This window comes from Hyaloscypha bicolor, assembly GCF_002865645.1.
Source record: "Hyaloscypha bicolor E unplaced genomic scaffold K444scaffold_183, whole genome shotgun sequence".
Classification (NCBI taxonomy): Eukaryota; Fungi; Ascomycota; class Leotiomycetes; order Helotiales; family Hyaloscyphaceae; genus Hyaloscypha; species Hyaloscypha bicolor.
Genome location: NW_020194685.1, coordinates 2,255,157 through 2,465,029, shown reverse-complemented (window position 1 = coordinate 2,465,029; position 209,873 = coordinate 2,255,157). Strand labels below are relative to the sequence as shown.

General features: G+C 44.7%; 66 protein-coding genes across 66 annotated transcripts in view; 31 read left to right on the top strand and 35 right to left on the bottom strand.

The window, feature by feature from the left end:
- K444DRAFT_576232 (uncharacterized protein) overlaps positions 1 to 2,101 on the bottom strand; it is a 2,209-nt gene extending 108 nt beyond the window's left edge. The window contains exons 1-2 of the mRNA XM_024877511.1: positions 1,701 to 2,101; positions 1 to 1,653 (exon numbers count right to left, since the gene is read on the bottom strand). The exon at positions 1 to 1,653 is cut by the window's left edge and continues 108 nt beyond it. Of these exons, the coding sequence (XP_024727514.1) occupies positions 59 to 1,653; positions 1,701 to 2,022 (1,917 nt within the window). The 5' untranslated portion in view covers positions 2,023 to 2,101 and the 3' untranslated portion in view covers positions 1 to 58. The remainder of the gene's footprint in view (positions 1,654 to 1,700) is intronic.
- A 6,066-nt stretch (positions 2,102 to 8,167) lies between these two features.
- Positions 8,168 to 10,535, bottom strand: K444DRAFT_273299 (uncharacterized protein). The gene is made up of 3 exons (XM_024871487.1): positions 10,208 to 10,535; positions 9,406 to 10,158; positions 8,168 to 9,357 (listed from the first exon to the last, which is right to left on the bottom strand). Exons 1-3 carry the CDS (start codon positions 10,323 to 10,325, stop codon positions 8,555 to 8,557), a joined length of 1,674 nt encoding a protein of 557 aa, XP_024727513.1. The 5' UTR covers positions 10,326 to 10,535; the 3' UTR covers positions 8,168 to 8,554.
- A 1,154-nt stretch (positions 10,536 to 11,689) lies between these two features.
- Positions 11,690 to 13,666, bottom strand: K444DRAFT_273105 (uncharacterized protein). Its single transcript, XM_024871486.1, has 4 exons — positions 13,484 to 13,666; positions 13,330 to 13,426; positions 12,769 to 13,277; positions 11,690 to 12,713 (listed from the first exon to the last, which is right to left on the bottom strand). Exons 1-4 carry the CDS (start codon positions 13,553 to 13,555, stop codon positions 11,901 to 11,903), a joined length of 1,491 nt encoding a protein of 496 aa, XP_024727512.1. The 5' UTR covers positions 13,556 to 13,666; the 3' UTR covers positions 11,690 to 11,900.
- Positions 13,667 to 15,107: 1,441 nt separating this feature from the next.
- K444DRAFT_621979 (uncharacterized protein) lies at positions 15,108 to 17,084 on the bottom strand. Its single transcript, XM_024882013.1, has 4 exons — positions 17,057 to 17,084; positions 16,619 to 17,000; positions 15,829 to 16,563; positions 15,108 to 15,769 (listed from the first exon to the last, which is right to left on the bottom strand). The coding sequence occupies exons 2-4, from the start codon at positions 16,676 to 16,678 to the stop codon at positions 15,308 to 15,310; spliced, it is 1,257 nt and encodes a 418-aa protein (XP_024727511.1). The 5' UTR covers positions 16,679 to 17,000; positions 17,057 to 17,084; the 3' UTR covers positions 15,108 to 15,307.
- Positions 17,085 to 17,523: 439 nt separating this feature from the next.
- On the top strand, positions 17,524 to 20,199 carry K444DRAFT_621977 (uncharacterized protein). Its single transcript, XM_024882012.1, has 4 exons — positions 17,524 to 17,911; positions 17,963 to 18,430; positions 18,489 to 18,705; positions 18,770 to 20,199. The coding sequence occupies exons 1-4, from the start codon at positions 17,704 to 17,706 to the stop codon at positions 19,848 to 19,850; spliced, it is 1,974 nt and encodes a 657-aa protein (XP_024727510.1). The 5' UTR covers positions 17,524 to 17,703; the 3' UTR covers positions 19,851 to 20,199.
- A 777-nt stretch (positions 20,200 to 20,976) lies between these two features.
- K444DRAFT_637955 (uncharacterized protein) lies at positions 20,977 to 21,591 on the top strand (the record flags this gene model as incomplete). The annotated part of the gene is made up of 2 exons (XM_024884191.1): positions 20,977 to 20,980; positions 21,116 to 21,591. The coding sequence occupies 2 exons, from the start codon at positions 20,977 to 20,979 to the stop codon at positions 21,589 to 21,591; spliced, it is 480 nt and encodes a 159-aa protein (XP_024727509.1).
- Positions 21,592 to 21,857: 266 nt separating this feature from the next.
- K444DRAFT_273072 (uncharacterized protein) lies at positions 21,858 to 22,298 on the bottom strand. The gene has a single exon (XM_024871485.1). The coding sequence runs from the start codon at positions 22,197 to 22,199 to the stop codon at positions 21,945 to 21,947; it is 255 nt and encodes an 84-aa protein (XP_024727508.1). The 5' UTR covers positions 22,200 to 22,298; the 3' UTR covers positions 21,858 to 21,944.
- K444DRAFT_621976 (uncharacterized protein) lies at positions 22,095 to 24,129 on the bottom strand. The gene is made up of 4 exons (XM_024882011.1): positions 23,979 to 24,129; positions 23,833 to 23,926; positions 23,273 to 23,784; positions 22,095 to 23,223 (listed from the first exon to the last, which is right to left on the bottom strand). The coding sequence occupies exons 1-4, from the start codon at positions 24,048 to 24,050 to the stop codon at positions 22,399 to 22,401; spliced, it is 1,503 nt and encodes a 500-aa protein (XP_024727507.1). The 5' UTR covers positions 24,051 to 24,129; the 3' UTR covers positions 22,095 to 22,398.
- Positions 24,130 to 24,909: 780 nt separating this feature from the next.
- On the top strand, positions 24,910 to 25,981 carry K444DRAFT_637953 (uncharacterized protein; the record flags this gene model as incomplete). The annotated part of the gene is made up of 2 exons (XM_024884190.1): positions 24,910 to 25,036; positions 25,092 to 25,981. The coding sequence occupies 2 exons, from the start codon at positions 24,910 to 24,912 to the stop codon at positions 25,979 to 25,981; spliced, it is 1,017 nt and encodes a 338-aa protein (XP_024727506.1).
- A 1,164-nt stretch (positions 25,982 to 27,145) lies between these two features.
- K444DRAFT_546751 (uncharacterized protein) lies at positions 27,146 to 30,389 on the bottom strand (the record flags this gene model as incomplete). Its single annotated transcript, XM_024876253.1, has 3 exons — positions 27,146 to 28,036; positions 28,087 to 29,971; positions 30,058 to 30,389. 3 exons carry the CDS (start codon positions 30,387 to 30,389, stop codon positions 27,146 to 27,148), a joined length of 3,108 nt encoding a protein of 1,035 aa, XP_024727505.1.
- A 1,453-nt stretch (positions 30,390 to 31,842) lies between these two features.
- Positions 31,843 to 33,877, bottom strand: K444DRAFT_546655 (MFS multidrug transporter-like protein; the record flags this gene model as incomplete). Its single annotated transcript, XM_024876244.1, has 6 exons — positions 31,843 to 32,575; positions 32,626 to 33,123; positions 33,188 to 33,227; positions 33,296 to 33,354; positions 33,433 to 33,742; positions 33,805 to 33,877. The coding sequence occupies 6 exons, from the start codon at positions 33,875 to 33,877 to the stop codon at positions 31,843 to 31,845; spliced, it is 1,713 nt and encodes a 570-aa protein (XP_024727504.1).
- A 5,652-nt stretch (positions 33,878 to 39,529) lies between these two features.
- On the top strand, positions 39,530 to 40,620 carry K444DRAFT_621968 (DUF1014-domain-containing protein). The gene is made up of 2 exons (XM_024882010.1): positions 39,530 to 39,764; positions 39,844 to 40,620. Exons 1-2 carry the CDS (start codon positions 39,607 to 39,609, stop codon positions 40,361 to 40,363), a joined length of 678 nt encoding a protein of 225 aa, XP_024727503.1. The 5' UTR covers positions 39,530 to 39,606; the 3' UTR covers positions 40,364 to 40,620.
- A 78-nt stretch (positions 40,621 to 40,698) lies between these two features.
- On the top strand, positions 40,699 to 41,843 carry K444DRAFT_547767 (UBC-like protein; the record flags this gene model as incomplete). The annotated part of the gene is made up of 3 exons (XM_024876324.1): positions 40,699 to 40,760; positions 40,816 to 40,910; positions 40,963 to 41,843. The coding sequence occupies 3 exons, from the start codon at positions 40,699 to 40,701 to the stop codon at positions 41,841 to 41,843; spliced, it is 1,038 nt and encodes a 345-aa protein (XP_024727502.1).
- Positions 41,844 to 42,660: 817 nt separating this feature from the next.
- Positions 42,661 to 44,923, top strand: K444DRAFT_637947 (uncharacterized protein; the record flags this gene model as incomplete). Its single annotated transcript, XM_024884189.1, has 4 exons — positions 42,661 to 42,979; positions 43,028 to 43,741; positions 43,794 to 44,396; positions 44,451 to 44,923. 4 exons carry the CDS (start codon positions 42,661 to 42,663, stop codon positions 44,921 to 44,923), a joined length of 2,109 nt encoding a protein of 702 aa, XP_024727501.1.
- Positions 44,924 to 47,130: 2,207 nt separating this feature from the next.
- On the bottom strand, positions 47,131 to 48,740 carry K444DRAFT_621966 (DmpA/ArgJ-like protein). Its single transcript, XM_024882009.1, has 4 exons — positions 48,691 to 48,740; positions 48,511 to 48,630; positions 48,276 to 48,460; positions 47,131 to 48,226 (listed from the first exon to the last, which is right to left on the bottom strand). The coding sequence occupies exons 2-4, from the start codon at positions 48,593 to 48,595 to the stop codon at positions 47,282 to 47,284; spliced, it is 1,215 nt and encodes a 404-aa protein (XP_024727500.1). The 5' UTR covers positions 48,596 to 48,630; positions 48,691 to 48,740; the 3' UTR covers positions 47,131 to 47,281.
- Positions 48,741 to 49,429: 689 nt separating this feature from the next.
- On the top strand, positions 49,430 to 51,189 carry K444DRAFT_603969 (uncharacterized protein). The gene is made up of 4 exons (XM_024878790.1): positions 49,430 to 50,011; positions 50,066 to 50,140; positions 50,187 to 50,435; positions 50,496 to 51,189. Exons 1-4 carry the CDS (start codon positions 49,781 to 49,783, stop codon positions 50,808 to 50,810), a joined length of 870 nt encoding a protein of 289 aa, XP_024727499.1. The 5' UTR covers positions 49,430 to 49,780; the 3' UTR covers positions 50,811 to 51,189.
- A 364-nt stretch (positions 51,190 to 51,553) lies between these two features.
- K444DRAFT_546987 (uncharacterized protein) lies at positions 51,554 to 52,989 on the top strand (the record flags this gene model as incomplete). Its single annotated transcript, XM_024876269.1, has 2 exons — positions 51,554 to 52,159; positions 52,258 to 52,989. 2 exons carry the CDS (start codon positions 51,554 to 51,556, stop codon positions 52,987 to 52,989), a joined length of 1,338 nt encoding a protein of 445 aa, XP_024727498.1.
- A 369-nt stretch (positions 52,990 to 53,358) lies between these two features.
- Positions 53,359 to 53,604, top strand: K444DRAFT_489515 (uncharacterized protein; the record flags this gene model as incomplete). Its single annotated transcript, XM_024873187.1, has 1 exon — positions 53,359 to 53,604. A coding segment is annotated over one exon (246 nt), but the record flags the coding sequence as incomplete, so codon positions are not given.
- Positions 53,605 to 54,915: 1,311 nt separating this feature from the next.
- K444DRAFT_547837 (MFS multidrug transporter) lies at positions 54,916 to 56,778 on the bottom strand (the record flags this gene model as incomplete). Its single annotated transcript, XM_024876333.1, has 5 exons — positions 54,916 to 55,819; positions 55,873 to 56,202; positions 56,248 to 56,321; positions 56,370 to 56,391; positions 56,441 to 56,778. The coding sequence occupies 5 exons, from the start codon at positions 56,776 to 56,778 to the stop codon at positions 54,916 to 54,918; spliced, it is 1,668 nt and encodes a 555-aa protein (XP_024727496.1).
- A 1,807-nt stretch (positions 56,779 to 58,585) lies between these two features.
- Positions 58,586 to 60,092, top strand: K444DRAFT_657502 (threonine aldolase). Its single transcript, XM_024886164.1, has 2 exons — positions 58,586 to 58,843; positions 58,918 to 60,092. The coding sequence occupies exons 1-2, from the start codon at positions 58,594 to 58,596 to the stop codon at positions 59,982 to 59,984; spliced, it is 1,317 nt and encodes a 438-aa protein (XP_024727495.1). The 5' UTR covers positions 58,586 to 58,593; the 3' UTR covers positions 59,985 to 60,092.
- A 793-nt stretch (positions 60,093 to 60,885) lies between these two features.
- On the bottom strand, positions 60,886 to 63,094 carry K444DRAFT_657499 (Aldo/keto reductase; the record flags this gene model as incomplete). Its single annotated transcript, XM_024886163.1, has 6 exons — positions 60,886 to 61,212; positions 61,254 to 61,517; positions 61,662 to 61,845; positions 62,004 to 62,147; positions 62,215 to 62,331; positions 63,072 to 63,094. The coding sequence occupies 6 exons, from the start codon at positions 63,092 to 63,094 to the stop codon at positions 61,039 to 61,041; spliced, it is 906 nt and encodes a 301-aa protein (XP_024727494.1). The 3' UTR covers positions 60,886 to 61,038.
- A 133-nt stretch (positions 63,095 to 63,227) lies between these two features.
- On the top strand, positions 63,228 to 64,672 carry K444DRAFT_576200 (WD40 repeat-like protein). Its single transcript, XM_024877510.1, has 3 exons — positions 63,228 to 63,409; positions 63,500 to 63,728; positions 63,792 to 64,672. Exons 1-3 carry the CDS (start codon positions 63,246 to 63,248, stop codon positions 64,464 to 64,466), a joined length of 1,068 nt encoding a protein of 355 aa, XP_024727493.1. The 5' UTR covers positions 63,228 to 63,245; the 3' UTR covers positions 64,467 to 64,672.
- A 13-nt stretch (positions 64,673 to 64,685) lies between these two features.
- K444DRAFT_621957 (uncharacterized protein) lies at positions 64,686 to 65,392 on the bottom strand. Its single transcript, XM_024882008.1, has 2 exons — positions 65,003 to 65,392; positions 64,686 to 64,860 (listed from the first exon to the last, which is right to left on the bottom strand). Exons 1-2 carry the CDS (start codon positions 65,052 to 65,054, stop codon positions 64,733 to 64,735), a joined length of 180 nt encoding a protein of 59 aa, XP_024727492.1. The 5' UTR covers positions 65,055 to 65,392; the 3' UTR covers positions 64,686 to 64,732.
- On the bottom strand, positions 64,687 to 66,407 carry K444DRAFT_657497 (glycoside hydrolase family 10 protein; the record flags this gene model as incomplete). The annotated part of the gene is made up of 5 exons (XM_024886162.1): positions 64,687 to 64,860; positions 65,003 to 65,284; positions 65,415 to 65,893; positions 66,005 to 66,080; positions 66,279 to 66,407. The coding sequence occupies 4 exons, from the start codon at positions 66,405 to 66,407 to the stop codon at positions 65,063 to 65,065; spliced, it is 906 nt and encodes a 301-aa protein (XP_024727491.1). The 3' UTR covers positions 64,687 to 64,860; positions 65,003 to 65,062.
- Positions 66,408 to 67,153: 746 nt separating this feature from the next.
- K444DRAFT_670273 (DEAD-domain-containing protein) lies at positions 67,154 to 71,380 on the bottom strand. Its single transcript, XM_024887606.1, has 4 exons — positions 70,686 to 71,380; positions 70,035 to 70,636; positions 69,198 to 69,592; positions 67,154 to 69,147 (listed from the first exon to the last, which is right to left on the bottom strand). The coding sequence occupies exons 1-4, from the start codon at positions 71,113 to 71,115 to the stop codon at positions 67,467 to 67,469; spliced, it is 3,108 nt and encodes a 1,035-aa protein (XP_024727490.1). The 5' UTR covers positions 71,116 to 71,380; the 3' UTR covers positions 67,154 to 67,466.
- A 27,773-nt stretch (positions 71,381 to 99,153) lies between these two features.
- On the bottom strand, positions 99,154 to 99,858 carry K444DRAFT_637938 (uncharacterized protein; the record flags this gene model as incomplete). Its single annotated transcript, XM_024884188.1, has 1 exon — positions 99,154 to 99,858. The coding sequence occupies one exon, from the start codon at positions 99,856 to 99,858 to the stop codon at positions 99,154 to 99,156; it is 705 nt and encodes a 234-aa protein (XP_024727489.1).
- An 883-nt stretch (positions 99,859 to 100,741) lies between these two features.
- Positions 100,742 to 101,437, bottom strand: K444DRAFT_621953 (uncharacterized protein). Its single transcript, XM_024882007.1, has one exon. It carries the CDS (start codon positions 101,258 to 101,260, stop codon positions 100,916 to 100,918), a length of 345 nt encoding a protein of 114 aa, XP_024727488.1. The 5' UTR covers positions 101,261 to 101,437; the 3' UTR covers positions 100,742 to 100,915.
- Positions 101,438 to 103,421: 1,984 nt separating this feature from the next.
- On the top strand, positions 103,422 to 104,168 carry K444DRAFT_621952 (uncharacterized protein). Its single transcript, XM_024882006.1, has one exon. It carries the CDS (start codon positions 103,749 to 103,751, stop codon positions 104,097 to 104,099), a length of 351 nt encoding a protein of 116 aa, XP_024727487.1. The 5' UTR covers positions 103,422 to 103,748; the 3' UTR covers positions 104,100 to 104,168.
- A 515-nt stretch (positions 104,169 to 104,683) lies between these two features.
- K444DRAFT_621950 (Phospholipase/Carboxylesterase family protein) lies at positions 104,684 to 105,753 on the top strand. Its single transcript, XM_024882005.1, has one exon. It carries the CDS (start codon positions 104,776 to 104,778, stop codon positions 105,559 to 105,561), a length of 786 nt encoding a protein of 261 aa, XP_024727486.1. The 5' UTR covers positions 104,684 to 104,775; the 3' UTR covers positions 105,562 to 105,753.
- A 913-nt stretch (positions 105,754 to 106,666) lies between these two features.
- K444DRAFT_637935 (NAD(P)-binding protein) lies at positions 106,667 to 107,607 on the bottom strand (the record flags this gene model as incomplete). The annotated part of the gene is made up of 2 exons (XM_024884187.1): positions 106,667 to 107,488; positions 107,551 to 107,607. 2 exons carry the CDS (start codon positions 107,605 to 107,607, stop codon positions 106,667 to 106,669), a joined length of 879 nt encoding a protein of 292 aa, XP_024727485.1.
- Positions 107,608 to 110,111: 2,504 nt separating this feature from the next.
- On the bottom strand, positions 110,112 to 110,930 carry K444DRAFT_272433 (uncharacterized protein). Its single transcript, XM_024871483.1, has one exon. The coding sequence runs from the start codon at positions 110,790 to 110,792 to the stop codon at positions 110,313 to 110,315; it is 480 nt and encodes a 159-aa protein (XP_024727484.1). The 5' UTR covers positions 110,793 to 110,930; the 3' UTR covers positions 110,112 to 110,312.
- A 69-nt stretch (positions 110,931 to 110,999) lies between these two features.
- Positions 111,000 to 112,801, bottom strand: K444DRAFT_648431 (MFS general substrate transporter; the record flags this gene model as incomplete). The annotated part of the gene is made up of 5 exons (XM_024885465.1): positions 111,000 to 111,490; positions 111,538 to 111,671; positions 111,720 to 112,555; positions 112,605 to 112,676; positions 112,721 to 112,801. The coding sequence occupies 5 exons, from the start codon at positions 112,799 to 112,801 to the stop codon at positions 111,000 to 111,002; spliced, it is 1,614 nt and encodes a 537-aa protein (XP_024727483.1).
- A 539-nt stretch (positions 112,802 to 113,340) lies between these two features.
- K444DRAFT_576182 (serine incorporator) lies at positions 113,341 to 115,160 on the top strand. Its single transcript, XM_024877509.1, has 3 exons — positions 113,341 to 113,508; positions 113,556 to 113,635; positions 113,686 to 115,160. Exons 1-3 carry the CDS (start codon positions 113,458 to 113,460, stop codon positions 114,986 to 114,988), a joined length of 1,434 nt encoding a protein of 477 aa, XP_024727482.1. The 5' UTR covers positions 113,341 to 113,457; the 3' UTR covers positions 114,989 to 115,160.
- Positions 115,161 to 118,686: 3,526 nt separating this feature from the next.
- Positions 118,687 to 119,892, bottom strand: K444DRAFT_637931 (uncharacterized protein; the record flags this gene model as incomplete). The annotated part of the gene is made up of 1 exon (XM_024884186.1): positions 118,687 to 119,892. The coding sequence occupies one exon, from the start codon at positions 119,890 to 119,892 to the stop codon at positions 118,687 to 118,689; it is 1,206 nt and encodes a 401-aa protein (XP_024727481.1).
- A 1,466-nt stretch (positions 119,893 to 121,358) lies between these two features.
- K444DRAFT_272289 (PGAP1-domain-containing protein) lies at positions 121,359 to 125,162 on the bottom strand. The gene is made up of 2 exons (XM_024871482.1): positions 124,391 to 125,162; positions 121,359 to 124,342 (listed from the first exon to the last, which is right to left on the bottom strand). Exons 1-2 carry the CDS (start codon positions 125,024 to 125,026, stop codon positions 121,484 to 121,486), a joined length of 3,495 nt encoding a protein of 1,164 aa, XP_024727480.1. The 5' UTR covers positions 125,027 to 125,162; the 3' UTR covers positions 121,359 to 121,483.
- A 2,638-nt stretch (positions 125,163 to 127,800) lies between these two features.
- On the top strand, positions 127,801 to 128,938 carry K444DRAFT_648428 (3-ketoacyl-reductase-like protein; the record flags this gene model as incomplete). The annotated part of the gene is made up of 5 exons (XM_024885464.1): positions 127,801 to 127,940; positions 128,093 to 128,264; positions 128,359 to 128,562; positions 128,625 to 128,707; positions 128,755 to 128,938. The coding sequence occupies 5 exons, from the start codon at positions 127,801 to 127,803 to the stop codon at positions 128,936 to 128,938; spliced, it is 783 nt and encodes a 260-aa protein (XP_024727479.1).
- A 589-nt stretch (positions 128,939 to 129,527) lies between these two features.
- On the top strand, positions 129,528 to 130,617 carry K444DRAFT_621942 (uncharacterized protein). Its single transcript, XM_024882004.1, has one exon. The coding sequence runs from the start codon at positions 129,627 to 129,629 to the stop codon at positions 130,188 to 130,190; it is 564 nt and encodes a 187-aa protein (XP_024727478.1). The 5' UTR covers positions 129,528 to 129,626; the 3' UTR covers positions 130,191 to 130,617.
- Positions 130,618 to 130,897: 280 nt separating this feature from the next.
- Positions 130,898 to 133,456, top strand: K444DRAFT_272225 (DNA mismatch repair protein MutL). The gene is made up of 4 exons (XM_024871481.1): positions 130,898 to 130,976; positions 131,027 to 131,123; positions 131,174 to 133,101; positions 133,157 to 133,456. Exons 1-4 carry the CDS (start codon positions 130,944 to 130,946, stop codon positions 133,223 to 133,225), a joined length of 2,127 nt encoding a protein of 708 aa, XP_024727477.1. The 5' UTR covers positions 130,898 to 130,943; the 3' UTR covers positions 133,226 to 133,456.
- Positions 133,339 to 134,373, top strand: K444DRAFT_546562 (uncharacterized protein; the record flags this gene model as incomplete). The annotated part of the gene is made up of 1 exon (XM_024876236.1): positions 133,339 to 134,373. One exon carries the CDS (start codon positions 133,339 to 133,341, stop codon positions 134,371 to 134,373), a length of 1,035 nt encoding a protein of 344 aa, XP_024727476.1.
- A 204-nt stretch (positions 134,374 to 134,577) lies between these two features.
- Positions 134,578 to 136,416, bottom strand: K444DRAFT_547305 (uncharacterized protein; the record flags this gene model as incomplete). The annotated part of the gene is made up of 3 exons (XM_024876296.1): positions 134,578 to 135,957; positions 136,008 to 136,203; positions 136,253 to 136,416. 3 exons carry the CDS (start codon positions 136,414 to 136,416, stop codon positions 134,578 to 134,580), a joined length of 1,740 nt encoding a protein of 579 aa, XP_024727475.1.
- A 369-nt stretch (positions 136,417 to 136,785) lies between these two features.
- K444DRAFT_547139 (NADPH:adrenodoxin oxidoreductase-like protein) lies at positions 136,786 to 138,304 on the top strand (the record flags this gene model as incomplete). Its single annotated transcript, XM_024876283.1, has 3 exons — positions 136,786 to 136,938; positions 136,990 to 137,433; positions 137,486 to 138,304. 3 exons carry the CDS (start codon positions 136,786 to 136,788, stop codon positions 138,302 to 138,304), a joined length of 1,416 nt encoding a protein of 471 aa, XP_024727474.1.
- A 32-nt stretch (positions 138,305 to 138,336) lies between these two features.
- Positions 138,337 to 139,435, bottom strand: K444DRAFT_657483 (electron transfer flavo protein, alpha subunit; the record flags this gene model as incomplete). The annotated part of the gene is made up of 2 exons (XM_024886161.1): positions 138,337 to 139,083; positions 139,136 to 139,435. 2 exons carry the CDS (start codon positions 139,433 to 139,435, stop codon positions 138,337 to 138,339), a joined length of 1,047 nt encoding a protein of 348 aa, XP_024727473.1.
- Positions 139,436 to 139,870: 435 nt separating this feature from the next.
- On the top strand, positions 139,871 to 142,122 carry K444DRAFT_648423 (SWIRM-domain-containing protein; the record flags this gene model as incomplete). Its single annotated transcript, XM_024885463.1, has 3 exons — positions 139,871 to 140,015; positions 140,067 to 140,644; positions 140,695 to 142,122. The coding sequence occupies 3 exons, from the start codon at positions 139,871 to 139,873 to the stop codon at positions 142,120 to 142,122; spliced, it is 2,151 nt and encodes a 716-aa protein (XP_024727472.1).
- Positions 142,123 to 142,773: 651 nt separating this feature from the next.
- On the bottom strand, positions 142,774 to 144,698 carry K444DRAFT_576161 (uncharacterized protein; the record flags this gene model as incomplete). The annotated part of the gene is made up of 1 exon (XM_024877508.1): positions 142,774 to 144,698. A coding segment is annotated over exon 1 (1,779 nt), but the record flags the coding sequence as incomplete, so codon positions are not given.
- A 190-nt stretch (positions 144,699 to 144,888) lies between these two features.
- Positions 144,889 to 146,924, top strand: K444DRAFT_648421 (putative mitochondrial ATP-dependent helicase irc3; the record flags this gene model as incomplete). The annotated part of the gene is made up of 2 exons (XM_024885462.1): positions 144,889 to 145,122; positions 145,176 to 146,924. 2 exons carry the CDS (start codon positions 144,889 to 144,891, stop codon positions 146,922 to 146,924), a joined length of 1,983 nt encoding a protein of 660 aa, XP_024727470.1.
- An 805-nt stretch (positions 146,925 to 147,729) lies between these two features.
- Positions 147,730 to 149,865, top strand: K444DRAFT_272121 (uncharacterized protein). The gene is made up of 2 exons (XM_024871480.1): positions 147,730 to 148,537; positions 148,610 to 149,865. Exons 1-2 carry the CDS (start codon positions 147,961 to 147,963, stop codon positions 149,488 to 149,490), a joined length of 1,458 nt encoding a protein of 485 aa, XP_024727469.1. The 5' UTR covers positions 147,730 to 147,960; the 3' UTR covers positions 149,491 to 149,865.
- Positions 149,866 to 150,120: 255 nt separating this feature from the next.
- On the bottom strand, positions 150,121 to 150,834 carry K444DRAFT_670255 (uncharacterized protein; the record flags this gene model as incomplete). Its single annotated transcript, XM_024887605.1, has 3 exons — positions 150,121 to 150,363; positions 150,455 to 150,523; positions 150,583 to 150,834. 3 exons carry the CDS (start codon positions 150,832 to 150,834, stop codon positions 150,256 to 150,258), a joined length of 429 nt encoding a protein of 142 aa, XP_024727468.1. The 3' UTR covers positions 150,121 to 150,255.
- Positions 150,835 to 152,380: 1,546 nt separating this feature from the next.
- K444DRAFT_648420 (eukaryotic type KH-domain (KH-domain type I)) lies at positions 152,381 to 153,461 on the bottom strand (the record flags this gene model as incomplete). The annotated part of the gene is made up of 2 exons (XM_024885461.1): positions 152,381 to 153,346; positions 153,402 to 153,461. 2 exons carry the CDS (start codon positions 153,459 to 153,461, stop codon positions 152,381 to 152,383), a joined length of 1,026 nt encoding a protein of 341 aa, XP_024727467.1.
- A 576-nt stretch (positions 153,462 to 154,037) lies between these two features.
- Positions 154,038 to 154,446, top strand: K444DRAFT_272103 (uncharacterized protein). The gene has a single exon (XM_024871479.1). It carries the CDS (start codon positions 154,164 to 154,166, stop codon positions 154,368 to 154,370), a length of 207 nt encoding a protein of 68 aa, XP_024727466.1. The 5' UTR covers positions 154,038 to 154,163; the 3' UTR covers positions 154,371 to 154,446.
- A 1,792-nt stretch (positions 154,447 to 156,238) lies between these two features.
- K444DRAFT_648419 (uncharacterized protein) lies at positions 156,239 to 157,899 on the top strand (the record flags this gene model as incomplete). The annotated part of the gene is made up of 4 exons (XM_024885460.1): positions 156,239 to 156,372; positions 156,628 to 156,709; positions 157,004 to 157,198; positions 157,264 to 157,899. 4 exons carry the CDS (start codon positions 156,239 to 156,241, stop codon positions 157,897 to 157,899), a joined length of 1,047 nt encoding a protein of 348 aa, XP_024727465.1.
- A 1,338-nt stretch (positions 157,900 to 159,237) lies between these two features.
- Positions 159,238 to 161,590, bottom strand: K444DRAFT_272036 (uncharacterized protein). The gene is made up of 3 exons (XM_024871478.1): positions 160,385 to 161,590; positions 159,296 to 160,326; positions 159,238 to 159,242 (listed from the first exon to the last, which is right to left on the bottom strand). Exons 1-2 carry the CDS (start codon positions 161,508 to 161,510, stop codon positions 159,443 to 159,445), a joined length of 2,010 nt encoding a protein of 669 aa, XP_024727464.1. The 5' UTR covers positions 161,511 to 161,590; the 3' UTR covers positions 159,238 to 159,242; positions 159,296 to 159,442.
- A 998-nt stretch (positions 161,591 to 162,588) lies between these two features.
- Positions 162,589 to 165,494, bottom strand: K444DRAFT_637915 (voltage-gated potassium channel; the record flags this gene model as incomplete). The annotated part of the gene is made up of 5 exons (XM_024884185.1): positions 162,589 to 163,083; positions 163,138 to 164,868; positions 164,919 to 165,057; positions 165,112 to 165,285; positions 165,343 to 165,494. 5 exons carry the CDS (start codon positions 165,492 to 165,494, stop codon positions 162,589 to 162,591), a joined length of 2,691 nt encoding a protein of 896 aa, XP_024727463.1.
- Positions 165,495 to 168,213: 2,719 nt separating this feature from the next.
- On the bottom strand, positions 168,214 to 168,953 carry K444DRAFT_637914 (glycoside hydrolase family 16 protein; the record flags this gene model as incomplete). The annotated part of the gene is made up of 3 exons (XM_024884184.1): positions 168,214 to 168,330; positions 168,379 to 168,690; positions 168,885 to 168,953. The coding sequence occupies 3 exons, from the start codon at positions 168,951 to 168,953 to the stop codon at positions 168,214 to 168,216; spliced, it is 498 nt and encodes a 165-aa protein (XP_024727462.1).
- Positions 168,954 to 172,495: 3,542 nt separating this feature from the next.
- On the top strand, positions 172,496 to 175,155 carry K444DRAFT_621929 (uncharacterized protein). Its single transcript, XM_024882003.1, has one exon. The coding sequence runs from the start codon at positions 172,589 to 172,591 to the stop codon at positions 174,929 to 174,931; it is 2,343 nt and encodes a 780-aa protein (XP_024727461.1). The 5' UTR covers positions 172,496 to 172,588; the 3' UTR covers positions 174,932 to 175,155.
- A 478-nt stretch (positions 175,156 to 175,633) lies between these two features.
- Positions 175,634 to 176,921, top strand: K444DRAFT_271638 (uncharacterized protein). The gene is made up of 2 exons (XM_024871476.1): positions 175,634 to 176,701; positions 176,786 to 176,921. Exon 1 carries the CDS (start codon positions 175,769 to 175,771, stop codon positions 176,513 to 176,515), a length of 747 nt encoding a protein of 248 aa, XP_024727460.1. The 5' UTR covers positions 175,634 to 175,768; the 3' UTR covers positions 176,516 to 176,701; positions 176,786 to 176,921.
- A 263-nt stretch (positions 176,922 to 177,184) lies between these two features.
- On the bottom strand, positions 177,185 to 177,897 carry K444DRAFT_637911 (glycoside hydrolase family 16 protein; the record flags this gene model as incomplete). The annotated part of the gene is made up of 3 exons (XM_024884183.1): positions 177,185 to 177,340; positions 177,378 to 177,449; positions 177,481 to 177,897. 3 exons carry the CDS (start codon positions 177,895 to 177,897, stop codon positions 177,185 to 177,187), a joined length of 645 nt encoding a protein of 214 aa, XP_024727459.1.
- A 2,170-nt stretch (positions 177,898 to 180,067) lies between these two features.
- On the bottom strand, positions 180,068 to 181,723 carry K444DRAFT_271670 (uncharacterized protein). The gene is made up of 2 exons (XM_024871477.1): positions 181,226 to 181,723; positions 180,068 to 181,172 (listed from the first exon to the last, which is right to left on the bottom strand). The coding sequence occupies exons 1-2, from the start codon at positions 181,671 to 181,673 to the stop codon at positions 180,469 to 180,471; spliced, it is 1,152 nt and encodes a 383-aa protein (XP_024727458.1). The 5' UTR covers positions 181,674 to 181,723; the 3' UTR covers positions 180,068 to 180,468.
- Positions 181,724 to 181,769: 46 nt separating this feature from the next.
- On the bottom strand, positions 181,770 to 183,237 carry K444DRAFT_576145 (uncharacterized protein). Its single transcript, XM_024877507.1, has 3 exons — positions 182,563 to 183,237; positions 182,023 to 182,512; positions 181,770 to 181,964 (listed from the first exon to the last, which is right to left on the bottom strand). The coding sequence occupies exons 1-3, from the start codon at positions 183,152 to 183,154 to the stop codon at positions 181,874 to 181,876; spliced, it is 1,173 nt and encodes a 390-aa protein (XP_024727457.1). The 5' UTR covers positions 183,155 to 183,237; the 3' UTR covers positions 181,770 to 181,873.
- Positions 183,238 to 183,370: 133 nt separating this feature from the next.
- Positions 183,371 to 184,751, bottom strand: K444DRAFT_621925 (uncharacterized protein). The gene is made up of 2 exons (XM_024882002.1): positions 184,077 to 184,751; positions 183,371 to 184,026 (listed from the first exon to the last, which is right to left on the bottom strand). The coding sequence occupies exons 1-2, from the start codon at positions 184,511 to 184,513 to the stop codon at positions 183,612 to 183,614; spliced, it is 852 nt and encodes a 283-aa protein (XP_024727456.1). The 5' UTR covers positions 184,514 to 184,751; the 3' UTR covers positions 183,371 to 183,611.
- A 381-nt stretch (positions 184,752 to 185,132) lies between these two features.
- On the top strand, positions 185,133 to 186,499 carry K444DRAFT_648415 (uncharacterized protein; the record flags this gene model as incomplete). The annotated part of the gene is made up of 4 exons (XM_024885459.1): positions 185,133 to 185,259; positions 185,407 to 185,903; positions 185,945 to 186,405; positions 186,460 to 186,499. The coding sequence occupies 4 exons, from the start codon at positions 185,133 to 185,135 to the stop codon at positions 186,497 to 186,499; spliced, it is 1,125 nt and encodes a 374-aa protein (XP_024727455.1).
- K444DRAFT_576136 (uncharacterized protein) lies at positions 186,479 to 187,362 on the bottom strand. Its single transcript, XM_024877506.1, has 2 exons — positions 187,055 to 187,362; positions 186,479 to 186,972 (listed from the first exon to the last, which is right to left on the bottom strand). Exons 1-2 carry the CDS (start codon positions 187,329 to 187,331, stop codon positions 186,707 to 186,709), a joined length of 543 nt encoding a protein of 180 aa, XP_024727454.1. The 5' UTR covers positions 187,332 to 187,362; the 3' UTR covers positions 186,479 to 186,706.
- Positions 187,363 to 188,282: 920 nt separating this feature from the next.
- Positions 188,283 to 190,906, top strand: K444DRAFT_546919 (Cullin-domain-containing protein; the record flags this gene model as incomplete). Its single annotated transcript, XM_024876266.1, has 6 exons — positions 188,283 to 188,353; positions 188,424 to 188,493; positions 188,548 to 188,564; positions 188,614 to 188,693; positions 188,745 to 190,666; positions 190,718 to 190,906. 6 exons carry the CDS (start codon positions 188,283 to 188,285, stop codon positions 190,904 to 190,906), a joined length of 2,349 nt encoding a protein of 782 aa, XP_024727453.1.
- Positions 190,907 to 192,808: 1,902 nt separating this feature from the next.
- On the top strand, positions 192,809 to 193,961 carry K444DRAFT_637904 (uncharacterized protein; the record flags this gene model as incomplete). The annotated part of the gene is made up of 3 exons (XM_024884182.1): positions 192,809 to 193,222; positions 193,546 to 193,809; positions 193,884 to 193,961. The coding sequence occupies 3 exons, from the start codon at positions 192,809 to 192,811 to the stop codon at positions 193,959 to 193,961; spliced, it is 756 nt and encodes a 251-aa protein (XP_024727452.1).
- On the bottom strand, positions 193,959 to 194,818 carry K444DRAFT_621921 (uncharacterized protein). The gene has a single exon (XM_024882001.1). It carries the CDS (start codon positions 194,738 to 194,740, stop codon positions 194,312 to 194,314), a length of 429 nt encoding a protein of 142 aa, XP_024727451.1. The 5' UTR covers positions 194,741 to 194,818; the 3' UTR covers positions 193,959 to 194,311.
- Positions 194,819 to 196,276: 1,458 nt separating this feature from the next.
- On the top strand, positions 196,277 to 197,589 carry K444DRAFT_546822 (G protein alpha subunit; the record flags this gene model as incomplete). Its single annotated transcript, XM_024876259.1, has 6 exons — positions 196,277 to 196,400; positions 196,456 to 196,801; positions 196,849 to 196,977; positions 197,027 to 197,156; positions 197,204 to 197,442; positions 197,490 to 197,589. 6 exons carry the CDS (start codon positions 196,277 to 196,279, stop codon positions 197,587 to 197,589), a joined length of 1,068 nt encoding a protein of 355 aa, XP_024727450.1.
- Positions 197,590 to 198,706: 1,117 nt separating this feature from the next.
- On the top strand, positions 198,707 to 202,272 carry K444DRAFT_576129 (glycosyltransferase family 35 protein). Its single transcript, XM_024877505.1, has 6 exons — positions 198,707 to 199,198; positions 199,292 to 199,612; positions 199,672 to 199,937; positions 199,989 to 200,498; positions 200,545 to 201,534; positions 201,582 to 202,272. The coding sequence occupies exons 1-6, from the start codon at positions 198,994 to 198,996 to the stop codon at positions 202,020 to 202,022; spliced, it is 2,733 nt and encodes a 910-aa protein (XP_024727449.1). The 5' UTR covers positions 198,707 to 198,993; the 3' UTR covers positions 202,023 to 202,272.
- The last annotated feature ends 7,601 nt before the right edge of the window (positions 202,273 to 209,873 follow it).

The following is a 209,873-nucleotide window of genomic DNA, read 5'->3' as shown; positions in this document are numbered from 1 at the left end:
GTCAACATAGTGCAGAAAAATAAGAACTATCCGTCGCAAGCGGAGGGAACACCCCTACCTATGCTAAGTCATCATCATAAGGAGGACCCAGTTTCCAACCAGCACGCTTGAACCTCTTTTGCACGCCTTTGTTCAACCCCATGAATCGCATCTCAACGCGAGGACCACCGTATAAACAGATTTCGGTCTTGATATCTTCAAATGCCTGCATACCGGAAGCATCGATGAAAGATGTAGCGGAGAGATCGAGCACGAGGACGCGGAGACGAGGAATAAATATATCTGTGTTACTGACTCCGGCGAGGCGGCGCAGACGCCCGATGTGCTTCTCACGTTTGTAGTTCCATGCTCGTTGAAGATCCTCGTTTTCGGTCATTGGTATGCCGAATTGATAGGTTAACGTCGTATCGATGACGTGTCTCTTGATCCTCTCGGCGTTGGCGAAAATGACGTCTGTTTCTAGACTCATGACTTGGGTTCCAGGGGGGATGGGGTCATCTTTTGCCAACCACGGTGGAGTGAGGGATTTATATCTGCATTCGAGGTCGGCTTTTAAGATGGCACTTGGGCGTGAGAACATGATGCGGAGGATGGTGTAGGAGACCATGATGCCCAGACCTACGGAGATACCGATTGTATTGCCCATCAGTATGACGATGTTGAATGTCATGAAAAAGGTGCCGAAGTCTGTGAACGAAACCCTCCAGAGTTTTTTAATGGCGGCCAATGGGGGCAATTGACCGATTGTTGCGACAAGAATGACGCCCGCAATGACCGGCATTGGGATATATTGGAGGAAGCCGCTGCCTACATACATGCCGCCAAGAACAGTGACGGAGGTAAATATTCCGCCGAGAGGACTTTTGACTCCAGAATCTGAGTTGGCTGCTGCACGAGGTAGGTCGCCTCCCCCCACAGGCATTCCACCGAACAAGGAGGTGATGAAGTTGACGAATCCTAGGTAGAACATTTCCTGACTCGAGTCGATGGCGTATCCATTCTTTCGTCCAAATGCTTTCGCAAAAGCGACATGCTCCAACATGATAGTGATGGTGAGTGTAAGGCTTGGGACGAATAGCCTTTGAGCAAGAGTCATGAGAGGGATCTGAGGCATTGGCAGCTCTGTTTTGATGGGACCAATAATATGCCAAACAGGCTGCTTCAGATCTTTGTTGATGAAGAAGCTGGCCGCAGTGAAGATGCTGATGATGAGGAGATTTCGCTGGATGGCGAGGATCCTCACCATCTCATTTTTATGGCCCCATTTCTTCCCGACGAACCGAAGCATTGCCAGCAGGACGATGGATGCGGCCGCAAGACCGATCGAGGCAGGTTTTGTTTGGCCCAACTTTTGGATGATCTCTGGCATCATCTGAGAAAATACAAGACTGGTACCTGTCAAGCCAAGAACTGCCGGAAGCTGTGTGACAATTACTACATTGGCAACAGCGACCAGGAGCCCCAGAATCATCGGCAGAGAGAGGAGATCGAAGATGAATCCAAAATTCAGAAGTCCCAGCATCATTGACCACATTCCGATACAGAATGACAGAACAGCAGCGACGAGTGGTGGGGAAACCTTAGATGGGGCCAAGGAGAGGATAATCTGCCCGGTAAGGAGTGCAGTGGTCGATGTTGGTCCGGTGCTAATATCTGGGCACAAGTTAGCTATAGATATTTGGTTTGCTCACTTTCTATACCTTTGGTACTTCCCATAATGGCATAGATGAGCCCTGGCAACCAGCTTGCAAGGAGTGCTTGCTGGACCGGCAGTCCAGCGAGGGTTGAATACATCACTGCTTGTGGAATTAGAAGCATCCCAACTGACGACCCTGCAATTGCATCCCCGATGAGCCATTTTGGCACATATCCCGTTATCCATTGTACGATCGGTACTTTGTTGCTGAAATATCTCCCCGCGCCTGCACGAACTCCTCTCGCACCCAGAACAACTCCCACGCCGACTCTGCTCAGATTGACATCTTGCTTGATCGCGGTGATCTTGGCGGCGATATAATTCATGATGAGATATAGCCTGGACTCAATCCAAGCTCTTCATTCCCGTTCTGATAAGTTGCAACTGCAGTCGATGGCGTGGGCGACGCTCGATGAGCGGATGCTGATCTAGAATCGAAAGGAATGGATGAGTGCACCTAGTTATAAGAGCCCCAGGAAAACAGCCTCGAAATACCTTCAAACATCAGATATTAGACGATGGAAAGCTTACCAGCGCGAAGCAAAGCCTCGAGTCGCGGCCCGTTTCATGGGATGTATCCTCAGAGACAGCTGTTCAGGCTTCCAGATACTTTCACCATTCGGCCATAAAGAAACTTTGGGATCCATGACATTTCAGGGGTCAAAGCCAATGAGAACCATACTCGCCGTATCGGATGTTGAGGATGTCTCTGGAACGTGGCAATAGAGTTTCCTAGAGACACTATGGCCTGATTCTGGCATGACTCGTGATCTCTCCGAGCTCATACTTGAACTCGGGGAAGGTGAGCATGTCCCAGCAGCGAGTTGGATCGTGGGAGGGGTCAAAACAACAACCGTAAACCAGAGCTCGACACGCGACACCTTGGATAACTTCATCCAAACAATTCGGGAATAAAAATTCGCGCTGTCTGCTGTATGCCTGAGAAGAAGTCGAAGAGACTCCTCGAACGACGTTCTCAAACCTCGAGATCGTTTTGCTCTAGGGTAGCAGTGTCGTTTATGCTTTCTCAGCACTGCAACGTTAACTTCCTCTCGGCGCACTCGAGTGACCTGCCACTAGTTGAAAGAATTGACATATCGTCGTTGATAAAGACGCGCAAGCCCATGTGCTGCGCAAAGGTTCCAAAGTTAGAAGACCGGCACTTGTCTCCCGCAAGTGCACTCCTGGGGTTTGAATGGAGTGAAGTGTGGAGAGAAAAGTTTGAGGTTGAGTTGGTGGGTCGTTGCCCGGCCAAAACTGCGACAACCCCTCGCCACCCTCCGCATTCAGCTGGCCAATTAATGAATAGGAATTATGAATAGGAATTATGAAGCTATCCCTTCATCTGGTGAGACATGGTCCGTACTAGCGGCCGCACACGAATATCCCTTGTTAGGTAAGAATACAACCATCTCCTCCAATCAGGCTATCCGCAGGATGCGGCCGTTAGTACGGACCATGTCTCAGTGGACGAAGGGATAATATCGCTATCGTTGGCCTTGGTTTTCGTCATATGATCAATTATTCAAACAAAAACTCTAAGGTACAATAATTATGCAGCAAAATAGCCCTAATTAGTGCAAAACCCCTTACAAATCGGCTAAAGTGAAATTACGATTTTCAGACCACGGCGACCGCGACCATATCGCTATCCCCCCCCCCCCCCCAAAAGCCCCCCTAAATACCCGTAAAGATACTACTTTGTTGCGAGTATATCGCGATCTAATTAATTCGGCGCTTTATCTTAATTAATTCTGAGGCTTAATTTAAGTATCGCATATATTACCCTCGAACTTTCCTAATTCCTATATCAACCTTTTGGCCCTCGTTGCCCTGAAGCCCCGCTGATCCAGCTATACGCTAGGTTAGCGTTGCGAGCAGCCTTGCCAGGTTTCAACGGAAGAGTTCTTCCTCTCTGCCTTCACTACCATCCATTTCTTCTTCAAACAATAGCTCAACCTTCTTAGAATCCTCGTCTGTAGAAACTCTGTGTGGCTCCGATGCTATTACCATTAATCCTATTTCAAAAATTAGGGTTTTCGGTCGTGTCTGGCTAGGGAAATACATACCGTTGGTTGGCTTCAGTTGAGCCTGTGACGAATGTGGGGTGGTCTCCCTGTCCTGATACACGAGGTCTGGGGTACTTAAGGTGTTCGGGTAAAGTCTTCGTACCAACCTGCGTTTGCTCTACCAAAGTCTCTTGCATCTTGCTGTCGGTGATCCTGTTAAGTGTGGGCATCACCTAGCAGTACAAACCTGCTCGCACCGCTACCGAAAAACGAAAAACGGGCCTTTTAGGTGTTGCTCGCTCTCCTACGGTGGTCTCGAATTCCGTTGATACCTTTCTCGGCGTTTCATGGCACAAATGGGAACGGTAGCTCAATTGCGAACACCTCTCCTCGACATCCTCTCGTATACTCGAGGCTTTACCAGCATCAACTTGATACCCGAGAGTCAAATTCAAGTAAGTGCATCACGTTTTGAGGAACAAACTTTGGTGAGACTGATCACAGGTCCCTATGGCCTCAGCTGAGTTCAAGTGAACCTTTCCACAGGACTTCTGCTCGGGATGCCTGAGACCGACTCAGGACAAACCCGATCCCGTTCTCGATATGCAACTTGTCATCCGATCATGAAGATGAAATTGAATGCAATAAACCAAATGCGGTTACCAGAATGTTGGCCAATGTCACTGGTCTGGTTGCTGATGGGTTTGCCCTACAGACACGTGATGCTGTGGGCTGATCAAGAAAACACCACACCATTGCGCAATTCTCTCAGGGTGAATGAGTACCCGCCTCCTTCTTTGATTGATTGGATTTTCGTGCTGTAAAAATAGCCTGATCAGACAATTTTTCTGGACTTACAGAATCGTTGCGTCATCCCGATATCTCACGACTGTCAACAGTTATAATAGGGGCGAGCCTAATGAAGATACAAATTCAGAAATGAACAATTCTCTAAATCAGCATTCTTAATAATCTGAATACTTTAATTATGCCATCCTTTCGTTTACCTCGTCTGCATACCAATTCACAGGACTCGGACCATCCGGTCCTCGACGTCGAGAAATGGTCTAAACCAGCTCCCCGTTACAGTGGAACTCCAACCTTCGAAAGCCAGACGATCCAAACATCATTTGGTGGGACGGCCCAAATGATCCCGAAAATCCTCTAAATTGGAGTGCCTTCAAGAAAACCGTCAATGTCGGCTTGATCTCTCTATTATGCTTCATTACACCTGTTGTGCCATGTTGGCTCCTATGCCTCGTTCTCATAATAATTTGCTGCCTAGGAGCTAGTTAGGGAGGCGACATCCTTACTTTGTCCACACGTCTAAGGAGCAAGACTACTCCGAAGCTTTCATCTCCCTCGTGTCATTTGGGGATTTTACCGTGCTAATTCGAGAAACGTTGCTCTCCACGAATACAAGAAACCTTTGGGGGTACGCTGCTTAGCATGCCCATATACTTCCACCCTAAACTAGACACCTTGAGAATTCACGCTCTTGAGTCCACGTGATGAGCTGGTTTGGAAAAGACTGGACCAACATACAAAGGAACAGGAGCACGGAACGAAACTCGTTCGGGAGGCGATACACCACTTCATGTTTCAGGAATTTTGGGCAAGCCATTATCCTTTGGTGCAGGCTCTGTCAACATTTCCCAATTTAGAGTCGATGGCTATGTCCCATACTGCCCATCCTCGTTATACTTCTGGTTGGGCATCCTCTGCTAAAGCAGAACTTGGAAGCTAGTAAAAATAGCTCGACGGTGATAAAGGCCAGGTCCCGAAGCTTCTATTCAAAACCAAGCAAGCTATGGATCACCGAGTCCTGGCACGAGGACAAGATTTCACTATTAGATTAGGCTTATACTAACGGACAACAGAAATCCCTTCCCTAATCCACACTCGCAATAGGCGGCTGCGCTGCAGGGTCCCAATAGCATGACAGGGAACGCTAGGGAGGATGCGAGCTCCTGGGAGGACGGGAAGTTTCTTCGTACTGTTAGACTACCGTCCCTGCACTTTACTTTGCTAGTACATCGTAAACGGAATTTGAATTAAAGAGAGGACGGACTCTTTCTAGCGATGACTTTGAGCGAGTTGCGCGTAGCAAAGGAAACAAAATTTTTTCACCGGGCCTTCACTTTCAATTCTGAGTTCTCTACGAACATACTTCGTTATCTAAAAGTGATTAGAGTAATGATGAATAGATTGGTGTGATGATTAAGCTGTCAGCAAGACTGGTAATGAAAAGGGGGGTCGAGTCACGTGATATTGGTGAGTCTCTGTGATGTACCATCGCTTCTGCCTTGGTACATTATAGTTTCTTTATTATCTCCCTAGCAGAAAATTTTTTTCCTGTTTTTTTCCGTGTTAATCAGAATAACGTCGTCTTGTCAATCTGCAGATATCTTCAAGAAGCCGGCCACCTTCCTTCAACAAATTCCTCACAACAACCTCTTCGACCCCCCCCGAGAAAGCTCTTGGACCTCTACCTCTCTTCTCCGACCCCCATCATTGGTGATCGAATATTTTTCGTCCTATTAGGGTCAACCCTCCGTTCAAAATGTCTTCGAAGCAAACTCGATATTTTATCAGACATCAACAGCCGCCGCACCATCTCAGCAAATTCGACCCCCTCAAATGGTCTCCAATTCGACTCCGTTAGCTCCTCCAACATTTGTTACACAAGACGCCAAACTCGGTTGCACCATGTTCTCGAAATTGCCAAAGGAATTGAGAATTAACATTTAGGAAATGAGCATCAAAGACGAAGTTCGCGTTGTCGGGATCAGAGATATGGGAGGGGATTTCAGGATACTCCGTGAGCTTGAATTCCAGTCTTTTTTTGAACCGCAGCAGAGTAGATACGCATTGAAAACAATATGCAAGAACCCATCAATTTTTGTACGTCAACCAAGAGTCTAGATTAAAGGGTCGCAAAGTCTACAAAGGAGTTTTTGGTACTCGGCTGGCGAGGCCAATTTGGTTCAACTTCGCGAAGGACTTCCTGGTCTTTGATGGAGAGGAAGCTTGACTTTACTTCTATGATTTCATGGACCTCGACACTGAAAACAAGAATAAGAGACGAGAAGCCAAGCGATGAATGATCCATCGAGAGCCGCGGAATTTGACATTGGGTAAGATGAAGGATTATAAATGTCGTGGTACCTCCTTTCACTAAAGAATTTATTACGTTATTCATCGAGAGCTGAAGGAGTTGTGTTCCCTGGATACCTTGATTGTTGGACCGAACTTTGGCAGCTGACTATGGTTTTACTTTCTCCACCTAGAATGAGATCGAAAGCGAGCAGGGGAGGAGCGGCCGAAGGAGAAGCTCAGCTTGGTTGAGGACAGGACAGCGACAAGACAGGAGCACATCGGCTAGGAAGACAAGTTGAGAGTAATCACCACTCTTGCAAATTACTGGCCGAGCAAGACGAGGATCCTCGCCTTGAACAAAGACGAAATACGAGGAACGCCTTGTGTCACCTCTTGGAGACGCCCTCGTTCTTCAGTAGGCGACTTCACGATGCTCAAAGTTCGAGACGAAGAAGACCTCGCTCGATCCCTCAGCGAGGGCAATGCGCCTTCTAGTGAGCTTCCGTACCCCTGGTGAGGATGGTACATGCAAATCACAGGTAATTGAAATGATGTGCAGCGGGAGGAAATGGGACTGAGAGAAATGGGAACTCGAAAAGTGAACCAAGACAATGTGTGGGATCGGTTTGAGATGCATAGCTTCATCTGCCATTCGTTCACTTCACTCCTCACAAAACCATCCCGTAGATCGACATTTAGAGCGTGGTCCATAATTAAAATCCCTTCGATTCTCAAATTCAATCGTAAGAACTACCCTCTCCTGTTTAGCCCCGAGCATCAAGCCGCCATTGCAACCCGTCATCTAACAAGCCATACACTGCTTATCCGTAACTAAAACAAGTTAACACCTTTACTACACACGTTCTCACCCAGGGGTGCATACTGCCCATGCAAGTCCTTACGACTTAGAAGTAAGAACTCTGCCTCATGCAGTTTTCGAAGCGCTGGTGTCTTTTGGCCCCCAAACTGGCGTCTGACTTTGACACCTGCCAAATCCTCTGGCCTCCCCAATCGTGACGCAAAGACTGACTGATTTAGTCTACCTGTTAGTCTAGGAGTTTGTGATTGTAGGTTACATAGGGGAGCATAATCTGAAGTCTTGACGCTGGGAATAAGTGCCGTGCCGTGTGTGCTTGCAATGACCCGAATTTGGAGAACCCCTCTCGTTTAATAACACTTTGGGTGACCAAGGAGCATGAACAATGTATTGAAGAAATTGACTAGACTTCCCTCATGATATAACCGAATTAAGCACGGCATCCCTTCTGCACTTATCCTTGAAGATCACAGGAAGCTTGGATCGCTGGATCAATCGCTTTGTCTCACTGTGTTTGATGATGCTAGTCTGACAATCTCATTTATGATATGATCGCGTATCTTCCGAAAGTAAGTCTATCTTGCGTGAGCTCTCAGCTAGTCCGAGCATATTAGCCCAGACGTGCTCCACTGTGAACGCCTTCTGAAATCGCTGCCACACGCAAAATTCTCCGCATGAGTCTTCAGCTCATATTTGCCAAATTGCTTCTTTTGATTCAATTAACAGGCAATGTGTGCGTACCGAAAATATGTAGGGTTTCGTGAACCTATGCGCTGAAGCCTCGACGGCGCCCTTCTTTGCCTTTGCGATCTCTTATTCAACAGCATCAAGGTACCAGCACAAGTTACAGAGCGATCAAATTTCACGGATATTGAAAGAGTGACCATTTCTGGCCAATGTTTGCAATCTCGCCCCGGATTTTGATCTTGCGTACTAATCGACATCGTAGCCGTCATCGTACATCTGGTTCTCGGGCTGCTGCTGTTGTCCCGCATGAGGCATTTCCGGTTGAGAGCCGTATACGTCTGCATGAGTGTATGGTTGTGCTCCTGGCCCTGGGTATGGGTAGGCATTTGTTGTAGCATAAGAGGATGAATATTGCTGAGCCCCGCTTGAATATGATGCTGTAGGTATTGCCATTGGCACTGTTGGTACTGTTGGCACTGTTGGATAGGTTGGTTCAGGCCCCTCCGCATGACTGAAGAGTTCATCAGGTGTATCAGGTTGATGCTCATACGGGCTAGGATCAAGCGGAGGATGTGCGTTGTTATAAGCCCGAATGACTTCTTGCTCATGACTTCTTGCTACCCTTCCGATGAACAAGACCTTGACGTTATGCTCGACGGTATATAGTTTGGCGTAGTTTAACCTTGACCTTGGATCTAGCTTCTGTGAGGCATCTTTTGTCTCAATCCTGATTGGCTTTTGCAACGGCAATTTACCCTCACCTTCGAGTACCTCATATTTGCCAGAGTAAACAATCGCATGGTCTTCAGGACGGACGCCATTTTTGAGTACGCCTTGAAAACCATAGGTCACTATGGGAATGCATATGCTGTGCCCATTTCTTTGTTTGACGATAACGAAGCGCCGAATTTTGTGGAATGCATTTTCACCATATTTCGCAGATGTTTTTTCGAAAGTGATCTCTGTACCACCGCTTCCCATGGGCTCGCTCCATAAGACCTTGAAGACTCTGCCAAACTCGAACTCTTTAGACCTATGAACTTTAAACCCTTGGAAGCCTCTTAGTGCACGATTTCGTATAGGATTGCAAGACTTACTGGAATCGAGTTCATCGCGCATCCTCTGGGGATTCTTTGTTAAAACTTTCCGCGTTTGCAGAGACGATTGCGGAGAGGAGACCGATTGGGGGTCGTAGGTAGTGGACTGCGCTAGGTAGGAAAAGCCATAGCCAGAGGATGACACCTTAGGTACTTCGAATACCGGTTGCGAGCTCGTATGGAACGTCCCCTGTGTGTGTGATCTTTGCGTGTCCAAGTTGCCAGCATGCCATGTCTTTTCGTGTAAACGAAGTTTGTCTGCCGTTGTCCAGCTTCTAACATTTGCAGTACAACCGTCAACAAGGCACTGGTAGGGTCGCGCGCCATCGTTCAAATGCACGGTCTTGTGATGGCGTTCAAGATCAGAAGCTCGATAGAATATCATTGAGCATATAGGACACGAAATCTCCTCAACACCACGAGATTTTCCCTTCCTGGATCGAAATTCTCTTGTGTCTGTTCGGTAGAATTGGGTTAAAGTGGACTGCTGCCCATCACCGTACTGTTGCTCTTCAGGTTTTTGTAGATCTTCAGGGTAGCGCTGGTTTTCGGGCCCGTGTCGGTCTTCCGGGCAGTTTTGAGGTTCTCCGTATCGACGGTAGTCTTCGCTGACGGATGGCAATTCTGCAGTCTCTGCAGTTGATCGAGCTCTCGGAGTCCATGGCGTAGGGTCAAGTGTCAGCCCTTGTATCTCTTCACTTATATCTGACGCCCCTTTAGGTTGCAATGGTGCATATTCATATTCCCATTTCCCTACGAATCACGTCAGAACTGCATCTTTGGTCGGGAAGATTGTGACGACCTTCGCTACCCTCGTGAGCACGCCAATAACGCTGGCAATCCTCACTCCACTTCCACTCTGTCCATGCTATAGAATAATAATCTCCTCGGCGTGAAGACTGTTTGCGGCGGGAAGACATCGTTCCACGGTACCCTGCTGGCCTGGCGGGTCCTAGATAATCTGCAAGGTCTGCTCAGCCAGCTCTGGGCTGCCTGGCACACAGCCATAGTGGCGCTACTTAGTGAGAGCCGGTGGCCAGCATCTGGTTGCAAGGCGCTTCGTTGACTCGGTATGGGGAGGGAGTTCAATACTGTCAAAGTGGATGGAGATTTGTTGTGGTACGTATGAGGAGGGGTGAGAGAGGATGGGATGGGTAAAAGATTAGGCCCAGTCGCAGCCTTACGCGATCATGTGGCTGATGCCCCGCCACGCTCTATCGGTACCTAATCTTCTTCCTGTTTGGTTTCCAATGAGAAGATAATATCTTCACACCATCAGCAGCCTGGAAGTGGATTTGCCTAAGTTCTACATGCTAAAGTGATACATCTACCAGGTTGTCTGGAGACTCAGTTCTTCAAAGTTGGGTGGGTTCCCACAAATCACGATCAAGTATGGATGGAAACTAGTTCAAATTCAGACTGCGCCGCTATTCAAACTCAATGAAGACCAAATCGATGTTGCATGACGCTGCCCTTCAATCCGATAACTCAAGGAAACGAACCGGTAAGCTTTTCCTCCCCATGAAATGCGCGGATGTTGTTATTTCAATCTGGAAATACGAACTGTCTCCAGAGAGGTCGAACTTGTGGAATGTGCCGCTCCCATATCGTCGCCTATCAAATTTAGGTGGGGTTCCCATTGTAATTTGATGAATGATTATGCTAAACCATAATTCTTAGTCTCAAATGAAGATATATATATAGACCAAAAATAGCTTTACTGATATAATAATTATGTATTTGACTAAAACTATTCCTCTGCTAGCCTCCAAGTATTAAATCACGGAGGTTATTATACTAATCACCTCGTTTCTATATATAGGAAAGACTAATTTGAGCAAAGGATTAATTATAAGGAAAACTAATTCGATAAGATGTGAAATAGATGAGGGAGACGCTAGACAGTCGATATGCAATAGCAGTGGTTTTTGGTGGGAATTACTATATAATCGGGCACCAACGAGCATATATAATTGCCAACTATTTCTCTCCTCCGTTACTAGTCGTACTTACCGCTCAACCTCTAAAAATTAGCATACATAGTGAGATAGACGCAATAGTAGTATATTGGTAACCGATTCCGTACCAAAAAAATTGTGTATATTAAGTCAAGAAGGCGTGGCGACTATATATTCCTAAATCTCTGAATAGTGCCATTTTTTCATATTTGATAATACTTGATTATGGTGTATCGGGCCGAGGCAATTTGGCCTCGAATACTACCAAAATTACTGCACATTGAGTAACGAAGTAATATTAACGATGAGAACTGCGGGGAGGCTGTTAAAGCGCTGAAACACGCCTCACCGCCTTCGATGTATTAGTAGTATCGCGGACAGTTCGAACTGTCGATTCGACCTGTCGGAGACAGTTCGTGGAAATAGGTCGCCAGAAGCCAAAACAGAGGTCTCTTCTCCAGTGTCATACGTTCATGACAATGGGAGTGATACGTGAGAAGGGGTCTGGTGGTGTTACATTGGATGAGCCTTTCCTCGTCATCCAATAATAGACGTATATGGGTATTGTGGGTCTGAAAATAGGTCGCGAGAATCCAAATCAGAGGTTTCTTTTCCCAAGTCACTCGTGTGTGACAATGGGAGTGATACGTGAGAGTGGATTTGCTCTATTTCACTAGGGACGTCTGAAGACATGCCTAGGGCTTGCCAATTAGGAAAAGATTCCGGCGATGTAATATCGCTGGAGCCGTTGTCCTGGGGAAATGGTTCCAGCGGCACAGGATCGCTGAAGTCATTCAACTGTGATGTGTATATTGTTGAAAGTGGTGGGGGGGCTGAGATATTGAAAGTATCCCCGTATGGGATTGTAGCGGACTTTGAGAACGTGGTATGCCTGCCATTGAGTGTTGGAGAAGATGGACCGAGGTGGAAGACTATCGGGTCTTGGAAGGGATCCCACAGTGGGGCAGGCCTTTTCGTAGAAGTGGTCAATGGTGGTCTGGGACCAGTGTCAAGCCATCCATATCTTCTCGACATGCCAGAACTGGCTGTGACAGACTTTTCAGGGGGAGTTCCTTCAATTGAAGAAGGAGGGGTGTTTGTAGGACAGATCAATGAGGATCCAGAGCTACTTGTTGAAAGAGACCTCGTGCTCATTAGGTCGTGCTGCTTGAATGCCCTGATTGCTAGTGAAGATATCTCCACGTTCGTTCGCATATCTTCCAGTGAACCTTCCAGGACAGACGTCCATTCAAGATCACACCTCAGCATTCCATGACAAAGGAGGTGATTGAAGTGTGCCAAGGTTGACTTGATCCTCCCGGCAAGAAGATCAGCCAGTGTTAGATCGCCCTATATAGATCAGCGTCGTCGAACAGGATCTCGAGGTAAGCCGGAAAGAGCTTACAAAAAAAGGCTGGGTGGTATGGTCGTCGAGGCGGTCTTGAGCATGTAGCAGGCCAGGATAAAGTATGGCTAGTGAAGACGCAGCTTCAGCCCAATATCTCTCATTCCTTTGGACGTCTTGGTTGAAGCCGTTCGTAACTTCATCGATACTCTCATGAAGTCGCGCCAAAGCAAGATTAAAGAGGCATATGGTATCGGAGAAAATCCCTGCCCCCTCCTTAACATTGCATGGGAAGAGAAGAGTTAGATACCCTCGCCCAAATAACGCACTTGTTATGAGACTAGTCGTTGCCGTTCTGCAACGAACGTTCGGGAGGTAAGACTCAAAAACGATCTTATCGAGTTGATAATTTAGACGATTATTGGAAAGACCGACTTTGCTCCATGTGACGAGTTGGTGTGGTTTTGACAGCCCTTTTGAGCGGGTGATGTCGATTTCAAGCACATCTTTGCGTGCGTTGAGGCCCAAATACTTCCTTCCCACTAACAATAGCATGTGATCTCTCAAGGCTGGGTTTGGGTCAGTGAACAAGATACACACACGAACAGAAGGCCGAAATACCATAGCTGAAGAACCCCTCAAAATGATTTGGAGAATATATCACACCAGCATGTCCACATGGAATGCAGTACCCCGATTGGCAGGTCCCCCGATCGCACTATGTCCAAGTCAGCGCTTCTCTTGGACCTCAAATCTGTTCGGCAGTTGTAATTACTTGTAGACCTTGCAGCTCGCATTTCCAACACCCTGTCTCATCGTCCTTCGGCTTCTGTGAACGCCGACCCATCAGGTTCTTTTGATCGTTAGGTTCGGTGGGGTACGAATGAGCATCCGACGACACGATTCAATGTCAATTATTCCACAACGACAGTTGGGTTAATCCTTCCCCCTGCGACGGGGTCCCGATTATTTTGTAGAACCCAATTCTGACAATGTGCCCAATGCAGTTTATGCCGCAAAAATTAGGCAGGCGTACTTGGCTGGGGTACCAGAATAGCGATTGGTTTCCATGCTTCAACAGCCGTTCCGAGGCGTATGGCGTCTGCAGGAAGAATTCTCAGGTTCTCACCACGTCAGAGTATTGAGACAACACAGCAGGCAATTTCACAGGCGTCTCCGTCTGCGCGGCTCTCCGGTCCAATTTTCGAAATTTCGAGGAAGGGTTAAGAACCAGCGAACAAGACCAGCATTGATTGCTGAGCGCGAACCGCGACACGTGAGAGAACCCTGAAAAGGAGCAGGTGCAGAGGGTCAAAAATGGTAAACTGGGCAGTTCAATGCTGATGTGCGAGAAATCAGAAATAATCGTCGGTTATCCTCCTAAGGATTCCTTTCTTCTGTTGTGCCGAGTTGGTGTCTCATGTAATGAGCGCGCTGAAGTTTAGCCTGTTGCTGATGAAATCACAACTGATCGACAACGTGACTCAGGGGTTGGCGGACGTCCACTAAAACTCCAGGGCTGAGGGTTCCGTTGTGAGGGGGAAAATTCGCTTCAGCCTTAGGCACACGTTTCGCTTAATTATGGCGCTAAGGAGTATTTAGCCTCGCTCCCAAGCTTCTACGAGCTACACGCTTCTCTTCTAGAAATAATTACAATTCTAGAAATCTCCTCTGTTCCTATGTAACGTGAATTACACCTGGTAATTCGTCAACCTGGTACTTGGTTCACTTCTGCCTATTATACCTGAGGATCTTCACCGTCAACCATAATTAGCGTTCAAATTTCGATTTCAGGCTTGAACTCACTGAGACTAGCGTGTTTACCAGGGCTTTCTTGTGAGTTTCCCGAGATATCCCCACGAGGCTTCGCTTATTTCTCCCAGAACAGTTCAAACTCCTCGAGAGCAGCCTGGTGTTCTATTGAAAAGAATTGAAGGTATCGAGGTTGCTGCTGTTGAAGTTAATTTTTGTTCTGATTAGGATAGAAGAAATTCAGATGAAGGGGTTGAATTTTTGAAGTAAACTGAAGCATTGAAATAAGCGAGTTGATTGCTCGGGCCTGGATCTGAAAAGCAACTCATCGTAGTCTCGGTGTTGGATCTACAGTAATGAGACTTAACTGCATATACCTTGGTTTGAGCAGAGCTCAAACATGTTCTTCGAGAGCATAAGCGAGTGGGGACCGAAATACGATTTCTCGTATTCTCCCCCCCAATTAATGTAACAATGGCCCTCTTGACCGGGGTATATTGTATGGTAGAATGTCTGTGCTCTGTGGACCAACTGTTACACATCTAAGTGTGGGGGGGGGGGGAGTACGACCAAGGCCTTTCTTGCCCCAGATCATGAAATGTTTTCAACTTTCGACACTACTCAACAGCTTCATGTGCATTATTTTGGGAGCAAGTTGGTGGAATGTTGTATTCTCTATAGAGTTATATACGCGCCAGGAATCCCGTTGTTAAAACAGGTAAGGAAATAAAAGCTGTTGCACGAGGTAGAAAGCAAATCCAAGAGGTCAAAAATTAACGACATAAGAGTAAGGAAATACCAAACGATGACACGGGTCACCGAATGGGCGACTCAGTTTAGAGTCTCGTCAGAAAGGGTACTGTCCCGAATAGTGACCGTAGTCCGGGTCATATCGAGTGTCCAGTGGTGATGTCGTGGGGTCGGTTTGCCCAGTTGCGGTGTTGTAGTACCGCGGACTGGGGTCGACGCATGACAATCGTCCATCAGCGCCAGCGACGACGAGCGGAGTCATCGCGGCGGCTATATGGGAAGTAGCATCCGAAGTCTCGGGAGCATCTTCGGGGGTGGGTGGAAGAGTAGGAATCGGAGGAGAGAAGACAGCAGGGCCAGTGTCCGTTGTCCATTTGTTTCGTTGCAGCCAGAGGTGCACTTCATACGTTTCGCCGTGTCGACGAAGGCTGTCCAAGGAGCCGTGGATGGTATATCTCCAATACTCATATCTCCCGCAGCCTTCTCGCAGGCGTTGCAAAAGTTCGGTTCCCAATGACCCAAACCAGTGTACTAGAATTCTCTTCAGAGTTCTTGGTAACTAGCAAAGTTAGTGAGTGACCTTGTCAGAGCAGGAGGAACGAAGATCTGGCAGCTTACCAGAGTGCGGAGGTGACCATCCTCGAGGTTCTCTTTGATGTATTTGAGTTTGTAGTGGAGAATCGCGCTAGCTACATACGCGTTCAAACATTCCTGCTGGTTTTGATTGGTGTGAATCGTGCGTGCAGCCTTCATGACTTGGTCGATTAGCTCTCGAAGTCGACAGACAATGAAGTCTCTCAACAAAGCGTTCGAGTTGTCGTGCTGGTAGCTATTCGCTACCTCGAGTCCATTCATGGCTGTGTAACTTGTCTCAGTCACTTTGGTTATGGAACAGAGAAACGCAGCATATCCACATGCCGTACAGGCTTTGGCAATGATCGATACATTGACTACCGTGGCCTTTATATTGGCCGACAAGGAATGGCGAATCTCAGTATCGAGTAGTTTCCTAACTCCTAGATTGTGTGTAGTGAAGTCTCCAGAAATGATCACTGGTCGGGAGAAATCATGGCGGCGTCCGGTAGACGATTTTATATAGACGTTCAGATTGTTCGTGTTGACTCCTCGAGCACTGAGGCTGATCAAAGAGCCGGGTACTCTTCTCTTATGTATCTCAAAGCGAGCAGCTAGCTTTTGCATCAGCATCCTTGATGATAGATACTCTGAAATACCCAGGAACTTACCCGCAAGGTCAAGGGGGTCGGCATGCCGAATGGCCTGCTGAGTGCCGTTGATATGGTAAATGGTGTTACTCCTGCATTCGCGGCAAGGCCCATCAGGAGGTCTATCACACTGCATGATGTCAGGCTGATGGTCGTTGGGAGTCTCTCTTTCGGCCTAAACTTACCACGTGGCCTCGAAACACGCATAGTGGACATTCCAACTCTCCAGGAATGGGCCGATTCATGTTGGGCAGTGGTGGATTGACGCTGAGGAGAACTGTGAGCAGACTTGTGGAGGTGGTGAGCCGGAACTGGGATGGTGGATTATGTTGTTAATGAGAAAGTGAGGTGTTTGTGGTGCAAGTCTGAAGAGGGGCGACGGATGTGTCAAAAGGCCTGGGGAGACAGACTCCAGGCAGCTGTCACGGTGGACGTGTGAGCCGCTCCAGGGTAGGAAGGCAGTGTGGGTGTCCCTATTGGATGGTAATCATCACCGCTCAATGAATGCACCAGGGTGCGATTGGTTCTGTGAGGGAAACAGAGGGGCTGGACATTTAACCGTCACGGTATCCTCCGATTCCCCAGAATTTTGGAGGTGGAACTGATAAGTTCGCTCTGGCAGGAGAAGTGAGGAATTGCAAAATGGAGTCCTTAGTACGATGTTCATTGTTCATCTTTCCGGCTGAGCAGGAACAAAGAAATGATTCTCGCTCAACATCTCTGCTGAAGATAAACTGAAAACGAGTAGCAAATATGCTGGATTGACCAAGCTGAATAATGGCCGTGCTCGCCCTTCTTGCTTTTCCTGTTGCGTTCTCGAGTCTTGACACTCTGCTTAGCCGGGCTCGTGGTAGCAAGTAGTCCAAACCACTTGGTGATATTCCAACTTGCCGAGTAGTGAGTGCATAGGACTAGAGTCCTGTTGGTTGGCTGCTCTATCAATAGGCTCAAAGAATGATTACATTTTTGCTTTTTATGCAAGGAATGATTCACATTTTGAAATTAGGTTGTTCTATAATATCACGTGAGTGGCGTTTGCTGACTTGTTAAGGTTACAGGTGGAGACGTTCACGACACTCGAATTTCAGGTAAATGCTCCAAGATTTCACCAATGTCGATAGTACAGCCACCTGATCCCTCGTTATTCGACTTGAGCGCTATTCTACGAGCTGGGTAGTTCCGCTCCTAGCATGCTCTCACAGTTGCGGAATGTGCTCGCAGTCACTGAGCAATCCGGAGCTGAATTCTCCATCCGCCAAAATTCACGATCATGTCGCACACGTCACAATATGCGGCCAAAGGCAAAGGACAGTACTCCTCTCCGGAAACTGTCTGGTCAGAATGGGAGTGGAATTCGGCAGGATACTGGGAATCACGTCGAATCAATGCTTCCGGTGCTACGGAGTATAGAACAGACCCCCCATTGAACCAGGCTGCTGGGAATGCTACAACGCCAAGATCCCCAGGCGTCTTCGACAGTTGGTATATTCATTTGCGTATTGTATTCTTCATCGCTAACCAGTTTAAAGATCAGTATACTCTGGATTCCGGGTGTAATCCAATATCAACCTCAGAAGAATCCTATTCGGGCATGCAAGCAGCAATACCTGATTATTTGACCTCCAATAAGTTCACAGATTCAGGAGAAAGCTATGTTGCGCCGCATGCAGCCATAGACTATACGAATTGGAGCACGCCCGCAGACCAAGGAGGATACGTGCAGAATTTATCGAACACATACGGGCAAAGTCAAACAGGGGGCCACTATCCGCTGGCTAGCAGCAATTATCCTTCGTCAGCGTACTACGATTCACCGGCAAATTCTACGGCAAATCATAATGCCCACCTCTCTTATTCAGGCCCTCAAGAACAAGATTACTTGGATGCCACGTCTGCCTTCTCTGGATTGTCCTTGACAGATCCAAAGCCAAATGATTCACATCCAAAGATAATTCATCGAGAGCCAGGCAGTAAAGATTACGAAATCCTTGACCCAAGTTAGTGGTTCATTTATACCCCCGTGGAACGTTGGCTCTGATAGTATTCAAAACATAGGATATCGTGTTGTTCCATCGAAAGACTCAAAGTGGTTCTGGAGATTTGGCAGGGTCTTTATGATGCTATGGACTGAACCCGGTGGCCATCAAGTCTCACCTGGCGGCGGAACTCGAAACGGTTCTCATATTAGTACAACATGGCTGAATGAGAGTGAATACTCCGAGATCAGAAGATTTGTAATCATCCAAGAGGATCATGATTGTGTTCTATGTTTGTGTGTTTCCTCCTCGTTTTTTTTACGTTGCTATCTTTCATATCTTATGCTTATTCATAGGCAGGCCGGTTCAGACCTACTCCGAGCAAGCCACCCTCGACCCAAACCTTCCTAATCGACAGCAGCATGCCATCATATATACAAGCAGGCATTGCCCGGAAGAAGTGTCGGAAGTAACAGGGGTTGGCCAAGTACATTATGAAGATCTCACGAAGGACCCAATCCGTGTCATCTCGGAACAAAAAGGGCCAGAAGGAACCTTGTCTCCCTTATCGAGAATCAATTACAACAAAATATACTCCGTTGACATGGATGTCCGAGTGCTGAATATTGGCATGGTCTCCAAAGAATCCCTTCCTTCGCTTCAAGCAAACTCTCCTTTGAAGCGGAAATGGAATTCCCAGACTTCGAGACGGGGACGCTCTGATTATCATCGTCGCAAGGGCAACTCCAGGGCCAAGGAAAAGAGCCCGTCCAGGAGACGTTATGAAATGGATATGGACTACCCAATTACAACGGCGAAGGAGTCGGACCCTGAGCCAATGTTCTATCGCGAGTCAAATGTGGGGATTGGAAGCTCTTCTGGAAAGCTGAATGACCATATGGATACAGGTCAAAGATCGACACGTCTCGTTAGTTCATTGGCAGGCTACCAGGTCATAGGATTCCCCTCACGCTTCTTTAAGAAAGGGCGAGTCTTCAAAGCGCTCTGGACAGAACCCGCTGGAGACGTCACCAATAGTGAGGATGCATTTGTGATTCCATCAAGATATGGGGAGAACGCATTCACAAAAATCCGTCACTTTGTTGTTGCACGAGAAAAGCAAGGCTGTTGCCTATGCCTCATGCTCAACACATATCACCGACAAGGTGCCTCCAAAGACGGGATCAAGGCCGAAAACTACGCTGCAGTGTATCCCCTCGGCGGAGAACCAGAAGTTGGACCAAACGAGAACTTGACGAAAGAGCCATTCCCCATTAAGGTCGAGGAAGCTGGAGAATCTATCGACCCCACATCGCGGATTGACTTTGGGAGAGTGTACACGGTTGAGCACAATATCAAGGTCCTCAAAGTTGGCCGAATTCCAAACGACTTTCTGCCACAACTTGAGGAATATTTTGTGAATAGCATTGTCGGCCCTTGAGCGATGGGAGCAAAACTCTTAGGCTGAGCATTTTATGTGGATCATGGCCGATGTAGAAGGGAGACGGAGGCAACGGTGAAACGGGAAATGAACGGAGCAACATGAACTTTTCCTTGTATTCTTGGCAGGAGTTGGACCCAAATTTAGAGGAGCATTTGCACGGAAGGCTAGAAGGAGTTCACTTTCAGGAAGTCTGTGGACGTCCAGTCCTTTCGCATTAGGGACAAACATGGAGTTTAGTAAAGTGGAGCATTATACCCTTTTTGTAGCATTTACAAATTCTTCATTTCGCAGTATTATGTCGTTTCTCACAAAACAGTTCAAAAATTCTTACAACGGCTTTTTTCCCCGTTAAAAACGTATACTTGACTGCTATTAAAGTTCCTCATTGTGATTAAGATAAAGTAAATTCAATGGAAGGGGTCAGGTTTTTGAAGTGTCAGTAGTATTCATCGCTATATTTTACACTTACTTTTCCTCGTAACATAAAATAGATTGCCATGCTTTAGAGATAACTATTATTGTCATCAGCACGAAGTACGGTTCGGAAGGGAGAACAGGAAGAATTCACAACATGAAAGCGGTCAAAAATTTGTAGAAGAACTTCGGGCATTATTACATTGGATGGCAAGACGCGTACCATATTGTCATCAAACACAGGTTCGAATCGTCCCGCTGTCGAACAGATGTGAAAGCAATGAATTAGGCCAAGAACCATATTGATTGAGAAAGGAAACCTGAGTATGGGATCCAGTACACCTCATATTTCGATACCTGTGACACGCGCTTTCATATCCCAAAGTGCTTTGTTGGCAGCTCCGCCTCCAGCGCAATTTGAATCGACAATTCATGTCTGGAGGAGCTGAGAGTAGTAGGTGTATTCGGGATGATGGCGGTGCTGCGCCACGAAGATGGACCCAAAGGAAGGAACGAAGGTCGAAGCCGAGCAGCAGTTTTCGTCGTATGGACAGCGCCATGTACTGCCGTTCAATGCTCCATTATATGCAATCACATTTACGAATGTGCTGTTCCCGGCCATGAAAGCATCGGAAGTTAGACTTAATGATCGGCACAGAATCGAGTGAGACAACGAGATGCAGACTTACAGCTTCTTTTGCCAAGCAGCATGGGTTCGTGGCTGCGAATGACTAAGCAGTCCACATAAGGTGGAATGCCAAGACGCTTGAAAGTTGAGTGATAATGCCACCCCGAGAAAGATGATTAGAAGGAAACAGACCTCTGGACGAGTTCTATCTTTACAACAGCTCTATCTCTAATCGCCCTTCATTGGGCACTGGACCTATTCGCTTTGCGGGAAGCGCTTGATGCTGCAAATGAAAAGGTTAGACTGCTAGAAGCTGCTAATTTAAAGCTGAATCAACTCCTTACAGGCAGCAACAAGGAGAACCGCTTGATGAAGCGGGAGAATGCAGAGTTGCACAACAAACCCGACGACGCAAAGAACGACCGGGAGCACGAGAGGAGACTGAACAGACGGGGAAGAGAACAATCTTCAGATTGTAGCCGTGAGAAATTCTCAATCATGCTGCCACCATCCACCCGTCCCCCTGTGATTGTGGATGAGAGAAGATCAAGTTTGAAGCCTCCACCTCGAGATGAGAAAACCCTATGCGTCAAATCGATTGATCTTGCCGTCATCTTTCAACCAACACTTTTCTTCCAGATTGGCCGGGTTTTCAAAACTCTTTGGACGGAGCCTGCCGGAGAGACCGCCACGTAGGCAACGGCTCAGTTCGATCTCAGAACCTCACAAAGAATATTATCCCCTCTGGAACCCATGCCGATTGATCGAGCTTCAGGAGTGAGTGTTATACTGCCAATAGGTTGATTATTGGTGACTGATCGATGAGGCCTGTGAAAGTGAGAGAATAGTAGCCAGAAGCGAGGTGGCATTTTCAAGGACTGCAAAGGGCTTTTTGCGACTCCCACGTTTTCCACAGGAGACGCAAATCCAGAACGCCACAACCAAAAAGATACGGAGCAAGACCTTGACAGTGATCAGAGAGTCCATGATTAACCACTAATCTTGAAAGTGCAGAGACAAGAATATTAAACATAAAGGTGCAGAGGTTGTCAATTGCTGCCCCCCCATTGGATAAATAAGAAACTACAATAGCAGCGATCGATCCTTTCGAAGAGACTGGTGAGTTGGCCTGAATCACTTCTTTGGTGGATGCAATACTCTTCAACACAAGTATTGTTCATGCTCGGAAATACCCGTAAAGCAATTAGTGAGATACTGAAATCTCTAATTAATTTGTGCGATGATGTAATTTTCGTTCTAAAAGTCAGACTACAAAGACCAAAAAAGAAGAAGAAAAAAAACATTTCGAAGTGAATAAATTAGAAGGAAAGTCGGCAATGATCCAATCTAGCCATAGTCTGTTTGCAAGTATCTGTCGTTATCATCGCAAATCATCTTTTCATCGGAAAAGGAATGAAATCCCGAAAATTAAACAAAGTAATTGTAACATAGTAATTTGGTCCGGGTTAAAGAGCGGAGCTGATGTGTAGGTAGAAGAATGGCTCAGGACTGACGCCACGTATGCGGATGCTCAGACCAATTGGTCCTTGAGTTGGGACCGGACGGTACTGATATTTGAGATGCCACTTCCCCAGGCGTTCCCGCGAGTGCATAGAACGCGCTCGCTGCGGAAACGTAGGATGGCATTTCAGGAAGAAAGTTTCGTTGCTGAGGCCTCGCAGGCGGCAGCAAATTGTCGTTATAAGAGTAAACTGGCTCAGGATTGACATCGCGTGTCATCGATTGCATAAGCCAGCTGTTACAGGGGTTAAAATAGCGGTGGTCGACTGAAGCTTGAGCCGTGATTTCCTTGCTCATCCTCTGGAGATCAAGAGATGCATCTCCGAGTGGAAGTGAAGATGATAGAAGGAAGTGAGGAGCAGACTTCGCACGATTGAGTGGTGGAGGTGGACTGAGATCGAAAGTAGTTGAAGGCTGGGAGTCAACCTCGGGTGAAGTAGATCCTTCTATATGAGGAGCGGGTGAAGATGCTATATCATCGAAATTCCAGCTATTACCGGGAGACAAATGTGCAGTGCTTGCATGAATGCCTTTGAAGGTAGGTTCATCTGTACTCGGTGGAGGGAGTGCCACCGAGGACGAAATAGTCGCTGAGAGGGTACTAGCATAGGTCAAGCGGGTCTGTTTGACCGTTGTTATACTCAGTGTTGAGATCTCGACATTGGATCGAAGATTTTCCAGCGAGCCATCGAGATTCGAGGCCCATTTTCGATTACAATTGATACCTCGGCGATATAGAATGAAGGTGAGGTAATTCAAAGTAGACTTCATTCTCTCAGTCAATAGACTGGCCATTTTTTCACCACCCTAAGAGTGTTAGACATTGTTTTATACTCAAAAATTTGAAGAAACCTACGCAGAGGGGTATTCCATCGCCATTCTGCAGCCTTTTATATGCGTCTGCCAAGCCAGTATACAGGATGGTAACAGCAGCAGACACTTCATATTTGGATGCCTCGTCATCCTGACTCTTGTCCGCATCGGCGGCATTCGTGACCTCCTCGATACTCTTGTCCAATCGTCCAAGAATAACGTTGGATAGGCGGAACGAGTCAGAGAATGTCATTGTCTCTTGGGCAAGGTTTCTTGGTAGGAGGATGGACAAATATCCTCTGGCGTAAAGGGCGCTTCGTGGCAAGTTGGCCCTTGGAATCCTGTAGGAAATTCGTGGAACGTAGTATGACAAGACAATCTGATCCAGCTGGGTCCTCAGATCATCATTGGACAGTGAAAAATCCCCACGAAGTTGGAGCTGGAGAGAATTTGCCCAACCATTTGGTTCGATCGTTGCGAACGAAAGGACATCTCCTTCTGAACTAAGGTCCAAATCATGCTTGGTTCCAAGCGATATTAGGTGTTCACTCATGTCTATATTGAGGTAAGCGACGAGCCCTTTGGAAGAGAAGGATGCACTACCTTTGGTGAAGAACCCATCAAATGGGACAAGCGGTTTGACCGGCTCAGAGTTCCCACAGGGAATGCAATTCCCAATCAGAGTCCCAACAGAACACTGATTCAATTCACGTCAGCTTGGTCCCAAAAGCTCAAAACGAGTAACTGACTGGTTTTTCCTGCAGCCAACAGTTGAGGCAGTCGGTCTCGTGGAGCATCTTCCTGGAGCGCCTCAATGGCATTTTGGCGATGGCGGTGAGAGTCTCTGCAAACGAGTCCGACGATCAATGAGGTTTCGGCTTACGCGCAGGGCGAGAGGTTGGGATGAGCTGGGCACCAAATATATGTATGTCTCCGCATCAGCTCGGCCTGAACATGCACGACCGCCTTGGTATCAAGGCCACCGCACAGCGGCAGGGTATGCGCAGAGCGACTGGCCCTCGTTTACCCCTAGGATGTGAGGTCGTCGTCGCTTCTGCAAGTTCAGCGCACTATGCACAGGACGAGACAACACAGCGGACCGATATCTTCATGATGGCGAGGCAGATTATATTGCATCTTGAAGCAAGGTTATGTATTCGACCAAATCGGCATGGTTGTGGAAACCGCCTTGCTTGTATTCCAAGCCTCGAGCCAGGCAGTGTGGGATGAACGAGTGAGGCCAGCACGCGAATGTGCCAGCAGCCATGACAGGTGAGATAAAAAGGTTGGACACTCCAATGCGACACGAATAACTAATCTGCAACTTTGCTTGACAACACCATTATTTGATCGTATATTTTACTTCTCGTGTTTCCGGAAAGTGGGCTGCTCTCTGCGAATGCTAAATTCGCGCTCCCGATAAATAGTCGGTGCCTGACCCTTGCCATCTCTGCAGCCTTATTTTGGAACACATGGCCGCCTCTTCCCCAATGCATCACCACCGACTGGAAACTGTACCTTCCACGCTCCGAGCGCAGCACCATATCCCTCTGCCAAACGACTTGCGGTGGGTGGGAGGCTATGGACGCAGGTTCCATACTTATGTTCTATCGAGGAAGCTTTGCACCGCTGCGCTGAGGCGCAAGCTTTGGAGGTGTTCCAGGGCTTGAATCTGGAGGCATGTCGAGTAGACATAAAAGAAGTTCACGCAGTTCAGCCAAACGCTCGGAATACCCCACCGATTGGTCGGAATGGGAATGGGAAGAGAACCGGCAATGCTTTCGACGATATCGTCTAGATCGTCATGGTATGTCAAACCTCTGCTGAAAGCCGAGTTGGAAATGAATTGTTAACTCGACTAGGCGAATACGAATATGACTACGGCGATTCTATCGAAAAGTCGAGCAACGCAGCTCCCAGATTCGAACCAGTCACTCAGTCTGGGCCTTCGGCATACGCTCAGCATTCCGAAGACCATACCACGTATCAACCTCCATTAGACTTCTCGCCACCAAAGCTTTACGACGCACAACGTGAACCAAGTTCCTATTCCCCTGGATTGGGGACACTTCCAGTTGCTAGTCCAAGTTTCGGTCAACAAGCAATCCCTGATATTGTCTCTGGATTGGGGACACTTTCAATCGCTAGTCCAAGTTTCGCTCAACAAGCAGACCAGCTTGATCCACGTACGCAAAGCTTCTCCCTTGAATCACATACCCTGACCATCGCAGGATTCACTATCCGAGACCAACCCTCCCGCTTCTTCCAGATCGGAAGGGTCTTCAAAGTCCTCTGGACCGAGCCAGCCTCAGAGACAGCGAATGATCTGGATAATTACACCTCACACACAGTGGCGTTTGGGCAGCTCGCGTTTTCTAAGATTCGGAGGTTTGTGGTTATACGGAAGCGACTACATTGCTGTCTGTGCCTTCCCATCCTGACGTACGGGGGCCAAGGTGCTACCAAGGCAGGTGTTCGAGCATCGGACCATGCAATAGTACATGACGCAAACGAATCTGAACCTGATGCGGCCCCTGGTGAATTGCTTGGCAAGTATGCTCTTAGAATTGTTCTTGAAGTAGAGGGCGAGACACTTGATCCCATGTCTCGCATTGATTTTGGAAAGGTGTATACGGTGCAACACAACATCAAGGTGATGAATGTGGGGCGGATCCACAAATTGGATATTAGGTCCCTGAAACGGAGTTACAACGAAAGTATGCGCATGGATGATGACGACGATAACTACTGATCCATATCCACCGTTGAAGCTGTGTTATTAATCACGGCCATGGCTTTGATACCACAATAGACTTTTATATCTTGATAGAAGGGCTTAGCTCCTATTTGATCGGAAATAAAAAAATTCCCGGCGTCTATATGGTTCTGGCAGCTTCTCAACCTCTGCTTTACCGCGAGGTCTAGTCCAGTTGCTACTTGTCAGAAGATTTTTCCTTACAGAAGTGATTACTATCAGCCGATTTCTAGCATTTAAGTGAACGATTGTCCTTGAAATTACAGCAAGTCACAATCGATCTCCGATATCGACTTACGACATTGAGGTCAAGTCTATCCTCGAGTCCTGAGCTCCTAGTATAAAGTGAAAGCCAGTCAGACCCCTTGAACAGAACTCGTGGCCTTGTAGTGAATCACAGGCCCTGAAAACCGTATGCGATGTGTGTTTGTGGGACACCGTACCTAGTATTCGAATTCGGAATGCAACAATGAGATTTCGAAGTAGATTTCGATCCTGGCACTACAGCTTCAATATCCGGCTTCAAAGTCGAATCATCATTAACCTTTTGGCGTCCCCCCCCCCAGCTATCCTTCATCTGTCTCACAGCGCTTCGCGTCCTCCGCTCCTTCCACCATCTTTCATCCACCCCATCGACACCACACCCTCCACCTTCTCTACATCTCAAAGTTCTCCCTTCTCTTTTCGTGAAGTCTCACGCCGTTTGTACTAAATCTCTCCCCTCCTTCTCCCTCCAAATCTCGAACCGCAGCATCGACTGTCATCCCGCATCACGATCACAAATGCAAACACATCACACTTTCACCCCGACTTTATCTTCAACAAGCAATCTCTCAATATTCTGTCACTCAATCCATTTTTTTTTCAAGCCCTTTCACACCTCTCAAGCTAAGATATGGCCAAATCCATGGCATGCAATAGCGGATTAGCTCCTAGCCAGAGCGTATATTGTCCTGGCACCAAATATCATACACCATGAACCCCATGCTAGATACACAATTATTGTGGTTTCACAGCTATAACAAACCATATGCTCCTTTCCCTCTCGTGTATGACCCCTCCTGATTTTCCCGCCCTTTTCCATTTCCCACATTAGGTACCAAGTAAGCGGTGTCATCCCACCACTATCACCATCATATCCTCTTTCCATCCAACAAATGATCAGAACCCACCAGTCCCCCCAAAGAAAAACCCATCAAAAAGATCCACCCCTCCACCATCCCCATGATCCCCGGCTCCTCCATCCCAACCCAATCCCGTGCCCATCCCAAGATCACCATTCCACCCTCCATCAAACCCACCTGCATCCCAGCCCCCTTGCAGAAAGTCCATCCCCGGCGCATTCTGAAACGGGAACTGCAGTTCCGCTGCCCCTCCAAAAGCATTGTTCTGCCCATAGCCCCCAGGAGTCTGGAACGTCGTTTGTGGGGACGGGAGTAAAGAGGGGTCGATGGCGGAGGTGTCTAAGGCGGATAGAGGGGGCGAAATGGCGTAGTCGGAGGGCGAGTTGCCTATTGTTTGCGAAGCGGATTGGGAGTTGGATGTGTTTTGGCGGGTAGGGCCTGTTATGGTAGAGGGTGTTGCGGAGGAGTTGTAAGGTTCGAACTCCATTTTTACGCCGCCTTTGTTGGAAGAAGGTGCACCCATACTGTTCTGCGAGTTAGGGCGGAAGGAGGGCGGTTGAGGGGTCTGCATTGTCGATGTTGCATTTTGGGGGGAGCCGAGGAGATCGTTGAGACCCATATCGAATTGCGGTTTTGGTCGCGAGGAGTTTTGGTTTTGGGGGCCGCGGCTTTGCCGCTGGTAATGCTTGTCGAAGTAGTCGGTTTCAGTGCTTTGGTTGTGGTGTTGGTGGCTTTGGGAGTGCGAGCGGCGACGGGTACTGAGGCTTGAAGAGGAGCTGAAGCCGGTGGTTGACATGCACATTTGGACTGTCGCTTTGGACATGCGGTCGAAGGCGTCGCGGCAGGCTTCTGCTGGTGGGCATTTCTCGATGAGATCGCCAAGGACGGAGGTTGCTGCTAGGATTGTGAAGTCGACTTCATCCATGGTCTGCAAAATCCATTAGTCCCACACTTCTCAGTACAACAGAGATAACTTACCAGTCGACTTCTCACAATCGCCGAATGCCAAATAGCATACAAGAACGATATCCCCGCCATGAACAAATGATGAGTAGCCAAGAAAGTATAATTAACAAGATGCACACGATGCAACTGCCTATACAATCTCAACACTCTCTGTCCCGCCTCTGCAACCTTCAAAAACACCCGCTCTTCGTCCTCCCTCAGCTCAACATTATGTATGCTTGGGCTATTGACCTCTTCACTGGTATTGTATTCTCCCTCGAACATCTGTGGCACACTCAGACTCTGTCTGTAGAGCATAATCACGCATTGCCAGTAATTGAGCTCGAGGAACTCGACTGAGAATCCGACTCCTGTATCCTTTTTCGTAGGAGCAGAAGTCTTCCATTCCCATAATCGTCTGTCGATATCGATTCGCCATGATCTGAAGCTATCAAACTTCGAGAGGAAGGGAGAGGGTAAGGTGGTGTGCATGAACGGATTCCGTTCATTGAGACCAGAAGCCCGAGCGTGTTGGGCCTGCTGATGTTGCAACACTTGCAAAATCTCAGATTGTAACAACCTGAGTCGGAAGTAGTGGTATGCAGCATGCTTGTAGCTCGTCTCCACAACGCCAGCTGGAGGCTCCAACAAGCCATTTGGCGTGATGTACTTGTCGTCGAGTAACGAGGGGAACTCGGTTGTAATGACTTGATCCGTAATGCCAAACGGCCGACCAACGCATGTTGACACCAATCGATCAAACGAGTATGTGCACCACCACAACCTTCTCTTGAAGTCTCGCACCCATTCCCTTCTTCCCCTTTCTCGTTCATGCCGCTCTCTCTGCATTCGTACCATATCACTTTCCTCGCCTTTCAAATTCTCAGTCACCTCTTCAAGCCCAACCTCAATATCCTTCCCATCCTCATGGTGCAACCCCAAATCCACCGCTAGCCTCACTGCAACACCAATAATATACCACAATCCCGGGGCCACCGGTCTGAGGAGCGCAAACCCAGCCAACAACAACACAGCCTGCAACTCCTCCAATCCACCACCAAATCCATCAGGGCGATCAACTGAGCTCGCCGAGCCTAATAAAGCTTCAAGATGCACAATGGCGGAAGCATGATATTCCTCCGGCTGGCACTGCTTATCCAACCCCGACCTACTGCGTTTCTCTTCCCTATCCTCTTTCGCTTCTTGATCCCCCGAATCGCCCAGAAAGATGCCGGACCCAATCGCAAAGACGATATTCAGCATATACAGCTCCCTCGGCGTCCTAACTCTCGCATCACCGTCCGCATATGCCAACTCAAACATCTTCATAAACTCCGGTCTATGTAGAATCGGTATCTGCGGATTCGCGTGCTCGAAGTAGAAGTTCACCATCCTTGAGCCAACTTCTTTGGACGGGAAAGGTGCTTGTTTAATGGTCGGTCGGGTATGCAGGCCGAAGAAAGAGTCTCGCATCGATGTGCCGGTTGGTTTATCCTTAATCACCAGCCTTGAGGGTCTGACACCGCTCCTATCACTATTCGTGCCTGATACCGATGACTTCACTGCCGCGAAGACGACTCTTGCGAACGAGATTCCGGATGTCGATCCCAAGTAGCGGGAGTCAGAAGCCCCTTGTACAGAAACACTGCCAATATTCGAGACCAGCTTATTCAACTTCTCAGACTCATCTTGCTTCTTGTTCCATGCTACCTCTTTCGTTGATTGCTTGTGGGAAGTGATAGTTGTATCATTGCCATTGTAAGGCGGTCTGCCATCATCGCTGGGTGTTTGGACGGTATTTGGATCTGCGCCTGGTCTGGAGGCGTGGTCGAGGACTTCGGCTGGCGCAAAGGGGATACCGTTGTCCTGGAGGACCTTCTCTAGATAGCCGACTCGAGTTTCGAGGTAGAAGACATAGCTGTGTTTTCCTTATTAGCCTTTCCCCAGTACACCCCAATTACGCTTCTGTGACTTGGTAGAGAAGATCGGTCAAACACAACTCACCTCCTAGGAATCTCCCTCTTGGTGATAGGATCATACCCGACACACTTCACACTCGCCTTCTCACAACTAGCACAAGACGGGAGTCTTTGATCACAGCGGTTCTTCCTTAATCTGCAGCGATTACACGCACTCACGTTTCTGAAGCTGCTGCTCTGGCCCGTCTTCCCTCCAGACACCGGCGCAGCCCCGGTAATCTCAACATCCTCCACGCTCGTCGGACTCGTAGGCTTCAGGGCTCCTCCACTGCGCTCCGGCGACGCATGTCTGGCGCGCTTGTGCGGATACCCTCCACCTGCACTTGTCGCAGAGGTAGTCGGCGACCTTGGATTCATGGTCGAGCTCCTCCCACTCCCACTGCCACTGCCACTTCCACTTCCACTTCTAGCTCAACTTATTGCACCGTCGCGCTGTTCGCAGCCGGTGTACTGGGTCAGGGTTGAGGTCCTCGATTGGGTTGGACGGCGCCGCTTGCTATCTCCTCGATATGTGCGCTGCGCTCATTGTGCTCTTGCCTGCGGTGGTGCTATCCTCGCTCTCAAATCGTACGTACGATAAGGGCCCGCGTTTTCCTGCCGAAGTTCAATCCGTCTATTCGTCCGATCTCTCCTTCTTCTCGTCTCGATTCTCTTTTAGAGGAAAGCTTGGAGGTGGATCGAGGACTCGGGCACGATGGCAGGCAGGGCAGGGCAGGGCAATGCGCAAGAGCAAAAGCAAAAGCAAAAAGGCAGCTGGGAGTCGGTCTGCAGCCGCGTGGGATTTCTGTGTTGTACACAGCAGGCCACAGGCTTTAGCGGACCCTGAAGCCGTGCCGAGAGGGAGCCAGACAGCCAGACGATAGCGTATGATAAGAACTTTGCCCAATGAGAGGCCGCCGCAAATAGTGGGAGATCCTGGCGGGGCGGCTGAGATTATGTGTAGCCATCGAGTAAAGGGTGGAGGTGGCGAGGGCTAGAGTGCAGTGGCCAGAGGGGATTTGTAAACAATAGGGGGGAGTGTGATGTGCAATGGTCAGGTGCATATTTGAATATTTGCACAACTCGAGGTAGGAAGCTGAAGAGAAAGAGGAGTTGTTCTTGTTGTAAATAGGAAGGTGCACCAGGTGCTTGCAAGGAGCGGGATCACATCCGGAAGCCTGCTCCGCCCCAGCATCACGAAACTGAAGCCCCTTTTCAAAACACAATTCGGATCAACGTCTTCATATTGAATATCTATAAGACCCGCATCCAACTCCATGCCATCGCCCGGTGTGCAGAAAAGAAAAAGGTATATTATAAACGCCTGTTAAAAATGCGATACCATATCCAATCCATGATCAATGAATGATCTGCCTGTCTGCAAATCCCTTCTGGTCAATTCCAATTCTCCAGTCAGATCCAAGTGATCGATGATGATCCGTATCCAAGAAACTCCAATCCCAAAATCTCAAGCAACAGATCTTTCAAAATATCCATCCGATCTGATCTATTTCTTTGTGTGTGATGTCCGGTTCCAATGTAATTCCATCTTGTAAAACTCCATCCTTTCTCCCTCTCGCAAAAAGTGTATATCAGTATCAGGTATTGTTGTAATTGACGATCCTCCTAGTGCGCCGAATCCAAGCAATAAATTAAAACCACAACGCTGCAAAGCAAAAGCATGTATATCGGAAAAGGAAAATACATAAAATCGACGTCGCTCAAAAGGGTTGTTTTTTATACAGGTATCCTCCCAGAGGAAAGCGTAGAATCGAAAAGGCGCTATGAGATGAAATTCGTGAGTCGCTTTCTTTCTCGCGAGAGAAAGTCATCACTTGATGATATTATTATCTAGTGGTTCGATATCTCTCCGTGGTTCGGCGGCTGCGATGGCGGAATCCAAGGCGTGGTGATCTAGAATCTGCTCTTCGAAGCCCAAGTCGCGGTCTTCGTCGATCTTCTCGTCGACATCCATGCGTCCTCCTTTGTCGGTCATGCGCAAGCTGATGAGGGCGCCTGCTAGAGAAATTACCGCACTGCACCACCAGGCGAGGCCAGAGTATCCTAGTCGAAGACCTGCTGAGAAGAGGAATCCAGATACTGTTGGGCCGAAGGCTCGGGAGAGACTGGCTGTGGAAGCTGCAACGCCATTGATTGTTCCCAGCATCAGGAGCGAGGGCGCCGAGTTGGTGAGCAGGATGGCATTGCTCGGATATGCCATTGTTGCGAATGTGCACTTCCAGATGACGACTCCATAGACCCCGGCCATCTTCAGCTTGTCCGGTAGAAGAACCAAGTACGGAGTGGAGATGTACAAGATGGGATAGGAGATAGCGAGCGCCCTGAAGAGACCAAGGGCTCCAAGCCGGCGGACGATGATGGGGAAGAGGAAGATGGTGGCAATCATGGAGTAGATGCCTTGGACCGAGAGAACAACCCCAATCTGCTTCGTGCTGAGTCCATAGCCGCTAACAAACTTGAAAGGCAGCTTCCATGGTTCCGGATTCTCAGGGGGTTCGGTGCTGAGGAGTGTTGGCAGCATTGCATCGAAAGTCATTGTGTGGCTGCGCACACGAGTCAGTGAGGCACGAGAACCAGTTCATGCATGACTTACTAAGCTAAGATGCCGTAACCGATGATGTTGCGAACAACCTGTCTCGTGAATGCTTTTGTTGCTGCAGGCGACGCCGCAATGCGCGAGTCATTCAGATCCAACACCTCCTGACGGTCCGCTGATGGGGTGGACGGAATGCTGAGCGAGCTCTCGTTCGTACGGTAATTCGGCGGCTGGTCATCGTCGCTCAACAGAGAGAGAACCTCGTCCAGATCCATTTCCTTTTCGCTTGATGACTTCGATTCCGCACAGCGTGTAACCTTGCTCAGAATCCATTTGCCAGCTTCCAATCCCGGATCGCGGCGGTGCTTCTTCTCCTCGTGCGTCTCCTCGAGAAACAAGATCCCAATCCCGACTCCGCAGGTCACGATCATCGTACACACAAGGTTGGGCAACAGGTAGGGGAATCGGTCCCAAATGGATCCGGCGTGGAAGAGCTCTGGATAGCTGAGGACTGGTCTAGCCAATGCGCCTCCAAGAGTAGGTCCGAGAATCGATCTCGACACAAAAGTTAGCAATGTGGTGTGGTCCCGAAAATTGACAAACGTTTCCAGCAACTCACCCGAGACACCACACGAATGGCATAATCGTATAAGCGCGGGCTTTCCGACTCGTCAGCAAGCGGCTCTAACTGGAGAGGGAAAATACGACATATCAGATTTTGACGTACGTTGGTGTTCCTTGACGGTGACCATTTCCGCGACGGTGGTCTGCAAAACGCCAATGTTTCTAAAACCATTGATCGGTTAGAAAAGGGTTCACAACTTTTGATGTAGGAGTGCATGACATCCCGGAACTTCCACGTACCCATTCAAGAGTCCTCCCAGCGCCCGAGCCAACAATGCAACTGGAAGGTTGGGTGCAAATCCGAAGATCAGCATACTGAGTGCGGTACCAGCGAGTCCGGTGAGCAGGACGGGTTTTCGTCCGATCCTGTCACTAAGTCTTCCCCATGCTACACCAGACGAGAACTCCGCAAAGGCGAATGCAGATGTCACCATTCCCGCGTATACTGAGATTTCGGATTCATGTTGAGTGACACCGAAGTCTTTGATCATGAAATATACATATGGGAATATGGACATAAAGGCAATCGGCTCGCAGATTCGGCATAAAGCTGCTTCTCGTCAGCGAGGACCCTGAGGTATTGCAGCCCCCGTCTACACCCGCAGAACCTACCTAGTATTGTCATTTGCCTTGTGGGGAAAGGTTGGGTCCGCTTCCGCGAACTTGTCTGCTGTGCGCCAGCCATGGCGAGCGCTGTGGCTGCTGTCTTGTCGGTCTTGGATGTAAGGTTCCACAGTTGGGATTGGTTGTTCTTGTACTTGGGAGACGAATTGGTCTAATGAGGAGGTGGGAGGTGGTGTTGAGTTGGAAGCTGTGGACCATATGAGGTTATATGCTTGGATTTTGTACTGCTGTGTTTCCGGGTGGTCGTCACCAGGTGGACGGGTAGGTGCAGTCAAAGAAGGGTTACTCGTTAGGTGCAGAGGCAGAGTGGAGTCTTGTGTATGTGCTGTTGTATCAGGGAGCAGGAAAGGAATCAGAAGATCAGAAAAGAAAGATATGCAGAGGAGATTGGGCTGTTCATGTAGCTGACCGCTGGGTGGCCTTTGGTTAGTTATAAATGTACCCGGCAGCGGTCGCGTAAAATTATAATCTGATGGGCGGTGACGATGCGTGACAGAGAGACACTTACACGGACTAAGTTAGGGCAAAACGGACAAGGAAGGGGAACTGGGGAGGGTCATGGTCGTGGGCCAGGCAAGCATGGGGCTTGGAGCTTGCAACCCAAGCCGGGAGGGTCGTATGGGGGCAAGATGGACGACAGGCCCTGAGCATGAGGCCCTGTATCAGACGGTACTCCACCTCGCCCCGGCATTTGACTCCGTGTGCCCGTTGGAGCAGCGGGTCTTCCGAAGGGATTGTGAGAGCCCTTAAGGATCGCTTGCAGGCATGGCACATGGATCGAACCCTGTAGGTAACTTGGGCTTGGGATAGCTGGGTCTAGTAGCGTGGTATTGTTAACTGGGGACTGCTAGTATTGAGCACAGGCCTGTTTTGCAGTGGTGGCGGTGTGGAGAGTATGAGATGAGAGAGAAGGGGGGGAGGGCGGCGACATGGCCTTCGGCGCTGAATCGCTGATGCACATCTCAGCCATCGTGATAGCCATGCAAGATCCAAATCGGAACGGCAGCGTGCCGGTGATCATGAAGAATCACTGGACAAACGTGAAGAGCCATATTCCATCATTTGGCCGAGTATGTGCGTCAGAAAGTCCACCACAAGATTCCTTGGTAGAGAGCTCATGAATCTGCGCCGTGGGCACCTGTGGCCCCGGAAAGCTCTCAGCGCGATTCGACAATGCGAGCTGGCTGTTGGAAATGCGATAGTAACGCAGTCTGTGAGAGGTTGACGGAAGGAGAGGTTCTTGCCCCTATTAATCCTGGTGACGAAGCGCGGGTGGCCTCGCCGAGGCCCAATTGGCGCGCTGGGGTGGGATTGAAGAGTCTGTGCCGCGTTCTCAGCAGCATCAGGAATAGGTCACAGGAAGCAGGTCACAGGAAGCAGGTCAAATTTGAGGTCCAACTCCGTGTCCATGACTCTATGTGTTCTTACTCAGCAATGCGGAGGGTGAGTTGCAGGCTGATATGCACGGGGCGGCAGAGACGAGATGTATCTTGCTCGGCTCTGCACTGGGATCTGAGCTGGTACCTCTCGCCGTCCCCTCCGCTTCCGTCAAACGGCAGCGAGCGTCAAGTCACCACACCTGAGCCACAGGCCGAGCGTACTCGTGGGCAGTACGTAGTGGGCACTGAGCAGTGAGCACCAGGAGTCCCGAGACAGTGCCTTTGGAATGCTCCGAACGTGCAAGCCCACACAGCCCAAGGAAAGTCCGCACCCACGCTTCGCATACAGGACATAAAAAGAAGCACCTCTGCACGGCCAAACAACGTGCTGGGATTGCCTTGGCCAGTGGGCCCAGCTGCCCAAGTACCAAACAACTGGGCTCGGCCCCCTGCTCCGACTCTGCGCCTGGGGCTCGCTCAGCTGTGACTGGCCCACGCCGGCTCCTTAGGCGAAAGCCCCGAAGTCCTGTGACCAGTTCGTGGACCGTTGGCGTGTTCGCCCTTGCAAGAAGTAGTCAGGGGGAGTCAAGACCCGGGCTGGCGACTACTGGCGGGGGTTGGCGAGTCGGCGACAACTTGCAAGTTCAGACCCTCGAGCCTCAGGACGAGCTCTGTTCCGAACGAACGATCGCAAACACGAACAGCGTAATTCGATCTCAGACATGTGGCCGTTCCGGATAGGTCGGCAATCCAGATAATTGAGGCTGCGCAATGCAGAACGACACCTGCTTGCCTGACGTTGGTTCTGTCTGCGATCGCAGAGGCTGATGTTGAAATCAGGAATCGCGCACCGGGGACTGGAGCAAGTTGCCCGGATGTAAGTCAGGAGACCACAATGCAAGCAGTTGTCGCCCTGCCTTGACTAGATTCGACGGCAGCAAGAGCAAGAACCCCATATAAAACGGTGTATTATACGAGCACGGCATGGGATTATGCATCCAGCGTCAAGAATAGCAAAATGATGGGCACCTCGCTATCCATGCTCGGCGTCCGCCCTGACTCGAGGTCCGGGGCCACGAAATTGTGCAGCTTGATAGGCAGATAAACGGGGGGCCAGCGTCCTTGTTTGGCCTTTCCGCGGAATCGGGATCTCAAGCAGGGATTGCAGAATACATGGAGACATTCCAGACGAAGCCGAAGGAGAGGGTGTGGGAACTGCGGGCCCTCGCTCTCGCGAGTGACGCACGTTTCACAGCCCACGACGAAATCGTATGAGAAGGAGGAGGAGTGCCAAGGCGTGGGTGGATAGTTGGTGCTTCGGGGTTTGGTTGCTTGGTGCTTGAGAGGGTGTGGGTTTTGGCAGTTCGGGGGGGGGGGGGGGTTGATGGGGGGGTTGATGGGAAACGGTTTTGTCGTCCCTCGGAATAAGGGGTAATTGGCTGGAGGGGGCATCCAGGGGGGCCGGGATGCGAACTTCGGGCATTTTCAACCACTAGCTTTTCTAGTGATCTCGCGGAACTGTCTCCTTGACTGCCGCCGGGGAAGTGCTTTAGCTCGTCGTGGTCAGTGACCGGTCATGCTAGACTGCGAATGGCATAATTTGGCAAAGGCCTGGAATGAGCATTTTGCGCTGCGTGCCACCGTCCCTGCGAGAATCTTGTCCCTCCCTTTCTGATTCGTATTCTTGTCCAAGTGCAGATATCACAGTAGTCAGCAAGATCGTCGGCCTCGAAGCCAGGCCATCAATATCAAACTTCTCCATTTTGAGCCTTCCGGAGGACCCATCAAAACGTCCACTGCTGGCGGCGAATTTCGCTTGACACGACTCACCGCCAGTCTGGATGGGGCTTCGATGGCGATGGGTGCGTGACCGCCTCTCTGGAAATTGATCCCACGCCCAGGAGTTGAAGGGGGGTGCTCCACCAACGCCTTTCCCGAGTGACGTTGTGTGTATCGCGTAGAGATGCCCAATCAACAGCCTCAGTCGGGCTCGCTTTCGTCACTTCGATTCTCTCTTCCAACCGCCAGCCTGGGTATGCACCCTTCTCTTCGGAGACCCACCACCAGCACCATCCAGCTTGGCCAAGACGGCGCGCTCGTTGCCGTCAGGATGGCGACACTGCCTTCAGCTCCTCAGCTCCAGACCCCCGCCACCTCGGTGATGTTACGCTGGATCTCAGTTGAGTGAGTGCTCACGTTTCACTCCGATCTAGTCGATCGATTTCATGCCTGTTCCTGGTCGCAATGGCCTCGTACCAAAGAGTGGCCTCGCCACTCCCGCGACACCTGGTTGCTTTTGGAGAGTCAGAGCAGAATTCCCGAGGGACGTCGATTGTGCATACGCTCTGCAAGGGGTCTCGGCCACGTTCCGAGCTGCCGGATTGAAAAGCAGCTCTGTGTTACACGAAGTATCGACCGGCAGGTACCTCGGCACTGCGAAGAACAGGGGACGTTCTACTTGCCTAGTTGGTCTTTCCGTAGTACCTCACACCTTCCTCCAACTTCAACATCATCAGACCGCCTCACCGTCTCGTCAAATGCCCGATGTCGCTGCAGCAATATGACAAGATGACTCCGAAACGCAAGTCCTGGTCACGAGCACTCAACACATTGGCCCTAGATCAGGGTGACGGCAGTGTTGCACAGCATCAACAGAGGCTCGGGGGGCTTGCACTTCTTCAAAAGTCGAACCAAGCAGAGCCAAAGGGTTCATGCAGCGGATCTAATCTTGTGGCCACTCTCATGGCGGAGGAGTGCAGCCAGCCTCACGTTTTTGCGGCTGTTACTCAAGGATTTGCATTTCGAAGCGTCGTTGACGTTGGACGTTGGCCCTTGTCATGCATGCGCCCGCCCTTCTTAAGATGCATATGCACCGAAGCCTGCACGCACATCGCCCTCAATCAAGTATTCTTCCAGCGTTTCACAGCCACGAGTCTTGATGACATTGGCGGGACTCCTCCCGACTGGATCTACAGCCTGGCTTTTCAGCGCGCTCTGTACTGTACAGTATTAAATTGGCTTTGATATTATTCCAGACCTCCTTTGTCATGGACTCTCGGCGCTTAGCAAGAGTCCCTATTCTCGTCCTCGGAGGTCTTCCCAACCACACAGCTTGGAGTTGTCTGTCGTCAGTATGCATCAGCCTTGGAATTGCGGGTTTGGGCGCAGGACCTCCCCGATCCCTGCATCACGCGATTCTTCTTGCTTTTTCCGTCGATCCGGGCATAAGGGCCCTTAATGCAGATGGTCTTTGCATTCCCATTGCAGTTGCAGCGCAGCGGAAGCAGCCAACCTTGCCGATGCGAATGCGACATTATATTTGCTTTTCCCTCCCGAGATCAAGCCGGGAAGACGACGTCTCTGCCAGTGCTTACGAGTACACCGAGTATGGACTTCATATCCCTCTCCACTCCATCGCCAGTCTTATCAAAGCAAAGTCGTCAGATGGCGAGGTGCATGGATTGCAGGGTATCTTCCGATGGTTCACTTCACCGGTTCACTCTGTTACACTGCGGAAGCCTGCTCAGATCCTGGCGAACGTCTAACTCGACGTTGTCCCTCCTTCAACGGTTGGGATGACAGCATGCATATGGCAGCCGTGTATCACAGCATTGTAGATTCCCGATATCTCGTATCATAAGACGCACCGTCTCGTTGCATCATACGTTGGCTTGCTCAAGGGTTTCTGTTCGTCCCCATTCTTCAGACCAGAGAAGCCAACTTGACGATAACTCATGGTATCACTATCATATGATCCTCATATGATCCTCACATGCTACGCTAAACTCCTGCAAAGAACTGTACACCAGCGACTATGCAGGATGCAATCCTCTTTTTCATTTTTCTGTCAGGCAGTCTAGGCAATCCTGGTCAAGTTGAGCTCTCAACCCGAGCCGCGGCGGTTCAGAAGCCAATTATAGAGGAACGCAAACATGGGTTGGAATATTCTATCACTCACAAATGTTTGTGCCTTCAAAGGAGTTCGGAATAGCTCTCGGCACCAATTTGTTTGTGGAGGCTGCTTACAAAAAGGTAGTTGGTGGCTGGCGCGCAATTTAATTCGACTTGCAATTTGCTCCACCGGGAACTTCCCGGTGCTTGAAAGAACTAGTTTGAGGGATTTCGAGGCTCTGAAAATGATAACTCACAAAAGAAAGGAGGGCTCGAGTCAAGCATACCACGTGATCTAGAACGAGAATTGGTGCCTGAGGCTAATAATCGGATCAAATATGCTCCGCATTCCGAAGGGTTGACTCCACAAAGCCGAGATGGCGGGGTAATTGCCAAAGACAAAGACGCAAGCTTAATATTCAAGCCAGTGGCAAGATATTGGTACAGGTAGCGCAAGTTTCTTTTGGAAGCCCTCCTCGAGAATCTCCTCTCAACGACCCACTCAGCAGACGTTGCAAATATGGCAGGCAAGAAGACAGGAGAGCAGAACACCAAGAAGGTAGCAGGCAATGCAAAGAAAGCTGAAGCAGCAGCAGCCAAAGCCGCGGCTGAGAACGCAAAGAAAGCAGTAGAAGAGGAGCAAGACTGGAGCAAGGGAGCAAAGAGCAACGCCAAAAAGTGAGGCCTCCGTCATCTTGGGCTACCCCTCGCCACCACCCCACTTTGCAGCACATCAACTGATCATATCCGCAAACAGAGAAGCAGAAGCCGCAAAGAAGGCAGAACAAGCGCGCAAGAAGGCAGAGAAAGATGCTATCCTAGCCGAAGAAGAGAAGGAGGCTCGAGCAGTACCCAAGAATACCAAGCAGGCCGTGAAGAAGACAGAGAAATCCAAGGGCCTCGACTTGTCACAACTCGATGACGACGGAGAGTCCAAGAAAGCGACCGCTCTTAATGCAACCGGTATCGACAACGCTCTTGATGCACTCTCCTTGACTGCCGACACTGGCACGAAAATCGACAGACATCCCGAGAGGAGATTCAAGGCTGCGTTTGCTGCGTACGAGGAGCGGAGACTGCAGGAGATGGAGACCGATGGAAGTGGGCAAGGCCTGAGACAGAACCAGAAGAGAGAAAAGATTCGGAAGGAGTTTGAGAAGAGTGAGGAGAATCCTTTCAATCAGGTTTCTGCGGCCTATGATGCTAGCAAGGAGGAGTTGAAGGAGCTGAGGGAGGCTGAGAAGCGGAAGATTGAGCTGAGATTGGCCGAGAAATGAATGGATGACATGGCGTTGGAAAAGAGAGCATATCCTGAGGGCAGGAGTAATGCTTCATGACTCAAAACGCGTCGATGTTTGATGTGGGTGATGGGAAACGCGTGATGAACAGATGAGAGCTGGGTATGAAGCACAGTCAGAGATACGAGGAATGAAGCATGAACAATACAGTAGAAAGTAAATAAAAAATAGAGCTGATGCCTGATAATGCAGCAAAACCTACGGCCTTGAGGTTCTGGACCGTGTCTCAACTCGACACCTCGGCAGAATTCTGACCGCCTTCGAGCAATATCAACTTCATGCAACACAACTTTCCTATCACATCTCTATGCAAGATGGTATCGCAACGCCTATCCTCCCTCTCCGCTGTGCGGAAACAGCATTTGCTCGTCGAATTGTATGCCCCTTTTCCATCAACAAACCCTCGACAGCCAGCTAACGCCATGCAACAGCTCGAGTCTCAAGTACGCTGGTCCACACGGCGTGTTCATGAGCCTCACACCGGGCGATCCCACGCTGTGGTCCGGCGTAATATTCGTACGGAAAGGTCCTTGTCCCAATCCAAGCTATTTGGAAGCTCAGAGGCTAACACACCAAAGGACCCTACGCCCCCGCAATCCTGCGTTTCCAAATCTCCTTCCCACCAACATACCCCTCCCTCCCCCCTCTCGTAACATTCAGCACCGACATTTTCCATCCCTTAATCACACCCCTAACAACCTACATGTACACGACCGATATCCAAGATTCAGGAACCGTGTCTGCTACCGATGAGGAACGACTCCCTCCTGGTGGATTTTCGTTAAGGCAAGGATTCCCAGCTTGGTTTGGGAGAGCGAGTAGCAGGAGGAGTGCGGAGCGGGAGAGGGTTAAAGGTAGTTTGCAGACTCCATCAAGAGGGGGAATGGAGAGTCCTGGGAGCGGGAGTGGGAGGACAGAGGATAGTGGGGTTAGTGCGAGTGGAGGGACGGTGGGACATGCAGAGAGGAGGAAGAGCGATGTCAGCACGTATGATGTGCTGCGCTATATCCGTTCAACATTTGATGACGAAGAGGTGCTGGATTCGGTACCGCTTGAAGCGGCGGGGAATCCTGGCGCATGTTATGCGTGGAGGGCGTATCGGGCGAAATCTGGGAAGGTGTTAAATCATGAGGGAGCGGGGAAGGAAAAGATGGCTTGGCATGATGGGTTGAGTGATGGGGAAGACGACCACAGTGCTGGGGGGCACCAGAGGGTTGCTGGGGGTAGCTCAAGTCCTATGGCGAATAGAAGGCCTGGAGAGTGGAATTGGGACGGGGTTTGGGAGATTAGGGTTAAGAAGGGGGTCGAGGGCAGTCTTGCTGAGGCAGCCTTATATGGGAAGGATGCCGGGGATGATCTTATTAGGTTCTTGAGTATGGAGGGGGAGGAGGTGGAGACGATCAAGGAGAATATCACGAGAAGTCTTGAGGTAGAACCGCAGAGGAGAGGGGTTGCCTAAAGCCTGCTTGGCGAGGAATTGATACCCGGACTTACACCTACCGACAAGATTCGGTATTGGAATCTTTGGTCCATTTTTATGGGGCCTGCGTGGAGAATTGATACCCATAATTATCTTCTCCCCGGAGGAAGCATTTATTTGGGTCTTGCAACCTTGATTGCTTTGGCTCAAGTGGTCAAGAAGGGTGTACTGGCATGGGCTGTTCGACGGAGGGGCCTCACGAATAGTAGAGCTTCGAACGAGAAGTCTCGAAAAATTCGTTAGACCTTTTCATCGCATACGAGGCGTCCCGTGCCCTTAAGGAACTCCTGCGAGCAGAGTTGAGCTGGTTCCATTAATTCTGGCTCGCTCCTGCCATATTCACACATCACCCAAATAAACCATTTCTGCCGGTCTTTGCAGACTCTTCACAGACACATCACCACGCCTTACTCCAGTTCTAGCATGTCAACATCACTTCAATTTTGGCTATGAGTAGCAATAGTTTAGCAATCGGCGCTCTTATTCTTGTTCCGATTGTCATCGCAGCATCTGCAGCATATATTGCACTCAAGTTCGCCGAAGTATTCAAACGCATCGGCCGCTATTGTCGCAAATTCTGGGACAATTATTATCCTTGGTCTCATTGCAACAAGACTCGACGACGAAGATCAGACCTATCCTCAAATCTTTACTACGCAGATTCCTGGGCGGACCTCGAGAGTGTCAATTCCGACAGAGGCTACAACACATTCATCGGGCAATCCCCAAGACGCAAGTCAGTCAACTCGCTTAGCGAAGGAGGCGGAAGATCAAACGACGATAGCTCGGGAGAGATATGGCATCCCACGCGTTCCACTCGCCTGATGTGGAGCTTCACGAATCCGAGGTCGCCAAACCGTCGCCGCTCAGAATCATCAAACGTAGCCAGACCATCACCAACAGCTTGTCGGGCAGAGAGACTTTCGGCGGACGACGCGGTACTTCTGGCGAGTCCAATGAGAGCATGGGAACGCCGCCAGGAGGTGACAGACCATTGACGGTGCGGAAGAAACGAACGACGAGAGCAAGCATAAGTGATTGGGGTTTGGAAGAGCCTCTGTCGGAGATGAGTCCAGAAGATTTGAACAAATTGGATTCAATTTGGAAAATCAATGGTGAGTATTCAACTTCAAAATCATCTGCATTCTCTTACACGTTTGTAGGACCAAGCAGTCCTCAAGATGATCCAAATGTGACACCAAAGGCAAAATGCTCTCTACCAAGGACCATCAGCGCAGGAGCTTTTCTTAAATCAGAGCTTCATGGACGCAGTTTTGACATAGAGGCGGGCAGACACTCCGTTCGGGGTCAACGGCACTCGTTGTACCCACCACAACAAGAAATTTTTCATAACCGTCATCTATATGCCCTTCCTCAGAGTTCGCCTCCTGCGATACCTCCAAGACGGCCGTCCAAGTCCAAAAACTTCTTTCTCCGTGCCATTGGTGGACGCGGCTCCGAAGACATCAAGGGCGTGAAGCGGAGCGATTCGACACTATCCAAGAATACCTTGATACGTCGCCTCTCGCGTACTAAAAAGAAAACCTCGGGCTCTTACGATGCGTTTTGCGAAGACGATGTTTCTTCTGAGAGCACTGAACCCTCCCTTCCACCCGAGAGCTTCGACATCGCAGACGTTGGCATCAATTCAATAATTTCTTGTGGCACACCCTCATCATTCTCAGCATCTGATACAACATCGATTACATCCAACGACAACGTTTTCGTTCTGTGCCCTCAGATCAAAATCACACCGGAGGTAAATAGTCTTGACAACGGAAATTGCGATCTCTGGGTGGCTGTCGAAGTAACTGGGGTTCTTCACAAGGCAGATGGCCGCCGAGTATCCCCATCCCTCTCAGGTCCCAGTTCATCTGGTACGTTTTGGCTCCTTTCTCATAACTCTTATAAGTCTAATACCGCCTATAGAAGCGAGGCACTACGGCAAACTGCACTCTATTGAGATAGAACTCTACCCTGGTCGAGGCTGTCAACTCGACGGCATCATTGGTAGCCTCCATCGAGTACCGACAATCGGCGCTCATGAAACACATCTTGTCCTCGCCAAAGTCTTGCTCAGCAAAGTTACTGCTCCACGGCATGCCAGAGAGGTTTCCTCGGCTGATCTTATTTCTCAATTGGAGACACACCTCGGCGATACCATGAACTCATATCTTACAGTCCGGGTTGCCTACCAACATTCCGGATTTCCAAGCCACAGAAGTCCTTCCGGGGTTGCTGAAGGACTCAGCTCGCATATTACTCGCTTGCAAACCGAAGCAATCGCAGTCATCAAGAGACATGATTCTCAGTCTGCCTGGTCTCCGCGTACCTCCCAAGCTATGGCTAACCCACTGGCATCGAACCCGCTTATCTCACTGATCGAGACACATCTACCACCCGATAGAGCGCGAGAAACTCTCAAAAGGTTGGCTAACGAGCGGGCACCCATTTCGATGGCGAGGCGATTTCAGCAACATCTCCCTGGCTCGAGTGAAGACACTGTAAAGCCCGCCACATCGTGCTTTGCAGGTACGATCGACTCTGCTTTAGCCACACGACTAGTTTCTCCTCTTTCTGCAACAGTGAACGCAGCAACCCTCTCAGGGCCCTTCGCTCGCCTCCCACAAGCGCATCTCTCGAGAGAAAGGGCCTCATCAGAAGTCGACCCAGCAAGGAAAATTTGGACTGAGATGCGTCGGAATTCCCGTGGTGGCCGCAGCCGTCACCATAGGACTAGCATCAGTGCAGACCACTACTACAGCTTGGAAGAGGAAACCAGCCCGAGTCGACTCAGCTCTGGGAATAATTCTGTGTCAACGATCTCGAGCGGACTGGGTGGAAAGAGGAAGGCTGGAGATATTGCTGAGGAGAGAAGCAGGATCATGGAGGTCGCGTTGAGAAACAAGAGGAGTGTTGGGGCTGAGACCTTGAGAAGTATGGCACCTAGTGTTGTGCAAATGAGTACTTCCACGGTGGGGAAAGGAAAGGGGGCTACCTTTGGAGGTTTAGGAGTAGGCTTGGGACGTACTTGGGGATGGGGGCCGCCTTGGTGGTAACGATGATATGAGTTACACTGCATGGATTATGAGGGGAAATTGTGATTATGGTTATGTCAGATGGTTGCTGGGCATGGAGTTATTGGTTCCTTTTCATTTGTTTTCTTAGGGGTGTTTGTAAGACTAGGCTCGGAATTCATTGATTGACGAAGTTCGCTACACTTCTACCCTACATCAGACTTTGATCACACATTTCCAGTTTCGAGTAGTAGTGCAAACGGGTACTAACTTGGTGCTTACTATCCCACTACGATTCGCCCTAGAAAACAGAGTCAATCACGAGCTCGAACTGGAACTCTGGAGGATCAAATAGATCGAACATATAAGAGCCAACTTACGGTGCCACATCACGTCCGGCTCCATTTGTTACAAATCCCTGTCTAGCCGTCACTCACCTTTCACTTACTCCACTCAAACCACGCATTCGTCTTGACAACAAAAGCCAAAGCCGGTCGGCCAATTGTAACAATAGACATAGTCCGATATCCGTATGCGTTCCACATCGTTCCATCGTCCTGCTAGCCGCCTTGATTGATCAAATCGTTGCTGAAGCTGCAGGCTGTCTCAATGCTACTCTCCTTGTTGGTGACCGAGAAGGACAGGGTGAGTGTGGCTGGGGTGTGATCGAGAAAGCTGGATGTGAACGAGGGGGAGTACTTCTTGTAGGCTGTGTTGGTGAATGCGAAGGCTGGTGTTGAGTCAGAGGGCGTCAACAAGGGGGTTTGGTCGAATAGAGATTGATAACGGGGAGATTGGCTTCCTTGAAGCTAGGAGGGTAAAACTATTGCAATGGATAGAAACTCCCTGTTGAGGCTGTAATGTTCGCGAGAATGAGCAGATTGGGACTTTGTGGAACTTGGCGGGCAACTTATTTAGAATCTAGGGGATGTAATACAATAGTTGTATCTTAGCTTTAGATTGTCATGCACCATTCAGGTTGAGTGCTGTGAAGCGCGTGGTCCCGTCCTCCTTTCAGGGGTTCCTCGCTTAAGTCATCACAACACTTAACCTCGTAACGAGGTAACGAGCCTACTTTGTACCCTCAGAAGTCCGGTGTTTTTAGGGCATTTTGCTAAGAATGAGTCCCATAACTATTTTGGGCGCTTTTATTTTATATTTAGAATTGGGTTTAAAGCCCTTCTAAACTCGTTCTAGCTTCTTTTATCGTGCGCGCTTGATTTGCATAAGGTTTTAATCGATAGTTGTTCAGAAACTGTGAAGTGAGGTGGGCGACTTTGGTTTTGCGGGGCCTGAAAACCTCGCTAAAACACGGACTTGCGACGGTAGGCTCGTGAGCATCTCGAGACCGGGACTTTATCAATTAAAAGAAATTTTGAAACAATAGAATTAAAGAAAGACATATTCCTGACCTATGAAATTATATAGCTCTTAAGTATTATGCAAGGGCTAATTTTTTGCAAGAGTCCTGATAGCAGCAAGTGACGTGTGCCGGGTAAAGCTAGACATTAACCCCATTCACAACTTGGCTAAAATCGAGCTGTGAAGTAATCTATCTAAAGGAGTAAAGAATTAAACAGATTTAAGAGTCGAAGAGCTTTCCTACTGTTATGCTTCCCACCTGACGTCTTTGGCATAACGGAAGTAGGGAAACGAGATTCCCTGCTTTCTATCCAAACATCACAATAGAAAACGACAACTCTAGCTTCTCTCTCTTCAATAAACCAAGACGAGACCAAATATTCTCTAACTCATGGTTCTCCTCATTTGCCTTCTTCAAATCAACAGCACCACCTTCCTACAATGTAGAACGGGGCTCTCTGGTCCAAATGGTACCCCCCTGCCCAAGGCCAACTCCCGTCTTCATGACAACCTTAATCCTACGACCACCTCCTCCCTCCTCCTTCCGGCATTGCGCATCACAATCACTAAAATCAGGTCATTCGGATATATCTACTGGCTCAACGTCAGCGACGCCTGGTTCGTGAGTTACGCGACCGTCACCACTCTCGAGCCTCTCATTACTATCTATCCGGCGACGGTAACTGGGGTTTTTGCTTTCAAGTGTTAGCTTCAGCTACGTGTTCATATATTCGGATGGGCACAGTTATACTGAATTGGATACTTATTTGAATTCAAAGATGGAGACGGTCGTCGTTACGGGGCCTCAGATTACTGCCCCAGCGACTCCTACCGGTAATCTAGGTTGGGCACTTAATATGATGATAACTATGAGCTACTTTGAAAAGTGGTTTGGAATGCATTTGGAGAAACTAAGCTCGCTACTTTGAGCCTAAAACAAACTACTATAGATAGTCTCAAACAATGAACGTGATAGGAGCAGCTGCTGAACACGTCGAAAATGAAAGCTCTCAATAAAAACAACGAAGAGGAAATAAATCAAACATCAACACGATACTTCGCCAACATCTCCTTCACAAATTCAACCGGAAAGCCATCCAACGTCGCCCCATCAAACCCCGTCCTTCCCTCCCTCCCCGCAATCATAGAATTCAAGATCGCCTCCTCAGTCACCTCGCTCGCCGCCTTGAACATTGTATTAATACTCTCGTTCCTAATGATCTCAATCTCGTTGACTTCGATGGGACCGATGCCGTTGACACCTGGAGTCATGACTCGCTCTTCTGGTTTGTTGGCGGTGGATAAAGCGAGAATGATGTCGCCTGAGTGATTGCTGCCCACGCCGTGGCCACCGACTTGCGCGAGGCCGACGGCGCAGTGGCGTGCTAGGCGGATTAGTTGATGGGGGAGCATGGGGGCATCAGTGCTACAAGTCAATAAATCATCAGCCGGAGGAGATTTTGGGGAAATGTGAGGGAAGTACATAAGGTAGATGACGATACTTCCATCATCTGCTTTGCCAGCCACCTTCTCCTTCCGCCAAGGTGTGCCCTTCTCCTTCAAAATGAGTTTGCCCATGGGAACGCCACCGACTTGCATGTCATATGTATGTCCGTAATTTGACTGGACGATCACACCGACTGTGTAGATCATATCACCGCTTCCTTTCACAACTCTTGAACTGGTCCCAGTGCCTCCTGGAAACATGTGGCATGTCATTCCGGCACCCCCGCCGTGTTGCCCCTCGAGAATCTCTTCCTGAGTCATGGCATTGGCGAATGCTTGATGAACACTCTCAGCTTTAAGGGCGGAATTATACACATCATTCAGGAACCAGTCTGCAGTCTCGCCCACAACGGGCGTGCCGTAGTTATGGCTGATCGTCTCAAGAGAAGAGCCATTATCGCGTGCTTGCTTTAGCGTCCATTCCCATATTGATTGAAACACGATTCCAAAGCTCACGGAATTCGTTAGAGCGAGAGGCTGTCCGTTATGAATTTATGCACATGGGAGGCTGAGGAGAGAAACAAACGGTATTGGTAAATCCCCAGTCTTTGATCTGGTATGAGCCACTGACTTCTCCGTTGCCATTGAGAGTGTGCATTCCTGCGTAGCAGGGGATGTGGATCTCATCGGGACTGCGGGGGAGGATGACTGTCACGCCGTTGTGAACGTCGTCTCCATCATTTCCCACTGTTACTTGACCGACTCGGACCCCTATTGGCGTTTGAGCAAGGGGGACACAGTAAGAGGAATCTTGTGCTTGCCTTTAACATCGAGAATGGAGTTCTTTGGCCCAGTTGGGAGTTGGCCAGGAGAGTATCCCAGGTCTCTGATAGTCATTCGTGCCATATTGTCTGATTGTGACGTTGTATTGAAGGGGAACTGTTATAAAAACGTTGGCTGAACATTCTCTCTCTATATACTCAAGACTGGGAAACACTGATCTGCAGATGTTGCTCGGTGACTCAGGCCGCCGGCGGATTTTGGGTTTTCATGCAGCAAATCTCGTACGGTTCCCCACTCCGAAATCCTGGTGAATCCCCCTACATAAGAGAGCTATTTCGTAAAGTCTCAGGTACCATTGGAAGCAAGGTGAGGACTTGAAATTGCTTGAAGTGAGAAGCGCGGATGACCCCGCATCCTGATACGGAAGGTGGGGTGTTTGTAGTTGGGCTGCCAAACTTCGCCGTGCCAAGTGAGATGATAATAGAAGAAGAAAAAAGTTGGACGTCAAACAATCAACAAGACTTGGAGAGAAGAGAGGAGCAGAAAACCATGTTCTCGTCTTCTCTCCTTCAGAAGAAGTATAATGTTGTACCCTTGCGTTCAGATATGTGAGACTGGTCCCTAAATTAGACGGATCACACAATCAGCATCTGAGTTGGTCAACCGACTTCGAAGACTTCTCAGGTGGAGGAGGCTGGAGATCATAAGATATCTCACGGACCGAGCAGAAGAAGGGAAGCGTGGAGAGGCCAAGAAGTAGAGCATGGGCAGCCCTTGCGAGAACACGTGACCGCGCGATTTTGCTCGGACCCTCCTGCGGTGGCGCGTGTCTGTCATCCCAACCACCTGCGTGCACCACCAGTGTGTGCACCATGCTTTTCCTCCCAAGCCACCTCGTTTTATGTGACTCATAGAACTCGGTTGACGCCCAGTGGCTTCAGCTGAACGGCACGTTGCTTTTCCTCTGTCACCGCTCCATCACAGCGCGTCAACCCGAGGAAACCGCGCTCCTTCATTGGCGATTTTCTGCACATCCTGGCCTTTACCCCACTTTGTGAGACTACAGCGAGTGACGGGTCAACTTCAGTCCGAAGACCCGTGAGTCTATAAGAAGGTGATGGATGTGTAAGAATGCACGCTTGCGCATCCAGCTGAAGCCTACATTGAATTGACGAAATCCAAGCAGTTTGGCAAAGAGAGCTCTTTTCCCTAAAACACGTTATTCTGAATCAAACTCTCTCGTTTTCCAACGACCATCAACATCTCAACTCAAGCGGAGCAAACATCAATCCCCGATCACCTTCCACAATGGCAGAATTAATGCCCGAGCTAAAGACCTACTACGGCAATTGCCACTGCGGAGCTTTCAAATTCAACATCAAGGTCCCAGAAATAACCTCTCTCATGGACTGCAACTGCAGCATCTGTTCCCGGAAGGGCTACCAGTGGGTGTTCCCAGGCGCCGGCTGCTTCACCATTGAGAAGGGTGAAGGAACATTGAAGGACTATGAATTTGGACCCAAGAAGATGGAACACAAAGTATTTTCTTTCCACCCCAAGTTTACATCTAGATGGTGAGCTGATCAGTTGAAGTTCTGCCCTATTTGTGCTACAGGGGTCATGGGAAAGCGCAAGGGGGTTCAAACCGGCATGGATATTGGAATCAACGTCGCTCTCCCTTCCGTTTCCCTCACCCTTCAACTAACAACAACAGGCAAGAACCCTCCGTGACCTCGACGACATCTGGTCCTTCAAAACCAATACCTACGACGGCAAAGCCCTCGAACCTGCATACGCCCCACATCCCTTCAAAGGTCCTGAACCCACCGCCGACATCGAAAATGCGGAAATCTACACTGGCTCCTGCCACTGCGGCAATGTGACAATGGCATTCAAGACCAAAGGTCCGCTCAATGAAGGCCACGAGCACATCCAAGAATGTAACTGCAGCATTTGCTCTCGCGTACGTCGCCCCTCCATTCCCCCAAATTCTGCCCTTTCTAATTGTTCAATCCGTTTCCAGAACGGCACAGTCTTAACCTACCCTCTCGCCACCCAAGTCTCCATCCAAACCTCCTCTGCCCCCACAACCCCCTATACCTTCGGCCGCGCTATGCAATCCCACGAGTTCTGCCCCATCTGCGGCGTTAGCGTCTACATTCGCAAGCTTTCTATCTCGCCTGAACACTATGCGAAATATAGCGGTCCGCAAAAGGATCAGAAGAAGTGGGAAGGCATCATGCCGATTAATTTAAGGTGTTTTGAAGGGGTCGAATGGGATAAGATTGAGGTCAAGAAGCTGAATTACAAAGACTTTGGCGTGAAGTATGAGGTTTAGTTGGAGCAGGGGATCTGGGGAGGGGTTTGGACGCTCCAGTGTGAGGAGGTTAGATTTTCTGACATAGGGGAGCGGCCCTTTTTGAAAGCCTTTCACATTACTTCCTCCCTCCTCAACTTTTCCTTTAAATTGTGATTAGAAGACTCTAACCATATGCACGAATATCAAGACATGAATGCTTGAGTAATATGACAAAGGTAGTCTGGGAGCTTGGACAGATGGGTAGGTGATGCTATAATAGGATGGAGGCCGGCTTCTGACTCATGTGTTTGATTTCCTTCTAGCTCTTAAGAGCAGTATAAATGTTGAATTCTCTGAGCGTTAATCAAGCTCCTATTTGACCGATCTTACCAGAAACCCAAGCCTCTCCTCTTGAGTCAAGCCATGGTGGCGAGTCATGATCACGTGATAAAATTCTCTGGGAGGAAAATGGTGATACTATGCTCTCTCCCTTTACTGCACTTTAATATCTAACCTACACTTGCTTGTATTTCTCTGTACTCCAAAATAATGCTTGCCGCCTTCCCTTAAGAGTTGTGATGAAGCTAGGTTAGGGAGGTCGCTAGCGTTTCCTTTTCCAGGTTAGCAACTTGGGCTAGTGCCGGAGTCTGAAAGACGCCCTCCGACTTGCTACTTCCATCACAGTCCTTCTTTTTGTCGTTTTTGACGCGAAATATGTGTTGTCGATATCTCATTTCTCAGCAGCGGAGAGGTTTGAGAGCAGAGCCCGACTGAAGTTCAATATGGACGCCTTTGTCTCCCGGAAAAAGAGGAAGCTATCTTCGACCGAACCGGCAACCACGATCGAGGATATCAGTGCCTTGAGCTCGCCCGACGATGAGTCTACAGACTTCAAACTGGCCTTGCTTTCCTCCTTGCACCCGTACATCGAGCAACATGTTCTTCTCGATATTCTTTTAGCTCATAACGGCTCAGTAGAGGCCGCCTCGACGTCATTGAAGCCTTCCGACTCGCCACCGAGAAAACCCTCAGCTGCAACGGGGTATCAAAGTTCTCTCTCACCCTTCGTTGCCCAAATGGACTCTTTGGATGGTCCAGCAAAGCGAGCGAAGCTTCTTTCCAAGAAGGGGAAAACGTTGCATCTGTACGACCCTGCTGATGTCGCTGCTCATACCCCGTGCACGATCATCCACAATTTCCTCCCACCGGAAGTGGCGAATGCGTTACTCGTAGAGCTGCTCAAAGAGGCTCCCACCTTTGAGAGAGCAACTTTCAAGCTATTCGACAATGTGGTTCAAAGCCCTCATACTGCATGCTTTTATGTGGAGTCGTACGAAGAGATGCAGAGGCAGAAATCGGACTACCTCTACAATGGAGCACTTCTTACAGTAGGTCCCTCTATGGCTCCCTTTTAAGTCGGTTTCCCTCCAATGAAGTTCTGAGCTACAATCTCTAGCCTTCTTGTTTCATGTTCTGACATTTCCAGGATGTTCGACAACTCACTCCTCAAATGCGGAGAGTCTCTCCCATCGTTCAAGAAGCAGTCAACTCCGAGATCACAAAGCGTGTCAAAGACCACTACCCCAACGGCCAAAAGCTCAAACATCAGTCTCCGCACTCGTGGAAACCCAACGCCGCCAATGTAAACTGCTACGACGGCGCAGCCGAGAGTGTGGGATACCATAGCGATCAGCTCACCTATCTTGGTCCTCGAGCCATCATCGGTTCCATATCTCTGGGCGTCGCTAGAGAATTCCGAGTCCGACGCATAGTTCCCCAAGAAGAAGACAAGAAAGATAAATCTAAAGAAGACTCTGATGCTCAAGGGCAAATCGCCATCCACCTCCCACATAACTCGTTACTGGTGATGCATGCCGAGATGCAAGAGGAGTGGAAACATAGCATAGCGCCAGCACAAGCCATTGATCCGCACCCAATCTCAGCAAACAAGAGAATCAATATTACTTATCGAGACTACAAGGCTAATCTGCATCCGCGTATCACACCTAGATGTAAATGCGATGTTCCGGCTGTATTGAGAGTTGTACAGAGGAAGAAGGAGAACTGGGGAAAGTACTTCTGGATGTGTCATGCCGGAAATGTTCCTGGGAAAGAGGGATGCACGTTTTTCGAGTGGGCGAAGTTTGATGATGATGGAGAACCTATTTTTGGGAAACAGAAGGGTAAAGTTGACGAGACAATTTCGAGAGAGCCTTGATAGGAGTCTTCACGGGCGTCTATACGATTTCCCGAGGCTTTCTTCGATCCTGGCCTCCGCAAGGCTGTTCATGGCGAACCCCTATTCGCCAGCCGATACTTGGGTAAGGCGCTAACTTTTTGTGCATAACTCTGGAAGTTGCGACAATCTTTGAGATCAACCACCATTCAGCACACTCACCACTTACAGTGAGCTTGGATATAAACCACCATTATGTTGTCAAGAGTTCGAGTATAAACCGCTCACAAAGCCCGACGGCATCCGCTTGATCGATCTAAAAGCATTGTATGGATCACACCGCCGATATTCACTGCATCCTGATTCAACCCCAGGCTTGCGTCGGGCGATCTTTGAGACGTCTTCACTCACTACACTGCCCTCTCTTACGTGTGGAGCTCTGCGGAAAAGGTAGAGACTATTTGGGTCAATGACAAGCCTCTCAAGATTACTGCAAGTCTATTCTCAGCACTTCGCGATTTGCGTGGTGAGACGAGATCGTTTATATTATGGGCCGACGGCATTTGCATCAATCAAGACGATGACAAAGAGAAAGGCATTCAAATTCGGCTCACGGGTCGAATTTATGCAGAAGCATCAAATACGATTTTTTATCTTGAACTTGGAAATCCGAACGGCAAGGAATCCCAGTGTTTACTTGAGATCCGAGACGGTCGCAAGCCTGCTGGCGTAGACACATTATTTTCCATTTGTCAGAAAGAGTGGTTCGCAACAGTATGGGTATTCCAGGAATTGGTGTTTGCTCCGAATCCTTGGGTGCAGTTGGGCAGAGCTAGGGCGAAGTGGGCTGCGGTTTTGGAAAGGGGGTTTAGCTCGTTCCTGAACGTTTCCGGGGAAACGCTTCCCAGATGCAGCGAGCTTGGTCGAAGCAACACATATACCCTGAGAAAACTGCCCTGCTTCAGCTTGTGCAAGCAAGGAGGACCCTCGGTGTGTCTGATCCACGAGATATGGTATTTGCCTATATTGGATTTGCCGCTGATGGGGATGTATTTGTGGTTGACTATTCTAAAACTTTTGCACAAGTCTTTACCGATTTTGCAACACACATGGCGGAAAGGCATGGTTTCGTCACGCTGCTAGATCTTGTGTAGGACTTCAACTTCCAACCGCGGTTGCAGGATCTACCGTCGTAGGTGCCCAGTTTGACCACATTAACACCTACTCTATGTTTCCCAATGAACAAATCCCCAGGCTGGGAGCACGAGACGAAGTTGACAACCTAGGGTAAAAACCCCGCTTTCATCTCGAGAGACGACCATGAATTCTTACCTCTAGTTCCAGTTGCTGCCCGGAAAGAGGGTCTATTGCCCCTTTCGTGGAAGGTGCTGATCCAATGCACTTCGTTTTTCGACCAGTTAACTATGTCAATGCGGATGAGGCTACTGATCTTGTTCAGAGGGCGGCATGACATTTCGTCCCAGAGTTCTATGAAGGTCTAGAGCAACAAGTCCAGTACTGCGAGTTGGTTGGAGAATGTTTTGTAGAAGAGTACTGGGACATGTCGGGCATCCACTTGTTGGGGAGAATCGAGGATTCATTATAGACATACATTGAAGACAAGCCGAAGGCAACTGGAATTACAAAAAACGTGCACAATGGGATTGAGCTACTATTCTTTGATATCGGGCGATGCTTCTCTTGCACGCCCCCCCACCCTGCTCTCTTTGCAGACAGAGTCGGGCACTTTCACTCTCAAGCAGCCATAATCCAAGAAAGCGTTCTCCTCACAGAAACGGATATCTCGCTCAACGAACCTCGACTTTCGAATTTTGAGACTCAAGTCGAGACCTTCAATACGGGAGCCGGGAGGGTACGTTCGTGTCTTTGCTTCGAAGACTGCCAATCTCAATCACGCTACTGAAAGTATTTATTTGATCAGCTACATTTATTGCGTTATATGTTCCGTTATTCCACATTATCGTCTTGAATCTGCGTCTCCTTGTTCACTCTCAAACTATACTTCGCAAACTTACTCCTCTGTCTGATCCTCCTCCCAAACTTCAGAAACAGTACAGGCGTGGCACAGAAGACAGTTGCCATACAAGCCAGGATCACAGTCGCCCAGTTCGATCCCACTTTCGTATACATCGGTTCCCCGATCAAGGGGAACAGACCGCCTAGCACAGCTCGCAGGAAAGACATCGCTGCAAATGCAGATGACGCGTAGATGGTGTATGTATCTGCAAGGTACCCGGAGAGTGTGCAAGCAAACTCGTTGGTAGCAAAACCGATAGGGATCAAACCTACAATCGTCGCATACCAAGGCAGATTTGAAGCAGGCGGGACAGTCAAGACGAGCCACCACAACCCGAATGCAAGACTAGGAGCTGCGAATGCGAAGCCGATTAATTTGTCTTCGGGGTGCAGAGGCGAGTCATTTGCAAACCGCTTCTTGAGAACGCCTTGATCGTAAATGCGGGGCAGGATTCCGAAAAATATTCCCACAAGGATAGCGAGGAACAAGAGGGAAGATTGCTGCCGCGAAAGTCCGAAGCCGTGATAGATGACGGGGAGAGCTTGCGTGAAGAGGTAGATCAAGGCCCAGCCCACGGCACTCATTATTGAGACGACGAAGACGATGGGATCGGTGAAGAATAGCTGCACTGGTCGTCGGAGAGCCACTTTGGCGAAGGTGCGGAGGCTCGGGGTGTGGTCTGGGTTGTTGATGCGGAGGTGGGTAAGCCCTGTTCGTTTGTGGAGGATTTCGAGACGTCTTGCGAGGAGCCGGCTTGCTCTGCTCTCTTTGATGAAGAGAAGGAGGGTGGTGAAGATAGCCATTACGATGGCGGCTATGTGGAAGACCCACCTCCTATATTCACACAAAGTAAGCTTGTATTCGTACCAGGATTTTACGTTGCTTACCACCCAATAATCGCAGCTATATATGAACCGTATATGGGTCCTACCAGAAGACCTCCCGTGGTGGCACAGGCCCATATGTAGATGAGCCAAACACGCTCTCTCATATTAAACAGATCCTCAATGCTGCCCGAGACTATGACCGACGGTACAGCAGACGTAAATCCAGACAAGAATCGTCCCACCAAGGCGCCAGCAACAGATGGGGTAACTCCCACGATGATACATGATATACAATATACCAGAGATGCGGATATGTATACTGATTTGCGCCCGAATGCTTCGGAGTAGGGTGGGAAGATGACGCCGCCGAATGCTTGGCCGAATTGGTACCTTCAAAGGTCAGATGGGAGGGAAGTTGGGAAAGAGAGATCTCACATGCTTCCGAAAGCAACCAATGCAACTACCCGACTTATACCATACTCGAATTTTGCTATTTCTGCAACCGGAGGCTGGAGATATTATTAATATGCTATTACAAAGATATCTAGGGAACGTACTCCGGCGGTGCTAACGGCGGTCCTGAGGAAATTTAGCATTGAGCCACAGTGGTCGAGATTGAGTTACCCACGTAAAGAGATCTAAAAGGAGTACCAGCCCAGTATCAAACGCCTTCCTGGAAGAAGTCCAATTCCTTGGATGTGCTGATGCATCTGGTCTCCATTTTACATAACCGTCCTCTACCAACCTCAATCCGAGTTCTTCCAAAACTTTGGCTACTTCTGGATTTGCTTGCTGCTCGATTTCTGTGGAAGTTTGAAGGATTGAGCTTTTCAAATCCGCGGACAGTTTCTCGTTATTTGACAATGAATCTCGAGTGGATTTCCGAAAACTTTCGTCAAGCCCTTCCTTCTCAAAATCCGGTAGAACTTTGCAGTCCGTGTCGGTACATTCCTCTGTGACGCCCATTGCGGAAAGGTGTGAAGAAGAAAGAGCAAGAATAATTCAAAAGGTAATCAACCCATTCATTGTGAGAAGAGCAGACCAGACAGTCAAATATGGGAAGATTGGTAAAACCGCAGAACTACGAGAACGGGATGCGGCCCCCAAAGAGCCTTGGGCTACATACATCAGGGGGAAGTGGCCCTCATCAGCTTGAAGGGTTGATAATACGATGAATCAAGATCTTACTATGGTACGGAGAGAGCATTACTAAGGTCGCCTCATGGGGCTTCGATCCTGTCCAAAACGGCGACGTTGCGTCTCTGAGCATGCATCTTCGGGGCTCGTAATCCAATTCTCACGCCGCTCCGTATGCTCTCTCGGAGGATCGACGAGTTTGCGTTGGTGATACCGGCCGGGGTTAACGTGGACAGGAAAAAAATTCAAGATCCTACCCGTTCGTACTTTCCACAAGTTACCACTGGTGGTACTAGCGACTTGGCCACCACCAAATTGATGTTCCTCGCCAAACTTCATGCACGGACCAGTCAGCCAGAAGTACCTCCCATACAAATTTACTATGTAAAATACTTGGCCAAGTCGCTGGTATGGCCAGATCGCTTTCACGAACCACCAGTGGTAACTTGTGGAGAGTACGAACGGGTAAGGCTGAGTGAGGTTTGGAAACAAGCGCTTCGCCTCAAACCCCGCTGTAAGCCGAAAGGGGAAGGCTATGATACGAATAACCCAATTGGATGAACACCGAGGGATGACGACAGCACGCAAGCTGACTGCATATGGTGATTCTATGTTCTACCCGTATTTCTCACCAAAGCAAATTGGGGCTGAACCGTGGATTGGTAAGAGTTAAGCGCTCGGATCAAGCGGGCGCCGCCAACCAGCAGCATTCCCCCGGAGTTATGGCCCCCTATTTTGATCTCCTGGCAAACTCCCGAGCCATAAACACAATAAATGGCGTCGTTCGCCGTGTCGCTTCATCTCCTTTCCTTCACGACATGGGAACGAAACGTTTGGAATGGCTTCTTTTCGTATGGTCTCTTAGTCAAGATATGAGGGTAAGTGCCCGAGGGTGCTTCGCCTCGGCCGTCTGCTCCCAGGCTCACCTTACCTCCTCCTTGATCCTAAGACCGAGACACCATGTGGATCGCATTCGCACTTGGAAGATAAGCTGCGCCGCTTCTCAGACCCCACCATACTTCGTATCCCTGGATCCTCTGCAGTAGCTTCGGAGGCAAGGAATCTCACGCAAGCTTCGATAGATTGATCTGGGAATCGAGGCGAATGAGAGGCGTACTGGGCCACGCCGGTATCTCTTGTCAAGGTGTTCACAACCACGATATAACGTTGTTCAGCTTGTGCTTGCCATGTGATTCTCAGCCAGTCAAATTTTCTGACTGAGATGATTTTACGATTTATGTCAAGCAAGGCGTGTGTGATTAGGAGTCTGGTTCCAACTCCCGATTTGCTGTAATTTACGAGTACGACCCCCGCCCTCCTGAGAATTTTCCAAGGATGAAGTGACTCAAGCGAGTTCCACTCGATGGGGATTGCGTTGGTGCTACTTTAATAAAGTAGACTGTAAGGGTATTGATGTAGCCAGGAGGCAAGGCTTTCTGTTAGACTTCGTTGAAGAACTGTTCACTTGGTTAAAGCATTTTGACCAAGTATTAGTTATTTTCACTACTGCAAGTGATACCAGGAACGAAGGGTGGAAGGAGCCATCAAGTGTTGTTAATTTATCAACCTTCTTCCACAAATACTCCCTTGGTGACCTAAAATTTACCAGGTTGTCCTATTCCAACACGGGATGTCCCCCAAACCATGGCGTCATGTCCACATCCTCTCAGGAGGAATATTCTGCCTTACTTCCGCCAGTGTCGAGCTCAACCACTTTCGCGAAAAGTTTTGCAATCTCCATTGTTGTGTTTCCATAGTACCCAAGCTGCAACGGCACCCTTAACGAGAAAGCAAGTGGACTCTGACCAGGACAAGTTGGATGATGTCTTCTCCCTCTTACGTTTAACTTCTATTTCCTGGAACAGACCTGGACCCGCAGAGTTTGATTTTCGAAGTATGTTTACATTCCTTCTATCTTGTTCCACCATCTATTTTCATATATTGATTCCAATTATTTTCAATTATTAGGTGATGTAGTGACTACTCCCACCCTCTCAATGCTTCGTGCAATTCTCAAAACCACCCTCCGCGATGATGTTTACCAAGAAGACCTCACTACCTCTTCCCTCGAGCAGTACATAGCGAACCTTACTGGCCACGAAGCAGGCATCTTTGTCTTATCAGGCACAATGGCAAACCAACTGGCGCTCAGAACCCACCTCACACAGCCACCACACGCAGTGCTCTGTGACACCCGGTCTCACATTATCCACTGGGAAGCCGGCGGGCTTGCCAGTCTATGCGGTGCAATGATCCAAGGCGTTATGCCTGGCAACGGGGAATTCCTTACGCTCGAGGATATCCAAAGAAAAGCAGTGTTGAGCAACGATGTTCACAAATGCCCCACTACCGTCATGAGCTTGGAGAACACGATTTCAGGCCTCGTGCATCCCCTCCCTGAGCTCCAAAGGATATCCGACTGGGCGTGGAGGAACGGATTGAAGGTACATATGGATGGTGCTAGACTCTGGGAGGCTGTGGCTACGGGTGCAGGAAGCCTGAGAGATTTTGCACAGTGTGCTGATAGTGTATCTCTGGATCTTTCGAAGGGCTTGGGGGCACCCATGGGTGCGATTGTTGTCGGAAATAGCGGTTTTGTGGCTAGAGCGAGGAGAATTAGGAAGGGTATGGGAGGTGGTATGAGGCAGGCAGGAGTGCTGAGCTCGGCGGCAAGGGCAGCGGTTGATGACACTTTTGGACCAGGTGTTTGGGGAACGAATTTGGGAGGCAAGCTGAGAGATGCACATGATACTGCTAGAAAGGCTACGGAAATGTGGGTTAAGAGGGGAGGGTTGCTGCGGAGAAGGACCGAAACAAATTTGGTGTGGGTCGACCTGACCAGTGCTGGGATTTCCGATGAAGATTTTGCGGAAATTGGGAGAAATTTTGGCGTCAAATTAGATGGAGGGCGTATTGTGTTTCATTACCAAATTAGTAACGAAGCAGTCAGAAAGTTGGGGCTAGTTTTCGACACGGTTCTGTCTACACGACGATTTAGTTCGAGGGAAGGTAGGCTGGGCAGAGGAGAACAATGAGACATCTATGCGAGGAACGCAAACCCTGAGCGAGACATTCCGCCATACCATATCACAAGCGTGGATTTGTATTATTAAAGCAAAGATGTGCTCGATACTCAATTAATTACCTTTCATTCCACCTTAAGGGTGTAGCTTTGGAACTCTGATACTGCCAGTGCTACGCAGGTATATTAAGCTAACCCCAGGTAGTCCCTGCCAGCGTATTTGGAATGCTTCAAAGAGTCCGAGTAATACAAAAATTTATAAAAAGAAAAGTATCAAAATAAAAGAGGGGCAATTGAATATCCAACTCAATTCCATTCTGGTTGAATTGCTTATTTTCGAACTTTTAAATCCGAGTGAAATGCGCTGCGACTAGAGCACCTTGGGCTTAAGTAGGATCACCCAGACTACAGCTTCTCACACTTTCTAAATCAGAACTACTTCAACTTCAACACCAAATCTGGCCCCCTATTCTGTTGTTTTATAACATTTCTCTGTTTTGTGTGTCTTTATCAAGCAGCATTGTATTTGTAAGTGAAGCAAGCGCCTCATGGCAGCGAGGGCTCGGAACTCCACGCAAGCGAGGCTGCATAAAAGGGGGAGGGGGGAGGGGGGAGGGGGGCAAGCTGCTTCGCACTCCGTCACGATGCTTTAACTCCTCATTGTATGCGATCACAAACCTCGAAGGTTGGCACTGAGGGATCTTCGACCTGTTCTTACCCGGCTGCTAGGTTTCTGATTTCGTGTTTCATCTGCTTGAACACTCTGAAGATTTCCTCCTGTATTGCCTGCCCGCGAGAATCACCTGAATCGGTATGCAAATATGGTTTTCACCATTCTAAAAATTTACTACGGGTGGTATGCATGAAGAGCTGATAGGAAACATTCAACTCAATTCAATGTTTGAGTATTATGTACAGTACTTAGCATACAAGGCTCTCCGGCGGCTTCCTTCAATCTGAGAAGGAGTCTCCCACTTTCAACTTTTTATCCCCATCACCCCTACTCCACTCTGGGCCGGATAGCCTCTGGCACATAATCAAACGTACGCGTCAAAATAGCAAGATCCTCAACTCCCTTCCATTTCCGCCAAAGGCAAGAACGCCATACGTGAACCCAAGTGACCAGTCACCCGCCTTCTAATATCCCTCAAATCCTCCTCATCCAACACAACACTCAACGCCTCAATGTTAGCCTTCAAATGCTCCACCTTCCTCCGGTCAATGAGTGGGAAAGTATTGGCCTGCTTCCTCATCATATAAGCAACGTAATACTCGTCGGCACCGTGCCCTTCTCCTCCGCACTACTCAACATCACCGTTCCCACCTGGTCAAATGTCTTCGCCCTGCCAGGATGATGTTCCATCCTCGAATCATTTTCTTTCTGCTGGGCGACCTGCTTTGCGGTCTTGAAGCGGCCTCCACCAAGAACTTCCCACGGGGCAACTGCCATCTGCTCAGCTTCACACAGCGCCAATATCTCGCGTTCCATCTCGCGGTCCGCAACGCTCCAGCGCCCCTGGTAGATTACAAACGGCATCGTGTTGAACTGCCGCGTGTATGCATTTCACTCTACTACGAATCAAGCTGGCATATCTTTTTGGCCGAGATACAAGACGGTCCCGGTGACCACAAGCCGATTCAGCGAGGTCATCAGCTCCGCGGGTGAAGTCACGAAGTCCTACCAATGCACGTAGAGAATGTCCAGATAGTTGGTTCGTAGTTTAGCGAGCGAGTTGTGCACGGTGAAGAGGAGCGCTTTACTGATGTTGCGGCCGTAGCTTGAAAGGATGGTACCCTCTTTGGCGTGTGGCAGGATATGGTTTCCAGAGAATCTTGTGGCGAGGACAATCCCGTTGCGGTTTTGTTGCATGGCACTGAGGCCCCCAGTGCCTTCTGGGTGTCTGTGTTACGTGATTAGGGGCATAGCTCCTGGGCATGTTTCACCCCTACATTGCTCTCCGGAGCACCCAATATATGCTCCTCAGAGAGCGCATTCTGCACTTGCGTCAGGTTTTTATGGGTTGAGAGCCACTCGCCCAGCCATTCTTCGATCTCGTCGTCTTGGTAGTTGTTTGCTGTGTCGATGAAGTTGCCGCCTTGTGAGTGGTAGAGATCTAGTGTCTGGAAGGCGGTCTCTTTGCTGAGTTCTCCCATGTATTGATTCCTGAATTTGAAGCTTAGCAATGATACTAACGACTTCTGAAGAATGCGGAAGTTGAGGTGGGACCTAGTGAGTAGACCACTATGTTCCAAAGTTCATCGTCCCGGGGAGAAGAGGGCTAACTCGGCCTGAAATTGAAAGTCTTAGAACACGGTGTCTGCCTAGCAGCGGCTTTGGAGCTGGGCCTCTGAAGAAGACTCTGGCATGATGAAAGTGTTCGACTTGAGCTAGAATGGAAATATCAAAGGGATGCTGGTGTTATCAAATGTGTTTGTATTTTACACCAATTAGCTTGGCAAAAAGCCTTGTGCTTTTATTTGAGCGTCTCATACCGCCTAATAATCCGAATATATTCTTGGATTATAAATGATGGATTGGTATTGCAACAAGGTGACCGGAATCCCGAGTTCCATCCTTGGAAATTGGTCAACCGTGCCGGGAGAGGAACGGGACTCTGTGGGAGAATATTGCGACACAGCTTTCCCATATGAACAGGGACAGAAAGTGAGATAACAAAGGAACACAATGGCGAGAGGATGTACTTTAGTACAAGCAATGGCTCGGGCAAGAGGGGTCTTTCAGAGAGCGGAGTATGAGCACCCCACGCTACACAAGAATGAAGAGCTTGGCAGATAGTAATTGTCAACTAGAAGTTGCTTGAAAGGGGATCATAGTCGAGCGATTGAAAGTTCAAGTAGCAGCAAACCAAGGCGTCTAGGTCTCCAAGATACAATCCGCAGCACAGGAGAAGGAGAGAATCGGGAACCACAGGGGCAGCAGAGAGAGCTGAGCCAAATCGAGAGAGGTTAGCAAGGGTCATATGCCCTTTGAGCTCCTCTCTGTACTGGCTTTGGCTTGCAAGCAAGAGGGCCGAGTTCAAATCACTTGAGTTTTGAAAGCCATGATGACAAGTCTGTCAAAAAAAAAAAACAAGTGTACAATCTAAAGCCTGGCTCCGGCATAGGAAAACCTTCAACACCGAGCTTAGCACAACTCTCCCCACACCGCCTGCCACAAACGATTTGCACTTGCAGTTCTGCCACCTCGGCTGTCAAAAGCCGATCTTGTGAAAACAACAAGAACCACATCCAACAAGCAACCTTCATCAGCGCCATGATGGAGTTCCTCACGGCGGGTTATAATGGCTATGCCGTTAAATACTCGCCTTTCGTCAATGATCGTCTTGCGGTCGCAACCTCTGCCAACTTTGGCTTGGTCGGTAATGGACGCTTGTATATCCTTGGTCTCACTGCCAACGGCATCGTCCTTCTCAAGCAGTAAGTTTGCTCTTCGCTCTTCCCTCCCGGATTCCACAGTGCAGCAATCCGGGGTAGCAAATCCGGGGAAAGAGCTAACAGATCGAGCAGATTCGACACCCAAGACGCGATCTACGATACCGCTTGGTCCGAGTTGAATGAAAATCAAGTTGCAGTTGGCTGTGGAGATGGTTCAGTCAAGCTGTTCGACCTTTCTGGTGCTGGCAATGGCCCTGTCCAAAACTGGCATGAACATAGTCGTGAGGTTTATGCTACTTCATGGAACCTGATCACAAAGGATACCTTCGCCACAAGCTCTTGGGATGGTAGCATTAAGCTGGTACGCGTCTACCCGTGTTTCCCCCGCGCTTTGATCAAAGACATTGCTAACAGCACTTGACAGTGGTCTCCTCAACGTCCAAGCTCGATCCTCACTCTGCCTACTCACTCTTGCACCTACTCGACAGCCTTCTCCCCTCACTCTCCGTCTATCATCTCCTCTGTCACCTCAGACAGCCACATCCGCATCTTCGATCTTAGAACCCCCGCTTCTGCTTCTAACCACTTGGTTCAATTGATCCCGATTCACGGGGCTGCTCCGGTCCCTGGCTCAACCTTCGCCACGAACCGCCCACCTCTAACCCAACCGTCCGAGTGCCTTACCCACGACTGGAACAAATACCGTGATACCATTCTGGCAACTGGAGGAGTTGACTCGATCATCCGCACCTTTGATATTCGCAATCCACGTCAACCCGTTGCTCTCTTGAGAGGCCATGAGTACGCTGTTCGCAAGCTTGCCTGGTCCCCGCACCTTAGTGATGTCCTCATTAGCGGTAGCTACGACATGTCCGTTAAAGTTTGGTCCGATGGCACTGCAGTTGGCTCGTATGGTTCTCACCCTGGCATTCGCGGCCCCCGTGAGCTCGGATCCATGGAGGCACACACTGAGTTCGCTACTGGCGTAGATTGGTGTTTGTTTGGAGCCGAAGGCTGGGTTGCATCTACTTCCTGGGACTCCCGGGTCTTGGTTTGGGATGTCCGCACAGTCATGGCACCTCACAGCTACGGACCATAAAGCAAGATTCCTCGTTCTTCTGGACAATGCATAACTGGCGTTTGGAGATGTTGCATATGGGACAAAAATGGCGTTAATAATGATGAGATGATACCATAGGCGTTCTGGCGTTCAATGTAGATGGCAATCATGGAACGATCACCCTTTTACATAAGGGCGGCAAGCTGCATACATGGTTCATTATACATTAGATAGAAAATAATTCGAATGAATGAACTTTCTGTCTACTCATTGGTCCATTTGATACCAGAACTATCACCACCCCATTACCACATTGTTCCTTTTAATACTGGTACACTTACCATCCTCCATGCTTGCCCATCCACCATTCCTTCCCCACCCATGCCTACTCCCATCCCCGCCCCAGCCATGGTGATGTGGTGAATCATCATCCCTAGGTAAAAGCAGATTTAGCAGTTGCTCAGTAATAATGTTCTAAGAGCACTGGGGCGTTGTCGAGTAAATGTGCCAGAACAAGTGGGATATTGTCTCGGGAGCAAATCATGAAACGCCCAGCAATGGGGAACAGAACTTACTTATCATCAGCTCCATCATCTCCATCACCTCCATCATCTCCATCATCTCCATCGTCTCCATCATCTCATCATCCTCGTCGGCATCCCCATTATCATACGGGTTGTCCGAACCATCTCCCCCAAATCATCTGTCCCATTCCCAACAGTCACCGGACTCGTGATTGTCACTGTCCCATTCTTAAATGCATCCACAATCCCCTGGTAAGCCGGATGTTTCGTAAAATTCGCAAACCAAAGCCCAGCGCTTCCATATCCAGCAAAAACACCCGGTGTCCAGGAGTTCTATGACCATCTCATTAGCTTCCCTCTCCGCTCCCTCTCCCCTCCCTCAACTCCAAGAACGTGGAAGTTGGACTCACAGGGTCATAGAAATCCCAAATAGTGATACCAACACAAGCACCAACCTGCAAACATGCTCCAGTGTATTCTTATACGCTTCACTCTGGCTCGCTAAATTCGTATTATTCTCCGGCTCCAACAACCTAACATCCAGCTCTGTAACCGCCATGTCCGAACCCATATCAGCAAACTCCCTCATATCCGCGATCTGCTCATCCAGACTCGGACTTCTGCCCACCGTAAAGTGGCTCTGCAGTCTAACCCCGTCAATCTTGATCCCATCATCTTGTAGGAACTTGATGATGTTGGCTCTCGCGGCATTTGGCTTGTTGCCCACATGCTCGATGCCGTAGTCGTTGTAATAAAGCTTGGCGTGGGAGTCCGCTGCTGCTGCGACTTTCAAGGCGATTTTTATGTAGTAGGGCCCGAGGAAGGTAAGGAAGGTATCGTTACGGTAGGTACCGTCGTCGTTCAGGGCTTCGTTCAGCACGTCCCAGGCGTAACATTGGCGAGCCCAGTACTTTGCTTCGTCAGTGACGTGGTTGATGAGAGCTGTAGTGAGAGTTTCCTTCGTCTAAGTAGTATTGTCGACTGAGATGAGAGAGATTAGCTGGTTGAGGGGATTGACAGTCGGAGGGGCGGTGGGGAGGGGGATATATATACCCCATGGGGCCAGCTGGGAGTGCCAGACTAGATTATGGCAGCGGAGAAGTTGCCCGTTCTTCTTTGAGCTCCGCAACTACTGAGCCTATTGTGTAGTTGAAGACATCCTGCTCTGGCTCGACTGCGAACCACTACCTCATTCATCAGCTCTTTCCTTCTTGTGTATTCTCCAATCCAATGCATTGGTGCTGAAAAGATGCACCCTCATCCTGTTAGACGGTACCAACCGGCCAAACCCGCTGGTGTTCGACAAGCTCTTTTCCTATTCTGTGACATTCAACTCCATATTATCCGTCGCGGTCCCAAAATACAGCTTCCCAGCCGCCTTCGCAAGATCATTGAGCTGCGCAGAAACGGGAGGGACAGCTGCCGCAACAGCGAGGACTTGAGCTTGAAAACGCATCTTGACTCGACCGCTTGGTAAGTACAGTACAACGAGAATTCAATTGACAAAACTCACGCGGGGAAACAGCAAACGAAGTGGACAGTGAGACATGTTACAATTCTCTGGTGGGAAAGAAGACTTCATCCGTCAGGTTGAGATCATCACCAACTGAGCGGGGGGCAATATGGATCTGAGTTGTCACTCTCTCCAATGCACCGCAAGCTGCGGTCCCGATTCCAACACGTTGGCGTGTGAAACAAGCGCAGGCTCAATCTTCATCGTAAGACTTTTCTCTCTGCGCCGCTTCATGGATAAAACTTCAACCCTCGATACCTCCTCTCTGCGATATTGTGGCTTCGGTTGCCTGTTTTGCCATCATTGAGGGGAAGACACTTCCCTCCTCAAGTGTCCAATTGAATTTGGTTTCAGATTACAACTTCAGTGGAGAGAAAGGAGTAATTGTTGTGAGGTAAGCAGAGTTCCGAACACGTAGAAACGTTTCTCCATCACCAGACACCAACAGGTTTCTCGTACCTAGCCGGATGAATTTGCAAACTTAGCGTAAATATGGGGATCAAGAAGTCGGGGAGACCGGGGGTCAGGCGGCCAGGGTCTGCATAACCAATTACTGTAACAAGCCAAGGAAATATGGTTTTGCCGGCTTGGAGCGTTGGCGACGTTTGTCGTAAAGTGAGAGGGATGATTGAGGGGATGATTGACGTCGCCATTTGTCCCTGATACTTAGTCTGTAAGATCCGAATGTCTTGTCTTTACGTAATCCCGAAGAACGATTCATCCATCCCTTGAAGAAATGAGGTGCGGCTTGGTCAACAGACCTTGGAGAAAGTAGAGTTGAATTGCTGTCGTGCTAGTTTGACAAAGGACTTCTAGCAGAAACCCCTTTGCCTAAATACCCAGAACGCTCTGCAATGATCTACCCAACCGATGCCAGCGGCCCTGAACGCCATCTCACTATTCATACATTCCTTGCTCGTTTTATACACCCACAAACGAAAAATCGAACAGAGCCAACTCAAGTCAGCCGCCTGGTGTACACAAGCAACAAAAGGTAGTTCGTTAAAAGCTTGCCTCCTCGCGGAATCTCGATTCCGCTCCCCCACGTCCACCTCCGCGTTTGTCTCCACCGAATCCACCAGTTCTTCCACCCCAGCCACTTGATCTGTTTCCAAATCCACCATTTTGTCCTCCGCGGTCTCCAAAGCCACCTCCCTGTCTTCGGTCGCCGCCGAATCCGCCAGATCGATCTCCAAATCCACTGCGACCTTCCCCACCTCTCGCACCGAACTGGCTACCGAAATCATCGAAGTTGTCTCGCTCACGTTCCACAATGTTCATTCCTTGAACTCTTGTCAGCCCCATCTTCTGTGCCAGACGCGGAGAGACTGGCGGAGGCTTCTCATAACCCCAGCCATATCTAGTCAACTGATTCAGAGCTTCCAGCAGTCCGGGATTTCGCGCGACGTGTCCTAAAGAGGCTATATAAGCCGCTTCCTTCAAGCGGCGGTCGACCATCCTAGTTGCGGCGGCGACTTGGCTCAAGGTCCTCGCTAAGGATTTTGGCAACTGGGCATCTTGTGTCATATCCAGTTGAGCAGCTTCCAAGCTCTTGTCAGGCGTAATTGGCAAGCCACGGAGTCTTTGTCGTGCTTCCCTAACCTCAGCCTGGTTGATGATTATCCATCCTTCTCCAGCCTTGTCTCCTCGTCCTGTTCTGCCGATTCGATGGATGTATTGCTCCTTGTTAGGAGGTAGACCAACTTGAATGACGTGAGTGACATTGGGGAAATCCATACCACGAGCAGTCACATCAGTAGAGAAGAGTATTGCGGACTTCGCTTTGCGGAAACGTTCGGATACTCGGGTACGCTCCATTTGAGTGAGTTGGCCGTGCATCAGAGAAATCTCAGCTGGGTACAAAGGGTACTTTCCCCACATTCCACCATCTTCGCTTTTCAGGTTATTGAAGATTTGGTGAGCAAGTTGGACTTGAGTTGTTTGAGACAAATAGACGATTGCTTTGAAAGGTTTGGCCGCGAGTCCTAATGTCTCGGCGTCCTGTGCTGCTTTCGCAACTCCGCGCTTGCATAATTCCAATAGAGCTGGCATATGATTTTCCATTCCCGGAGTTACAGCAATGTACTGAGGGACCTTCTCGTGAGTCGCAAGATCACCTTCCTTGACCGTTTGAACAAAGTGAAAATTGGGCTTCAATGTTCGTCGAACCAGATGCATGACCTCCTTGGGAATAGTCGCTGAGAAGAGGAGCGTTTGGCGATCAACACGTTGGCGGTTGGGCAATAAGGCGAGAATTTCCTCGATATCCCTGGAGAATCCATCATCCAGAAGTCTGTCAGCCTCATCGAGAACCAAAGTCGTCAAATTGGGTGCTTGAACCCCACTATATTCGTCCGACAGGAGATCAGTCAGTCTGCCAGGAGTCGCCACGAGCAAATGGCATCCCTCGTATTGGGTCTTTCTAAGCATTAGTCTCTTGCTATTGCCACCAACTGCAACCTGAACTCTCAAATCTGTATTATAGCAGAGCTTGTTTGCCTCTACAGCAATTTGCTCCGCCAATTCGCGAGTGGGAGAAATAATGATTGCTCGGATATCGGAGGCTCTGGCTTTGGAGTATCGCTGTCGGGTGGCAAGATCAGGATCCTTTCGGAGGATGTTCTGGATAGTCGGGATGAGGAAGCCAAGCGTTTTACCTGTACCAGTTCGTGCTTGCGCAACACTGAATCCAGTCAGAGTAGATCATTGACCGTTATGATAAGGTGCACTCACATATCGGTACCTTGCAAACCCTGATTGATTGTCATTGTCTGCACCTCCGTCATGGTATGATGACCCATGCCCTTGGTAATCTCAGCGATGATATTTGGATGTACCATATCATGCTCAACCAATTCTTGGAACTTGGTGATCTCCCTGAAGGATGCTGGCTGCTCGATCGAACCATCTTCAGCAAACCGCTGCGAACTTCTTGCAGCACCGGCCTGATTCGTCAACGTAGACGATACATGGAGCCATCGCGCTTCAATCGCTGGCTTCACAGAGCTTTGGACTGCTAGACATAGTGTTGATGGTCTCGTGGATGGTATTCGTGTTATAGGAGCTGCTCCACGAATAGCTTTCGAAATCGAGGCTGGGCCTCTTCTGCAGAGGTTGAACATCGTCGACTTTAACGACCAAAAGTCCAATGAGAACAAATGTATTAAAATAGGCGAGATTGAAGAGTGGAATCAATACCAGAAGGAATGTGGATGAAAATCGCGAACTGGAGTTGCTAAAAAAAATCTCGTGAGATTGTCATGGAACTTTTTTTTTTGAAGCTAAGGTTAAGGCACGTGACAGCACCCCTATTCGAATATTTACTGACCTGTGGGATGTCTCACTTCTACTATATGAGTGAAGAATGGCTGTCTTTTCTAAGTGTGCTCATTTGTTTAAAGTCAATATCTCTTTCTAAGACCGCATACCCAAATCTATAAACTCCTCAAAACGTCATCTATCTTGGGTATCACCAAGCAAAATGCAGCGCTGCCATCAAAATCGTTCCGGAAATCATCAATCATCGTCCACCATCAACTCATCAAATACAACCGCGGCTTATCTCCTCACTACTCCTTGTGATCTCCTCGGAGCAGCCCCTATAATCACCATCCCCTCCCCAACACCCTCATGAATACCACCAGTAATGCCTTCCAAAAACCAGGCAGCGGTCTGGGTAATCATTTTCCCCACTTTGCCATCCCCCATCCCATAAATTGCACTCGTGAAGCTCATCCCCGTCTTACCGAGGGAATCCACCGTCTCGATCCCCTGACTGAATAGCTTCTCCGAGATCTTATGTTCCCGATCATATTGATATGCAGCACTGAGGAGGTACTTCAGATACGGGAGTATGAATTGGAAGAGTATGAAAACTTGGACGATCGTGGAAGCAAGTGTACGATGTAAGAGTGATGGTTGGTCGCTCGGAGGGGAGACAATGTGTGCATTGTACCCCGGGTTGACATTGAAAAGCAGAGGGTCCACCACACCGGGTGGTAGAGCACCCCGAATACTCAATTGTTCTTCAGTCGACATATCCGAAGGTAGTCCTTGAAGAAGGTAGGTGAGGGCGTGGAGGTAGACCTGTCTCGCAAAATTTGCGTTCCCAAATCTCGCGGCTTGGGATATTGCAGAGGATTCTTCGACGGCCAGACTGAGCAGATTGAGACCTAGAAATTCTAATTGGTAAGGATTAAAAGAATAACAAGGATCGCGTACCTTGATTTGCAAACTTCCAACCTATCCCGCTTCTGCTCTCCGTCAGCTCCAACCTAGATGTCTGCCTTCCCTTGCCTGTACTCGTCTGCAGCATATCCTCATCACTCGAAGTCGAAAGGCTCTCCACAAAATACCGCGCAATGTCTTCCTCGTTATTCAAAGCTGCAGCGCCACTCAACACAATCGCAGATGCGTATTCTGGCGTTCGAGCCCCAGACGCATGTCTCGAGTCTGCAGATTTGCGTCTAGTCACCAAACCATACATCGAAACGGAGCGGCGGAGTGAAGGAAGGCGGGGTAATCGGGATTGGACAGCAGATGGGAGCATGGAGTAAAGCATTGATGCTTCTTTCGTTGGAGGCGCAAATTCGGCGGTGATGGGCCGATTTCGAATCGCAGCTGGATGATTACGCTGGCGCATCTGTGCCATGTCGATAATAACCCTTGCGTACGTGCTTCGGGACCAGACGAGTGGATGAAGGTAATATTTGGTGAGTAATCGCCGGCGAGAGTTATGAAATATAAAGGGAGGAGAATCGAAAGCTCATAGAGCAACTCGGAGAGAAGCTATATCGAAAACATTGTAGGAAGGTACAGGCTTATTTGAACGTCGAAGAATCATATGTCAGTATTGTATAAGAAGTAAGGACTGTCGGAGCGAGCAGGAGGCAAATTCATACACATGTGGTAGAAAGTGGGTGAAGATGTTGAGAATAGGCGTCAAGATCCTTGTCGCTTTGCATGTGAACCAATAGCCATGGCATGTGAAAGTGTGAGCCTCTGCACGTGACTATGTCCTCCAAGTCCCAGAAGGGGGGATTGGTGTAACGGTAATTGTACTTGTTTTAGGCTTTCTATTTAGTATTCGCAAGTGCAAAAGGGGGCGATTCAATGGCGATGGAAAGTTCCAGCTTTGAATCATCCCTATTCTCACCCCTTGGTTAGCGACACGAGTGATCAGGAGCAACACAAGATGAGATAGAGATGATTAACATTATCCAGCAAAGAGAGACTACGAAGGTGGGTCGAGTTTTAATTAGCTCGAGGCAGTCCTGGTAGTGACATTCATTGCTTCCTTCTAATCGTCTTAAAGATCATCCATACGTTCTCTCAGCCGCAGACTCCGTTGCCTCAACCTTCTTCCACAGTGGGACAATGCGAAAGGGATGGGCATGAGGACAAGTGCCAGGAACCCAAGCAAGGAGCCCACCCACCTGTAACCCAGATTCTCGAACATTTGCATACGGAAGAGGGGGAAAACGCCGCCTACCAAGTTGCGTGAGAAGCATGTTCCTGCCAGCACACTTGCCGCATACACCTATCGATATTCAGCGGTGAGCATAGAAGAGTAAGTTCGAAGGTTTATGTTATAGGTATCTTCCACATACATAAACCTCATGAGAATAAAGGTACAAAACGACCAACCATAAAACGCCGATGTGATGGTAGCAGTGTGTCAAAAAAGTAATCAAGGTATTCCGAATATTCATGAATATTCATGATTAGCTTGAATAGAATATAATTACCGCAATGCTTAAATAATTTGATTAGATTAGAATATATAATCATGAATATTCATTAATACTTTGATTACTCTGCACGTGACTATATCACGTGATACTCTAGCCTAATTAAGTAGAGATCCCGCTCTAGTGTCTCCTTAGCGCCACCTCGCTGCCTAATTAGTGGGTCGAAAGCCTTCCAAAGACGATACTAGATCGGGAGCCATACCTAATTAGGTTAGTATATCACGTGAGACAGTCACGTGTGTAGTAATCAAAGTATTCATGAATATTCATGATTACCTCAATTAGAATCTGATTAGAATATAATTAGTGGGTATTTTTAATGAATAAATTAGATTACTAGCCAGTATTCTAATCCAGCTTTAGGTTGTTTATTATTTAGCTAATCATAGTTGTGTAATGACTAAGATCGAGCCAGGGGGAGGTATTATGCCACCAGGAGCCAGATATCGGGAATCGAACCCGACCTACTAGATTACTCGCACCCTTTATTTTAGTTTAACGGCTGGCCAAGCGCAGGTCTCGACTCCATATAGTAGGGAGAAGTCATACTCTCGGTCTGCCATATCTCATATAACCTTAATACCTAATATTTCTATTCTGATTCTGTTTCCCATTCTATATCTTTATCCGGTCCCAGATAATTAATCCCGTCCGCCTCAGGTTCAGGGTCTTCCTTTCCTATACTCGGGAGTCTTTACAGGAACCTTGGTCCATAAATAATACTTAGTTATAATAGGGGTTTCTCTTACCTTTCTTTAAACTTTATTAGATTTATTTCCCGATCTTGGTATCTCTCTAGTATATAAGCTGCCCTGTTTACTAGGACCTGGTTCTTAATTACCTTTTTATAATTATTTCTGGCCATATCTGGTTTCTATAATTTATAGTTAGATATAAAGAAATATAATAGGAAGTTCTTCTAAATATACTATACTATAGTTTAATAAAAAATCTTTTATTTTCTATTTTCGGGATCTTTAGTCCGGAATAGGCTAAAAGCTATAAAAATAATAAGTTTATTAATTATTTTTAAGGAAATAAGTCTTATTTCTTATTCTATATTTCTTAGACTCATTAGAATTAAGTTAAGCTTTTCCTAGATAACTTTTATAATTATATATTCTAGTTATATATGTTTTATTATTAGATCTATTTTATAAATTAAATATATTTAAAGTTCTTTTACTAGCTAGTTTAGGTTCTTTCTTATTCTTATTCTATTATATAGAAAGTACTATATTAAATCCCTTGCTTTAGGGACCCTAAACTTAATACTTATAGCCTTTTATAGCTATTTCAGGGATTTTATTATTCCTGTTAGCCTTTATAGTACTATAAGTAATCTCGTAATTCTATTACTAAAATTAATACTCGAGAGCTTTTAATTTATTAGTATCTTATATATTCTTATAAATTCCTAGATCTAGGGGCTTTCTTTCTTATTCTTTATTTTATATCTAAAAATAAAGTTAGCCGGGATTAGGCTAGTTAGATCTAGTTCTATATCTTTACTTTTAAGAAAGTTCTTTATTTTTCGGGAAGGCTTTCTATAATTTTCTTAATACTTTTTTTAGTATTTAATTTTTATATTATTATAAATTCTCCTGGAATTATAGGCTTTACTTCTATAAAGTTCTAGATATTTCTAATTACTTTCTTATTTCTAATCTATATTTCTTTCTATATATTTAATCCCTAAACTCTAGATCCCAAACCTATTATTCGAGCGATTTATAAGTAATATTAGAAATATATATTTAGTATATTATATATATTTTTTAGTTCTTTTATAATAGTAGTTATAGTAAATATTATAAGCTTTCTTTATTATTCCTAAATAAAAGCAAATTTATAGAATATAATTAGTTTAGGATATAATTACTATATTTAGGATATATTAATTATTTTCTAAATTAATTATAAGGCTATTTTTATTTAGATATCTCTAATAATTAACTCTTTAGTAATTTGGGCCTATATTAGCTATAGTATTTATATTGCCCTTATTATAGTAGCTATAACTAATATTATTATTATTATATTTAGATTAAAGTAATTATTAGTATAGTTATTTCTTTAGGAATTATATATATAATTATAAGATATAAGATATAAATAATAGGATATAAGTAATAAAATATAAGATACGAGATATAATTATATAACCTTATATCCTATTAGTAACTTAACTAGTAAACTAGACCTCTTTAGGCTTAGTAAATTTAGGGATTATATATTAATACTATAATACTATAATTCCTATTTCTAAATAATAACTTTACTAACTAATATAACTAGTATTTCTATACCTATATAATAGTACTATATATTACTAGTAAACTAATACTAATTAGTTTATATTTAAATTAAAATAAGGTTTATTTATATATATATAGATTAGATAATAAGAAGAATTAAGCTATATTTATTTAAGATTTAGTTCTTTAGAAATAAAGCTATTATTCTATATTAAAGAGAAAATAACTATTAATTATTTTTATTTATAATTTGGTTTTATAGGAAAAGAAAGATATTTAATCTTACTAAGGCCTAACTAAGCTATATTAAAGAAAAGAAATAATAGTTACCTTTATTTATAATTCGGTTCTATAAGAAGAAAAGATACTAATTCTTACTAATTACTAAATAATTAATTATTTAATTATCTAACTATTTTATAAAACTACTTTCTTTATAAAAAATTACTTTTTTTATAATTACCTAAATATCTGGGGCTCTTAAGCTTTAGGACTATTAAATTTTCCCGGAATCTCAATATTTTACTTCTTGAATTTCACTTCCTAAATTTCTTATTATAAATGAAATTTTTACCTCAAATATAATAACTCCTACTTACCTACTTTACGAATTATTCTTCTTTTTACGAATTTATTCTCTTTATAAATTACTATACCTCGAACTAAGTATAAGCTTATAGAATATATAATAGTAAAACCTATTATAGTAAATAATTCCTTTATTAGATCTATCTAATTCAATTATTTTATACTTATAGAAACTAATAATTTTAAGGAAATAGTAATAAAATAGAGATATGAAATTAATCTAGATATTATTATAGCCTATAAGATATCTGAGTTCTTAAATACTAAGCTATTTTAATATATTTTCTATAAAATAATTAATAATAATCTTTAGAAGCTATTTAGATATAATTTCAAGAACTTTATTTATTAAGGGAACTTTAATAAGCTTAAATTCCCGGAGATACTATATTTATATAAGGTTCTTTAATATAATAATATATATATATAATAAAATATTAGTATTTTTATTATTATAACTATTTTATTTTCTATTATTAAGGAAAATATATAATATATCTAGATAAATAAGAATCTAATAATAGCTAGACTAAACCTTATTAAAAGACTAATTCTATTAGGCTTTATTACTCTTACTAAAAACAAATACCTAGAACCTATTATCTTTAATATTTCTATATTACTATTATTTTCTTTATTATTATATCCTATATTTCTACTAGATTTATATACTAATATAGAAGCTCTAGAAATAAATAGTATATTTTTATTAGTTCTATTACTTCTACTAGCCCTATTACTATTACTATAACTATATTTAAATACTTTCTAAATATCTTTAATTATAAGACTTATTAGAGAAATTACTAAAATCTATACTAAAAAATAAATATATAATAGATCTAATAGTAATTTTAATTATAAACTTACTATTTTCCTTAATATTTACTAATATATAGAGCTTTTATAAGAGATACTAATGCAAGCTTTTCCTATTATATTAAAGAAACTAGCTTAAAACTACTTCTATAATAACTAGCTTTTTTAGTATATATATAAAAAGGCTTATATTAATATTTATAGCTTTTTTAAAGGCCCTAGATTCGAATATTAAAATTTAAATATATGAAATACTATTATATTAGTTTTTATAATAGCTAAATTCCCGGAAAAAATAATATTTAAGACTATTTAATTACTAATTAATGAATTATATTAATTATAATATAGTTTTATATTTAACTTATAAAATATTAAATTTCTCTATAATAAAATTATTATTTCTTATTAAGGTTTCCGAATATATAAATATATAATCTCAGACTTTCCTATAAATCTTAACTAGCTTATTAATAAGCTCTAGTTATTTATTACTATATATAAAAGTAAATAATAAGCTAATCCCGAAATCTTTTTTACTAATTAATAATATTATTCTTAGAATTCTCTAAGCTATTATTTCTTCGGAAATTATTAATATAAATCTAGCTATAATTTCAGAACCTGTAATAATTACTTTAAATCCTATAATTATAATAATTATATTCTAAAGTCGTATTTTATATATAAGAAACCCGAATACTATTTATAGAAATATATATTAAAGAAATAAGAAACTAAAAAGACTTAATTTAGGAATAGAAATATCTATTAGTTCAGATTCCGAAATACTTATAACTTTAATAAATACTTTAGTAATACTTATATATAATATATTACTAAAGCTAAAGGTAAAGAAAATAATAAGAGTAATAAAAATAAACTAGTAAATAATGCTTTTAAGGCTTTATTAGTAGAAATAAATAAAGAAAAGAAATATTATCTAGATTTCTATTTTACTTTAGTTAAGAGCTTTTTAGCTACTTTTACTACTTCTGTTTTACTAATAATTATAGCTAATATTCTTATAAATAATTTTATTTCCCTTTTTCTTATATACTAGATAATAGGTAAAAACTATATTTTAGAATCTATTAAACTCTTAATAAAAAACACCTAAACTTTTATAATTAATAGTATATTAAAATATAATACTTATTACTTTTATAAAATTATAATTAATACTAGAGCCTTTAAATACTTAATTACTAGTTCTAACTAATTCCAAGCTCTTTAGTAAACTAATAATAGTATTAAACTTAATAAAACTCTTAAAAGTTAAGTTAATATCTAGTTTAGTATTAGATCTATATTTTCTATTAGATTTATATTTTCTATTAGATCTATAATAATAAATATACTAATTAGATAAGTATAATTCTATATTATATTTTTAAAGACTTTATTTTTACTTAGTTTAACTAATATAAATAAGCTAGAAGTTTATTTTAATAATCTTACTAATTATCTTATTATTTTTACTAGAAAATATATATTTATAATATAATATTTCGGATATTCTTTCTTATTTTAGAATATTATATTATAAGACTTTATTTCCGAATTCTTTATTTATAATTCCTGCTTTCTTATAAAAATTAAATTATAATATCTATATTATTATTTTAATTATCTATTTATTAGTAAGCTCCGAAATATACTAGAATAAACAAGCTATAATATTAATATAAAAGCCCTTAAGTATTTTATAAAATACTATAAATAATACTAGAAATATAGCTAATTTAAGAAATAATTTAAGTTTAATTTAAGAAATAATATTAGTTTTAATTACTTTATTATTATTAATATTTTCTATATTTCCGGTAAACCTATACTTTATATTATTAATAAAGGTACTTAATATTAAGCTAACTAATAATTCTAGAATATTAGTATAATATATATCTGGGATATATTTAAGTAATACTAGATTAATAACTATTTAGGCCCTTCTAATTAGATTATAGCAAATACTAGAAAATAGTTTACTAATAAGAAGTTTGCTTAGCTTATAAATACTATAGGAACTAAGGTTAAGATTATTTCTATAAAAGCTTATAACTTTATTAGAATTATAAAATATTACTATAGCTTAATCTAATATATTTATCTTATTATTATAGCTAAAGTTAATAGAATTAATAAGAATACTATATTTTAAATAGCTTTTAAGACTATTAATAACTTTATAGGACCTAATAGTATTATTTTAATCCTTTTAATTTATAATACTTTACTTTAAATAACTAAATATAATATCCTATTACTTATTATATTATAGTAATTAGTAGTATTTAAAAAAGTAATAGTAGAAATTTAGAAGCTTTAAGCTAGATATTAAATTATAAATACTTTAAATACCCGAAATAGTTCTAGTACTACTAATATTTATAAACTATTTCTAAATTCGAATATTCTTATTTAGTATAAAAGAAATACTAGTTAATCTAGTAATTAGAATAAACTATATAAGCTAGTAGCTATTAATAAGGAAAACTATATACTAGCTTTATTATATAATAATATTACTTTTTATTTAATTTTTATAAAGCTTTTTTATATAAGAAATATTAAGGTTATTACTAATAGCCTTAAACCTAAACCTATTTCCAAATCTAATAATAAAACTAAAAGTAATATAAATATAATTCTTTCTGCTATTTCTACTATTTTACTAAAGTATAATAAAGAATACTTTTATAAAACTCCGGATATTATAGTATTCCTATAGAATAATAAATTATACGAGGATTTCTATTAAATTAAAGTTATTAGTCTTTTAAAAAAGAATATATTTAAAGTTATTTCTAGATTTCAAATACTAAAAGAAATATATATTTTTAATTTCCGGTTTATTAATAAAATCAAGAATAAAAATATAAAAAAAGAGCTTAAGAAGTCGAAACTAGTTATCTAAATCTATAATAATAGTAAGTATTAGTATAGCTATTTCTTTGGGAATTATATATATAGTTACGAGATACGGGATACGGAATATAGATAATAGGATATAGGTAATAGGATATGAAATACGAGATATAGTTATGTAACCTCGCGTTCTATTAGTAACTCGACTAGTAGACTAGACCCCTTTAGGCTTAGCAGATTTAGGGATTATATATTAATACTATAATACTATAATTCTTACTTCTAAATAATAATAACTTTACTAACTAATATAACTAGTATTTCTATACCTATATAATAGTACTATATATTACTAGTAAACTAATACTAATTAATTTATATATATAGATTAGAGAAGATTTTAGATTAGTTCTAAAAGTATTTAGTAGCCTAAAACAAATCTAGTCTATTTTATATTAAAGGAGGGAACTACTTATTAACTTTACGAAAGTATTCGGTAACCTATAGAAAAGATATCTAGCTCTTACTAATTAATAAATAATTAGCTATTTAATTAATTAATTATTTAATTTCTATTATTCTTTAAAACTAACTTTTTTTGGCCCCAAGACTACTTTCTTGGAAATTATCTTTTCTATTTATATAATACCCGTATTTATAGAACTCTCTCTCCGGAATATATGCCCTATATATGCCCTTAAAGCTATTTAACTACTACTTCGATTTTATTATTAAATTAAGTTCTTTAAGCTTTAGACTCTCCCGGAATTATAATATTTCACTTCCTAAATTTCTTATTATAAATAAAATATTTAAGGGCAAAATATTTACTTTAATACTTATAATATTTCTAGATATCTGGGATATCTAAAATCTAAACCAGGTATCTGGATACTTTTACTACTAAACTCTTTCTATAAACCTATTACGAACTACCTTATCTTTAAACTCCTCCTACTACAAATCACACATATATACTAGGGAAAACCTAAACTCGGTTTAGTATAAATACTAATAAGAGAAAGAAACTAATTAAGAAATAGGAAAACGGTATTAATCTGGTAACTATAATAAAGGCTAAACTTTAGGAATATATAACTACTAAGATATATTAGTATACCTTATATAAGAAGAGTAATAATAATCTATAGGATCTATTTCAGAATAACTTTAAAAACTTTAATACTATAGTATATAATCTAATTAATTATATGCTTATATAAAATCTTTAAGCCTAACTTTAGTATAATAGTATCTATATTAAATAGAACTATAGAAACCTTACTATTATATAATTCTTTATTAATCTTACCTAAAAAAAGATAAAAAGTATATAAAATAAAGCTAATATTATTAATAATAATCTAATTAGAATAGATCTTCTTTAGGGACTTATTATATTAGTTTATTTTACTCTAGATAGAACTAGATATAAGGGAACCAGATAATCTTAGTCGAGAAATCAAGCTATCTATTTATCTCCTCCAAATTAAGGCTATTTACTACTTCTATTTTTACTACTACTAGTATTACTACCGAACCCAAACTACTATTAATTAGTACCTACTATTTCTGCTAAGAAGCTTATTAGGGAAATAGTAAAAATATATTTCAAAATATAGAAGTATAATAGAACTAATAGTAATTTCAATTATAAACTTACTATCTTCCTTAATATCTATTAATATATAGAGCTCCCAGAAAAGGTACTAGTAAGAGCTTTTCCTATTATATTAAAGGAACTAGTATAAGACTACTTCTATAATAACTAGCTCTCGAGCCATATATATAAAGAGGCCTATATAAATATTTATAGCTTCTTTAAAAGCCCCGGTTTTTATTATTAAAATTTAGATAAATAGAATACTATTACCTTAGTAACTATAATAGTAAAGAACCCTAAAAAGATAATATTTAAGCTTATCTAAATACTAATTAATAACCTATATAAATTATAGTATAGCCTTACTCCTGCCTTATAAAATACCAAATTACTATATAATAAGATTATTACTTCTTATTAAGGCTTACTAGTATACTAATATATAGTTTCGGACTCTCTTAATAATCTCGGCTAGCTTATTAATAAGCTCTAATTATCTATTACTACCTATAAGAAAAAGTAATAAATTACTACTAAAACCTATTTTACTAATTAATAATACTATTCTTAAAATTCTCCAAATTACTATTTATCCGGAAATTATTAATACGAATCTAGCTATAACTTCGGAACCCGTAATAATTACTTCAAGTCTTATAATTATAATAAGTATACTCTAAAGTCGTATTTTATATATAAGAAACCCAAATACCGCTTATAGAAGTATATACTAGAGAAATAAAAGGCCGAGAAAGCTTAATTTAAAAATAGAAACATTTACTAATTTAGATCCCGAAATATCTATAACTTTAATAAATGCTTTAGTAATACTTATATATAGTATATTACCGAATTTAAAGAAAAAAAGAATAATAAGAATAATAAGAATAAACTAGTAAGTAATACTTTTAAAGCCTTACTAGCAGAAACGAATAAAGAAAAGAAATATTACTCTAATTCCTACTTTATTTCCGTTAAGAGCTTCCTAGCTATTCCTATAGCCCCCGCTTCTACTATTCCTATAACTAATACCCTTATAAATAACTTTACTTCCCTTTTCCTTATATACTAGATAATAGGTAAAAACCATATCTTAGAGCCTATTAAATAAATAAAAAATACCCAGACATTTATAATTAATAATATATTAAGATATAATACTTACTACTTTTATAAAGTTATAATTAATACCAGAACCTCTAGATTCTCAACTACTAGTTCTAACTAATTCCAAGCTTTATAGCAGACTAATAATAGTATTAAACTTAATAAAACTACTAAAGGTTAAGTTAATATCTAGTTTAGTATTAGATCTATATCTTTTATTAGATCTATAATAGTAAGAATACTAATTAGGCAAGTGTAATTCTATATTATACCTATAAAGACTTTATTTCTACTTAGCTTAGCTAATATAAACAAGCTAGGAGTTTATTTTAATAATCTTACTAATTATCTCATTACTTCTAATAAATGCTTTATATTTATAGTATAATGTTTTAAATATTTTTTCCTGCTTTAGAATATTATTTTATAAAGCTTTATTTCCGAATCCTTTATTTATAATTCCTGCTTTCTTATAAAGATTAAATTACGATATCTATATTACTATTTTAGTTATTTATTTATTAGTAAGCTTCGAAATATACTAGAATAAGCAGGCTATAATATTAATATAGAAGCCCTTAAGTACTTTATAAAATACTACGAGTAATGCCAGAAATTCGAATAATTACCGGAATAATTTAAGTTTAACCTAAAAGATAATATTAGCTTTAATTACTCTATTATTATTAATATTTTCTATATTTCTAATAAATTTATACTTTATATTATTAATAAAGGCACTAGATATTAAGCCAGCTAATAGCTTTAAAATATTAGTATATTATATATTTAGGATGCCCTAAAGTAGTATTAGATTAATACCTATTTAGGCTCTCCTAATTAGATTATAGTAAATACCGGAAAGCAGTTTACTAGTAAGGAGTTTACTTAGCTTGTAAATACTATAGGAACCAAGGTTAAAATCATTCCTATAGAAGCTTATAGTTCTGTCGGAATTATAGAATACTATTATAGCCTAATTTAATATACTTATCTTATTATTATAGCCAAAATCAATAGAATTAATAAGGATACCGTACTTCAAATAATTTTTAAGGCTATTAATAATTTTACTAGACCTAATAGTATTATCCCAATTCTTTTAATTTATAATACTTTACCCTAAATAACTAAATATAATATCCTATTACTAACTATATTATAGTAATTAGTAATACTTAAGAAAGTAATAATAGAAATTTAGAAGCTTCGAGCTAGATACCAGATTACAAATGCCCTAAATACCCGAAATAATCCTAGTATTACTAATATTCACGAACTTTCCTTAAATTCGGATATTCTTATATAATATAAAGAAAATACTAGTTAATCTAGTAATTAGGATAGGCCATATAAGCTAGTAGCCATTAATAGGAAGAACTATATACTAGCTCTACTATATGGTAATACTACCTTCTACTTAATTTCCGTAAAGCCCTTTTATATAGGGAATATTAAGGTTATTACTAATAGCCCCAAACCTGAACCTATTCCCGAACTTTATAATAAGGCTAAAGGTAATATAAGTATAATTTCTCCTGCTATTCCCGCTATTTCACTAAAGTATAATAGAGGATACCCTTATAAGAACCCGGATTTTATAATATTTCTATAGGATAATAACCTATATAAGAACTCCCGTTAAGTTAAAGTTACTAGCCTTCTAGAAAAGGATATATTTGAGGTTATTTCTAGATCTTAGGTACTAAAAAAGATATATATCTTTAACTCCCGGTTTATTAATAAGATTAAAAATAAGGGTATAAAGAAAGAGTTTAAGAAGTTGAAACTAGTTATCCAGGCTTATAATAATAGTAAGAAACATATAATATTAATATAATTACTTACTATTTAATATATTAGCTAGAGAATTATCCTTAGTATTATTATTATAATAATAGATACTATAGAGCTATATTTATATAATATCTCGCAAGCTTATATCTAATTAATAACCTTACTTAACTATAATTTTTATATTAACCTATCTCGCAAGCTTACTAGAGAGCTAAATCTAAATAATAATTCGGTTCTAAAGGTTATAAAACCACTATATAGTATACCGGAAGCTAGAAACTACTAGTTTAAGACTTATTATTCCTACTATATTAATTGTTACGAGTACAAGATCTAGGGCCTGGAAGGCATAGTTAGACTGTTTCTATTTCGATGATTTAAAGCTAAAGAGAAAAGAGGATCCCGAAGGAGCCTCGAATCTAAATAATCGCAAGCTATATATGGGCCTATATACTAGCTTAAGCTCGGAGTTACATGTAATAATCAGGTAACTATAGATACCTTACTTAGATACCAGATGCCTCTCTAGCTCTAGTCTAACCCCTACTAGTACCGTATATTATAATAACCGTAATATTATTCCCTTTTCTCGAAATAAGCTTATTCCCGAGCTTTAAAAGTCCCTATTAAATTTCCAAATTACAGGTCATATATTAAAGGCCAGGGCCTTTTATATATAACTTTAAAGGATTTCCGTCCGTATTATATAGTTCCGGTAGTATATTATTCTTAGTATAGTCTAACTAATAGGAGAGATTCTGGGGCGGTCCTGGCTATTTGGGATTCTTATTATAGAAGCTCTAAAAAGCTAGGGTACTATTATTTAATAAAGAAGCGAGATATTATTCCGGATCTGGGTCCTATCCTTTCTACTAGACTCGGTACTTTAGCTTCCTATAAAGCAGTTTTACTACTTATATTTTTTGAACTTTATACTCCGTTTCCCTATCTTATAATTCTAATAGTAGAGGCTCCGGATTTGCTTATCCGGGAAGGGAATTGCCTGGGTCTTTATATAGCTTCTTTATATAGAATACCGGATATATTCTTATTAATTCCGGAAGCTTGAGCCTAAAGAAATATCCTATTTATTTCAGGATTTCATATAATTCTTTTATTTAGTAAGCTAGCTTATAGCTCGGATAATTATTCTTCTAGTACTTAGTAGTAATTTATATCTTATTTCCTACTCCAAAGTTTACTAGTTAGTAGTACTTATTAGCTTGAGTAATATAGCATTTTTATACTTGTATTATATTTTCCTATATTTTTTACTATAATTTATAGAGCCATATTACTAGGGCCTTTACTTCTTATCTATTTAGCTTTTCCTTTAAAATACTCGATTATATTTGGGTTTCCCAGTTAAATAATATCTATAGTTTATAGCTCTTCTCTATAAAAAACGGGAATTAGTCTATAGTCTTATAAACTAGAGCTATCTACTAGTAATTAATTATTACTACCTATTCGTTCTAATTATCCTAATAATAATTTATATAGGAATATAACTATTAGTTAAAATACTAGTTAATAATCTCCGTCTAGCTATTAGTTTGGGAATAGTTAGTAATTAATAACTTGAGCTTCGTACTAATATACTTATAGAATTCGCTCCAGAAATCCGATATAAACTAGAGGCCTTAATTAGATACTATAATCTCCGGGATACTAATTTGGCAAACTATATAGATAAGAAATAGAAGTACTAACTCTTTAGCTATTACTATATCTCAGACAGGAATTATAATAGGGTACTTGCCTAAATAATTAATAAAGATTACTACTATATTATACTTATTCCTACTCTTTAGACACTTCTTAAAATCTACTAATATATATTACTAGGGGCGGTTAGGGACTAGTAATGGATATAAAAGCCCTGGCTTCTTATTTCTGGAAATATAGGATTATTAGTAGATATAGTAATTATTCCTATACTAATTAATATCTATACCTTGGCCTAGCTAGTAATAGTAGGCCTAAAGAAGCTATTAAAGCTTAGCTTGTTCTAGATATCCTATTAGGGGCTATATATATATCTCCTAAATAAGGGTAGTATATAAGAGTATTTCGGGTATTATTATACTATTAAATATAAATAGTTTGCCATATTATAAAAAAAGGCTATCTTATAGTATTTAAGTACTTTCCTTTTCGTTTCTTGCCTTATCCCGTAGCTCTTCTAGCTCTAGTAACTCTCGGTTCTCGCTTAATAGCTTATCTACTAGCTAGATACTATTATACTAGGTTTCTTTCTAAGCCGGGCTTATAAAGGCCTTAATTAGGGCTAACTAGAGATCCCGTATAATATTATTATTAATCTTTTATTATAGGAGGAGAATTTGGATTTAATAGGCTACTATTACCTTATTCTAGATAATTATATTCTTATATTTCCTATTTAGGGTATTTGCTCATTTATTTAACTTACTTATCTAATATATAAGCTTAAAATAATAGCAGGAAAAGTACTTTACCTAGTAAGCTTGTCTTACTAAGAGCTTCTTTATAATTATAAAATACTCAAGGGCTCGGTAATCTGAATAAATTATAAAGAATACTTCCTATAGGCCTTCTAGCTCTGCTTGCTATTTAGTTAAAAAGAGAATAATAGTAAGTATTTCTTTATTATAGATATTATAGTTTAGCTTTACTAATTATATAGTCTTGGAAAAAAATACTACCGGATACTAGAATTCTATCTAGGGATCTTATTATAAGAGAATACCGGCTATAACTCTATTTAATATATCTATCTCAATTATAATAAGGAGGTTCGGGTTATAATAGTATAGAATTAGTACCGAGAATATAGCTTGCTTTAGCTTAGTAAAACCTTCTTAATACTAATCTATCTATTTAAACGAAACTCTCTTATATATTAGAGCTATTAGGGGCTTTACTATATAGCTATATTTTATAATAAAGTATTAATAAAAGTTATAAAAACCCAGAAAGCCTTATATTTCTTTAATTATCTTTAGTAATTACTAGTTCTTAATAACTACTATCTTATCTGAATCTACTTTAATACCTCTAGTAGAAATAATAAAGCCTAGATACTTTATATAAATAACCTTGAATTCTAATTTCTTAATATTTACTTAGAGGCTAGTATCCTATAATTACTAAAGGACCTTTTATATATAGTCTTTATATTTTAGGGAATTATCCGAGTAAATTAGGATATTATCTAAATAAGCTATATAAAAGATATTAAGATAATTAAAGAGAATATTATTTATATATCTCTAATATATAGCAGGGCTATTAGTTAGGCCTTCCCAAAAAACCTTATACTTATAGGCCCTATATCTTATATGAAATATTATAAGTTCTTCTAATTCTGGATCTATTTAGATCCGATAGAATACTTGCCAAATATCTAGCTTTATATAGACCTTGACTTAAGCTAGCTATATAAGGGTCTCGTAAATAAGGGAAAAAGGATAATAGTCTTTTCGTATTAAGTTATTTAGCTTATAATAGTTAATATAGAATCGGAGAGCTCCGTTAGCCTTCTTTATAAAAAGGATTAGGGATATAAAAGGAAACTAGCTTGGCTTAATAAAGCCCTATTAGAGATTTTCTTTAAGGAAGTACTTAACCTCCTATAGCTTATAGGTTAATTATTAATAGAGCGGGAAATATCCTAGGCTTTCTAGGCCTTTGGAATTATTAATCTAAATCTTATAGTTATATAATTAATATAGGAATAAGATATTTAATATTTTTTTTAAAAAGATATTTATAAAATCCTTAAATTCCTCTAGTAAAACTCTTACTAGCTACTATAGCTCCGTCTTTTCTAGCTATTACTTGCCCGGAATAAACTTGTTCTCTTATTATAATTCTAGCTCTTTATTAATCTCGAAAAATAATATTATAAAAAAAAGGTTCTCCTTTTTCTATAGGTTTATCTAGAAAGCAGCCGGCAAGATACCTATAATATTAACCGAGGGCCTTAACTAGATCTTATAGCTTTCCTTTAGATAATATAGTTTTAATATTCCTATCTCTGGCTTAAGAGAAACTTCTATATTCCCTAAGGCTATTTATATTTCTCTATAGTATTAAGCTTAATTCTTTTACTATATACGGCTTTCTGAGCCTGGATTAGAAAGAGAATAAAGAGAATTCCTCTTTATAAGCTAAGGTCTCTAGGACTTATTTATAGCTATAGCTTTATTTCTTCTATTTATATCTTCTTAATACTAGTTGCTTTTCCCAGGTTTCAAGTTCTTATATATAGTAGTTAGGACCTTATCCCAATCCTTCTTTCTAGGCTAATTATCTGGCCAGATTAACCTTCTATTCTTATAATTAATTAGAATACTAGTATTTATAAACTACTATTATTCCAAAATTATATTATACTTACCTAGCCCTATAACTAGTATAGGTACTAGGACCTTCCGTCTATTAATTAAGAGTATAAGCTTAATATAGTAAGTAATAGGTATGGCCTGCTTACTATTAAATCCCCTTATATTATAGGGTAATACTAATTAAGTAGGCTTAATATCTAGAAATCATTTAATTATTCTTATAAACTTGGAATTAATAAAAGTATATCCGTTTATTCCGATATTAATAAAAGAAGAAGTCTTAATACCTAATCTATTATTACTAATTATATAAGAGAGTATAAATGCTTTACCTCCTAGTAGCTAGCTCAAATTAACTTCTACTATATTTATATAATATAGCCCTAAAAAGAAGACTTCTTTTAGGGGTCCTTATTTCCCTATTCTATATTCTTAAATAACTTACTTATAGTAAATACCGCTAGCTTGGCCGCTAAAACTTGCTTTATATACTTTATCTTGGGCTCTAGATAGTTCCTAGATATATAACCAAATCTATTATAGTTATAGTACTTAAGATCTAAGAATCCGGGCTTCGGGATAGCAGGCTTATCTATTACTAGGGTCTTGGGAGCGGGCTTTATATAAGAGACGCCTCCTGGGCTTAGCTTATCTATATCTTTATTAGCTTTCTTAGATATTTGTTTTTTCTTTTTATAATAAGCTCGGATTTACTAGTTATTTATAGTATAGTATTATATAAATTCTATAATACGGATAGCCGGGTTATTATAGTATATAGCTATGGCCTCTTAGAGCTTCTAGGTAAGCTTATTATTTAGGTTATCCTTAAGGTCCTATAAGTTAATATTTCCGTCTGCTATATACTTTAGGAATAGGATATAGAACTCCTGAAAGGTCTGGCTCTTCTTTATAGATAGCTCCTTAAATACTTGCCAAGTATTATGTTTTTTATTTAAATTATTATATAGCTTTTCTAGATAGGTATATAGTTCTCTAATAGTCTTATATATATATTAACTATCCTAATTCAGGTAAAGAGAGATTAGTATAAGGATATAGCTATCTATATGGCCGAATATATAAATAATCTTAAGGTTCTCTATCTAATAGATATTAGAATTACTATAGAGCTTATTCTTAATCTGAACTAACTAATTATTAAAGGTAATACTATTTTTAGTTATATCTTCGAAAATAGGAGAATTAGGGAGTTTAACTAAATATTTATTTTCTAGAATAGGGGAACCGGTTATTCCGGTAGGCTATATAATAAGCTTCTTAATAATGGCTTTATTCTTTTATAGGACTTGCTTGGTTTCTCTTAGCTAATTCCGATAATTCTTACTATAGGTAAGAATATTATATATCTTTAGAATTAGCTTAATAATCTCTTTATATAAAGCCTCTGAATTCCGAAATAACTTTTGGAACTTTGCCTTTAATAAGGCAAGTCTCTCTTCTTCTTCTATTTTCTAAAAAAGAGTATCTTTTCTATTATAAATATTAATAGAATACTCAGACTTCTTAGGAAACTTAATAAGAGGCTCTGGTCTACCTTCTAGTAGTATACTAGTAGTATCTTATACTATAGCTTCTTCTAACTTGCCTAGTTATTCCGGGACTTGCTTTCTTATAAATCTTCGTTTAATAATAAGGTTACTAGCCTATCCGCTTACCTGGCCGGTCTAGGGCTTTCTTATCTAGTTATTCTAGGGCTTTCTTTTATTCTAATATTAGTTAACTGGTTCGAGAATAGCTATAGTATATTATATCTATACTTATTAAAAACCAATCGGGTAGATATTATTTAAATCCTCTATAGGATTAAGAAATAGGTAAGCTTTGAATTATATTACAAATATAAGATCTAGGGCCTAGAAGATATAGTTAGACTATTTCTATTTTAATAATTTAAAACTAAAGAGAGAAAAGAATCCCGAAAGAGCTTCGGATCTAAATAATTACAAGCTATATACGGGCCTATATACTAGCTTAAGCTCGGGGTTATATATAATAATTAGGTAATTATAGATACCTTACTCAGATACCAGATACCTCTCTAGCTCTAGTCTAATCCCTACTAGTACCATATATTATAATAACCGTAATATTAATAAGCTTTCTATAAAATAGTTAACTTATAACCCTTGCCTCTTTTATAGCAAGTAATTCTTTGGAATTATTAGCCTTTAAATTAATAATACCCTATTTATTAAAACTAATAATTTTGCGAAGATAAAGTAACTAAAGCTCTAAGAGGCTAAGTTCTTGGCTAAAAAGCATAAATGCCTTATTATTAACTATAATCTCAAGTTTAATAGAGGTATTATTTATATGAATACTACTAGAATTACTCTTATATAGGAATACTAGTATAAAAACCTTCGAATTATTTCTATAAAAAATACTATTACTATAAGTAATAGGGGTACTATTTATTAAGACCTCTTTATTAAAGACTAATATATTACCTAATATACTAGAGAAGTATATATTATATTAGTCTATTAACTAGAAGTTTTATATAACCTATTAATTACTACTTAAGCTATTAAATTCTCGGAAACTAATATAAAGGCACTTAATAAATATATTTAATAGTAAATTAAAAATACTACTAGAGAACTAAGATTCGTAAAGCTAGTAAAGGAATTCTTATATTTAATTATTTTTATAAATGCTTTATTTGTAAATAATAGAGATTTCTTTTCCTAAATCGGATATATTCTAGTTCTAGTAAATAGAACTAGATATACTAATATTATTTACTAGTTTTCTACTAAATATAAGAGAGTTACCAGAAATATTCTAGCTTCGGAACTCTATAATATGGCTTATGGCTTTAATATAGGTGCTTTAGTCAAATCTATAATTAATAAAGTACTAGAAATAGAACTATTACTAGTAGTCTATATGAATTCGAAGTCATTATATAAATATCTTATTAAATTGGGAACTATTCGAGAAAAGTATCTAATTATTAATATAATATACCTTTACTAGGTATACGAATAATAAGAGATTATAGAAATCAAATAAATTAAGGGAGAATTAAATCTTGCCGACTTTATAATAAAATTAAAGCTAATAAATACCCTTAAGTACCTAATTAATATAAATACTATATAATTAGATATAAAGGAATAGGTTAAGCGCGAATAGGGCAAGAAATAGATATATGAGATAGGAGAATATTATAAAAAGAGAAGTCACGTGCAAAAAACTATGGCCTTTAGTATATAACTAAAACCTCGGAAGTAATATAAATATATAGAGTATTTGGGAAATCTAATACTAGACCAGATTAGGGAATTTGTATATAATTAGAGAGAGATACTATTTTTCGCGTTTTTAGAGAGTTTCTAGTATTAGTATAACTATTTCTTTAAGAGTTATATATATAGTTACGGGATATGGGATACGGGATATAGGTAATAGAATATAAGTAATAGAATATAAGATATAGAATATAATCATATAACCTCGCATCTTATTAGTAACTCAACTAGTAGACTAGACCCCTTTAGGCTTAGTAAATTTAGGGATTATATATTAATACTATAATACTATAATTCCTACTTCTAAATAATAATAACTTTACTAACTAATATAACTAGTATTTCCATACCTATATAATAGTACTATATATTACTAGTAAACTAATAGTAAGAAATATATAGTATTAATATAATTACCTACTATTTAATATATTAGCTAGAGAATTATTCTTAGTATTATTATTATAATAATAAATATTACGAAATTATATTTATATAATATCTTATAAGCTTATATCTAATTAATAATCTTATTTAATTATAATTTCTATATTAATTTATTCTATAAGCTTACTAGAGAGCTAAATCTAAAAGATAATTCTATTTTAAAAATTATAAAACTATTATATAATATATTAGAAGCTAGGAATTACTAATTTAAGACTTATTATTTCTATTATATTAATAAGCTTTTTATAAAATAATTAACTTATAACTCTTACCTTTTCTATAATAAGTAATTCTTTAGAATTATTAGCCTTTAAACTAATAATACCTTATTTATTAGAACTAATAATTTTATAAAAGCAAAGTAACTAAAGCTTTATAAGGCTAAGTTCTTAACTAAAGAATATGAATTCCTTACTTTTAATTATAATCTTAAATTTAATAGAAGTATTATTTATATAAATACTATTAGAATTATTCTTATATAAGAATACTAATATAAAAACCTTTAAATTATTTTTATAAAAAATAATATTACTATAAGTAATAGAAATACTATTTATTAAAATCTTTTTATTAAAGACTAATATATTACCTAATATACTAGAGAAATATATATTATATTAATTTATTAACTAGAAGCTTTATATAATCTATTAATTATTACTTAAGCTATTAAACCCTCGAAAACTAATATAAAGGCACTTAATAAATATATTTAATAGTAGATTAAGAATACTATTAGAAAACTAAGATTTATAAAGCTAGTAAAGAAGTTCTTATATTTAATTATTTTTATAAATACTTTATTTATAAATAATAGAAATTTCTTTTCTTAAATTAGATATATTCTAGTTCTAATAAATAGAACTAGATATACTAATATTATTTACTAGTTCTTTACTAAATATAAGAGAATTATTAGAAGTATTCTAGTTTCGGAACTTTATAATATAGTTTATAATTTTAATATAAGTATTTTAGTTAAATCTATAATTAATAAAATACTAGAAATAGAACTATTATTAGTTATTTATATGAATTTAAAGTTATTATATAAATACTTTATTAAATTAGGTACTATTCGAGAGAAATATCTAATAATTAATATAATATATCTTTATTAGATATATAAATAACGAGAGATTACAGAAATTAAATAAATTAAGAAAGAATCAAATTTTACTAATTCTATAATAAAATTAAAGCTATTAAATGCCTTTAAGTATCTTATTAATACAAATATTATATAATTAGATATAGAAGAATAAATAAAATATAAATAAAATAGGAAATAAATATATAAATAGGAAAATATATATAAAGATTTCCTTAATATCTAGTATCTAGATATCTAGTATTTAAGTATCTAGTATCTAGATATCTAGTATTTAAGTATCTAGTACTAGATCGGATTAGGAAATATAAGTATATAGAATAAAAGAATATTATAAGAAAGAAAGTTATATATAAAAAGCTATAGCTTTTAGTATATAACTAAAACCTTAAAAGTAATATAGATATATAAAGTATTTAAGAGATCTAGTATTAGGCCAGATTAGGGAATTTATATATAATTAAAAAGAAGTACTATTTTCTATTTTTTTCTATTTTTTAGAGAGTTTCTAATATTAGTATAGCTATTTCTTTAGAAGTTATATATATAGTTACGGGATATAAGATATAAGTAATAAGATATAAGTAATAAGATATAAGTAATAAAATATAAAATACGAGATATAATTATATAATCTTATATTCTATTAGTAACTTAACTAGTAAACTAGACTTTTTTAGGCTTAGTAAATTTAGGAATTATATATTAATACTATAATACTATAATTCTTACTTCTAAATAATAACTTTACTAACTAATATAATTAGTATTTTTATACTTATATAATAGTACTATATATTATTAATAAACTAATAGTAATCTAGGCCTTTATTTTTTTTAGAGAAATATATATATAGGTTTTTTATTATTTCTTTTATAATTCTTTCTTATATTATAATATAATACTTTTTCTCTAGCTTTTTATAAATATTTAGTTCTAGATTTAGGAATTATATTATAAACCGGACTTTTAATATTATTAAGAAATTTACTACTGGAATTCTATTTTTTAGTAATAAATAAAGCTTTCTTTATTATTTTCTTATAATCTTAAACTTCTTAAAAAAAAAATTTAGAATTCTTTTATTTATTATTTAATATTTATTTTTATAAGAATTTTAAAAAAACTAGTTATATTCTTCTAACTAATATATAATATATTAAGCTAATCTTTAAGAAAAAGAATTTCCTTTAGTTAATTTTAGTAACTATTACTTAATAATATATATTAAGAATTTAGAGAAATTTAGTAGTTTTTTCTTAGTTTCTTAAAATAATAATAGTATTATTTATATATATAATAGTTTTTATTATTTTTATTTTAGCTATTACTTTTATTATATTATTCTCGTTTACTATTATATATATAAGGGCCTTTATTATAATAATAAAAAGTAAATAGCTTATAAGATTTTCTTATTTTATTTTATTTTAGATCTTAATTTTCCTATTTCTAAATCTATTTATAAATAGGCTTATAAATACTTCTTTATAAAATACTTTTAGTTATTTTATAAATTCTTATAGAATTCTAATAGTCTTTATTATTTTCTAGAGGAATTAGTAATCTATTCGGTTATAGGCTTTCTTTTAGTCTAGAAATAAAATATAAATACTATTATTTACTTTTTTTATTTTTTTATTTTTTTATACTTTATAATTATATCTTAAATTATTTATATATTATTATTAATTAGTTATTTAGTTAGAAATACTAATTATTATTATCTAATAATTAGATTTAGAATATAAATAAGTCTTATTATTAATATCTTAATATATAGCTTATAGTTTATATTTATAAATATAAGAAGCCTATAATTAGCTAATAATAGAGAATTGCCCTTTTTATAAAGAAGTATTAGTATGTTTTTTATTTACTTATCTAGGAAATCGAGTTCTTGAATTTTATTAAAGAAATTATATAATATTTAAATTATTAGTAAGTTATTATTCTTTCTTTTTATAGTAATTTTTAGAAGTATTTTATAGAGCTTATATAATAGGCTATTAATTTCAGGTAATTTTCTCGAGGCTATTTTTAATATAAATACCTTTATTTCTTATATTAGAATTAGTTTCTTAAGCTATTTTATTTCAAAATTAGATATTTAAGTATCTTTTCTTTAGTAATTCTCTTAATCTATTTCTTATTATATAAGGTTTTATAATAGGTTATATAGGTTTTAAGAATCTTATCTAGTTCTATTCTTATATTCTTTAGATAATTCTTAATAGCTTTTATAGCCTTATTTAAATTCTTTTTAATTCTTATATAGAATTCTTTTATAGGCCTTTTTATAAGTATTATATTTTTTATTATAATATTATAAATATAATTCTTATATTTTCTTTAGTTTAAGTACTTTTCCTAAATATTAATAGAATTTAGTTTATAGCTAATTTATCTAGAAAACCCCTATTTTTTTTATAATTTTTACTTTTATTTCTTTATTCTAATATATATAATACAAGTTTTTTTTTAATTATTTCTTTTTTTTTTATAAATTTCTATATTATAGCTTTAAAATTATTTTATTCTTTCTAGAAATTCCTTATAAATAATATATATAGTTTATTAATAATAAAGTCTCTAATCTTTTTCCTTTTTAGGAATCTAGGATTTAAATACTACTATCCGAAGTCTCTAGATACTAGAGAAGGAAATTTAATTCGGATACTAACTATTTTATAATTAATATTAAATCTTATAAGTTAGATATTCTAGTTTATAAATAGTTTTATCTAATTATTTTTTAGGTAAATTCTATTAATTCTCGATATTTCTATTTTTCTTTTTTCTTATTTTAGTTTTTAGTAAAATATATAGGCTTTAGAATTAGAATATTATTACTTTTATTTATTTATTATTTTGCTTTCTTATTTACTAAATACCTTAACTAGTTTTTCTAAGGTATTAATATACTTAATACTATTTTCTCTTTAATTTCTATAATTAATTAGTTTTACTAGTTTCTAGTTTCTAGCTATTATATTACTATTTAGAATATAATTCAGGTCTTATATTTTTTTTAATCTTATTATTAAATTATTCTAGTTTTCTTTTTATATTTATTAGAATATAGATATTTAATATAATTAAGTTCTTTCTTTTATACTTTATTTTATAAGTTAGTATTCTTTTATTTATATCCTAATAAAAAATATAGTCTCTATTATTCTCTAGTTCAGATATTTATTAAATAGTTCTATAGTTAATAATTATAGTAATTCCCTTTTATTTCCCTTTATAGTTTATAGTAATACTTATTACTTTATATTAGGCCTTAAGTTTAAAAGCTATTTCTTTACTAAAATATATTTCTTGAATTATTATAATATTTATATTAGTATTTTATATAAGGTTATATAAGTTACGGAATCTAGCTAAGTTATTTAGTATTTATATATTAATAGAGGCTATAAAAATATTATTTATTAATCTTCTATAATAGTATTTAGTAGCTATTATAGCTAGCTAGCTAAAAGAAAATAAAATACGGGAAATACTAAGAATAAATTAGAATAATAAATAATCTTATAGAGTATTCTCTTAAGTAACTATTTATAGATTTTATATTTGATTTTTAATAAGTTTCTAGCTAAGAATTTATATAAAAACTTATTTTTCTTTTCTTTTATCTCGGGAAAGTATATCTTAAACTCTAAAATTTCTAGTAATTATAAGAACTAAATTATTATAGCTGCCTTTTTTATATTCTTATAATATTAGAGCTCTAGCTAGAACTTAATTCTTGAATCCAGATTTAGTTCTAGAAAATATATTCTAATATACTTAATTATTATTTCTAGTAAGATATTATTAGTTCGAGAAATAATAAAAGTTCTTATTCTAGTATTCTTATATAAAGATATCTGAATTATTTACTTATTATTACTATCTTACTAGTAGTTTATTTTATTAAAAAACTTTATATACTCGTAATTTTTTAGTCTTATAATCTAGTTTATCTTGTTATTTCGGGCTATAGACTAAATAATATCTATTTTCTTATTTAGTTTTAGCTTAAGTATTTCGATTATTTCTCTTAAAATATTTTTTTCTAGCCCTATTTCTTTATTTTCTATATTTCTTAGCTTCCTTAGTAAATATATATAAATATAATAGCTATTTATATATATTAATACTTTTATTTCTCTTCTTATTACCTTAGCTAGTTCTTTTCTTATTTGCCCGGTATTAAGTTCTAATCTTAATAATTCTAGTATATTTGCCCCTAAAAGGCCTTTATACTTAAGAAGAGGTTTACTAGCTAAGGGGCCTTTATTTTCTTTTCTTATAAGTACTATATTTGCTACAGGTCTTATATTAGACTTTTTTTTATAGTTCTATTAATAGAAAGCTAGGCTCTTTAGTTATTATTAGGATATAGCCTTTCTTATAGGCTATTCTTATCTTATTCTTTAGAATAAAGATTCCTATTTCAGAAAAAATTATTCTTTATCTAATACCTGCCTATAACTCTAGTATTTCTTTATTAAGCTAGGGAAAAATAAGTAATAGGATCTCGGTATCCGAGTTATCTTTATTATAGTCCTAAAGAGACTTAGTAAGTTTTTAGTTAGTATATATTTGAGTAATAGTTTCTGTTACTTTTAGGCTTAGATAGCGGGTATATCTAAAAAAAATTAATAAAGAAATCAGGAACTTTATTCGAAAAAGCAGGCAAGAAAGCTTTCCTGGCTAGGTTCTTTATAAATAATCTAGTAATTATTTTCTCTGGCTTTATAGCCCTACTTTTTCTTTTATTTTCTTTACTAGAGCTATTTTACTAGCAAGTTCTATTACTATTATCTCGGGTATATTTATAGTAGAGATAATAGAAATAAGATCTTTAGCTAGTAAAGGAGATCTTTATTATTTCTCGGATTATTTTTTCTTTTAAGCCTTTTTTATTTCTTTCTTATTTATATAATCTTTAGTATTAGTAGCCTAATTAGTTAAAGGCATAAGGGTTAAGGGAATTCTTTTATTTTATTTACTAATACTATTTATAGTAATACTAGAACTAGTAGCTTTAGCTCCTGCTTTAGTCTAATTCCCGTAATTATTCTATAAGTATCTCTTTACTTATTAATTTATTAATCTGGTTTCTAGTTTCTTGCCTATTAGCCAAGTTCTTAAGAAAAGCTTTATTTTTACTAATATTATCTCGGTTATAGCTTGAATTAGTAGATTTCATATTAATATTATTAGTATTAGATAGGTCTATATTCAAGTATAGTTATATTATTATTAATAGGTACTCTATAGTTATTTAATATCCCTATATATTTAGGACGGGATAAGGACGTCTCGGGATCTCTAGCCAAGTAATTATTCATTATTAGGGTAATAAAAAAAAATTTTATGGCCCGGAGTAATAGTAAAGCTATCTCTAATACTAATATTATTGGGCCTTGACCTAATTATATTCTCTGAGGTATTTGCTCAGAGTTCCGAGAACTTGAAAGATACCGTATTTGACTATTTTGTAACCCGATTAATATAATTCTCTTTATATTAGCTGTTCTGATAGTTAATCGAGCTATAAGCCCGCTCTATAACCGCGTCAAGGCGTCAAACTCGTACAGGAGAACGTATACTGGCGGTGTGCGTTCCCAGGAAAAGCTCAATTAAATTAGTAATAGCTTCTGCAGGAGGATACAGACCTTTCCAGCTGCTTCAGCTATCCATCAGCCCGTTGAGCTCCCCCCCGGGTAGCCAGTATTCTAATCTAATCTATTCATTTGACACACTGGATGGTAGGAAGAATCCACTGCATATCCGTTAGTTAGAGACTTCTTCCACTCTAATTTTGACGGACTGAATGTCGTAGCGTAGAAAGACCATACAAGGTCTGGCGGATTGAGGATACTTACATATATCGAGGTATAAGTCGTCAGGCAAACCAAAAGAAAGCCACCGGAAACAGTATCCCCATCAACGGTCTGTCTCCCCGAAACACATACGACAAACTCACCAACAGCAGCAACCATCGGCATCTGCAACCTCGCCTCGGGAACATTCTTCCCACCCGTTCATTGACCCTCCGTAAATAGTATCTCTCCTGCCAAATATTCGTAATGAAGCCAATCGCAAGACCCAGTACAACTCCCAAGTTCGCCAGCCCTACGCCAATCATGTTAAACCCAGAGCCGCGAATTTGGGCCGATTTTACCCGTGACAAGATTTTAATGGACGAACCACATACGAGTAACCCGAGGTTTAACAGGATCCGATGTTGGGAGTTTGCTGCAAGGGAAGATGTGAAGAAGATCAGAGCTTTGGGTATTGGCATAAGCCGAGATTCCACGCCGAATCAGACGACGACGTGGCGTCTAGATACTTCTTCTCTGCGAGCCTTTGAGGCTGACCATTTATGGCCGACCCGGTGCCAAAATTGGCAGAGCAGTGGAAAGCAACGGCCGAGATGGAGATTCGCAAGAAGCTAAAGCGGAGCAAAAGTCACCAACCTGACTGAACTGTAGATTTACCTCAGATCAAGGTTGTCCCTTACTTCTAGGTGTCGGCCGTGCAATATCATCTAGCGTGAGATATACATCTCGATTCCAACACATAAATATCCTCCCGCAATGCCAGCAAGGACTTCATTATCGGCCTTAGGGTTGCCCCAAGTTGAGAAGGCTGGCGTAGATTCGCGGACCTCAGATCCAGTAATAGAGCCATGTCTTGATGCTAATGGTCCTGAAAACATTTCATCTTGAAGCCAGAACAGCCATGACCTCAGCCCATGCTTCTTCAGTATCAGCACGACTGATCCACTGTGCCCGCAACGGCTTGATCAATCTTCCGTTTATCTCCTCAATGACGCCATCCAGACTATATCTCCCATTCTTAACATTCAGTTTCAATTTCTCCAAAGCTTCCGAATCCCAAATAGAGATCAAAGGTTCCGTAAACCCACTTTCATTGACAAAACACGTGACCGGGTTCTGATACTCGAGAATGAGTTGTTGAAGCGCCGGCGGAGGCAAGAGAGGATAATCGCAGGTAAGAACAAGCCATTTGGCATCCGGGTGTGTCGAGTGAGCAGCGAGGAGGCCAGATGCTGCCCCAATGTCCTCCTCCTGCTCGTCGAAGACGGGCTTCAACTCAGGAAAGTTGTGCAGGTCGTGATCATGCTCATCATGCTCACCATGCTCGGCATCTTTGGAAACTCTAGCCCGGACGGCTACATCTTTCAGCGGGGCTTCGATACTTCCCAATTGAGACTCATCGTGCAGAGAGATGTAGATCGTCGAGGCAGAGGGAACTGCGCTGTGCAAGGTCTCGAGGGCATGCTCAATCGCGAGCCGACCATCCGGGAATCGGAAAAGTTCCTTGCGGTTTCCCATGTGAGAGGATTTGGCGCGAATTAAAAGCAATACCTTGAGGAGTGGCCCTCCGGATTCGTACTCCATCTCGACTTCTGCGCACTGGAATGAGAGGAAGTTGGTCGTCTCTCTCGCTAGTGCGAGTAAGATTGTTGAAATTGGTACGCTACCATAGCTAGCTCACCAGTCCTTCCAGCACCAGGTTCAACCACTAATTTAGGGTTCTCCACTCTCATTTGTCATGCGTCACTCGCTGAGCTTACCAAGCTTACTAGTATATCGTCATTTTGATTACTTTTGATTTATCAGCTGATTGATAATGTATCGGAGAAAGCGGGCTCGGCATCACCGGTATCGCCGAAGGGTAATGGGAATAAATCCCTTACTTTAGACACTTTTCCTCTGTTTTTACACTTCACTCTCCTGTATCTAGTCATTCTACAGATTGTCAACCTCCAATATATCGATTTTCCATCAATAAATCGATCACTTTCCAATAAAGATGAAATCGAAGCCCACGTGACTTTCATCACGTTTCTGCATAAGAAGAATCTACCCAGACTTATATTCGCCTACGCAGAAACCCGAAAGCCGAGTTCGATGTCCCTACTTTTTTCGTACGTCAATTGAAAGTGCGGTTGAACGGTTAACCTTTCAAACTCTCAAGTCACCTCCGAGACTCAACTCAACAACCTCGAGAACATCAAGATCTCTTAAGAATTATATTTCTCAACCCTTTTCAAGTTAAGTCTCATACCAACAGATCTTGTCTCTTTATCTCTATATATTGATTATCAATACATATGTTCTTCAAGACAGCAAAGCAACCGCAACGAAGGCCTAGTTTGTCCTTCCCTGGAGACGATTCGCAATGTCAGAGACATAGCTATCAGTGGCTCCCTTCCCATCAGAAAGATTCTGTTCGAAAAGTTAGGAAACAAGTTTGATACTTCGGATATGGATCGCTCACGTTGACATTTATCGAGCCAGAATTGTAATAACGAAGAGCTTCGTAGATGGACTTCTCATTGTCCTGGTTGCCAGTCTGCTGCAAATTTCCCTTGAAGTGCTTGGTGCCAGCAATGACCATGGATGATATTTGCTCCTAAGAGCACATTAGCAACTCTTTCCAAATCACTCTTTATTACTCGGGAGGAGGACATACCTGGCTCAAGTTGTGCTGCCCAGGGAATGCAGGACTCTCCTCGGCTTGCATCAAGCCTCCGGTGGGGTTGTTGTCCATATCATTGGGAGTACCAACACCAACATTTCCGGTACTCTCTTGCATGATGATACAGAAAATTACCCGCTCCTCGACACCGAGCTTCGCAGCCTCCAGGACTGCATTCCAGATCCGGCCAACGTCCTCTCCGCTGTCACCCGTTTGAAGCATCTCAGCTTTGTTTAGGTTGAAGATTGTTTCGAAGTCCTTCCATGTGCTCATGGGAGGGAATGATGAAGCGGGGCCTGAGTACCACGTGAAACCCATTTTGATAGAAGATGAATTTTCTTAAAGAGAATGGTTTACTGAAATTTGAGTTTGTGACGAAAGAATCTTTTTGTTTTGTTGGGACGAGGATAGAAAGAGGATTATCATTCGGTTTATATATTTCAAATTGCTTGCCTTGAAGCAGCTCACTTGAGCCTTGTACCCAGTCGAAGTTGCCCATCTGCAGTGGAGAGTGCAAGCACAGTCAGATTGAATGTACATACTCGATTTCAGCCTATTCATTTATAACAAGGCAAGAACACGGGCATGCCGTGTATTACTAAACAAATGATATGCTCTGGGGATCAGTTTGTCAGCATCCTAATCCCAAAATAATGACCGTGCAGTTGGCCGCAGAGTCCTCAGCCACCCAGAAGCATCTTCGGTTTGTTGTCAGGCATTAAGATTGTTAAATTCCGAGTAATAAACTTCTAATCAAGAGGCTGAACGAGTGTGCTGACGTGCGAGAGTAAGCTCTACAGCTGAAAACCCAGCGTGAGAAGCTGATTTAGCGCCCGCACACCCTCAATCCTGCACACCCTCGCCAAGTCCACTTATTACCTTAATAACTTTTTAACTGCTTTATGAATTAATACCAAATCTTACAGACGCCTAGAAGATATATAAATCTTATATAATCTTAAGTATCTTATATTTTAATTATGTAGTTAAAAAGTTATTAGCAAATTAGTAAACAGTAGAGATTTTTAAGCGTTCCTCTAGCAAAGGCAAACCACACCGAAAATCGTCCAAAATACGGTTTTCTAGCTTTAATCTACTATCTCCATAGAAATGCATCCGCACCTAATAGAATATTTTTATATATAGAAGTACCTTCTTTTAAATGGGACAAAGTTTAAATTGAAAGGTAGTGGATTAAATGTCGAAAAACCGCATTTTTAAGCGTTTTTGGGCGTTTTTGAGTGGTCGCGGGCGTTGCGAGCGTAAGGACACTAAAAATCAAAGATATCTCGACTTCTTAATATCTTAATATCCACGTATTTATAATTTATAAGACATAAGATATAGCGCAGTTAGAATATGCGCTTTTGCTTTTTAAAGTTAGATTTATATTTAAATAGGTGGTTATTTAGAAATCAAAGTAAGTAAGGGCATGCGCGGAGGATTGGATGTGAACAGCACTAAATTAGCGGATTCACGCTGGGTTTTCACCGCAGAGTAGGGCTGAAGAGATTGTGGGGGTCAGCAGCTCCGCCAGTGGCGAAAGCAGGGGTTCAAAACGGCTAAAAAGAGGTGTGACAGAATGAATTCAATGTTCCGAAAACTCCGCCAGCAAGATTTTACTCTCCCCCATCCCCTAATTAAATGTAACAGTGGGTCCAGAGTAGATACTGTGGCTGCCGTTAAGCAAATAGTACTATTTACATCTAAGCCTTTGCCATGGGTCAACAAGCCTTAGCAAGGTAAATAAAGCCCCTGTCTTTTCCAAAGACCTCACGATGGCCAATGAAACCGAGGTGCTGTTTAATACCGCGCAGTAGCTCTGAGGTAAGGCGGCCGACAGCTGAAAATCTGCCAACGCCACTTCCAGCATCAAGCTCTTCGTGCTTCACCGCTTCGATATCTAGCTACTAAAGTCAAGATGAGGCAGGGTTGCTTTAGATCCCCAAAACTTTGGTGAGGTGAAATCCCCCTTTGTTAGATTCGAAATATTTTCAGGGGGTCTCTGTAATGCTAATCGTTGGCAGCCCCTGAACCACCAGTGCTCAGACGTCGTGAACCAATAATTAATTCTCTGGAAGTGAGCATCCTCATCTCAGTAATGCCCTCACTGGTTATCAATGAATGAAGCTCTCGCTCGACCTGAATCTCGCCTACTCTTATTGGGTGCATGATTACGATTTTACGATCTTGCGAGTTTACGAAGCAAGTGCTACGCAACGCTACGTAACAAAGAGCAGCTCAATACTGTGTCAGCTAAGAAACCCCACAGATTGTAGCCATTGCTCCAAGAATTGCCAGTACTTTATCTATATGAACCAATGAGAATTTCAACATGGAGCTCCAGCTTTCCAGTCCCGGCCGTTCCTAGACCTTGTTAATGATTGCAAGGGTTCGGATTTCAAGGTTCGGGATACACTGGTTTCCCCACATATGCCATTAGTCTTTCGCCACGGCACAGAAGGATATTTAAATGCCTAATTTTTCCTGAGCAGGGTGGCACAATTTGATTCTCTCGTATCCCTTGAAGTTCCTCCGCTTCTCTCTATCAACCTATACCTTCTCCCACAGACACTACTATCCTCAAAATGGCTTCAAGACTCCAACTCCCTCTCCGATTTGCACAATTAGCTTCACCCATGGTGGTTCTAGGCCTCTCAATCTATGGTAGATTTCCCTTCCGTAACCGGTTGTTCGACAAGGGAAATGAGATGAAGAATTCGTTACCTCCCAAACTATCAAATCCTCTGTTCCTTCCTCGACTGAAGTCAACTTCCTGATATCCGCCCCATGATTTTCGACGATCATGACTCTATATATTGAACTTGTCCACAAATTCGCTCCAAACGGCAAGTATCTCGTTCATAAATATCAGTTTCGAATCTTAGAAGCATCCAGGCCTACTTACAACCTATTGAAAACTCATCCACATCTTCCACGCCTGATCTTCAGCACCGAAGGTACACTCTCACTGTTTTATCCGGGAGGATTCATCGCCCTCGCAGTATTCTTGTCCAAGAATCCGGCCTGTATGGGGACCACGTGCATAGCATCTCAAGCAGACGCCGTGTTTGCTACTCTCAGCTACGTGCTATGGGCAGCTTCTGCCACGCTCCATGGGATTGAGATCTCGAACTTTGAAAGAGAGTGGAGCTGACGGATGATATGATGAGAAAATTGTTGTGGAGGTTTGAGGGATTAGCGCATGAATTGGAGTCTGGATTATGGACGGATAGAGAGGAACAGGGGGTTGTGTGATGATAAGTTATCTAAGTGAGCAGATTTTGAATATACGATGACTCAAGGAGCCACCATGAGGGGAATTATTGGACATATCCAACTTAGCTTGGGACGCTGAGAGTATAGTACGGTCTTTTTATGCACGGCGAGCCCCCTTGAAATTGCCCCTAAAATCTCTGGCGAAATCGCTTCCACAAGCGAGAAATAGAAGGGGTCCCAGCAGCCAGCCAACCGCCCAAGCAAAATTTTGGAAATTTTCAAAGGGCTCAGAAAATTCAGAAAATCTGTGGAATGACTAAAGCGAGGTCATAGATCACGAATATTAACTTATTTTCTTCATTTTGGAATGTGGTTGTGGTGTGGTTATAGTAAAACTATTTTTTGGGCGGTTGAGTGATTTGGGCGGTTGGCTGGTGAACCCTTCTGAACCCTGCAGAATTATTGGTCCCCTGAACTCGATGGCTGCCTACAAAGCAACTTCCTACCGAAGCCTAATAAGATCGGTCTTGAGCTCTTGAAATGGATCTATCTTACACATCAATTGACGTCCAACCAAAGGACAGATTTACACCGGCAAAATACCTCTGCACAACATGGAGCTCTCTACCACCATCATTCCACCTTCCGCACCCCATACACACACTTTCGTCTTTCTCCACGGCCGTGGAGACACCGCTCAAAATTTCGCTTCGTCACTGAACTTCTCACAGGACTCCCACAACCGCTCCCTGTTGGAGAGCTTCCCCTCCTTCCGCTGGGTATTCCCTCAAGCAGAGATGCGGCAAACTACGACCCTTGGGGGCCAGAAAACTTCTCAGTGGTTCGACATCTGGAATGTGACTGATTTATCTGATCACGAAGAGCTCCAGGCGATGGGGTTGAGGGAGAGTGTTGCCAGTATTCGGCACATTCTTGCGAAAGAGGCGGCAATGTTGGATGGAAAGTGGGATCGCATTATTCTGGGCGGAATCAGTCAAGGAGCTGCGACTGGTGTTCATACGTTGCTGAATCTGAATGTCCCGCAGAAACTTGGTGCTTTTCTTGGATTCTCATGCAGGATGCCTTTCCCAGGAAGATCACTCGCGCATACTCGTGGGGTGCTCAGTCTCGAGGACGCACCGGATACTGATGAGGCCCTGGGAGACACACCTGTATTACTTCAACATTGCGTCAATGATCCACTTGTTTTGGTAGAATGGGGTCGAATTCTACGAGACACTTTGAAGAGATTTGGAGCGCAAGTTACGTGGGAGGAGTATCCTGACGGTGGACACTGGTTCAATTCGCCAATGGGAATAGACGATGCTGTCGAGTTTCTGAAAAGTCATGTTGCTCAGATCTCGAGTGCTGAAGAAACTATGACAACCCAGACAGACTAGTAACTGACTCAAAGGATCTATCTCAGAAGCGTCATGACAATGTTGGTTCGTTTTGGTGTAGCTCTGTCACTGGGTACGATTGTGCGAACGGCAGAGTGGAAACTAGGTTCCACAATCCCAATAATACTTCAGACTTCTTAACTGTAGGCTTGACAACACTGAATAAGCTAAATCTGCTTTTCTATTCCTGTCTTACAATCCAACCACAAACCATCATATTCCAGATCTCCCTCAAGCCATCTTAATTTCTCAATATCACAATGCCCAAGTGCGGTAACTGACATCTAACCCTCTTTGACATGGACACGGCGAACAATCAGACCGACATGATGGGTGGGTGCAAAACTACAATATTCAACGGTTCAGTTCTTGTGACAGTCATATTCGGATTTCTCTGTTTCTTGCTTTGTACGCAATTGTTCTGGTCCTTTCGCCGGAGACTTCTGCTCTTCGGAGCTGGAAGAAATTGGTGAGGTGCTTGTTAAACTCATAAAGGAGAAAGATCTCCATGAACGACATGAGATATTTCTCAGCACATGTATTGAGCATATGGCACACAATCAAGTGAATACTGAGGAGTTGATGTTTGCTTATTTCGAAGACCAGGAGTAGGCGAAGGAGCTGCTTTACGAGCATTGGTTGAAGTTGAAAGCGAGAAAGGTAGGTGAGAAGGTGCCGGAATCGAAGGATCTATGTTAGGAACCTCTTCCCAATTTTCACACCTGGAAGCGTAACCCACCAGAGTGTAGAAACGCGGTTAGTAAGCAACGGCTTGAAGCACTTCGGCATCGGCGGGTATTGCTGCGCCTGGATATAGATTTTGAAGAAGAAGAAAGGGAAAAATGGAAATTTTAACCAGATTGAAAGCCTCCTTCCCGTAGGCGTCCCAAGAAAATTATAGATGCAGCAGGCGAAATCGAGGCAACAATCACTGTGAGCTTCGAATGATGAAGCAAGGCTAGCTGCAACCGGATGACGCAAGGAGATTGCAAAAGGGTCTAAGAATTAGAAGAGACTCCATTGGAGGTATCCTATGCATGCTCTCCAAGGGCAGTGGTAAACAAGAACGCCATTTCCTGATATCCAGAATTTGTGCCTCCTTAATCTAAGCACCTGCATGCAAAATGTATCCTCCATCAACAGCCACAGTCTGACCGTTCAAGTATTGATTCGTAGCCACGAACAGCACAGCCCCCGCCATATCTTGGTCCTTGCCAGGTCTATGCGCCGGAACTTTCTCGTACTTCTCCTTCTCAATATGGCTCTTCTGATCTGATCCGCTCTCTCCTGCAGTCATCTCCGATGGGAACACTCCTGGTGCGATGCTGTTGACTCTAATCTTGATATTATTGTTCGCGATCTCAGAGGCAAGCATCTTTGTAAGGTGTATGGCAGCAGCTTTGCTAGCGTTGTATCCAAAATGGTGTTGGGATGATTGGATGATGCCTGAGATGGACGAGATGTTGATGACGGTGCCAGAGTAGCCGTATTGGTGCTCAGATGCCTTTTGAAGCATGGGCAAGAAAGCCATAGTCATGAAAAAGAGTTGAGGAACATTGGTCCGGTATGTATTGACCCAGTCATCCATTGTAGAGGATTCGTCATCAAACAAGTTCTTCTTCATCTCCGCAGCTGTCTTCGCCTCCGTTTGTTGTGTGTTCCCTGCAATTCCTGCGTTGTTTATTAGGATGCAAAGGCATTTCTCCCGCGACTCAATCTCCTTGACCAGCTTGGCAATCTCGCTCTTCGATGTGATGTCTGCCGTGATGGGGATAATTTCGCCAGCGATTCCTTGCCCATGGGTCTTGACAACGTTCTGAAGCTTCTCCTCTGTGCGTCCAACGATGTAGACCTTGGTACCGTTGACGGCAAGTGCTTGCGTAGCCATTAGGCCAATGCCACTTCCTCCACCGGTGATAAGAGCAACCTGCAATGGTTAGCATGTTGATCTTACCGCTTAAAGGTGGGATCGAGAAAAAGTAATCTTACCTTGCCCTTGACATTGAATACCTCGCTGAGGAGGAAGTTGTTGTTTGTTTGAGACATGCTTGCGGATGTTGTAGAGAACTGCTCCTGAAATTGTTGGAAGCGGCTGATGGAAGGGTTTGTAAAGGGGAAGCTGCTCATATATGCAGCTGGGTATCTCTTTGGGGATGAGCAAGAGGATATGACAGGCAAGCCACTTCGTGACGTCGCAACTTTCCAAATTGAAGTTCCCCTGACTGTTCGAAGCATTATGAAGCCTTGAAGGTGAATAAAAGAGAAAGCAAGATGCAAAGGACGGACCACTTGGTCCGATTGCTGAGAGGATGCTCCGGATCAATCACGAGCATCCATACTTCACACCATAAAGGCCGAAAGGCACCCCAACTTGGGGGTAGGGACCCTAGGTACCGTCATTATCGGGGTACGTGCAGGATGACATCTGATGGGCTTTGAGTATCGATGACGATCGAGTGGTTGAAAAATTAGAAGACGTCAGATCCTCGGCTGGCGGAAAGTTGATCCGAAATCAGGTGGCGTTGGAGGGTACATAATTCCGACGATCTTCAGCTGTTTTCGCTCTGCCTTCTCGAGCCAGCTTCAACTTCACGACTTCGAAGGTGTGAAAAGAGGAGGGCTCTAGGCAAGCTGCCTCATATGTGACGACTTCAGTTAAGTAGCTGCACGGCATTGTCTTTCTTCATAGTTTTGTTGCGGTCGCCGCATCGCAGTTCATCTCACTCTATCCACCATTTGCTTATGTGCGTATTTGATACTTGATAGTACTCTCTTGCAAATTTCTTGCCCTTGTCTGTGTTATGATTTCAGGCTTGTCTTTCTGCTTTCTTGTGCTGTCACGTGGGGGCAACCTCCCTTCCCAAAACGGGCAGCTCGGTGAGTGTGTTGGTGGCGCTCCGATCGCAGCAGCCACATTTGTCTCAGCCGCAAATATCAAGCAAGCAACGTCAACCTTCGGTCTGGGGGTCAGTTGATGCCGTGGTCTATAAGACTTCTGCGATGTTCTGCATCAGATGGAAGATGGCTGCTTCTTTTCATCCCAACCACCTCAAGATCAATTTCACACCAGACTTGCAAGTAAAATGTCTTCCTCAGCCGCCTCAGCCCTGCCAGCAAGTGCCCAGCATATATGGCGGGTTCATAAGCCACCGTCGACTCGGGGAAGATAAGGGAAGCTTGACCCCAACCATCGACTGAAACTAAAGACAGTGCGTGAGATGAGAGCTTGCTTGAGATGCTCCATGTTACGAATCCCAGTAAGTCATCGGCTGTCACTGCATTGAGTGATATTGACTACTCAAAGTACTCCCAAGATGACATTTGCGTTGTGGTAAGTTAGTCGAGGCCGCTCTGCACGCACATGAGAAGCGGACATTCTCATTTTGTGGATGTGTCAGAACTCGATTGGAAGAATTGAACCTCTTCGAATACTGTAAGACTCTGAGCTGGCTGCTTAAAGTATAGCATCGGGCTGACCACCTATCTATATAAGAGACGGGCAAGTTGGCATTGAGATCCATCACACTCAGCTTCAGCTCGCTGGTCACATGGGACTTATCAAGCATTGTACTTGAGCTTGTCGAATGGCTCAACAATCTACATCTCTCTAACACGAGCAAGGTCAGGCTCTTATCATCTCCCAATTTTCTGGATCTTGTAGAACCTTATGTTGGAGCCCAGATTGGCGTCAGTTTTCAGCGCATGCTATATGCTGAATCTCTCGCCTACACTCAGCCAATTTCAGAGGAAAACTACCATCTCAGTGTTCCAGAGCTGCAACGAATTGGCGCTATTGCCGGCCATACAATTCTTTTATTTCTTGACTGGAGGCATAAGCCTGACTCCCTCAGAGCCTGTTCGAGGGAAACACTCGAAGCCACCTTTCTCCTCCTCGCCGGTACTATCCTTGCTATTAGATACACACACCCATATCTGAATAACGATAATGCAATAGATGGAGTGAGTGTGACCACCATCTTCACAGCGCTACGAGCTCTAACAGATCATCAGGTACATAGCGGCAGCACCGGAGATTCGTCACTGTTTTCGGCAATGCAAGATCACTTATGCCCAAATTTTGGTCCATTTTGTCGTCTTTTTCGGCTCAAGACTTAGCTTACCGATCGCCAACACAACTAGAGGTTCATTTTCCAAAGTGCAGCTAGCAGGTGGCATAAAGAGGGCAATTTCTTGTGGGCCAACGGTGCAGGACATTGTGTGGAAAGGCCCTTTGGTGGCTGATACATTTATGCCTGTTTTTGAGTTTCTAGAAAAGAAGAATTGCAATAAGGAGATTGTTTTATGTGGTATGTGGGAATCGCCACGGCCACGGCCCGAGAGAGGAGCCATGGGCCGATGGTTAATTCAAAGCTTTCTACTAAGTCAAAGGAGAGAGTAGAACCATGGCCCATGGGCCTCTTCTCGCTACCGACCCGGAAAGGGGGAGCGCGGAAGCCAGCACGTGTCCGTGCATTTCATTGCATTGCAATATGAACTACTTCAGCTCTACAAATATCCACTCAAATCCCCACTCAAATCCCTCAATTCAAACTTAACTTTCATCCAACTTCAAACCCAAAACCACCAGCAACCTCCAAGTTTCTCCACGTCAGCAACACAAAAATGACATCTCCAACCCGCCTCTCCCGCCTCCTAACCTTCTTCAACCGACCCGCGTCCTCCACCTCCCTCCCCCCTTTCACCAAAACCGCTTTGAAAATCAAAGCCATCTCTTTAATCGGCGCACTCGTCTACACATTGGCCAAAGCAAGAACCGGAGAACTTCGGGACAAAGACGGACGGCCGAACATGGGGGTGTTTGTGAGGGAGGCGATTGAAGAGGGGAGGGATAGGCTGAGGGGGCGGAGCGAGAGTTGTGAGTATTTATTTCCTAAGTGAGATAAGGGAGTGGGTGCTTGGGGAAGAGGGGCTAACGTGAAGTAGCGATTGAGATGCGAAAACAGGAGAGAAGGGATGCGAGGAAGAAGGTGGAGGAAGAGATGAGAGAGAGAGTTAGGAGGCATGGGAAGAAGGGCGTTGTGCTTTTGAGGTGGGGGTGGCCGAAGAAACCTAAAGATTAGAGGGGGATAGGAGCGACGAGATGTAAGGAAAGGTTTGCCGTCTGTTGATTGGGGTTGGCGTAACGAGTAAAGATGTGTTTTGTGGGGTGCCACCAGATTCTGTATGCTGAAGAGAGTGCTGCGTGAGAACATGCACGTTGCGGAAAGCATCGAGTAGATCCCGAAAACGTGGTATTTTGTAAATCATGGATTCGGGAGAAGCACAGCAACCAGCTGCATCTCATTTTCTAGGATTTGAGTGCCAGAACATCTGCCCGCAAGGAAATATCTAGTCAACGCCTGTGCCAATTCTATACAAGCCCATCTGTTCCATGAAAGTCTCTAGATCGCGCCTTGGTAACTGCTCTCAACGCAAATTTATGCCTCTCGTTCTTCTAGATCTCGTAACCTCTCTTCTTCTGCGCGCAATCGGCGCGTATTCCAGATGCTAAACAAGCTGACGACGAATCCTAATAAGCATGCCACGATTGTGACCAGGTACGCACTTCTGTAGCAGGCCAGCCCTTCTGTACATTCCCGTTCCCCTCCTGGCTTGATAATGCTGTGCTTGTCGTAGACCATGCCGTAAAATAAGTTGAAGATATTCCCGCTGATAACAGGAGACAATGTCATACAACCCCAGTTCGTGCTTAGGCCATGAATTCCAAACGCTTCTGCAACGAGCGAAGGGAAACAACCAAAGAGGAACCCGTAGGCCAGTCCCGTGAGTCCCGAGACGAAGAACAAATAATGCGGATTCTCGACGGAAAGTGCGAAAAGCTGAGCGGCGAGGAATATGAGGGAGGCGAAAGTGAGGCACCATAACCGAGATGCTTTCAAAACTTTGACAAGGAAGTCGGATCCAATACCTGGGCGGATTTAGCTGTGCATGTGTCAAGAAAAAGGGAGTCCGTACCACTACTGAGCCGGCCGAAGAAGCTGCCTACGGAAAGAACGGAAACGTGCATTGCTTGACGCTTCGTGATGAAGTCCTCAGTGACCGAGTCGTCGTAGTGGCGCCATAATGCCATTGCATCGTTGCCAATATTGCTGTATCCCGGGTCAGTACGTCCCAAAACCGGAACTTTAGCTACTCACTTGATGGTCATCAAGCCAATACCAGTCAATATTCCCATGAGAGCGAATAATTGCCAGAATTCAACCAAGGGGAGCATTTTGATCCCTCGAATATCTACACGATGAGCATGATCCTTAACAATGGTCTCTTCAGGTAGGTCGCCAGAACTGGACGATGTGGATTTAGACATCAAGGAGGAGGTTTCGTCTGTGTCAGTGGACGTGACGCCCTCGGGTGCCTCTCCTCCTACATCATAACGATTTAGGGCGTCTCCGTCTTGAGGATGTGTGGCTATGAATAGAGACCTACCTGGTTCTACAACCTCCCGTTGTGTGCGGGCCTTGGCCTCCTCTGATCTTGTCCTGTGGAGACGATTTGAGTCGGCCCTCGCCAGGCCAGACGAACGAGGAAGGCGTGAGTAGTGGGGGTGCGGCAGCACCCTCAGAAAGAAGTATCCAATAAAAACGATGCCAAATGTCCCACATGCGAGCGTTAGAAGGAAGTCTCCAGTCGATCCAGGCATAATGTATCCGGCAAACATTGAAAAGAAGAACGCGCTCAACCCAAATGCTGCCAGGGGGAAACCGGTTGCCGTTCCTCGATGATGGGGCCAGTTCAGGGCCGATGTTTTGATAGAAGCAGCGAAGGCTGCGCAGCCACCAAGACCAGTCATGAACGAGAATAGGCATAGCAACCACATCGGCCCCGAACCTTTATCGTATGCCTGGTGTAACGGAAAATAGCCTGCACCTAGCAGTAGGCAGCCCAGTATCACAGCAGGTCGTGGTCCCTTCGCATCGACCAACATTCCAACGGGTATTCCCATCGAGTACATCCCCAGATTACCGGATAATCCCTATATTAGTTAGGAAAGTTATGTAGTGATGCCTGGCCGGGAAGCTTACTATCAGGTTCTGCTCTGTTGAGGAGAGCTTGAGCTTCTCCGCGAATTGAGGACCCCATGCAGAATAGACATACTACGCTTGTCAGTCTAGCTAGTTGTTGGCAGTAATCAACATACATTGGTCCCGCATGCCAAAGATATACATGTGGCAGCAACACTCGATACAATCCTCGCCCTGTGGAGGGATTTTTCAGACATAATCACAGAGGGCTGGATGGATGTTCGATTGGAGGGGGAGGGTGTCAAGTCTTGATCATTGCGACAAGGATAGATAGGTGGTGAAAATTCAGACAAGCGAATGTCGCAGTCTGGATATCATGAAGACATGGTCTTGAAGTTGAAGTTGAAGATGGGGGAAGATGCAGTGTCACTCGCGAAGAGTGGTGGTGTTCCCAGACCTGCTGAGTGAATGTGGTGTGGATCGTGCACCCTTTTGTTGTGTTGTGTTATCAGTCGGAACATCATCGGCATCACGGCACACCAGCGGCACAGGGGGGTATTTCCGGCACCGGCAGGGACCACTCGCGCTGTTTTAGTGTGATTGCTCCTTGCAGCCAAACTAGCACCGGCCTGTTTTTTTCTGCCACTCCGATACTTCTCAACAGCGTTTAGCTCCATCTACTCACACCGCCCTACATCCGCACCAATCAATGAGCATCATTAACCAAGCCATGCACAAGAACTGGAGCGGTGACATCCGCGCGGCTATCGGAGGTCTCGTGCTGGACAACCTCAAGGCTCTCTCCATCTTGCATGCGCTTTCATTGATCACCACCCTTTTGACTTTAATCAGTGATCAAAGTATCTCTCAAGATATCTTATTGCACAGCGACAACGCCTATCAAGCCGGCACGATGGGCGCTCTTCTTTCTATCCCGTTGCTGGTTGTGCCTAGCATGGGAACCGTATGTCAACACAAGCACCTGATGGAAGGCAGACGCTGACTTCACAGATTTTTACTTTCGCGGCAAGCTGCTGTGGTGCGGCCACTTGTTCTGCAGTCTTCGGTGCCTGTGGAAAGTGCGGAAACAGGTCAGTCAACCCCCATCCTCTCTGCCATTCTCTATTCTGACAGCTCGAAGCGTTGCCACTCGAATTGCCTACGCCCTCATCCTTCTCATCAACTCCATCCTATCATGGGTTATGCTCACACCATGGGCAATCAATAAGCTGCAACATTTGACGTTGGATTACATGACAATCAAGTGTCCAGATGGTCCTTGCCATGGATGGGTTGCAGTGCACCGAATCGGTTTCGCTTTGGGGCTCTTCCATATTATAATGGGTGTGCTCCTTCTCGGCGTTGAGACTTCGAAGAATCCTCGGGCCAATATACAAAACGGGTTTTGGGGACCGAAGATTCTCGCCTGGCTGGCCTTGATCGTTCTGTCGTTCTTCATTCCAGAGTCATTCTTCTTTGTTTGGGGAAAGTACATCTCATTCGCTGGAGCGACTCTCTTCCTTCTCCTTGGCTTGATTCTCTTGGTCGACCTTGCGCACACCTGGGCCGAGTACTGCCTTGCACAAATTGAAGCAACTGACTCCCGCGCTTGGAGAGGCATTCTTATCGGCTCAACCCTTGGCATGTACGCGGTTTCTGTTGCAATGACGATTGTCATGTACATCTTCTTTGCGAAAAGCGGTTGCTCGATGAACCAAACAGCCATCACGCTCAACTTAATCTTCTTCTTGGTTGTCTCTTTCATCTCCGTTCACCCAGCAATCCAGGAATACAACCCGAAAGCTGGTCTCGCCCAATCAGCCATGGTGGCAATCTACTGCACCTACCTTACCATGTCAGCTGTTTCCATGGAGCCGGATGACCGCCAATGCAACCCTCTGATTCGAGCACAAGGCACTCGAACCACTTCAATCGTTATTGGCGCAATTGTCACAATGTTGACAGTCGCCTACACTACAACCAGAGCGGCTACCCAAGGTGTTGCTCTCGGAGGAAAGGGCCACATCAAACTCCCTGATGATGATGAGCACAGTCTCGTCACTCAACAACCAGACAGCCGCCGTGAGATGCGAGCTGCAGCCCTTCGTCAAGCCGTTGATGAAGGAAGTCTCCCTGCCGATGCCCTCTTGGACGACGACGACGACGAAAGTGACGGAGGAAACACTGCCAAGGACGACGAACGTACTTCAACACAATACAACTACGCCCTCTTCCACCTCATTTTCTTCCTGGCCACGACTTGGGTTGCTACGCTTCTTACGATGCAGACCGAGGATGCAACCAACAGCGACGAGTTTGCGCCGGTAGGAAGGACTTATTGGGCAAGTTGGGTCAAGATCATTAGCGCATGGGTTTGCTACGGTATCTACACATGGACCTTGGTTGCGCCGATTGTCTTGCCTGATCGATTCGACTTTTCATAAACGGAGCGAAGGCAAGACTGCTTGTTTTATTAGCTGTTGTATTAGAATTCCTGCATTTGTCTATGCACCACGTTGCGTACTTTTCCGAAGAAATGAATACACTTTGAAGACAGTGCTTGTAGTAGAGAAATCAAAGTCACTAGTGACTGAATGAAACAGCTACCAGTCGAACCAGGTTTAGTGATCCCTCCCCTCCTCATTATTATCATTTTCCTTGCCAAGCCTCCCCCTCGCGCCGCCAAAAACAATGAATGTTTATCCCCTTCCTAGCAACCGATAGCCACTCCATGGTCTCCTCAATCATAATTATTATCTCCTCTATCCACCCTCACGCCAGCCTCTCGGGATTATTCCCAATTTCTTGTTCAGGGATTTGCGGGCTCTATTTCGCTCGCTGCTTGATTCTTGAAATTGATATTTTGACTAGTTCGGACTCCGGAGACCGAGGCACTAAGACGTGCATACTGTGATCTGTAAAGATGCTTAAAGATTCGGGAGGGGTTAAAAGGCATGGAGGATATTAAGTTTTTTGATTTAGGGGTGGCTAGGGCTGGGTATCCGAGAGGCTAATTGAAAAAAGTATATCCTCCTCTCCTTAAGCGAGGTAAAATCTTACAAAAAAAAGTCACAAGTATCTAGCCTAGATAAGAATACACAGCTTAAGCGAGACACCAGAGAACTCTACAAAAAAAAAATTAATCGGAAGTAAGAGTCAAAATGGCAAAACTCACACGAAGCCCCAGGCCGGAGTCGCCGACCACCTGGAGGTTGTGCTACAAACCCTCTCGGTGAGGATTATTCCGATCGATTGCCGTATCATCAAACCGTGGTCCAGCTTTTTAGGGCACTTTTCATCACGGAGAAACTCAAGGTTTTTGTTCGTAGCACCACTTACGGTGTCACCGTACCCACGCCGGGGTCCAATTTGAAGTCCAGTAGGAATCTGGATTGTCTGCGAAGCTGTTAGTGATGCCCAATTTTGGAGGCGAGTGGATGTAACTTACCCCGGGATCGGTGGACAGAAGCAAAAATGCTTATTTTGATATATACAACCCATTCGGACCTTCGCTTGCAATTTCCGACACGTGTTGATGACCGTCATCATCTCGCAAAGGTGAAGCATTTCTAAATGATGCATTGAGAGTCGATGTTCCCCACTTCTTGCCCTCATTCAGGCAGTTCATTCTAATCTACAAGCTCAAGACATCTTCCGCAGTGTCCGCGGTAACCTCACCATATATCAAAACCGATAGTTCCCCAACCCCTATCATTGCTCTCCGCACCCGGCATCCACATCCAAGTACTGAACCGTCTCGAATCCATGCTTCTCGTCAACCGGATACCTGTACGGGCTCGCCTAGAGGAAAATGGGCAGCCCAGCTTCATCAGCTAGGTGATTTCCATACCCAACCAACGCACTCCCCATCCCCTGACCTTGGGAAGAGGGATCTGTGAACGGCGCTTTGCATTGCATATGCCGTTTCCCGCGTGTCAATTTCTCCAACCATCTGTTTGTGTCTGCTTACACGAACAGAGGGAGGCTGGGAGGGAAGTCAAATCCGCCTTTTACCAACTTCTCCTTTTCAGGCTCTGTTTTCTTTACTGTAGCTTTCTCATCTCGCTCCTGGATTTGAGCATCGGTGGGAGTGTTCCATGATGTCCATGAAGAGAGCTTGCCAGTCTCGCTATCAACTGCTTTGATATGCGTCTATGCTGGGTCCCCTTTTTGCCCTTGGAGTATCTCTGTCACGCGCTTCTTGAACTCTTTGGGTTTGAGAAGTAGAGCTTGAATGCATTGTCTGGGAGACATGCTATCACGCGGATGTATGCTAGTCTTGGGATATCCTCGCGAGTTGCAGGAAGAAGCTCAAAAGTTGGCGGATGATCCATGATTTCTTATGGAGGACGAGTATCACTGATGTAGATGTTTGGGATTTGGAATTCGCCGGGGTACTGCAGAGAGGGTCTACCACATTGTACAGAACCACTCTTGGCGTTCTTTCAATAAATAAGAAACAACGTTCTCGGTGAACGCTCAGATTGCTAGTGCTTAGGTGAGCTTGTGGAATCAAAACTGGATTCCCTGATTTCTCAATAGGTGGCATTGGGCAGCCAATCGAGTTCAAGTACCAAGGGATCATCGTATTGAGTGACAGGTCAATGGCTTAAAGTGCCTGGAATAGCCTCAATTTTGCCAGATCAGGTTCGAACTTGCCTCATCTCAGTCAACGGGCTGTTTGCTTTCCCCCCTTTTTCTTATTGTCTTTCCCAGAATCATGCCCTTCCTCCACTCTCCTCAGAAACGTAAATTGGGGCAATTTAAAAAATACTCCGCTCAACGGCCGGATGCCTAGGATGTTTCGTCAACTCGTTTTGAGCCGGTTCCTTGAGGTTCGCCTATCGACGAGTTTCCCGAGAGGAGGTTGAGCAATCTAGACATTATCTGCTGTGTGATTAGGAGAACGCAATGCTTCTCCTGACTCCACAATACGGATATTTGATGGCGGGATGCAATAAAAAAAGCCGGCCGTCAATGAAGTTTGCATCCCTGAGACTCTAGAATTCTCGCTATCCCTTCGTCCGGTGAGACATTGCCACATTTGCGGCCGCACATAAATATCCCTAATTCAGCCGGAACATAATCCGAATTAGGGATATTTATGTGCGGCCGCAAATGTGGCAATGTCTCACCGGACGAAGGGATAGCTCATTCGCTCGATTCTTAAAGACTTAGAATTAGGGAGTGGCCTTGGAGATGTTATATAATCATCTTGGAAAGTTAGAGGGTTTTAGAGGGCGAAAGACTTGCTTTCGAGCTATGCGGAAGCGACAAGAACAACGTTCGCCGCCGAAGGTGAGAACTCTATATTCATTGGAAAGTTGAACATATGCGTACAGGATATGAAGTCTGGGCTGATGAAGTTTAAATTCTCCTTGCATCTAATTTTCCGACACTTGTATCGAAGACTGAACGGAAAGTGGCGCATTTGACTTACATGGGTGCGGTGTTCACAAGTTTTGCTGTCATAACAATTCAGATATACATTCAGAGGAAAAGAGAAAAATGGTGGGTAACATGACATGATTCTCGACGGCTGGTTGTTTGAGTTCAGCTTTGCGCTCGATTCGCGGGCATCTGTAAGGGAATATCCAATGATGGTATTGTCATATGACAATAGCCATTATAATTCGCATCTCAGGCCTCAAGCCGAACTCGTTGGGCAGTAATGGTCTTTGAGGCATCAAGATATGGTAGAGTTGTAACAGAAAGGGGAAGGACCCCTAACTTCGAGGAAGTGTAGTCTCGCTTAAAGTGAGATGTGCAACGAAGAGAAACCTCCCCCTTTCATTGCATTTCACAATTTCTGGCAAGTGCTGAGTTCTTCTTATTTTGGAAGAAATAAAGAGGGGAAGTTCTTCTAAGTTCGAAGTAGCATGTCTCGCTCAAGGCCCGTACACAATGTTCCAGGTTTTCTGGTCATTGTATTGGCAGGTGGCATTTCGGGACCGCTTTCATGGTACACGCCTGATCGACCCTTGCCTGCGCTGAGAAACTTCTCCACTTGTTGAAACGCCCTCGGCATCTCACGCAAAATAGAAAAGAAACATGGTTCGACAAGAGAGAGAAAATAAATTTAGAACTCACATAAATCATATCGTCATACCAAAAACTCCAGTGCCAAATGCAAGTATGCAATTCATTCCCCATCACTAGGAACAACAACCGGTGACCCATCTAACAATTTCTCAAGGCCCCATTTCCTCCTCGATAGAGATGCCGTTCTCAGAATCGTACCATCCTTCAACCCTCCCATCCATCTGCTGCCATCGACAAGGCACTGCCGACAACAATCCATAAACCTTGTCTCCTCTTTATTAGGTGCTTGCCCAAACTCCCCACAATAATAGCAAACCACAAATTCGACGCAATCAACCTTTAACCTCGTTCTCTTCTTCAGCCTCGGCGGTATTCTCCTTCCAGCCAGAAATTGTTCTTTCAAGCCGCAATCAATGCAGTATCTCCCTCTCGCAGCGCTCCCTCCTGGACGAAACTTGCCGTCGCGCATGACATCTACGAATTCGGTTCGGGATCGAAGTCTCAGACAGTCCTTGCAGGACAAGAAGGAGCCTGTGAGGTTGGACCATTGGTGCCGGTCGAATCCATCAGGGCGTGGAGGTCCGATGAGAGCTGAGAAACGTCGGCACGTTGCTCTCAACGAGTATTTATCCAACCACTCGTCTTTCGCCAAATAGTGGATGATGAGAGCTTGGATATACGGATGAAGGTTAATTAGCGTAGGTTTCCGGCCGGGTCTGGAATTCAAAGATCTTCTCGTGAGTTTGAAGCGACCGTCTTCGTGAGCACTGAGGCATTGGGCTGTCTCGGGATGGTATCGAGGGCTGAGAGGTGGTGTTGTAGTTTCTCCGGCATCTGGCGATCGAATTGCTCTGGACGGATAGGACGGGATATTGAGCGCGAGTTTCGGGCGACGAGAAACTCCTGCCAGGGAGCGTAAAGCATGCTTTAGATGTCCTTGGCGAGTTTTACTTTCCGTCGTGCTTCCTGGTGAGTCGGATTCCGGACTGAGAGGAGGCGTCGTGGTATCGCCAGCATCGTAGTCTCGTAGACTCAACACAGCTAGAGGAATATCTAAGCTGAGTTTTGGCAGTCGCCGGGTTATCGTGATGAGAGGCTCTCCTATGGTATAGGGCTTAACATCTCTTTCTTCGAGGGTCGTGGGACCGTCCTTCTTGCTGCCTTGGGTTTGATATAGATCTCTCAAAGAAGGAGAGGGTTGGGTGGTTTGTGCCGTATTGGACTCGTTCGTGATCGGTGATGTTGCTGGCGTAAATATTCGAATATCTAATGAGCAAGTAGGAGAAAGAGTCGGATTTCCTGACATGCCGTAGTCTTGCGGAATAATGATTGTAGACAGATAAAGGAGAAAGTTTTAAGGAGTGATGTGAAGGCGCATTGTGGCTAACTTCCAAAAATAGTACGGGCGTGCCGTGTCGTGTGGTTGCAGATCCCCGCCAATCAGCGTCGTGGTTATTTTAACCTGGGCTGAGACATCAAATGTAGAGCTCGCTCTGGAAGACTTTTCCACTCGGTGTCCAATTCGCGGTATTGAGAAATCAAAGCTTTGCTCAAAAGCAGTTGTTTAGGTCGCAATCCTTGCACCTGGTGATTCTGACTCCTCGAAGTTTCGCAATCAGTCTCACCGTCTCGTTCTTGATGCCAAAGGGGATTACCCGGATCTGGAACAGTCAGCAGCCCTGCAAGTCCAAAATAACATCCTACACCCTACAAACATAGTCGACCTCACCTAGATCTATTGTTGGCCCCCGGGTCCGATTTGTGCCCCCTTGATCAACTAACTCTAAACCAGCTTCGTCCCGAGCCGTGGCCATCCAGGGGCCAAATCTGGGTCCTTGGAGGTGAGGGTGCTGAGAAGACGGGTGCGAGGGATCCGTTCATGGCTCCTGAGGCGATGGCCACCGTTGCGTTGCTGGCTTGCAGAGCAGGAGCGTCTCTGACTCTGAAGAGGAAGCATGTGAGCAAATGACACAAAGGGAAGTGCTTCATAGTAGAAGGAGGTAGTGGGTGTTGTTTTCTGACGTGGTCCGTGCCTTGAACAATAGTTGCGTTACTGCTCAGATGACATGAGTCTGTGTGACGCACCTTCCAACCTTTCAAATTCATTATCCTAAAATCCTTCAGAACAATGACTGGTGTGCTTCACTCGATCCAGAAGCACACGGCTATGGGAATGTTTTCTTATCGATCGTATGTATGAACAACCTTTCTCGATTCTATATTCAAGCAAGGGAGCATTCTCTGCTCTTTCTCTGATCCTACCATTTCCTTTGCTGCTCCGTCTCTCGCAAAGTATCCAGCACGCACGCAATCTAGGAAGCAGCATGCCTGAACTCCAGCCAGCCCAGCCAGGAAAAGCAATGAAACGGAACCAGCCTCCAAGACCTGCCCTTCTTTCCTTTATTCCATCCGTCAATCATGAAGTATACAAAACTCAGCCTCTTTCATCATGTCGAATTAGATCCCGCCTCTTTCCCTCCCACTCACCTCCAAGAGGTATAGACATTAAATATGTCGCCCCGGCAGGCCCTCAAACCTGCCGAGATGATTATGCGATGCTTCTCAACCGCAGAAGTGAGAAGCTACAAACGGCCAGCGCTATGCTAGCCGCAGGTACAATATGCAAGCGTGCAGAACTCAGAGTTTGACAGTCCAAACCCTTATGTACAGCGTGCGGCAAAATACATCTCGATTCCCACACTCATGAAAAGTCTATAGAGCTCTTGCATGACGCAAGAGTGTGAAACCGCGCCTTGAAGGCGAATGCGAACGCCGGTAAATGAAGTATGATGAATGAATTCGACAGAGAATGGAAGTCTAGCGGTGTATTAGAAGATAATGCTGCATCGAATCGTTCAATCGTATATCGGTGGATGCTACAGGATGACGGGTTTTGTTCAAGGTGTCTTCCCTCGTTTCCGTATGTCGGTGCTCTCCCCTTCAAACATCGTGCTAAGGCCAGACAGTGTCCAAGTGGAAGTGGAAGAGTGGATTGCCACTAGCCAAGCTGCCACGAAGTTGACGAGGTAATGGAGCATGTAGGCGTACGTGACTCCATAGACGGCAGCATAGATGGCGATACAGAAGAAGAAGACACTGGTGAAGTGGCGAAGGCGAGATGTCACTCTGGGTACCATTTTGCCACTGGTCAAGGTCTCAACGAGGAGGATAAAAGGCATGATGGAGAGGACATTGTGGTGAGAAGAAAATGGGGTGAGCCAGTGAACGGCCAGATTGTGTACCCAGACGACGAGAATGGGAAGATTAATCGGGAGAATCCATAGCATGAGAATGAGAATCGAGTGGACGTAGTTGTAAAAGTTGTAGTTGGTGTTCGAACGGGCCTCTCTGGCGAATCGAAGAGCGCGTGCACAAGTGGCTATTTGGACAAGACATGCAACCAGGTAGGCGAATTGGTAAGGTATGACAGTCGAAACAAGGAACAAGAGCATTGCGGTAGTCAAGATACGTCGCCGAGGTGTTGATGGTGCAAATGCAGGAGACATTGCTCTTCGCTTGTCCTCATTTCGAAGCCAGGCAGGTTTAACGCTCAAGAACGAGTACAGAATACTGAACAGGTGTGTGATTGCAAGTGCTGCATAATTTACCAGCACACAAGCCCCAACGCAAACCAGTCCAATAAGCGGCACCATGAACCAAAAGAAAGGATCTTGTGAGCCAACCAGGAGATCGTTCTTCGTGAAGTCGATCTGCGTTTCTGTTACGTTGCCACCCCAACCCCAAAACCCAGTAGATGAAGAGTAAGGGGGTACTGCGCTTGCTTGAGCTAATGACACGGACAGGCAAGTCAGAGCACCAAGGACAAGAGGCAAAGATTGTCGTAAGCACATGTCCAAGCTTTCAGAGAAGGACATGAAGATTCCTGTCTCGTCATATACACGAAACTGCTTTCTAAGGACCAAAGCAACAACAAGCAGTGGGAAGGCAGCGAAGACTGTCCTGTACCGCATATACAATTTCCCTAGACTCCCAGGAACATCCACTTTCAGGGATATCTTGACACTGGAGTTGCAGGTAGGGTCGGTCCAGAATTGGAGGCTCAACCCGTCCTGAATACTCTTGTACTTGAGTGCGGGAGGCATGAAGGGTGAGACGCCATGAAGGTTGATGCTCGCTTGCTTGACGTTCACAAAGTACTTCGACTCGTATGGCTCAGAGATATATTGTCGGAGTAAAGGTGTGAATAGTTGTGCATCATCCCCACAGGTTTGGCCACCCATCTCGAGGTTGTACGCTAGCAAGCTCGAGTGCAAAGACGGAATCTTCACTTCCGTAACCATTGGCCGGGTCGGGGGCAGCTTGATCCCCATTCCGAAAGCCAGGAGACGTCGGAGACTCAGGGATCGAACTCGGTGTGACCGCACGTTATCATTGAATTCTGCAATAACCCAGCCAGGGGTAGGATCAACCGCTTTATCGACAATGGCAACAAACTGATGGTCCAGTATATCTTCCAAATCATATTGAAGGTAAGAAAATGGCACAAGTTCTTCTTCTTCATCCAGGTAGAACGGTTTCTTGGTGGTTCTTGTTGAGGCTGGTAGCACAATCACATCCGAAGCAGCGTTCTTGCATGCCAATCTGGTAGACCCTAGACTATCTCCGGATAAGTCCATGCTCATTGAAAACAGTGTTGCTGATTGTCCTGGGTGAAGAGGGAAAACACTGCAGAACAGGACCTCCAACTTCCCCGAGTCGCCTGACTTGTCGAGTTTTTGATCCGTCAAAAGAGTAAACCTTTTCCCGCCGGGTGTTCCTTGTGGTGGAATAGGTAGAAGATGGGCACGAGGCTTGTGATTCTGCCCAAACTTCCTCAGCGTTAGTCTTTCTCCCTGGGCAATGATCGAGTTCGAATTTTCTTCGAGCGTGAGGAGGGTTGTTGGCTCCTTCTCGGAGAGAGTCTTTTCTGCAGTATTTTCCATCCCGGTCAAGTACCACTTCTTGAAGACTCTCATCCGGTCTGCCCTTGGTTTTGTCTGAGCGGGCCTGTTGACATCGATTACGTCGTATAGGGATCGGACAACAACTTTCCGAAATTGGTCACACCAGAGAATGGCCTGGTGGTCCATACCGGTCCAGACGTTTGGCACAGACGAAGTGAAGACTGTGAAGCCATGTGTATCAGGGACCAGTGATTCCAGACTCGCGTAGTCAGAGGGAACCACAGTATCGAGACCCCCTCCTGCTATTGATATCAATGTGACATGCCATAATGGATTGTTGTTCGCCCACTTCTGCGAATATGCCTGCCTCCAATAGTCGTTGATTTGCTTGTATGTTCTGACAATCTCGGCGTCAAAAGAAACCGGTGGTCGTGCATGAGGAGCCGACATGGTAATAATCGTGTTGATCGAGTTCGACTGGTAATTGGGCATTACCAGCATCGTCCTGGCAACTATTCCTCCCATTGAATGCCCCAATATTATTACTGAAGTAGGATCCGGAAGATCAGGGTCTCGTTCAGACCTTCGCGGGTCATGATACAATGACAATATGTACGCAATCGCTTCGTTCAAATATTCTGCCTGGTCTAGCAATGTTTGTCCATGAAAAGCAGTGATATCCTCGTTGAAGTCAACGGTGAAGAAATCTAGATTTCGAGCTCCTGCGGCAATTGCAGCCTGGTCATGCCGCAAAACATCGTGGAAATAAGTCGCCCCCTCCGCGGCGATAGGTCGAACCTGCTTGTAACTGCCAGCATTTCCAGGGATGAAGAGAACAGGAACACCTTTGACCTAGAGGTTTGGTCAGTATTAATACCTCTAACAGTTGCAATTCCATACCTTCGTGTCTTCGTCCACCATCCCCTCCCGGTAGAGATAAACGGAATATTTGCTTGCAAAACGTGTGTGCTCCGTATCAAAGTCAGTGAGCTTCGCAAATGAAGGTCTCATATATGACATGCGACATCCCTTTGTATCCAACTGTCGACTAACAAACGAGTGTAATATGGATGTCAGAGAGAGCATGCCTAACAAGGTAGTAACGAGCGTGAGGGGGGAACAGGACCACGGACTCCGCAGTCTCGATCGGCGAGCATTTGGGCGGGAATCGGGCATCTTATCGGCGGCAATGGCCTCTTTCGAGGGCACACTGATGATATCCAGATCTGCAGGTCGATTCTTTTCTAAGTGGCCATTTCGCGATTCTGTCAATTTCCAGTTGGTATTGCTTGGACGTCGGATTCTGGCGGTCGAGGCCTTCTTGTCGGTGCTTTTCCGGCGGTCGAGCTCGTGCGAGGTGGGTTGCGTCGTCGAAGGTCGTGCGGTCGTCTGAAGATTCCTGGACTCTGTCTTCGATGTCGACTCGTCGGATTTGGAGCTGCCCCCTGCTTCGTTGGAGGATGTGATCACGTCGGCATTCGAATCTGAATCAACGCCTTCTTCCTCTGCGGCGGATCCAGACGATCGCATCCGCATCTAAAAGACTTGCACGACTGTCCTGCTCCGTGGCGACGATGCAATCGCTGTCAGGAAGGCGTTGTTGGAGAGGACAAAAGTTCGCGGGTGAGAGAGAGACTCGCGACGCAGCTTGGAGTTTTCAGCCACCCAAATGTTCTAGCGGGCCGAAGGGAGCAACCATATAATAGAATACCAATGGAACACAAACACCCTCTCTCTTCGCAGGCTGTAACGACCGACAATTCGAACGGCGGCGGCGAGCCTGTCACCAGATTACGCAGCAGTACGGATTCTTGCCAGGCGACTGTCAGTGCAAATGTTTCAAGCAGGCGCAGGTGCAAGCGCACACGCACATGCAGGCTCAGGGAGTCGGGGCAGAATTGAGCGGCAAACACACATATATCAATTACGGATATCTCAGCAAATGAGTGCAACACACAAGTAGCGACAGTGGGTTCGAGCTGGAGAGTGAGAGAGAGGAAAAGAAAAGGAAAGAAAAGAGGAAAGTTTCCCCCGGCGTCGAGATCTCCGCTGTCATAGCAAGAGGCTCGGAGCATCTGTAATAGTGCGGGTGATAATTATACCAGCATGCAGGGGAGAAGCAGCATGTCACTCGGCCACTGAACACAAAGCTCTGGCGAGCTCCAAGACCGATTTGCAGGCGGAATCAGGAAGCGGTCTGGTAGATTGCTGGGTTGTTCCTGACTCGACTTAAGTAAGAGCTGGAGTGTTGCTTTCAATTCGCCCGTCGGCTGTCATTTGCTGTCATTTGCTGTCATTTGCTGGAGAGAGTACTGTACAGAGTGACATGTGGGAACATGAAGTTATGATCAGGGAATTCTGGAGCTTCGAAAGCTGGTGCTGCAAGTGCAGGGAGCTTTCCGTAGTGTGATGTATGTGATGTTGGCGAGAACAAGGCTGGCACCGAGTGGCCAAGCAATGCAGCACAGAGGCTGCCGACCACCGAGATGCATGGGAAACGTTTTGATTCAACGAATCAACGTCATGTTTTGATCCTCTTGAAGCAGTCGCCGGACCCACTAAGACCCTTATCGTCTCAAGGCTCACGTCCAAATGCTTCACTTTCGTCTGTTCAGCATCCACTGTGGAAACAATGGAGAAAGAGGGGCCGGGCGACCGCCTGCTGGTATCAAACTGCTTTTAAGTATTTTCACCACTCTCTGTAGCCGATCTCCATCTGTTCCCCCAAAAAGCTTGTCAACCTGGGAGGCTGGGGAAGGTTCAGGGATGCCAGCATTTTCATTCGGCGTGCTTGGCGCGAGAGGCTTGGTATAAAATTGCTTCATCTAACGACCTAACCTGGAAAAAGACTTCTGTGGCACAAAAAGCGGAAGATACTGCCAGAGCAGTGTTTGTTCCCCGCACTGGCGCCAAATCTAGCTCTCTGGTAAGACTTGTGAAGATGGAACACTTCCAAGAATACCAACTTTGTACTTACGAGATGCTCCATACAGCTGCAGCAGTGCATCCATTGCCCCCATCTTTGTTCCACTCCTTCGTGTTTCCCGAGTCAGGCCACCACCTAGGCCACCACCTGGACATTTATCCGTCGTGAAATCTTCACGAGAGACTTGGCGCTGGGGAGAAATGGCTTTTCGAGAGATGGATGGCCCTTGGCCATCTCATCGCCAATTCGCCATTCATCGCCGAGAAGTGGCGTTTGGCCTGCATGAGGTCTCCTATCATGACGTTGCACTGCCCATGGCGCTCGATTGATTCGTGCGGTTTCACCCAACTGCTTTCTTCGCCTCGATTTACGAAGGATAAACTTTCAATGACACGAGCGGGTGGCTTTTAGATAAGAAGTCATCGAGAACTCATGTGGCCGCGAAATACCCATGGAAGGATGAACAGTTTCTGGGTTTACGACCATGAATACCCTTCTCTCATCCACGGCATAGTGCCAGCTTTTCGCCTTATCTTAAGATCAAGCAGATTTGACACCTTCAACAACCCATTCCACGACTTCTGCGGTGACATGCGACGAAGAACAAAACACGAAGCCGCGTAAGACGTGCGTCGATTGCGCTTGTGGCGTGCTGTCCTGGACGGCGCATCTGCACCAAACCCTTGGCAAAGAAGGCTCACGAGAAACGACGCCCAGCCAAGTTACTTAGCAGCCAAAAGATACCGTTTCCACGATTTCGAGCACGTGGACTTCTTACTTTCTAGTCTCGAACTTTGTTTTATTTGAACAGGACCCAATTGGCCAAAACATCGTTTTTTTCTGATTGGCCTGAGAAAAATCAGGTGGAGATCTGGGGAAATCCCGATAAGATGAGATCTTTCCATTTCTTCAGAGTCCACACTTGAGATTTCACCCTGAGGGTGAGTTGAAGGAGCTAAACTGCCCAGCCTTAGCGACCATGAAGCGCAAGTATCTCTCTACAATTCATAGCAAGGGATGATCTTGAAGAACCTCAAAGACTCGGGTATAAGGATTGCCAACACAAGCACTTACTCTGAACCCCGCATAGGTCACGTGTTACCCCTCATCGGCAACCCCTCTCTCTTGGCTGATCCCGTTATTTATTTCCGAGCATATATCCTTCTTGAACTCATCTTCCAAAGCTTTTTCTTCTTCGCAATACTCGGTAGATGGAAAGCCCCATAATCAGATTCACCCCATTTCGTCGTCAGACACCGAGAGGATATCACCTGATCCTCTCCCTTTTTCCACTTAACCCCGTCGTTCCTTCCTCTTTCTCAGAAGTTTCCACCTTAAAGGACCAATCCACCTCCTAATCTCCAACTCATACAGCATCAGAAAAATGGCCGCTGAACAAAAAGTCCTCGGCACCCGCCTTCAAGGCAAGGTAGCGATCGTCACAGGCGGTGGCTCTGGCTTCGGAGAAGCAATTTGCAAGCGGTTCGCGGAAGAAGGAGCAAAAGTCATTGTTGCAGATATGGAGTAAGTCAAAGTCCCCTTTTCGCCTCCATTTTGCAATTAGACGTTCCGTGACCACCTGAGTGGCTTCGTCCTTTTGATCTCTGGCCTAAACCGGCGCAAAATCCTTTGGAGAACTTTTAACTTCAAGGTATTGATTCTGACACTGTAATTAGTCCGGTTGGAGGAGAGCGAGTTGCAAATACAACCCATCCGCATTCTATGCACTTCATCCAGACAAACGTAGCCAGGGAAGAGGATTGGGAGCAATTGATGGAGAACACGCTGGCGAAGTGGGGACGAGTGGACATCTTAGTCAACAATGCTGGCACAAGCTACAAGAACAAGGTGAATCCCTTACTTGAACTTTTTCATTTCGATTCGTTCATCTTTCGGACAACGAGAAAGCAAAATTCAAAGAGCATTGCTGACAGATTCCCAGCCAACGGTAGAAGTCACCGAAGACGAATTCGACAAAGTCTTCGCCGTGAACGTAAAATCCATCTTCCATTCTGCCCGCCACTTCATCCCAAATCTCATCAATCAAGGAGAAGGTGGCTCAATCATCAACATCGCTTCCATTGGCGCAACCAGACCGAGGCCAGGACTCGTCTGGTACAATGCTAGCAAGGCTGCTGTTACAAATGTATGTTCCCCCCCTTTCCCTCCAGATCAAAGCTCTCAGAACGAGAAACTGACGGAAGACAGGCAACAAAAGGCCTGGCATCCGAATATGGCGAGAAGCAAATCCGTATCAACTCCGTCTGTCCTCTCTTGAGCGGAACTGGCTTGTAGGCCCTCTTTCCACACCTCCTCTCCAGCAATTAACGAATAGCAGATTCGAAGCCTTCGCCGGCGTCCCCCCCACCGAAGAGAACTTCAAGAAATTCCTGTTCAACGTCCCACTCGGACGCTTGACAGATCCCGTTGATGTAGCGAACTACTGTCTGTTTCTGGCCAGTGATGAGGCAAAGTTCATTACCGGTACCTGTTTGGAGGTTGATGGTGGAAGAGGCATCTGAATGATGCGCGGTTATTCTGATGTTATGCATGGAGGAAAATGGGGAGGAAATGGATTCGGAGTTGGGCTGAGCTACTTGCTGAGCTCATAAATGAACACATTTCTCTGTGATTCTGCTTTTTGGATTCCATTTCGCGTTCTTCGTACTATTTCCATTTCCCCACACAGTTCATGCATCCGGCTCTCGCCCCTTGAACAAGAAATAAGCTCCTATCCCACCCCTCGGTATACGTCGATCACTCAAAACTTCCACATAAGCCGCATCTCTGGGTCGTTGGATCGTCCAATGGGTGCTGGGCCCTGAAACGATAGCAGCCCTATAGCACTGCTCCGCGAGCCGAGAAGGGGAGAGCCCCCTGCGGTATTATTTTTGGACGTGTGAAGATGTGAGATGAGGTGTAATGCAAGACATAGTTGTGCATTTCAGAAAATATTTATGTCTGGTTTCTTTATCTTTATCTGACAGAGGAACGCGTTGGGTGAATCGCAACTGCTGCGGGGTTGAAGGTCAGGATTTCGAAAGCAAGGAGGCGATTCACGAAGCGGAGTTGGAGCGATGTAATCGTTTGATCAACCAAAGGCTATGAAAACTCGAACCAAGCGGTGGCTACCTCACAAACACGTCCGTCGTCACGTCCACAACACCGTTCTTTCTACCACCACCTCTTTATCTCCATCTCGCGGGAGAGATGCGCGACTCCCGCTCCCACGCCGCGATGGCCTCACGTTACCATCCAGAAAGACAAACATTTCTCTCGGCCCCCACGCCTCCAGCAACACCCCCTTCTTCTTCCAAGATGACTTGTCCATTCCCGTCCATCACCTCCACGAAGGGAGAAGTCAAGTCTTATATTCGCGCTCTGCTGGCTACGTACCCACCCAACAATCAAAACCAACGTCAAGGCCACTCATTCGACAGCTCCGCCGGAAAGGGAAAGGGAAAGGAGAGAGAGAAGCCAGCAGGAGGATTGAGTACGCTGCCGAGTTTCAGATCGATTAGATCGTTGGCTTTGATGACTCCCATCGACGCAGCGACCTGTAAAATCTGGTTCGATGGCGCGTATCTGAGGTTGTTGCTTCATGTGGGAAGCTTGAGGCGGGAGCTGCGGTTGCTGGGCTTTGAGGACGGGGTTGCGAGCTGGTTGGATAGGGAGATGCAGAATAGATTCAAGGGCATGGAACTGAAGGGGCAGGTAAGATTTATTCTCTTTGCTAGCTTTGAGATTGAAGAGGAAGGGAGCGAAGGGTGCTGATGATGAACAGGGAAAGTATTGGGAAAGAAAGATGGATCAGCAGCGTGAGGATGAGAAAGTTGGATGTTTGCGCTGGCTTTACATGATTTTTTAAGAAGAGGAGGATGGAGGGGAAGCAAGCAAGTAAGAAGAAGATGTGTTTGAATAGTAATTGTAGGATTGAGAAGGCAGATACGAAGAACCTAATTGATGAAGGGAGGGAGATATGAAGGGTTCGATGAAGTTACTCTCGCATGGCGTTAATCAGAGAGAGAAAAGAGGGCGAACTGCATTACGGACTTCTTGTTCCCCAGAAGAAATAGAGCAATAGTTACGAAATGAGGATTCTGTCTGATGTTTAGTTTGAAGCTCCGACATGGCCCTGGTCGAATCGCGTTCAAGGCTCCGGCGTGGGATTCGATAGCTCAAGAGCTTCAAAAGCATTTGATTGCAGGCCATGAGAAGCTTTCATGAAGAGTCTGAACAAATCGCAAAAATGAGCTCTCCGTGATTCTTGTCTCAATCGGGACCGCTGAGACCCTCTCCAGGCGGGTATGCGCCAAGCTCTATGGAAGGGGGGAAAGGGAATATTGTCGAAGAGTTCACTAATAGGCAGAGGGGTCAAGCAAGGCTCGAAGAAGTAGTTCTTCTCCGGCCAGAAATGGGTGCTTCCTGCTGATGTGGAAATGTTGCAACCAGGAAGGCGCCAATCGCGTCAAGAAACACTCCAAATCCTGCCGCGTCAACCGCGTCCTCCGAACGTGCAACCATGCCATGGCCACCATAAAGCCCATAGAGGGCCGGTCGGTAAGTCAAGACGCTTCTAATGAGTTGACACATAACTAATAAATCTGTAGGTTCATCAAATCCAATCTGGCCAGGTCATTGTCGATTTGTGTTCCGTTGTGAAGGAGCTGGTAGAGAACAGTCTAGATGCAGGAGCGACGAGCATTGGTATGGCCCAGCAACCGCAAAATCGGCTCATTCTGACGCAGTATGTGCAGACGTACGATTCAAGAACCAGGGACTTGAGTCTATAGAAGTACAAGATAATGGCGACGGCATCTCCCCGCAAAACTATGAGACGCTCGCTCTCAAGCACCATACTTCCAAGCTCTCGACCTACTCCGACCTCACAACTCTCCAAACCTTCGGTTTCCGTGGTGAAGCTCTATCCTCGCTCTGCGCACTCTCGCATTTCTCGGTCATAACATGTCAGGCACAAGATGCGCCGAAGGGCACTAAGCTCGAATTCGAGGTGTCGGGGAAGCTGAAAGAAACGAGCGTGGTGGCGGCACAGAAGGGAACCACTGTCATAGTCGAAAATCTCTTCAATAACCTCCCAGTGCGAAGACAAGAACTGCAGCGAAATATCAAGAGGGAGTGGAACCGGGTTGTCGGAGTTTTGGGTCAATATGCCTGCATCCAAACGGGCATCAAGTTCTCCGTCAGCCAGCAGGCCAGCAAGGGGAAAAAGACCACCCTCTTCTCTACCAAGGGAAATCAATCTACCAGGGAGAATATTGTCAATGTCTTTGGAGCCAAGACGCTCACGGCCTTGATAACTCTGGATTTGAATCTGGAATTGGAACCCACCAGTGGTCCCAGCCAAAGATGGAGCACTCAAGAAGTTGGAGGGAAGAAGGACATCCGAATTTTGGGACACATATCACGCCCGGCTTCTGGTGAAGGTCGTCAGACTCCAGACAGGCAGATGTTCTTCGTCAACTCCAGGCCTTGTGGTCTTCCACAGGTGTCAAAAGCGTTCAACGAGGTCTACAAGGCCTACAATGGCTCCCAATCACCATTTATCTTCGCCAACATTGAGTTAGACACTCATCTATATGATGTTAATGTCAGTCCAGACAAGCGGACTATTCTGCTACACGACCAGAATCGCATGCTGGAGAACCTAAAAGTAGCTCTGACGGAGCTCTTTGAGTCTCAAGACTACAGAGTACCGATTTCCCAGCTGCCTGCACAGAAGCAACCATCATACAAGCAGCTTACAATTACCCGTGAGGATACAGCACAGCCAAAGACTCCATTAATCAGCTATGCCAATGCGGGGCAATCAAAAACTCCACATCCAGAGACTCCAGCTGAATCTACCGAAGGAGAGGATTCCGAAGATATATCCCGGTCTTCGAGAATGGAGCAAAGCACTGATGACGAGGGCCAACGAAAACCTTATAACCCTAAGTTCAGTCGCAGTGCCGTCTCTATTGAAGCCAGGAGCGGATCCGTTTCCAGGGAGTCCATAAGCAAAGACCATGAATCTGTCAGTCTCATTTCCAACTGGCTCGGTAAGAAAACAGAAGACCGTGCGGATCAAACGAATCCAGGCTCCAAATGCGAGAAGAACAATGAAGCTCCCGAAAGCTTGTCGAAAGAGAAGCAAAAACTTATTGCAAAACTTGGAAGGGAGAGTGAACAGCTTGTGAGGGATCCTTCCGAAGATCCGGATAGCTCTGTCGCCACCAGCCAGTCAACCGCATTCACGCCTTCACACAACCCCCCTGTTCCCGTTCCTGACTTCAGTGCGCAAGCTCCTGAGCAGGATAGACCTCAGAATGTCTCCGATGACAGCCCCAGTTCCGTTGAGCGTGAGACTCCAATACCCGCTCTTCAATCTCCTGCGAAAGGGACCCCCTCTATTGCCGACAGGTTTTCTAGTACCGCAAGATCGTATCGAGCACCTGCTGAAATTGCAACAATTACCATCGGAGATCACACGGTAACTACTTCTATTGGTACTCCGTGTCCCAAACGGGCGAGGATTGAGAGTCTTCTAAGCACATCCCGCAATAAGCGTCCATCACAAGCTCCGGGTTCAACACTGCCCTCATTCGGGAAAACTCTCAGCCAGCGATTTGCTGCACCAGGAACAGCTCTACAGTCTGATCCCGAAGAGGATGAAATCGAAGAGGAAGTAATAGAAGCGCCTCCCCCTCCGCCCCTGTTGGAATGCTCACCTGAAAACACAGCCGAGGGGGAGCTGGAGGAGCTGGAGGAGGCGGAAGACATCGCCATGCAATCGACGGCACCCGTCATAAAGGAGGAGGAAGAGGAAATGGATTCTTCTACTATCCTTCCCAGAATCGAGGGGGATGGCGAGTATCTGGATGAAGATCAGAAGAAAGCTCAAGAGGACGCCAAGGTCCAAGAGATGATTCATGACGCAGAGACGGCCGGCGCTACTCCATCACAAGAGAACGCACAGAAGGCCAAGATCATGCTCAAAGGTGGATCAAAGAAGAAAGATGCGACTTTGGATCTGGTTAAGTCCATATCGACAAGTGCTTTGAAAATCGGTGAGCAATTTAGGGCTCTTGAAGACAGACTCACGGCATATCAAACATCGCCTGGTGAGAAACCCGAGGACGAAGCCTTAGATTCGGAGCAAGCAGAAGAGAAACTGTCGTTGACAATCTCCAAAACTGATTTTGCCAGGATGAGAATCATCGGTCAATTCAATCTTGGTTTCATCCTCGCATCTCGTGCTTCGGAGTCTGACGATGGACCGGTGGCTGCAGATGATTTATTCATCATCGATCAGCATGCATCGGATGAGAAATACAACTTTGAGCGTCTCTATGCTACGACGATTGTCCAGTCTCAACCATTGGTCCAGCCTAAAACTCTTGATCTTACGGCCCTTGAAGAAGAGATCGTCATGGAGAATCTCCCGGCACTCGAGACGAACGGCTTCATTATCAAGGTTGATGAGTCTAGCGAAGCACCGGTTGGGCAACGATGCCAAGTCATCAGTCTCCCGACGAGCCGAGAAACAACATTCTCATTGAACGACCTCGCGGAGTTGATAGCTCTGTTGGCCGATCATCCTCCTGGGAGTGTCCCTCGGCCGTCAAAAGTCAGAAAGATGTTTGCGATGAGAGCTTGTAGGAGTAGCATCATGATTGGCAAGACTTTGACGCACAAGCAAATGGGCAAAGCCGTCAGGCACCTGGGGGAACTTGATAAACCATGGAACTGTCCTCACGGCCGACCTACAATGAGACATCTATGTGGCTTAGGTGCCTGGGACGAACTTGGCTGGAAAGAAGGTCTCGAGCCTGATGGTGAAAATCCTAGGGCCACGGATTGGGCAGCTTATGTTAGATTAAATAGGGGCGACCCTGGTACACCAGCACTTTTGGATGATGAAGAGACTCTTGTGGGAGGAGAAGAGATAGAGGACTAAAACAGCGGTCAAGGCATCGATTTCCAGTTCCAGTTGATTCAATATTTGTACAAAGTCCATTACACCGCTGAGATACCCAACCCTAGCTAGTCCATTTCTCCCTTTCTGTTCCATCTACGCCAAAAAACCAATTTTAAAATCAAATCCAAACAAGAACTCAGAAAATTTCAAAACAATTCGTTCACATCCGGGGACGCTCTCCTTTCACAATCCACTAATCTTCCTGAATCTCGTCCCCCAAGTCTTTGCATCGCCGCCGCCTCGTCCCTCCTCTGCAATCTTGCCACTCACATCCCGCAATCTACTCCCGCTCTCGCCGAAATCATTCCCAGACGAAATCTGTCGGCTGTTCTTCCCAATCATAATCGGTGGAATACCCGGCTTCAATTCGCCATAATACTTAGCCTTGAAAGTCTCGCGAGCGGGCTCTGGTTCGTAGGTCATATCTGCGATATCACGGTCTTCGGCGGCGCCTTTGTATGTTTGATAGGTATGGTTCTTGTAGCTGTTGAGGTGCTTGGTTGGAACATTGTTGTTGTTGTTATTGGTGTTTGCGCTGATCTCGGACAATGGGGAGACCGGGGAAGGAGGAGTAGGCTCCAGCATGTGACGAGGCGTAGTTGGGTTTGCTTCGAGCGGATGCGGCAATCCAAAAGAGAGTTCGTCTCCTGAGTCGCGGCGCTGGTGAAGGGGTGTGTATTTCCCTGGTGTCTTTCGGGGAGAGCTACGAATTCGGGGAGAAGAGAGGATGGGAGCTGAGTCGTTGGCAAACCAGGCTTCGCTCGTTCCCGACATGCGAGTTGATGGTCGAGTGCCTTGCATGTTTAATTCACGGACTTGGATATTGGCTTCATACTCGCTAAGGGGGACCACGGTGTAGGAGGGGTTTGATCGTTTCATTGGTGAGAAGGAATTGCCCGAGTTGCGTTTTAGATCTGATACTGAAGCCATGGAAGAGCGGTTTGAGTCCGAGCGCGGGATTTGGTATTGTCTGCTTGGTAAGTCAAGTCTTGCATCTCGAGATGGTGGTGGTGTGGATTTGTAGGTTGACAAGGAGGTGGTAGATTGAGCTCTTGTGTTGAAGAATGGGATGGTTGGTGGGCGAGATAGGTCTTCGTACATCGTTCCGGAACTGTGACTACTTTCTAGGGGCATGGAAAGTCCTTTCTCTTTCTCAGATAACACCGTTGTGGCCATAGATATAGAGGACTTATTACGTTTGTGGCGGGAGGTGAGGTTATCTTCCAGGGGATTCATATCCGGTGGCATGCTTGCGATCTTATGGAAAGTGACGGCGAGATAGAGGGAGACTGCCAGGGAAATGGAATGGAGACCAGCTCCAACGGCTGCGAGAAGGAAGACTGCATGCTCAAAGGTGGTGATGTCTCCATTTTGAAGTATGGAGGTCCAGTTGACATTCTTCGACTTGGCGAACAAGGCGCTGAAGGCATAGAGGGCTAAGATGGAAACATCGAAGAACGCGGCAAATACCATGTATGACGCCGAGGATCCTGGAGGTCTGCCTGATGCCTTCCGTGCCAAATGATATATTCCGTAGACCGTGTGTAGGATGGCGACACCGGGCTGTTAAGTGTTAGTATTTGGACTTTTTCTTAAATCTCCGAGTTACTCACTACTATCCTCATGATCCAACCAGTAGTTGCGTCAATTCCTTTGATAAGGATCAATACAACCAGCAGCCCAACTGCACACAATAGTTCGAAGCATCTCAAAACCAATTGGACTTTCCTCATCCATTTCACCCACTTCTTCACCAAGGCGCTCATTGGCTTTACATTCGAATTTCCATATGGTAGAATTAGGTAGGAACTACGTGCCAATGTTAGCATAATTCTGATACGCGAACTCAAACACCTACTCAGGATACTGGCTGAAAGAAACCAAAGGGCCTTCTGGCTTCTGGCGGCGGGGTTTGGGTGTCTGGCTTTCGCGAGTCACAGCTTTGGGATCGAACTCCTTGTATGGACTTCTTGGTCCATCCGACTTGACCGGATCATAAATGTAAGGAGGCTGAACACCCATTTTCGCAGAGGAGAGGATTAACTGGTCAATGGGCAAAGAGCTCAGCAATGGAATGCGACGAGGAATGTGGAGGTGTTAGCTATTAACAGTGGAGCCGGAGATGTTTCAGGGAACGCTGAGGTCAACAAGCGGGACAAGCTCCGTCGCCATGGCAACGGGCTTTATCAGGATTCGCGATAAAGATATCCGAAAAAGTTGAAATGACGTTGCGAGAACAAGAAAATGAACGGCATTGCAGGACCTTGGATTTGCAAGCGATGTACGACGGCTTTGATACGGAGAAGTCGAGGACTACCTCGGACGAATGCCACTAGACAACGAAGAGCATATACAGAGAAACCGCGAGCTCATGATGGGAGGCCCTTTCGAATGGCGGTCATCGGCTCCGGACCTGCAGGATTTTACACTGCATACAAGGTGATGTCCAAAATTGAGAACTCGGTGGTGGATATGTATGAGCATCTGCCAGTGCCATTTGGATTGGTACGATTTGGTGTTGCTCCGGACCATCCTGAAGTGAAGGTAAGTTTTGGTTCTCCCGAGACCCGACTCTGAGATTAACGCAAAGTCCAGAACTGCCAGGACAAATTCGAAGAAGTCGCGGAATCCCCAGGATTTAACTTTGTGGGAAATATATCAATTGGAGACCACGATGCAGCATTGCCTCTGCGAACTCTTCTGCCACATTATGATGCGATTTTATTTGCCTATGGGGCATCTCGAGACCGAACATTGGGCATACCGGGAGAGGATAGTTTGAGAGGCATATACTCTGCTCGAGCTTTTGTTGGGTGGTACAATGGCCTCCCTGAATATTCCGATCTTGCGCCAGACCTTACACAGGGAGAAGAAGCAGTAGTCATTGGTCAAGGAAATGTTGCTCTTGACGTGGCTAGGATATTACTCCAGGACCCAGATATCCTACGGTCTACCGACATTACTGAAAGTGCAATAGAGATTTTACAGAAGAGCAAAGTCAAGAGAGTGAGGGTTGTGGGAAGGAGAGGGCCGCTGCAGGTTTGTGTTGAGAGCATCTTCTCTTGGCCTTCGACACTAAATCCCCCTTTAGGCTGCATTCACAATCAAGGAAGTCCGAGAACTCATGAAGATACCCCCCGTGGCATTTCGTCCTGTAAATGAATGTCTGATACCTGCAGATATCAAAAGTCTTCCCCGGCCTACTCGACGGATCATGGAAGTCTTGCAAAAGGGGTCCACTGCTTCCGTCTCAACAGCACCGAAGTCTTGGTCCCTAGACTTCTGTCTATCACCATCGGCTTTCAACCCAAGCGGGGCCTCACCGAGTCAGATAGGTAGCGTCTCGTTTGCAAGGACGAGGCTCGACCCTAACCCCTTCGATTTGAAGGCAAAAGCAAAGGCCACGCGTGATATAACTGATGTTTCTGCGTCCCTGGCTTTCCGCTCAATAGGTTATAAGTCTGAAGCACTTCCAGGATTTTCTGAGCTGGGGATTCCGTTTGATGATCGACTTGGAGTTATTCCGAATGATCATTTGGGCCGAGTTATCAATGATAATGAAGGCTGGTCAGACTCCGGCACAGCACAGTTCATTCCTGGAATGTATTGTGCTGGGTGGGTGAAGAGAGGGCCGACTGGTGTTATTGCTAGTACGATGGATGACGCCTTTTCAACTGCAGAATCAATCAGAATGGATTGGTATGGCCATCTCCCGTTCCTCAATGAGGGGAAGGGAAGTGGTCTTGGTTGGGAGGGAGTGAAGGAGGATGCTGAAACGAGGGGCTGCAGGAGGGTGAGCTGGCAGGATTGGAAGAAAATAGATGAGGTAGAAAAGTCCGTAGGGCAGAAGAAAGGCAAGGGGCGGGAAAAGTTCACCAAGGTGGAAGACATGCTGGCGGTCCTCGACTGAACAAGGGAATCTAGTGTCATAATATATGTACATTACTGTTTATTGAGCTTCTCAGTAAGCTCAGGGACTTTATCAAACAAATCTCCAACAAGTCCAACATCTGCGACTTGGAAGATTGGTGCATCAGCGTCCTTGTTGATTGCTGCAATGACCTTGCTGTCCTTCATTCCTGCCAAATGTTGAATGGCTCCTGAGATACCTGCACAAAGGTATAGCTGTGGTGCCACAACCTTTCCAGTTTGGCCAACTTGTAAACTGTTGTCTGCATATCCGCTGTCCACAGCTGCTCTTGATGCTCCAACTGCAGCTCCCAAAGCGTCTGCCAAGGGTAGCATTATTCGGTCAAATTCCTCCTTCGACTTCAGACCTCGACCGCCAGAAACGACCTTGCCAGCCGTTGCCAAGTCAGGTCTATCTGACTTTGCGAGGTTTTCTGATACCCACTCCGTATTACACTCTGCCTTGGGATCTAGCCCATCTTCGATCGATGCTGATCCTCCCTCTGCCTCCGCTGGTGCAAATGCAGTTCCTCTAATTGTGATGATCTTGATGTTGTCTGATGACTCGACCGTGGCAATTGCATTTCCTGCATAAATTGGGCGAACAAATGTCTTCTCATCCTTAATGGCGGTAATGTCCGATATTTGTTGCACGTCCAGTAATGCGGCAACGCGGGGCATTAAGCTCTTTCCAAACGCAGTGTGGCCAGCAATGATGTGTGTGTACCCGCCCTTCTTGATGTTCTCAACTAACAGAGGAGCAAAGTTCTCTGGCAGCCCCTGACTGAAATGTCAGGATACATTAGAGAAACCTCAGGAGTCAAGAACTTGCCTTGTCATAAGCTGCATTGTTGACTGCGATGACCTTCTCAATTCCGTTGACTTTCGCAGCCTCCTCTGCTACTGCCTTAACATTTCCACCTGCCACAAAGCCAGTGATTGACCCCCCTAACTCTTTGGCTGCAGTCACCGCACCGAGCGAGCCATGGTTGAGTTTGCCATCCCTTTGTTCTAGCACTGCCAGAGAAGATAATAATCGAGCAAGTGCTGAGAGAGAGGCAACAGGCCTAGGCCTTGATCTCAATTGGATTCGCGCCTGGCATACAACAGAGAGGCCGGCCCTTGAAATCATCTTGAAAGCTGGTTTGAGAAGTTGAAGGGAGCAATGGCCCAGAAAGGCTGGGTTAATTCTTTAAATTCTATCCGAGGCAAAGCGGGCTGCTGCGGCTGCGGTGACAGGGTTGGTTGCTCTTGCATCTTGCCGCCTTAGGCACTAATCAGGCACAAACTTTATTGTTCAGCTTCGTCTTTCGCGTCGAGAAGTCGCGATTGACAAACTCAAGAAAAGAAATCCAACAACCGCCAAACGCGACGAAATCATCAACATTGCGACTGACAGTGATTGAAGAATAGTCGCATAACGATTTCTTGATACTTTTGTGACGGATGCGATAACTTTCGGTGACATTTGGGATCTTGAGGGCACCAGCTCCAGACGGACGGAATTCTGTCGATCTGGGACTCTTTGCGACAACACGAATTCCTTAAGCAAGGCAACACTTTAGATATGGATGACGATTCGTTGAACTTCGGCTCTGACGCTGCTGGCGCTACCCCAGGCAGTAATTCCATTCTTGCGCAACCGCCGCTGCAAGGGGAAGATGGCTCCCCTTTGACTCAGGAGGGAGCTTCAGGCCAGGAGGGTGGTGAGGGTAAGTGAATTTCAACATCTGCATACCCTTAAGACCACTAACCAAACCCAGCTTCTGATGTTGCTATGGCTGAAGTCGCTGCAGATAATGTTGCGGAGCCATCGATCAAAAATGACACCTCCACATCCACACCAGCTGTTGTCTCTGACAATCCCCTTGATGCACCAGATGCACCTCGACGCGAAGGAGATGACAAAGATGAAGAAATGAGAGATGCCCAAGATGATGTTAAGCCAATTCAAGAAGGTGCTCAGGGGGAAGATGGAGGAGAGAATGGTACGGCTGACGGCCAGGTCGAGAAGTCGAAGACATCCATCGAATCCTCAGCACGGGAACACCTAATTTCCCAATCACACTCAATCATCCTCCCGAGTTATAGTACCTGGTTTGATATGAACAAAATCAACAGCATTGAAAGAAAAGCACTGCCCGAATTTTTCAACAATCGAAATCGAAGCAAAACCCCAGCTGTCTATAAGGATTACAGAGACTTTATGATTAACACGTATCGTCTCAATCCAATCGAATATTTGACCGTCACCGCTTGTAGGAGAAACCTGGCTGGGGATGTTTGCGCAATCATGCGTGTACATGCTTTCTTAGAGCAATGGGGTTTGATAAACTATCAAGTGTGTTGACTGTTTATGTGCTGCAAGGATTTGACTAACAAAAGTGATAGGTTGATGCTGATGCGCGACCCTCGAGTGTTGGTCCTCCCTTCACAGGACATTTCAAGGTTATCTGTGATACTCCTCGAGGCCTTCAACCCTGGCAACCAGCAGCAGACCCAGTGGTCATTGAGGGAAAGAAGAATGCGGACACTGATGCTAAAGCTGTAGCTGGCAATGCTCCCAAGGCCAATTTAAATCTGGAGGTTGGACGGAACATCTACGAGGCATCAGCGAAGGAAAGCAAGATTACCGCCAAGTCGCCGGAAAAGCAAACCAACGGAGAGGCTGCTACCACAAATGGCACTTCTGAATCAACCACGAAGGCTCTTGAAGACATCGTCAAGCCGTCCATTTCGAAGGTCAATTGCTTCTCTTGCGGCATCGACTGTACCCGTGTGCATCATCACAACTCGCAGGCCGATTCTGGCACTGCCGCAGGTAAAGTGAAGTATGATTTGTGTCCGAACTGCTTCGCCGAGGGACGGATGCCAGCAAACCACCAGCAAGCATTCTACACCAAACTCGAGAACCCTACATACTCCTCCATTCCAGACCGAGATGCACCTTGGAGTGATGGTGAGATTCTTCGTCTTCTCGAAGCAATGGAGAGATACGATGAGGATTGGGCCGAGGTTGCGGAGTACGTTGGTACCCGGACGAAGGAAGAGTGCGTGGTGAAATTTTTGCAATTCGAGATCGAAGACAAATACCTTGACTCGGAGCCCGTCAACAAGTCGACCGGCATTAGCATGCTAGGTTCGCAACAAGGTCACCTTCCCTTTAGCCAAGCAGATAACCCTGTCATGTCTGTCATCGGATTCCTTGCTGGACTTACTGAGCCTAGTGTTACAGCTGCGGCTGCAAACAAGACTGTGGAGGCGATGAAGCAGAGTTTGCGAAACCAGCTCGAGAAGCCTCAGTCATCGGAGAAGGGCAAAGAGAAAGAAAATGCCGATTCGATGGATATTGATATGACTATGACAACCACTACAACTACGACAACTACCACTCAGTCGGTCGGCGCATTGGCAACCGTCCCGCTTGCAACTGTTGCTGGTCGAGCTGGTGCACTTGCATCTCATGAGGAGCGTGAGATGACTCGCCTAGTTTCCGCGGCAGTCAACGCCACTCTTGAAAAGCTCGAGTTGAAGCTCAAGCAGTTCAACGAGATGGAGCAGATCTTGCAAGCTGAGCGCCGAGAACTGGAGCGAGGCCGTCAACAGCTATTCCTCGACCGTCTTGCCTTTAAGAAGCGGGTCAAGGATGTGCAGGATGGTTTGAGAATGGCCGCAACCGAAGGCGGAGATCAGGGCATGAAGATGGTTCAGAACGGCATTTCCGGAGGCGAGAGACTCACTTTCCAAGGCCAAGTTGCGCCTGCAGGAAGTATTCAACCTTTGAGTGCTGAGGGACAAATAAAGAGCTACGATATATAAGAATGGATGGCGGATATGGCAGTCGGGTGTAATTCGATCAATCAAGGCGTCTCGGGGTTGGATCTGGAAAGTGTGGTCACACCTCGAAAATTTGTGCATTTGTAGGCACTTTGTATGGGAACCTTTCTTTTTCGAAGTCTTTGGGGCTTTTCCCTGGATTTCTCTCTGTGTATTCTTAGAAATGCAAGTGGACGTAGAACGAGATCTCGGGCATGTGAAGTGACGTGATCTGACGATTTATTCCATTTTAATGCTAACTTCATCGTCTTCGTACTGTTGAGGAGACGTGTGCCCGGAACTACCAGCGTCTGCAGCTTCGTCCTCATGCTGGAGATCATCTACTGCTTCAATTGACCCCTCAATGAGTTGTACATTCTCACCCCCACTATCTTCCTCTTCATCCTCCGACTCTCTCGACTCATCACCAGACGCCTTACCACTTGACCCAAAACCTTCGTCTACATTCTCAATCCGTCTCCTCTTCACCTTCCTCGAAATCCTCCTGGTCCTCTCAAACTCTTCCTCCGCAACAGGACTCTCCATTGTCTCCCAAGGACTCCGAAACCCCACCCACTCTCTCCAATTCCCGTCCCCACCATTACGCTTCCCTTTCCCGGTCCCCGTTCCCATCTCCGGCTCCTCCAGCGGCTCCACTTCCTCTACCTCAAACGGCGGGTCTTGCTTCAAAAGTGCCCAAAGACGTGCTTCTTCTAGCTGGCTAGCTCGTATATCGAATGCTTCGGTGTAGGCGTGTTGAGCTTTCTCGGAAGCTTTGCGTGCTGTTTTTTTCTTCAGTTTGGCTTCTTGCCGTCGGGTGGAGAAATGGAAATGTGTCGATGAGGTGGAGGAGATGGAAGAGGAGTCCGAGTTCTCGGCGGTTGAGGTGGGGTAGTCTGCTACTGAAGAGTCTGAGGATGAGATGTCGAGGTCGAGGGATGATGGAGAGGATAATGGGAGATCTGAATGTGCTGAGGAGCGGGATGATGGTCTGGAGAGGGCTTGTCGGCTTGTGGATCTTGATCGTGGAGGAATTGAGGAAGATAAGGCTGCTTCGACGTCGTTGTATACCATGTACTGGTCTTCCTGTTCCTGTTCCTCGTCCTCTTCTTCCTCTGCATCATCGTCCACTACCTTTAAGTGACACCTCCTGGCAGAGCCAATCCAAAATGCGTTACTGTTGGCCTTCAAGCCTAAGATGTTCACAGCAGCTTCCACGTCACCAGGGCTGACCTCCGCGTGTTTGACTTTATTCGATTCTCTTGCTCGCGATCTCGACATGGTGCAATAGAAGGTGGTTGACACAAGCCGCTTCGTGATATTGACAGCAAGAGAATGAAAGTCCGTGAATGCAGTTGCCCGAATAGCAGGCTTCTCTCCCGCCTCGGCCAGAGTTTCCCAATTTCCCTCTTCATTAGGAGCAGCAGGATTCATGAAGATTTTCTCGGACAACTCAAGCCAATGCTTGAGATTGAACAGATTCACAGCTGGCAAGGCCTCCTCCAAAGCCTCCTCGCCGCCTTCTTCTTTTCGGCGCTTCTCCATAAACCGACTGACTTCTTTGGTGAGCAGCCAAGAATCGCCCCATTTGATCTTCTCAATCTTCTCCTCAGCTAGTTCTTGGCGGATGGCTAAAGCATCGCCAGCTCTTTCGAGAACGCCGTTGCACTCGTCGCTGATCTGGACGGCTGCAGGCATATCTGTTGGTGCCAGTAATCGCCTCTCATGTAAACGTCTCTCACTGATGGCTTGATGTAATAGTTGGATGTACTCCTGTACTTGCAGCTCGGATTTGCTACGAATTCGAGCTGCGATATCACGGACACTGTCTCGTCCCAATCTGATCAAAGCCGTGAAAAACATATCTTTCTCCGAAGACGTCCATATCGAGGATCCAATCTGACTTTCTTGAAGCGGATACTGGTCTTCCTGAATTCTCCCGGCTGCAGTATCCTCAATATCGATGTTCAAAATCTCTCGGTAATCATTGTTGTAGTACCGCTTCAGCCGCTTGGCTCTGACTTCATTCGCTGGCTTGTGAGTCTTCCTCTTGGTACGACTTCCGGCGGCACGTCTTGGTGGATCTTTGATATCACCAGGTGATTCAGGAGCCTGAAAAGTGGATGCCCACTCCTTAGCATCTTCGAAAACTTGGTGGTCCACGCTTGGAGTGATGCTAGCTCGATCCCCTATAGCACTTTGCCTTTCTCCGGAATCTGATATTTCTTCATTTTCAGAAACGAGATTGCCTCTCTTTCTCGTCCTTGTGCCTCTGCTCTTCACAGAGCTAGCTCTGGAAGAGTGAGCAATAATGGCTTGCTCGTCATGAGATGAGCTGCTTTCATCCTCTGAACCCGTCTCATAGGCTGATGCAGAAGACTCGTCGGGGTATATCACATGCTCTATAAGAGCCTCTGCATCTTCAAGGTCCATTCTCTTGCAGCTGCCAGTACTTCAGGCGATCCTGATGAAAGAGCGTGAGTTGGATGACACTCGGCATAATTTCCAGGTGGTGAAAGAGGCTCAAAGTCGGCAGGAGAAGATTTTGGTGGGAGACGAACAGGACAGAAATTCCGGGGGGGGGAGTCTTCTTGCGAGAAAATAAAAGGTTGAGGAGGCTGTGGAAACGGAATACAAAAGCGTCCTGAGATTTTGTCTGGTGATGAAATTCTTGCAGGGATTCGCGTCGGCCCGCGCCAAGCGCGAAACGTTCTTAGATGGACCACACTCTCGATATCATTGAGTCGAGACACACTCAAGGCTTCAGACATGCCTCCTGCATCAAGAGGATTGTTGACTCGTCTCCAGAAATGGAGACTGTGCTCAACCTCTCTGGTTCTGCGTCGGTACGCCACAGCTTCTTCGATTGTTAGTCCAGTCGGGCCCCCGTTGAAGATTCGCCTCCGGCAGTACCAAGAAGAATGCATCCAGGCCGTTCTTTCTCACCTAGATCAAGGCCATAAGCGCCTTGGGGTGTCTTTAGCTACTGGAAGTGGGAAAACCGTAAAGTAGACTTCATCCCTAGAGAATAGACAACTAGCTAACCTTCTTCCAAGGTCATTTTCACCCAGCTCATCGATCGGGTTCAACCCCACAAAGAAGCTGCACATCAGACGCTGATTCTGGCACACCGAAAAGAGCTTGTTGAGCAAGCTGCTCGACATTGTACCAATGCCTACCCGGATAAGCTGATCGAGATCGAGATGGGTTCAATGCATGCCAGTGGGAATGCAGATATCACTGTGGCAAGTCTTCAAAGCATCGTTTCCGGGGACCGGATGTTCAAGTTCGATCCAGACCGGTTCAAGCTCGTACTCGTTGATGAAGCACATCATATCGTTGCGCCGGGATACATGAGGACGTTAGACTATTTTGGTCTATCAAAAGCCCAGCCACACTCTCCAGCACTGGTTGGAGTTTCAGCAACTCTGTCACGGTTCGATGGACTTAGGCTCGGGGCTGCTATCGACCAGATTGTATATCATAAGGACTACATCGACATGATTGGGGAGAATTGGCTCTCGGACGTGATCTTTACGACGGTGCAGTCGAAGGCAGATATATCGAAGGTCAAGAAGGGAGTCAATGGAGACTTCCAACCCAGCGAGCTTTCTCAAGTGGTCAATACAGAACAGATCAACGAGATCACAGTTCGAAGCTGGCTGTCGAAGGCCCAAGGACGAAAGTCAACACTCGTCTTCTGTGTCGACCTCAATCATGTGGCGGGATTGACAAATACATTCCGGAAGCTCGGAATAGATGCTCGGTTCGTTACCGGAGATACACCAAAGTCTGAGCGTGGTGAGCGACTTGATGGCTTTAAGGCGGGGAAGTTTCCGGTCCTTGTCAACTGTGGAGTCTTTACAGAGGGAACCGATATCCCAAATATTGACTGTGTCTTGTTGGCCCGGCCTACCAAGTCACGGAACTTGCTAGTGCAGATGATTGGCCGAGGGATGAGACTGCATCCTGGAAAGAAGGATTGCCACATCATTGATATGGTTGCCAGTCTCGAGACCGGGATTGTTACCACTCCAACGCTCTTCGGACTTGATCCTTCGGAAATAGTTGAGGATGCGAATGTTGATGACTTGAAGGGCCTTCAGGATCGGAAGGAGGCTGAGGAGTTACGGAAGCAGAAGACTAATGAGGTCTCGAAAGCCTCCCAAAAGAATGCTGAGCCAGTGAGCAGAACTGTGACCTTCACAGATTATGACTCTGTCTTTGACCTGATTGAAGACACTACTGGAGAACAGCATGTTAGACGGATTTCTCCCCATGCTTGGGTTTGCGTCTCTGAGGACAAATACATTCTTTCCAATTCCAATGGATCATACGTCAAGCTGGAGAAGGGTGTGAACGAAAAGTCTGGGCAGGAGGAATACCTTGTCACAGAAACAGTTGCTCTCAGCCGGGCAATTTCGAAAGTTCCATTCATGCGGCCGCGGACAATTGCACGAGCAATTACATTCACAAACGCAATCCACGCAGCAGATACCTTTGCCTCGAAGCGATATCCGTTCCAGTTCATTTCCAAGAAGCAAGCATGGAGGAATAGACCAGCAACAGAAGGGCAACTGGCATTCCTCAACAAGCTGAGGTCAAAAAATGATCAACTGACCGCTGAAGCCCTGACAAAAGGGAAAGCTGGTGACATGATCACAAAGGTTAAGCATGGCGCTAAACGCCGATTTGCGAATATAGAAGCAGATAGGAGGAAAGAGGGGAGAGCTAGACTCAAATTTGAGCAGGAAAAGGCGTTGAAGGAAAGGGAAACGGTTAGCGTTGGGCCTCTCTTGTATTGAAGAGCCAACGGGATTTCATGAATGTTATGCCTTTGTCTAGTCTGCGATACCCATGGAGCTATGCATATTTTTCAGTGTATTATGGTAATTGGGTGCGCGCTGGGAGAGGGCGGATTGGAATCCTCTACTCTCCTAATGCTCTGTACAATTTGTCGCTGCCTACTGTTCGAATTCTGCATCGCTCGAGGCCGTTGAGCACTTTCCTATGAGCCAGAGACCAATACGTTCGCTGAAAATGGAATCTCTAGATTCTGGTTTATTGTTCTCAAGAGACCCAGTACTTCTCTGAGGCTTGATACCAATGTCCAGGCTCCTCCCTGGAACATTCAAGCACATGCTTCTCTCAATATTTGAGATCTTCTAGGGCATTCAGCAGTATGGGATCCATCGATTTGGATATGGATGCCGCCAGGGAAGTTTGACCATTGTTCCAGGGCCCTTGGACATTCTTTGAAGCTTGGTTGCACAATGTTCTACCGTTCGTTGAGTCTTAAAAGGGCCCTGGCTTTCATTGCCCAGGGACTGCTACGAACATTCAAGTCTGTTCCCTTTTCAAAGTCCCAGGGTTTCTAGCACATGGTGCTCAGCTGCATTTGAAATGAACAGCCATTTTTACCTGTCAGCCATCCATTGATGGATTCGTTCCATCTTGCTTTTACTCCATACGCACTTGGAAAATTAACAATTTCGTAAATTATAATTTTAGTATTACAAATGCTGGAGGGCATTGTCAGGTGCCTGCACTTGAATGTTCAAGAGTCCTTTGGGATATCCACGGGATCTTCACCCCGACTGTTTACAGAAGTCTTGGGACATTGTCGAATCGTATCCTCCCATATTAATGTTGGCCTAGGCGTCTGGCGACTAAAAGACGATGTCATAGAGATGTCACAATGATGCGATTCAATTTACGAAAATTCACACGGATGAGTCGCATAATTTGGAAGGCACTACTGGTGTGAACCTCCCACAACAGCAACCACACTCCTTCACGATTCTTCCACCACCAACACGAGCAATCGTCTGATGTGTCAAAATGGCACCAACCACCAAGTTCTTCCTTCCAGATGATGATGACACTGATGATTACTCCTCGGAGAATCGAGACCCAATTTCGCTTTCTTCGAGTGAGGTCCCCAGATCGCTACTTGTCGAAGGCTACCTCACCCATCAAAAGACTGAGACCGAGATCTTTCCCCCGTACATCGAGCGTATGCCGGAGCACACCAAAGTCGTCAAAGGATTCTTCCCTGTTGAACCTGAGCCGAAGCCAGCCAAGGACAAGTCCCAATACGATCCGGTCCCATTTGGCCCAGATTTCCCACCCCTTTCCAACAAAGCATACTACCTCACCTCTGATGGCCACGATCCGAAGTTCGCTCGCGACATGGCCAGGGTCATCGTCACCATGCCCAGTCGTCGGAAGCTCACCGAGTTGACAAAGACAGTTCAACCCAGCGGACGTCTCGTCGAGGTCGCGGAAAATGTCAACCGACGCCGAGAATCTCTGTCTGATACACCGACTCCGACCCGTTCTCGTACAGGCACATCTACAAGTCCAGAGCCTACTGTAGGACAGGAGCTCGCTGGTACAATCGACTGGAACAGATCAGGTTGGGAAGCCCCAGTCCCTGGAGCTGCTAACATCTACTCAACCGAAGAGCAGCGTGCTGACTTCATCAAAGTGATCGACGACTACGCTAAAACTAGTCTCCAAGGCTTCCGTCGCGATGGCCCACATCTCTTGATTCCTCCGGTCATTGATCCCGCCAACACCAAAATAATCTACGAGTACTGCAAGAAGTGCGGCAAGAACCATATTCCTCCCGGATCTCCAGTCACCCTTCCAGATAGAGATACCTGCGGTGCCTACCTGCCAGACTGGTTCCCGTCTCACAATTATAAACAACCGTGGGAAAACTTCAGAGGCTTGTACAACAAGATCGTTCTCTGCGAGGAGGCGGAGCGTGGTTTCAAGCATAGTAGCCTCCAATCTATGGAGAAGGTCTGGGACAAGGAGTATCACGATGAGCACCCGAAGTGGTATTCCATTGGACGTCGTATGGGTTGGTGGAAGTGCGGCATCGACACGGAGGTAGAGAGAAACTGTGAATTATGCCACAAGCCGAATCCTGCCGCTGGAGTGGAGCCCATAATTGATCCCGAGAATGCTGGTACAATCAGTGATCAACGAAAGTACTTAGAGAAGTGGATTGAAGAGCACATGAAGGCTGTTGGGATGGAAGACAAAGCAATCGCAGAGGAAATGATCCGCCGCATGAAACCCCAGGAGGTGCTTGGCTACTTTGGAGACTACAAAGTTCCGGCGGAGGAGTTGGAGGGTTACAATACTGGCAACGACTCTGATCCTGACGGTGAGAAGGAGATGCCGCGCCGACCAAACCTCAACCCCATGGAGAATCCCATTGCCACTCCCTCTACACTTGATTTGTCAGAGAAAGGTGGCTTGGGCGAAAAGGAGATGTCTGAGAAGGAGACTCCAACCGCATCTTCTAGTTCTGAATGCTTGGTCATGCGCGCTGGAAGGTCGTTCTTCGCAAAATGAAGGTGCCAGGGTGGTTTGGAACAATGAGGCCTGTATTTCGTGTGACCACTTGATTGTGCTTTTGGCGTTGGGTTTATGCGGCGTTTTACACAATTTCCGCTCTTTCATCCGTGGAGGAGGGCACAAAATGGCGTTGATAGAGAGATACCCTAAATCCGAATGAATATTTCTTTTAAAAACACGTACAAGGCGTGATACTGTGAGATGGTAAAATGCTCCAGACTTTCGGAGGCATTTGAAGAGAGCAGACTTGGAAGGTACGAAAGACTAGGGGACATTTGAAGAGAGTGGATTTCGAGTATACGAAACGTGAGGGTGCATTTATCTCGGGGGCAACGTTCTAGAGCTTCTGGGATAGGGGCTTAGGGCACGGAGATCAGAAGTGGAAAGAACGTTCATGACTTGTAGCTTCCGTAGAAGACCTTTTCATTTCAATGACCGTAGTGACGTAGTGCTATCAGAGAAAACGAGCTCCCCATGGTGCCATGACGTCCCCAGCGAACCCAGAACTATCAAGAGAGAACACGGGCTCTCGTATCCACCGATCTAAACACCCAACGCCACGCTATGCAGTATGAAAGACATTATGAAATTAGAGAGGACACGAGCTCTCGTATGCCGTCGATCTGTGTGAACGTCGTACCGTAGAACCGTGATGTATGATGTAGTGGCGAGAAATCAAGCACCCCGTGACTTTCGACCGCGCTTCTTGCTGCTTCCACCGGAGGAAGATGGTGCTGGACGGTGTGGGAGGGAGACGTCGTCTTAAAATTCCTCGCGCAGCTCCGCACGAAGTTCATCCATCAGACCCGTACGGATCTCGTTCTTGATCTCTTCCTTCACCTCCTCGCGGATCTCCTCGATGTCCTTGGCCTGTAAATATGTTCGTGGTTAGCATAGCATAGTAGGGACTAGGAGGAAGGCATGCACATGCCGTAAACGAGATCTTGACGGACTCGCGGACCATCTTCTCAACCGTGTCCAGGACGTGCTTGGTGAGGTCCTTCTTGGCGACCTTGGTGGCATCTTCGATCTATGAAAGAGTCAGAGCCGAATGTACTATAAGCTAGTGGACACCGAAGGAGGGCTTACCAGCTCGTCCTTGGTCTTGATAAAGTGCGCCTGAAGCGCGTCGATCTGGCCAGCGACTGTCGCATGCAACAGGCCGAGGCGGGAGGAGATGGAGGGATCGGACAGGACGGCTGCTTTCAGCTCGTCCTTGACAGCACTGAGGGCGCACTCGGCGAGGTCTTTGATAGTCGCTTCCTTCATCTCGTCGACAATGATATTGTTTTCTTTGAGATGATTACGAACGATATCTTGGATCTCTTTGACGAAATCCATTTTGTTTCGATGTTGTTGTGATGAGAACGAGACACTAACGCAAAGAGGAAATTTAGTCGAGTTGGATAGGGGAGAAATTTTTAGTGTGCCGGCACTACGACAAGGCTGAGGATTACTATCACCTGACTTTTGAACCTGACAAGGTAGGGAATTTCACTGCCATTGAGATGAAAAGGGTGTGAATATTGGAACTTAAGTAAATTCTTCAGAACAAAGTAATTGTTTTCATCTGAGTGCTGGTTCACACGTCAGCTGCCATGTGACTATTGACAACAAGTGAGGTATTGAAGGCCAGAATAAAACAAGCAAGCTTACTCTTGGCACCTAAAAAACAAGGATATTTTCGAAAGAGAGTTTTTCTTATGATAGATGCCTCGCAGCCCAGGCCACATCGTAGCTTAGCTCAATAGCTAGTTGCTTCTCGTACCGGAGTGGCTTGATAGTGTAAATTGGTCATTCCATAACGGGAAATTTGGCATCGCGCCTTGACTGACGGTATGCCTTGGAAATAGCTTGACCATAAGTGGGGGTATCCTGTGAGAGCTAGCCAATCCTAAGGAGGATTTGCGTCTTGATTCGAGACTGCACTTAGAAAGATTCAAATGATGACATTCGAGGAAGAAGTTGAGACAAAAGAAAGGGGTTTATTCATTGCAGTTCCAGTATTGTAAATAAAAAGTAGAGGCTATCTCAATCTGAGGGTCGTCTTCACCTGTAACTAGATTAATAATACACTTACGAACTCGATTAAGTCGGGCAGTCCGCTCAGTCGAGGTCTCCTTGGCCCGAGCATTTTGCCGCTATTGTTTTTCGGTTTGCTCCCATTCTCGCATGCAAATATTTAAGTTATTGTCAGAGATCACCTTTTCGCCAGAAGCTCAATAGTAATTCTTTTGGCAACCATATTGCTGCCGTTACAATGGTCTCTGAGAGCCGCCATGCCCAGATTCATTCCCCAAGCAAGCATCCCCCGTCCACAAGTCGTTACTCTTGGCGCAGGTTGGAGCACATGGAATTAGGGAAAGGAGTTGTAACAGTTGAGAAGCTGCCTTATCCATATCACCGCCGCTTGGTAGCAAACATGTTCTGACTGCCAGAAGGCCACATCCATTGAGGTTTGGGGAAATAAAATTACATAGAACGAGCGGTTAAGGTGAGGCAATATCAGGGACGCTGATAAGGGAGATCGGCTGCATCAAACAGATGCCATATCTCACAGTTTCAGCAAAGGACTGGTGGAGACAGGAATACTGGATCCTGAAGGGTAAAGGATGGTAGAGCGCTGGCCTCATGAGAGTATCCCGGGTGCTGGTGATATATTCAAAATCAGGTTATGACAAGAAACAAGCACTGCAGATTGGTTGCCCAGGTCAGGCCCATATCAGGCAATATCACAATCCTAGTTGTCCGGGGGGCCTACGGAACAATGTATCTGGTATTCTCAGACGCAATGTATCAGGACGTATTTGCCAAATTGAATATCCGTCCCAGCTTAATATCTCCAGGAACGCCGTCGCCAATATGCCAATCAAACATCGATACACAGCTAATCATCCTCGACCTCAGCATCTTTCCGCTTCTTCTTCTTGTCCTTCTTCACCTCATCACCTCCAACCTTGTCCCGTTTTCGCTTCTTTTTCTCGCCATCCTCCTTCGGTGCTGCAAACTCCTTCTCCCTCTCCTTCAGCTTCTCGGCCTTCTTATCCTTTTGTTTTTCCAGCCTCTCCTCCTTCACGGCCCGCTCCTTCGCCTGCTTCCCCAAGAAGTACTCTCCACTCTCAATCTGCAAGTCCACTTTACTCTTCTCCTGCGGCGGCGGGAACGGCGTGTACACCTTCTTACTTTTATCCGTAACCTTCAGTGGCACACGTCTCTTACTCAAATTTCTCTTCTTGAAATGCGGCAGAAATCGATCCCAACTTTCGCCTGCCAGTTCGGGGTCTTTTGCGAGTTCCCGCTTGATCATGAGTTCCTTGATGTGGTAGATTGGGTGGATATTGGCCATGCAATCCTCGATTATCCTCCGTACTTCCTTCAAGCCTTTATATGGTCCCATCGCCGCAACAGTATTTCCTTGCACAAGTAAATAGCATTCCGTTAGAAGTTCCAAAGCCTTCAATGTGCTTCCATTCGGACCCAATATCCTCTGTCTCCGCTTCACAAAACGCTCTTTATTTCGCACCAGGTTTCGGATCTTGATAATGTCGCATGCTACTCCGTCTTCTAGAATCTTGACAGCTTGGGGAGCGGGCACGCTTCGTGCGAGGAGTTTTATAAGGTCGCGGGCGTTCAGGATGGCGGCGGGGTCGTAGGTCTTTCGGGTCGTTTTCACGGTCATGGAGCCTTCGACTAAATCAAGGGTACATGCTATGCCGAATTTCTCGAGGGAGCGGGTAATCAGGGGCCAGGCTTCCCGCAGATAAACTTCGCGGTATTTGGGGAAGAGCGTGGCGAAGGAGGATTCTTCTGTGAATGTTCCGCCTGCATTGTCGGCGGGTGTAAATGCTTCAATCTTGAGGTTGGTTAGCAATTGCCGTTTTAGGGGATTGGATTTTCGTGGAACTCACCTTCCATTTGTCGATATCATCAGTGTCCCAAGGTTTTTCCCTCTTGTGCGTGGAAGGCATCTTGAGTTCTGTGGTGGGGTTGAGAAGCTTGGAGTGAGGTTCAAAAAAGTTTGGAAGAATTTCCAGATAGGTTCAACCGCCATACATTTCTGCGGGGCAACTCAGCCAATCAGGCGCCGCTTACTAATCACGTGCAACACGTCCACTCAGTACTAACTCAAACTTGCAGTCGATTCTTAAATATTTACATGTTAATTCTCTAAATCCCAAACACCTTCTGACTCTGACAATCGTAGCAGAAACCCTCCAAACGGATATCGAAAATATGTCGCCCCTGAAACGCCTCCTCTCGCATTTTGAGTCATCTTCTCAGTCCGGCATCGCTGCCCTCCAACCCTCCAGTTTTGGCAACCTTCCACGAGAGGTCACCCAACGCATTGCAGAATGCTTCCCCACTATCTCCACCGTCACCTTCTCTATCACTTGTCGGCCCCATAATTTTATTATTGGAAACTAACCCTTCCTGGCCCTGGAGAACGAAGACCTGGCACACGAACGATACAAATTCCTGGAACGGTTGGCTCGCGATTTGCTAAATCACATTGCTTGTTATTACTGCAATCAAGGACGCCGAAATATATTTATTTACTCAGAGATGTTCCAAGCACGGAGATTTCAACTTCCCAGAAATTTGCTGTCTCGGCGTAGATAAGGTCGGGCCACGATTCCATCCATTACAACTTCAACCTTGCAGTCTTCCATATGGCCATGAAAAGACATCGTCAAAACAGAGGGGACACCGTTGAACTTCTGGGCCTACTGACTAGAAAACCTAGGATAAAGCCTTACAGTGGATGGATGTATAAAGCATATTATTTTTTTGGTGTTACATTGGGGTCGCTTCTTGTTCGTCAGCAAAGTATATTCTTGATAACGGCCGACAAAACGTCACATTCGACCATGGCTTAGAAATCTGCGCTCATGATCGATGGGCGAGCATATATTCAGATACTCTGATTGGAACTGTCCTTCTGTGCATACAGATCTGTTGGGAGCTAGAAGCATCCCTCGACCTGAACTAGTGCGAATATTGTTTCACAGAATTCCGTCTCAACTTCAAGAGGATAGGAGGTTCCAAGGCCATCTTCTTTACCAGGTGGAAAGATCTTGAAGAAGGCATCTCAATGTTGGATTCGAAGTGGCAGAGCCATCTGCTTCCCCGCGATACACCACACCCCTGCAGAAAGTACATTCTGGGGAGGGTTCTATTTTTGCCGCCTTTGAGCAGGATACAGAGTTGCAGCTCGTTTCTTTGATGTCTCCCGCGAACGAAAAAGAATTATTGGGAACGGCTTCCCGCTTAAGTCGAGCGTTGGCAGCTGCTTGTCCTGAGGCATGTAGATCACGTGCGTTACCCCTTTTTCGAGACGAACTTCAATCCCTGTCCTGATGATCGACAACTTTCCACCCTACGCAGTAAGTCAGAATCGGCAGAAGCTTCCCTCTCTGATCTGACTTTTCCCAGACGTGCTAACTATCTAAACTCGATCCGTACTCCCCTCCCCCCCCCCCCATAGGCCATGCGTCTGCTCGTACTACTGTTCTGTGTAGGTATGGCAAACGTCTACCTGTATCTCCTCTCGCTTCCCGCCCAATCTCGTCCAACAATCTTACTCGATACCAGGGGCTTCCCGCCACACTTTTTGGACCGACGTGGCTTCATATCTCTTGCGCAAGAGTGTCAGCCCTGCTACCCTGGCGCTGGGACATCGTTTATCAGAGCAATCGCCGCGTGCCGATTCGATCAGATCCACCTGTGCCGCAGCGCCAACTGCTCGATCCCAGAGTGGATCTTCGAATCCGCAGCCGCGTCCGTTATCCACCTCGGAGGCTTTTATGAGCTTGACCTTTTTCATTACGAGAGCGCGCTGCACAAGAATCCTTCGATGCAGCGCATGAACATCAACACGTATACTTGCTTGCGGCACACACTGACGCTTCAGGCAGCACATGATATAAGATGTGCAGGCACGGCCTATCTGTTTAATTGCCCAGTTTATCCGATTTGTGTATCGCAAGGGCGGGCTTGGTCTAGATATGATCAATCTTTGAGAAACATTGTGTAGATTGAAGGAAACAAAACATTCACCCACGATGCGCCTGCGCACATTTGACCGTGCCATACACTGGCCACTTATTACCGCATTTGATTGCTACTCATCTCAAATGCATTCTTCACCCGTGACAATGCGGCCCATTCCATTGGATCTCGAGAAGAGAGGAATTGTGCGCGACGCAAGGTGCTGCGTGCTTAGCTTTTTATAGATCTCTAATCAGAAGCGCGGATAAGGGGTAGTTCGCAGCAACAAGTGCAATCTAACCTTCTCGCCATCTAACCTTCATCATACTCTTTTTCAACGACATTATAATTGCCAACCACACTCGCTGCATCTTCCTGTATACCGGTTCGGTCGTTCTGATCCCCTCGAGTCATTCGTTTGAGCGCGTTCGAGTTCTTTGCTTCTTTTGCACGTCAATAATTCAACTCGTCCATCCAGCACGAAATAATACGCCTACTGTTTCCCCTCTTCATCTCGAACTCCTACTTCGATACATAGTACTAGACGCGTTCCAGACGAATGCGATAATAATTCCCCTCGTAGCCTCATCGCTCTCTCGCGCTCCTCCTTCCAACCGTCACCACGGCGTCCACACTTGCTCCCTACAGGGCTTCGGCCATCGACCACATCCATCCTGCCTCAAGAGAGCTAGCCCGAGACCTACCTTCCTTCAAGATGGCGAATACCTTCGAAGAAGGACGGCAGTCGCTCCCCACGATGGATCCCATCTCACGCCCTTCCTCGACCTCGACACAAAACTCGACGTTGCACCACAGTGCTTCGCTCCCACAGCTTCCTGGCCTCTCTGCTCTCGCATCCCTCGCGTCTACGAATAACTCTCCGCAATTGAGGTACGTTGGAACATGGAAGAGGCGTGGGGAATGTCTTGGTTGGTGTGAACATCTGTGGTCGCGGTGGACTGTAAAAGGGGTTCCGCCGTCAAGTCAAGGAACGTTTGACACGATTTAAAATATAAGGGAACATTTTCAAGGAACATTCGGCCTTGCATATCTTGCAACCTTCCAAGTTTTTCTGGGGATGCTGTTTCGGAGCTGTGTTGCAAGCTACCCAGGCAGAGGAGTTCAAAGCTGATGCTGGTCAAACAGGGCATTCAACGTTCCCAGTCCGATGGGCTTCTCGACATCCTCACCCTCTGCCACCACGGGAGGAGGCCAGAGCAATTCACCGGTACGTACTTGCAGTTTCCACGATTTCGGGATGTATTCTGCCCATTGCTATATTTTTTATTCTGTGTTTTGACCTCTGTCGCACCCACCCTTTATCTCATCCATCATTTGCCCCTATCATATCTGGGTTGCACAGGTGGCGCGCTTCGGCCGCCCGACGCAGCGCACTCTCGAGCGAAATTTTCCAACTCCCTTCCCGATAAGCACAATCTCTCCTGCGATAGCAAACCTCCAGTTTTTCCCCAACACCATAACCATGGCAACAATGGCTGCTAACGATCGCGAAACCACACAGCCTACGTGCCAAAACTGCACTACCTCGACGACTCCCCTCTGGCGACGAGACGAGATTGGCTCCGTGCTCTGCAATGCCTGTGGCCTATTCCTCAAACTCCACGGCAGACCTCGGCCGATAAGCCTGAAGACAGATGTTATCAAGAGTCGCAACCGCGTTAAGAGTTCCGGTTCTGCACAGGGAGCCAAGAAGAAGGTGAGTAGTTCTCTGTTTTATGCAGACGTCCTTGAAAGGGAGCAGATATTGACGCGTCGTCGCAGAGTGTATTCGACTCCAATGGTCTCGAGCAGACGCGATCGCAAGGAGGAACTCCACCCCCCGGAGCCATCGGTCATCGACGAACCTCCCAAAAATCCGCGAACGGTCACTCTGATGGCTCGAACTCTCCCATCTCCCGTACTGCGACGCCCTCGTTGTATGCTCATATGCCCACTTTCAACGGCCGCACCCTCGATGATCCCTACAATCACTCCCCATCGCTGCCACAACTCCACCTTCGTCAACCATCTCCCGGCCGCTCTGCCTCCCCCTTGAACGGAGCACACAGCCTTGAAGTCCCCCCAACCTTCGAGCAGCTTATCGCCCAGAACTCCGCCCTCAAGACCCGCGTCAGCGAACTCGACCTCATCAACGAGCTGTTCCGTGGCCGGGTTACACAACTTGAGCAAGACGAGCAAAACGCTAGGAGAGGCGAAGAGATGCGTCGAGACTCGGAGCAAGATCTGATGAGACGTCTCGAGGAGTCGCAACGCCGCGAGAACCAGCTCAAGCGCCGCCTCGACGACGTAGAGCGCGAACTCGGCGAGTTGCGTGACGGAGCCCCTCGTGCGAAAAAGATGCGCGTTGCGGACATGGTCGGCGATTCTGAGTGTTCAACTCCTCAATCAACCACATAGGCATTTCATGAATTCAGGCGCAAGGCATTCATCACTCGGACGGCGGTGTTTTCTCCTCTTTGCTTCTCCGTCGATGATACCACCATAACGAACTCTTTTTCTCCTGGTACGTCTCTACATTCAGTTCCAGACGCTCGTGACGTGTCACTAACTCCCTCCAGGTCGGGATCTTCAGTCTCAACCGTGGAGCTGTACCATCACGCCTAGCTATTGCATGTTTCATTTTCCTCACCAAAAAAATAGCGCTTCTTTCGATCGATGACCAGCGCGAAACGTTTCTATAATGTCAGATTAATTACAACAACAAACAACAACTTTTTCGGAGTCTGCTTTTCCTCTTTCTCCTTCGACCTGTTATCTAGACATGTGCTCTGGAGATGGCGACTGGATGACTACCAGGGGACAGGGATTCGGTTCTCCGGATGAATATGGAATGGAGTGTGGGAGTAGATACGGAACTGCAATGAATTGAATGGAAGGATATGGATGGGGAGGAATGGAATGGAATACTGGAGGGCTTTTCACGCATGCATGCATCAGGATCTCTGCGCTGGGTCTGCACGGCGCGACACGGTCTGTCACTGCATTCTGCTGATATAGGCATAAAAAAATAAAAGTCTCATGATTGATTTCATACTATCTATCTATCTATCTATGTATCCCCATCCTTCTGGTGAGAACGACGTGTTCTGTTCCCCTTTGTCGATTAGAGATCTCAGATATGGATGGAGCTTGCGGAAAATTTTCACCCACACGCGGACGGGAGAGATAAGGCAAGCTTTCAACCCTCCCTCCTTTCCTTATCATCCCCACTCCACATTTCGGATAAAAACGCAAGGCGGGGCGGGCCAACCTTATTCCTTATCTGTACTTCGTAACATCACAGATTACAGAATTCCTTCCTTCCTTCCTCGAGGAGAATCTAAACTAGCCATGCCGTATGCAATCTAGACCCGTTGTTCATTTGATAGTAGTTAGAAAACGTGAATTCGCACTACTCCATGATTTATAGTTATTTCCAGAAAGTGTTTGGCTAGCGCTGCTCGGTTTTGAGCTGTTCTGCCTTACATCAAGTCAAGGTGGAGATCTCAGATGCCGAAATATTTTCTTTATATGATTACATATTCAAAGTCTGCTCCCTTCATCAGTCGCAGAAGTTCTGGGTTGTAGGATCTAGATCCTCCTGACGGCTATTCAAACTGACATAGGCACTGATTTTGACCCGCCGCTTGTTGGTCCACCTCGAGACAAGCTTAAATCCCCAATCTAAAGCAAAGAGGGGAATCGAATTTGAAAACACAGAAGCATCTGTCTCGACTTGACACCGTCAGTAAGATTACATCCTTACTTCAGGGATCAGACAGAATTGTGGAAATCATAATCAACACAATCTTACCGAATTGGAAACGGACTCCCCAATTTGGTTATCCACAACTCTCTGATATATGTCAGAAGTGATCCAGAAGATAGCTAGAGCTGTCGCTCTGTGATACAGTGGCTGTCATCACCCCAAGTGCTTGCCTTGAGGTGCACACTTTCATTCTCAGACAACAAATTCTTGCTTCCGGCACTGGTCATCGGACAGATGGTCCGACTCGAACGCTGTTGAGGCATGTATCGAGAATATCGCCATAATCTGAGACGTAGGGCTCCTCCGCCGCCACCCTTTCTGTCCGTTTTCTGGAGCGATGCGCCCCCTACGCTCAAGCTCGCTATAGCAACTGTAACAAATGTCGCAGTCATCAGACGAAGAGGCACACCATGAACAATGGAACCGGGGAGCAAATGGCTGAATGGATCCAAGACAGATATCGCATGCGACCGTCCAAGTGAGTGGCTCGAAGGGATCACGAGAGACGGCTCCCTGGCCGGTTAAGGCTGAAGGTGATAATCGTGTCCGCGGGCCAGGCGTTGGTGAGGTCTTAAGCTCGTATGATGTGTACGCCCAGGGGATAAGAGGATGGGTGCAGCATCTTCCTTGGTTGACACAGTCATAGCAGAAACCCCAGTCGCCATTGTTGCAGAGATCGCATTGAAAATAGCAATCATTAGCGCATTTCAGGCAGTTGGAGCAAAACATTCCTGTTTCCAAACGTAACAGTGGTATGCTCGATGTGGATGCCAGATCTGCAAAGCGACTGGCAATCAGTGTATGCGGTTGCTCAGCTCCCGCAGATAAGTATCCAGAAGACTTAAGCCTCTCCCACCTAGCCCAAGCAGTGGAACCAAATCCAAACCAGTTGGGACAGCCTTTGCCCGCTCTATAGCATTCCAGGCATATGTTCCAGCTTCCATTAAAACATTTGTCGCAGTTGTAATGAATGTTGAATTCAATATGAGGCTTCGCACACTGAGAACAAGTGAGAAGGAGCGCTGGAAAACACCCTACTACCATTAATCGTTCCTCTCTCGATTCCGTATATGAATCTAAGTGTTGTCAGTACTAGATTGTACAGGTGACCACTTATACAATCAGAACCTATACCTTGTGACATGCTGGTTGCAAAGTCTTCAGTCATTGTCGCTTCCAATGCGGCTGCTAACCACCAGGACTTTGTCATTCGCGCTTTGGCTCTATGTCCCTGGGAAAGAGCTATATATTGGCAGTCGATCAGTCGCCTAATCCCTTTAAACTCCTCGATTTCAATAGTCCAGAATTTGGCCATGTCAATCCCCGAGTACCGCTCAGCGCGTCCGAGGTTCTCACATAGCCTGAAGAAACCTTCATCTAAAATTGGAATGATTGCTGCTTTTCGTGATTCAAGCACTTTGATTTTGGGCCATCCCTCGAGCACACGATTAAAGTTGATCTTGTCGAGGGCCGCAGCTGTCGGAGCGAGATGTGCCTTCATTTTTGCCACTTCTCCAAATAGCTCCTCCCCTCTGGAGGTCGAACACAGGGACGAAAGATACGCCCTCCATCTTTTGTCTTCTTCCTGTCCTTCCTCAATAGTATCACGATACTTTCGAACGCACAGGGCCAAAAGCTTCACCCCGATTCTGCTGATGATACTGGATTTCTTGAAAGGGGTAAAAAGGGTGGCAATATCAATGACGGGCGTTATGCTCTTAGTGGAAAACTTTGACACTGGTTGAGGCGTGATTTCTGAATTAGACCGGCTCTCCTCGAGAGCGACGGAGGTCTCTTGCCGAGCGGCGGCAACCATAGCTTGCGGACCATCATGATCCCTTGATAATGGCCCTGAAGAGATTGCGACATCTAAGCAAGGGTCTTTACGAAGCTGGGGATATGGATCAAAGGCTTGTGGGAGCGCTTCCGGTCCCTGTGAGACAGCGCGGCTTATAATTGTGTGGAGAAATGTGGAGGTGCCAGATTCGGCGGAAGCAGACGTCGGAGGCATTTCCTCTTCGTGATCTCGTGGTTGGATAGATCCGAATCCAGCTTGCTGAGATGCAGATGTATCGACAGTTAAATCCTGTTGAATTGGCGGAGCTTTTGTAAAATGATGCTCCTGCTCGACAGGGGCAAGATCCTCCGAGATATCCGTCGGGGCGGGGAATACATGATCTTGCTTTGGTGCGGACTGATGCATTCCCATTTCATTCAACACGTCACTCTGAACTAGTTTCAGCAGGTAAGCCTGGAGCATATCACTGTGCTTATCAAGCTGGTTGCTCTTGAAACCCTTTGAAATAAGCTGGCGACGGAACTCCCGCTATACTTCCTTGTCATCCCCATTGTACGTAGACATGGAGAGGAGGGAAGCCGTGGATTGACACCGGGACCCAGACTTCGCCTTCAAAGCTTCCTCAACCATTGCTAATTTGATGCTTTGGAAGCCATCTATCATAGCCGTGCTCGTTGCATCGAGTTTGTCTTCCAGCCTTCCCGTGGCTCGGAGCTGCATGGTGTCCAACAACACGGCGATTGTGGTCGTGTAGAAGGTAATCTTGCCCCTGACTTCTCCTAGTGCTTGTATCTTCGAGCCGAAGCGTATTTTGTGCCATAATTTGCTTGTTGGATTGACAGGCTTGTTGCCAGATAAGCCTTCATATTTCGCCAGGAGAGTTTGTAGATCCTCAAGGATATTCTCGCAGCCATTGATAGCTGGGGCTAGCTGGGTTGCGAACGCTCGATCTCCACGCAAGAGGGGGGACGAAGCCTTTAAGGATTCATCGTGAAGAAGTTCGAGGACACTGTGAAGTGTCTTGACGTCTCGGGCAAGGTCGTGATATTCAGCACCAGCGGCGATGCAGTTATTGTACTGGGTACGGGCGACGTCGATGAGTAAGATGCTGTCCCTGACTGAGAAGCCAAACGACATGGTGGTTGATCATAGTGATGATTGACGACGGAATCGAGTTTCGAGAGGGGAAGTGGGTGTTTTGGTAGGCTGAGTTCACGGCGGCTGCGACTTCCCTTTCTTCGGCCACCAGGTTGGTGGCTTGCTCAGCCCGCGCTAAAGCTTCCCCTGTTCCAGCAGGTCGACCCAGCAGGCTTTCATGATGAATAGAGGATATTGAAGGACGCTAAATCTCATCAACGTAGATACCGTAACATTCATATATGCAAATAGATCTGTCCTGTCTTCCCAATCTATGGTTCATAGCCGATCCATAGTCTTTCCATATCCCGGGTATCATAACCACCTTCACCTCACAACTCCCTTTGGCCAATCCATATATCTCATGCAACATCAACGTCGTCCGAATAAAATGCAGGCAAGATCACCCATGCCCCAACACCGTGTAATCAAAGTCGTGGCTGCTAGGGTTCACAACAGCCCCTTGATCATCAAGATCATCACCCCGGCTATTAACCCTCGTAGCCCACTCCCTTACCTCTCGCCCTTCAAATTCCTCCTCCAGCTTTAGGCTCTCCTCCTCCACAGTCGTCGTCCCACTCCCCCCACCCTCACTACTCCCCACATCCCCACCTTCAATGCCCTTCTCCTTCTCCTTCTCTTTATCCTTCTTGCGGTGGAAAATCTGCACTTGCTGGTCACCGGAAGGACCGCGAGAGAGGACAGGAGAGACGGTCGAGGTACCCGAGTCCGGGTTACGATGGAGTCGGGAGTGCTGCGGGGACCGAGGACCGGGGTGTGCAGGATAATGGGCTTTCCCGCGGGTTTCATGCGCGAAATCAATGTCCGCTATTTCATCTGGAGAGCGGGGAGCATAATGTTTGTCGTGAAGATCTTGGAGTTCTTGTGCTTTTCTGCCCTAAGAGGGAAGCGGTGTTAGTAAATGAGCAAGCGGGGGGAAAGGAAGCCCTACATCTTTAGCCATCTTCCTCGTGTACCGATTCAAGCTCTCGCAAAGCCGGTCGAGAACCCACTCGCTCTCACTGATATCTGCCAACATGGGACTATCTTCTCCTATCCAGTCCCACTCTACTAAGCCCTCCTCTTCCTCTTCGTTCGCTACTTCTTCTGGCGTGTTCCTGCTGAAGCGAATCAAGCGTGTGAACTCTACCCATTCTTCATAGTTGTACTTCTTTGGGCGAGGAGTCCGCAAATCATTGGCTACGTGCTTTATCGTCACTGCCAGTTTTCTTGCAAGTTCATGTTCTGTCTGCTCAGGCGCTTCTTCTGCGAGTTTTTCCAACGTTGGCTGAGCTGCTTCAGCTTCTTCGATTGCCCCACCTTCCTCGTCCGGATTTTGCAACCCGAAACCTCGCTCGATTCTCTTCTTCGCTTCTCGCTCTTTGGTTTTCCGTTCCAGCCACTCTTTAAGTTGGGGATGCTTTTGAAGGAAATCGTGCCAGACGCCCTCTTTCGGCATCACGGTCCAATCTGCAAGGGTGAAGGTTCCTCGATTCACAGCCGCGACGACGGTGTCGCCCATGTCTGAGACGAGGATTGTCATGGTGGGCACAGCGACCAGTGACCAGACGATAAAAAATGGTTTTCCAGCATTGGATTTGGGTGAGAAGTCGCCGTAGCCGATAGTGAGCAGGGATACGTAGCAGAAGTACAGAGCTTCGAAGTAAGTGAGATCTTGAATCCGTTTCTCGGCAACCATGAAGATGGCAGCACCAACACACCACAAGATGCCGAAGGCAAAGACTGACATTGCAAGTGCGTAATATTGCTTGAATCTGCTGGTGTTGGACTGGATCTCCCGCATGGCCTCAAAACGATCCTTTTCTTCTTTGAGAAGGATGAGCTTCTCACGGCGATTTTGACGCTTCACGTGGGCGTCTTTGCCAGCTGCTCGCATTTGCATCTTGGCATCTCGGCTCAGGGGTGCTTTAGGCTTGTGGGCTCTGCCCGCTCCGCCACGCCCCCCACCACCCGCTGGAGCCTTGCTTTTGTGCTCGTGGAAAGTGATGGTGCGGCCGTGGACATCGAAATGTCCGTACTGCTCAAGGGAGGTACGGCGATCCCTTAGAGTGCCAACAGTGGACTGCTTCCGGATCCCGGTGGAAGCGCGTCGGGCGTCAGAGTCCCTACGTGGAGGTAAACCGAGACGATCTCGTAGTTCCTTCTCGCTGGTGACTGAGCGGCCAAATGTCCGTTCTCGCTCATGAAGTTGATGTGCCTTGATAACCTTTTCTTTAGACATGCTGGTAGCGAACTTTCGAATACTATTGATCATCAAACCTAGGAAGATGATACCTATGACTGCAAACGGGAAGACGAATCCACGGCCTGGGTCGTTGTTGGCCGTTATGTCTCCGAAGCCTATGGTCAAAACTGTCACATCCGAGAAATAGAGAGCATCAGCGTACTTCCAGCCACATACTTTGGAGAAAATTCCTGCGCCGCCGGCGAGCCAGAGGAAGAACATCATGGTTTGAAGAATGAGGGTTCGCTGGTCATCGTCAAGGTCAAAATGTTGTGGGTAGTGGCCGAGAAAATATCCAAGCATGTTGATCATCAGAAGCATAGAGCTAATTAGGTAGAGCACTGCTGCGATGATAGCATGCCAAAAGCCTTGAGAGTAGGTTTCACCGGGTCTTATAGGAGGAACATACTTGTTCATGGCCACGATGATACCAATGAGCTGAATATACAGTCAGAATCTGGACTTGAATTGGTTGAAAAGACACTTACAATGCTCGTAGCAAAGTACCAAGAGATGATTGTCAATGGTAAAGCAACAATATACCTCACTCTCCTTGTGAAATTCAGCAACAAGGCAAAGTTGCCAAAGAAACCACAAGCCAGAGATATCGCATTCAAAATGACCTCCCTATCACAGCATTTCTCAATATCGGTCCTCGAGATATTGCAGAAGCGGACTCACCAGTGCGGATCTGGGATGTCTACTCCCAGAGCATCCAATCCCTCCGGTAATTGTCCATTGTTCGGCAGTGTAACCCTCCATTTCGAGACCAAAGCTGCAATCGACAGCACATTTGCCATAGGACCAATTGTCGCAGCAAGGAGAGGAATGGCCGTCGAGGCAAACCACCAATCCCTGAACTTGAGTTAGCAATTCGACTGCCAGCCCCTCGGACGTATCTTCAGGACTTACTGAGGCAGATCATCGGTCTTCCCTCTGAGCTTCAGCGTCCCAATCCTCCGAATCCCCTCCTCTCTGTCCAAGGTGCTGACCTCGGTCCTGGTCAAGGACAGGCCACCGCTGAGACTGCGGCCGTTGTCTTCTCCCTTTTTATCGTCCGCCATGGTTGTATTTCCGTCTTTGCAGCGATGGCATTATGTCTCCCAGACGCCGTCGGAACAGTCATATGCTGCTTGAATCACCTGCTTTGTGTCAAGTTCTCGGACTCGAGGGGAGGCCGGGATCCAATTCGTGCATTCAATTCGCCTCGTTCGGAAGCTCCGGGCTGTGCGCTCCAATGATCCGCCAATGCCCCAGAAACGGAGATGGGAGGAAGAGATATATAGATCCGTGAGGATAGGTGTATGTCTAGGTTGGCAGAGGCAATTCAGCTTGCGAAGTGTGGGGAGAGGAAGTAGATAAGAGCAGCATCTAGTGCAAGAGCGAAGGAGGGCGTCGTTGCAAGCCACCAGAAATGGCCGAGTAGAAAGTCGAGCCCGCCGACATCTCTGCAGGGGTCGATCCCACGCGGGGCAGTGGGCCACCGCATTTGCAGGCATGTTCAGACCTGGCGAGGCTTGTTCTGTGGCCAGCCAAGATAAGCGCAAGCAGGCGATGATCGATTGACAAACCAGATCCTGAGGTCTAGATCTGAGTGATCTGGGTGATCTGGGTGTGCTGCACCCGGTTCCACAAGTCAAGTTTGCAACGAGCTGGGTATTGATATATGTCTCCGTGGATTTGGAATTATAGCCCGAAGACAACGCTATCCAGACTCCCTTCAGTTTAAGGCCCAGCTTGATACTAGCGAATTTTGCAATGCTTTGCTACTCTGTTCTGGAAGCCACACTGCATTGTGTCCGAGTACCGGCTGCAAATGCATCACGTGATGGGATATTCCCGTCCGAGAGAGGCCAGCCCTGAGGGTTTTCAGCGCACATACCAGCTCACGTTTCTCTTGGCTAGGGTTGGCAGAGAGCGGTGCTGGAACAACAACAGAGACTTTTTGTCATTCTTTGCTCGTGTGTGTTGCAGTTTCGAGAATGGCGTTGCGGTGTGATCTGTGTCACTGACTTGAGGGGCTGTGAATGTGGAGATAGGCGTATGATTGCGGCAGGGGAGAGAATGGCGCGGCGATAGGCTTTGTGACCATCGCTCTGAGTGGTGCAATTTCAGGCTTGTGGAGAAACGTGCCCTGTCTTCAGTCGGCTTGACCGACTTCGTTCCAGTATTATCTCCTGATGCGTCCCAGAAGTCTGGGATACCATACCCAAAGAAGGAAATCATGCCTCACGACTTAGAAGTCGATAGTTGCCAAGTATGTATATTGGCTTCTCATTCGGGCTGTCTTTACACTCGATACTGTCATCCTCGAATGGCTGCGTTAATGTTTATTCGACGGGCTTGGGTTGGTCCAGGAGATGCTGCACGCAATGAGGACTATTCATTTTCCAATCTCCTATGCCAATTTGGACATTTCAGATCCTCTTTTCTCTAAATGTTTCCTCGCATTATGCAACATTCGAAGTCTTCTTCCTTCACATGTCCCACAGATGTTGGAACATTGAAGTTCTTTCAGTCTAGATGATGTCCAACCCGACTAACGGCTGCGGAAATTGTATTGCACAAACAGAAGAGACCTCGTAGTCCCTCCCAGTACGACGGGATTCTCCCTAACAGCTCAGGGCATTATCTTGGGGTTTGAAGAGGGATCACGTGAACGAGCCCAAAAAACAAGGTCATGGTTTACTGCACAGCTTCGGACATGGAGAACAATATCCCACAAAATCGTGAGTGATCACAAGGAGCAAGTTGATGGCTTTACTGCATAGCTTCGGACAACGGCTGCGATGTGCAACGAAATCTTTGATTTCAAAGAGCTTCACTGGTGAGGTATCACACAGACGCAAGGTTATGGCTTCTGCATCGTTTCGGACGGTGGGTGCGAAATGCAACAAAATTTCGATCTCTGGGAGCCATTATCCAATGCGAGGATATTCTAAATGTACCAAAATGTTTTGGAAATTGGGTGCGATGTGCAACGAGATAGCGTTGTGGGGAGATGTTCTCTCTGAACTTGCCAAGAGAGACTCTCATTGTTCGAGAGAACTTTGGAAATTTGGGCGGTAGGCTACAAATCCTTGAGACGGATTTCAGCTAGAGATATTCACTCCGGACTAAAAAAACAAGATCAGATGAGACTTGCGATCGGTGGTACTTGTGGTCAGAAGAGATTTGAGCTTGGGTGAGACCCATCTGTCCCATTGGACGAAATAGGACAGGCAATAAATCCTCTGGAGTCAATTCTTAAGGCGACACCTCCTTCCCGCCCGATCCCGTATTTCCAATTTCCCAACGAGGTTCTGACGAAGTAGACTTTGGAGATTCATTATTTCCTTCCGTGGAGGACAATCTCATTGTACTAGGAAAGCCTCGAACATTGGGCGATGTGCAACAATTTGAGAGGAGAAATTCACCTCCCACCTCTAGAAGGAGAACCTCAAGCTCAATGTACCAGAAACTTTCGTACATTGAGTGCGATGTGCAATAAAACCAGAGCAGATTCACTCGAGGTGTTGAAAGTCGGGATGGGTAATCAAGATATCAAGGGTGGATGAGAGAGTCAGAAATATCTTCATTTAAAAACTCATCTGCCATATGAACACTCGTCCTATATATGCAAATTATACATCCTCCACACATCTGAACAGCCAATTACTGTGGTGTTCCGTGCCCAAACACCGAGTTCGTAGCAGCCTTAACCCGTCAATCCTTACTGACTTAACTCTATTTGATAAACTTCATCGAACGTCAGGTTCCAAATCTAATACGCAGAATATATATCTAGATGTCAATATATGTCATGAAGTCAGCCTTTTTAAGGAGCTGCTTTCCACTTGGAATACGCTTCAACAACCCGTCAACTTGTTTTTCGGCCAATATAATCCGGCTGAGCCCCAACTGCAAAGTCAGTTCTTGTTCCTGCAACCAGAGGAAGCACAAACTCACAGTCAAATTCGGATTATTATACGCCACAGGGTGATTCTTGATATAATCCGTCGTCGGATAACCAGGCAGATCACAAGCAATGTTCTCATGTCCCGGCTTCTGGTAAAGCCGCACATATTCAATATGCATCACAGTCGGCAACACCAAATCGGCCATGAGAATCTCACCCCAGGCACCACTGATACTAAGATTGAATACCATAGACATTGGCTCTTGGGAGACTTTCCTGACTCCCACATTGCCGTTGGGGCCAGTTGCTCCACCGTCCATGATGAAGGAGGGATCTTCACCAACGAACCGGCGAATTTGCCTCTGGTCGTGCCGGAGATTTATTCAAATGCGTATTTCTGGTATTGCGTGCCATTACACCATTGGTTATTGAGCAGTATGGTGCCTGAGATAGCTTGCTGGTATGGACCGCCTGTGTCTGCCGTTGCGTTTGTTGCCATGGCAAAATCCTATTAAGTCACCTCAAACGCTTGATTTGGGTCTCACAAATTACTCACCCTGACAAAGGATTCCAGCGGAGGACCCCCGGTAAAGGTGCTCGTTTCGCGCTTGGCGGGTAAAGCCATGCTGTTGATTGAACTCGCAATGGAGACGGTGAATAAGGAAGAAGAAGGGAAGGAAGATGAGGAGGACAAACGGAGCACTGCAAAGTATCAACAGGAAATTCGCTACCTTTTATGCTGTTGGCACCCCCGTGCAAGGAGCACCCAGTCTGCCTTAAGGTGTCGGATTGCGCCCCTTCCTGGACCTTTCTTCATTCTCCACTTCTCTACTTCTCACCCCTACCGATACATGTACAAGGCCCAGGTCAGCTGCTGTCCCCCCCTGAGGAGCTGACGCGACACACGGGTTGTTTAGCAAGGTTGTGTCTCAAATCAGGCCTTTCATCGGCTTTCACCTCCTAATAATAGTACCGCTTGGACCCACAAGTATCAAGACGGCCACTGCAGCGCCTCACAACTCGAAGCTGAGGGATTAATATGCATCTAGATAACGTGAGTCTTGCACTTAATGTGGCCAAGGCACTCCAGGTCGGGACCAAACACCGAATACCCTCATTCACCTTCTAGTTCAGAGTTGGTAGGTAATAATTGAAGGAATATGCCCCGTACAATTCCTCAGCTCTGTTGCATTCCTTGTTCAAGTTTCGTCGAGCGGATCTGTTTCAGGTCAGGCTGTATTATATATATTTATTGGGGATCCAAAGTATTCCTCGATATTGTAACGTCTTCCATTAGCATCTTCCACTAGCACTTTCCTAAATACACCCGTACTCATCACTCGTCTGGAGATAATCGCATTTAAGTGCCGTCACCACCGTAGCTGTACATGCACAAATTATTTAATGTAATCTTACAATAATTTGACACAAATATTGGAACACAAACATATACCCGAAGGATCACGATTTGATAGGAAAACCATTAGTATAAAACGAATGGTTAATCTGTGCTATAATGGAATGGTCATTCGCACGAATAGCACGGTTAGAAAGGGGTCGTGGCAGAGAGAAAAAATATCCTCTTAGATCTTGATTTATCAGCTAGGAACTTTACCATCTAGTTACATGAACTAAATTTTCATGAACGTATGCAGCATTCCCAAAAGACCTATTGATATTCAAAAGGTCTTTCGAGGAATACGAGGAATATCTGCCCCTAGCTCATACGAAGCTCTCCGGCGCCTCGTACTTTCAACCTTTCTTGTGGAATGGTAGCGTGGTGACGCCCCCCTGTGCAGTGACCTTGACTTTTATGAACGTTAAAGTTTCATCAACATCCACTTCCATATCAGCATTGTTGAACACATGACTCTCCTCCCCTATGTATTCAAATTCCATGGGCGGATCCACATCTTCGTATATAATTCGATCGAACTGAATCTGCCCCTCGACGTGAACGGGAATACCTGGACTCAAAACGAGCTTTGTGAATGGTCCCCCATCGTGCTGCAACCACATCTTTAGAATATCATCGCTGGTAAAGTCGGTTTGGGTGGTGGTTATTGTAGGCATCTCCTTGCTGCATCAGTCAGAATATAAGGTAAGGTATTTCTCGTAGAACCTTTGTACGGTGTGAAGCACTACCGCCTACGCAGCGCCGGAGGTGGTAGATTTGGTGTAAGAAGACGTAGTACACACAGAACAGAAATATGCTCGATTGCTATGTGATGATAGAACTATTACCTGCTCCACTAAGCTATGTGGGAGCAGTAATATTGGCATCATGTACTCACATGAGATGTGACGTTTGTCAGTTCACAGCTGTTCTTGAAACGCGGTAATTGGGGCTCTCAAGGGATCTTTACGTTTCATCATTTTCTGCTTTTGAGGTTACCCGAGAAAGAGTCTATGGAGTTGCCACACGTTGCAGTAGATGACGCAGCCAACGTTGGGATGAATCAGCAGGCTCCAGGGCGAAATGCTTTTCGCAAACCAGTTAGCAATCATTACCAAAAGACGTATGTCTGTTGTCACATGCTCGAAACCCAAACTCAATCGTGAGCCTGATTGCACTTATGTTGATTGGATGATCATCAACACTCCAAGCCACCACCAGAAGTGTGGCAGTAGGCGCTGCTGAGTTCGAGTATCCCCAGAGAATCAACCGGTGACCGAATCAAGCTCAGCCGTAGGCATCCTTAACTGCGCGAATCGAGCATCGGGATCGTTTTATGGTGGCCCCGATGATAGGCAACAAGCCAAGGCTTCCGCATCCCTAGAGGGCCGGTGAGAAGCCTTGTCAATGCTATTGGACAGTAGATAGTCACACTCAAGGTCAGCTCTCTCCGACCCGCACCAGAGAAAGAGAGGATGAGTGCCTTTAGTGTGTACGCATGTAGTTAGGCTAAGACCAAAAAATAAATGCCTTGCAGTTGACAATCGTGCAGCGGGTTGCTCCGCGTGGCGTCATTTGACATTGGTTTTGTGGGAGAAAGGCGGGCCGGGCCAGTGCTCGAAAGCGGGCGGAAAATCTGATATCCTGCTGTGTTGTCAGTAAATCTGATATACCTTCTCTACCTGCCGTATTAAGCTGGCCAATTAATTAATGAGACAAACCTTACAGGCTCTATAGCCTGTAGGAAGAGTAGATTTAGCAATGTTTATAGGGCTTGTATGCTATATTTTGGCCCCGGAAAGCATGCATGGCCCTATTTACAGTGCTTCCCTCGCTACCGGGCAATACTTATGGCCGCGATCTCTCTATTCCCAATTCTCAAAATCTATAGAACTTTAATAAAAACCTCACTAGAAGTATATTTAAATTTTGAAAATGAATTAAATAAGTAATATATGGAAGTATATAAGTCTAAAAGTGCGATACCCTCGCTAAAAAGTGGCAGCATTAAGGGTATTCAGGGTAATTTAAGGGGCAACAGTAACAACGATAGCGACATTAATAGCGACATTAATAAGGACATTACTGGCTTTATAATTCCCATTGACTAATTGGCTAGCTTAATGCGGCAGGTACAGAGGGTATGTTAGATTTACTGATAACACAGCAGGGTATATCGGATTTTCCGCCTCGAAAACGTGCCCGCCCGTCCGCCCGTTTTGGGGCACTGCAGCTCGCAACACGGGATGGGCCGCCGAATTGAAAAACAATTGTCACCTACTGAAGATCTCATTGGAGTTGAGATGTTTTAGCCTGAAGTTGTTGCGAAGTGGCAAGTGTCCTGGTGCAGCTTTGACCCCTGGCGTGGATGCGCCCCGGCGGCTGCTATGCAAAGCTCGTTCCATTGACATCCGCAGTCGGTGGAGGCTGAAGGCGGTCAAAGATTGTACGCAGGTACCCAAGGTTCATCCTTTTGCGCAATCGAGATTTCTCGTACCTCTGAATGTGCAATCATTACGCTCGAGTCTCCAGAAGACATCCAAGGATGGCGAACGAAATTGACTCGCAGCTTGGCTCCAAATTGCCGGATGGTACTGTAGTCAAGCTCTTCGTTGATTCAGAAAAGTCTTGCGGCTCTTCCAAAGGGTTTCCCGCCTGAAGATCAGGGGGTGGCCCGGTGGGAAGAGATCGAACCTATGAAGGTTGAGTATGGCGGACAGTGAGCTGGGCACTGCACATTAGCCCAGCGGGGGTATGAGCCACCAACTAGTCTCGATTCGATTTCGAGTTCTTCAGGGCATTCTTTAATTGCAGCTCTTCCTGTCTTCCACATCACACGCAAGCCCAATGTCCCCACTGCCACGATGTCCGCGGAAGACCTTGCTTCGAACAATAACCCTGGGAGAAGACGCAAGAGGAACAGAAATCAATCTCCAGAGGCAAGGAAGAAACCCCGCCTGGACGAAGGCACTTCTCACCCTGTGCAAGCAAAGAAACAGCTCCAGCAAGCAACAATCTCTGTGCTCAAATATCTAGGTAAAAGGCCAGATACGTTCGTCTATCCTCCGCTGGAAGAGAAAAATGGCCAGGAAATACGGGTTTTGATTATTGAGCCCGGCAAAGGCGACGATGAGATTCGATGCAAACTAGTTCCCGCCGCATTGCCCAAATCGGACCCGTCTGACACTGAAAAGTATGTGTATATCGCGCTGTCATACAACTGGGGTGAAGGCCAACCAATACACCCGATCACTATTACAAACTACATCACTTCGAAGAAGCGCATGAAGGAGCCGTCCCTAGAAAAGCGTCTTGCCATGAAATTTCGAAAGCATAAGGACTGGTGTTCGAGCGGAGAGAAATACGTCAGATCGAATCTCTTCGTAGCTTTGAAAAGGTTTAGGAGGAAGGACAAGGAAACAATTATGTGGATAGATGCTCTGTGTATCGACCAAGACGATCCGCACGAACGATCGGCACAGGTCAAACAGATGCACGAGCTCTATATCCAAGCTGAAAAAGTGAGGATCTGGCTCGGTGATGGTAGTACTGCTGCAAAGGAGGGCTCTCCGAAGGACTGTTTCAACTTTTTACGAAGGATCCTCGGAGAGCTGGACAAGCTACTGGACGATCTTGGGAAGGAGAATACCGCAGTAATGGAAGCAGCCAAACAAGTGGTGGTTCAACTGATGTGCAACAAATGGTTCAGTCGCCGCTGGATTATCCAGGAGCTCGCACTTGCTCGGACAGCGGAAGTGGTGTATGGGAACCAAACGATGCCTTGGTCAGACTTTGCGGACGCCATCGCGATTTTTATCAAAAGCCAGGATCGCATCGGCGCGGTATTATCAAAGATGATCGCCGACCAAGCATCCTCTACTGCAGAGTTAGGGCTCGTCAACGGCGTGACGAACTTGGGAGCTAATGCACTTGTGGACTTCATCAACAATCTCTTTCGACGAACGGAGAATGGGGATATACAGCAACGCATGTTGACCTTGGAGTGCCTTGTCTCCAACCTACTGGCCTTTGAAGCGACAAATCCCAGAGATACCATATATGCCGTCCTATCACTGGCCAAAGATACCCATAAGCTTTCCACTGAGACGAACGTAAATGCGAAAAACCTGCAACTGGACAAGAGACTCTTACCAGCCTATCAGAACTGTTTACTTGACGTCTATACAGACTTCATTGACTATTGCATCGGCAGCTCGCGCTCACTGGATATACTATTGCGCCACTGGGCCCGGTCCGAGGAAAGTGACGGGCGGAAAGCGCTTCTCTCTGAAGCCAACTCCGATTCCGAGGTCACTGAGGAAAGGCTGCCAACGTGGATTCCCTTAATCCACAAGTCACCATTTGGCCTACCTACACAGAGACCACGAGGCCGGTCTAACGGCGATAGCTTTGCTGGGACTTCATTTCGCAGCAGTCAGAGGAATTACAACGCAACGTTGAGTCTCCGACCGGAATTTTCTTTTGGAAGAATGGCTTACTCCTCGAAAACCCCTAATCGGGATCGAAAGAAGACGTACAATGGAACTCTATTCGTCAGAGGCCTCCGCATCGGCAAAGTCAAGAAAACAACGCCACGTGCAGCGCAGGGAATGCTATTCAACAATTCATTAAACCTGGCCGGATTTGACATTAGATGGTGGGAGGATCATCACGAGTGGGCAAAAGGGATTCCACGTGTACCTGAGCGCTTTTGGCGCACAATCGTTGCTGACCGTGGCCCTGATGGGTCAAATCCACCGAGTTGGTATCCTCGAGCATGTCTGGAATGTCTTTATAACGTGAATTCAAATGGGGATCTCAGACCGGACGATGTGATCGATCTGAAAAATGCATCAAGCATAGCGAAACTATTCTTGGCACGCGTTAAGGATGTGGTCTGGGGAAGGAGAATTGTGAGTATAGAGCTCGAGAACGAAAAAACGACATTTGGCCTTCTACCACCGGAGACTAAGAAAGGGGACATAGTTTGCGTTTTCTTCGGTTGCAGCGTGCCGGTGGTTCTTCGTCAGCAAGAAGAGGAGGAGGAGGAGGAGGAAGAGGAGGACAACGAAGAAGACAATGGGAAGAAATATTACTTCCATATGATCGGCGAATGTTTCATTTATGGTATGATGGATGGTGAAGCAGTTGCGGACAGGAAGTGGAAGCGCCCCTACAGACATGCAGAACAGTTTGTTATCAAGTAGGTATTAGATCTGAAGGACATAACATTGTATAATTCCAATTCGGGTATGTTCCCGTGGCTTGAGGCCCAGGACAGAGCGTTTCTCAAACCTGGATGAAACTCGATCACATACTTTTCGAGTGTCAATTGGTACGAGTCAATGAAAACTACCCGCTCAAAAATACTACCTGGCGCATTCCTAATCGTCGAACTTGCAGCGATTTCGCCTGTAAGTGACCAGAGCAAAACGCCTGCCGAACGCACTCTGCGCACACATTTCTGGCCACGTCAAGAAGGCGTGTCGTTCTGTCTCGAAGAAGTCAATCATCACACAGCCACGTGGAGCTATTGGGTAGGCGGTGTTGATTGCGCAGGGAGGGCGCGGGCGCAAAATGAACAAGTTGTGGAACGGGATCAGGCTGTATCATCCCAAACGCAAAGACAGGTAAAACACCAAATATCCCTTCCGTTATTTTTGGTCGCGAAGGGCGAGACGAATCTAACCCCAAATAGGCAGATTCCATCAGATGGTGGAAAGGGCGGAACCCTGTATGCACAGGCTGGTGTGGCATGCCCGGTAAGCCAACACCAGCATATTAAGGCGTCACGCCAACCTTCGCCGGCCTTGCAGAGCTGAATTCGCTCACCGGTTCACCGAAGTGCGGGCTTCTCCCCGAGCCTCAGAGGATCGCCATCGAGTGACCCCTCTTGCTCATGCCGCTTGGATCAGGCTCTGACTCGCGGAAGGATATAAGACCCCATCCAAGGATAATAATAATTTGATAGCATCTTTACATTCCAATTGACGGAACTCTTCCAGACCAAGTTTTTACTCGTTTTCATTACAGACCAATTCACAATGGCATGTACTGCATCCCGTGTCCGAAAGTCCAGCCCAACGAAACCTTCCAAGAACCCACGGTCAACACCACGACGCTCACGCACACACGATGCTCGTACGGTCAAATCTAGCCTTGCGTCCGATCAGAGAGCTGTTTTTGATTGGTACGAGGAAAATCAGTACAGAGATGACGCCGGGGACATCTTTTCCTCGGAATGGCAATGCCGACTTACCGATTGGAGAAATGAATTCGATCCAGATACGCAAAATGTACACGATAGAATGCTTCAACTGAAAGAAGACCCGGAAACTTTAGAGCTTGGCCTCTTCTTCGTGGCACACTCGGTGGCAGCGTTCTCCTTGTGGCATATATTACAAGCATGTTACGAACTCGATAAGCGCATCTGCGAAACATCAAAATCGCAAAACAAAAAGTTAACTCAGTGGCAACAATTGCGACCGTTCCAGTATCTCTTATCCACGGATATCGTATCCGAGTGGGGAACTCATCTGGACTCGTTATCTGCTCAAGTTAAGCCAAGCACCAACATCTTCAAGAAAGAGATTGCAGCGAGTCGATTGATTGCTATGGCTGAGGGCGTCCAAGTCCTTGAAGAAGCTCTTTCGATATTGACGTCTGTATTCATGGGGAAGCGGGAAGCCATGTCTTGTTCTTTCTGGATGTTGGACCTAATACGCGAAGGTGTGGACAACAGATGTCGCGCTATCGAAAAGCATATCACTCACCATGAAGATTCGTCTTGAACAATCTTTACGCCTCGACCTAACCTAGTCTAGGAGGGGCAGGTCGTCCGCCCCAGTGACCAGGAAATATGGCTGGATTCACGAAAATGAGGCCAGATCAGGTTTCAGATCTACTCTTTAAAAGGCATTAGCTGCTTTTGGCCTCGGACTGAGAGATTCATGTGTGACGTTACGAGGACTATTCGGGTAAGTTTATTTCTTAGTACCGAGCCTAGAAAACTCTCTTTCCGCCAGAACCTAACGCTGACGGATTCTACTTCCTACACGTAGGCTCTGTCACGGCCTGGACAAGCTGTGGAAGTGGAAATGTGGTGTGTATTGTGTAAATATGTAAGAATGATGGTGCCCTAAGGGCGGTGAAGAAGCTATATATATGCCTGTGCGCAGCACGTGACAGGCTCTTTCCTTTCTTGAGCACGAAATATTAAGGTGCATTTATTCTCTGGAATAAGAGCGCCTTAGTCAAGTTTATAACAATATTGCGTGGGAGATGCATGTTCGAGACAGCGTCGGTTCCGTGGAGCTGCTATGATTCCACAGCGGTATTCTGGAAACGGCAATGGGGTTGCGCGAGTCCACTTGGCTTATTCCTCAAGTAGAACTACTTCATTAATATGCTATATGTTGGGCTCTTGAGATTAAAAGGCGTAAATGTGTTCAAATAAAGGCTTATAATATGCTCTGAAAGGTGTAACCGTTCATTTGGGACGTGTCGTAGTTTGGAATGGCTAAGAAATTCGAGTTTTGCCACCAAAAGACGTCGAATGGTGCCACCTGGAAACGTTGTGTGATGATTCCGATTCTGTTGGTAGGATCGACTGATGGCTAGAGGTTGTCAGTCTCGGGGATTCTCTCCCCGTACCTGGATTTGTATGATCTTCCCCTTTGCAAGAGCAGGAAGAGAGCTTTGAGCCAGGCAAATAGGAGAGGCCATCTGGAACGGACTCATTGGGCGTTATGCCTACGTCATATGAGTTGTATGTGTAAGGCCAAACGCCCTCAGTAGTGGCTTTGTAACCTGGTCGCCCAGGATTTCCCATCGTCCAAACATCTGGCCATAAACCGGGAACGCCAGCAGGGCCTGCCAGAGATACGGAAACTTCAAAAGCTCCTCCCTTGAAGCAAAGTCGATTCCAACTATTCAGCATCCCCGATCGAAATGGTATATTGTGATTGTAGAAAGAGTCCATGCTCAATTGGAGAGTTCCACCCCCGGTTGTGATGGTATCTGGGTCATACCATTCCATGTCTTGCGTAGCTCCGTACCAGATATTCGCTCCCGTCCAAAACGTGTTATCTCCTGGGTAAAATGTGCGATTATCCTTATTGAACTCATTACTAAACCTCAGATTCAAAGTTGATCCATCGAATGTACTCTTCATTGTCTTTGCGCTGGTGGCTGTATCGGGACCAATCAGCCCCGTGCGAACATTTCTCAGTAGGGCATAGCTTTGGTTCTTCACGTGAATCTACACTGGACCGTCCGGCCTGTCCTATTGTTCACAATGCCACAGCTAAGAACGTATCCGTTGAAAAAGTCAAGACAGGCAGGATAATGAAACACAGAGAAGCCCCGTGCTCAAGAATATGCTACAAATGGAGGAACCTATGGACTTCCGTTGGAAATGATCCGACGATTTTGCTTTATAAACTTCGTCGTCGCCGTCCGCTGGCAGATGATATTTATCGTCAGGCTCGATTTCGCCGGTGTAAAGAATGAATCCCTTCTCGCCTCCGTAGTAAGGATCGAAAGACCCTGGACTGTCGTCTGGGTAGCCCCATTTCTCAAGATCGGCTTGTGAGTCGCTAAACGGATTTTTCGTTATTGTTCGAAGAGAAGCTCCTTCAATAGGCCGAACTTTTTCTCCCGGTGGACTTAATTGCGAGCACCGTGGTACCGGATACCGGGAACAGTCCCTCCCTTAATCCTTCAAACATCTTGGTGTTTCTGGCCGAGCTCCTTGTGATAAAATCGCAGTCGCTGTTTTCGGTCTCAGAACCTGCTGCGCTGGGCTCGGTATTCTACTTTTCCTTACGCTTCCGGCCATTGATGACAGATTTCCAGTGCTGAACTTCGTGGTACCTCGTTCGAGGAAGATGGCTCTACTGGAGAGATCTCTTCTTCCTTTTCGATGTTTGTTTTCTCATCGCTATAGCCAATGGAAGAGTGAGGCGAGGCGGGGTTCAAGGGGGATGGCACGGCTGGAACGTAGGATGTCCGTCTGCTTAGAGCTGGTGCTGACGATGCGCTGTGGTTCTCGAACACTTCTTTATCGACGAATCTGAGCTATCGCACGGTCCAGTTGGGGTTGCGGCCTTCGATCGTAGTTCTGCAGTGTTTCTCTCAGCTCCTAGACTCGATTCTACTCTTCCGGCTTGGTCAACATCCCCAGTCTCTTCCTCCCTCGCCCGATCAACAGAGGGAGAGGCCTGCTGTAAGGGAGGTATGATTGTGAAGCCTGCGATGTAGAAGCACAATTCACCTAGCTAGAGCCAACATGACTTCCATCATTCTCAACAATATTTTCCCCTTCGGCTGGTTTGGAGCGGTGGTTTTGGTTCTTGTTTGAAAACTGGCGAAAACAAATGATCCCACCGCAGTGAGGAATAACAACTGTAAGTAAGCCTCGACAAAACTTGAATAAACTTGGACAAGTGAAGCCGGCTGGGATTGGCGATGAGAAAGAAACAAACTTCAAATCCCAAGATTTGCTTATCTCCACGAGCTGCAGCGAGCGTGGACAGTTAAGAGCGATTGGGATGTTGACGACGATGATGGAGCAAAGAAAAACACTCCATCAGGGAACCCGAGCAACAAAGCTATTTTGATGGCCCGTACCTGATGGTAGCGTTATCGACTATCTTTCGAAGGTGTCCAAGTCGAGGAACAAATCTCGTCCTTGGTTGCATTGGTGGCATGTCGGTTTGTTCATGTTGTTGAGTGAGCCAATCACATCTATGGCATTCGAGTCCGTGCTACCCCGTAGATTGCCATGCTTCTGAGAAGCATGCACGTCCCGGGGCCCCTTGCACGATATGACGAAACCGCCTTTGGAACAAATCTCCATGCTCGAGATCCCTGACTGCCAAGATGACGATTGAACAGCTTCCGAGCAGGTTCTTCCGTTCCGAGTCTCATTTGGCGACACCAACGACGCGATATCAACTTGTGTCGGAAACGCTACCATCTGTAACCGCAGACTCTCAAAGTCTGCGATTCTCCCAAGAGCTCCAAAGATTGTGGACTTTGAGACTTTTTGACAAGTGGTGGTGAAAGACGCCGTTTGGTTCGGACCGGATAGTGGCGTCTCCCATGCACGCGCGATTCCGAGAATGGCATCGTTGAGTTAATAACGGACAACCTCAGATCGTGGCCTCCTCTTGAGCCTCACGTCGTCCCATGAGCTTCTCCATTGATCTTTACAGTTTCTTGGGCATGCTGAATAATCCGAAAAGTTGAACCGAAAATGTGGGCCAAGGAAATTGCTTTCATCTGATCAGACAAAACATGCCAGATCGTGAGACACACTTCATCTGATGATCGGATTTCTCAAACGTGGCAGTTTTCCCGGTTGGCAACGAACCCTTGGTCAAGGTTGCAATAAATAACATTAAGGATCTATTCGCTAGGAAGTCGGATGAACCCATCGCACAGCCCGGCAACGCCCTCCGCAGAGCGTGAAAGCTATGGCCACTTCAGATTTGATTGGTGACGAACTTTGTGGCAAGGTCTAACAGAGCTTGAGAGGAACGAAAATGTTGGTGCAATAATGCCATCCCCCACGGCGTGATCTCCCATACAAGGCTAGACACAGCATTATTGAGAGATTCATCAGCTGCTTCATTAGGAACTGGTAATGGAGCCTGCCGCCTCTAAATTCTTACCACTGCCTTCGCACGCGTATCGGTTTTGGAGTAACACAAGCCAAGCAACAGAATTCCCGACTTAGAAATCAGCGCGGCTCAGTCTCATCCTCATCGTCAATTCCCAGCAACGCTTTGAGAGCATCCAACTGCTTCTGGAGGTGATCAATTCCCCCTTGCAGTCCACTTATAACACTGAAGATTTGACGCTGCTTTGCCTTGGGTAGAGTATCAATCATGGGCGTTGAGGTGGTCTTGCTATATCCAGAGAGGTATGGTAGGGTAGTAGACCCAGAAGTAACAGACTTCTTCTCTTCGGAAAGGGCTTGCTGCGCAGACCAGGGCAACACTGACCGTTCAGTCGGTATAGTAGCCGGATCTCGGGGACTTGATTCATCTAGAATGAACTTTCGAGCTTCGTTGGAATAAGGACTGGGGGCAGCGCCTATGATAGGTCCACGGACCTTTGCAACATTGGGCTGAGACGGGTTATGCGGCTTATACTGCTTCTTTTCCGTATGTATGACATCGTGCTGCCCGGATGACTGCTCGCGAGCAATTTCGGCTTGCAACAACGTATCCAGATCTGTACTTGAGGAGATCGCTTGCGGCGAAGCCACATGGGAGAATGAGCTCGTGTGGGAAGGTTCAGCCGCGGACTGCATCTGGGACGGGGCAGACCGTCTTTTGCGTTTCTTCGGAGGTTTTGGGTTCTCTGCTGCGTTGCGTATGTAGGACTGCAGCTTGGCTGGATTATCTGTATGGTATCGCAGGGCTCTCCCGTCCGCCGTTCCTTTTTATTTGCCTATCAGCAAACTGTTGCCAGAAAGACTTACAACGACTTGCCTGAGACGAGGGCCCTGAGACTACATTTGTTGCCTTTCGAGGTAAAGATGCACCCGGAGCAAGCACCCTGAAACCACTGGTCCAATGTAATACAACTTGAAAAACGACCATAACCAGCAGCACAGTGTTCGCATGGGATAGGAGCGACAGCGCCTCGCGTGCTAAGAAGAATCGCACCTCGCTGCTGCACCCGCGGGCTATCAATTGATCTGTCAGGAGGTAGCTCCTGCCCTGGTCGCCACGGGATTTCTCGTACTTCAGGTAGTGCTCGTAGGCGGTCTAGAAACGGGATGTGAATCGATCCAGGTCTCGGGGACGATCGTTCCTGTTCGCGCACATCTTGGGTCGCGGAGATCTGCTCATTTGTTTCGCGGTTTTGCTCGTCGAGTTTGAACTCGTACGGTGGATTTTGAGGGCCAATGTCGAGCTCTGCCACGTTGGGAGGCATTCTTAAGGAGAGGTGATGTTGTTGAAACGAGCGGGAGCTTGTGCGCACTGACTGGCGAGATCTTATCGCCGTGCTTTATCAAGAGGCTGGGCGTGTCCTGGAAATTATATTTTATTTTAATTATAATTATTAGGAGAACATTGACAGGTAGAGTCTGTTCTAGAACTACAAATTAGGATTATTTGGCGTCCACCTTCCCATTAACCTTCTTCATCAATGCCCAATGCCCTTTTTAGAGAATCCAGTTCTCGTTGTAAATGCTCAATGCCCCCTTGCAATCCCGACACCAGCCTGTGAAGAAGTCAGTACGGCAATTGTTTTTTTTTTTTGGAGTGGATATATTCCTTACCCATAAACCTGTCTCTGTTTACTTTTGGGTAATGTATCGATCAGAGCTGTTGAGCCTTCCTCATTAATGACTGTCTCCTCCCGCTTGGCCTGCTCTAGATTCCGGAAACTGCCCGCCGTGCTGGCTGCTCTCTCATAGGTTTGGGGGCCTGGTAACGGCGTTGGTTGATTTACTGTTGCCCAGCGTTGTTCAATAGGTCTTGGTGGAACCGTACCAGGACTGTTCATGTCGTTCATCGCCTGCGAAGCTGGGATTGGTATCGTTGCTGGAAAATTAACGGTCGTCCAAGGCCGCTGTACTATCTCGTTCATGTGTTGCCTTGCCTGCGGGTCTCCCAATTCCTGCTCCCATTGAGGTCGTGCGCTCTCCCATTCAGGCATTGGATCTGTTACTCGTCGGCGTTTGGATTGAGGCCCTTCGCTAGATATCTGTGGTTGGCTGTGAGTTCTTGACGAGCCTTCGCCGCCGGGCGTATTGAGAGCTTCGTCTCCTTGACTCGAGTTAGCTGTGCACCTCGTGCGGACTCAAATCAAGACTTACCATCGTTCTTTTTGATACTGCACCGATTCGGCCGCCCACTCAACTGACAACTGGCACACGCTCCCTTGAAATAACCATCTAACGCGACGCAGACCTTGAACTTCCCTCGCCCATTGGCACAGCTGTTGCAAGGAACCTCTTGTATGTCTCCACGCGTGGCTAGTAAACATCCAAATCGAATTTGTTTACGCCTTGACTCTCCACCCGTTTCATTGTCTGCACCTGGCTCAACGCCATCCCTCCAGGGGAGCGGACGCTTCTCTGGCATCATCATTAATCGTTCCTCCATGGTCGTCACGTTCGGCCGATGCAGTTGTCGTGGCAGACGGGAGGAACCTTGGTCGAGCTGTGAATCAGGGCGTTCTGCAGGAGGATTTGAAGATGAGACGTCTTCATCAAGGGGCTCTGGAGACTCTAGGTGCTGAGGGGTGTTGATTTCCGCAAGGAGGCTTGCGACGACTTGCGGTTCTAGCACGGTTTCGTTGCTCATGCTTTCTGGAGAGGACGGCCGCGACCAATGAAAAGAGGAATTATATTTGCCCTTGGTCACGATGGTATCGTGATAGTCGTCCTCTTCCAGGGTCGGCGGCATTGTTGGGATGGAAAGTAGCGTGGGGTGTGATTTGTGGTAGAGCTCTGACGCTTCCAAGCTGTTCAGTGTAAATTGTCTGGACTTATAGCTGCGATAAGCTATTACCAGGTTGCCTCTTATCGAAACCCCTGTTTTGCCCCTGAAGCGACTCTCCTTAATATGATGAGGCCAGGCTAGTACCTGTTTATCAAAAGCTTGAATTCAGATGGTGAGTCAATTTTCGTCATTTTTGATTGTGCCAATTTCAAGTAACTTTGCGACGTGGATGGAAGGAGTGTTGGCAATTATTGGACTTGAGCGATGGCGATTTTCAGAGCAAAGCACCTCTCTTCATTGGGTTTTCATGCCAGTTATTTTCTTTCTCCGCATTGTTGAGTCGAGTCTACGATCTAATCCCAACCTTTCCCCATATTGTACACCCCGAAGTTCTATATTTTGGTACAATATCAGGAGCCTCTTATTTTTTCTCTCCCGATTTTTGCTCTTTCGCATCGGCGCTGGCCTTCCCCAATTCCTGCCTCTCGTCTCTAAGCTCCTTCTCAGCTTTCAGCGCCTTCTCTACCTGCCACACCGCTCGATCGAGTTCGACGTCTAGCTCAGGAATGCCGAGAGCCTCGGAAATTCGCTTGCCATCCGATTTGTGAAGGAGCATTTTCTCCTCTTGCGCGGAGCCGGAAGACTCTTCTGTGCTTGAAACGGGCCCAGCATCGAAGGGTCGCTTCCCTGTGGCATATAGCTCGTCAAGAATCTTAGAAGGTTTGGTCGTGATGAGTCTATTTTCCAAGAGAAACTCGAGGTGCTTCGAGCCTGACAATGCCCTCCAATGAGACCATGCTCTGAAAACCAGATAGAAGAACGGAAGGTTGGGAATGCTAGTTGTGACGTTAGATATCGACCTTTGAGTTTGAGTAAGAACCCTTACACAGGTATGATTGCTACAGGCGCAGATATAGGCATTCCAATAAACGAATATATCATTCTCCTCTTGTGCAGGCTCTGTCTCTCGGTAGCTAACTTTGTTAAGACACTCCAGACTTCTGCTTCCGGTATCAATGTCGTTGGGAAAGAGACTTCAACCTTCTCCTTGCCGGAGAGCTTCTCCTCCTTTCGACGGGCTGAAAGGGGAGGTATTGACTTTAATCCCCATTCCTCATATGGTATCCTCTTCAAGGCCTGGTTGCCATATTCCACCACCTTCTTCTGCCATCCTGACTCTTTCTTCTCCCAACTCGCCCATGTTTTGGCAGCCCATGCAGTTCTCCTGTCCAGAAATGACTGTTGCTCGGTAGTGGTGACGTTGAGCCTCTGGCAGTAAATTAAAGTTCGACGAGTCGACACTGGGAGAAGGATTAGGCGCATCGCCCCTGGCCGTTGCGTCAGGTCACGGAGACCCGTCACGCAAGGGCTGTGATTCCCGTTCGACGGGAAGGTGAGACTGAGAGTGTGGTGTCGACATGCGGTTGTGCCTGTTGTCTGTTGTTGAGAAGGACAATTAGAGTTGAAGAGATCCACCACTGATTTCGTTCGAAACACCCATGAGCGAGCTATTCGATGACGTTGCTTTGTTGGTGGAACCCCTGTCAATACTCCGATTTACACTGGGGCTTGAAGACAAGCGATTCCCATTCCGTGAACCCCGTGAGCCTCAACGTCAATCGTTATCCTTCACGAATCATGGGACATTTTATTGTTGGCACGCCTGCTGTCTAGCACTTGCTGCACGGGCAATGTGTTGCAGCACCTCATTGACGGAGACTCCGACGTGCCCAAGTGCTCGGGCATCGTCTGTTAGACCTCCGCCAGCTCGAATCACGTCCAAGTCCGAGCTGCTCTCGGGATACTCATGGCGACCTCAGACAGCATTCCCACCGCGGGTCACGGCCTACAACTAGACACACACCAGATCTTTCAACATGAGTCTTTACGGACTCAAAGGCAGCCCTCCGGCTCTTCGAGTACCTCATCGACTGATGCTACCATGAGAGGGAAGAGGAAATCTATGATTAGACCGATGGCGCACTCATCACCTTCTCGGAATACGCAGAGCTCAACAAGCACACACGCAGAAAATCGTGCTTCTCAGAGAGATGTTAGGACACTACCACGTAAGTTACTCTCGTGCTTTCGAATGAAATGTCATGCACTCTCCCACCAGAACGTTAGTGGAGGCTGGCTGTCAATGTCCCATACGGATTTCGCGCACATATTCGACGTAGGCGGTGGAATAAGACAAGTTGCTAATAACTCGATAGCATGGATAGACTCCTACGAGGAGGGTGAAGAGATTCTCAACTCCAAGCCCACAGACCGACTCCTAGCCCCTTCTCGGGTCCATCCGCCGCAGCACCAATTTGTTCCTTCAAACCTACCTCGGAGGATGTCACAGGATGGATTTGTTGATACTTATGACGATGTCTCTCAGGGAGGGCTAGAAAAGAAGCCAGAAACGGGATTCTTTGGTGGCCATAAAGAACCAGTGAAAGGTCGAAAATGGGATCACGCAAGGGACGGCGACCCAGTAATTATGCAATCTCTCTCAACTTCCTCTCCTTGGCGGATGTACATCAAGTCCTCAATGTACGGGCCTGCACAGGAGGAGGATGGGAAGGTGGTAGACGCAAATTTCCTGCAACAGCAGACTCCTGGGTATCAAAAGCCATGGAGGGGTGATTTGGAGGGGAATGGTGATCCCGAGAAAGGTTTTCTCCACAACAAAAAGAAGCAAAAATCAATGATGCGGAAGGTCCAGGTACGGCTTTTACCCTCTCCATGCTCGAATTTGTTTAACAGGGACAGCACAACCTCCTCATGCATCCACTCGTACCATTGGTATTTCGAGTCACTGTCCTCATAACTTCAGTAGCAGCTCTCGGTCTTTCCGCGTCCGTGCACCACCTTTCTAATAAATACTTCTACTCGCAAAACCCCTCCACGACTATGGCTATCGTGGTAGACATTGTTGCCATCCCATATATTCTCTACATAACGTGGGATGAATATACCGGCAAGCCTCTCGGTCTCCGGTCTCCGAAGGCAAAGATTCGCCTCGTATTGCTGGATCTTTTCTTTATAATATTCGAGTCCGCTAATTTAGCACTGGCGTTTGCGGCTCTCACGGATGATAATGGCAGCTGCAAGGAGGGTTCCAATGGGACAAATAATGTTATTTGTGGAAGAGTGGGGGGTTTGTGTGGAATTTTGATGGTGGCACTGGTAGCCTGGAGCTTGACATTTACCGTGAGCATATTCAGGTAAGAAAATGGCCCCCACTGAGATGGATAAAGTGTATGCTAACAAGATGCTAGGCTTGTTGAGCGCGTGGGTGGCAGAGAAGAAAGTGACTAAGTTTCCTTGCATAAAATGCGGTCTTGGATGTATGAGTTAGGTACAGGAGCACATAACATCATATCTAGCAAGGCGTTGTTGGTTTGGGCATTTTCTACGAGTGCAAGCTATATATATGCGACATATCGAGACATATTTCACTAATGAAATAATGTATTTACGTTTACGTACATCTTTTTTGCATCCATCTCAACGGAAAGTCGTGCTCTACTCTCTCAACAAAGGTCCGTCATCGCCGTACAAAGGATCCCTCTCAAACCACTCCAATCCGGAAATGCCTTTGACTTTCTCCTCTTCTTCCTTCTTCCCGCAACACATATCGGGGTGCTTCCCTCTAGGATAGCTTCCCACCATTTGAAAATCACTGTTGAAGTCATTGAGAAGGCGATGAGCGACTCCAGCTGGGATGATTATCACATCTCCCTTTTGGACCTCTGTTTCAACTTTTGAAGGGTTGGATTCTCCGCCAAAACCTGAGAGCATTAATCTAAATCCGTAAAACCGTAATCGAGGACGGGGAAACGCTATAAACGTTCAGAAAGGAACACAACCTACATAATTTTGCATGGCCAGAGAAAATACAGAGCACTTCATGAGTAGAGCTGTGGAAATGGGTAACGTTGTACATTGTATATCGCCATTGTGGGACCACCACGCCGGTTTCTTTGAGATGGGCCTCGATGCTTGAGGCTGTGACTGAGGAGGGAAGACAGGAGTGGTAGATCAGGAGAGGCTTGGATTGAATGGAGGTGTTTGGGATGAGGTTATGGCGGGGTATTTGGTGAGTGGAGACGCGGAGAGAGGCAAGCGGTGTGAGATTGAGAAATGGCATTGCGGATGCAATAGAAGGTAGGTCCCTAGCCCTGAATTTGCACAGGTGAAAGGAAAGAAAGAGGGATGGTGGATAAATTCCTTGGAGGAAATACTTTCACATCACGTGATCAGCAAAAGGTTTCAAGTCATGGTGGAAAAGACCTTGTTTTGGGTAGTTAGAAAAATAGAATTTAAAGGGTAAGTTGAAGATGTTCAAAATCATTTCTCTTATTCGTCAAGAAACAAGACCTTTTTAGACACTGAGAAGAAGACTTTCCAGAGCGGTACTGATAGCGAACCAGTAAGCTCAGGGGAGGGCCCAGAGATGCAAGGCGGTTTGAAATCGACTGAAAAGGGGAATTGGCATAAGATTCTCGCTTCATCTGCACCTTCCCATTGTACAGACTCGAATACAACGCATTTTCTTCCTCCACAAAGAGAATACCAATACCAAGCTTGAAGAAGGAAAAAGGAACAAGTTTTATTTTCCACAGTTCCCCTTTCGACCAATCTGTCAACACCCCTGTCAAATTTATGGCCGCCTTAGGCACCCCTGCAGGCTGGTCGAACGCTTCCTGAATCACGAATCCATATCGACTTCCTCAAACCGTCCAAACGGCATCCTCGTACAACCACCATCCAGTTCTGTTTTGGCAAGACACCTCGTCCTTGCTTGCAGAAACATTCAACAGCTCCTTCGTTACTCTGGCGGGAGAAGATCTCTTGGATCTCAGTCACTCTCTCACCATCCAGATCTTTATTCCGCGACTCGTTCGCGTCCTGCCTAACCCCACGGCTGAGCAGCCTTGAAGGCACCGACCCTTCTTGCTCCCCCAAGTCTAGCCATCTCCCAGTGAATAGCTCACACTTGCGACATCCTCCGGCCACGACCCTGATCCCATCGTTACCGCGAATAAAATCCTAATCTCATTCACCCCTCTACGCCACCACCTTTCCTCCCAACCTCGACATGTCTGTCGCAACACGAACACCGCCAACGGCGATGCCCCCAGTGCCAAACCGGGAGGACCTTGATGCAACGTGGGTTTGATTCTCTGCCTCCGCCAGCATGGAGGCACAATCTTTGGATGCTGAAGCTGACGCTTTGTAGATGGAAGTACCTCGAGGCCGGCGTCTCCAAGATCATGAGCAACCTCCAGGAGGGTATGGATATGAACACAGTGAGTGCACTTCTTCTCTATTTTGCCCTTTCCTCTTGCTAACAAGATCTGCAGTACATGGGAGTCTACACGTGAGTATCCAGATCTGCCAGTAATCCCTCACATGCTAATATTACACAGAGCTGTTCACAACTTCTGCACGTCACAAAAGGCCGTCAGTAATAGTAATCATGGTGTTATTGGAGGCGCCCACCGTGGAGGTACCTACCCCTCAGTCAAAACAGTTTTGGTCTTTGCTGACTGTGTATTAGCACACCTTCTTGGAGAAGATCTCTACGCAAACCTTATCACTTACCTCAACGGATACCTACGGGAACTCGTTGCCCAATCGAAGACCCACGCTGACGAAGCTCTCCTCAGCTTTTATATTCGAGAATGGGACCGCTATACAACTGCTGCGAAATACATTAACCATTTGTTCCGATACCTCAATCGACATTGGGTAAAGCGGGAGATGGACGAGGGGAAGAAGAACATCTACGATGTCTACACACTGCACCTGGTTCAATGGCGATTGACTCTCTTCAGCGAGGTTCACGAGAAGGTTATGGAAGCCGTCTTGAAGATGGTGGAGAAGCAACGTCATGGCGAGACCATCGAACACAGCCAGATCAAGAGCATCGTGGACTCGTTTGTCTCACTTGGCTTAGATGAGGCAGATCCTACCAAGTCTACCCTCGATGTCTACCGATTCAACTTTGAGAGACCGTTCTTAGATGCTACGAAGGCCTTCTACCAAGCCGAATCGAAGCAATTCGTTGCAGAGAACAGCATCGTTGAGTATATGAAGAAGGCCGAGATCCGATTGCAGGAGGAGGAAGAGCGTGTCAACATGTACCTCCATGCAGACATTATCATACCTCTGAAGAAATGCTGCAATACTGCGCTTATCGCCGACCACTCCGCCATCCTTCGAGACGAGTTCCAGGTTCTGTTGGACAACGACCGCCAAGATGACATGCAACGAATGTACAATCTTCTGTCAAGAATCCCCGATGGTCTCGACCCTCTCCGTACCAAATTCGAGGCCCACGTCCGAAAAGCTGGTTTGGCCGCTGTTGCTAAGGTTGCAGTTGATGCCGAAAAGTTAGAGCCCAAGGTCTACGTTGATGCCCTTCTCGAGATCCACACGCAATACCAAGGTCTGGTTAAGCAAGCATTCAAGGATGAACCGGAATTTACACGATCCCTTGACAATGCATGCAGAGAGTTTGTCAACAGAAACCAGGTTTGCAAGTCAGGATCAAACAAGTCGCCCGAGTTGCTTGCCAAGTACACCGATACCTTACTCAAGAAGAGTGCAAGCGGTGCTGAGGAGAGTGATCTTGAGAACACCTTGACACAGATCATGACTGTTTTCAAGTATATCGAGGACAAGGATGTTTTCCAGAAGTTCTACTCAAGAATGTTGGCTCGTAGATTGGTTCACACCAACTCTTCGTCAGATGATGCTGAGACCAGCATGATCAGCAAATTGAAGGAGGCCTGCGGCTACGAGTACACCAACAAGCTGCAGCGTATGTTCCAGGACATCCAAATCTCTAAGGATTTAAACAGCGGTTTCAAGGAATTTGAGTCCAAGCTGCTTGAGCCAGGAGATGACAAGCCAGTCGATGCTAGTTACGCCATCTTAGGTACCGGCTTCTGGCCTCTGAACCCGCCCAACACCGATTTCACCCCACCTGCCGAGATTGCTAAGGCTTACGAGCGCTTCCAATCCTTCTACGGGCAGAAGCACAGTGGTCGAAAGCTTACTTGGCTGTGGCAACTGTGCAAGGGTGAGGTTCGAGCCAACTACTGCAGAAACACGAAGACCCCGTACACCTTCCAAGTTTCGACATATCAAATGGCTATCCTACTCCTCTTCAACGAGAATGACAAGAACAGTTATGAGGATATCGTCAAGGCCACTCAATTGCAAGCTGATGTTCTTGACCCAGCCCTTGGTATCTTTGTCAAGGCCAAGGTTTTGAACATGACTAATCTTGATGGCACGCCCGTTGGGAAGGACGAGGCGGAGAAGCCTGGCACAAACAAGACCTTCTCTCTGAACTATGACTTCAAGAGCAAGAAGATCCGTGTCAACTTGAACATTGCAGTCAAGTCTGAGCAGAAGCAAGAGGTTGACGATACTCACAAGACCATTGAGGAGGACAGAAAGCTTCTTATGCAGGTGAGTTGCGACCGAGTCCTTTATTTGAAGATGTTGCTGACAACATTTTAGTCCGCCATTGTCCGTATCATGAAGGCCAGAAAGAAGATGAAGCACACCCAGCTCGTCTCCGAGACCATCAACCAAATCCGTTCCCGCTTCGTCCCCAAGATTCCCGATATCAAGAAGTGCATTGACATCTTGTTAGAGAAGGAGTACTTGGAGCGGCTCGACGATGATGAACTTGGTTACCTTGCATAAAAATGTTTCTCTCTTTTTTATTGATCTCTTCTCGTCAATCCTTGTGAACTAGACTTGGAGGAAGCCAGATATGGTATATCATGGCCACGTTGTCGCAGGACGGGAGTCGAACTGGGTCATGGATCATCAATCAGTCATCATCGAGCAAGAGAGAAAGCAAGCAAGCAAGAAACAATCTTCTTCCTCTGTCTCTTCATTGGTCTCGATTGCATATGGGAGGCTTGCTACTACGAATTGGGTGCATGGAGGGAAGCAACAGATTTGAACTGGAGCTGGAAAATTCCTTCTTTTCTTCTCCTTCCTCTTTCTCTGTGCTTTGACTGATGATGATGGCGATTGGCTCATGGCACGATAAATGGACAATATGCATTGCTTGGGGTGGATTGGGATTGGGAGGAGTTGATTGATACCGAGCGTGGATACCTGAGAGGCTGTTTCTTCGATTGGTGACTGGAGAGTGGTATTGCAGACAGAGGCAGTTCCAGTAGCAGTCCAAATCGAAGAATTTGACTTCAAATTTACGGTGTTCAAGTTTCTTCATGATATCCTTCTGAAGACAAAATGCTCGTCGATTGCCTGATGCCTGCCGCATCGAATTGTTCCAAGTGGAAGATCGATACCTTCTCCGTCCTGCGCGAAATATCCAATTCGGTGTTGTATTTCCGCTACTGCTGCCCCTTGGCTTTCTTCCAGCTTCGATATCCTTGAATCCGAAAACATCTCCATCCAAGTCCGACTGAGCCAGGATTCCCAAGGCTCTCGCATGCCTCAAATACAAGAGCTCCACTGTCGTTCTTGCCAAACAACCGAGTGAGGAAACACACCATAGTACACCGTCGAGGCAAAGTTTCCTCTCGGTGCCTGGGCGTCAGGGATTTTTTTGGAGAAACAAGGCAGCCGCTTTGGACCAATTATTGCTCGCTCGCGCCATCCTAGCCGAGTGTTAATAGGTACGGTATATAAAGATATGCAGCTATTTGAAGACTCTGGGTTTGAGGAGTCTGCCAACCCACCTTGGCCTGGATCTACGAACTCATCTCGGCCTGGATCCTCTAAGTTTCCGTTCAACAAGTCTACGAACTCTTTTTAGCCTAGATCTCAGAAGTGGAGCGCACCCCAAGTACTTCGTACAAGATAGAAACCCTAGGGTTACACATACCCGCGATCAGACTTCGAAGACCCCGTTTTGATGTGAAGTATGTCGAGGCTGGCGGAGCTGGGCTTCAGGCCATGGCGGCCCTGTTGAAATACATCTCAGGGAATGATTCGGGCTTGGACGACCTCTTGAAGAGAATTCCCCTTCAGTGTCAATGGGCGAGAGGTGCTGTGGCGGGAATGCAGAGATACCAAGGGCAATGGAGAGTACGATGACTGGATAGATTCTACACTTTAGTCTAGTTAAGTTAAGCAAGATCCTGACTTTTTAAGGCGGATCATTGCTTCTTGATGACATCCACAGATAATTCTTGCGTAAGAGTGCCGAAGGGTTGCAGAAGACGATCACTGTGAGCAGTTTTTTGACGGACGAAACGGTCTTCTTGGCAATTGCTACGCAGCTGACGCTCTTGATTGCTCGGAAGATTTTTTTTAAAAATCAGATATAGGGGAGTGTTTGCGTATTCGGCGATATGGCGAACGTGTAAGAAGCCCTAGTCCCTCTTCTCCTTCCGTCATCTCCTTTCTTTCTCTTTAGCGCCTGCTATCGCTTCCCCCTCTCTTTCGTTCTCATTTGTAGTTGCCGTTTATATCCAATCTCCTTCCTCCAGGCATACCCTTTAATCGCCGACCACACGCGGTGCTTCGTCAGACTATACAACCTCAGATTCCTGAAGTACTATACACCTAACACGTTTCTTTATATCTTCTGGGGTACAGTTTAATGGCATTTTACCAGTGTCTCAGATGATTGATAAACGCTACATGTTGCTTGACGCTCTTGCAGTTTTCTGTTCAACATTGCCAAGGCGAAGGAAATGTACCCACGAGTCGCGCGGGTTTGTTAACGCTATCCATACCCAGAAGTTTCCGGAGTCCTTGGATGGGACAGAGCCTCCACTCTCTTCCTCTGATGTCGACATCAGATTTTCTGTCAATGACAAAGGCCCAATCGCCTCAGATTCGACGAGCGTTGACAGTCCCCTGGAAAGATCTTGGTCCCAACAACAAGCAAGATATGGCATTATCGCAGTGACAAGGCCCAAAGCCTCGCCGGATGACCTTAGTCCCTCTTTCAGTGAAGGAGGCAGAGGTGGCGAAGCGAACTTGCAAACGGAAAGTTTGTTTAGCAACTTGACTACAGTTCTACAACACGAGCTAGTTTGTTCAGCAGGATTTTAGAGAATTCTATGTTATCCTAAGATATTTGTTTCTTCAAGGATTCTAGGAGAGTTGAATTGGCTACTACAAATAGAAGTATATTATTGCAGGGAGGTGGTTATTGCGGTCATTCTAGGGGCGCGAAGGGGGTTTACCATTTTTATTTTTGTTGAGGGGGCGGAGGGGTCTAGATAGAATGCATTGTTTTGACAGTACCCGGCACCTCGACCTAAGACCAACCTGCACTGACACTCGTGACTCGAGCCTGACAAGCACCCGGTATATGACTGCAGCCACCCGCCATGCACTTGCAGTAATAATAGAATTTCAAAAAGCAAGTCGAAAACAATGCCGAAAAGTTCAGGACGAAGAGTGGAGGACTCCAGTACTTGAGACATGAGGAACTCCACGGCACGTGGCATTTCTTGATCATCAACCATGGCTTGGAAACGACCAGATCGGAGGCTTTCTCAGTTCTGATCAATGTTTTTGGTGAGACATTGATGTGCCTGAGCCTGTGGATCTTTACTCCACCGGTAGTTGCAGCTGAAGATCGGGTCCTTGCCGGCCCGAGATGGAGGGGTGAGGTCAGTTAACGGTAGGGGGGTTTTGCTTTTTCAACCAGAGACGCCACAGCACATGCTGGGCTGTGGTTATTCAGGCGACTCCGGTAATTTCAAGGGACCCAAGGAAGGAGAAGGAGAATCAAGACAGAGGAGAGGTCCGGATCTTGGGCTGAAAAGGGGGTTGCAACTTGCAAACTTGCAGCGGAAGGATTCGATCTCGGACACTTTCTCGGCCCGGTGGTGGTAGGGGGCTAGTGCTTGCTTTTTCCCTGGGAATCACCGAGGGAGAGAGGTTTCATCGAGAGGAGCGCCACATGACATATCTTGGGTTCGGGTTTTCAGGTGAGAGCGGGGTGGGTGCTGGATTAGGAGGTGTTGTGCGGTTGGTGTAAATGCGTGGCTTAGGGGCTTGTTGGAGGTGCTGGAGATGAAGCCACGAGGATTATCCGGGCCAAGTTTGATGCGATGCGGATGTTTTAAGAAGTGAAAAAGGATCTGTAAGGTATAGAGACGGGAAGAAATTCTAGACTGTCAAGGACGGATCGTTAAAGATGGCTGTGCGAAAGGAGAGATGCACAACAATATACCTTCTCCATCCAAGCCCGTGGGGAGCGGGGTGGAGTGAAGAGACCAAGCCAAAACTCCAAGACACACGACCCAAGCAAGCGAAAGGAGGTCTCGCGTGGCAGCTGGGATGGTGGCGGTGGCGGTGATGGTGGTGGTGATGGTGGTGGATCGTCGGCTGGTTGGTGATCTGGGTGGTTCCGTTTCTTCCCTGAGAAAAGTCCCTCCAGCCAAATGGACGCTGATGATAGTGCTTTGCACATTTCTTCAATTCGAGATTCGATGTCCATAGTCCGTGATGGTGTTGCAAGAAGTCATGGCCAGTCGGGAGATTGCTGGTAGGCTGCCAGCAGATGGATGTATATTGTGACCAGGCATAACCAGGCATTTTGATATTAAAAATTACCAGATAAGAGCAAGTACAGGCCTTGCTCGATTTTGCACATTGCTGCTGGAACTGACGAGAGAACGTGAATCTTTCTGAACGGTGTCCGTCGAAGACGCACGGCGTGTCTCCTGGTCGTGGCCAGCTTGGCAGCTCGCATGAGCAACCACCACGGGTCATGACAAGGAGATCAGGCGTGTTGGATAATTTCTCTGGCCGTGATACTCTTGCTATGCCTGCGAATGCATGGAGAGAGGGCAGTGTCATCTGATGGCCTCCAAGATTGCGATGTGTGCCTTGGCTATTTGTGTTCGGAGTAGTTCCAGAGGAAGGGCCGCGGCGAAGAGTGGGAGTCGCCTGAAACCCCTTTCCCCTCCAGTTGCTCGAGCTGGCGACTTGAAGCAGAATGACAGACATGTGGGCAGCAGGCGGTTTTCGAAAGACGTCGCACGCCCATCCCCCATCCCCTCTGCACGGTTCACAGGCCTCCCCGTCCTCCCCAACCACGCTGCCCCCACAGGGATCAGAAGCACGAATTTGATACCGCTGCTGTGGAGGCGTGCAACTTCGACTCGATCCAGCACAGACGGGGGCGACCAACAGGCATACGAAGTACTGTGCTTGGTAGGCAGCCCGTCCCTCCTGTGCCTCCTGCTCCTCCCGCTCCTCCTGTTTCTAAGGGCCTCGAAAAGCGTATCAAAACAAATGCGGAGGTACTATGAACACTGCGTGCTGACTGAGCCTTCCTACCCTTTTGTCTCATCCACGAACGATTGGATCATCTATCCGGCCCTGACGGCGGAAAACAATCGGAATCGCCCGTTGCTTTGTCCGGTCGACTGCTGACGAGAGCCATTTCACACAAAGATACAGCATTGCGCGCCTCGCTGCCTGGAAGCCGCGGGCAAGCGAAAAGTGCTGGCCAACTGTTCTGCTCTGCTCTGCTTTTGCTTTGCTTGGCCCTAGTGTTCAGCCTCCCAGCGATCAGACTACCTGCCGGTAGCTCCACCACACTTGCCTGCCACCTACCTACTTCGAAGCTACACCACCGTCAACTTCGATATCCATCTCTGAACTCCTCGCCCTCGACGAATTTTCCGCTGTCCGACAAAGGCCTGCCGCTGCGGGCTGCCAGCGACAATTGGCGCAGAGAGGACGCACCTCGGGTACTCGAGCATCGTTCCCCTCGACATCTCCCCCAGCTGGAGGGCTTGCGGAATCGGGACGGAAACATACTTTTCCGACAACATCATTGTCACAACTTGTTTGGGAGTCGAATGCGCCCTGAATTCGGATTCCTGGACCCTGGAAATATCTGATCGCCCAGTCTTGAACTGCATGGGCGCTCTGCCGGGATCCACGAAGCTGCGAGATTTACGACGACCTCGACATTGTCACATTGTCCTTTGTCCACCGTGATAGCGATCGCCCCGCCCACTCGAAACCAATTTTGGCAAGAGTGTCCGCAGTCATTCCGCCTCCTATAACCAATAGACAAACGGCGAGGTTGCGCTTGCAGCCCAAAGAGACGGAAGCAAGATGGGAGCTTGCATGTCGACCTCGAGCGAACAGGAGGAGATGAAGAAGCGTAGTCAGCAAATCGATAAGACGTTGGAGGAAGACTCAAGGCGACTTCGACGAGAATGCAAGATCTTGCTCTTGGGTATGCCGCGCGCATAGGCAGAATGATTGAACACCCCGCTAACACTTTCATGAAGGATCCGGGGAGAGCGGAAAATCGACGATTGTCAAGCAGATGAAGATTATACATCAAAAGGGATATTCCGTGGATGAACTTGCTCTCTATCGATCCACGATATATAAGAACCTCGTCGATTGCGCGAAAGCTTTGATTGGGGCTATGCGGCAGTTTGGAATCGACCCTGCGACTCCAACAAACGTCGAGTTTAGTGATTATTTGATGGAATATCAGGTCGATCCGGATCCGCATACCCCACTGGCTCCGAAGGTTGGAGAGGCGGTCACATCATTATGGCAAGACAGGAGTATAGAAAAGGTGATGGAGAGGCAGAGTGAATTCTACTTGATGGATTCTGCACCATAGTAGGTCAAGAGGCCGGATCATTGGAGATGCGTATTGACAGGATTAGTTTCTTTGAGGAGGCTACCAGAATTGCAGCGCCCGAGTACATACCTGTAGAGGCAGATGTATTGAGAGCACGAACAAAAACGACCGGCATCTACGAGACCAGGTTTTCTATGGGCTCACTGAGCATACAGTAGGTTTGGGCGGCACGGAAAACTTGTGGCAGAGCTAATAACTCCTAGCATGTTCGATGTGGGCGGGCAAAGAAGTGAAAGAAAAAAATGGATTCATTGCTTCGAGAATGTGACCTCAATCATCTTCTGCGTGGCTCTGAGCGAATACGATCAAGTGCTACTAGAAGAGAGCAATCAAGTAGGTCAATTCGTGTGCTCATCACTTGCTGCGCTGATTATATACAGAATCGTATGATGGAAAGTTTGGTGCTTTTCGATTCCGTTGTTAACTCGAGATGGTTTATGCGGACGAGTATCATTCTGTTCTTGAATAAAGTGGATCTGTTCAGGCAGAAGCTAGGCCGGTCACCTCTCAGCAACTACTTCCCGGATTACTCGGGTGGCAATGATATCAACAGAGCTTCGAAATACCTCCTCTGGCGATTCAACCAAGTCAACCGAGCACATCTCAACTTATATCCCCAGTAAGTCACCACCTCAACTTCGATTGTACCAAAGCTAACTTGGGAAGTCTCACACAAGCAACGGATACGTCGAATATAAGGCTCGTCTTCGCGGCAGTAAAAGAGACCATTCTCCAAAATGCTCTCAAGGACTCTGGTATTCTTTGAGTTCTATGTCATGATGCATCACGCCCCTTTCTCGGTCTTTTGGAAAATGTCTTACGTTCATTGGCGCCGGCGTTGGCTTGGTGTTTTACGGGAGTTCTGGAGCGGCTGTCTGACAAGACTATGGGGTGGAACGTTGTCTGCATGTTCTAGTTTTGTTCCAACGGTCTCGTCACACTGTCGCGCAGACACAATCTGTGCTATTGCTACGATAACATAGCGGGGTATTTCTCTGGTGTGTCTACTACTGAGATTCACGTTCATATTGAAGGATGGAGAGAAAGCCTTTTAGGGAAGACGATGTGCTTATTGGACTGAAGCGAGCGATGAGGGGGAAGAGGGGAAAAGATCGATTGCATTATTACAGAGGAGATCTAGCAGGTGCCTAGGATTGAAGATGCCAGGCCTGATCTCGAGTGTACATGGCGCAGAGTACAGTAAATAATTCAAAGAACAAGGGTAGTGTGGTCCTGTGATATTGGCATTGCACCACCTCAATGACATCATCGCGGCTGAGCGGGATTTCGATTTCGATTTCGATCATGCACGACTGCAGTGACAAAGGCTTTTACCTCTGCGGGCCGGCCGGCGGTGCAGATATCACAAACTGGAAGGGGAAGGATTTCTAGCAGACAGTCCACCATGCAGGCTTGGGTTGGATTGGAGCTGGCCGTGATCCCCGGGAGTGAGTGGATCGAAACGGCGTGGGGCTGCAACACTCAAGCACCTTTTCGAGGCATAAAGCCTGCTTACTCCTCGAGTCTTCCTGGATAGCGTGCAGGAGTTGCTTGACGGTGGAACGACCCCGGCGTGTGCTGCCCTTCCCAATCGTAAGAAGAGCACATTAAGTTCGAGACGACAAATGAATGCACCGATCTTCCAGCTCTGCTGATTGAATTGCTCTCATCGAAGGGATTCGCCATCAATAGGCCCTTTTTATGCCCTGTGTAGCTCAAGTGCCCACGGTGTCTGACGGGTGAGGAGGGGTGGTCGCCAAAATTGACCCCACCATCGGCAAGCACGAGCTGCAGGAGCTCACATCATACGAGGGAAGGCCGGGACAGACAGAATAGCACAGGGCAGCTCTTGCATTGGCGAACGGTGCGTGGGAGAGCTCTGCTTTGCACCACCTCCATTCACATTTCTTCCCTCCTTCAGCTTCTCCCCTCAAAATATTTGAATACAGTATTTTTACAGCTTGCACATCTGCACATTTGCATGTCCCAGCGCTGATCAGCGCTTCCAGCTCCCCATTCATTGACCCCCCCCTGCAACGGTCTCGAACAACCCCGCACCGCCAATATCAACATCCCGCTGCTGCAGCTTATCAGCTACCTAGCCCCTCAAGCTTGCCTGCTGTCCTTGCACGGGCTCTCGAGTCCCTCAACCCTTCCAACCTCGTGGTTTATGTCTTCTCATCTTTTCAAGGCGGAGTACGAGGGCAATTCGATCCCGGCAAGCAAGATGTCGAACACCACAATGCCCAGGGAGCGCCGTCCGAGCACCGGTGCCCCCATTGATCTTCAGGGTCCGGTTGGCCCGGGCTTCACGAGACCCAAGCACAAGCGTACCTTTACTGGGTTTGGAGCTGGTGAGATCAAGAGTGTTGAGGGTATGTGAATTCTCCAACTCCCCCAAACCATTTGACTCGGGTTGTTTCGCAACTGTGAATGGACCCTTTGCTGATAGCATAATTCCCCAACAGCTTCTATCCCCGAACCCCAACGCGAGGCCTGGAAGAAATTCGCTGCCAAAGGCTTTAGCACACAAGAAGACTTCGAGAGAGAAGTCGTTCGCCATGTCGAAACTACACTTGCTCGTTCCATGTTCAATTGCGATGAGACTGCTGCATATGCCGCCGCCAGTCTGGCATTCCGGGATCGTCTGATCACAGAGTGGAATCGGACACAGCAAAGACAGACTTTTGCTGATGGCAAGAGAGTGTATTATCTGAGTTTGGAGTTCTTGATGGGTAGAGCGTTGGACAATGCCATGTTGAATGTGGGTTTGAAGGGAGTTGCTAAAGGTAGAGTTTCTTTATTTTTGCCCTTTCACTTGGTCGCAGTGAATTAACGCATTTTACAGGCGGTCTTGCGGACCTGGGTTTCCGTATTGAAGACATTATCAACCAAGAGCACGATGCTGCCCTTGGAAATGGTGGTCTCGGTCGATTGGCTGCTTGTTTTCTGGACTCTTTGGCGTCTCTCAACTACCCAGCTTGGGGTTATGGATTGCGATACCGTTATGGTATTTTCAAACAGGAAATTGTGGATGGGTACCAGGTTGAGGTTCCTGATTACTGGCTTGACTTCAATCCTTGGGAGTTTCCGAGACATGACGTTGTTGTGGATGTATGCTCCCCCGCAATCCCGTCAGTTTGGACACATGCTAACCGGCTTTAGATCCAATTCTACGGCCATGTCAGAAAATACCAAGACACGCAGGGTAAACAATGCAGCTCCTGGGAAGGTGGTGAGATCGTCAAGGCTGTTGCTTATGATGTCCCAATCCCTGGATTCGACACTCCTGCTACCAACAATCTGCGTCTCTGGTCTAGCAAAGCTGCCAGTGGCGAGTTCGACTTCCAGAAGTTCAATAGCGGTGACTACGAGAGCTCCGTTGCAGATCAACAACGTGCTGAGACCATCAGCGCTGTCTTGTATCCGAATGACAATCTCGATCGTGGTAAGGAGCTTCGATTGAAGCAACAATACTTCTGGGTTGCTGCTTCACTCTACGATATTGTTCGTCGATTCAAGAAGTCCAAGCGTGCATGGAGCGAGTTCCCTGACCAGGTTGCAATCCAATTGAATGATACCCATCCAACGCTCGCCGTTGTTGAGCTTCAACGCATTCTTCTTGATCTCGAAGGCCTTGAGTGGGATGAGGCATGGGCCATTGTTTCCAAGACTGTGAGTATCTGCAATCAAATTGCTTAGCTCTGCTGACTCTTTGAAGTTCGGATACACAAACCACACTGTTCTTCCCGAAGCACTTGAGAAGTGGTCTGTCCCATTGTTCCAGAACTTGCTTCCAAGACATCTCCAAATTATCTACGAGATCAACTTGTACTTCCTGCAAAGTGTTGAGCGCAAGTTCCCCAAGGATCGCGACATCCTTGGTCGTGTTTCGATCATTGAAGAGTCTCAGCCAAAGATGGTGCGCATGGCTTACTTGGCTATTGTTGGCTCTCACAAGGTCAATGGTGTTGCCGAGCTTCATTCTGATCTGATAAAGACTACCATTTTCAAGGACTTTGTCAAGATCTTCGGACCTGACAAGTTCACGAACGTCACCAATGGAATTACTCCAAGACGTTGGTTGCACCAGGCCAATCCCAGATTGTCAGAGCTTATTGCAAGTAAAACTGGTGGTCTTGGATTCTTGAAGGACCTCAATATTCTCAATGACCTTGAGAAGTATGCTGATGACAAGGAGTTCAAGAAGGAGTGGGCGGAAATCAAGTACGCCAACAAGGTTCGACTTGCCAAGCACATCAAGAGCACGACCAGCGTTACTGTCAATCCCTCCGCGCTTTTCGACATCCAGGTGAAGCGTATACATGAGTATAAGCGCCAACAAATGAACATCTTTGGAGTCATCCATCGATACTTGACTATCAAGGCTATGACTCCTGAGGAGCGAAAGAAGCTTGCTCCCAGAGTCTCCATCTTCGGCGGAAAGGCTGCGCCTGGATACTGGATGGCCAAGACCATCATCCATCTCATCAACAATGTTGGTTCCGTTGTCAATAAGGATCCAGATGTTGGTGACCTCTTGAAGGTTATCTTCTTGGAGGATTACAATGTTTCCAAGGCTGAGATCATCATTCCTGCCAGTGATATCAGTGAACACATCTCGACTGCTGGAACTGAGGCAAGTGGAACTTCGAACATGAAGTTTGTGTTGAATGGTGGTTTGATCATCGGTACTTGTGACGGTGCAAATGCAAGTCTTCATCAATTATGATCATCAGAGCTTGGCTAATTGAGCAGATTGAAATCACCCGCGAAATCGGCGAGAACAACATCTTCCTCTTTGGTAATCTCGCTGAAGACGTCGAAGACCTCCGCCACGCACACACCTACGGTTCTCACACACTCGACCCCGATCTCACCAAAGTCTTTGAGGAAATCAAGAAAGGCACTTTCGGTGACGCAGGTGCTTTCTCTGCTCTCGTCGGTGCCATCGAAGAGCATGGTGATTACTACCTCGTCTCGGACGACTTCCATAGCTACAACCAAACACAAGCACTGGTTGACGAGGCGTACAAGAACCAGGATGAGTGGGTCAGCAAGTGTATCACCAGTGTGTCGAGAATGGGGTTCTTCAGCAGTGATCGATGTATTAACGAGTATGCGGAGAGCATATGGAATGTGGAGCCGCTGGCCCCGGAGAAGGGAGACACAAGTGGATTGCAGAAGGGAGAGTTATAAGCTGGTAACAAAGAGACATAGTGAGGTCAGGACAGTGCTCGAAGAAAGGATATGGCTGTGAGAAAGAAAGCTTGTTGAAGGAAGGAGATTGCGGAATAGACAGAATGGGTTACGGCAACGAGCAATACATGTTATAAGACAACGCGAATTCTTTCCTTCCGTATATGCACCTCTTACTGCTTCGTTCTGAAATCCTTTATTTGTATAAGGTGTTTGTTAGTATGTAATAAGGCAATCGAATTAATAAGGTATAAAAATTACTAGTATTATATTAGTAATATATAAAACTTATTATATATCTGCTCTATTACTGCCGGGGTTGCACTTTACTAAAATAATAAGAAAATCAAAACTCTAGTTCTTTAACCTTATTTAGTTTAATTAAATCTTTATAAAATTTCGAATAAACTTCAAATATTTGTAATCCAGAATGTCTTTTACTTTTTGTTATAAGAGTTTTATATTAGTATAATTATACTGTAACTTATTTATAATTAAAATAGCTTGAAAAGTAATATCCGAGATATAACTCTAATAATAATAAAGTATCACAATTCCCAGACGCCTCCTAGACGCACGTGACGCGGCCGCCTCGCTAGGGAAGTATGCTTGGAATGCACTAGAGATATTTAGAAGGCTAAGGCCCTTTGGGACTAATATACTATAGGATATATATACTCCCTCGCAGCCTCCTATATTCTAGTTTTCTTTTCCTTAGCTTTGAATCGTCTTTATAAGAGACCTTCTACCTTGCTTTCCAAGCCTTAAATACCGTATTTATAATAGTATTTAAAGCTTATTTTTTTTAATTCTATAAAAGATTTTAAATAAACTAATTTAAAACTATTAGAAATATAGGTATTACTAAGATAATAGAACCTCAGAAATACAAGTAATAAACTCTAGAATAATAAAAGCAAAAAGCTTTAGAACCTTTAAAGAAATTAGATATTTATATTTTTATAAATATATATTAATAATATATTAAAAACTTTTCTAAAAACCCCGAAAATCGAAAAACCTTATATAAAAGCTATTCTTTAATTAAGTCTTAGAATAATAGATACCTATAGGCTAATAACCTAATTATTACTTTTAAGCCTTATTCTATAACCTTATAAGTCTTATATATATATTAATAATAAGATTATAAAAGAAAATATAATAAAAGAAAAATATAATAAATTAATTTTCTAGAATATTATATAATTCGAAGTAATATTAATTTCTTTTAAGGCTTTTATTAGTTTAGGTTATTTTATTAATAGTTTTTTTTAAATCAAATATTCTATTAATATTTCTAGAGGTTTTTTAAATAAATTTATAAAAGAAAAGACTTCTTCTTTATTAAAAAGCTCTTATATACTAATTAGCTTATTATTATTAAAGAACTATATAAATAGGCTAAAGAAGTTAATTACTTGTTTTTTAATATTAATTTAATTATTATTAGTTATTAGGAAAATCTTAAAAGAACTATTTTATATAAAATAAATTATAAAAATATTAAAAGCTTTTTTTAAGAATACTAAACTCTAGAATATTAAATTTAAAGAAAATATTATATATTATATAACTATAATAGATTAATTTATAATTATTCTAGTTACTTTTATTTTATTTATTTTTATTATTTCTATAGTTTTAAATATTTTAAATATCTTTTTAAAGAATTCCGAATTATTTCTTATTTATTTCTATTTAAAATTCCTTATATCTTATATTTCTTTTAGGAATACTAGAATTATTGAACTTCTAGATCTAATTTTCTTTATTAGAAATTATATTATTTTTAATAACTAGCTATAAGAAAATACTAATTTATATTTCTAATAAATTTATAAATAATACTTTTATTTTAACTAATTCTTATATAAATAAAAATAATTCGAATTAATATTACTAGCTCTTAAAGCTATATTTTTATTTAAAAAGGCTATATTCTAATAAAATATAAAATATAAAATATTTACTATAACTTTAATAAGCTTTAAATATATTCTAGTTAAGTATTTTAAAAGTTTTATATTCTTTTTTTATAATTATTTATAGAAAATAATATTAGTTTTTAAGATATTAAATATAAATTAAATAAAAAGCTTTTATTAAAGCTTTAGAAATTAGTATATATATATTATAATAATTTATTTATTTAATATTATATTATTAATAATTAATAAATTAAAGTTATATATAAAAAAATTAAAAAATATAAAAAAATAAAAGCTATTTTAGCTAAGTTTATTTCTAATATTATATCTTTTTATATTTCTAAGAAATATATTTTAAAAAAAGAATCTAAAAAGTTTATATTAACTACTTTTATTAAATATGTATTTCTTTATAAATATAAATAATATTTTATAAAAACCGAAAATCTTTTAATTATTAAATACTATAATTATAATAAGTTTAACTATTATATTAAATATTATTTAATTAGATATAATAAAGAAATTGAAATAGCTTTTTCTAGAATTAAATTAGATTTAGTTTCTATTTTATTAGAATATCTAATTCTGGTTTTAATAAAATATTTAGAGAATTTAGATTCTAATTTTAATATATAATTAGAAAATAAGTATTTCTAAAAAAAAGTCTTTATTTTAGGGGCTTATAATATAAATTTAATAAAGATTAACTTAATTTATTTAATAAAAAGAAATACTTTTATAATATTTTATATTATTTATTATAATTATTATAATATATAATACTAATAGAAGTTAGACTAGAGCTAGTAAGATATCTAATATCTAAAAGAAATATCTAGTATCTAAGTAAAGTATTTATAATTACCTAATAGTTATATATAACTCCGAGCTTAAACTAGTATATAAGCCCGTATATAGCTTATAATTATTTAAATCCGAGGCTTTTTTAAGATCCTCTTCTCTTTTTAGCTTTAAATTATTGAAATAGAAATAGTCTAATTATATCTTCTAGGCCCCAGATCTTATATTTATAATATTATTAATATAAATAAATTAGAAATTAAGTTTTTTTCTTTTATTAATACTAGAATTAATAACTATATCTTTATTAATATAAAGCTTATTTAGTTTATAAAATAATTAGAAATAAAACTATAACTCTTTTTTTATTTTATATTATATATAGTTTTAATAAAAAGTTAATTAAATTTACTAAAAAATATATAGAAGTTTTATTTCTAATTAATAAATAAAATATTAATATATTTATAATTATTTTAAATTTCGGAAATTATAATATTACTTTTAATAGAAAATAGGCTATATATATTAATATTCTAATTAATTATAAAAAATATAAGTTTATATAGCTATAAAAAACAAGCCTAAATTTATATAATTTAATTATATTATTAGTATTTTTTAATAATAATTAAAAAAGTAATCTAATAAGAAATATTAAAAGAATACTAATTAATAAAATATTATTATAAGTTATTTCTAAAAATTTATTATTTTTAAATATATTTTTTCTTTTAAATTAATTAAAGAAAATTATATAATATTATAAAAAAGAAGCTTTTATAATTTAATTAAAATATAATATTTAAATATAAGCTAAAGAAATAAAAAGAGATTTTTAATAAAAAGTAAATATTAGATCTAGTTATTTTTATTTTTATAATATTTAATTATATAATTAAGAAAAAAAAATTTATTAGTTAAATTTCTATTTATAAAATTAATAAAAAAATTAAAACTCGAAAAAAATATTTTTTTTATAAATATAAAATCTAAAACCTGAAAAATAAAATAAAATAATTTTTATTTTAATAATTTAAAATTAAAAAAAGAAAAACTAAAATATAAAAAGCTATAAAAAATATATATATTTTATTATATATTAGTTTATAAAAGATTTAGTTTTTTAAAAATCTCTAATATATTTTAAATATATATATTTAAAAATAAATAAATAATAAAATATAAATAATAAAATATAAATAATAAAATATAAATAATAAAATATAAATAATAAAATATAAATAATAAAATATAAAAATATAAATAATAAAATACAAATAATAAAATATAAATAATAAAATATAAATAATTATATTAGCTAATAAAATCGAAAACTAATTTATAATATTATTTTTAAGCTTTAAATATTTCTATTAAATTTCTTAAATTATAAATTATATATTAAAAACTAAAAGTCTTTTATATATAATTTAAAGAATTTTTATTTTTATTATATAATTCTAATAATATATTATTTTTAGTATAATTTAATTAATAAAAAATATTCTAAAATAATTTTAGTTATTTGAAATTCTAATTATAAAAACTTTAAAAAGCTAGAATATTATTATTTAATAAAAATATAAGATATTATTCTAAATCTGGATTTCTTTCTATTAGTATAGCTATTTCTTTAGAAGTTATATATATAGTTATAGAATATAAAATATAGGATATAGTTATATAACCTTATATCTTATTAGTAACTTAACTAATAAATTAGATCCCTTTAGGCTTAGTAGATTTAGGGATTATATATTAATATTATAATACTATAATTCCTATTTCTGAAAAAGAATAACTTTACTAACTAATATAACTAGTATTTTTATATTTATATAATAATATTATATATTACTAGTAAACTAATACTAATTAGTTTATATATATAGATTAGAAAAGATTTTAGATTAGTCCTAAAAGTATTTAGTAACCTAAGACAAATCTAGTTTATTCTATATTAAAGAAGGGAACTACTTATTAATTTTATAAAAGTATTTAATAGCCTATAAAGAAGATATCTAGTTCTTACTAATTAATAAGTAGTTAGTTATTTAATTATCTATTTATTTAATTTCTATTATTCTTTAAAACTAACTTCTTTTAGTCCCAAGATTACTTTCTTGAAAATTATTTTTTCTATTTATATAATACCCGTATTTATAAGATCTTCTTTCCGGAATATATATCTTATATATATCCTTAAAGCTCTTTAATTACTATTTCGATTTTATTATTAAATCGAGTTCTTTGAGTTTTAGACTCTCCCGGAATTATAATATTTCACTTCCTAAATTTCTTATTATAAATGAAATATTTAAAGGCAAAATATTTATTTTAATACCTATAATACTCCTAGATATCTGGGGTATCTGGTATCTAAACCAGATATCTAGTATCTCAATAATCAGGTATCTGGTATCTTAATCAGGTATCTGAATTAGATATCTAGTATCTTAATTAGGTATTTGAGCTAGGTATCTAGTATCTAAACCAGGTATCTAAATATCTTTATTACTAAATCCTTTCTATAAACCTACTATAAACTACCTTATCTTCGAATTCCTCCTATTACAAATCATATATATATACTAGGGAGAACCTGAATTTAGTTTAGTATAGATACTAATAAGAGAAAAAAACTAATTAAGAAATAGAAAAACAGTATTAATCTAGTAACTATAATAAAGGCTAAACTTCAGAAATATATAACTACTAAGATATATTAGTATATCTTATATAAGAAGAGTAATAATAATTTATAGGATCTATTCTAGAATAATTTTAAAAACTTTAATATTATAATATATAGTCTAATTAATTATATACTTATATAAAATCTTTAAATCTAACTTTAGTATAATAGTATTTATATTAAATAGAACTATAGAAACCTTACTATTATATAATTCTTTATTAATCTTACTTAAGAAAAAATAAAGAGTATATGAAATAAAGCTAATATTATTAATAATAATCTAATTAGAATAGATTTTCTTTAGGAACCTATTATATTAGTTTATTTTATTCTAAATAGAACTAGATATAAGGAAACTAAATAATCTCAGTCGAGAAATTAAGCTATTTATTTACCTTTTCTAAATTAAGGCTATTTACTACTTCTATCTTTATTACTACTAGTATTATTACTAAACCCGAATTACTATTAATTAGTATCTATTATTTCTACTAGAAAGCTTATTAGAGAAGTAGTAAAAATATATTCTAAAATATAAAAATATAATAGAACTAATAATAGTTTTAATTATAAACTTATTATTTTCCTTAATATTTACTAATATATAGAACTTTTAGAAAAGGTACTAGTAAGAGCTTTTCTTATTATATTAAAAGAACTAGTATAAGACTACTTCTATAATAACTAGCTCTCGAGCCATATATATAAAAAAGCCTATATAAATATTTATAGCTTCTTTAAAGACCCCGGTTTCTATTATTAAAATTTAGATAAATAGAATACTATTACCTTAGTAATTATAATAGTAAAGAACTCTAAAAAAAATATTTGAGCTTATTTAAATACTAATTAATAACCTATATAAATTATAGTATAGCCTTGCTCCTGCCTTATAAAGTACTAAATTCTTATATAATAAGATTATTACTTCTTATTAAGACTTACTAGTATACTAATATATAGTCTCGGACTTTTCTAATAATCTCGGCTAGCTTATTAATAAGCTCTAATCGTTTATTACTACCTATAAGAAAAAGTAATAAATTATTACTAAAACCTATTTTACTAATTAATAATACTATTCTTAAAATTCTTTAAACTATTATTTATCCGGAAATTATTAATACGAATCTAGTTATAACTTCGGAACCTATAATAACTACTCTAAGTCTTATAATTATAATAATTATACTTCGAAGTTATATTTTATATATAAGAGACCTAAATACTACTTATAGAAGTATATACTAAAGAAATAAGAGACTAAGAAGGCTTGATTTAAGAATAAAAATATTTACTAATTTAGATCCCGAAATACCTATAACTTTAATAAATGCTTTAGTAATACTTATATATAGTATATTACCGAATTTAAAGAAAAAGAGAATAATAAGAATAATAAGAATAAACTAGTAAGTAATGCTTTTAAAGTCTTACTAATAAAAACGAATAAAGGAAAGAAATATTATTCTAATTTCTATTTTACTTTTATTAAGAGCTTTCTAGCCGCTCTTATAGTCTTTACTCCTACTATTCCTATAACTAATACCCTTATAAATAACCTCACTTCTCTTTCTCTTATATATTAGATAATAGGTAAAAATCATATCCTAAAGCCTACTAAATAAATAGAAAATACCTAGACATTTATAATTAATAGTATATTAAGATATAATACTTATTACTTTTATAGAATTATAATTAATACCAGAGCTTCTAGATTCTTAATTACTAGTTCTAACTAATTCTAAGCTTTATAGCAGACTAATAATAGTATTAAACTTAATGAAATTATTAAAGATTAAGTTAATATCTAGTTTAGTATTAGATTTATGTTTTTTATTAGATCTATAATAATAAGAATACTAATTAGGTAAGTATAATTCTATATTATACTTATAAAGACTTTATTTCTATTTAGTTTAGCTAATATAGATAAGCTAGGGGTCTACTTTTATAATCTTACTAATTATCTTATTACTTTTACTAGATATTTTATATCTATAATATAATGTTTTAGATATTCTTTCTTGTTTTAGAATACTATTTTATAAAGCTTTATTTCCGAATTCTTTACTTATAATTCCTGCTTTCTTATAGAAATTAAATTATAATATTTATATTACTATTTTAGTTATTTATCTATTAATAAGCTTCGAAATATACTAGAATAAGCAGGCTATAATATTAATATAGAAGCCTTTAAATATCTTATAAAATACTATAAATAATACCAGAAATTCGAATAATTACTAGAATAATTTAAGTTTAACCTAAAAAATAATATTAGCTTTAATTACTTTATTATTATTAATATTTTCTATATTTTTAGTAAGCCTATATTCTATATTATTAATAAAGGTACTAGATATTAAGCCGGCTAATAGCTTTAAAATATTAGTATATTATATATTT

Coding starts and splice junctions, on each gene's coding strand:
- K444DRAFT_272121 (XM_024871480.1), top strand. CDS start 147,961: ATGGCACCAACCACCAAGTTCTTCCTTCCAGATGATGATGACACTGAT. Junction 148,538..148,609: donor AATCGACTGGAACAGATCAG/GTTGGGAAGCCC, acceptor ACTTCATCAAAG/TGATCGACGACTACGCTAAA.
- K444DRAFT_273072 (XM_024871485.1), bottom strand. CDS start 22,199: ATGTTTTTTTTCTTCTTCTTTTTTGGTCTTTGTAGTCTGACTTTTAGA.
- K444DRAFT_621957 (XM_024882008.1), bottom strand. CDS start 65,054: ATGGAGATGATGGAGATGATGGAGGTGATGGAGATGATGGAGCTGATG. Junction 64,861..65,002: donor GATGATGGAGCTGATGATAA/GTAAGTTCTGTT, acceptor GCTTTTACCTAG/GGATGATGATTCACCACATC.
- K444DRAFT_576200 (XM_024877510.1), top strand. CDS start 63,246: ATGATGGAGTTCCTCACGGCGGGTTATAATGGCTATGCCGTTAAATAC. Junction 63,410..63,499: donor GGCATCGTCCTTCTCAAGCA/GTAAGTTTGCTC, acceptor CAGATCGAGCAG/ATTCGACACCCAAGACGCGA. Junction 63,729..63,791: donor GGGATGGTAGCATTAAGCTG/GTACGCGTCTAC, acceptor AGCACTTGACAG/TGGTCTCCTCAACGTCCAAG.
- K444DRAFT_621950 (XM_024882005.1), top strand. CDS start 104,776: ATGGAGCTCTCTACCACCATCATTCCACCTTCCGCACCCCATACACAC.
- K444DRAFT_272225 (XM_024871481.1), top strand. CDS start 130,944: ATGGCCACCATAAAGCCCATAGAGGGCCGGTCG. Junction 130,977..131,026: donor AGCCCATAGAGGGCCGGTCG/GTAAGTCAAGAC, acceptor ATAAATCTGTAG/GTTCATCAAATCCAATCTGG. Junction 133,102..133,156: donor AGGATGAAATCGAAGAGGAA/GTAATAGAAGCG, acceptor CTGAAAACACAG/CCGAGGGGGAGCTGGAGGAG.
- K444DRAFT_621968 (XM_024882010.1), top strand. CDS start 39,607: ATGGCAGGCAAGAAGACAGGAGAGCAGAACACCAAGAAGGTAGCAGGC. Junction 39,765..39,843: donor GCAAAGAGCAACGCCAAAAA/GTGAGGCCTCCG, acceptor ATCCGCAAACAG/AGAAGCAGAAGCCGCAAAGA.
- K444DRAFT_621942 (XM_024882004.1), top strand. CDS start 129,627: ATGCGCGACTCCCGCTCCCACGCCGCGATGGCCTCACGTTACCATCCA.
- K444DRAFT_621925 (XM_024882002.1), bottom strand. CDS start 184,513: ATGCGCCTAATCCTTCTCCCAGTGTCGACTCGTCGAACTTTAATTTAC. Junction 184,027..184,076: donor CCTGTAGCAATCATACCTGT/GTAAGGGTTCTT, acceptor CGTCACAACTAG/CATTCCCAACCTTCCGTTCT.
- K444DRAFT_621976 (XM_024882011.1), bottom strand. CDS start 24,050: ATGCCATTGAGGCGCTCCAGGAAGATGCTCCACGAGACCGACTGCCTC. Junction 23,927..23,978: donor GTTGGCTGCAGGAAAAACCA/GTCAGTTACTCG, acceptor GAATTGAATCAG/TGTTCTGTTGGGACTCTGAT. Junction 23,224..23,272: donor GCGATGGAATACCCCTCTGC/GTAGGTTTCTTC, acceptor TAACACTCTTAG/GGTGGTGAAAAAATGGCCAG.
- K444DRAFT_576182 (XM_024877509.1), top strand. CDS start 113,458: ATGGGCGCTCTTCTTTCTATCCCGTTGCTGGTTGTGCCTAGCATGGGA. Junction 113,509..113,555: donor TTGTGCCTAGCATGGGAACC/GTATGTCAACAC, acceptor CTGACTTCACAG/ATTTTTACTTTCGCGGCAAG. Junction 113,636..113,685: donor TGTGGAAAGTGCGGAAACAG/GTCAGTCAACCC, acceptor GACAGCTCGAAG/CGTTGCCACTCGAATTGCCT.
- K444DRAFT_271638 (XM_024871476.1), top strand. CDS start 175,769: ATGGCATGTACTGCATCCCGTGTCCGAAAGTCCAGCCCAACGAAACCT.
- K444DRAFT_273299 (XM_024871487.1), bottom strand. CDS start 10,325: ATGTCTTCCCGCCGCAAACAGTCTTCACGCCGAGGAGATTATTATTCT. Junction 10,159..10,207: donor TGCTCACGAGGGTAGCGAAG/GTCGTCACAATC, acceptor CGTGATTCGTAG/GGAAATGGGAATATGAATAT. Junction 9,358..9,405: donor GCGCGATGAACTCGATTCCA/GTAAGTCTTGCA, acceptor GAGGCTTCCAAG/GGTTTAAAGTTCATAGGTCT.
- K444DRAFT_272103 (XM_024871479.1), top strand. CDS start 154,164: ATGGCCATGAAAAGACATCGTCAAAACAGAGGGGACACCGTTGAACTT.
- K444DRAFT_621921 (XM_024882001.1), bottom strand. CDS start 194,740: ATGCCTGGTTATGCCTGGTCACAATATACATCCATCTGCTGGCAGCCT.
- K444DRAFT_271670 (XM_024871477.1), bottom strand. CDS start 181,673: ATGCCTCCCAACGTGGCAGAGCTCGACATTGGCCCTCAAAATCCACCG. Junction 181,173..181,225: donor TCTCAGGGCCCTCGTCTCAG/GCAAGTCGTTGT, acceptor GCAAATAAAAAG/GAACGGCGGACGGGAGAGCC.
- K444DRAFT_576145 (XM_024877507.1), bottom strand. CDS start 183,154: ATGCCGCCGACCCTGGAAGAGGACGACTATCACGATACCATCGTGACC. Junction 182,513..182,562: donor CAGTATCAAAAAGAACGATG/GTAAGTCTTGAT, acceptor ACTCGAGTCAAG/GAGACGAAGCTCTCAATACG. Junction 181,965..182,022: donor AAACAGAGACAGGTTTATGG/GTAAGGAATATA, acceptor ACTTCTTCACAG/GCTGGTGTCGGGATTGCAAG.
- K444DRAFT_272289 (XM_024871482.1), bottom strand. CDS start 125,026: ATGCGGATGCGATCGTCTGGATCCGCCGCAGAGGAAGAAGGCGTTGAT. Junction 124,343..124,390: donor TGGTGGACGAAGACACGAAG/GTATGGAATTGC, acceptor CCAAACCTCTAG/GTCAAAGGTGTTCCTGTTCT.
- K444DRAFT_621953 (XM_024882007.1), bottom strand. CDS start 101,260: ATGGGTTTCACGTGGTACTCAGGCCCCGCTTCATCATTCCCTCCCATG.
- K444DRAFT_272433 (XM_024871483.1), bottom strand. CDS start 110,792: ATGCTTTCCGCAACGTGCATGTTCTCACGCAGCACTCTCTTCAGCATA.
- K444DRAFT_272036 (XM_024871478.1), bottom strand. CDS start 161,510: ATGCTCCAGGCTTACCTGCTGAAACTAGTTCAGAGTGACGTGTTGAAT. Junction 160,327..160,384: donor TGCAACCAGCATGTCACAAG/GTATAGGTTCTG, acceptor GACAACACTTAG/ATTCATATACGGAATCGAGA.
- K444DRAFT_621979 (XM_024882013.1), bottom strand. CDS start 16,678: ATGAATCGGCCCATTCCTGGAGAGTTGGAATGTCCACTATGCGTGTTT. Junction 16,564..16,618: donor GCGTGTTTCGAGGCCACGTG/GTAAGTTTAGGC, acceptor GACATCATGCAG/TGTGATAGACCTCCTGATGG. Junction 15,770..15,828: donor ATGGTCACCTCCGCACTCTG/GTAAGCTGCCAG, acceptor TAACTTTGCTAG/TTACCAAGAACTCTGAAGAG.
- K444DRAFT_621966 (XM_024882009.1), bottom strand. CDS start 48,595: ATGGCACGAATGACTATCAGAGACCTGGGATACTCTCCTGGCCAACTC. Junction 48,461..48,510: donor CTCCATTCTCGATGTTAAAG/GCAAGCACAAGA, acceptor AAACGCCAATAG/GGGTCCGAGTCGGTCAAGTA. Junction 48,227..48,275: donor ACTGGGGATTTACCAATACC/GTTTGTTTCTCT, acceptor CATAACGGACAG/CCTCTCGCTCTAACGAATTC.
- K444DRAFT_670273 (XM_024887606.1), bottom strand. CDS start 71,115: ATGGCACAGATGCGCCAGCGTAATCATCCAGCTGCGATTCGAAATCGG. Junction 70,637..70,685: donor TTGGAAGTTTGCAAATCAAG/GTACGCGATCCT, acceptor TAGAATTTCTAG/GTCTCAATCTGCTCAGTCTG. Junction 69,593..70,034: donor CGAGGAGATCACAAGGAGTA/GTGAGGAGATAA, acceptor TGGTCGTTAAAG/TCGACGATGTTCAACCTCTG.
- K444DRAFT_621952 (XM_024882006.1), top strand. CDS start 103,749: ATGACTCTATATATTGAACTTGTCCACAAATTCGCTCCAAACGGCAAG.
- K444DRAFT_576136 (XM_024877506.1), bottom strand. CDS start 187,331: ATGCCATTTCTCAATCTCACACCGCTTGCCTCTCTCCGCGTCTCCACT. Junction 186,973..187,054: donor CTCTGGCCATGCAAAATTAT/GTAGGTTGTGTT, acceptor TAATGCTCTCAG/GTTTTGGCGGAGAATCCAAC.
- K444DRAFT_273105 (XM_024871486.1), bottom strand. CDS start 13,555: ATGGGTCGGCGTTCACAGAAGCCGAAGGACGATGAGACAGGGTGTTGG. Junction 13,427..13,483: donor GCGAGCTGCAAGGTCTACAA/GTAATTACAACT, acceptor ACTTGGACATAG/TGCGATCGGGGGACCTGCCA. Junction 13,278..13,329: donor TGAGGGGTTCTTCAGCTATG/GTATTTCGGCCT, acceptor ACCCAAACCCAG/CCTTGAGAGATCACATGCTA.
- K444DRAFT_603969 (XM_024878790.1), top strand. CDS start 49,781: ATGGCAGAATTAATGCCCGAGCTAAAGACCTACTACGGCAATTGCCAC. Junction 50,012..50,065: donor CCAAGAAGATGGAACACAAA/GTATTTTCTTTC, acceptor GATCAGTTGAAG/TTCTGCCCTATTTGTGCTAC. Junction 50,141..50,186: donor GCATGGATATTGGAATCAAC/GTCGCTCTCCCT, acceptor TAACAACAACAG/GCAAGAACCCTCCGTGACCT.
- K444DRAFT_576129 (XM_024877505.1), top strand. CDS start 198,994: ATGTCTTCTCATCTTTTCAAGGCGGAGTACGAGGGCAATTCGATCCCG. Junction 199,613..199,671: donor TTTGAAGGGAGTTGCTAAAG/GTAGAGTTTCTT, acceptor CGCATTTTACAG/GCGGTCTTGCGGACCTGGGT. Junction 200,499..200,544: donor GGGCCATTGTTTCCAAGACT/GTGAGTATCTGC, acceptor GACTCTTTGAAG/TTCGGATACACAAACCACAC.
- K444DRAFT_621929 (XM_024882003.1), top strand. CDS start 172,589: ATGTCCGCGGAAGACCTTGCTTCGAACAATAACCCTGGGAGAAGACGC.
- K444DRAFT_657502 (XM_024886164.1), top strand. CDS start 58,594: ATGGCGTCATGTCCACATCCTCTCAGGAGGAATATTCTGCCTTACTTC. Junction 58,844..58,917: donor CGCAGAGTTTGATTTTCGAA/GTATGTTTACAT, acceptor TTCAATTATTAG/GTGATGTAGTGACTACTCCC.
- K444DRAFT_621977 (XM_024882012.1), top strand. CDS start 17,704: ATGTCGCACACGTCACAATATGCGGCCAAAGGCAAAGGACAGTACTCC. Junction 17,912..17,962: donor ATCCCCAGGCGTCTTCGACA/GTTGGTATATTC, acceptor ACCAGTTTAAAG/ATCAGTATACTCTGGATTCC. Junction 18,706..18,769: donor CATGATTGTGTTCTATGTTT/GTGTGTTTCCTC, acceptor ATTCATAGGCAG/GCCGGTTCAGACCTACTCCG.